The sequence below is a fragment of the Lissotriton vulgaris genome, chromosome 1_1 (genome assembly GCF_964263255.1).
Source record: "Lissotriton vulgaris chromosome 1_1, aLisVul1.2, whole genome shotgun sequence".
NCBI lineage: Eukaryota > Metazoa > Chordata > Amphibia > Caudata > Salamandridae > Lissotriton > Lissotriton vulgaris.
The window spans coordinates 1132198005-1132486362 of NC_141685.1; the positions used below are offsets into that span (position 1 = coordinate 1132198005).

At 47.9% G+C, this 288358-nt stretch overlaps 1 protein-coding gene across 1 annotated transcript; it reads right to left on the reverse strand.

Moving 5' to 3' along the window:
* Window positions 1-3731: 3731 nt before the first annotated feature.
* Window positions 3732-184371, reverse strand: ACVR1B (activin A receptor type 1B). Its single transcript, XM_086963785.1, has 9 exons — window positions 184207-184371; window positions 115769-116008; window positions 114284-114529; window positions 98961-99191; window positions 97488-97655; window positions 33800-33956; window positions 31244-31368; window positions 30710-30840; window positions 3732-7397 (listed from the first exon to the last, which is right to left on the reverse strand). Exons 1-9 carry the CDS (start codon window positions 184289-184291, stop codon window positions 7272-7274), a joined length of 1509 nt encoding a protein of 502 aa, XP_086819911.1. The 5' UTR covers window positions 184292-184371; the 3' UTR covers window positions 3732-7271.
* Window positions 184372-288358: the final 103987 nt, after the last annotated feature.

Sequence of the window (288358 nt, forward strand, 5' to 3'; positions counted from 1 at the left end):
CAACACCAGAGATGAGAATCCAGCCAACGATGTGGCGCAAGATGGCCCAGCAGGCACCCAGTGCCTATGAACATACCTAGTGTGTACCCACAGACCGTGTCAGAACGCAAAGCAGATAGAAACTGTTATGGAAGTGGAACAGAAAAACATGCTCACAAGAGCCACTGCCTGATGGTCGTGACAGCCAACATAGGCAACAGAGGGCGGAAACACAGCAAAACACTTGACAGAGCCACAAAGACAAAAAAACGAGGAGGTAAACATGCCATGACAAGCCTGTCGTGGCGTAACCCCAATAATACTTTGGAGAATGTCGCATCCTCAGAGGCAGGAGAGAACTACGGACCAACGTTAAAGACAAGCATGTAGCACCAAGAGAGAGCTATGCCACCATCTAAGCTCCAAAGAAAACTACGTTGCTCGTTTAAGTCGTCCCAGAGAAGAAGTCCCACAACAGTGGGGGGAGAGACCACATTGCGAGAAGCCCACAGTTTGAACTATTGGAAAATTCTCCAGAGGTAAATAAGATAACAATCCTAAGAGGACCTCGCAGGAGCCGCAGGCAGGACCTACACTATCCAGGAAGAACCGTTCTTTCAACATTATACACACCGCCCAGGAAGAACACTGCCCGTGGTAAGGTAGAATGGCTAAACAATAACCAACGAATACCCCACATAGGGTATGACACATCCCTATAAAAGCAAAGGAACACCTCTTGAGACTAGCTCTTAGGCAGAGGAGACGAAAATAATGTCAGAAACACCTGTATAGCTGTACCGTCTGTCTGGGAAATAGAGTCAACCCAGAGACAGAAACAAGAAAAGAAGTGACAATGCTGCAACCAATGCAAACAAAACCACAAATGTGGCCTTAAAACAATGTCAATTACGTGAAGCTAGACATGAGACGCTGGACTGCTGAGTCCGTATGTCTGTCAAAAAGATGGGCCCCATCAAAGGGCAAATCTCAGAGACGCTCCTGAACATTTTCTGGAAAACTGCCATCACGCAGCCAAGCATGGCGACACAGAGCAAATGACCTGGCCATAGCCCGACTCACCGAGTCAGTGGTGTCCATGGCTGATCGAATCGAAAATGTTGGCAGCTCACGACCACCTTGGAGTACCAGAGTCAGGTCAACCCGAGGTCCTTCCGAAAGAGAGGGAAGGAGGAGCTCAACTGAGTCCCAGAGGGCAAAAGTAGTCCATGCAAACATGCAGGACGTGTTCAAGGACCGAAGGCCATAGCTCGCGGACACAAACAGTTGTCTACCACATGTCTCCAACCAGGGAGACTCCCTAGTAGGTGGGAGAAGCAGAGGCGTGAAGGACAGCAGCGAAGCTGAAGCTGCCTAAGAACAAGCCCTTAACCCCTAGTGTGTAAGGACGGACAGACAGGGTCATCTGGAGCCGGGCGATGACTAAGTGCGATAACAGGTTCCACAGGGTCCCCCGAGGTGGACCTCATCCAGGTCCCTAGAAGAATGTTGTACGACGTGCCAAACAGCAGCAAGGGCTCAACATCCGTGTTCCCCTGGTGAAGCAGATCTAACAAGGGCTCGGAAGGTAGTGAGACTAAGGGAGGCTGGAACTGTAAAAGGTCAGCAGCTTTGTTAACTCGTGCAAATGCTGCACTAGCCTCTGTGGCCTTTCTAGGAAGGCGATAGCAGATCATAATTAGGGGATGGTTGCAGGCTAACACCTCCACCAAAAGCCAAAGGCTCTGTAGCCCGAGGATGCCCAAGGGCCTGCGGATGCTCCACATCAACATGTTTCGAGGAACACATAGGCAACACTGGGGGGGGGGGATGAATCCCCAGGGGCCTCATCCACCATTAGCAAAGGAGGAGGAAAGGCCGTCTCTGGCATCTAACGATGTCGCATCGACTTCGACGAACACCAACGGAGACTCCAATGATCGGCGTCAGGCTGGCGTCGACCTGACATCCACAGAGATGGGAGACTGCGGAATGGGATGGCGTCAACTCGGGGACATGTCCCCTGTTGTGGCCGCATCAGAGGTAATTGCAGGGAGCCCCCCCAGGGCTGTGCCCGGAGGCTGTAGGTGGACTGCGGCCCGACCTGTGAGTGGGAAGCCCCACCGGGCTGACTCCAGACGTCGCAGCAACTCTGAGACCGGAGTCAGGGTACTCAATTGGCGCCAAGGGCGAACCCGCCGGCGAGCCCCCAACCAGGGTCCCTACCGCCTCTGTGGGGCCCGAAGGCACGCAAGGGAGGAGTTGGACCAAAGATGGCCTGCAAAGGCTGGTATTAGGCTTCCATCTGGGTACTAGTCTCCCCAGTGCCAGGAAATGGGGGGTAGGCGGAGGTCAACTGTTGCGGGGCCAGGTCCAGTAAAGATCGGGAACAGCAGTGTCAGACGTCACGACCACGTGAGGCCGACGACTGCCGTGGCTTCTTGTGCTTACCTAAGGAAGGCGAGCAACGTCAACGGGAATGACTCTGAGACCTGCCCCTGACAGGAGCCCCAGCTCGAGATGGAGACCAGCGACGCTTGGACTCCAAACAGGACATCCGGGCAGACAACAATTTCATCCTACGTTCCCGCAGGGACCCCCAGCTTCAGCTTTCAACAGACATCACATTCCTAAGAGTCGTGGTGCTCACCCAAGCATCACATACAAATCGCGTGCGGATCCGTCGCCGACATCTACCGCGTACAGGTCTCAAACGATTTAAAGCCCGAAGGCATCGTACACTGTTCCCGGACACGAAAAGGCGTCAGTAAGGCCCAAAAACTAAAACAGACCAGAGGAACCGCTTATCCTGGATCCGCGTCACAGATGCGGAAAACAAGAAAACGGACGTCAGCGCGCCGGGAGGGACTTATATGGCTCCACTGACGTCATATACGTGGACCACGTCAGGGCAGAGCCATGCGACACCGTACACCGGCGTGCAGAGGTACTGCTGCTGATAAATCTCCAGATCCAGCCTGGCGCCTGGGGGGATATTCTAAATTAAGGAATCTGCGGCTAGATGTCTCTATCAGATAGAACCTTTAATTGCAACTGCTGCAGTTTGGCACAGCGTATTGAACATAAACGAGATACCAGTTTAAAGCAATGATAATTTTGTTGGTAGACACCAAAATGATCTACAGCAATACTACCCAATTATTAATTCTTCCCACTGGACAAAGCACTTAACGTTGCTACAAAAAACTATACAACCTGTATGGGTACACCTCTACCTATTACTATCCTCCACAGCAAACTGGCTGTTTGTGACATACAATAAATAAAAATTGACTTTCGCCATTGAACAGGTCAATGGCTTACCCCCAGACTACTACTCAGACACCCATTCATACCCACAACTTATAGTCCATCAACCCAAACCTTCTGGTCTCCCACAAACCTCAGTTTTCTGGCTTTTTACCTTTTAGGACTCTTTCTCCAGAACTTACTTTCACCAGTCTTCTCGGAAAGACATGCCCTAACAATTATCTCCTGGTAACAGAAGCAAAGGTGGCTTTCCATTCCTCAGACTCTTCAAAATGTTGTAGTGAAGTGCATATTTGCTTGTGTTTCTTGCTGAAGTTATGCATTATTGTTGGTGTGTCATCATGATTACTGTCCACACAATATCACTGAAATCATACCACTGACTTTGCTATGCACAGCTCCTGTGCGGTTTACAAATTCTGTGTTAAATGATATAGCTTTTAAATGAAGAGGTCCGATCACAGCAAGAGATGCCACACAAATAGTGACTAGAACAAACTTTTAATGTACAGCAGAGATTTGACAGCCTTTTTCTTATATTAACAAAAGATTTTCTATTTTACAACTTATTTACATTTGCATACTGAGGAGGTAAAGTGTCAAAGTGGCTAATGTACAGTCCATTGTAACAAAATGTACAAAAAACAAACCAAAAAAAGACAGCAGTATCAAGAATGCATTTTCCTGTAGAGGTTGCAATACACATTGGAAAAAAAAGCATGATCTTTCCCCCTCGATAAAAAAAATCCCCAGTGGGCTGCAGCAGCACCGGGGATGAGTGTCCCAGGCACCTACATATCCTGCTCGGATCACTGCCTTCTCCCAACCAAAGGTTTTGAAAAATTAAGGAACACACTCCACCACAAGTCAAACCTGGTTTGGCTTCTCAGTCAGTAGCTTTGCTAGGCATTTGCACGTTGCACATGGTCAACAAACGGGCGCTCAACCATATCGGCACCCTTGTTAGACAGAATGTCTAGTTCCAGATTCAGAGTATAATGCAGTTTCTGTTGTGTTGTGCACAGAACCACTGTATGAACCTAAAGTGTCATATACACAGATGAGACACTCATAAGTTGGCATACCAGACTGCATTATGTTTTTTTATGACGCAGCAGCACCGTACAGTGTTCAGGTAACAATAAGTTACAGAAGCAATCAATTAAAAGGATTTGTAGGTAAAGCAACATGTCCAGGTAGAAAGTACCAGGCTGGGTGTTGTAGTTGGCATTTTCAGCTGGAGTGGCTCTCTTCCACAGTCACCCCAAGTGGCCCAGTACCTCTAAATACTGCATCTGTGCCATAATTTCTGGCTTGAACTGTTCAGGAGTCAGAGGGCATAAACAAAACATTCACAAATGCCCGAAGTATGCACTAATGGCCAAAATATTCACAGTCCTGCATATCTGGAGAGTGTCCTTGAGAGGCAGGATTAGGCCAAGCTTTGCATACAATGAGGCAAACTCCTGCGCACATCACTAATAGTCCTGAACAGACATACAGCAAAGTGGAGACAAGACTTTAAAAAACGTGAACGATGAAACAATGTGCACAGCTACAACTTAGCTAAGAACGGGCTCCAGGTGAGAGTACAGACACTCAAAATGTGGTGTACGGTTCTGCGCTTTTGGTTTTGATTTCTTTACAAACCATAGGCTGAGAGGTAATAATTACAGTGTTTTTGTTCTTTTTTGGTTTTTTTATACAAAGAATTAAAATATTTATTAAAAAAAGTTAAAATCCAGACCCTCTCAAAAACATAAAAAAATAATCAAACCACTCCAGTTAAAATTTATGGCTTCAGAGTTATTGTAGTGTTGACGTTAAACAAAAATGTTCCCTCCCCCCCCCTTTCAACCCAACCAAACTTCTGTATTCACATCCTGAGTTCTGTGCCAACCTCAAACTGCCCCACTCCACCGCAGAAGCAGCAAAAGGTCATTCCCACCTGAATATTATTACATTATATTAACAAAAAACGAGATTCATGCACTGCACCATCAGACATTAACACCAATACTTCTTGAGTACAGGAAAAGACAGGTCACGCATACCACTCACGTGCTGCCCAGTACCAAACACTTGTCCTGCATTATCTAGCACGTGTTTTGTCGCTATTCAATAGACTGTGTCAAATACTTAACGTGTTTAGCCAACACCCAACATGTGTGCAAATGAAACCAGAAAAATGTCTCCAGTACCCAAAAAGAGCTTCTTCAATAGAGCACGTTTAGCAAATACCCTGCATGTTTTTCAGTCATAGCTAAAACCACTGCGTGCTCCTCATAGCCAACATGTTAAGCCATACTCAACATGGATTTATGTGTAGGCCAGAATATGTTAACCAATAACCAGCACCTATTCAGCGACTACCTACCACACGTTTAGCTAACACCAAGAACACATTCTCCAGTACCCAAAACAGCTTCAATAAACAATACAGCTTTAGATCAAATTAAGCACTTTTGCAGCTTGCCACAACTTATGTAGCCAATACGCGATGTTTCAGTCAATAACATGTCTTTAACCAATACCCAAACACGTTCTCCCACTTTAACATTTGTTGAGCCAAAAATTAAAAATAGTTTAGCCAATACTCAACACAAATTCATCAAAATCCAATACGCATTTAGCCAACACCCAGCAAGACTAGTCCATTGGATGGACTTAATCAGTTATCTCCCAGATTTCTTTCAAGTGCCTCTAGCGTCTCCTTGACCGTACTGTGTCACTACACATGGCCAGGTCCAGTTCTTCCGTTGAGATACGTTCCTGGCCCATCACGTTTGTCCCTAGTAAGGCAGTCAGTCTTCGGGGGGCAAACAGCAATATGGCAGGAGGAGCTGCAAGCATGGGTATTACCTGATAGCTAAATCAAAGACAGCCTAACAGAGTTGAGGTAAAGTGACGGATATGAAGACCCAGAGTGTACGGTACGGCAGAGAATGGCTTGCCTAACCGCCCCGCCCCACCCTCCCCACCCCACCCCCTTTGGACCCACTGATAAGCAAAGTCCCTTTCCTCTTTCACAAGCTGGTAGCATCATATCAAGTGGGTAATCCAAGCACGCTATTCAGAAGTTGGGGCACCATATGGCTCTGTTGACTCTTTCCAAAAGTGGCAGCGTCAGACCACAAGATGACAGGACAGCGCCCGCCTCAGAAGATAGCGTTGTAATGCTGTTCCGGTTTACAAGCTGGTTATGTTGACAACTGCGATGACAGGGAGACAGCATTCTTCCAGGAGTTATTAGTGGATGTTGCCCACTCCGAAAAACAGGTCTCAACTTTCAGAAGACAGTAGAGCAGCTCTTCCCATCACTTACCACCGTTGTGACAACGAGCACACAAGTCTGAGATGGAGCTAGAGCATGCACACAAGTTCACACGAACACGTATGACATGTGCGCACCCACAAATGCACAAAAGGCACACACGTCGCGGGAGGGGGCACACCCACACGCATGCTTAGACGCGTGGCTTACATATAATTCACCTGCCAGGTTTCGAGTTTTTGAGGCTTCCAAGCAAGAACGACACGTTTCACGAATACCAAACAGAGCGCTCATAACCAGTGGAAGGGAAGCTTGCTGTTGCCTGCACGTCACATGCCTGTCAGTGGAAAACGTCAGATTAGATGGCATGGCTTTAAGAACCCACCAGGTCCTGGCATATGGGCACCTGAAGTGGTTTCAGCTAGTTTATGAATGTCACCTACGGGCTGGATTGTAGCCTGAGTCAGCGCCAGTCGGCCTGGATTGACTGAACAACACTGGGAATCCAATCCGGAAATTCAAAGACAGTCAAGTACGGAGATAACCCAAGAAAAGCTATTTCCAAGTCGTCATGCTGTTAGGAAATTATAAAAAGGTCAGTCACCAGGCCTAAAAAAATAAAATGTGTGCTCTTCCTGCTGGTCATGGGTCACCCTACCCACCCCCTTGTCCAACTCGGATTCAGGCAGAAGCACGAGGTAGGCCTCAGCACAGGTGCACGTGATGACGAAGGCGCTGCAGATCGGCGTCAGATCTTCAGGTCCTCGTGCACGCTCAGCTGGGAGAGGGTCTTCTTTATGCGCAGGGCCGTCAGCCGCGCAGCGCCGTTGGCATACCAACACTCGCGCATCATCTTCCCCATCACTCTTAGAGCCTGTTAGGAAACAAGAAGAAATTAGGATACGAACCTGTGGAGGGAGACATTTTAAAACAACAAAAAATCCTTGCTATAAAACACTTATCAGATAATTATTAAAGTATTATTCGTTATATTATGTTATACATTTATACAGCGCACGATTACGAATGGTGCCTTGGCGCTAGCAAACCGAGAAGCAAGCAGAAGAATTAGTCAATGAACAGCAAAGTCTTGATGGCTTTCCTGAATAAAGTCAGAGAGGGAAGATTTCTGATGTTAAACGGGAGGGAGTTCCAGAGCCTTGTGGCTCCCGCCACAAATCTTCTACCACCCCAGTATGATTTAAAAACTCTCTGAGAAAGTATCACTTTTGCTCCTTGTGATCTCGGACATCTAATTGGGGAGTACCAGTTCAATGAACGTCTCAGGAACTGAGGGCCGGCCCGTGAAGTGCCTTCTCAGGAACTGAGGGCCGGCCCGTGAAGTGCCTTGTATGTAATACACAGTGTTTTAAACTTGATCTGATTTTTTATTGGCAGCCAATGCAGCGATGGATTCCCACTGACTGGAATTTGGGAATACCCGCGTTTTGGATCATCTGGAGCCTTTGAAGTTGCTTCATTGGCAGGCCAAGATATAACCCATTACATTAATCTAGTCTGGAAAGGACTAGGAATGTGAATGCCGTTTTCTTGCTTTCTGTGGGAATCAGATGTAGGATTTTCCTAATGGCTTTTAGCATGAATAAACTTGATGACGAAACTGAGTTGACTTGTGCTTCAAAGTCCAGTCTCTTGTCTATAATCACACCCAGGTTTTTTACTTTGGGAACTGGGATAGATGCTGTTCCCAGGTCATTTGGCCATCAAATCTGGGACCACGAAGGAGTGAATTTACCTTACAGAATCACCTCAGTTTTCCCGGAATTTAACTTGAGACAGCGCAAGCTCATCCATGAGCTGACTGCTGTCATGCAGTCCCTGAATCTGTTTACTGCTGGTGATGTATTTTTGCTAATGGTTACCACAATTTGGGTATCATCTGCGTACGATGTTAATGCCATCCCAAAAGATCTAATAATGGATGCCAGTTCCGAAACATAAACATTAAAAAGTGTGGGACTTAAGGAAGAGCCCTGTGGGACTCCACAAGGAAGTGTGAAGGACGGAGCGGTCCGGTTCCCTAAGGCCACTGATTGTGTCCTGTCCTCTAGAAAGGAGGCTATCAATGCCAATGCCTTTTCAGAGATGCCAAAAGAATTAAACATTTTTAGCAAGGTTTTGTGATCTACTATGTCTAAGGCCGCCGACAAGTCAAGCAGCACAAGGGCTGCAGCGCCCCTGTATCCATGACTGTTCTTATTTCATCAGTGGCCTTTATCAGCGCTGTTTCGGTGCTGTGCTCTGACCTCAATCCAAATTGTGCCTCATCCAGCAGGTTATGCTCTTGTAAATATAAAGTAAGCTGGTTGTTAATAACCTTTTCGGCCAGTATGGCTGGAACTGGGAGGCGAGAAATCGGCCTATAGTTGCTTGGATCCAGTGCATCAAGGTTGGCTTTTTTCAAAAGGGGGAAAATCGAGGCTCTCTACCATATAGAGGGAAAAACACCTTCTGTAAACATGGAGTTAAAAATAGAAGTTAATCTAGATCCAAGTACCTTCGGAGCTTTTTTGAATATCATAGGTGGGCGCGGATCGTAAGGTGAGCCTAATCTTATTTTAGAAATAAGAATCATTAGCTCATCGACAGTTCCTTCCCTGAATTCTGCAAGGATTGGGCCATTTCGGATGTGGTACACTTGAGAAGTTATAATTATTTGAATGTGCCCCATTACCAAAAGTGGTGAAGATTTTCTCTACTTTATTTTGAAAGTGCTGGGCCAGGATGTTGCAAAATTCCTAAGAATGGTTTCTTCCCCTTTCTATCGGGGGTGTAGACAATTTAGTTACCACCCGAAAGAGCTCTTTGGAGGAGTTTTCTGCCTCCTTAATTTCCATAGAGAAATAGGTAGCTCTTTCTGACAGGATGCATTTTTTATAGTCAGCTAATCGCAGTTTATATTTTCCCAATCCATGTTCATTATAATTAATTCTCCAACATCTCTCCTGTCTTCTGCACTTCTGTTTTTTACGTCTAAGTGTGTCAGTGGACCAGGGGGCAGATGGAGTAGTCCTATTGCTTGAGGACTTTTTAAGGGGGGCTATCAAGTTGACCATTGCTGTGAGTCATTCTTTAAAATGAGTGGAGGCCTGTTCAGGTTCTCGTGGGCCTTTTGTAAATATTTGCGTAAGCTGGAAGTGAAAGTGGTTACGGTCAACCTGTTTCCAATTCCGATATGATCCAGTTAACTGGTTGGATTGGCTTGATTGGCCCTTGACCGGGTTCTCGAGCTCAAAGATAATAGCACTGTGATTGGTTCAGCTCTGTGGTAGGATTGGCTTGATCCCAAGTGCGTCATGGTTAGTAAAAATACCATCCAGAGTATGGCCGGCCAGATGTGTAGGGCCTTTGACGTAGCCCGGTCAGTGTCATGGTGTCAATTAATGCAATCGTGTTTGGATCTATATCTACCTCAAGATGAAAATTAAAATCACCAAATATAGTGAAGTTGTTCTCCAGCACACAGGTTTCAAGTAATGTGTTAAAAAAGGCAAGCAACATATTTGTTTTTTCCCCTGGAGGACGATATACCAACATTCCTTTGAGAGAGAGAAACAATTGTCAATTTTGAAACTATAAGATAGTAGCTCACTCTGAGGAGGGGATGGTCTCAAATGAGGCTGAGTAGATGTCTTGATATATAATAGCCAGACCATCACCCTTTCTGTGCTTCCTGTCATGTCTGATGACTGTGTAGCCTGGAAGCACCGCTGTACAAAAGTCGGGGCCTAATGCCTGGTCGGCCACGTTTCAGTAATAAAGAGCAGGTCTAAGCCCTGAGCATTAATTAGCTCAGGAACGTCTAATTTATGTTTGTGCAGCGATCTGACGTTTAGAAGTGCGCCCGAGGTACTCGTTTGAGTTTGGAACTGTAGCACCTACGTGGCCCGTTGTTACAGTGCTGTTTGTGTATAGATAGGCTACGATTTAATCTAAAACCACAGTTATTGCATTTCAATGGCCTATTTGTGTCTGAACATTCTAGGAGAAAGCGGGTGAAATTTCCAGTATTATTAGTTGGGGGGAGATTTCACCTCCGTAAATCATAACTTGAGTAGGTAAGGCAACAGCCAGCATCTCTGGTGCTCGGCGCGGCCCCAGCGCGGATGGGCTTGCTGCGCATCCGGCGTAGCATGCTGGTTAAGTAGGGGCTGAATGAGCACTAGACCTGGACCCTCCCAGCTGGAAGTGAGTGCAGCCCTTAGGGGAGGAGTTGCGTCCCTCCGCTAAAATGGCACGAAAAGCTGCGGCGGACCGGAGACGCAGCTTAAAGTGAATCGTGCTGAAAGCAGTGATAATAAAGGTACGGCAATTAAAAAGGATTTTAGTTAGGATTTTAGTTCAAATTCAGCTTTAGTTAAAATTCAGTGGAAATAAAGCAGCTTGTAGTCCATTCAATGACTAACCATACAGTGTGAAGGCGCTAAACCCTCACCTCCCTGGTGCAGACTTCTGGTATGCATTTGTATAGTGCACATTCAACCAGAGTGCATTCTTGTCGCTGAGTTAGAGGTTTATCGATACCAAACTAAATGGTACTCATTTCATTGGCATTGCAAGAATAAAAGTCTGATTGGACCCGCCGTGTCAATTTATGCTTTGGATGTATTTAGTCTACTAAGCCGCCATCCCTGCAATGCTGGACAAAAGGACACTCGCTGTTGCAGCTGAAGCCCCATTTGTGATTTTGCAAAGCTATGACTCCACACGCCTCTTGTTTTTCTCCAAGTCCGGTTTTCCCATCAGTGGACCGACATTGCTCCACTTTTTATCAGCACTTTCTTTAACAGCACCTAGCTCTGTTAAAAGGAGATGTATGTAAAGTCACACCAAACCAGAGCATGAAAGGCTATTTATTTACTAAACATACATATTAAGTGCTTAAAGGGAGTACTTCACAAGTAACACTGAAACATATGGGCAACGTGCTCCTGCCATATCATGCAGTATACAAGGGGACTGCCGGGGTAGCATCCCCCACCCCACCCCCCTGGGAAGACTGAAAAGTGCCTCTCGCTGCCAAAGGTATGCCCAGGACCGGTGACTGGGGACACTTACCTAGCTAGCACTTAGAGCAGGATATGTGTGTGTGTTATGGGTCAGTCCTTAGTAGGTGGCCCGGTCCCACATTCCTTCCATCGTTTAGTGTAGGTTTCCTAAGCTGGGCGACACTCGCCTTCCCCTTGTACATCCGGTCACCTAGCAACACAGATTCCTGAACTGACTGGTGTGGCCTGTGGCTAGCTGCCTTCAAACCCATCTTGTGACCCCAAGCAAAGGCCTCCTACAAACCTAGACCTCGAGACACCAAAGGTGTTCCCCTGGACTATTCAGGGGGTAAGGGGAGGTTTAAGAGGAAGGCCCAAGGCTGCACAACTGAACCTCTAGTGTTCCGGGAAACACCTTGAGATTTCCAATGTCCACAGGGTCGACCAGGGTAAAATGAGAGTCCTGAACTGTGGGCTCCACCGCAGTCAGCGGCCAGGCATTGGGCAGAAGAGAAATAAGCATTCACAGAAGGATGAAAAGGGGGCATCTCTCAAAGACTTTATTCCTTTTCCTGAGCACAAGACTCCCATTAGCACCAATAATTCAAAACACCTACAACCCTAGGCTATGTTCATCATCTATGCCAAAAGCAAACAATGTTCAAACAAAGGGAGAGACTGTTCAATAACTAGAAGGTGCAAGGAGTACTTCTGAGGCCTACTACTACACCAGGGGAGTATGACCTCCGATGGAGCATACACTTCGGCAAGAGTCTAAGCGTCTGCTGGCTTCTGAATCCTGAGTCTGTGGAGCCCTCTACATCACCACCATCTTTGTTAAATTTTCACATGGCACCAAAATCTAGTAGCCTGAAGTTTTCAGAAGTGCTTATATATGGGGATAAATGAGGACTATAAGTGGGGAGGTATGAAGCATATGAGAACATGGCATAAAAAGGTTCACCAACATCTGTTAACCAAAAGTAAATAAAAAGAAAATTGATTCAGTTTCATGAATAGGAGATGCTAGTTACACAGTAAATATACCACCTGCTTGTCTTGCGCAATTCAGTAGTCTACGGCCTCAAGAGGTAAAAGACTAGTCTATATTGTTGTACTAACCGGATTGGCTGCCGGTTACAAACAGAGTCCAATTTAAGGTGCTCTCCATTAAATTTAAAGCTTTACAGGATCAGAAAAGGTGACACAGTAGCATGCTTAGAGTGCCATGGTCTTGAAATAAGTGTCAAAAGTCCAGATGTTCCAACCAGTCGTGTTCAGCTTTGCACCACAAGGGTGGGTGTGCCAGATGTTCTATACATACACTGAGTAAATGATTTCCATTTAAATTCATAGTGATTAAGGAATATGTTACTAACCTGGTCAGTATCTGTTTATGGAATGTAGTGCTGTAGATTCACATGCTCTGCATATTCTTGCCATTTAGTGTTGGGCTCGGACATGACCAACTTGTTTTTTTTTTAAGAAGACCTTCGAGTCACGAGGTATAGTGACTTTTCCTATGACTGAATGCACAAGGGAATTGGCTCCATCATTGGATTATTTGGCGCATAAAGGTAAAAATGAAGTTGGAGCATGTGTAGCTGAGATGCACATGCTCTGCATAGACTGTAAAGCAGTGCGGCCATAAACAGTGGCTAGCTGGAGGATGTTGCAGAGGACTGAAAAAGAGCGTGTAGTATACCCCGGCCAACTTGTGACTGTTTTTGTGCTAAGACCACACAGTAGTGTTTGGTGAATGTGAGTGTAGTGGATCAAGTAGCAGCCTTGCATATGTAATCGAAGGGGATGTTGCCAAGGAAGGTCACAGAGGCCCCCTTCTTCCCAGTAGAGTGTGGTCTTGGGGGAGGGGGGGGGGGGGGGGGGGGGGAACAGGGATTTGTCTTTTGGCTTTAGAGTAGCAAGTTCGAATACACTGGACAAGCCACCTGGCAATGCCCCTATGGACAGGGTGTGACCTTTGTGTGGTGTAATCAAAGTGACATAGGAGGGCACATTTGACATTCACGTATGGAGGGCCCCATCTGCCACAAACTGTGGCTGTGGAAAGAAAACTGGTAGCTCAATGGTTTGTTTGAGGTGGAAAAGGACACCACTTTTGAGAGAAACTTTGGGTTGGTACTAAGAGCAACCCTGTCATTACGAAACTGGAAGGAGTCCTGTTGAGTAACAGCCTGAAATTTGCTAACATGCCTTAAATACAAAAGGTAACTTTCCATCATAGAAATTGCAGTGGGCATGTGTGTGGGGGTTTCAAAGGGAGGGTCTATGAGTTGAATAAGTACGATAGCGAGATTCCAGACTGGGGTGGGAGAAACCTGGGTGGAATGACTGGTTTGAGCCCTTTCATGACATATTTGATTACTGGGACCCTGAAGAGGAAGATTGCTCTCTGTTTTGCAAGTACACTGAGAGTGCAAATAAATGGAGTAATAATGAAGTGTAAGCCAAACCTGAACTTTGAAGGTAAAGGATGTAGCAAACGTTATCTTGTACTGCTGGCTTGAATGGATCTATGTGTTTAAGAAGGAAATAGTGAATATACATTTTCCACGCTACCACATATCAGGTGCCTGTGGTGGTGTGAAGTGCCTCTTTGAGGATAGACATTCGATCTGCAGGGAACCTGATCACAAAATTGAGCTGCCTGGGGTTCGGATGCCTAATAGCACCTTGGTTCTGTGTACCTTGATCAGGCCAGTTGGGCAGTTTCTTGTGAAGTACCACTGATAACTCAAGAAGGGCAGTGAATCAGGGTTGTCTGGCTCATGTGGGAGCCACCAGGATAAGGGTGAGAGAAGTTTGTCAAAGGTTCCGAACCATGTACGGAAGGAGTTGGAGAGGCAGAAAAGAGTAGGCAAACATCCCTGGCAAATTCATCCGTAATACATTGTCCACTGACTAGGTGTGGGGACTTGGAGGCAACGCAATAGCATTTTGCGCTCTGGGCGATAGCGTAGCGATCAATGTCTGGGAACCCCCACCAACTGAAGTATGGGAGTAGGACTTGAGGGTGGAGTTCCTACTCATTGACTTGATGCTGCATCCTGCTGAGCAGGTCTGCAAAGTCTTTGTCCACCCCCGACAAGTACTCCACTAGCAGATGTTTCCTGTGGTGGAGTGCCCAGAGCTAAACTTTCTGATACAGCGCTGACAACTGCATAAAGTGTGTGCCTTCTGTTTCGGCAGGTAATACTTGGCTGCCATATTGTCTGTCTTGAGGACCACCTTCTGCTAGACCGGATGGAAGAAGGCCTTGACTGCCAACTGGATAACTAGTAGTTCCAGTAATTGATGTGGAGGTGCCACTGGTGGGATGTTCACATGCCATGGAAAGCAGTATGCTGCAGATGTGTCCCCCCCCACCCAAAGTCAGAAGGGAAGCATATGTACTGATGGTTACCTGCGGAACTGGGTCTAAAAAGGACGGGCCCTGCAAAAGGTTGTTGCTGTTCAACCAATGCAGAGCGAAATGGTTGATGGCTCAAATCAACCCCAGATCGTCCCATCCACCCTCTGCTTGTGACCATAGTGCCATCAGGCAGCCTTGCAGAGGATGCATGTGTAAGCTTTCAAGGGGGGCGGGGGGACTATGGCAATACAAGAGGTCATCATGGCAAGAAAGTGCATCACTGTTCTGTCCATTAAGTGGTGATCTGGTTGACAAAGAGGCAGCAGTAGTTGCAAGCATGGGCCTGAGCTCAGCTGGGGTAAGTTTTCCTGGTGACTGTGTTGAGAACTGCACCCTGGAAGGTTTTGGATTTGAAGGGGTTGGGGTGGAAGTTGACTGTATTGATGGTGAAACCTAAACTGTGCAGAAGGTCTATGACAATCTGAGTGTGGGAGAGACACTGTTGCTCGCTTGCGCTTTGATCAGCCAGTTGGCCAGTAAAGGAAACACATGGATGCCTCTTCTGTGATGAGTGGCTACCATGGCAAGACGTTTTGTAAACACCCTGAGGGACGTAGTGACCCTGAAGGACAGCACCTAGAACGGATACTGCTGACCGCTTACCACAAATAGCAGGTGTCGACAATGAACCTGGTGGATAGGTATGTGGAAGTAAATATTCTGCAGATCGATGGAGGTCATGTACTTACCATTTTTCCAGCGGGGGGGGGGGGTTTGACATCTTGTAGGGTGACAATATGAAGTGCTCAAAGAGGATATACTTGTTGAGAGGGCGGAGGTCGAGGATAGGCCTCAGTGTCCGGTCTTTCTTGGGAATGAGGAAGTATAGGGAACACACCCCTTTGCTGCAGTGGTGTAGTGACGCACAAGTTACTACTTGTGTAACGATACATCTGTAAGAGACATTATTTAGTGATAGATTCCTTACCTTAGACTAACCCCCAGGCATCAGACTGGATCTGGAAAGTTTTGCTTAGCAGTACCCCTGCGCGTCAGTAGGTGGCGTCCTGCAGCTCCGCGTCCGTCACTGGCATTGTATGCGCCGAAACGGCGTCATGGAGAATACTTTGGCGCCACCTATGCGCGCTGACGTCATCAGTTCTGTACACTACTTCCACGCCAGGAAAGCAGAGCCATGCAAGATACTGACCACTAGTGCAATGAACCTAGGGCCCTGAAAGGGATGACCTTAACCCTAGTACTCAGTTTGCAGAACGGGGAGGATGGGTGGGTTGGAATCTATCACTAACTAATGTCTCTTACAAATATATCGTTAAACAAGCAGTAACTTGTGCATCTGAAAGAGACACGTTATTGATAGATTCCTTACCTTAGAATAGATACCCCAGGAATACCAACCCTGGTGGTGGATCTGCGAACAAGATTACACCAGAAAGTCACGGTGAAGAATTCTCTCCAAGACTTGACTGTCAAGGCAGTAATGCTTGGTAAACGTGTGCAGCGAGGCCCACGTAGCTGCCTGACAAATGTCCTGCAAGGGAACGCCGCGTCCCAAGGCAGTTGTGGCTGCTGTTGCCCTAGTGGAATGGGCACGCAGCCCCACAGGAGGCTCCTTCTTAGCCAAGGAGTAACAGGCCTTGATGCAGAGAACGGCCCACTGAGAGATGGTCCGTTTGTGCACGGCTGTTCTGACCGACTTTTTCGGCCCTTCCTTGAGGGAAGGTGATTGGAGGTGACTTCAGTCTACTATCATTCTAGTGGAAGGATTAGAACCGTAAATAGAGCCTATTCACAAGGCGTGTTGATATAATTCCGTACCCTTTTCCTCAGATCAGGGCTTATAAACTTATGTTAGGGGATAGATTCATTAGTATTAGTGATAATCCATCCTTTTGTAAGAGTGTTAGTATACCTTCGATGGAGTTATGCTTATTTCGGGCCTTGTAGGCCTCAAACGGGAGAGGCTCCATCTTTCTTTCTGCCCCGGCAGCTTGAGATGCTTCTAGGTCAAATGTAATGTTTTAGTTACGAGGTGTTGTTCGCTTGGAGAGAACCGGCTCAGGCTGGCCCTTATCGAAAGACTGTATTTTTCTCCATTCCGAAGACACAACATCAGGCCGGCCGGCTGGGAACGTGTCCTTGGTACGGGGAGGTACAAGAATTTGGTGGGCGGCAGGTTACTGGCCGTAACTTTCCATGAAGGGAAAAGCTTCCATATTAGTGAAAGCAGGAGGCAGTCTGTAGGCGGCAGCTAGCCGTTAGCATCAATGCCATTAATTATTTCAGGGCAGACAGTCGCCATTTTAAAGTCCGAGACAGATCGAGAAGCTGATACTCTCTTAGAAAGATTGAAGTCATTTTAGCTGGAGCAGCTGGTGAGCTTTGACCTTTAAGATCAGAGCATTCAGAGTGAAGCAGTTAGTTAAGAGAACGAATACCAGAGTGGCTGAAACTGAGTTATAAGATTGAAGCCGAGAAGTGAAGATGGTCCGCGATTGAGAGGAGAGAGGAGTAGTGCAGAACAGCCAGAGAGAAAGCAGCTGATGAGAGGAAGGTTCCAGTGACTTGGAGGGAGGCGAATGAGACAGAGCATAGCGGTGCAGACGTGTATCCGTGACTGCAGAGGTGTGACCTTAAAGACGAGCCAAGGCACAGACGAGAAGGGAACCCAGATGACTGCTGAGTCCAGACTTCATATTAATAAGGTGACGTCGGCCCTTTCTTAGTAGCGTGCACATTCTAACCTTTCATTTTCCTTTGCAGGCTATATGTTATAGTATAGTGTTATATTGATATTGTTGTTATGATAAATAAAGTACCCCAGTTCTTAGTGAACCGGCATGTGCCTCTTATTCTTATATGAAAAGGTAACCTGTTCTTCTAGTCGGTTACTGTTACGCGAACGGACGCAACTCCCGATCAGGTAAGCCGTGATTGAATAATGAGGGAGAGAGGAGCCCTTGAAGTAGAGAATAAGTTGCATATCATCTAATTCGGTTATCGTTGTGACTCATAATATCGTTGTGACTCATAATATCGTAGCATTATACCCTTAGTAAATAGCAAAAGATTCCCCAATACGGAGAGCTAATGGTATTCATAGGAAAGTGATCGTCGTTGGGATGCGGCGTTATACCCACAGGATTGTGGCTTGTGAAGCGAGCACCAGGGGGGATACTGGTGTCTATACCCACAGGATTGTGGCTTGAGCGAGCACTGGTTGTGGCCAGTGTGTAATGGTATATAATCAGAACTGCCCCAGGGTAGAACGGTCTGGGCCTGAGTTGCCGCAAGACTATCTGGCATGAGTGTGATATTGTAGAAAACTTAGGCATGTACATTGCTAATTCCCCATCCTTGGGTAGGAGACATAGATACCTTTTGTAAATCGGTCCTAAGGAGGGAAGTGATTACGTTCAGGCTGGGTTGGTGGGGCTCTGATGAGCGGAGCCTATCTGGTCCGAGAATCCGGTCGTTACAACGGCCTGACCTTTTTTGGCACCCACGTAGCCAACAAAGAGCTGGTCATCCACCCAGAACTGCTGTGTGCGCGTCAGATAGACTGAGAGCGCACGTTTTGGGTCCAGACGATGGAGCCTCTCCTCTTCTTCAGAAGGAGGTGTAAAAAAGGTGGGCAAAGTGATGGTCTGCCCGACGTGGCAGGGCGTAACATCCTGGCAAGGAAGAAGGACGGGCCTATTAAACCACCTAGTCCGGATGAACAGAAAGGAAAGAAGGTTTAGAAGACAGAGCCTGGAGCTCACTCACTCTTCTGGCAGAGGTGAGAGCAACCAGGAAAGCAGTCTTTAAGGTGAGAAGACGTAAAGGACAGCTGTGAAGCGGCTCAAAGGGAGCGCACATCAAATAAGTCAACACAAGATTCAAGTTCCACTGAGGCATTATAAATGGGACCCGAGGGAATGTGTGTACAATGCCTTTCAGGAAACGGTTAACAACCGGGGACTTAAAAAGAGAAGGCTGATCAGGAAGCCGTAGAAAGGCAGAGATGGCAGAAAGATAATCCTTGATAGTGCCCAGAGCAGAGCCCTGCCGGGCCAAGGAAAGAAGGAAGAGAAGGACTTCGGAAAGAGGGGCAGAAAGGGGTCCACAGACTTATCTGTGCACCATGCCACAAACTTGTTCCACCTGCAGGCGTATACCGTTTCGTGGAGGGACACCTGGCTGCCAGAATGACATCACAGACTTCGGGAGGAAGTCGAAAGCGGTCAACTGTCGCCACTCAATCTCCATGCATGGAGGTGGAGGCTGGACAGGTTTGGGTGGAGGACCGTCCCCTGCTGCTGCGACAGAAGATCCTCCCGAAGAGGCAGTTGGATCAGGGGATCGATCGCCATGCTGAGTAGCTCGGGATACCAGTATCTTCGTGCCCAATCTGGAGCCACAAGGATGACTTGGGCCCGGTCGCGCCTGATCTTCAGCACTCTGGGCAGAAGTGGTATAGGCGGAAAGGCGTACAATAGACCACAGCTCCACTCGCGACGAAAAGCGTTGCCGAGCGAGTGCCGCCTTGGAAGTTCCAACCCACAGAACTGATGACATTGCGCGTTCTCTTCGGTGGCAAATAGATCTAACAAAGGCTCTCCCCACTGCTGAAAGAGACCTTGCGCCACGTCAGAGTTCAGACGCCATTCATGATCCATCAAGCACCGATGGCTGAGCTTGTCCATCCTGGCGTTCAGAGAATCTGCCAGGTGTTGAACAACCAAGGTGATGCCTTGATGTTCCAGCCATGTCCAGAGGCGCAGCGCCTCCTGACAAAGCGTCGAGGACTCTACCCCGCCCTGCTTGTTGCAATACCACATGGCAGTGGTGTTGTCCGTGAACACCTGCACTACACTTCCCCGGACAGAGAGAAGGAATGCCTTCAGTGCAAGTCGGATCGCCCTCAGCTCCAGAAGGTGGATATGGAGCCGGAACTCTGCCGGAGACCACAGGCCTCTGATCTCAGCCTCTCCCAAGTGGCCTCCCCATCCCAGGAGAGACGCATCCGTCACCACTGTGTGCTCCGGTTGGGGAAGGGAGCGTGATCTGCCATTGACCCAATCACGATTCATGAGCCACCACTGCAAGTGTCGTGCAGCACCCTCCGGTATCTGGACATGATAGAACAGGTTGCCCTGATGCTGCGCCCACTGGAACTTCAGGTCTCACTGCAGAGCCCGCATATGCCATCTGGCATGTTGCACTAGCAGGATGCAGGAGGCCATCAAGCCCAGGAGCCGGAGGGTCTTCCTGACTGAAACCCGGGATAGAGGCTGAAAGATCGGAATCATAGCCTGAATATCCCGGACTTGCTGCTCAGGTGGATAAACCCGAAACTGCTTTGAATCCAGAACCGCTCTGATGAAGGGGAGCTTCTGAGAGGGGCTCAGGTGCGACTTCGGCACGTTGATGGAGAACCCCAGCAAATGCAGGAGGTCGGCCGTAGTCTGAAGGTGGGTAACGACTGTCTGGGGCCAGCCCGCCTTCAACAACCAGTCATCGAGGTAGGTGAAGCCTGTCACCCCTGACCTTCGCAGATGAGCTGCGACCACCGCCATCACTTTTGTGAACACCCGAGGGGCGCTGGTAAGGCCGAAGGGGAGCACAGTAAACTGAAAATGCTCCTGGCCTACCGTGAACAGCAGGTAATGCCGGTGGGTCGGCAGGACGGGGATGTGAAAATATGCGTCATGCAAGTCCAACGCTACCATCCAGTCTCCAGGGTCGAGGGCAGCCAAGACCTGAGCCAGAGTCAGCATCTTAAACTTCTCTTTCCGGAGGAAGCGATTGACCTTCCGGAGGTCCAAAATAGGATGCAGACCCACTTTGTGCTTCTTGGGAACCAGAAAGTAGTGGGAATAACAACCACTCCCTACTTCTGGCCCAGGAACGCACTCAATGGCCCCCTTGGCCAAGAGGGTCGTGACTTCCTTCCGGAGAAGCGCCAAGTGTTCCCCCGTCATGTGGTGGTACTGAGGTGGCATGGCTGGAGGGGTGGACTGAAAAGGAAGGGAGTAACCCTTGTGGATGATCTGCAACACCCACTTGTCCGATGTGATATTGCACCAGTGGGGGAGGTGGTGGCGGATCCTGACACCCACGGGAGTGGGGTGCTTAATTAGGAAGGTTTGGAGGTAGAAGCACCGGGGCAGAGGTGGACTGACCCCCACGCTGATTCCCAGACCTGCCCCTGCGGAAGCCGCGACCGCGCGGACGCTGGTTCTGCATAGGCTTGCTGACGGAACGTGCCTGGGCGCCTCTGCCGTGGCTACGAAAGGAACGAAAACCAGGAGTGGCTGGGCTCTTTGCAGAAAGACCCAAGAACTTGGCCTGGCCTGCAAGTCCTTAAAACGCTCCAGTGCACTGTAGGCCTTATCGCCAAACAGGCGAGTGCCATCAGAAAAGGCGCTGTGAGCGGCGTCGGCCGGACCGGACCTGCATCCCAATGTGGATCCCAGGTAGGAACAAAATGGTTCTGGAACCGGGGCAGGGGTGGAACGAATGGCACCCACTGTGGCGCTGGAAGCGGAGCCGTGGGCGGCGCTTGGACCGGAGCCTGCAGCTCTGGACCTCGTGGCGCCTGGGCCAGAACCAATGGCGCAGGATCCTGTGGCGCTTAAGCTGGATCCGCTGGCGGGCCAACAGGATCTAGACACGGGACCGCGGGGCCCGAAGGCACGCCGGCAGGAGACTGAGGCCTAACAAGGCGGTCCATGGCAGCAAGAAACTCTTGCACCTGTTCGGGAGTCGCCAACGGACCCGGGTAAGGCGGGTGGGCCGCAGGACTCCCAGGGAGCTGCAAGGTCAGAACCCCTGTCCTCCTCGTCCGCATCCAAGGACCAACAGGGGGGACGTCGAAGAGTGAACACGCTTCTTTGACTTCTTTTTATGTCGTCGCTTACCGGAATCCGAGGGCGAAGACTTGGAGCCCGAGGAGCGATGACTACGGCCCCGCGAGCGGTCCCGGGAACGGTCCCTTGACCCGGAGCAGCGGTGGGACGAATGGCGGGCCTCCAGCAGTTTCTGGTGCGGCTCCCTCAAGGCCTTCGGGGCCATGGCTCGACAATCCCGGCAGGCCCTGGAGTCCTGATCAGTTTCCAGGCAGTAGAGGCAAACATCGTAGGGGTCTGCCACCGACATAATGCGACGGCAGGCCCCGTAGGACTTAAATCCAGGCATCCCTACTCGCACCAGAGAAAACCAACACGAGACAAAAGTATCAAAAAGATAATAAAACAAGCATTGGAAATGCAATAGGTCTCGCATTAGAAAAGTTGGAGCTATTGGTCTTGTAAATGACAAATATTGTATTTATTTCTTGGTTTTTAAAATAGCTAAATAAATAGCTTTGTCATTTACAATGCCAATAGTTATAACTTTCGCAAATGTGACACCTCTAGCATTTGTAATGCAACATGTTTTGTATTTACGTGACTTAGAAGTATTGATATTACAAATAACAATGGCTTTTAAATAACCAATTTGTAAATAAAAGTGATTTTATTTTTTAATTGCAATAGCCTAAACTTTTTTAAATATCTTTAGTTAATTATGTTCGGTGTATTTTATTGTGACGAAAATCCAAGAACAGAAGTGAAATATTAACATCTTTTTTGTCATTTGTAATAAAGCTTGAAACATTGAGAGAACATATTTGAACCAGTGATGCTGTGGTGATGCTGAGTGAGGCTGTGGTTGCGCTGAGTGAGGCTGTGGTTGCGCTGAGTGAGGCTGTGGTTTGCGCTGAGTGAGGCTGTGGTTTGCGCTGAGTGAGGCTGTGGTTTGCGCTGAGTGAGGCTGTGGTTTGCGCTGAGTGAGGCTGTGGTTTGCGCTGAGTGAGGCTGTGGTTTGCGCTGAGTGAGGCTGTGGTTTGCGCTGAGTGAGGCTGTGGTTTGCGCTGAGTGAGGCTGTGGTTTGCGCTGTGCGAGGCTGTGGTTTGCGCTGAGCGAGGCTGTGGTTTGCGCTGAGCGAGGCTGTGGTTTGCGCTGAGCGAGGCTGTGGTTTGCGCTGAGTGAGGCTGTGGTTTGCGCTGAGTGAGGCTGTGGTTTGCGCTGAGTGAGGCTGTGGTTTGCGCTGAGTGAGGCTGTGGTTTGCGCTGAGTGAGGCTGTGGTTTGCGCTGAGTGATGCTGTGGTTAGCGCTGAGTGATGCTGTGGTTTGCGTTGAGTGATGCTGTGGTTGCGCTGAGTGATGCTGTGGTTGCGCTGAGTGCATCCCTGTAAATCAATATGTGCATGCCAAAGTGTGGGGTTTTGAGAATGTATTACAAATGTTCAACAAAGGAATACTCAAAATGGATTTATAAACACTTGCAAACATCTAATGTGCTACCACTTGCAGTTTTGCGAAGGATTACTGCAGGTCAAGGGTCAACGTATTAATGAGAGTGTTTGGGATGTCTGCTGCCACCAAACAAACTGGAAGCTTGTTTGATAGTTAGAAGGCTGAAGGCAGAAGAGCAACGGAGAAAGCAAAGGTCATGGATCAATTTCCCTTCTCTGCATGTAATGACCACACGCTGTGAAGCAGCATAACGTAGATACTATGGATCAATACAGCAGATGCCCTGCACATTGTCACCAGTAATATAAACGCAAACAGATCTAAAGTTGCAGTCGTTTTTGTCTTCAATTGACACGACTAATGTGTGGTACAGAGATGAGTTAAGGGATACGTTTTGAGAGACACACAAACCGCATGTGCTATTATTCTTTCTTACTAACGCAGGCATTTTCCTCTTTCCAAACTTGTAATGGCCCATTTTCGCCATTCTATACTTGTGCTATGGAAGCATGTGTTACTTATGCCCTATGCTTAGAAATGGTTTCCCCTAAGAAGTTATACTGAGATTTGAAACGTTGCTGTGGTTTTAAGATTTAATAGTATTATTGTTCTCTCACATGAGTCACAGTACAGGTGTAAAATTAACTAACTTGTTGAGCAGCAGCTAGTGACGGTGACCAGTGCCGAAGCACTAAACTTAACAGGCAGCGACGAGCGGGAAGTGGTGGTGGTGGAGGGGAAGGCACGGGGATCTTAAGTGACTGCAACGGGTGCTGCAGCACTGAACAATAATAGGCAGCGATGGGCGCGGAGAGGGGGGACCACGGCATGGGATATTAAGTCACGAAGCATTGAAAATAACAGGCAGTGACGGGCGGAAAGGGGGTGGGGCGGCAGAGGGGCATAATTCTTCAAAAGACCGTGTTTCTTCAGGCTGGGGACAACTGCACGGACACTCGAGAAATGCGAGCGAGGGAAAATCCATGCAAGGCAGGCGGCGAGAGAGAGGGGAGGTGCTGGCGGCTGGGGAGGGGGGAGGAGAAAAGTCACGAAGCGGTGGCCGTGAAACTGCAGGGAGAGAGAGGGGAGGTGCTGGCGGCTGGGGAGGGGGGAGGAGAAAAGTCACAAAGCATTGAACATAACAGGCAGTGACGGGCGGAAATGGGGTGGGGCGGCAGAGGGGCATAATTCCTCAAAAGAAGATTTACAGACATGTTTTCAAGCCGGGGCAAGCTTTGCTTTTGATTGCAAGAGAAATCGCTGCGTCCATGAAGCGGGCTGATACACGAGCTGAGGGAAAGAATAACAAGCAGCGGCGGCGAGAGAGAGAGAGAGGGAGGTGCTGGCGGCTGGGGAGGGGGGAGGAGAAATGCGAGCGAGGGAAAATCCATGCGACACGTCAGGCAGGGGAGGAGAGTAGGAGGAGGAGGGGGGAGGAGAGTAGGGGAGGCACGGCCTAGCGGCCGTGCAATCAAGAAGTGAGGGGGCGGAGAAGCCTAGCCTGCAGCCGAGATGGCCGCCTAGCTCTTCGGCTCCGCCGACCCTTGCGCCCTTCGTCGATATCCTGGCAAGAATCCTGTGCCTCCGAGCCCCACGCTTACCTGCGCCACGTTCCTGACCACGCTGCTGTGACTCCGGTCGTGAACGGAGCTGCCCCGGCGGAGTTGAGCCCCGGTTTCCTTTCTGGCCTTCCAAACGGTCGCAGCCGGGCCATTGTTTAGTGGGGACGGCCGGCGGCGACAACGACAGCAGCGGCCGCTGCGGAGAGGGAGGAGCCGGTGCACCGGACCTGGAGCGTGGCGCTGGGATTCTCACAGCAGCCCTTTCCTTGCTCGGCTGCCCAGCGCGCCCCGCTCGCAACATTGTATCCGGCTCCCGTATATTGTATCCCGGCCCAGCTGGGAGAGGGCCGGGATCGCTTCTTTGTTGCAGCCTTCAGCAGCGGACGCCATCTTCCGCATCGGAAACCCTGGGCTTGCCGGTGGGTTTCCCTGCACCGCAAACTCTTCTGTCCTTGGAGCCTCTCCACGACCGGCTGCCTCCACATTTCCTGCACCACCAGGGCCCCGCAGAGAGCTCATCGCCTTTTGGATACCGATGGCCGGTGAAGGGGGCTTGCTTCCCGGGGCGCTCGATGGTTGCTTGCCTAAGATGGCGGACGCAACAGCACCCTCCATCCTTGATCCACCGCTGGGGCTTCGCGACATCCTGGCTGCACTAGAAGACCTGCGGTTGGCCTTTCGCGACTTTGCCACTGGTTTGGGGGACCGGCTTGATGGGACTTTTTCAGCTGGCCATGATGATTCTCCAGTGCGGCATGTTAAGCCACATCCTCAGCTGACGGTCGGTGGATCACCCGAGTTGAGGTATGTGACAGCGACGGGGGGACGTGTCCCAGTGCCCGCTGCGGTACTCTTCGGCTCCGCCCTGGAGGAGTCAGACAATACTGCTCCCTTGGTATGGCCGGAGCTTGTGTCTCAGACGCCGTTTTGCCCATCTCCTTTGTCCTTTGGTGCCACGTTTCTGAGCGTCCTCCTGGACTTGCTTCCTGCACATCGGCCGGCCGCTACTTTGGAACTTATGCATCGTCTTGCTCCCTGTTGTGCTAGCCACGGCATGGCAGTGGCGCTTTCTCTGGCCCTTTACTATCGAGCTTCACTCCAGTTAGACTTGTCTCTTACGCCTCGACTTCTGCAACGGTCTCCATGGTGGCCCATCCCGCCCAGGTTGGCGGTACTGCAATTGGATTCTGTTCGACTGCGGATTCGAAGGGGCCAAGGCTGAGGAAGGGGGTTTTTCTTGTTGTACATTGAGACGTATATGGCTGGGACTGGGACTTGTGACTTTTGGAGGTACACGTAACATGGGTGCTAGGTCGGGGCCTGGGGTTGGGTGACCGCGGGTAACGATTTTGCTTGCTTTGAATAGATCCTTGGCCCTCCTCCAATCAACCGTGACATTCTTTTTCTTTTTCTTCTCTTTCTCTTCTTCTACATTTCGGGTACTCTTTTGGGGCGACAGACACACTGCTGGGGGGGGTAGGCCGTAGCCTCTGCATGCGTGTAGGGTGGGAGGTATATTCCTTGTTGGTTTTTTTTTCTATGGGCCTTCTTTTTCTATCTTTCTTTTCTCTTTTTCTCTTCTCCCTTTCTTCTCTTTACCTTTCTCGCTTGTTCTTCCTTTCTTATTTCTTGGGTCGATGGGAGGGTTGGGAACTTGTGGGTAGTGCTTGGGGATCATCATGTGATATGCTTCTTTTCTATCCTGATTTCATTGAGTGCGATTGATTACCTTATGGATAATGCTTGCTGACTCTTCTGATGCTCGTTGCCCACCATAGTCCTAACTGCATTGCTCTGATTCGGATCCTTCCAGACCTGTTGCTATGGACTTATTTCAAAACTTTATAAAAAAATTAAACCTCATCATCCTGGCGCTTGGCGGCACAATTGTGTATAATGTAACCTGGTCTATTCGTGCCCGTACTGATATGCTGCTGAGTGGTATAATTGCTTGCTGATGTGCCCTTTATTGTCGAGGCCGGCCTGAGGGTTGTAGGTCCGTATTGGTCTGCACATACTGTTAAATAAAGGTTTTCCAAAAAAAAAAAAAAAGAAGAAGTGAGGGGGCGGAGCTGGGGGAGGCTGTGAGAGAGAGAGAGTAGGCAAGGCAGGCGGCTGGGGGCATGTGCACGCGCTTTTAAGCTCAATGCGCATGCGCATTGAGCTTAAATTTCTCGTGCACTGCAAGGAATCGCCACGATTCCTTGCAAGTTGGTTAAAGAGTGGATAAGCCCCCATAGTCTCGCAAGCTCGATGCGCATGCGCATCGACAGGCGAGACCTAAAAATGACTAAGGTACATGCTATATCCAGATCTACACTTGCTGGCACGGAAAAAGAAAGAACTGACGTCAGCGCGAATGGGTAGCGCCTAAGTAGTCTCCGTGACGTCATCTCGGCGCATACGATGCCAGTGACGGACGCGGAGCCGCATGACGCCACCTACTGACGCGAAGGGGTACAGCTAAGCAAAACTTTACAGATCCAGTCTGACGCCTGGGGGTTATTCTAAGGTAAGGAATCTATCACTAACGTGTCTCTTTCAGATACAGGTTGTACTGCTCCTTTGAGAAGGAGTGCTAGAACCTTCTCTTGAAGCAGGCACCGATGTTCTGTGGGGAGGGTATGTCTGTGGGGAGGGATGTTTGGTGAGGATGCAGTGAGCTTTAGACAGTATTTCAGTCGTATGATGGAGAGGACCCACTGTCCGAGGTGATTCCTTACAGCTGGGGCTGAAACCCCTGTAATCTTCCCTGACAGGTGCAGTGGGATGGGGAAAGAGCAAGAGAATCACTGCTTTGCGGGGGCAGCCCCTTTGGTCGCACTTCCTTTACCCCTTCCCTGGTACTGTTGTTCTGTTACCTCCCCCTGAGTAACCCTCGCTGACCGTTACTGCTGGTAAGTGGTAGACGGGTCAGGAGAGGTTACCTTAGCCCACCCTCTGTACTGAGGCCTGCAAAATGTGCCTAGGGGCAGGGAAGGTGTTTGGAAAGCAACCATAGGACTGGCCATGTCTGTGTCTAGTCTTAATGTTCTTGAGTATCTGATCTACCTACATCCAAAGAGATGTTCGCCATCAAACAGCAGGTTTAACAGATGCTGCGGACTCCAGCTCGAAGCCAGAGATACCAAGTCAAGCATGGCACCAGATGAGGGCTTTGGAACCAATTCCCCTGGCCGCAGTATCAGCCATGTCAAGGTGTTCCCACTGTCGGTATTGGTCTGGGAGGTGCTGAAGACGTTCTTCCATCTCATCCCAGAGGGCTCTATCGTATCAGAAAAGCATTCATATTGAATTTGCAATCCTCCAATGCTTGGTGGGTTGTGCAGTGACTCTCCTGCCTGCTGCATCGATCTCCTAGCTCTCTTTATGCAGGGTGGCGAGTCACCAGTCCCTTGCATGTTAGCGCACTGTGTGGAGCACCAGGGAGTCCAGCAGGAGCTGTCTACAGATGTGATGGTGCCCACATACAGCAGGGTGGGGGGAGACCCAGTGGGTGAAGGCCTTGGATTTTGCCTCTACCCTTGGCGTAACAATTCTGGCTTTAACGAGCTCCTTAAAGGTGTCTGGTGCGGTTTTAAGCATGCCTTTGAGCATGGGCAGAAACTGCATGGTGCGCTATGTGATGAGCAGCCTTTTGACTGTTAAGTTTTCAACCTCGTAAAAGGTGGCGCACCTATGTATCACTTCGTGGTAAGAAATGGTGTCGCCGCGTGGGGACGTTTTGGACAGATATAGGTCAGGATTCTTGTTCCCCCAAAGGACCACATTATAGATCATCCCTAGGCCCTGGGTCAAAAAGGGCCTTGTAGGGGGGTCTAAGAGGTACAAGGGGCTACCTTCAACCAATCAGAGGAATGTGGTGACTCCACTGGAGAAGGAGGATGACGTGATACATATATGGTGGAGTAGGTGCAAGTGGAGAAAGAGGCGGTGGGTGAGGACAGGACGACTCTCTGGCAGTAGGCTAGCTCCTCTGTCCCAACCTTTGCTGTGCTTGGGATGTGTAGGCTCCAGAGCAAGCTGCTCGTCAGAGGTCAGTTTCTTCTTCTTGGAATGGTCTACTGCCTTTGGTCGAGATCTTTTCAGTCTGTGAGTGAATGAAGACTCTTAATGTGCATCCAGCTGTTCTTGGAGGCGCTGAATTATGGGATGCTCTAAATTGTTGGAGCCCACCGCCAACGGTGGTTTTATAGCCGAATGACATGCTGAAGGGCTCTGCAAGCTTTTAAGCGGAGAGGTGGGTTTCAGAGCCTAGGACAGTTTTAGTGTCAAAATCTGTGCCGACGGAGCTGCCGGCTTCCCAGACGGTCAGGCTTTGAGAGTAGTTTTCAGCGCTGAGGAGGGAGCTGTATCTGCACCAAGGACTTCTGTCGGTGCCAACCATGGCTCACAGGCAGTGGTGGGCCAGAGACCTGTTGAGGGGCTTGTGGGCTTGGCACCTGTCCCGCCTAGGCACAGTGTTAGTGTGCACTCAGATTGGTAGCCTGTACTCAAGGCAGGAGTCCTTGATAGATGCTGCACCTCGTGATGAGGCTGTTCCCCAGTCTCCGACTGAGAGTTGGGTTCAGGGCTGAACTGTAGAGTGTTCAATGCGGACAGACCAGCCTCTGACAGTTCCTCGATATCCTGGTCACGAATATATTGGGGGTGTCATCTCAGTCTTGGCTTTGCATTTTCCGGTGTGCAAGTCTCCTATCATGTTGATACCGGAATGTCTTCTTTCAACAGACGGCAAAGCAGGCTGGAAGATCACGTTCAGGAGACAGACAAAGGTTGCAGACCTGGTGTGGTTGGTCCAAGTATGTGACACTCAGGGCAGTATTGGAAGGGAGTCCTTTCCATCACCGTCTGGTCATCGTCGACGTTAAGAAGCAAAGACAAGGTAAAAGGCCCCACAAGGGGTGCCGAGGGAAGCAAGACCATCGAAGCTCAATAGAAGAAACCTGGACAAAGAAAGTATTTTCACAACAGGAGAGAATTCACGTGTAAGCCTGACAACAAACACCGCAAGGCATCAATTCGGAGCTCGCCCGAGAACACATCCGAACTCAATGGCGGAAAGAAAATAAGCTAACAATGGAGCTGATGCCCATGCACATTACTAAAGCAAACACAAGGAGATGATGGACGGAGCGATGAAACCCTTCAGACACCCACCCCAAGTCACAGATCTGGGTTTCATCCATCATTATTCTTTAGCTCACTTCGCCACCCCAGTTCAGACCCAGCCATATGCAAATAAGTCTTGACCTTGTGCCTCATGGGCACAGTGCAGCCCGAACTGCCAAGTAACAAATGCACATTACTAGTCATAGGAGTCACTATTCCTCGTGACTCGAAAGACTTCTTCGAAGAAAAACAATTTGCACATGTCAGAGCCCAACACTAGTTGGCAGGAGTATGCAGATCATGTGTATCTAGAGCACAACATGCCACAATATTTATTGGAGATATCTGGAAAAACTATGATGGCTCGGGCCAATGTGGCTCAAAATTGAAAAAGTTTGGTTTACGAATACCTCTTTAAAAGGAATGCGTGCAAACTGATGACCAATTCAACCGAAAACCTCAAAATACAGGCAAGAACTATTGATTAGATTTCAAAAAGTCATAAAAACACTTTTAAGAAAGCCTTCTTGTGACTTACATGGCTTTAAAGAAAATCCAGTGGGATGAATGTCTTGTGTCGAGCAATGATGATCTTTATAAGGTCTGGAAAAAATATTATTTTACCTAGCACTTAGCATGAGCCTCTAGAAAGGCCAAGAGTTCTCCTGCAGTTCCTGCTCGCATTCCAGTCATTTTCAGTCGAGATATGGGACTGCTGTCAATCTACTGATCCCCAAGTGTTACACTCCAGCTCATTGTCTTTTAGGTTCAAAAAGAAGTTAATCAAATGGAATTTAAACCAAAACTGCTGTGCGTTATCATACCTCATAGCTCTGCCACCAGTTAGGGATGTTGGGTCGCAGCCTCTGGTCACATACCACTTTCCTCATCTCTTCGATGGATGGGTCAGAGGGTACCAAGTCGTAGTATGGGAGCTGGTATTCTTCGTGGACCCCTTGGGTAGGGTAGAAAATGAGTGGGAATACAACAGAAAGAGCACCATTTATTGCGGAGACGCATTGGAAAGCAGGCAGCAAGTTGTGTAAGCTTTTCTATACTTGGGCTACTTGGTAGAAATTACAAAGGTGAATAGCATGAAGGATAAAAAGATTAGGATGATGTCAAAAGGGGTTATGAATGTAGGTGTGCTCCCCGGCATCACCGTACAGGGCAGATATGTAGACTGTGACGACAGATACCCCCTCTGAGTACAGGATGTACGTCCTACGACTGGACAGCACTACTACTGACGATCAATTAAGTGTAGTGTGATGTGATGTGATTTGATTTTGTTGCAAAAATGTTAATAAAAACATATTTCAAATGAATTTAGGTGTGCTCAGTCATACTATATTTACCTCCTGCATTGCAGCGGCGAGCAATCTCCCAGTAAACCAGTCCAAGGGCATAGATGTCGGCACATTTAAAGGAATCAAAGTGTTTCATATTAATCGTCTCGTCCAGGACTTCAGGAGCCATGTATCTAAAGGGCACAAAGGAGAAAGTCACAATGTCAGCATTAGCGGAATTACTAGGACCACAACACTACATAAAGAAGCTTAATTTATCTCAGGGTTTGCCCAGTCACGAACACCAACTGAAAAAAATAAAAACCTGCCATGGCTGAAAGATCGAGTTTCACGTTCTTGGATCTGTAGTTACTCCTTCAACTTTTGAAATAAGTGGCAAGTCTTGCACTGGTTGGTTATCGGACAACATCACTTCAACCACTATAACATTTTCTTTAGAGAGTGTCATATAGAACTGTACAAGCTCCACAAGACCAGTTCATCTTTAAATAATCTAACAAGAATTTCCATTACTTCTGGTATAAAAAACACACAGCTGCTTCTTACCACCCTAATCATCACACCACCCTTTCGATATGTAGGTCTTTGAGCAAGTTTACAGAGATTACGCAACTAAAGTTTGTGTCCTATACATTAGTGGCCACCATATGCAAGTTTACCACATCACAGCAGAGCATTAGGCACGGTTGCCTGTAAAAAATGTGTAAAATGCAACAGGAAGTCTTCCTAATGCTGCATGATTTATCACTAAATTATCGGCTGTAAATATATTTTTCTCTAATCATCAGCTTATGATTTCAGTAAATATACAAACTTTCGTCTTGAATACATATTTTTCAATGTTGGTATAGGTACAATAATTCAACCAACCAAAATCTTCTAATTTAGCAGGCGAAGCCGCACACAGGAGAGCGACTTATAGATAGCTGGAGGTCTACCGCTAGCTTACCAGCCACTCATTGAAGAACAATGCTCTACAAAATTCAGTCCGTTTTTTCGTTTTAGTGTCAATTATCAAATTTTATTTGTTTCTTCCTAAAATGTTGTTGTATGCCTCATTCAGATTTTGGAGTCACTTCTAGCAGCTCCTTGAAAGAGCATTTTTCATCAACTCCAGACAGAGATGGGCAGGATATCCTTCCCAACTCAAAAGTAGTTCTCTATTTTAGATATGGTTAAGGAAACTTTCATTTTTTTCATGTTGGATCTCTTTGAAACTGAAAATAAAAATGTCAATCAGATTCTAAAACGGCAATTGCTGCAGTCCACCTCTCTCTAATGGGCTTGCATTCATCTATCTCATAGGCCTAAAAAATTCTAATGGGCAGGGTGACTGACACTCTTGATAAGCTATTAAATCCAATAAATACTATGCCGGGTCCAGCCATCTGAGCTAGATCATCGTTAAACTAATGAAGTTTCATCCTTTGTTTTCTTGGTTGGAAAAAAAATAGTCTGTAGAAAACCACTTTACTTCGGTCAGAGTAGGACACTGAAGAATATCTGTACTGATTTTCAACTGGTTTCTTCTAATAGTGACATGTTTTCCTCAATTAATTTACCACTGAATACAAAAGTGTGAAGGTAATTTACCCAGTAAACGTTTACACTGGAAAGAAATACAACAGAAACCTACATGTGTGCAATAGGGGTTATTATTTACAGTTATGGACTGTTGAGAAAACAAAACTACAAGTAGGGAATAGTTTAATACAAAAGAAGGCATGTCAAATGCGGGGAAGACTTCACACTTTGGAAAAAAACAAATGACATGGAAAGGAACATTTAATTAAAAAGAAACAAACTGGTCTACAGTAAAATATAATGGCAAAAAGAAGGGATACACTGTCTTCCCTTGTGAACAAAAACTGAAACTTAATAAAATAAAATATCTAAACAATCTTGAAACTCCTGGAAAAAATAAAAATCCAATTTAAAAAAAATAGGACTGACGTTAATCGACCATCATTAATCTTGAAAATAACAAATTAACATTTCTAGGAGGTGGAATACCTGCAACAGCAAAGTCTCCTTCAATGGTGGTGGTGGTGGTTGCTCACTCACATTAGGCACTGCAGCCTCTTTTTTTTTTACTTACTAGCACAATACCAAGTATAACCACTAGGGGACATAACCACTTTGCTGTAACAGCTCTCCATAGTTTTGCCCTCAATCTCACTTCTTGACACTTAGCAAGCACCAGCCTTAGCTTCTGCTCTCACCCTCTCAGGTCTTTCTCAAGTAGGGAAATCAGATCCTATGGCTCCCAGCTACTCCAGCTCCAGTTACTCTCCTGAATACACTGGTAGTCGACAAACTACCTTTGATATTTTTTACACTGAGTCTTATACAAATTGTTCAATATGTCAGAAACCAACACGTGTGGTGCCTGCAGCCCCGGGACTGTTGATGGCTTAGTGCTGCTTAAACAAGTGGAGCACAGCCACAAAGGAATACGCAGTCTAGACCAGGCTACTGGTGGAGGGGGTAGAACAATAAATTCAGAGGAAGGCTACTTCACCGACTAGTGGAATTGAAGCCAGATCACGAAGCTGTAAATGGGTGATGCAACAGAATGCCACAACATGTAAAAAATGTATGTACCGTTTGGTTCCCACTCTCTGATTGGGCGCTATGTCGATGGTGTCTGTTACAGAGTCGTGCCGTACAGCTAGGCCCAGGTCGGCGATGGCACACATGCCGTTCTTCTTTACCAAGACGTTCTTGGATTTTAAATCCCGGTGGGCGATACCCGGTTTACCTGGAAAAAAATAGCATGACGGTTAACCTTTTTTCAGCGTGAGTGGATTGCACCTTCCACAGCACAGGCAGTTCTGCTAGTGTAACTATGCATGATGGGCTCAGGCGCAGACTAAATCCACAGACACCAAACTGGATCCCACAGATTTTCCCTTGCGGTTACGACCTCATACCAGGATTTAAATTGGATGATCAAAGGACATTGCTGAGAAAGAACATACACCTCTCTCTCTGTTTGATACCAACTTGCGCAGACCCTCTAATTTCTGCCCCCCCTTGTCACTCCTAGGACCAGAAGTGGCCGTATTCGAACAACGTGTCATTCAAGAGATTGAATCGCTGGAAGAGAACTCAGTACGTTCACCAGGTCATAACCTGACCAAGGAGGAATGGCAGGCAATTGGCACTCTACAAAGAAATGTGGCTATTACCATCAAGCCAGCCGACAAAGGCGGCGCCGTAGTCATACTCAACACCAGTGACTACGAAACAGAAATTTTGAAGCTTCTGGGGGTCCGTACAAATTACCAGCCTTTGGTGCGTGATCCCACGCCTGACCTTGCCAACACTATCAAGAGCATGGTATCAGATGCAGTGTCTAAAAAGTGGATCTCAGCCAAGGAGGCGGACTTTATTATCAACAGCAACCCTAGGGTGCCGGCGTTTTACATCTTGCCTAAAATCCATAAGCCCCAACGTCCGCCTCCTGGGCGCCCCATTGTTTCTGGGATCCAATCCATCCTGGAACCTTTGTCTCAGTTCGCTGACTTCTTTCTCAGGGAAGCGGTGGTAACCCAGGAGTCTTATGTACAAGACACCACGGACATCCTTAATACCCTGAAGGAAACATCTTTTGACCCTGCTAACCAACTACTGGTTACAATTGACATCGAGTCACTGTATACCAGCATCCCCCAGGATGCTACGCTGGTGGCAGCAGCGCGGGCCCTGGGGGCAATGGAGTGGTTCTATGACACACCACAAACATTCGTCATGCAGTGTGTCGAACTGGCACTTACAAGAAATTTTTTTGAGTACCAGGGACAATTATATCTACAGACCTCCGGTACGTCAATGGGGGCTACATTTGCTCCCAGCCTGGCCTGCATCTATGTGGGCCAGGTTGAGAAAAATGTGATCCTCCATGAGTCGAATCCATATAGAGGGAACATCTCTCTGTGGAGACGCTATATTGACGACGTCCTCTGTATCTGGACAGGTACAGAGGACCGGCTCAATACTTTTTTACAATGGCTGAACCAGGTAGATGAGAGTCTACGCTTCACCTGGTCCATCAGTAACAACTCGGTGGTTTACCTTGATGTTGACATTACAGTGTCCGATTCTCAATTGGTCACAAGTGTGCACCACAAAAGTACGGATAGGAATTCCCTCCTTCACTACCACTCTTTCCATCCCAGATCCCTCCGGGACAATCTCCCGGTGGGCCAGTTTTTGAGGTACAGGCGGAACTGCTCGTCCACAGAGACTTTTGTGGAACAATCCTCTGAGTTGGTCACTAAACTGAAACAACGGGAATACCCTACCAGAGTGATTAAACATGCACAGAAGAGGGCTTTTAACACCCCACGTGATGTTTTGTTGGAGCGTAACAGCAAAGAGAAGCAACCATGCCTCCCTGTTGTCACCACTTTTGACCCCTTTTCTACCAAAATAAGACAGATAATAAAGAAACATTGGTCGATACTTGACACAAGGGACCACAAAATGCCAATTCCACGCTTTGCATTTAAAAGAGCCTCCAACCTGCGAGACAAATTGGTACACACCCGTAACCACAACACGGCCAAAACGAGTACTGTTCCTTCTGGACATTATCCATGCGGCAGTTGCTCAGTTTGTGGGCTCACCACACCAACAAAAAGTGTAATTTTGCGGGGGGGCAAAACCTGGTTCCTTAACAGGTTTAGCAACTGCAACACGACACACGTCATCTACAGACTCATGTGCAGTTGTGGCCTTTACTATATCGGTCTCACCACGCGCAAGGTCAAGATAAGAATACAGGAGCATCTCAGTACTATAAAAGCTAAGAAGTTAACAACCCGCTTGGTACAACATTTCAGTGTCACTGGACATGACCCCAAAAATCTGAGGTGGACTGTTTTGGAGAAGGTGGTGGGTGACAGTCACAACCTGGAAAGCATTCTAGCAAGGAAAGAAGCAAAATGGATTTTTCTGGAGAAGGCAGACCATGAGGGTCTTAATGAAAATATTGAATGGAATAGGGTTAGCAGGCGATAATAGGGCTCTGTTTTCGCCTCCCCTCCATTTTCCTCACTGCCAAAACCAACATAATGGCTCTAGATATAGCACCTGAGTGTAATTGCCCTCGCCTCCACCACCTCCATCTCCTTCACATATGTATCACAAATAGGCACTTCCTTTGAAACACTACGGTCTATGTGCTAGAACCCACAATTGCCTACCTTGCGAAGGTTTATCTAATACCATCAAAGGGGGACTGGGTATTAATATCAGGCGCCTATAAAGTATCTGGTAACTACAGAGTTGTATTACCAAACACCTGTCTACTTCATAACTAAGCCAGAATTTTTATATGCTTCACTGTCGATTTCTAAATCAGTCTAGAGGTGGTTGATCTAAAAAGACAGCCTCAATTAAGTTCCCTTGCTTGCATTTTTAGAAAGGGCTAGACTCTGATAGCAGTCATGGGCCATGAAGATCGCTGCAGCCCAACCACTTTGTTGCAGTTCTGGTTCGTTTCGAACCCATTCCAAGATGGCCGCACCTCACGTTGACGTGGGGGGCGGAGTCGCGTCCCTCCACCGGCTACTTCCGCATCTCGGCAGTGAAGGGATGCGTGGATCGTCGGAAGCGCCGGAGGGACTCGGCGACAGTAAGGAGGCTGGGGGGCTGACCGCGTGTGCTATTGAGAAGGGTTTCATGTCTGCTGATGTTATTGGGAAGGGTGTCATGTCTATACCGCCAAGAGTAAAATGCCTCAATATATGTGATGTGGTGGCCGCGCACGCACAATTGAAGTTCTAATTTCAAATAGAGCATTAAGCGGGAGCTTCCCTCTAACAACCCTTGTTGGCATACGGATATGTCTCCCCTGGAATGGGTGGTGGACCAAGTGGTCGTGTTTATTAAGACTAGAGTAGCTTATTCCACACTGGCTATAACGTGACAGCAACCTGTATCTATGGAAACATCAGGGTGAACGTGTGCAATCTTTGTTTCCCCATGTGTACAGGTGGCTGTGATTATTGTCGGTCACATGTTGGGACACGTGGATGCTTAACACGGTGCCCCCGTTTGAGTGGTGCTGGTATGTGCTAACGTAGCACCCTCAAGGTAAATTTACTTTAAATTGCGTGTCAGTAACAATCTGCTCCAGTGATGCCCCATATGTAGGGGTTTGAATGACGCACTTTCTGCGTCTCTCCTTTTTATTCCTCACACAGGTCCATAAACTTCATGAAAAGACTGAGAACTTTGTACCCCTCATTGCCCTGATGAAATCGCTAAATTAGCAGCGATGAAACATGTCGGCTTGAGATTGAAAAGAGTTATGGTACATATTTACCATTTTTAAGAAGTGGGGTTCTGCTGCATCAGAATAAAACGGTAAAGCAAGCATAACCCTACCACACTTTTATATATTATTTGTGTGTTTGGTTAGGGGTCTGTACATCTTCTCTGTACACTGCAAATTATGTGTTAGTGGTGAGACGTTTGTCACTATTTGTGTTTTTTCACATCACTATTCTCACGTCTGCACTATTATCTTTCTTAGTGCACTTTTGTCTTTTCACATAGAGAGAGTGGCCAATGATGAGAAGTGGGTATACCGGTAATTACTAACCGGGAACCCCCTCGGGTGGTGCTACCGTGAGGTACTCTCTCTATCTTTCACACTTTTTTGGTGGATGAAGTAAGAGTGGTCCTGTGTGATTTTTGGTATTTACACACATCCTAACCTTTGGATCTATGTCATTGACAAATCCCTGGGGACATTAACAAGGAGGGGTCCCTACTCCTGGTGGTTTTTGATGTGGATGTGTTTATATATAGGTGAGGCTCTAATTGTTTAAACACTGTACGAGTGGGGGGCTGCCTTACCTATCCCTTTCCCCCTATACCCCCAAGTGATTGTTCTGTAAATACTGTGTGACAAATCTTTATGCATAAATAAAGCAAAAACTGTTGAAGTGATTTTGAAAATGGGATTAAACTGCGGTAATTTGCGTACCCAGCAACCGACACAGAACACATACCGCAATGTTAGCAATGGCATTCAGCGAAGGAAGATTCATTTTTCCTGCTTAATATGTGCCAAATGACATCTTGGCGTGGCTGCGCGCCCAATGCATGTGTCCCTATCTTATTCTGAGGGCAGCTTGAGAGGCCTCTCATGTCAGACTTAATAGGTTGTGCCAGGGCAGACACAAGTGCACGTAAATTTGAAGCTGTTCCACAAGCCCAGAGAGTATTTATTCATGCAGTTAAGCTCAAGAAATTAAAGTCGTCTGCACTATTCTATCCATTACAGATAGACAGAGAGCCAGCCCTAAATTGATTCAAAGTTCTTTTTATGCTAATTGGATACTTCTGAAATTCAAATTACTATTTTGGTTATTCAATTAAAATAGCCACGACAGCTGCTGAACTATTTATATTTTGTTCAAAATCCTGCCCTTTTCCTACATAGAAAAAACAGAACAAAGACAACAGGTGATGCACGCGCTCGACCTATTTGTGCATAGCAAACGCCTCTGCTTGTCTCGCAACCGTGATGTGAATTGACAATGTCAGTCAGCTTCAGACAGCGGATCTTGTCGCTTGAGACTCTGTGTGGTGGAACATCGTCCCGCCACCCCATGGGTCTGTTTACATTTGTGAGTGGACGTACTGCAGTTTTGGCATACGGGTGCGTCACAAGACGCTCCGGCGCGGCATGGAGGTTTTTGATACATGCTGTGTGAGAAGTGGAAGGCCATCATGGCGGTAGTGGTAGGGTTGTGATTTTAAGGCAGTCAGCATGAGCCAAAGACGTCGCAATAAGCAACATGTAAAAGCTAAACTGCAAGCCGCTGAAATTACACCACACACACCAGCGGTTTTCCCAGTACAAACACTAAAGCTGTTCCTCGGCCCCGGCAGAGTACGTATCGCGCTTGGTCACACGTCTATACACCACTATGCAGACCACAACCTCACTGATTGTGCTTGTCGTAAGCTCGGGAGGATATTACAGAACAGCCGTGATGATACTGCTGTTGGACATGTGCGTGCTGCAGGCGGAACGGGTCGGATTTTTACAACTAGCGTGGCATTGCTCCTGCATAGCACAGTACTGGGATCCAGTGCACGGTGTCACTGCAGACATTATGGCACATGTGCTACCACGATTGCCAAAAGTGTCCATTCTCAACAGTTTGTGAAAACCTCCCTGGTCAGCTTCCACCACCCAACCTTTCCCAATGTGTTGTTCGTCATTTGCCTGAGGCTACGACTGTCTTCGAAAGCCAGGGTAGCGTTGTACCAAGTGCCTCTCCCGGATGAAGCTTTCGTGTCTTCTCCGGCCCTGGTGCTGGCGCCCTGGAAGTCACCTGCTGAGGCATCCGCTCGGTTCTCCTGACGTCCTCCTGTTGAACTCTGGCTGCTTCTATGGAAAACGTCCAGCGACCTCGCGACTTCCATTGTCCAACGAGACTCCCTGCTCATTATCTTCTCCGAGCATTTCCCGGCCGCTGCTTGTGTAGGCACTTGTGCGAGGCTCCGTGGGTCTCCGGGGTGTTAGATCCTTGCAGGCGCTGCCCGGGTGAGGAGCGGAGAAGCCCCTCCCGCCCAGCGTCGACGACTCTTCAGTTTCCAGGCAACGGCCCCACCGGCACCAATCCCAGCGCAGCTCCTCGTCTGACAGAGGAGCTGCGCTCGGTTTTCTGAGGCTCCCGAAGTTCCCGGGCTGCGGCGGTGTTTACGGGGAGACAACTTTGAATTTCCCTACAATGCCGCTGTGGGAGGCGGCGGTGATTTCAAACAGCGCTTCTTCTGGCACAGAGATCCACAGTGCCTTCCCATGCGTAAGGGAAGAGGAGCCCGGTGAGTGGGGTTGAGGGTGGGGGTGTACGCGCGTGTGTCTGTTTAAGGGGGGGTGCGTGTGTGTATGCAGCGTGTGTGTTTAAGGGGGGGTGCGTGTGTGTATGCAGTGTGTGTATGGCTGTGTATGTGCGCATGCGTGAGTGTGGCTTTGTTTGCGAATGGGAATATGAGGCACGGCGACGTGCGCGCTCCAGAGGTTAAATCTCGGCCAGAAAAAGCGCGTGGAACTCTGCTGTCCACATTCCCCCAAAAGTAACAACATAAGTTGTCTCGCCCTAGACAGCAAAGCTTCGCTTTGCTTTGCTTTCGTCTAGGCGAGACCTAAAAATAGAGTAAAAAAATAAAGTAGAATGTTTAGAGGAAAGTGATGCATTTCTGGAGTGTGTCACAAAAATGATGCAACTCCAGCAATGTATCCTTTCAAATTGGGCTAGTCCCATGTGAAAGGGCCTGCGTCAATCTTACGCCTGCTGTGAGGCAGGCGCAAGAAAAGTGACGCAGTGAAATCTCATGGATTTCACTGCGTCACTTCCACGACCCTTTCTTGCGTCAATACGCCCCCTTTGCATACATTACACCAGGCGCAGGTATAATGTGGCGTGGGGGTTTACAAAGTGACGCATTTACAAAGATGCGCCACTTTGTAAATATGACTCAACAAGGTGCATTTTTCACACCACTGGTGCATCACAAAAAGTGACGCACCGGTGGCGTAAAAGTGATGGATGGCCTCATAAATGAGGCCTTCAGTCTTCTACTCATGCGTCTTATTTAATGTATGACGCATTATGTCGCAAGGAGTTACAGATACGTCAGTATTTCTGACGTATCTGTAAGCGCAAAAGTGATGCATTGCTGGAGTGTGTCACAAAAGTGACGCAACTCTAGCAATGCATCCTTTCACATGGGGCCAGCACCATGTGAAAGGGCCTGTGTCAGTCTTACGCCTTCTGTGAGGCAGGCGCAAGATTGACGCAACGGTGTCGTAAAAGTGACGCAGTGAAATCTCAGATTTCACTGCGTCACTTCTAAGACCCTTTCTTGCGTCAATACGCCCCCTTTGCATACATTACACCTGGCGCAGGTATAATGTGGCGTGGGGGTTTACAAAGTGACGCATTTACCTAGATGCGTCACTTTGTAAATATGACTCAACAAGGTGCATTTTTTACACCACTGGTACGTCACAAAAAGTGACGCACCGGCGGCGTGAAAGTGACGCATGGCCTCATAAATGTGGCCTTCAGTCTTCTACTCTAACTTTTTCTTTCACTCTCTGTTTCTTCACTGCCTTACTCACCTTGTCTCACACTCAATTGTCTTTATCCAGTCTGTATCTCCACTCTTTCCTAACAATCACTGCTCTTTTCTTACCCTTCCACACCACCGTTTTTACTACATTTTCTTCACTTATCCACATTCCCCATGTTCACTCTCCTTCTCCTCACTCTCGTTCCCCACACTCACCTTCTTTCAGTCCCCCTACTTCACTTCCCTTCCCCTCTCGTCCCTTTCTTTGCTTTCTCACTCATTTTCCTCTCTTCCCTCATTGCACTTCACTTCAGTTACTCTTTTTCATTTTTTAGGTCTCGCCTAGACGAAAGCAAAAGCGAAGCTTTTGCTGTCTATGCGAGACAACTTATGTTGCCACTTTTCTGGGAATGGTGAGGACATCAGACTGTTACGAGCTTTTTCTGCTGTAGTCAGGCTGTCACGAGCTTCTCCTTTGGAGATTTGACCTCGTGAGCGCGCCTTGACTGCATCTAATGGGCCGTGCGCTTCCTTTAGTCAGTTTCACTTTGTTTCATTTCACTTTGAAAGTGCAGGCGTCAATGTGTCTGGTAGTTGTTCATGTGGAGTGCCTTCTGACCTCGTGAGCGCGCCTTGACTGCATCTAATGTGTGTGGCTTTTTTTTCAACGTGGCCCGGGCGCTTGCTTCAGTCAGTTTCACTTTTAAGGTGCAGGCGTCAATGGGTCTGGTACTTGTTTTATTTCCATTTAATTCTCTTTGGAACAACAATTTTATATTACTTGTGTGTATTACCACTGGCCAGAATTTCAAAGACTTATATTCACGCAGGTGAAATAATACTATTGTGATTAGGGCCGATTTTTGGAGTCTGACCGTTTATTTCCTCCTGTTACATGTGGTATAATTTTAAGCAAATGATTGGCGTGGCAGATATGATGTAAGGCGCCCACTGCCCCAAATGAAATCACATGAAGTGGTATATCACAACTTCTGGACTAAGAGGTGTGGTTCTTCAATTTTTTTATCCTGTACCCCCGGTAATGCCTGGCTCCTGTTGTCACACAGGGGATGCAGCTACCCTTCCTCCTTCTGTTCCGGGGACCTGCAGCTTCCAGCTCCCCCCTCCTAACATCAAGCCCCGTTTTTATTTTACCGAATCACATGCTCATCCTGCTGCCTGGTTTGTCTACATGCACACAGGCAGAATCACTCGGTACAAAATGGCTCCTGTTCACTCGTCAGTACGGTCTTGCGCCGCCCCACCTTCCCCCTGCCAAATACATTCATTCCAAATACTGCTTATTTTCATATCAGACTGACTTCTCACATCTGGGATAGCAGGGGCACCTTCCACAGTGAATAGTGCTTCACAAAAAATAATTCTCGGCTAGCGCTCAGAAGCCTTGAAGCTTTGATTGAATGACACTGCAGTTTGATGCCCCGCTCGTTTTTTGATGCTATGCGTTCCAGACACTGATTTTATTAAGACTCACTTGGAGCTCTAAACTGTCACTTGATCTTTCTTTGGGTCATTTCGTTTGCCCGGAAGGACTAACATATCTGTGAAACCCTCTTCTTTTATAGTTTGAGCATCGTCTTCGTTTAGCAGGATAACATTATACATTTGAAAATACAAATATCCGGGAAGAGCAGAGAGCAAATCTCCGCGATGTTGGGCATTCTCCTATCATAAAGGAAGCGTGTTGGTGGGACCTGTGGCATCTAACGCATCATTTAACCCTATATGCGTGGGCACCTACCACAATAATGTATAGGATGAGTTTGTTCCGTTCCCGTTTTTAATTTGATGTAAAACTCAAATCACTGCACACTCTCTACTACACACTCTCTACTACAGTCACTACTCTCTACTACACACTCCCTACTACAGTCACTACTCTCTACTACACATTCTGCTACACACTCTCTACTACAGTCACTACTCTCTGCTACACACTCTACTACACACTCTACTACACACTCTACTACACACTCTCTACTACAGTCACTACTCTCTGCTACGCACTCTACACTCTACTACACACTCTACTACACACTCTACTACACACTCTACTACACACTCTACTACACACTCTACTACACACTCTACTACACACTCTCTACTACAGTTGCTACTCTCTACTACACACTGTACTACACACTCTACTACAGTCACTACTCTCTACTACACACTACTACACACTCTCTACTACAGTCACTACTCTCTACTACACTCACTACACACTCACTACTACAGCCACTACTCTCTTCGACACACTCTATACTAGACACTCTCTACTAGTCACTACTTACTACACACTCTACTACACACTCTACACTACACACTCTACACTACACACTCTACACTACACACTCTGCTACACACTCTGCTACACACTCTGCTACACACTCTGCTACACACTCTGCTACACACTCTGCTACACACACGCTCTACTACACACTCTACTACACTCCCTCTACTACTCTCTACTACTCTACTACACATTCTCTACTACTCTACTACACACTCACTACTTTCTACTACACTCTACTACAGACTCTCCACTCTCTACTCCACTCTCTACTTCAATCTCTCTACTTCAATCTCTCTACTTCAATCTCTCTACTTCAATCTCTCTACTTCAATCTCTCTACTTCAATCTCTCTACTTCAATCTCTCTACTTCAATCTCTCTACCTCAATCTCTCTACTTCAATCTCTCTACCTCAATCTCTCTACCTCAATCTCTCTACTTCAATCTCTCTACTTCACATTCTGTATTACACTCTCTACTACACACTCACTACTCTCTACTACACACACTCTCCTACACACTCTCTACTACACACTCTCTACTACACACTCTAGTACACACTCTAGTACACACTCTAGTACACACTCTAGTACACACTCACTACTCTACTACACACTCTACTACACACTCACTACTCTACTACACACTCTACTACTCACTACTCTCTACTCTCTACTACTCACTCTACTACAGTCACTACTCTCTACTACACTCACTACTACACACTCACTACTCTACTACACACTCACTACTCTCTACTACACACTCTCTACTACACACTCACTACTCTCTACTACACACTCACTACTCTCTACTACACACTCTACTACTCACTTACTACTCTCTACTCACTCTCTACTACTCACTACTACTCACTCTACTACTCTCTCTACTACTCACTCTCTACTACTCACTCTCTACTGCTCATGACAATGCCATTTATTTATCTGTTTCCAAAACCAACACATAAATAAAACATTTGTCATTTACAATGCCAAAAGCGCTAACTTTTGCAAAGGCGAGACCGTTGCATTGTAAATGCTTGTTTAAGAATACAGCTCTTTGATGAGAATTGGAGGTAGTTCTGAAAAGAACTTTTTTTCCCTTCTTTTTTCCTTTTTTTTCAACAGGAACAAAAACAGGGAATGGGAAACTGCTCAACAGGAGCAAAAAAAATAATCAAAATTAGGACTGGGGTTGGCGGCGGTGGTTGTCTATTGCTCGAACCATGAGCATAACACTTTGTTCCCCATAACAAAGTAGCGGATCACATTTTTTGCATTTAATGAATGAATACTTTCTTTTATGAATGAATACTTTCTTTTATAGCGCATGGCTACCCATGGGCATCCCAGCGCTGTAAGACAAAGGAAGGTAAAGACACTATTGGAAAAGGTGCGTCTTTAAGCGCTTCCTGAAAGCAAGATGGTTTGACTCATGCCTAATGGCATCTGGGAGTGCGTTCCATTCTTTAGCTGCATGCACCGAGAGTCGACGGCCACCCATCCGGGCCAGCTTTATCCTGGGAACTACCAGCAAATTCCGCTGGTTGGATCTCAGAGATCTCACTGAATGGTGGCGACGAAAAAGGGGATCCAGGATAGGTGGGCCAGCACCATAGATGGATTTATGCGCCATGCACATGGTCTTAAAAGTTATCCTTCCCTTGATGGATAGCCAGTGCAAAGATTGAAGTGCGGCTTTTGCTGAACATCTTTTTGGGACTTTCATAAGTAGTCGAGCAGCACAATTCTGTACCGATTGCAGAATTTTTATGGTGCCGACCGGGGCCCCCATATAGACGGCATTTGCATAGTCCAGCCGTGACATAATCAATGACTGGACCAGCAATCTTCTGGCTTCGAAGGGCAGAAGGTCAAGCACTTTTTTTAAGGCTCTCAGCAGCCCATAACAGGTTCCGGCTACCTTTTTTGCTTGGTGTTGAAATCCTAGAGAGGAGTCTAACCAGATCCCTAAGCTCTTTATGTGAGTCTTAGGTGGTGGGGGAGGTCCTAGGCACTGAGGCCACCAAGGATCAAGATTAATTGGGGCCTTGTAACCTAGGAGCATGATGTCTGTTTTGGCTCCATTTAGCTTTAAAAAGGAAGACGTCATCCATTCCAGAACCTTGGTGAGACATGGGGTCAGATTGTTGATCCCCAGATTTGAAACATCGTTCCTCACCAAGGAAACCACCAGCTGCGTGTCGTCGGCGTAGGTAACAAGTTGGATTCCCCAGGGAAGAACCACCTCAGCCAAAGGTCTCATATAGATATTAAACAGAGTTGGGCTGAGGGAGGAACCCTGGGGAACGCCGTGATTCAGTTGCAGCTGGCTGGATGACACCTCTCCCTCAAAGACAGAAAAGCTTCTGTCGGATAAAAAAGAATGGAGCCATTTAATGGCCAATCCAGAGACTCCTGTAAGATGCAGCCGGTGCAGCAGAAGAGAGTGGTTTACTGTATCGAAGGCTGCGCTGAGGTCCAACAGGACCACCGCAGCACAGCCTCCTGTATCCACTATACCTCTAACTGCTTCCACTACTGCCACCAGGGCTGTCTCCGTTCCCTGTTTTGCTCTGAACCCGGTCTGGGTAGGGTGCAGTCCTTCCGTAGATTCAATGAAGGAAGAAAGGACCCGGTTCACATATTTTTCAGCTATTTTGCTGATAGTTGGTAAAAGTGAAATCGGCCTATAGTTGGCCAGGTCTTCAGAGTCTAAGCTAGGTTTCTTAATCAAAGCTCTGACCTTCGCTTTCTTCCATTTGGGGGGCACTACACCGGAGGCCAGTGACGCGTTAATGACCTGCGTTATCACAGGGCATACTGTCCCTGATACCTGTTTAAGAACTGCCGGGGGGGCAGCGTCTACCGGGGAGCCAGATTTAAGCTTACTAAGGAGACTGTCCACTTCAGCCAAGTCCAGTGGAGGGAAGGCTTTGAGAACTACTGATGGATTGGGGTCCTTATCCAAGTCCTCCTTTTTTTCTCTCTTCCAATTATCTGGGATGTCTGTCACCGCTGCAAAGCCGGAATAGATGTTAGACACCTTAGATGCAAAAAAGATAGCTAGCTCATCGCAATGTTTCTGTGGATTCTCAATAGGACTAATAGTCCTAGGTGTAGTTGCCAGGGATTGAAAGATTTTAAAAATTTCCCTGGGGGCATTAGCTGCTTCCGTAATTTTGCTCTGATAGTATGCGGCTTGTGTAGTTTGTATTAAAGTTTTATAGGATCTCAGGATTGACCTATATTCATTTTTCGCAGCAGCTGCGTAATTCCTTCGCCACCTCCTTTCCGCACGTTTACACAATTGTTTGTGTTCCTTGAGTTCCCTAGAGTACCATGGTTGTTTATTGGGACCCTCTCTATGCCGTAGCTCTTTTTTTTGGGAGGATGGGATCTAGTGTGGAGTTGATCCACTGATCAAAGGCTTCATTAGCTGCAACCGGGTCCTCATGGGGTGCAGGAGAGCAGCTTTTGAGGGCTGTCTCCCATTTTTCAGTGGGTAGTCTAGACCATACTCGACTAACCTTTTTTTGAATGGAAGCCTTGTGAGTCTGTGTTACTGGGGACCACAGAAAGGACAGTAGTGCATGGTCTGACCATGGTACAAAAGTAGGCTGAGTGCATACTATATTTCCAAGATTAGTAAAGATGTGGTCTAATAAATGTCCACCTGTATGAGTAGGACTGTCCACTATTTGTTCCAGGTGCACCAATCTCAGGGTCTCCACCAGGCATTGTGATGATCTGGCATTGGCTTCATCTAAGTGGACATTAAGGTCGCCCAAGATGGTAAAATTGGGGGTGCTACTAATAAGGAGGGAGATCTTATCCAAAAGATTGTTGCAAAAATCATGGGAATCTCCTGGGGGTCTATAAACCAGGATCCCAGAAAAGGTGCAGGTCGGAGAAAAGGAAATAGAGAAACCAATGCTTTCACAGTCCATAAGTGGACTCTCCGAGGTTCTACATCTGAGGTTGTTTTTATAAACAATCGCCACCCCTCCTCCTCTACCAGGCACACGGTCCTGTCTGGCAATGGAGTAATTCGGTGGTAGCGCTTGCACTAAATATGGGTCTGAGTCATCAGTCAGCCATGTTTCTGTTAGGAATAGAACATCCACGTCACGTTCCTCCAGGAGCAAGTTTATTTCAATGGCATGCTTTGGAAGGGAGCGACAATTAATCAGGGCGAGAGAAAAACTATCTGAGTTGCAGCTCCTAAGGTTGGGGGAATTACAGTGGGGGCATGGGACCGTTACCTCCTCAAGGAAAATATCCCCAGGACAGCTCTCCCGAGCCCTTCCTCTAAGTGATCTGAGGAAATCTCCGCTGTACCTTATACTGGAACGAAGGATAGGATCCATGGGAAAAGGTCCTAGCCCAATCCTAGCCCAATCCTAGCCCGTCCTGGCACGGACGGGCACAGACGGGCTCTCCTTAGGCGCTCCTTTGGCGCGGGAAGGCGCGTCCACAAACGCGTACGCTAGCGCGTAGGGTGACTGTATCAATTTATGCGCTTCAGCGCCGCGTGAACTCGCCCTACCTCGCAACCACTAGCGCGGCAAGCTGTTCCTCACCTAAGATGGCCGCTAAGTTGGATCGGCCCCTGTGGGTCCCGTGAATCCAATACCCAACTCGGCTAAGTGGGAGCTGAGGGTCCCTGAGCAAGCGAGGCGCAAGGTGGATAATGCTAGAGCCTCCGGACTGGGTATGAGTATCAGGTGCAATTTAAAAGTCAAGTTGTGCAAATTTTAAAACACGTCAATATAATTCTTAAAAAACAGCTATTAACAGGCTAGCTCCCGGCTTCCGCCTCAGGAGCGCTAAATCCTAGGTCTTACCCGGGCGTTCAACTCTGCTCAATTTATGCGCTTCAGCGCCGCGTGAACTCGCCCTACCTCGCAACCACTAGCGCGGCAAGCTGTTCCTCACCTAAGATGGCCGCTAAGTTGGATCGGCCCCTGTGGGTCCCGTGAATCCAATACCCAACTCGGCTAAGTGGGAGCTGAGGGTCCCTGAGCAAGCGAGGCGCAAGGTGGATAATGCTAGAGCCTCCGGACTGGGTATGAGTATCAGGTGCAATTTAAAAGTCAAGTTGTGCAAATTTTAAAACACGTCAATATAATTCTTAAAAAACAGCTATTAACAGGCTAGCTCCCGGCTTCCGCCTCAGGAGCGCTAAATCCTAGGTCTTCCCCATTACAGCTTCATTAAATGCAGGCTGAAGGTTAGGGATCAGCTCTTCTGGTCGCCCCCTCACCGATGTAGTTGGTCCTCCGGTTAAAGTAGAGGCACCATCCCTGGGAGCCTCTTGTGCCAGAGCTCTGACACTCTCCCGGGTAAAGTTTTGGGGGTGCCTCCTCTCGACGTGGCGAATCATGGTGGAGTTCCCAAATGAATATTTTTTGGTGGGGTCACCCCGTGAGAGGACTGTATGACAAATCCGGCACTCCACCTTTGGAGCATTTACTTTTTTTTTATCATTGGAATGGAAAAATACTTCCATATGAAGTGTTCTTTTACCCGGGGCGGAGGAACCTCTTCATCAATAAATGTCTCTCTGTCATCATCACTGCTGGATGTTCTGGCAGCCATGGTAATCCAACAAAGATCCAAGAGCAAAAAGTCAGGTCTTGCAGTCACAAAAGTGAAAGAAGAAGTTAAGGAAATGGGTGGGGATTTCATTCTTTGTAAAAAAAAAAACTGTTAGAAACCAATGAAAAGAGTTATTTTAAGGTCACATGACTTGACGCGCTTACGCTGCACGCACCGGAGCGCTTACACGGCGCGAACGTAGGCGCTTCCGAAGGCGTTTCCGTGGCGCGCCTGAGTGACGTTTTGATAGCTTTACGGAAATGTAAATTCATTTTCATTTCGTAAATCAAAAATACTGCTTTTATAAGTATGGTATTAAATGTCTTGCGTTATTATATACTTTTCATACATATTTTTTTTAACGAACGCAGAAATAGCGCTCTCAGTGCGCTCTCCGGAGAGCTTACCGGTGCGCGCACCCTGAGCGCCCCAGAAAAAATTTTTAAAAAAAAAACATTGGAAAAATATTCTTCAAAAATAAATTAATAATTAATACTTTCACAAAACAGCAAATAAAAAAATAAAAAAATCGTAGGTTACAAACTCGATATAGAAAGGAATTAGCTTTTAAAAAACCTTTGTAAAACCTGTTTTTTTCACTGAATTTCAATCGTTATAGTTAGGAATTAGCATTTAAAAAACCATTGAAATTCACTAAAAAAACAGTTTTCACATTAGTTATAGTTAGGAATTAGCATTTAGAAAACCTTTGAAATTCATTAAAAAAAACATAGGTTTCACACCAGTTATAGTTAGCTGAACATTTTACTCATACAAAACCATTGAAATTCCCACGTTATAGTTAGTTGGACTCACTATAACTTGTGCGCCCGCAATCCACTGCTGATGATGTCACATATTACATCATTCATGACATGGTCAGTGACATCACTGATGACATCTCAAATGACATCACTGATGACATCATCCCGTGTCTTTGTGTTTCTGTAAAGTTCTATACATCATTTGTGTGTTACTGTAAAGTTTAAATATGTTTTACATATTCAAGAATGAGTGGGTGTATAAGTGTCTGGATGAAGGATTTAGTAGGTGCGTGACTGTCTGTATGAGAGTGATTAAATGTGTCTTACTGAATGCATGGGTTAGTGACTAAACTGTCTGTATGTGTGCATCATTATGTCTGTAGTTGTGTAAGGTGCTGCATGTGTTGATTAGTAGCTATATAAGTGGCTATATGGGTTATTGATTGGTTGCCCTAGTATTTGTATGTGAGGGTGAGTGTGTGTGTGGGAGTGGCTGGGAGGTGTGTGACTCTGTGCATAGATGTGTGAGCAGTTGATTCACTTGGTGTATGGGTTCAAGAGTGCATGTGGAAATAGCTGTATGGACAGTTGACTGTGTGCATGGATGTGTTGGTGAGTGAATGGATATCTCAGTGTTACATGTCCAAGTAAGTACATATGTAAAACACAGTGCATTTGAGAGTTGGCATATATCAATGACTATACATGAGAGTCTGTGTTTGCGTAAGTGACTGTATGGACCAATGTGTACTTGTATCAGTGATTGTAAAAGAAAGTAAGTATGTGTTAGTAGATGTTTGAATAAGTAAGGTGTTGTGTGTATAACTGTATAGAAGAGGAAATGGGAGTGCGATTGATTCTTTGCATGACTAACTAGGTTTGTAAGTAAGTCCATGGTTGAGTGGTAGTGTGTCAGTGTCTGTATAGGTGTATGAGTGCATATGATAGTGTTGTATTGATGAGTTACTGTATGTATGAGTGATTGTATGGGTGGATGTGTGTGTAAACTTAGGACTCAGTGACTGTGTATGTAGTAACTAGTATTGATGTGTCAATGGTTTCAGGAATGGTAGTCTGTATTCAATACTGGATGTATCAAAGATTAGATTAGAGTGTGAGGAGGTGCATTATATTATCACATAGATGATGTCATCAGTGATGTCATTTGAGATGTCATCAGTGATGTCATCAGTGATGTCACTGACCATGTCATGAATGATGTAATATGTGACATCATCAGCAGTGGATTGCGGGCGCGCGAGTTATAGTAAGTCCAACTAACTATAACGTGGGAATTTCAATGGTTTTGTAGGAGTAAAATGTTTAGCTAACTATAACTGGTGTGAAACCTATGTTTTTTTTAATGAATTTCAAAGGTTTTTTAAATGCTAATTCCTAACTATAACAAATGTGAAACCTATGTTTTTTTTATTGAAATATATATATATATATATATATATATATATATATATATATATATATATATATATATATATATATATATATATATATATATATATATATATATATTTATTTCACAACACACGATGCCAATCCCTCGGACCGCTTCTCAATTAAGGGCACTCCAAGCCATATCAGATAGTTTTAAATGCCATATTTATTTACAGCGCTGCAAAATCAAGTCAAACAAACTCGGCGTTTACCGCCTTCGTCAGTGTCGACTGATTACAGAATTGATATGTTTAAATAAAGTTAAACAGTGACATTCCGTCACATGATTAAAAACAAACATAAAATACGGCACATTCAATTCCTTTCATTAATGTGGCGGCCATCTTATAAGGTCTAAATGCCCTTCAATTGTGGTCATTTTATCTCAATTTTCTAATGTCATGCATTATGTAAGCATAAATCACTTTGCAATGTTATTCCATATTCAATTTACATTTCATTCTGATCTTATTGTTCAGCCCTGAATGGGCTTTTTTCTTGTTAGCATCACAAGATTAATTAAGTCACCACAATCGTCACAGCTTTGCGGCCTGTTTTGAGGTGCCCGTTATATCAAGCTTAACAGTTAACATGAGCAAAATCTAAAATTCACCAGCAATATCAGCAAGAAAGAGGTGTTTTATTTGGATCTAAGAGTATACATACAGGATGGGTGCATCCAGACAGACTTATATAGAAAACCCACAGCAGGGAACACTATCCTGCATGCAGGAAGCTGCCACCCACGCAGTGTAGTTAACAACATCCCCTTGGGGGAATTCCTAAGAATAAAGCAGAATTGCTCCCATTGCGTTAAGGAGGCACCCGAGGTATTGAGAGGAGCGACGGCTGGTGGAAGGAGTGAAACTGATATAATATATATTTAAAAGTGTATATTTATTTTGCATTGAAGCAAAAAGATCTACCAATGTTTAATGAATTCTAAATGCATCATGTTTTCCGGGACCCATCATGTCAATTGTTAATATTGCACTTGAAAAATATTATTTTGGTTTGTTTTTGCACTGTCACTTTAAAGATTCTCATCATGTGGTATCAGCAGAAAAAAATGTTACAAATATTTAAACCAATTGTGCCCCCATGAGTGCGTCATGTGATCAAGCCCCCCAGGCGGGACGAAACGCGTCATGGCTTCCACTACACCTCGCACAGCAATAAAGCAATTGGAAACTGAAGCTTTGGTGGTCTGCGCTCTTTCTTCCTCGTGGTATGAGGATTGTGTTGGAGTTACTTGAAAATATATATATATATTAAACGCACCTTAGAAAAACTTTATCCTGGGTGGCGGTCCGTTCCTGGAAACATTGCTGGAAATATTTGATGTAACAGTTTCTCGTGGACAGGATTTGGTATATGTAAGTGTATGTATGTATGTATATGTGTATGTATGTATGTATGTATGTATGTATGTATGTATGTATGTATGTATGTATGTATGTATGTATGTATGTATGTATGTATGTATGTATGTATGTATGTATGTGTGTGTGTGTGTGTGTGTGTGTGTGTGTGTGTGTGTGTGTGTGTGTGTGTGTGTGTGTGTGTGTGTGTGTGTGTGTGTGTGTGTGTGTGTGTGTGTGTGTGTGTGTGTGTGTGTGTGTGTGTGTGTGTGTGTGTGTGTGTGTGTGTGTGTGTGTGTGTGTATGTATGTATATATATATATATATATATATATATATATACATACACACACACACACATGTATTGATATAGTCACCTCCTTACAGAGGCTTACCTTATTTAAAAAGATTGTGCAACACTGCTTGACCCACTGCTGATTCAGCTTTTGTCGCTAGATCGAGACAGTAATGCCGTGTAAAGGTGTGCACATTTTTCCAAGTTGCAACACGGCAAATCTTCTCCAAAGGTACTCCGGCAAAAAGAGCAGTAGATGAGGACACTGCCCTTGTGGAGTGAGCCTTGGGTTTCATAGATAGAGGGTGTCCAGCTTTAGAATGGCAGAATTGGATAATAGATGCAATCCACCTTGCAATAGTGGATTTCGGACACAGTACGTGAAATATAGAAGGACAAACATCAGTGAATTTCAAATAAGGTTGTTTGATAGTGAAAAGCCTGGATGTCGCTGACTCTCCGAGCAGAGGTTGAGTGCCACTAAAAGTGCCATTTTCCAGGAGAGGTACTTGAGGTCAGCCTTCTGAACAGGCTCAAATGGATGCTTCATTAGCTACTGTAACACCAGATTAAGCCTACATTCTTGAGGAGGAGCTCTGACAGGTGGAAAAGTTCTGGAAAGCCCCTTTAGAAATTGTTTGATCAGGCCATTAGAGCAAAGGGATGCAGCTCCTGCAGAACGTCTGTAATTCGAGATTGCCGCTAAATGCGACTTAACCGACGTAAACATAAGACCAGACTTAGATAATGATAGAAGATAAGGTAGAACTTTATCTGGAGAACATCTTAAAGGATACATCTTTGTCACTGCACCAAGAACAGAATCACTTCCATTTCAAAGCGTAAGTCTTTAAAGTAGAAGAAGCTCTTGCCCTAGCAAGAATATCTCTACACTCCTGAGGTAAATCTATCTCTTTGAATTCTGTGAATCCAGAAACCATGCATGAAGATGCAATTGGACTGGACGAGGATGAAGAATCTGGCCCTTGCTCATTGATAATAGGGTCCGAACTGCAGGAAGGCGGTAAGGTCTGCGCTTGGACAGTAGGAGAAGCTCCGTGAACCAATGCTGACGCAGCCATCGTGGTGCAATGAGAATCATGCAGCATGGTTCCATTTTGAGCTTGCGCAGAAGTCTTGGGAGCAACGGAAAGGGTGGACATGCGTAAGCAAAGATCCCTGTCAATCTCATCATGAAGGCATTCCGCCACAAACCCTTTTCCGGTTCCCAACTGGCAAATAATGGGCACTCCGATTGCTTTTTGGAGGCAAAGAGATCCAGATTTGGTCTGCCCCACATCCGAAAAATGCGTTCCATCACAGATTGATCCAACTCCCATTCGTGACAGGACTTCGAAGTCCTTCTCAGAGTGTCCGCTAGAGTGTTGTAAATTCCCAGCAAATGTTCCACCTTTATCGTGATGATGTGAGAAAGCAGCCATTCCCAAATGCTTTGAACTTCTTGAGATAGTATGTGTGAACGGGTAGCTCCTTGCTTGTTTAAGTAATGCATGCAAGTGGTGTTGTCGGTTCTGATGAGAACTGTTGACCCTTGAAGCCTTGGGAGAAAGGACTGCAACGCCAGAAAAATGGCTCGAAGCTCTAAAAAACTGACATGCATTTTTGCCATTACAGCGGACCACTTTTCTCGTATGCAAAGATCTTGAAGGTGTGCGCTCCACCCTTCAAGGGAGGCATCTGTAGTGAGGATGAACTCCGGCACAGAAGGAAAAAAAGTTGGCCCGATTGAGGCATTCTTGGAGCGCAGCCACCAAAGCAGCGCTTCCCGCATAATTGGAATTATTTTCACTACGTCGTCGAATGACCCCGGGATCTGTAGCCAATGGCTGTCTAGCTCCCCTTGGATCGGCCTCATCCTTAGACGGGTGTGAGGTACCAACAGAATTGCTGAGGATAGTATTCCCAAGAATGATTTGATGATTCTCACAGAAACTGACGGTCTTCTTTGGAGGTCTGATGCCAGAGAAATCAGACATGATTGCCTTTCTTTGGACCAGAATGCCTTGGCTTGGATAGTATCCAAGACTGCTCCTAGAAATTTATTCCTTTGGGAAGGACAAAGAACTGATTTTTGAATGTTGAGGGACAGCCCCAGAGATTGAAATAGTTGAAGGCATGTGGAAATTGCTCAAGAAGCCTGCCGAAAAGAAGGAACCTTTATTAGCCAGTCATCCAGATAAGGAAAAAGTTGTATTCCTTGAAGTCTGAGATGAGCCGCCACCAGGGCCAGTAATTTCGTAAAGACTCTCGGTGCTGAACGTAGACCCAAGGGGAGGACTTTGAATTGAAAATGAGCAACTGTCACAGTGAAACAAGGGAATTCCTGATGTTTGGGGTGAATGAGGATGTGGAAGCATGCATCCTGGAGATCCAATGTGGTTATGAAATCTGCATGGTCCAGAAGCTGAAGGATTTCTTGAAGCTTGACCATGCGAAACGATTTCTTTTGAAGATATTTTTTCAGCTTTCTTAAATCCAGGATAGGCCTCCATGCCCCTGAATTTTTCTTTATTAGAAAAAAGCGGGAATAAAACCCTTTCCCCACCTGAGAGGGGGGACTCTTTCTATCGCTCGCTTCGAGAGCATGGTTTTTGCTTCTTTCCTGAGAAGAGTGAGATGTGGAGGATGTTTCTTTACAGGTGGGTGAGGAGGAGGGATACTGACAAATTCCAGGGTATGCCCACATTTGAGAATATCCAAGACCCACTTTTCTGTGGTTAACCTTTTCTAATTGTTTAGATGTCCGGATACATTCCGACTCCTGTAAATAAGGTGTGGCAGAGCTGCTGCAAGTGCTAAGAAGTTGTCACTGTTTTCTAGCAGAATTCCTGATTTGAGGTGGTCGTCTTCTATTCTGCTGTTTATAAGCGGCAGCTGGAGGGTTTCTGTAGGACTGCTGCTGTTGTTGATAGTTATATCTTCCCTAATTACCTTGGTATTGGTATCTTTGATAGACACCTCGAAAGGAATACTATCCTTTGCCTCTAGATCCCTGAAAAGGAGTATTCCTATATTGTAAGGTGTCAAGGGTTCTGGCAGTGTCTGTATCTTTTATGATGTCTTGCAGACCCTCATCTAAATGTTTTCCAAACAACATATCACCATCGAATGGCTTGCCCAAAATCTTTGTTTGGACTTTAGGGCGAAAGGTGGTAGATTTCAACAATCCCTGACATCTGAGGACAGCTGCTCCAGCCAGTTGACGAAAGCCCAAGGAGGCTAGATCCATAGAAATATCAATTATTTCGGATGCAGCCCTTTCTCCTTCAAGGAGAATTTTTCTTGCCATCAGGTAAGTAATCGAGATATGGGGCAATGTCCGACCATAGCTGGGGGTCATATCTCCCTATAATCGCCAGTGAGTTTGTAGCGCGAACTGAAGCACCCGCCATGGTGGTGAAACGATTGCCAATGTTATCAAGGCACCTCCCATCCTTATCTGGCGGTGCTGTCACAGGAATGGATGGATTTCGAGACTTACGTTGAGCAGCCTGTGAAATAATGAATCTGGTCTAGGATGTCCGGACAGGCAAGCAGGAGCATTATCTGGTGCGTTGTATTTCTTATTGATTCTAGGAAGAATCGCAGGCACTGAAAATAGATTTTTCATTATTTTTGTTCCTTCTTCCCAGATATGATCAATTATGGGGATAGAACGGGCAGACTTCCTACTCTGGTCTTCAAAATCATAAAGAAAACAATCTGTTTGCTTCACAGATACCGGAAGGTGAAACCGGGTTGCTGCCCTCTCCGTAATCACATGAAAACCTCCAATATCTTCAGGAGGGGAATGTACAGCTTGAGGAACTGGTGAAGATGGCATAGGAATCAAGTATTTATCCCATTTATAAAGTCGGGGGTGAATTTAGCAATTTCCCATTTTCTGAAACAGTATCATCATCATCATCCTGGACGAAATGTTGCGCAGGTAAGACTTCCTGAGGTTCACAAGGACCTGCAATCTGTAAAACAGGAGGCGTAGGAAGTTGTGTTGGAACAGGCGCTGCTGGTGGAAAACGTGTATTATAATCCCTTAACATAGCCGTGAGATCTTGCATTAAGGCCATAGGCATTTGCACCATAGGTTCTTGCTGATATGAAGTTCCTTGAGGACCTCGCAGAGATTCACCAGGTTCATATTATTCTTCTTTATCCTCTTCATCCTGATATTTGATCCAGAGTTGAGAAGGGCTACGAGCTGGGCTAAAAAGTCCATCATCTGACTCCTCCAGATAGTGACTTGGAGGGAATGGTGAAATGTGAGAAACGTCCTGATAATAGTTTCTTGAAGATTGGAATGTCGACAACATTTTTTACGTTAAAACTGGTGTAATCTGTAAAGATGCAGGTCTTTTACGCTTCAGAGTTGACGAGATATAGATAGACAGTGAGTCAGTACCAGCTGAGATAGCGAAAACAGAAGCTACTGTCGGCGTCGTCATCATCATCGACGGAAAAACCATCATAGATGATGTTGTCGTTGTCAAAGCCGCTGCTGTCGTTGACGGTGGACTCGTCGACGGGAGTTGTATTGTCGTCGATGGTGGACCAGTCGACGGGAGTGGAGTCATCGTCGACGGCAAGTGACCCGTCGACGACGACGAAGCAGGCAATGATATCATCGCCGGCGATGCTGTCGTCGCCGGAGCAATCGTCGACGAAGCGATGATCTTCGTCGGCGAAGAGGAAGCACTCACCATCTGAGGAGATTTCGTCGTCAACTGTGCTTTTTTCAATGTCGACGGGATCCTGATCGATTCAGAATGGGTTTTCTGCTGTTTTGAGGCAGCTTTCACCAAAATCTTTCCTTTTTCTCAGGATTTCTCCTCTGAAGAGAATGAAAGCTTCTCTTGAGGAAGAGTGACCAGTCTCAGAGTGAGGCTTCTTCAAGGTCTTACTCTGTCGCTCAGGGGATCATCAGGTCTATCCCTCTTCTTGGTTAGAGGGGTAGACACAGGAGGACTAACACTGCCATCATCTCCTGAAACTACCTCAGATGTGGCCTTCAACTTCTCCAGCCAAACCAATAATCTTCCTTCTCTGTCTTCAAAAGTCTTGGCAGGAAAGGTTCTACAAATTCTGCAGTCTTTAACCTTGTGTGCTGGATAAATATAGTAATACATTCCTTGTGGGGATCTTCAAAATGTAGTCTCTTCTTCCCACATGAAGAACAAGGCAAAAATAAGCTTTTCTTAGAAGAATCAGACATAGCTACTCACAAAGTTCAACCAAAGGTGAAGAAAACTGAGCAGAGCTCAGGGTGACTCCCTGTCACACAACGTGCGGTAGAAAATCTGGGGGTTTGCCTCTCTGTGGAGTGTTCTAAGAGGTGCCTCAGGCTGTTTGGCTGTGTTCCAAATGTAGTTCTTTTTACAAAAGGACTAAGATAGGCTAATGTAGTGACTTTGCTGTCCATAATAGCCTATTGTATAATGTTTTTATGACTATTATGTATATATTTTATTATACCGCGAAACTCCCACCTTGTCGGCGGGGAGGATTCTAAGCATGTGAATCTATGAAAGATACCACAATACTGGATAAATGTTACTTACCTTGTATGCATCTGTAGTGTATTGTGCTGTAGATTCACATGCTCTGCTTACTCCTGCCTTTTAGTGCTGGGCTCTTACTTTTGAAAGAACTTTTTAGGAATTAGATGCACTGGGACTCCACCCTTAGTGGGCAAAGCATGTGGACATCGACTTCATATTTTACTGCTTTCTACACAACGGGTGAGTGTAATTATGGAGTGGCTAGTTAACACAGCATGGTGCGCGATGTTAAGTTAAGCAATAATTGAGGGAAGCATAGAAGAGATCTGCAAGTAGAGCAACACACGTCCGATGAGGGTGAACGTATATGAATCTACAGCACTACTTGCTATGAACAGATGGTTACAGGTTAAGTAACATTTTCTGTTCATAGCATGTGTTGCTGTAGAAACACATGCTTAGCATAGACCATAAAGCAGTATCCCCCAAGAGGGGTGGCAAGCATGTGGATGATGCAGATGTCTGAAACAAGGTCCTCAAAACTGTCTGGTCAACCACAGCCGGCTGGGGGGGATAAAATGTCCACAAAATAGTGTTTCGTAAAGGTGTGTGGGGTTTACCAAGTGGCTGCCTTACATATGTCAGCTAGCAGAATGTTACCAAGGAGGATCATAGATGCTGCTTTCTTGTGTGTAGAGCGCCTTGGTGGCAACCATGATGGCTCTTTTAGATTTATGGCAGCAGGTTTTGATACACTTGTCTAGACTAAACATCTGGCAATACCAGCCTAAGAAAAAGCAGGCCTCGAAAAATCTACTTGCCCATTTGCTATGGCGAGTCAGATTTTATCAGGCAGAGTTATTTATAGGACCTACTTGTCCATTCTAGGGAGTGAACTTAAGCTGGAATAGAACAGGTGTTCTGTTCATTCAGAAACTGAATGAGCACTAAAGCTGCCTTTTAATCTTGTTTTTATCCTGACACATGTGCGGTCTGTGCAAGGATAGAGGTCAAATGTCAGTTTGGATTTTTACTAATTGCTGCTAATCTTATCCTGGAAAACAGTGTCTACTTTTCTTTCTCTTATTACAGTTACAGGTTTTCGAGAACGAATAGTTTCTTACCTGTCGGTGTAGTTTTGCAGTTTGATGAGCTTTCTGGATTCACTATGCTGTGCATATTCCGCGGTCTTGTGGTTGGGTCCGGATTCGTAGTCTTTTCTCTTTTTTTTTTTTTTTTTTTTCCGTCGCCCAAGTGGGCGTCGGCGTCACCCCTTCCTGGGTGTATTTCCGGTGACGTCGGCATGCTTCCTGCGGAAGCTCCCACCCTTGGGCGCCATCTTCGGATTCTTTTTTCCGTGTTTCTTTCGTTTACGAAGTGATGGCAATGTTCTATGTAGGTGAAACTTCTTTTAACCGCTTTGTATAAAAGTCATCCATTTTATTCTATGTTTTTTTTTTTTTTTTTTTTAACACCTCTTTCTCTCTCCAGCCTCATCTTTCTGGCGGAGGTGGGTGGGTTCGCTAGTGAATCCAGAAAGATCATCAAGCTGCAAAACTACACCGACAGGTAAGAAACTATTCGTTTTGCAGCGTGAATCTTTCTGGATTCACTATGCTGTGCATAGATTTTGTAGCGGTTTCTCATTTCTGTGGCGGCTGGGTAGAAGATGAGCTTTGGTTCTTGAATATGTGCTGGAGCACCTTTTGTCCAACTTGTGCTTCTTTGTTCATTTGAACATCAATGCAGTAGTGCTTCGTGAATGTGTGCACTGAAGCCTATGTTGCCGCCAGGCATATGTCTTGTATGGGTATATTAGCCAGGAAGGCTATTGTCGCACCTTTTCCTAGTGGAGTGGGCACGTGGTCCCTCTGCTAGCTCTTGTCCTGCCCGCTTGTGGCAGAGTTGGATTGTTTGCGCGATCCATCGTGCAATAGTGTTCTTTGTTACAGCCTTTCCCAAGAAACTGTTGGCGAATGACACGAAGAACTGCTTTGTCTTCCGGTGTCCTTTTGTCCTCTCGATTTAGTGCATGACCGCCCTTCTGGCGTCTAGGGTGTGAAGGGCTCGCTCTGCACTATTTGTTGGTTTTTGGAAAAAACTCGGAATCTGTATGGACTGGTTCATATGGAATCTGGACACCACCTTTGGCAAGAAGTGTGGGTCAGTCCTCATCACAACCCTGTCATTGTGTATTTGTATGTACGGTTCCTGCAGAGTTAGCGCCTGAAGCTCGCTCACTCGTCGTAGGGACGTTATCGCAACCAAGAAAGCTGTCTTCATGGTCAGCATCTCTAGTGAGGCCTTGTGGAGCGGTTCAAAGGGCTCCTTCATGAGTTCCGTCAGGACTATGTTCAAGTTCCATGCCGGTGGTGGTAACCGCTTGGGTGGTGCGATCCTCTTCGCTCCTTCCAGGAATCTCTTCACAACCTGAGAGGTGAAGAAGCTCCTGCCCATCTCACCCCTTGTATAGGCGACTATCGCTGCCAAGTGGACTCTTAAGGAGGACGAGCTGAGTTTTTTCTCCAGTAAGTGCGTGAGGTATTTTAGCACTGTGGAGTCTTCTTCATTTTATTGTGAAGTCTTTCCTTCCTGCACCATATTGTGAATCTCTTCCACTTTGCCCCGTAGCACTTCCGTGTGCTGGGCCTTCGTGCCTCCCGAAGGACCCTGAGGGTGCTCTCAGGCAGTCTCAAGTGTGCGAATTCTATGTCCTCAGGAGCCACGCCACCAGGCTCAGGCTCTCTGGCTCTGGGTGCAGTACCTCTCCGTTGTGCATGGAGAGCAGGTCTTTTCTTCTGCCGAATCTGTGGGGTGGACTCTGTGCCATCTCCATGATCTGCGAGTACCATGTCTGTCTGGCCCACTGTGGTGCGACCAGTATCGGGGTCATGTTGCTCGCTCTGCACTTGCTCAGTACTCTGTGTATCAGTGGTATCGGGGGAAAAGCGTAAGCAAATGTCCCGGACCAATCTATCCATAGGGCATTCCCAAGGGACCCCTCTTCTGGTTGTCTGGATGCGAAGCTTCGGCATTTGGCATTCTGGCGTGTTGCAAACAGGTCCACTGATGGCGTTCCCCACTTGTTGAACAACCACTTCGTCTCCTGGGCATTGAGCTCCCACTCGTGGGATGTTGATGTCGGTCTGCTCAGCCAGTCTGCCTGAATGTTCTCCTTCTCTGGTAGGTGTATGGCCAGTAGGTCTATCCCGAGGAGGATGGCCCATCTCCATATCTCCTGCCCCAGTGTCGAAAGCGTTGTTGACTGTGTTCCACCCTACTTGTTGATGTAGAACATCGCTGTGGTGTTGTCTGTTTGCAGCAATACTCTCTGCTTGTACAGTCTTGTTTGGAAGGCTTTCAATGCAAGGAAGATTGTTTTCAATTCCAGATAATTGATGTGCTTCGACGCATCTGCTGGAGTCCACAGAGCCCTGACTTTGAGCTCTTCCATGTGAGCGCCCCATCCCATCATGGATGCGTCTGTGGTGATGGTCACTGTTGGTGTTGGGGGTATAAGAGGCTTTCCCTTTGCTATGTTCTCCATGGTCCACCATGTCATTTCCTTCTGCACTGCGTGCGTCACAACCACTAGATCCTCCCAACTCCCTGAAGCTTGTGACCATTGTTCCTGGAGCCATTTTTGGATGGGTCTCATGTGTAGGCGTACGTTTGGTACCAGGTGGATGCATGATGCCATCATCCCCAAGATCTTGCTCGCAGTCCTCACTGTCCGAGCTTGTCCCTTCCGGTAGAGGCGAGCTTCCCTCACCAGGGCCCCTGCTCTCTTGTTGCTGGGGAACACTCTGCCCTGCAAGGTGTTGATCTGTGCCCCCAAGAAGATCTTCACTTGTTCCGGCCCCATTGATGATTTTTTCCAATGGATGGAAAACCCCAGGTTCATCAGTGTTCTCGTCACTGTATGTGCGTCCTTCTTGCATTTCTGTTACGAGTCTGCTTTCACTAGCCAGTCGTCCAGGTAAGGATATACGTGTATCCCCCTCCTTCGTAGGTGCGCTGCGACTGCCGCGAGGCACTTCGTGAAGACCCTCGGTGCTGATTTTAGACCGAAGGCTAGTGTCGTGAACTGGTAGTGGCTGTCTCCGACCGTGAACCTGAGCATATGTTTGTGCGTTACGTTCATTGGTATGTGCAGGTAGGCGTCCTTGAGGTCTATCATGACCATGAAGTCCCCAATCTGCAATTGCGGTAGCACCTCCTGCAGGGAGGTCATTTTGAATTTTTGTGTTCTTATGAATGCGTTCAGGAACCTGAGGTCCAGAATGGGTCTCATTGTCTCGTCGAACTCTTTTATGCTGTCCACGTCCATTTCTTCTCCCTCGAAAGGACTGGCCCCTTGACTGGTACTGCCAGGACTGCTTCTGTTGACTTTGTTGCGCCTGCGAGTCAGCCTGGTGCGTCTGTTGGAAAGCCTGGTGTGAAGTACCTGGCTGGTTTCCACCTCTTCTGCCGGGCCTCCGTGACTGGCTGCCCCTTTTGTTGCCTCTGAACTTCAAAGCTCCCATGGATCGTGCAGTTTCATTGTCTTTCTTCAGTTGACTGAGTTTTTCGTCAACTGTTGTCCCGAACAGCGTCTCGCCGTTAAAACCCGAGATTCTGAGCCATGCGTGTCTTCTTTCCGTGACACCCATCATCATGAGCCTGCTGGAGGTGTCTGCACCATCCAGGGCCGTCTTGAGGCAACAATTTGCCGCATTCTTCCCTTCTTCCACCAGTTTCTCAGCGTTCTGCCTGGCCTCTTGGGGTAGGTCTTTCACCAGTTTTCCTAGCTCCTCCATGATCTGGTACATGTGCCTGTTTATGAGGGCATTGGAATTAGCCATGCGCCATTGGGTCGCGGCATTCCGTTCGATCCTTCTGCCCACTAAGTCCATTCTTTTGCTCTCCTTATCAGGGGGAGGTCCAGAAGTGGTGGCCACATTAGCCCTCTTCCTTGCTGTGGCTGTGATGATCGAGTCAGCTGAGACCACGCCTCGGATGTAGGCTGGGTCCTTCGATGAATGTTTGTACTTTTTTTCGGTTCTGGGAGTGACTGCCTTGCATGTTGCGGGCTCCCTGAATGCTTCCATCCCCTGCGCCAAGACGCTGTCGAGCATCGGAAGATACTGGCTCCTTGTTTGCGTGGGGAGTAATGTCTCGAGGAGAAAGTCCGCTTTCTGCTTGTCCTCGTCGAGCTTGAGCTTGAAGGCCGTTGCCGCCGACCTTATCACCGAGTTGTAAGCTCCGATGTCGTCTGGCGGCGATGGCCTCGAGGGGTATGTGTCGACCGGCTCTTCTGGGCTTTCGGTGTCGACATCCAAGTAATCCTCCTCCTGTGGGTCAAAGGTGGCCGACTCGGCGTCCAACCTGGTGTCCTCTTCCTCCTCATAGCTGTAAGCCTCGTAGGGATTCTCGTCCTCATCCTGGTCGTCGACCATTTCGGTTCCAGGCTCATGTTCCTCGACCTGTTCCTCTTCCTCCTCGACCACGTCCCGCATGGGTGGCTTGGTCTTGTGGGGAATCGTGAAGGCTTTCATCTTGGCGTCGAAATCCTTTTTCCGCTGCAAGATGTTTTCCATTTCGGCTTCTAGTCGCTGTTTTTTCTTTTCCATCTCGGCCGCGTTGTCCGTGCCGGATTGTTCGGCCACTCTCTTCGGCGCCTGGGTCGGCTGCAAGAGCTTGGACGTCGAACTGGGTTTCGGGTCCCTGTACGGCGTCGAAGCTTTAGGGTCTTTCTCCCTCGACGTCGATCGGTCCTTTTCGGGGACGATCTTCGGCGACTTCTGCTGCTCAGCAGCTCTCGACGCCAGGGACTCCTTCTCAGAGGATCCGCTGGGCCTGTGGGTAGCCGCGGACGAGAGGTGTCTCTGCGTCGGCGCTTTCGGGGCCTTGCCCTCATTTTTTCGAGACTCGGAGTCTCTCGTGCTCTTGGGGAACGACGAGTCTCCTACCTTATCAGATGTCTTCGTGTAATCGGTCTCAACGACCGTGTAGCTGTCGTCTTCGGCGGCAGCGTTGTCCTCTTCCTCCGAGGACATCCCCAGCTCGTACAGCGATGGCGTTGGGCCTTTTCCTTTGAGGGTGGCGTGCGCTACCCTCTGGCTCCTCCTTACACAAAGGGTCTTCTGGGCGAAGACGGAGAAGGCGTTGCAGTCTTCGCTTCGGTCTTCTACCGGTAGGCAAAGGTTGCAAACTGGGTGCTGGTCTTTCTGTGCAAACTTGTGGTGGCAGTTAGGGCAGAACTTGAACAGCGTGTTGTCCATCATCGAGTGTTTAGGCCTCCCTGGCGGCGCGAACGTCGACGATCGTCGAAGTCCTCGATGAATTCTCCTGCCTTTCGCTGGGTAGTGTTCGGCGAAGTCCCTCGTAGTCTTCTTCTTTCGATATCTTCTCCAATTTCGATCTTATCTAGTACTTTCTCCAAAAATGTCTGGAGCCCAAACGGGAACGATCCAGACCCGACCGCGGAAAAAAGAAATCTGAAGATGGCGCCCAAGGGTGGGAGCTTCCGCAGGAAGCATGCCGACGTCACCGGAAATACACCCAGGAAGGGGTGACGCCGACGCCCACTTGGGCGACGAAAAAAAAAAGAGAAAAGACTACGAATCCGGACCCAAACACAAGACCACGGAATATGCACAGCATAGTGAATCCAGGAAGATTCACGCTGCAAAAGTGAGCTGTCTAACAATCATTGTGAAATAAAAGGATGTAAGATGCCTTTTTTTAACACAACATTTAAATACCCTGTAAATGAATAGTAAATATATTTCAAAATAAATCGGGAATTACAAAAGCACATTTTACTTGATGATGTGCAAATGACATATTTCAGTAAACCTTTTCACAACATTCGTGTTCACTATAGTTTCATCATTAAACCCACGTCAGTGGGACATTTTTTGACCATTTCAATGGAAAATCTACTGACTTCAAATGAGTGTGCTACCACTTCATGGTTCAGGTATGCATTTATTAAAAGTGATCGTTTTTAAACATGATTTGAAAAACATTCCTGCCTCCGCCCTGATGACAATGTGTATCTATTTGTGGCTAGATTTTTATTATATATGGAGAAAGGGTTTAGTCTATTAAATCTAACAAAATTGTTTTTTGTACAGCAGACATGCTGAAGTTGCATATTTTTTATTTCAAAAACCTTTATTGTCAAATTATGCACAGTTCTACTATGCAGTTAGATAATTAGGCACATTACGAATACAGTCTTCATTGCTGGTATTAGTACAAAATCTCTCGGTATCAAAGAAACCAAACAAGCTTATCCTTACCCCAACTTTCTAAGAAGCACAGTTCAATTTATAAAGAGCGGGTATTACTAGTTTACGACATCATCACACATGGTCATATTTAAAGGCTGAAGTATACATTATAGCTTGCAGAAAAAAAACGTAGCCATCTCTGAAACCAGTGCGCCATACATAGTTACCTGACACCATCCCGTCGTCTTCCCATCCCCCCGCAAAAGACACTCATGAGGTTCTTGCCATTACTAGCACCTAAGCCAACCACCAGTGACCAGTCATACAAAGTGATATCCTCTATGCTCACTCTAATGTTCTAGAGTCTGGTGTGCCTTCCCCTACGACCTGATTTGCTTCCTGTGCCAGGAGGTATGAGGTGAGTGGACCCCAAATGTCTTTAAGGCGAGATTTAATGGGAAGCATGTCTGCATATCGATGCATGTTGTCCTGCCATGTTGTCATGGTGTGGCTCCAATCCTTGAACTTGGGAGCATGACCCCTTCCCCACCGACATGCCACCTGACGTTTCGCCAAAAATAGCCCCATCGCTAGAAATTTAGTGTATACCGTGCGGGGCCCTGGAAGCAGGCCCAAGAGGGGCACGAGCGGGCAAGGGGCTAACTGGGCACCTACCATAGCCGATAGCCCTTGAAATGTCTGTGCCCAGTATGTCATCACCTGGGGGCACTCCCACGCAAGATGGAGGAATCCTGCTCCTTCCCCGCCCGCAACTGGCACATGCATCACTATCGCGACGGTGGATCCTGTACAGCTTGGCCGGGGTATGGTATAGGCGATGAAGAAACTTGAAATGGATAAGGCGCAGCCTATTATTAGCAGTTACTGCTTCTATTTGGGCGCAGCTAGTCTCCCGCTGTTCGTCAGTTAAAGTAATGGTCTGTGTCCCACTCCCGTCTAGCACGCAGCGGGCCAGGGAAGGGCGTATTACGCGCATGCTGATAAAGGAGGGATATGACGTGGCGAGGGCTGTCTGTTTGTAAGAGGGCATGCAGTGGGGCTAGTGTAACAGAGTCCAACGGAAAGTCAGGAACCAGGGCTCTCACACTCTGCCTAAGACGGGTATACATAAACTTGTCCATTATTGTCGGTTTGCTGGTGTCAAAAAACTGTTCCTTAGATCAAAATTGTCCCTCCACATAGAGGTCTCCCCAAGTGCTGTATTTCAATTTATCCAGCATCTTCCGGCAAACCCACTCAAGAATGACTGGCAGCAGCGGGTTCTGCAAAAGTGGCACCTTAGGGGAGTACAGCAGAGGTGTCTCTAGCCTTAGGGCTATATGCTGCCATGCCCTTATAGTGCAGTCTACAGTGGATGGATCTCGTTCTCGTTCCTTCACTGCAGTGAAGAGGTAGCACGCCAGGGGTGTTGGAGCCATATATCCATCTTCCACCACTAGGTGGGGCATGAAAGGAGGTGGGTGAAGCCAATACATAGCAAAGTGAGCCTGTGCACAGTAATAATAAAACTCAAAATTTGGAACTTCATAACCTCCTTGACGATACGGTAGCATCAATACAGTCCGTGTAAGCCTCGCTTGCTTCCCGCCCCATATGAGCCTAGTAAGCGGTGAGTTAAGTGTCTTCAAGAAAAAAGGCCCCGGGTGGTACGGTAGGTTGATGAAAAGGTACAGCAATTTGGGCAATAAGACCATTTTGATTAAAGAGATCCTTCCCGCCATGGAAAGTGGGAGACGCAGCCACTTAGTGATGGTGTCCGTGATTTTGTCTACTGCTGTTCCATAATTGAGCCGCATGAGTGCGTCACGATCTCTAGTAACATGAATACCTAAATATTTCACATCTTCCTCTTCCCAGACCAAGGGATAGACCAGTTGGTGCTGAGGGATATTATCAGTGAGAGGGAGAACTGCTGATTTGGACCAGTTAATTTGCACACCCGATATTGCCCCAAATGTAGTAATTTCCCGAAGGACAGGATTGAGGTTATCCTGGGGTTTATGTATATACAGGGTCATGTTGTCCGCATATAATGAGATAAGTAGCTGCCTAGCTGGATAGATTTACGCTCTGCGATTATGGTGTTGACGAAGCTTAGCAGCTAAGGGCTCGATGTCCAGGGCGAAGAGGATGGAGGACAGGGGACAGCCCTGCTGGGTGCCCCTGGATATAGTGAAGGGTGGAGGACTTGGCCACATTCAGAAGCACAGAGGCCACTGGAAGGTATACAGTAGCTGAATCCACTGGAGGAAAGTGACAGGCATTCCCATGTACTCCAGCATACCAAGCAAGCAGTCCCATTCTAGGGAGTCGAACGATTTGGTAGCGTCAAGGAATACCGCAACCGCTGAGCACCCAGGATCAATATCCTGTAACACCGGACCAGGGTGCGGAGATTATGCGATGTGGCTCTGTTCGGGATAAAGCCCGCCTGGTCAGGAAGTGCCAAGCGCTGCATTAATAGGTCACGCCGGGTCGCCATAACCTTAGCCAGTATTTTAGTATCGCAGTTCAAAAGGGAGAGGGGCCGGTATGAGTCGCAGCTATGGGAGGGCTTTCCCGGTTTTAATATGGAAGCAATAAGCGCTTCCCGCATTGTCAGAGGCAAGCTACCTTCCTCGAGCGCTGCGTAGAATACTTCCTTCAGGATAGGGGCTAGAATGGAGGCGTATGTTTTATCAAATTTAATAGGCAATCCGTCGGACCCAAGGGCCCGACCAGATTGCATCTGCATATTGGCTTCAGTGCTCTCGTCCAGTCCCAGATCTAGGTTGAGAAATTTCTGTTGAGTGTCCCCTAACCAGTCTAGGGCAGTGTCCTCAAAGTTGGATGGCAAGTCAAGGGGGGTGCCTCTGTGAGAGGAATATAGTGTGCTATAATAATCTCTAAGCGTGAGCAGTTGGTCCAGGACGTTTCTGTGCATTTCTCCATGCGCATCTTGCAGTTCCGTCACATAGTTGGAGAACCGAAGTGACCTGAACGCAGCCGCAAGGGCCTTCCCTGAGCGATCCCCCTCACCATATATCCTTGCTACATGAGGTTTCCCCCTAAACTTGCACTCCCTTTCAACTAGATTCTCATATTCCGAAAGCTTACTACGCATAGTGGCTTTGTGGCTTCTTCCACCTGGAGAACAACAACGACCGCAACACCATCACCCTGCTAGACAACCTCGCCAACCTCGGTCTCAAGCAGCTGGTGTCCACCCCCACCCACCTCGCCGGACACACACTCGACGCCGTCTTCTCATCCAGCAAAGACATCGCCTTCAGCCACGCCACCGGACTCCACTGGACGGAACACAGCTGCGTCCACTTCACCTTCAAAAGAACGACGATCCACCACCACCACCAGCAACAGGTTGCTCGAAGAAGCTGGAACAAGATCACAGCCGACCAGCTCGCCGCTTCCCTGAGCCAGCACCCTCCCGCCAGCTCAGCGAACCCCAGCCAGGCCGCCGACAACCGCACGAAGTGGATCAGCAACTGCGCGGACGAACTCGCCCCACTGAGGACCCGGCCCAGCAGACCCGGCAGCAAGAAGGCCCCATGGTTCACCGACGAACTCAAGAGCTCCAAGAAGAACTGCCGAGCCCTCGAGAAAACCTGGAGAAGGAAACCAACACCGGACACCATGACCACCCTCAAGCTTGCCACCCGGAAGCACCACCAACTGATCCGCACCACCAAGAAAACTGCATTCAAGGACCGGCTGGACAACAACGCACACAACTGCAAGGAACTCTTCAACATCGTGAAAGAGCTCTCCAACCCCAACGCCGGAAACAACGACATCACCCCATCGCAAGACCTCTGCAACTCCCTCGCCTCCTACTTCCACAACAAGATCGCGGACATACACAACAGCTTCAGCACTCAAACAACGCACGCCACGACCGAACCACCGCCCCCCACCACCACCCTCCACGCCTGGACTCCGATCAGCACCGAAGACACCGTCCCCATGATGAACTCGATCCACTCCGGATCTCCAACCGACCCCTGCCCTCACCACGTCTTCAACAAGGCCGACGCTGTCATCGCACCCCACCTGCGGGACATCATCAACACCTCCTTCGACACCGCCACCTTCCCGGAGAGCTGGAAGCACGCCGAACTCAGCGCCCTACTCAAGAAACCTACAGCGGACCCCACCGAACTCAAGAATTACCGCCCCATCTCGCTCCTCCAGTTTCCAGCCAAAGTCATCGAGAAGACCGTCAACAAACAGCTGGCCGCCTTCCTCGAGACGAATGGATCCCTCGACCCCTCACAGTCTGGCTTCCGAGCCAACCACAGCACCGAGACCGCCCTCATCGCTGCCACTGATGACATCCGAGCCCTGATGGACAACGGAGAAACAGCGGCCCTCATCCTCCTAGACCTCTCCGCGGCATTCGACACTGTCTGCCACCGCACCCTAGTGCAGCGCCTCAGCAACGTCGGAATCCAGGAGAAGGCACTGGAATGGATCATCTCCTTCCTCGACGGAAGAACACAGAGAGTCCGTCTACCACCGTACAAGTCAGAGGCCACCGAAGTCATCTGCGGCGTCCCTCAAGGATCCTCGCTGAGCCCCACCTTCTTCAACGTCTACATGAGCCCCCTCGCGGCCATCGCACGCCAACACAACCTCAACATCATCTCCTACGCTGATGACACCCAGCTGATCCTCTCCCTGACCAACGACCCCGCCGCCGCCAGAACCGACCTTCACGAAGGGATGAAAGACTTATCCGAGTGGATGACGACCAGCCGCCTGAAACTTAACTCAGACAAGACGGAAGTCCTCATCCTGGACTCCTCGCCCTCCGCCTGGGACGACTCCTGGTGGCCCTCGCCCTGGGCACCGCACCCAAACCGACAGACCACGCACGCAACCTGGGCTTCATCCTGGACTCCTCCCTCTCCATGACCGAACAAGTCAACGCCGTCTCCGCGTCTTGTTTTAACATCCTGCGCATGCTACGGAAGATCTTCCGGTGGATCCCCACCGAGACCAGGAAGACGGTCACCCAGGCCCTCGTCACCAGCCGACTGGACTACGGCAACGCCCTCTACGCCGGAACCACCGCCAAGCTCCAGAAGAGACTCCAGCGGATCCAGAACGCCTCAGCCAGACTCATCCTCGACATCCCCCGACGCAGCCACATCTCCGGACATCTGAGAGACCTGCACTGGCTCCCCGTCAACAAGAGAATCACCTTCCGTCTCCTCACCCACGCACACAAAGCCCTACCCGACCAAGGCCCGAGCTACCTCAACAACCGCCTCAACTTCTACGCTCCCAAACGCCACCTCCGATCGACCAACCAAGTCCCCCGCATCCGAAGAGCGACAACAGGAGGAAGGTCCTTCTCCTACCTGGCCGCCAAGACCTGGAACTCCCTCCCTCCCGACCTGCGCCTGACCCAAGACCACCTCTCCTTCAGGAAGAAGCTCAAGATCTGGCTGTTCGAGCAGTAGCAGCACCCCCCCCCCCCCCCCCCCCCAAGCGCCTTGAGACCCTCCGGGTAAGTAGTGCGCTCTACAAATGTCTTTGATTGATTGAGATCGTTCCCAGCAGCATCAGAGGTTAGCTACCCTTCCAAATGCTTGAGTTCCCTCTCGAATGTGAATAGGCCATTACGCAGTGACTTAAGGAAGCCCCCCGCCCTTAGATAAACACCAGCCCCTAACCGTTACCTTGAACGCCTCCCAAACCATTGTGATACTGGGAACTGAGTCAAGGTTGCAATCAAAAAAGTCCCGTACGTCCTGCTCCTGCTCCAGCTCAGTCGGGAACGCTGCGTCTTGTAAGTGTAGCGGATTAAGGCGCCAATTGTTATATGGGGAGTGATTGAGGGGTGCGTGTAATTCGATGACGACTGGAGAGTGATCTGAATAAGTCCAAGCCAAGTGTGTTGCTCGTCCTAACCAGTGAGCCATCCCAGTGGAAATAAATAAATAATCCAATCTGGCCCAGGATGAGTGGAATGCTGAGAAGTGTGTACCCTCCCGTTGTGTAGGATGTGTATGTCTCCAGGAATTCAGCAAGTAATTCTCATCAATAATATCTCGCAGTGTCCGCTGTGTGGTTGTGTAATGTGCAGGGGAGTCATGGGAGTGATCCATGTGGGGATGCATAACAGTATTAAAATCCCCACTCAAAATAATGTAGGTGATTCCTATCTCTTGTATTCTGCCTCAAAGGCGAAGAAGGGCCTGCGGATCGTCTGTGTTTGGCCCATAGTAGTTGACAAAGCTGACATCGTGAGAGTAGAACCTGCCACAGAGCAGGCAATACCTGCCTTCTACATCAGTTTCCGATCCACCAAGGACAAAGCTACTCCTGTCTTCACTAATATAGCCACACCCCGGGAGTATGTAGAATACGATGCAAATCTGCGATGCGAGGCTCATCGCGAGGCAAAGTGGGGGGTGGGGCAGGGACCCAGGTGCGTCTCCTGTAACATAGCTACTGTGATGCGATGCCGGTCAAGATAACCCAGGATCTGTCGCTTCTTTCTAGGGTCGTTAAGACCTTGGACATTCCATGAAGCTACAATAATACTAATAATGTCCTGTGTGCCTTCAGCCATTTAACCATATGTAACAATTATAACAAGACCATGCAAAGACGCCCCCAAAAAACTGAACAAGTCGCTGTGCAATCAAACTCAAACCCCACACCGGCTTCCCCAGCCTGCTGGGTACAAAACCCTCTCCCTCCTAAGAAAGTAACATAGTATAATTATCTATACTCCCTTTAAAAAAAAGGGGGGAAAAAAATTGAAAAAAATATATATATAGCTTCAGGGGTTTTGCCCACTCTGGGACACGCTAGGGGCTCACGACCCGCCCACTTCCCTCCATACTCTCACCCACCCACCACTCCACCAGCCGGCGGGCTGTTACAGTGGGACGGAGGCAAGTAGCCAAACCAAACATCTACAAATTGTAAATCCTCATATACATCACCAGTGTGATTCCTGACATCGGGAGCAGTTCAGTAGTAATAAAGTCCCTCTGCAGTCAATGTGAAGCATACATGTCAGTCAGGAACCGGCTTGGGCGATGAGGATCTGGACTGGTCGCAAGCCTCAGATTCCCCGGTGGCGACAAAGATAGTCCTCAGCCTGCTGTGGGTTCAGAAAAAAAAGTTGTGATCCATGATGCGTTATTTTCAACTTCGCCGGATACAGCATGGCGTAGGGAATCTGCTGCGCCTGTAACTCTCTTTTTGACTGTGGCAAATTTCCTCTCAGTATCCTGCACCGTTTGCGTAAAGTCTGGGAAAAAGGACAACGTCGTATTCTCATAGCAAACTTGCTGTTTTTCGCAAATCAGGCGTAGGAGCGTGTCCCCATCTCGGTAATTTAAAAACCGGGCAATTACTGGTCGTGGTGGTGTACCTGGTGGCGGGCGTGTCGCCAAAGTTCTATGTGCTCTCTCCACTGTGAGGTGCGCCGAAAAGGAGTCCTTACCAAATAGATCTATGACCAGACGCTCTATAAAATCTTCCATACGCCAGATCTGCGTGGATTCCGCCAGGCCTAGGATTCAGACGTTAATCCTCCGGGAACACGCCTCCAAATCCTCGTTTTTAATCGGCCATCACCATCAGCAATTTATCCATTTGTGACATGTGAGCCTTGTTCGCTGTGGCTCAGTCCTCCAGGTCAGATATTCTGGTCTCGGCTTCCTTCAGACGATGTTTATGTTGGCCAAGTTTGGTAACCACAGAGTCCATGCACATATTCATTGTGTCTATTTTAGCGTCTATAGAGGTGAGGCTCTGTTTCATTACCAGTAGAATGGTCTTCTTCATGTGCATCCGTTGCGTCGGAGTCTTCAAACTCCTCAGCCCGCGATTTGGGGGGTTTGCGCGCCTCAAATGGGAGTTTGGCCTGCTTGGCATCGGTGCCCCCCATGGTACGAGGATACAGACAGGATGGGAGGAGGGGCTTTGAAATGGGCTGCAGTCCTTGCCCTAAGAGAAGGTAGTCCGGCAATACCGTGCCACAGGTCACTGGGATCACAGGGCAGGCAGCGCTCCTTGTAGTGGATATTGCGTCTAGGTGGAACAACCCGCAGTAGCACACCAAAGGAGGTGGGGAGCGCAGTGTCAGGGCGTCAGTGGTAATGGTCCTGGCATCCCAAGCAATGTCAACAGTAAATCACGAAGACGGCCGGGAAGGGTCCCTCACGTCCCGCTCAGGCAACCTCCACGTGTTTCCACCTTAGTGCCTTCTCAGTCAGTGTTATGCCAGTTGTCAGGAGGTCTGGTGTGGCGTGGGCAAGGCAGCACAAGCGGCGCGAATGCGTGCAGCGCCTATGTACCCTGGGAGGGGGAGCAATGGGCAGCAGAGTATCGCTGGGGAGCCCCGGGGGCCGCAGTCGCCAGTCCCCTCCGAGTTGCGAGCGGCACACCTCACCTCTGCAGGTCCGACAGTGAATCCACGGTAGCAGCTACAAAATGGCGAGCAGTCCGGCGGTGACTAGAGCTGAGCAGCTGGGAGCCACAAGAACAATCCGCTGAGCACTCCAAGCCCGGTAGCGTTTCGGAGCCGGGAGGGTGTCATGGTGGGTGCGTGCATGCAGCACGGACCTTCAGGCAGCCTCCGGTGTTCGATTGACACGCCGATCAGGCTGAACGGGTTTCGGTGCCTCCATGCACCAGCAGCATTCACACGTCACAGGTCAATGGGGTCTGCTGGAGTGTGCAAGTGATGCGCGGCGTGCAGTGCCGACCCCTCCCGCACTCCGATAAGATGCGCTCCTCCCCCGCAGGGGCCCATGTGCCAGGTCTCAGGCCCAGCAAGCCACGGCGTTTCCTGCCCAGGCGGGCCGCAATGCAGGTCCAGACGCAGTTCTGTGCCCTCCGTTCCCAACCGCATCATGAAGGTCTCCGCTGTACTGCAGGGTAGAGCCATAAAAGTTGTGTCTTTTGAATCAGCACGAATTCCGGAATCACGTAGAGTAGATTAGAAAGCTGGATGTCATTACAGGATAGGCATGATGAATGTTGTTTGGTTCGGCAGGGCTGGAGCCTCACAGGCGTGCGGCCATCTAGGTCGTGCGCAATCTAGGGCCCCCCCCGCTGAACTTGCATATTTAAAGGTACTCTCATATGTTTTAAAGAAGAAAATAGCAGCCCAGTGAATTAAAATATTTGCCCATTTGCCCAGGATCACATAATTTGAAACCATTTTATGGGTCAATAGCATTATAATTAGGTTGAGTAGATTATTTAAGTTACTAGGCCTGCAGGCCTAGTAGCATTTTCAAGATTTTTCGATGCCTGAATCGACAGGCCTTTGAGCGGATTTACAAAAGCTACAAACTGGTCAAGCCAGCAGAAGGGTGTGGTCCTATTAATGTAATACATGAGAGCACGTTTAATATATAGGGTATGAATGGCGCTCGCGGATACCTAATCTGGAGGAGGGAAAAAAATGGCAACTCTATAGTCTGGTTGAGGTGGAAAGGGGAAACCACCTTAAGAAGGAACTTTGGGTTTGTTCGAAAAATGACCCCGCTTATGAGAACATGAATGAAAGGGTCGTGGTGTTGTGTGGCGTTTAGAGCTCCAAGTGAATTTTCCAGATTCATGCCCTTATATAGGTACAATTCACATTGCCCTTATATAGGCATAGAAATCTATCCCTTATTTAGACATAGCCCATGTAGGCCAAATACAGGCATGGCTACTTCCACCCGTACCAAACGTCACAACGTTATTATGCCTGACTTTACGTCAATCTATGATATTCCTAAACACATTCACGGTATAAATATACCTTCACTTGCTATAGCAAACTAAGTGGTTCGGAGCAGTTAGACTATCTACTTGCCCGACGCAGCTCGCTATAGCAAGTGCTGAAGGAAGCCGACCCTCCACCTGACGTACTGATCAAGAGGCTGTCTTTCTCTCGCCGAGAATCCAGCTCCGGTGTTTCCAAGCTCCCCTTGCGGGGTGTTGGGAAATCGAGTCCTGAGACAGAGATTCCAGACCTCCTTCATTCTAAACCTAAGTATGGAGCCGATTAGAACCTAGAGAAACATTTGGTAGATTCTTGGCAAAAACAAATAAACATATGCTACACAATACTTACTTCTTCCCGCGTACTAAACTTAGGTTAGGTACATTGGGGTAGGCGTATTTAGAAGCACCAGTTGAGTATATTTAGTCAATGTTATTTATGTAAGTATTTGTATATGGCTTAGAAACCATACAATGCTTTTGCAGTATTATTTTATAATACTATTCTCGCTGTACATATTATACTTGGCAGTCTGCTTAACGATTGTAGCAGTTCACTTCTCTTGCATGAGAAAGATAAACCTTTTTATTGAAAACGGCCGTCTCTATTTCTCTGCATACTCTGTTGAAACAAAGCATGCACGATTGACTGAGTGAAATACTTATCTATTGATCCGCGACTCTAGAGATATATTTCTTATTCTTGGGAAACAAAGTTGCCATGTTTATGCGGTTGTCAGAAACTGATTCCTTCTTGTGAATTCGAGAAAGTTTCTAGTGACCTCTGAGCTAGCTGGCACTTACTATTAAGTTTAGTATATTCGATAGCGACCTAGTCGACCTCAGTCCTAAGTCTAATCTATAGGATATATTATTTCAATGCGCAGAGCCTATTGGGAATATAGGAACTACACTACATGGCGCCCAACATAGGGAAGGCACTCATTTAACGCTAGATAAAGTAACTCAGTCGTGCTTTCCTCAGAGACCCCAGTTTTTCCGTAAAATACTCCAACAGACGTCTGCAGTGGGTAAAGGGATAAAATATCCGCCATAGCTGAGTAGGACGAAAATCCAATGTATTCGTTTTTAGTTTGCTCAACGTTGAAGGATACAGCAGTTCAAAATACTGTGCACCTTATCTTTGCTTCCTTGAAACTTGCTCTGCAACTTTCATTAAACAATGTTGGTTAATGGCGACAACACCGTAACCGGTGGAGCTGCAGTAAATCCAGCAGCTTTTGACATTACAGGTTTCCAAGGGACCGACGCGGATGCTATAATCATCCCAGAAACTTTAAGAAAAGCCATCACTATGAAACTTATAAGAAATGGCCTATCAGCAAGAGGTGGTAGGGTAGTTTTTCTGATAGAGGCACATGAATATCATCAGACAGAGGTATTCTATTCATGGATAATCTTCCCTGAAGCAAATCCAGTATCAAAAGTGTTTCACTTCTACAAAGAAGATGAAGCTCCAGAGGTATACATTCCTTTCGAGGATGTTGAAATTCCTCTAACATACCAAGAGCATGCGCTCTTGTTTAAAGGCGCCCTAAAACATACACATCACATTACCAGGCTTGGGCCACTAGGTAGACCAGGAGCAACATGGCTAGCTTTAGCCAACTATAGACCTAACCCTGACATTGAAGCAATGTCAGACGATGAATAACTAGGTAATATACATTTAGTAGAATTACACAGTTAAAGGTCTTTATTAAAAACACTCCTACTCCTCCTAAAAAGAAGTGGGAGAACACTAAACAAACTTCTAAAGAGAAGCGTTCTCAATCCAAAAGGTAGGTCTCCTCAAAAGGAGCACTCTGAAAAGAGGTACAACCTAAGGAATAGGGATAATTTGAGAAAACCTGATACACGTTCCTCTCGTAGCTTTCAGAATTACTCACAGAAATCCGAAAGAAGAAGACGGTCAGAACAAAAGGAAGAGCGCATGAAGTTCAAAGATGATCAACACGTTCCAAAAAATAAGAAAACTCAATTTACCAAATAGAAGTTAGCAGGTCTAAAAATCAGACATGTTGAGGATCTTGAGGACACAATTCAAGAACAGGGAATGCGCTCAGGCGATGTTGGACAGCGCAGCAGAAGTCACCATAGCTCGCAAGAACTTGAAGGATCATCTGGAGACAGTGGACTTGAATGAATACATCCAAGTTGAAACTGCAGATACCAGGGTTAGTGTCCCACATAAGTTATATGAAGTACCAATGCGGATGGAGGGGGACATAACTAGAAAAATAAGAGCACTCTTTTAGGAGACGCTCTCTCAGGGTTATGACATTCTTTTAGCTGAACAAGACTGGTCACCTGAATTTGTCAGGGAGTGCCCAAATGGTGAAGACAGCATTATGCCAGCTTTCTCCAATCATATTCCAATTCATAAAAAATATACCTATGCCAGGAAATGGGCAGTAGCCCAGGCTCCTGCATTATATAAAAATCATGTAGGATGGGATGAGGATTCTCCTCAACATAAAATCCAGTTAAAAACTCAACCAACTGCACAAAGGCAGTACCCAGATACGCAAGAAGCTAAAAAACAGGTCAGGGAGATATTAGATCAACTTGAATACCAAGGGGTGATCGAAACATGCACCTCATCCATGAGCAATCCTTTGTTTCCTGCCTCCAAACAAGACAATACATATCGTCTAGTTTTGGATTACAGACATTTAAACTCTTGTTGCAAAACTTTTGCAGTACAAAATGCACATAGTGCAGCACTAATGAATAACATTGTGCGTAAAAAATACAAAACCACATTAGATATTTCTAACGGTTTCTTTTGTCAAAACATTGCACCAGAAAGTAGGTACTTGACCGCTTTCTAAATTATGGGGACACAGGTCAATTCTGTCGTCTCCCCCAGGGATTCAAGAATAGTCCAGGGTTATTTTCAGCCAGAGTAACAGAGTTACTATAAACTTATGATGATGAGGCATTATCATATGTCGATGACATCTATCTAACAGACGATGAATTGGATAGGCACTTGAACAAGGTGAACACCATAATATTGGGATTCGCCTCTGAAGGGTACAAATTCAATTTCAAGAACTCGAGAATTACCCATTTAAACATCCTTTTCCTAGGATATGAATTATCAAGTGAAGGCAAAAGTCTGGCAGCAAACTTTCTAGAGAAATGTGCGCTGCTCCAATCTCCAAAAACGCTGAAAAACTTAGTTGATTATAGGTTTCCTGAATTTCAGAAGAACTTACATTCTAAATTACTCAGAAAGGGTTAAACCTCTCTACGAATTAATCAAAACCAGATTTCAAACAAATTAATTGGACTAAAAAACACACAGAAATTTTGCGTTCAGTCCAAACGGACATGTTGGCAACAAAACATTTGCAAACATGCGTAAACGTACACAACTTAGTGATCCAAGTCATCCCAGGAAGATGCAGATTTACATACTTAACCTTTAATAAAAGAGACAAAGTACCAATAGCTTACAAATCACACTTGTACACACAAGCAGAAATGAATTTCACCTCTAAGAAAAAATTCTGACAGCGGTTCAAACTGCAGTAGCAAAAGAGAGCCCTCGCACAGGGTAAGCACATAATGATTGTTACTCCTTTACCTGCCTTAGAGGCAGTGGCAAAGGCTTTACATCCGAGATGGATACAATGGGTTAATTCTCTTGCTGCAACAGACGTTGAATACGTTTTTGACCCTTATTGGAAAACACAAGAATTTCTACAATATGAACATGAATGTCCTCTGCCTACTGAAATTATGCCTCTAGAGCAGTAGGAATGTATCATTTATACTGCCAGATCAGCACAGACCGCGATTGGGGGTAAACAAGCTTATAGTGGTCACTAAAACTCAATCTCTAGGAGATTGTACAGCTCAGTGAGCTGAACTACAAGCATTTAAGATGGCGCTTGAAAATACTGATTCCGAATTCCTCACACTCAGTGTGCGATTCATATTATTGCGTTCAATCTTATAATGAATACTTGCAGAACTGGACTGAAAACGGTTTCAAAGATGCAAAAGGTGGCACAATCAAGCATAAGTTGCTTTGGGAACAAGTAGTTCGGTTACAACAAGAACTACAAACAAACTCACGCGATCCATACACTGAGTCATCAACGTGATGGCGTTCACGTTGCAGGGAATTCATTGGCTGATGAAGCTGCGAAGGCAGCTGTGCAAACGGCTTCCGTAGCTGCAATCACTCGTTCAAAAACGAAAATAGACGGCAAAATAATTCTAGCGGGCAATGCGGCAAGCAAAGGCAGCGGTGCAGCGTTACCTCAAAACTATCCACTCAAATATTCATACATAATTGACGCAAACGCTGTTCCTTTTGCTCGAATTCCTGGACTGGGGGATAGAGTAATTCCAAACAGGAAACGTAGAGTGGCTTTGATACACGAAGCACATTTGGGAGAGGGTCTGATACATCAGGGGATCTCTAAATCTTTACTAGAATTAAAAGAGACGTACAGATGGCAAGGGATGAATTGTCACATTCACACATTTGCAATTAATTGCCATGACTGCAACAAAGATTGCAGCAGAGAACGCAGCCAGATACCGGACTACAGTACAGCCAGCCCAGTACAGACACCATTGTTAGAAAGCATGAGACTTTCTACACGCAGACGTCCCTATGGACAGATGGGGTCCCATAAATATTAAGACAAGATTCATTTGGATAGGGCCTCAGCGCTCGGCTGTTGCCCAAACTGTTATAAAAGATTTGCGAGTCTTTATCGGCACATACACAGTCGGCAGGCTACATTCAGACTAGGGTCCTACGTTTAGCTCTCAAGCTTACAAAGAGGCCATGGCCAGCATGGGCGTTGCATTGCGGTATTCTAGTCCATTCCATCCTGAGGGAAATTCGGTAGTGGAGAGAAAAAAACGGGACATAAAGCAATCTATGCCAGCTAGGGTACTAGGCTCGGGTGACGGGTGGGTCAAACATCTAATAAGTGTCCAACGTAGTCTTAACAATCTGCCAAGAAGTTCTCTAGGGGGTATCACTCCATATGAAATCCTTTTTGGAACTAAAATGTTTGTGCAGGACCTCGATTGTCACACTTCAGTGGTGGAACAAAAACCCTTTGATATCAAAGATCGTTTGGCTGTTTTGCAGGACTTAAATGAAATAAGATCCAGACCAAGTAACATACTCCAGAAGCCAACGACCACTGAACAGAAACCATCCGTCCCAGCAAGACCTGCCTGGATTCCAAAGACTGGGGATCTAGTCAGAGAAAAGATCGCGGACAAGAAGGAATTTGGGCCTTCTTTCAGACAACCAGTACCTGTCCTAGCCATCCACGGATCGAGAACAGTCTTACTGCCGCCTCTTGCTGGTAAAAATGGAGTACAGGTTTGTGTCCATCAACCTGGTCAAACCACATCATGTGGCCGATCATAAGTAGTAGGCCAAGTGGACTCCAAAGATGTAGCAGATGCCTGAATCTGGCTACTATCCAAGAGGTTCAAACTGAGAGACACATCACCTTTGAAGAATCTGCAGTGCAAAAAGAAGGACTATGCAACAAAGCCATGGAACTTGTACCTCTTGAGACCCAAATAACAGTTCATCAAGAAACGCCTGTCTAAAATGAAATAGCAACTGACTATACAAATGTAACAAGTGATCAAGTGGTTCCAGCGATTTTACCAAATCCTGATGCAATCCCTACAATTGACAGAACTGCCTCTGGCTATTTCATTAACTTTAATACGTTTTCCGTGGATCCCAGCGAACCTGAAACAACGCCAGTAAAAAGAACTTTGAAAGAACAAGCAACAGAACTTTTTCATCCACTGGAAAAGACTTATCTGGTTTCACCATGGATTGAACTTTGGATTGTGTTGGGTGTACTTTTTCTTCTACTTTGGTGGACTCTTGTATTTTCTTTGGGAATGCTGATAAATGGAAGATATGTTAAAAAGGACACAGCAAGTAAGAACATCAACTTACTCCTCAAGCCACACAAATCATCTCATCGTAAACAAAGAGACTTGTCATCAGTGAACATCACAGCCGTTCCTATACCAGGTGGTATAGCTTGGGACAGAACTGAATATGACATTGTTGGTCCGGCAGAGCTGTTGAAGATTCAACACCTATTCAAGATTTCCTTGAGGAACTTTGTTTCATCTAGTACCTTTTCTGATGATTGAGACTTTGATACGGTTACTAATATGATGTCAGACTTAGAAATGATGAATACTTGGAAGGTTCATCAGATTATGAGCAAATGTACTGTTATAATCACTATGGTCATCATTTCTTGCATACATCTGCAAATTCTAGAAATGTATTAACTTATAAGCAATGGGAACATTGCCCTATTCCACCCAGGGGTAGCTCAAAAACATTTTTTGGCAAGTTTCCATATTTTTCAGGGTATCATGTTTCAAATCCAGAATCATTTTACTTTAAAAATGTTAATAAGATAGGAATGAAAAGAATGTTGACAAATACAAAGCAAATTTATTCCGCTTCACAACAGAACAGATCCTGATTGGAAAAAATGGTTAATCTGGCCCACAGACACAAACAACTGTCAATATAGATTCCTGAATAAGACACAAGGGTTCACATTCACTAGGCCAGATCCAAGATATGTTCAGAGACAGCATCCAGGGATAGAAACATCATACAGTGTAGGGAAACTGTGCCTTGAGTGGCTACACAAGTCTACACTGAAGGAAGTAAAACAACACTTATCTTCACTTAAAGATGGCGCTGACCTGAGGGACTTCTTACAAGGACCTAAAAAACCGCGTCATAAACATTTTATATACGCCGGTATCTATGCTCTATATAATGAAGTGTGGAAGATTTTGCAAGCAGAGACTGCAGAACGTATACGAGAAATTTATCGTCTTAATTCAGAGAAATCTCTCTCTGTAGTTGACAATGGGTTAACGACTCAGTTATCCAGAATATATTCTTTGGACAGCATAGTATCCTCTGCCATAGACATAATGGAACAGGACTTGGTCATGATGCAACATGGTCAGTCACAATTGCGTTCTATAATGCTATTAGGCTGGACTTTACAAAACCTTCGTTCAGGCTATGTGCCTTGGCGTTTAATCAACACAACGTTATTGTTTTCTGAATTTAATCTCACAGATACACAAATCAAATTGGCGCAGAGGGGAGCAGACTATACGGTGCAGAGCATTGAAAAACTGGAAAGATTCCCATTTACAGTCGCTGAAAAACCAGCTATTTAATGGATAATACATGGTACAATCACTATGCCCGTTACATTTTTCCACTTTCAGTATTGCTTAAAATGTATACCAGCAGCCCTATATGAAAGATTGGGTAAAAAATACATCAAGACATCCTGGGAATTACCTTATACACACAGATGTTGGAGTGGGAGGAAAGAAGTGTTTCTTAGTGGTAATAATTGTGAAAACGCACTAAGCGGTTCTCTCCTATGTCATGGTATAAACTTACACAGGCCTGTGATGGTTCCCCTAACAATTTATCCTGCCACCTGTAAGGTTCACCAGCTGCAGTGATTGATCCAATTTTTAGGCAGCTTTCTAATTGAAGCTACAATATGTCGAATGATCACAGCTGCTGTGGCATGTTGCCAGGTGTAGCCTATCTCGTAACTGTCAGCCAGGGTCACTTGCTGTATGCAAGTATTGTTTCCAAAAACTAAGTCAGGCCGGGAGTCGCCGTTATGGCCTTCATTGAACATCTCTTCTATACGAATTGATACTTTGAGCAGAATGAAAGCCATTCTTCTACAAAGAACTGTGCCATTGACCTTGGCCAAAGAAACCTATGATCAGCAAGTCGCAAGGACTTCTGCAGAGATACACACCCTATTAACTACAAACTGCCCTGAACATTTCTCAGAAATGTTAGGTCGGCTCTTAAACATGTCTGATACGAGTGGTATTGTACATGTATTTAAGTCTATTTTTTCAGGACTGTTAGCACCCTTTGAAGCAGTCCTAGGAATTTTTCCAAACTTCGTGCACTCTGTGTTTGGCGGACTGCCTCTCGTTTTGGGACTCGCAGCAGGGATACTATTGTCAAGTCAAGTCAAGTCAAAGAATTTATATAGCGCACTACATACCCAGAGGGTCTCAAGGCGCTTAGGGAGGGGAGGAGGATTACTTGTCAAATATCCACGTTTTAAGTTGCTTTCTGAATGCTAGGTGGTTCTGGGTAAGGCGAAGGTAAGTGGGGAGTGAGTTCCATGTTTTAGCAGCCAGGTGTGAGAAGGATCTGCCTCCCATGGTGGTCTTGTTGATGCGAGGTACAGTGGCGAAGGCTTGGCTGGAAGAACGTAGTTGGCGGGAGGGGGTGTAGAAGGACAGTCGTGAGTTGAGGCATTCTGGTCCGATGTCGTAGAGAGATTTGTGTGCGTGGGTTAGCAGTCGGAAAGTGATCCTCTTATTGACGGGTAGCCAGTGAAGGTCTTTCAGGTGGCCAGAGATGTGTTCGTTGCGCGGGATGTCTAATATGATCCTGGCTGAGGCGTTTTGGATTCGTTGGAATTTCTTCTGGAGTTTAGCGGTAGTACCTGCGTAGAGGGTGTTTCCGTAGTCCAGTCGGCTCGTGACAAGAGCATGGGTGACTGTTTTTCTGGTTTCGGTGGGGATCCAGCGAAATGTTTTTTGGAGCATGCGGAGAATGTTGAAGCAGGATGAGGATACGGCGTTGACTTGTCTGTTCATTGAGAGTGAAGAATCCAGGATAACGCCTAGGTTCCGTGCGTGGTCTGTCGGGATGGGTGCTTTTCCAAGGGCTTCCGGCCACCAAGAGTCGTCCCATGCAGAGGGGGATGTACCTAAGATGAGGACTTCTGTTTTATCTGAGTTCAGTTTCAGACGGCTGTGTTTCATCCATTCGGCAACTTCTTTCATTCCTTCGTGTAGGTTAGTTTTGGCGGTGCTGGGGTCATTGGTGAGAGAAAGGATCAGTTGAGTGTCATCCGCGTAGGAGATGATGTTGAGGTTGTGTTGGCGGGCGATGGCCGCGGGGGGGTCATGTGTACGTTGAAGAGGGTGGGACTGAGTGAGGATCCTTGTGGTACGCCACAGATGACTTCAGTGGCCTCAGACTTGAATGGTGGAAGGCGGACTCTCTGGGTTCTTCCGGTGAGGAACGAGGTGATCCATTCAAGTGCTTTTCCTTGTATTCCGATGTTTCTGAGGCGTTGTAAAAGGGTGCTGTGGCAGACTGTGTCGAAGGCTGCAGAGAGGTCGAGGAGGATGAGGGCGATTGTGTCTCCATTGTCCAGTAGAGTTCGAATGTCGTCTGTTGCTGCGATGAGGGCGGTCTCAGTGCTGTGTTTTGCTCGGAAGCCAGATTGTGAGGAGTCGAGGGATTTGTTGGCTTCGAGGAAAGTGGCGAGCTGGTTGTTGACAGCTTTCTCGATGACTTTGGCCGGGAATGGAAGGAGCGAGATGGGGCGGTAATTTTTGAGTTCGGTGGGGTCCGCTGTGGGTTTTTTCAGAAGGGCGGTGAGTTCAGCGTGTTTCCAGCTTTCCGGGAAGGTGGCGGAGTTGAAGGAGCAGTTGATGACATCTCGGAGGTGCGGTGCTATGACGGAGTCTGCTTTGTTGAAGATGTGGTGAGGACATGGGTCTGTGGGGGATCCTGAGTGGATGGAGTTCATCAGGCGAATGGTGTCCTCAGTGGAGATTGTGTTCCAGTCGTTGAGGGTGTTCAGGGGGGGAGAATGTTCAGCATATGGTTGGGTGGGTTGGTCTCCGGGTTGGTTGTCGAAGCTGTTGTGGATGTCTGCAATTTTGTTGTGGAAGAATGAGGCTAGGGAGTCGCAGAGGGCTTGAGAGGGGGTGATGTCGTTGGAGTTGGCCGAGGGATTGGTAAATTCCTTGACGATGTTGAAAAGTTCCTTGCTGTTGTGGGCGTTGTTGTCAAGTCGATCCTTGAAAGCTGTTTTCTTGGCCTTTCGAATTAGTTGGTGGTGTGTGCGGGTGGCGTTTTTGAAGGCGTCCTTGGTGCTAGTGGTTGGGTCTTTTTTCCAGGCCTTTTCAAGGGAGCGGCAGAGTTTCTTGGACTTCTTAAGATCATCGTTGAACCATGAGGCCTTCTTGCTGCCAGGTTTGCTTTGACGTTTTTTCAGTGGTGCTAAGGTGTCGGCGGTGTTGGATAACCATAGGGTGAAGTTGGCGGCGGCTTGGTCTGGGTTAGAAGAGTGGGCTGGGGTGTTTAGAAGGAGCGATGAGGAGATCTGGTCGATGGTGATTTTGTTCCAGTTTCTTTGCAGAGTTGGTTGGAGGTGGTTGATGGGTTTTGGCTTGTTGTAGGTGAAGTGAACGCAGCTGTGGTCAGTCCAGAGGAGATCCGTAGTGTGGCTGAAGGAGACATGATTGCTGGAGGTGAAGATGGGGTCGAGTGTGTGACCTGCGATGTGGGTGGGGGAAGTGACCAGTTGTTTCAGTCCGAGGTTGGCGAGGTTGTCCAAGAGGGTGGTGGTGTTGCGGTCGTTGAACTTTTCAAGGTGAAAGTTGAGGTCTCCCAGAAGGATGTAGTCTTTGGAGGGGAGCGCGTGTGGAGTAATGAAGTCCGTGATGTCTTCACTGAATTTTGCGCGGGGTCCTGGTGGTCTGTAGAGGAGGGTGCCTCTGAGTGTGGTCTTGGGGTCGATGTGGATCTGGAAGTGAAGGTGTTCGGAGTTGGCGAGGTTGGCGTCAGAGCTGGTTGAGATGCGGATTGATTTTTTATGGACGATAGCGATTCCTCCTCCTGTGTGGCCGGTACGGTCCTTTCGTGTGATCTTATAGTCTTCAGGAATGGCGATGGTGATGTCTGGGGCGGAGGAGGCGTTCATCCATGTTTCTGTTAGGAAGGCGACGTCTGGAGAGATGGTGTCTAGTAGGTTCCATAGGTCAATGGCGTGCCTGTGGACCGAACGGGTGTTGAGCAGGATGCATTGTAGGTGGTTGGGGTCGGGAATCTGAGGTGTGATTGTAGCGGAGTTGTAGACGGTGCCGATGAATTTGCAGGAGTAGCAGGAGAAAGGTCCATTTTGCTCCTTTTGCTCCGATATGGCAAGCCAAATCACCAGCGATACCCAGATCACCGTGGAAAACACTCTTCTGGTGATGAAGTGTCGTGAGCGCATAGTCCAAATTTTGGGATTAACTACTACATGGTTTATGTCATTCAGACCAATCTGGCAAGATTGCATCTTACCTGTTCTACGATGCCGGCTATGTGGAGAAGAATGCGTGTTAGACATCTGTCTCACACTCCCATCAGTCATGCCAACGGATGTCGATGCCTTGCTGGACCCGCTAAAGGCCCACGCGCAGTGTTGTCCCCAGCGGCTACCAATTCTGATGACGGCATTCATTGAGATCTCACAGACGCAAAATGCTGACAGTGAGGTACGAGAGGAGAGCGGCACACAGGTATCCAACTTGAACATTGCTAACGCGACCAACGCTGAAGGCGATGCTTCTCATCTTTGTGCAATTAATCTTCTTAAAGAGGTAATCCAACTTTCACCTACAATGGTAGACTAATTCTTTTCAGACTTAGAAGTTTTGATGTTTTTTCCGAACAATAACACTGACTTTTGAATTGGCACACAGTGTTCTGAGAGACTCTGAGTTTTTGTAATGGAAGTATTGTAAGATTTTAATTAATCAAACAATAAAGATTTACTTGCGTTGACTCTGAATTCGGCCTAAATTTTTTCAAAACATATTTCTAACTTTGGAACTCTATTTTTTCTATGATCAAGCCTTTTTGTTTTTCCAAATTTGTATTTTTATTTTTTGGGCACAAAGTAATCTGCTCATAGTAGAACTATTCATTGAGAACTGTAATTCTTTGAAAAGCTTCCAGGAGACAATATTTGACCTTGTCCACATTCATAGTTTTTTAGTCTGCCATGGAATGGTCTCGACTTTCTTCTGTAAATAAGAGCCATTTCATAATGTATTCTCGTGATTCATTCGGATAGCATTTCAAGATATCAAATTATATGCTTTGAATGAAACATTGCTTTAAATGCGTACAGCACAAATGCTTTTTCGTGTACAACTAGTACCAATGTATCTTTATGTATTTTTGGGTGGGTTTTAACACATCATGTTTAGATATGTTTTAATGTGTTTGGAACTTAGTAATGTCGTACATAATAAAGTGGAGTGGGTGTTGTGTGGTGTTTAGAGCTCAGAGTGAATTTTCCCGATTCATGCCCTTATATAGGTACAATTCATATTGCCCTTATATAGGCATAGAAATCAATCCCTTATTTAGCTATAGCCCATGTAGACCAAATACAGGCATGGCTACTTCCACCCGTACCAAACGTCACAACGATTTCTTGGAAAATCGGCTTAAGCAGTTAGGGAACTTTCCCTTGCTTGAATATTGATTTGTCCAAGAACTCATGTACTTTGCAAAGAACAACTATTCCCTAGGGGTTCTTTCCTGACGTTATTATACCGACTTTACGTCAATCTATGATATTCCTAAACACCTCCAAGGTATAAATATACCTTCACTTGCTATAGCAAACTACGGTGGTTCAGAGCAGTTCGACTATCTACTTGCCTGACGCAGCTCGCTACAGCAAGTGCCGAAGAAAGCCGACCCTCCAGCTGACGTACTGATCAAGAGGCTGTCTTTCTCTCGCCGAGAATCCAGCTCCTGTGTTTCCAAGCTCCCCTTGCGGGGTGTTGGGAAATCGAGTCCTGAGACAGAGATACCAGACTTCCTTCATTCTAAACCAAGGTATGGAGCTGATTGAAACCTAGAGAAACCTTTGGTAGATTCTTGGCAAAAACAACTAAACCTATGCTGCACAATACTTACTTCTTCCCGCGTACTAGACTTAGGTTAGGTACATTGAGGTAGGCGTATTTGAGTATTTTTAGTCAATGTTATTTATGTATTAGTATATAGCTTAGAAACCATACAATGCTTTTACAGTATTATTTTATAATACTATTCTCAATGTACACATTATAATTTGCAGTCTGCTTAACGATTGTAGCAGTTCACTTCTCTTGCATGAGAAAGAAGACTGTTCAATAAACCTTTTTATTGAAAACGCCCGTCTCTCTATTTCTCTACAAACTCTGTTGAAACGAAGCATGAACGATTCACTGAGTGAAATACTTATCTATTGATTCCGTGACTCGAGATATATTCCTTATTCTTGGGAAACAAAGTTGTCATGTTTATGCGGTTGTCAGAAACTAATCCCTTCTTGTGAATTCGAGAAAGTTTCTAGTGACCTTTGAGCTAGCTGGCACTCACTATTAAGTTTAGTATATTCGATAGAGACCTAGTCGACCTCAGTCCTACGTTTAATCTATAGGATATATTATTCCAATGTGCAGAGCCTATTGGGAATATAGGAACTAAACTACATTGGAGAGTAAGGGTCTACAGCTCAGTAATGCGCCTGGCCATGAGGAAAGACACTTTGCACCAAAAAAGGTGCAAAGCGCAAGAAATGCAAAGGCTCAAAGAGCAGACAGATGGGGATGAACAGACAACACGGTGGTTCCACAAAGTAGCAGGAGGGACTTTGGGAGGGATGATACTCGAGGCCTTCCATAAATTCTTTGACTATGGGGAAGCAAAAAAGGGAGGAGTGTTCCCTGTTTGCATGTATATGGTCATGGAAGCTAGATGTAGCAATAAAGAAGTGTAAGCAAGGCCTGATATTTGTAGATGGACAAGGTAAGAAACAATGCCCTGGACTGTGTGTGAGAAGGTCCTGCCTGTTAGAGACACTTCTCATTGGGGCTGATGGACATCTGGACGAGTTTTGAGTACCAGACTGCCTAGCCCACGTGAGGGCCACTAGAATAAGCAATAGAGAGGTTTGTTGCATCTTCCGTACCACATACAGAAGCAGTGGGAGAGATGGAAAAGCATCATCAAATAATCCTGACCAGTTAATGCACAAGTTACTACTTGTGTAACGATATATCTGTAAGAGACATTAGTTAGTGATAGATTCCTTACCTTAGAATATCCCCAGGCGTCAGACTGGATCTGGAAAGTTTTGTCAGCAGTACCCCTGCGCGTCGGAAGGCGGCGTTGTGCGGCTCTGCGTCCGTCGCTGGCGTTGTATGTGCCGAGATGATGTCACGGAGATTACTTAGGCGCCACCTATGCGAGCTGACGTCAGTTCTGTACACGACTTTTCGCGCCAGGAGCGCAGAGCCATGCAAGAAACTGACCATTGGTGCCATGAAACTAGGGCCCTGAAAGGAATTACCTTAACCCTAGAAATCAGTTCGCAGAACGGGGAGGATGGGTGGGGCGGTAAGGAATCTATCACTCACTAATGACTCTTACAGATACAGATATATTGTTACACAAGTAGTAACTTGTGCATCTGAAAGACACGTTAGTGATAGATTCCTTACCGTAGAATAGATATCCCAGCAATACCAACCTCAGTGGTGGGTCTGCAAACAAGATCACACCAGAAAGTCACAGACAACAGAACAGCCAAAGAAGCAGTCTCTCCAGACTTGGCTGTCCAGGCGGTAGTGCTAGGTAAAAGTGTGCAGCAAGGCCCACATAACTGCCTGACAGATGTCCTGCAAGGGAACGCCGCGTCCCAAAGCAGTAGTGGCTGCTGTTGCCCGGGTAGAATGGGCATACAGCCCCACAGGAGGCTCCTTCTTAGCTAATGAGTAACAGGCTTTGATGCACAGAACGACCCACCGAGAGATGGTCCGTTTGTGCACGGCCCAACCTTTTTTGGCACCCACGTAGCCCACGAAAAGTTGGTCCTCCACCCGGAACTGTTGTGTGCGTTTCAGATAGAACGAGAGCGCACATTTTGGGTCCAAAAGGTGGAGCTTCTCTTCTTCTTTTGAAGGATGCAGAGGCGGAAAGAAGGTGGGCAAAGTGATGGTCTGCCTGATGTGGAAGGGCGTGACAACTTTGACAAGAAAGAAGGACGAGTCCTTAAAACCACTTTGTCCAGATGAACAGAAAGAAAAGGAGGTTTAGAAAAAAGAGCCTGGCACTCACTCACTCTTCTGGCAGAGATGATAGCTACCAGGAAAGCGGTCTTTAGAATGAGAAGACGTAAGGGACAATTATGAAGTGGCTCAAAGGGAGCGCACATCAGATAGGTCAAGACTAGATTTAAGTCCCATTGAGGCATTATGAAAGGTACGGGAGGAAACGTGTGTGTAATGCCTTTCAGGAAACTATTAACAACTGGGAACTTAAAAAGAATAGGCTGATCGGGAAGCCGTAGAAAGGCGGAAATGGCAGAGAGATAACCCTTGATAGTCCCCAGAGCAGAACCCTGCTGGGCCAAAGAGAGAAGGAACAGAAGGACCACAGAAAGAGGGGCAGAAAGGGGATCCACAGCCTTTGCTGTGCACCATGCCACAAATTTGTACCACCTGCAGGCGTATACAGTCTTAGTGGAGAGACGCCTGGCTGCCAGAATAATGTCACAGACTTCGGGAGGAAGGTCGAAAGCGGTCAACTGTCGCCGTTCAATCTCCATGCAAGGAGGTAGAGGCTGGGCAGGTTCGGGTGAAGGACCGTCCCCTGCTGCTGCGACAGAAGATCCTCCCGAAGAGGCAGTCGGATCAGGGGAGCGATCGTCATGCTGAATAGCTCGGGATACCAGTATCTTCGTGGCGAATCCGGAGCCACAAGGATGTCTTGGGCCCGGTCACGCCAAATCTTCTTCAGCACTCTGGGCAGAAGTGGTATAGGCGGGAAGGCGTACAACAGACTTGCAGCTCCACTTGTGACGAAAAGCGTCGCCGAGCGAGTGCCGCCCTGGAAATTTAACGCACAGAATTGATGACATTGCACGTTATCTTCGGTGGCGAATAGATCTAACCAAGGCTCTCCCCACTACAGAAAGAGATCTTGCACCACGTCCAAGTTCAGACGCCATTCGTGGCCCATCATGCACCGGCTGAGTTTGTCCGCTCCGGGGTTTAGAGAACCTGCCAGGTGTTGAACCACCAAGGTAATAACTTGATGTTCCAGCCATGTCCAGAGGCGGAGAGCCTCCTGACATAGGGTCCACGACCCCACCCGCCCTGTTTGTTGCAGTACCACATGGCGGTGGTGTTGTCCGTGAACATCTGCACTACACTTCCCCGGACAGAGGGAAGGAATGCTTAAAGTGCAAGTCAGATCGCCCAAAGCTCCAACAGGTTGATATGGAGCCGGCACTCCACCGGAGACCAGAGACCTCTGATCTCCGCCTCTCCCATGTGGCCACCCCATCCCAGGAGGGACGCATCCGTCACCACAGTGTGCTCCGGGGTTGGGGAAGGGAGAGGAATCTGCCCTGGACCCAATCGCAATTTGTGAGCCACCACTGCAATTGTCGGACAGTGCCCTCTGAGATCTGGATGTGATCGGACAGGTTGCCCTGATGCTGAGCCCACTGGAACTTCAGGTCCCACTGTAGAGCCTGCATATGCCACCTGGCATGTTGCACCAGCAGGATGCAGGAGGCCATCAGGCCCAGGAGCCGAGGGTCATCCTGACCGAAACCCGGAATAGAGAGAGAGAGAGAGAGAGAGAGAGAGAGAGAGAGAGAGAGAGAGAGAGAGAGAGAGAGAGGGAGAGAGGGGGGGGGAGAGAGGGGGGGGAGAGAGAGAGGGGGAGAGAGAGAGGGGGAGAGAGAGAGGGGGAGAGAGAGAGGGGGAGAGAGAGAGGGGGAGAGAGAGAGAGCGGGGGGGGGAGAGAGAGAGAGCGGGGGAGGGAGAGAGAGAGAGAGAGAGAGAGAGAGAGAGAGAGAGAGAGAGAGAGGGGAGAGAGAGCGAGAGAGGGGGAGAGAGAGAGCGAGAGAGGGAGAGAGAGAGAGAGAGAGAGAGGGGGGAGAGAGAGAGAGGGGGAGGGAGAGAGAGAGAGAGGGGGGAGAGAGGGAGAGAGAGAGAGAGGGAGGGGGAGGGAGAGAGGGGGAGAGAGAGGGGTGAGAGAGAGGGGGGAGGGAGAGAGAGAGGGGGGAGGGAGAGAGAGAGAGAGAGGGGGAGGGAGAGAGAGAGAGGGGGGAGGGAGAGAGGAGGGGGGAGGGAGAGAGAGGGGGGAGGGGGAGAGAGAGAGAGGGGGAGAGGAAGAGGGAGAGGGGAGAGGGGGAGAGAGGGGGAGGGGAAGGGGGAGAGGGGGAGAGGGAAAGGGGGAGGGGAGGGGGAGGGGATGGAGAGGGAGGGGGAGAGGGGGAGGGGGAGAGGGAGAGGGAGAGGGAGGGGGGTGAGGGAGAGAGGGAGAGAGGGAGAGAGGGAGGGAGAGGGAAAGGGAGAGGGAGAGAGGGAGAGGGAGAGGGAGAGGGAGAGAGGGAGAGGGAGAGAGGGAGAGGGAGAGGGAGATATCTGTGGTAATGGTGAGTAGCAGAATGGGGTCGGAGAAAGCCCTGACCTGCAACAGGTAGTAGCTGTTCTACCACTGTAAAAAGCCATAGGAGCTGGAGTTTATCAACACTAGATCTGCCCAGAGATCCTCAGTGTGTGACAATTAACCAGATAGGGATTATTGCAAAGTGCGTATGTGGAGCCTGGCATGGGGTACCATGATGACAAAGAAGACTACCATCCCTAGGAGATGCAAGATAATTTTACTTTGATTTGACAATTAGGCTGACAAGGAAGTAGGAGGTGCTAGAATGCCAACACTCTGCTGGCTGGGGTAGGTTTTGTGTGCAACTCCCTAAATATGGACCTCAAGAACCTCTGGACCTGGAAGGGTTGTAGGTGAGATTCAGTAGCATTACAATTAATCCCCAGGCTGTGAAGCTGGGAGAAGCAGCTTGGGTGTGACCTAGGCATTATTGCATGCCTGTGACCTTCACCAAACGATAGTCAAGTTAAGGGAAAACATGGATGCTCCACCTCCTTAGATGAGCAGCTACAACTGCTAGGCACTTTGTTTAGACCCTTGGAGCGGTGGCAACCACAAAAGGGAACACTTTGAATTGGTAATGAAGACCACTTCCACAAAGAAGCGATATCACTGGAGGGAGAGATGAATGGGGATGGGAAAATAGGAGTCCTTCAGGTAAAGCATTGCCATGTAGTTGCATTTGAAGCAGAGAGATGACATCTGGCAGGGTTGTCATGTAAAAAGAATTTGACAGGATAAATAGATTGTGGGGCCCGAGGGAGCCAACATTCATGGGGATGAGGAAGTAAAGAGAGTAAATGAACTTGCCTCAGTGGTGTGGGACACTCTTTCTATGCCTCCCTTGGGAAGTAGCACATAGACATCTTACTCCAAAAGGTTGCGATGTTCTCTGTAGGGAGTATGAGCGTAGGGTGGGATGTTAGGAGGGGTTTGTGAGAAGCTCTATGTAGTAGCTGTGGGGAACCACCGAGTACCCACTGCTTTGAGTGATTTCCTAACAGTAAGAGAGGAAATCTTGGAATCTCCCCTCCAGCAGGTGATGTGTGATAGGGTAGTAAGTGTTTCAAAGGGGCACCCATTGATGTTGTGATGTTGGTGTCCGTTAGCTTCTCTAGCATCTCATCAATCTTAGGCTCAAAATAGGCGTTTCCCATCAAATGGCGGGTTGAGGAGATGCTATTGAACTTCCGGCTTAAACCCCAAGAAATGGAGCAAGGCATGGCATGGCATGGCATCCGAGAATGATGCTGGTATTAATCCCCCGGAAGACTGTGCCCGCAGCATCCAAGGTGCAACGTATGTTCGTGTTGGAGATGGTCTTGTCCACTGAAACTATATCCCTCACTGCTTTTCCTGAATGCCTCTTGGAGATGCTTCACCAGCTCCTGCATTTCCTCTCACGCAGATCTATTGTAGTGGGAGAGGAGCCCAAAGGAAATTATGGATATGGTACCAGTGGTTAATCTCTCCTATGGCTACACTTTGACCGGCTACGTACAGCTTTATGCTCTCCTTATCAGGAGGCAGGTCGTCACATGTGGTTTGAGCAGAGGCCCGACAACCAGCGTCGGCTGGAACATAGCTCCTGATGTTGACAGGGTCCCTTGGTAAAGGCTTATACTTCCCCATCCTGGGCGTTACACTAGCCTTTATGGGTTACTTGAATGTTTCCTGGGCAGACTAGAGCATGCTCTTAAGCATGGACAGAAATGACTGTCTGCTATAAAATGTAAATGTATTTGAGCTTATATAGCGCACAGCTACCCACAAAGGGTTTCCCGGCGCTTGCTTAGGGAACCCGTCCTGGTATTCCCCTGTGAGATAACCCCGGCAGGGTATCCACAAGGTGAAAGCCAGGCATCCCGCCGCGAGGGGCCGTTGTGGAGATTAAGCAAGCTATTGCCCAGAGTCGCAGAGTGTGAACCCGTGAGTCGAGAAGGCACCGAAGTGAGAATTATCGAGTCCGTGGAATGTTTTGAGCCCAAGACCCGCCGAGGCGGGGAATTGAACCCTGGTCCAGGGCCGATCTCAGCTTCCGGGTCTGCCGCCTCTAACCCCTGAGCCACACTTCTGACTTGGAAAGCGTCTCGACAACTTTTGCTCCTCATAGAGGGCGTGCATGTCAACTTTGTGAAAGGTTTCTGCCTGCTAGATAATCTTATGATAGACCGCAGTATTGTGGAGGGATGGAAGAAATGTGCTGATCTACAGCAACAAGCAAAGAAGTCCCACAATTGACCCTGATTGGGTAGTATGATCTTATAGGTGCCCAACGTTATGCCTTTACAGATACCAATCACACATTGTTGTACGTGAAGCTTAAGTCTCTATGAGTTTATAAAACGGCCAACAGTTAGATATAAACAATACTTTTGTGTAGGTTTTGTCAACTTATAGAGAAGGACAAGACATTAAGGTTTAAAAAAATATAACAATGTATATTTATTTCAGAATAAAAGGGTCATTCGCAAAACACAAGTAATTAAAAACAATTGGTACAATAGCTAGTTTAAAAATATGGTTAAAAAAATTCAGTGGAGTAAGCAACAAACACATAATTCATACATTAGTATAATAAACACAACAGATTTATCAAAAAAATTTCACAAGAACAGGGGTCGACGCAGCGTTTCGGTTTTGGGAAACGATTAAGAACCTTCTTCAGGACCAAGTTCTTTAGTGTACAAAACTTAACTCCCGTTAGATCCGAGGAGAATTTCTGCCCAATGGTATTTTAGGGTTTCAACTGGGCTGCATGTTGCCAGGTCTGCATATAGTTTGCTGATTCCTTGTAGTATCCTTCTGGAAGTTGCATACGGTAGAAGTAGGAGCCACCGATATGTGAAGTTCGAAGGGCCAGATTTTCAATTTCTGGCCAATATCACTCTATCACAGACCCCGGAAGGACGCTAGCAGTAGGAGCAGGGAGGCCGAATTTCAGTATTAAGAGTAAAGAGCAGCGCAGTATCATAAAGCAGCGCTCATCAACACAGCACCATACGAAAAGGTTGTGTTTGATCGGGGATCCAGAAATTGAAAATCTGGCCCTTCGAACTTCACATATCGGTGGCTCCTACTTCTACCGTATGCAACTTCCAGAAGGATACTACAAGGAATCAGCAAACTATATGCAGACCTGGCAACATGCAGCCCAGTTGAAACCCTAAAATACCATTGGGCAGAAATTCTCCTCGGATCTAACGGGAGTTAAGTTTTGTACACTAAAGAACTTGGTCCTGAAGAAGGTTCTTAATCGTTTCCCAAAACCGAAACGCTGCGTCGACCCCTGTTCTTGTGAAATTTTTTTGATAAATCTGTTGTGTTTATTATACTAATGTATGAATTATGTGTTTGTTGCTTACTCCACTGAATTTTTTTAACCATATTTTTAAACTAGCTATTGTACCAATTGTTTTTAATTACTTGTGTTTTGCGAATGACCCTTTTATTCTGAAATAAATATACATTGTTATATTTTTTTAAACCTTAATGTCTTGTCCTTCTCTATAAGTTGACAAAACCTACACAAAAGTATTGTTTATATCTAACTGTTGGCCGTTTTATAAACTCATAGAGACTTAAGCTTCACGTACAACAATGTGTGATTGGTATCTGTAAAGGCATAACGTTGGGCACCTATAAGATCATACTACCCAATCAGGGTCAATTGTGGGACTTCTTTGCTTGTTGACCTATTCTCCCCTGTCCCGGAACCGACAGTTAAGGGGGCCTCCTTCATTTATATCTGATCTACAGCAACACATGCACAAACACAAATTTTGTACTACACCCTTGAATCAAGGAAAAACAACCCCCTCTACCTCCATAGAACAGAGAAAAGAGGAAACACGTGCACTGCAATGTCTGTTTAGAACAAGAAAAAATGCAACTTCAGAGAACAAGGGAACATATTTCATCATTGCAACAGAATTGGGAGAAGGCATGTCAGTGCCTCTAAAATAACATACAAAACCACAGGTGTCCCAAGCAGAAATAAATAATTGCAGAAACTACACACTTTAACCAGGACAAACACCCAGGAGTCCAGAAATCAGCCTTGTGCAAGACTCTGGTTACGACTGGTTTAGCATGAAATGTGAAAAAATTAAAGGGCTACTACCATGCTCCTACTGACAAATGAAAGGTCATAATTAATGTCCAGAGAGACACATTAAAAATTTCATATTTTGTCATCACTTTTTTAGTGTCAAATTAGACATTCACGTGAGTGCCCGCTCCCACAACAATGCACAAGGTCTCGTGACACAGATTAATCTACACTGCACAATGGCTTTCACATCAACACACAATTACTTGAGGTCACTGCCTGGCCACAGGCAAAATGAACAACCATGCACAATAATGCTGACGGTACATGAAAATCTCTATAGTATGTTCAGCCAGCTTATCAGATTCAACTCAACTCAGAATACAAACGCCATCACTGGATATGTGCATGATCAAACCACCAAGATGGAAAACATCAAACAAATGCCACCCAGTGCGTGCATCTTACCTTGAGTGCCCACAATTTCCATGTGCAGGTGTGCCAAGCCACTGGCTGCAGACAGAGCAAGCTTAATCATTCCCTCTATGGTCACTGAGTATCTGTTCAGGTAATCGAAGAGGGAGCCATACTCGTGGTAGTCCGAGACCAGCCACAGCTGTGTCCATGTGCCGTTATCTAACAAAGAGGAGAAGCGGTTAGGATGTTCTCAGGCCTATGAGGCCACAAGAGTAAGTAAAATGGGAAGGGTGAAAACAGGAGCAAAGACAATGGGGTGATTGATCAGAGAAATAGGGGTAAAAAGCATAGATAGTGTGTCATTAAGTGTAAAGCTGGAAGGATCAATGACGTATGGAGGCATCGGGACTGACGGCACAGACAGTGTGCAAGAAAAGAGGTGGAGTTAATGGCACAAATAGAAAGGTTTAAGAGATGAAGTGGATGGGTAAAAGCCACATAGTGCTGTATAAACAGAGGAATGAATGGTGCAGAGAGGGAGGCACGAAGAGGGTTGGGAATGACGTACTGTACTTAAATTGCATCTACATAGTGCTTTCTAGCCTTATGACAGGGGTCTTCAAACCCTGGGGGAGGGCGGAGTCCCTCTATGGGGCCTCAAGCAATTCCAGGAGGGATGCCAAGCTCTGGCCAAAAGAAGGTTTATGCTTGTTTGTTTTTAGCGTAAAAAACATGAGCAGCAGTAAGCCCCTCTGTAATATTCCATTACAAACATATTTTGTCATTTATCATTTATATCCTAGCTTGGAAAAGGTGTTTAAAGGGAAATTATTTCAAATGTTCTTAAAACCCCCCATCCCTATTTCGAATAATAACTTTGTGGATACTTTTACATGTTAGTAAGGCCTGCCTGACCAGAATAGTATGTTTGGCAATTATGTGTTTGATGGCGTTTTTAAAACAGTAACGGAACTCAACTTCAATGTTCAAGTAGGTCTAGACATATTTAAACATTGCGAATTCGATACGATAATTGTAAAAATATTGGGGTGGGGGGGGGGAACAATGATTTTATTTTTCACTTGGGATGGGTGGGGCGGCATTAAAACATCTGAAAACCACTGCCTTTAGACGCGTTGAAGTATTTTACGCCAGGCAGTACCCTGCTCCGGAACCCAAGGCTAGTGGTTAATCCAGTGATTTTTGGATGTTACTGATAACTGAGATTAGTCTTGTGCTCTAAAAGAAACCATTCCAAGCACTTTGTCTGGTTTCTTTGTGGTAAATTAAATAAACAGAAGCTAAGTATGATGCGATCATTAGTGGGTATGCGAGTTCATAAAGCCGAATGGACGGATTAACAGATGGCTAGAGAAAATACGATATAGTTAGGATGCATAGGCATGCACACATGGATAGAGTGAACAGTAAAGACATAAACCAACTGAAAAACACAAAAACCATACGTGGGTGGAGCAGATACAGAAAATTCAGCAGCAAACCACTAGTTACACAAGTTGTTACCTTTATTATCTGCTGCAATAAAGCCCAGGATATTCTCGTGGCGAAGCATGACAGTCTGGTAAATTTCTGCTTCCCTGAACCAGGACCGTTCCTCGCGCGAAGAAAATATCTTGACAGCCACATCTCCGCCTCGCCACTTTCCCCGCCATACCTCGCCGAAGCGACCTTTGCCGATAATCTCCTGAAGAACAATGGTTCGAGCGACCGTCCTCTGCACAAAGAGTGGCAAACCTATAATGAGGGATATATGGAAAGAAGGACCTTTGAGATCAAGGCAGCGATGACTGAGAGGTGAAATTTGCGAGAGGCTGTTCGGTGCAGGTAAAAGGCAAGCCGGCAAGACCCGGGGAGGGAATGCAGAAAGAAGAGCCTATGAGACCCAGTGACAACTGAAAGGTAAGCATGTGTGGCTCAAAGTTAGAAGGGATAGATGAAAATGCGCAACCCAGAGGCAGGAACTAGAGGTCAACATGTGCACACAAGAGACAGATTCAAAAAGGTGGGGCAGCAGCGTGACCCCGAAGCATAATCAAATCATACATATGCAACCCATAAAGAGGGACTAGAACGCAATCTCGAAACCTATACACATAATCAAGAATGGACCAGCAACACCCCTGTTTAGACAACAGAGTCGAGTCTGTGAAATTTAAGGAGGAAGCAACCAGTGGTGAACCTGTAACATTCCAGTAAAGAGGATTTCCAGCAAACCACACCACAGGTAAATTCTGCTAGACCTCAGCAGAGAGGCGCAGTGCAGCGGGCTCAGACTTCGTAAACACTGCAATATCGCTCAAGAAATGTTTCACATGAAAGGTACTTCTATTCCAGATCACCTTCCTCTTTTGCTATCTTGCTACCCTATTAAACAATAGAGCAGATTCCACAATGTTAACTTGACATTTTTCCATTACCGTCAGGTAGATCCCACCTTTACTGGGAGGTGCCTGGTATAGTACCAGATCCCAACTCATTGGATGTAAGAGGCCCGAGTGCAGTGGGAAAAATTTAACATAAAAGCTTCCCTAATTGGAAGATGGATGTCGGGGCTGCGTACAGCGTGATGATGTCAGGTTTACAGTGGCATTGCTTTCTCTATTGCTAGTGGAGGTTATTTCCCTCATTCAAGATGGATACTGCACCCAGCTTGATGACGCTGCCTCTTTCAGTTTTTTAGGACGTCTTTTCGACATGACAGTCATAGGATGCAGCGTTTTGTGCCACGCTGGCGTGGGCATCCATCAGCAATCTGTAGTGATGCTGCTCCAACTGGTCACTTCCCCATACTTTCTTTGCCTAAAGAGAACAGTAGCCGGAGCCCCCTGACTGTATTCCTCCTGCTGAGCCACGTCCCACTCTGCAGGCCTGCAACTTTAGTGCCAGGCATGGTGGACGGGGGAAGAGGGTGCCCAGGGCAGATCTACCTTTCCATCATATTAGGAACTCCTTGCCACCTACATTGTAGCGGCACTCTGGGGGTCCCAGATAACTGAAGCTCACCCCCGCTGGGACGCTGCATCGAGTCATATAGCACCTCGCCATTCCGTGAGGGTCTGAGCTTGCAATGGGGTGGCTTTTTTAACTGAGCTATCTGTTGTCGCTCTCTTTTGGTAGTGCTTACAACTGCAGCCTTTTATTTATGTTTATCATGCTCTCCGCTTCTGCTGCCTGCTCTCTCGTTCCCTTAACTCTGGCTGTTCTACCGTTGCCTTTATATGCTCTCTCCAGTGCCACCACACTTTCACCTTCCAGGAAATATTTCATAATAATACATCCCTTGCCACTTCCAGTCGCCCCATTACAATGTCAATCCGCCCATGGCCTAACACTCGCCATCACACCATCCCAACTCTTCCCAGGCAGAACCACCATCACTATTTACAATAACGGGATTGTCCTAATTCAAGCGACAGACAGGAACCTGGAACTACTTGACAACCTGTTCCCCACTCTCAAAGAGCACCTTTCCAACCCTCGGACTTACACGCATATCACCTCTTGTCCTACCTCCCCTGACGTCACAGCACCCACCCTTAACTCTGCTAACCCAGCTCAGCACCAGAACGACACTCACCTCACCTTCACACCCAGCACCACAGTCAATTACCCACCCGTTGCAGCTACCCCTCCCCGACCCTCAATCACAGACATAGATCTCGCCCCCTCATACACCACCCGCTGCCCCATCCCCCTACCAACCCTCGTACCTCCGCTCATCTTCCCATATCCCCCCCACACTTTGCACTCCCGTCCCTTCCTCCGCACCAATCTTCTCAGAACACCCCTCCTCCCCCAACAGCACCCCACACAACATGACTCTCTCTCCGCCTATCTCCCCCCCACACTTAGCACTCCTGTCACGCCTAGCCTTCACCCCTCCTTCAACCTCTCACCCCCCTGGCTCACTCCCCACTATCCCACCTCCTCCCCCACAACAGCCAGCCTCCACATCGCCCCCATTTACCCTTCCCCCCCCCAGCACTGATGCCCTTCCCAATAACGCCAACACCAACCCTAACACCTATCCTGTCGCTAACACATCCAACCCCTTCTCCAGCTCCACCTCCCCACCCCGATTCCCCCCCGTATCCAGCAACCTATTCGCCTGTTCACCGCCAGTACCCCCCCCCCCCAACCCCGTGCCCATCACCACGCTGGACATGATTATGTCCACCCTCCTCCAAATGAAAGAAGAACTACACTCCATCAAAGAGTTGCTCATCACATACCCCAGACACCCTCCTCCCACCACCACCCTTACACCTAATAACACTTCCCCCCACCTCCTACTCGCCCTACCACACAACACTCCACACTCCGGACCTCTATCCCCCCTCGCAATACCACCAATTGCAATACCAATCGCAATCACATTACCACCAAGCGTAATACTCCCTCTACACCTAACAACACTTCCTCCTCACCTCCTACTCGCCTTATCACACAACTCACCCCACACTGGACCTCTACCCCCTCTCGCAATACCACCAATCGGCCCAGACGCACTACCAATACGATCTCAGACCATGACGTACACACCCTTCTCCACTCTTACGTCCCGGCTCCCCAAAATCGCCTAGCCACCAACCACATGCCCATCCCAACGATTATCTCTAACCCCCTCAAGCACCAAAAGGATAACAGACGTCCCGTCCCCAAAAACCTCACTAATGTACCCCTCACTATAGAACCGTCCTCCACCCTTTGCACCCCTAGCCTTAAATGCATACTTCTCAACTGCAGATCGGCACAAAGACATTCCGCGGAGGTCGCCGACCTCATCATTTCTCTGGAACCGGATCTAGCCATTCTGACTGAAACATGGCTGTCTGATTCCTCTACACCTATCTTGGATATCCTAGTCCCCCCCAACTACTGTATCATTAGACTTGACAGGACCAAAAAGACAGGCGGTGGAATCGCCTGTATCTACAGAAGCAACCTCTCAGTCTCTAAAGCGTCCGCCCCCTCTCTTACTTCCTGTGAATACCTCTGCCTTGATGTCATCAGCGAAAGCAAACCGGTATGCTCACTACACATTATATACCACCCACCTGGGGACAAGCTCTCCTTCGTCCAACAACTCATGGATACAATATCAGCCAACTCAAGACGGCAGAACACCCAAATTTTCCTTGGCGACTACAATCTCCACTGGAATGACAACAGTGACACAGGGGTAAACAGCCTCAAAAGCTTCCTCAACGCACTTGATCTCACCCAAATATGCAATAGCCCGACCCATGAGAGAGGTTCTATCCTTGACCTTATCATCTCCAAAGAGGACGCTATTCAACTTGAGTCAATCCAACCTTGTGACTGGTCAGATAATCATATTGTTTCCTGCCTCATCAATGAAAAAATTAAATTAAACCCAGTTCAACCCTCTAAGCCCAAAGCTTGGAATAGAGAATTGAAGAAACTCAACCCAAACTCCTTACCGCCTAACAGCTGTAATCTCCTACTTCCCCCTTCTGGCGCTACGGACGTTCAACTCCTGACTGACCACTATCTCAATGCTATGTCCACAATAATCAATGAGGCGGCACCCATGCAACTGAAAAGAGTTTCGTCCAAGATTTCCAACCCATGGTATGACGGGAGCCTCAATGAGGATAGACGGGCCATGCGAATGGCAGAGCGCACTTGGAGGTCAGCCCCTTCTGCAGTGCACCTAAAAAGTCTAAAGAAACAGAGAAACGCCTACTTCAGGAAAATAAAACGCGCAAAAAGAGATTTCTTCAGCCTCCAGCTCGCCCAAGCAAAAAACCGCCCAAGAAAATTGTTTGAGTTAATCAGAACACAATCCAAAGAACAATCCCAGACACTCAGCACCACGGGCGTTACACCTTCCTGCGAAGACTTCTCTGCTTTCTTTATTCAAAAAACTGACAACATAAGAAGCCATCTCCTCAATGACGCAATCCTTTACTCCAACCCCCGACACACAGCAGTGCCTGAACCAAAGAATATTGCTACTTGGTCATCCTTTGGCACCTACTCCGAAGAAGAAATTGGCAGATTGCTCAGCACCCTGAAACCATCCAATCACCTCACTGACCCCCTTCCTGCTAACGCTGTAAAAGACTTTACCCCTTTGCTCCTCCCACTCTGGACTAAGATTATCAATAGCTCTCTACAACAAGGATCCATCCCCAACGCCCTCAAAGTCGGGCAAGTCACACCGCTACTAAAAAAAACAACAGCAGACCCCACTGATCTAAACAATTACCGCCCTATTACAAATATTCCCACCCTCGCTAAACTGTTGGAAAAATGCGTACAGCTACAACTGACTAAACACATAGATAAGTTTGATCTCCTCAACGCTCATCAGTCATGCTTCCGAGCAAGGCACAGTACCGAAACTGCCATGACTCACATAGTGGACGACGCCCTCCAAATCCTAGACCAAAACGATACCTGCCTCCTCATCCTTCTGGATCTCTCTTCAGCATTCAATACAGTTAAACATGAGAACTTACTCGATCTGTTAAACACAAGAATAGGCCTATCTGGGACTGTTCTCAAGTGGTTCACCTCCTTTCTACACAACCGGTCACAAAGATTCAAAAGTAACAACCTGTTGTCCTCTCCGGTACCTGTATCGCTAGGCGTCCCTCAAGGATCCTCCCTCTCCCCAACACTGTTCAACCTAGTTATGGAACCTCCCACTACTTTGCTACAGACATCCAATGTTCACTTTCACATGTATGCCGACGACACCCAACTTTATCTCAAAATACAATCTCCCAAGGACATCATGCTTCTGAACACCACGATCAGAAACACCCAATCCTGGCTTGCCGAGAATCGCCTCAAACTCAATGCGCTGAAGACTGAGTTCCTCCTGATCTCACCTCCCGCAAAAATCTCCACGGCTCAAACATGGCTTAAGCACTCAACGGCTCTAAATGTACAACCTACCGTCGTAGACTCAGCAAAATCTTTAGGCATAACACTCAACGCCAATCTCAACATGCAGCAGCACATCAGCAAGGCAACCAAAGGAGCGAACTCCCAAATCAATACCTTGAGAAAACTTAAACCCTTCCTTCCTGTCAAAGACTTCCAAACTGCAGTACAATCTATAGTCATCCCGCACATAGAATACGGTAGCACCGCCCTCTGCGGGCTCCCCCTAACTACAACGGCACCCCTAAGAGCGTCCCTTAATGCTGCAGAGAGACTCATCACTGGCTCAAAAAAACATTCGCATATTTCCCCTGACTTCAAATCCCTGAACTGGCTACCTTTTGAAGCCAGAATACATCTGAAAATCGCCTGCATGACACACAAGGCTGTACACATGAACTCACCAGCCTACCTCACTCAAAAGCTGACAATTTCGGGTGGCTCTAGAACAGGGGTACTCAAAGTACGGCCCGCGGGCCAGTGGCGGCCCGCCTGGCCTTCCTTGGCGGCCCGCGGACCTTCTTTCCATTATACCAACGTTTTTCCCAGGAAGTTAGTAAACCGAAAAGATGGCCAGAACATACGTAGTGAATACGTATACAATACCTATTCACTACACTACTTGCTCCTGCGGCCATCGTCTCTGCCTACTGCTTGTCTCTAATTGGCCTGCCTCTGTGACGTCACATACGGCACCCGGCCGGCACGAACCACAGGTCCTTTAAAAGTCAGCTGTAACTAGCGCTTTTACAGCTGACTTTTAAAGGACCTTTCGGAAGCTTCCTGGATCCATGGTGACGACGTTCTTGCAGCCCCGGAGAATCTTTGCAGCAGCCTTTCTAGTCGGAGAATATTCAGTTCCTTTACTCGCAGGTACGTGTTCTGATTCTTGCCGCCCGCCATGCTTCTGACCCCCTCCTCGGTCCCCTTGTTTCCGGCTCCCCACCCACACCCACTATCATTGGCGGTGTTAGCAAAACAAATTGTGAGCATGGGGGTGTCTGTTTTGAGGCACAAGCCAGCCCTCGCCTGTGTGAAAGGTCTTTCTACGGAGGTCGCAATGGCCTGGCTCGTGCCTCAAAACAGACACCTCCATGCTCACAATTTGTCTTCCTAACCTGCAGGTACGTGTCCTGAGTCTTGCCGCCCGCCATGCGTCTAAGCCCGCATCTTCTGTGACCCCGCATATTCCTTGTTTCCCTCCTCGGTCCCCTTGTTTCCACCTCCCCACCCACACCCACTTTCATTAGCGGTGTTTTGAAAACAAATTGTGAGCATGGAGGCGTCTCCCACCTCACGGGGATGCCGAGGTAAACACCGCAGCCACCGAGACAATGCACACTCATTCCAGCCGGTGTTAATAGCTTCGTCAAAGTTTTTATTCTTTTTTCATTGTTTTGCTTCTCAATTGAACTGAGAGCAAATAAGAGTGCATCAGGAAAAAAACGACTGGCGATTTTCGGCCAGAGGCCTTCGTTCGACTCATAGAATGTAAAGTGCAGAGTGTATTAAAAGGGGCTTAACCAACCCCTCCCTCCACCATCCAAGAATTGTTTTTAACTTTTTATGGCTTTTTTGTTAGAGTGGTGATAGGGCAGGATGGGCAGTTGTTCCTATTCTGCAAACGCTTCTGTAAATCGTGAGCTTTTCATTTGGGTAGATAAAAATGTCAGTGTAGTATCTGCTAAAATAAATACGTATTAATTATTTTACATACTGAATATTCATGGCATTGCACTGTTCAAATAGTTGTAAATGAATCTCTTTTGCCCCTTAATCCTGAGTCGGTACCAAAGTCTGTTCTTACAAGATTGTCGTTCTTCTCCGTCAAAGTCCTTTTGAAGTTGAGGTGGAGCTGTCACCCCTGGCAACTCAGCTGATTTGATGCTTTTTTTTGTTACAAACTTTTCTCTGCAAGGTCCCGGGATTCCTCTTCAATCCATTTTTAAATAACGCTGTGTCCCTGCCCTGTACTCAAATTTCTTTCAGGAATGTAGATGTATCTTTTATTCTCTCATTACTTAGGATGGGTTCCAAATGGTCTGATAAAGGTAAGCCGAAACAAGTGTTGCTTTGTGGGCGTTTTAGCTCTCTTTAGCAGGCTATACCTATTTTTAGGTAGCGCTGCTAGTTCTCTTTGGTCACCTGGCCCCTAGAACCGTCTTTGCCGGCATGGGAAAGCAGCAAGCTCGAAGGATTGTCACCTCGGAGTGGTTTTGCACAGAAAGGCTAATCCCTGGCTGGCCTTCCCCAAAAAATAACAAGCATTAGAAATGCAATAGGTCTCGCAGCATTAGAGTTAGTGCTTTTAGAATTGTTAATGGTTTTTTTTGTAAATCTTTAGCATGAGGTTGAGGGTGAGTGAGGGTGAGTGAGGGTGAGGGGTTGAGGGTGAGTGAGGGTGAGGGTGAGGCTGAGGGGTTGAGGGTGAGGGTGAGTGAGGGTGAGTGAGGGTGAGTGAGGGTGAGGGGTTGAGGGTGAGTGAGGGTGAGGGGTTGAGGGTGAGTGAGGGTGAGGGGTTGAGGGTGAGTGAGGGTGAGGGGTTGAGGGTGAGTGAGGGTGAGGGGTTGAGGGTGAGTGAGGGGTTGAGGGTGAGTGAGGGGTTGAGGGTGAGTGAGGGGTTGAGGGTGAGTGAGGGGTTGAGGGTGAGTGAGGGTGAGTGAGGGTGAGTGAGGGTGAGTGAGGGTGAGTGAGGGTGAGTGAGGGTGAGTGAGGGTGAGGGATTGAGGGTGAGTGAGGGTGAGGGGTTGAGGGTGAGTGAGGGTGAGGGATTGAGGGTGAGTGAGGGTGAGGGGTTGAGGGTGAGTGAGGGTGAGGGGTTGAGGGTGAGTGAGGGTGAGGGGTTGAGGGTGAGTGAGGGTGAGTGAGGGTGAGTGAGGGTGAGGTGTTGAGGGTGAGTGAGTGAGGGTGAGTGAGTGAGGGTGAGTGAGTGAGGGTGAGTGAGTGAGGGTGAGTGAGTGAGGGTGAGTGAGTGAGGGTGAGTGAGTGAGGGTGAGTGAGTGAGGGTGAGTGAGTGAGGGTGAGTGAGTGAGGGTGAGTGAGTGAGTGAGGGTGAGTGAGGGTGAGTGAGGGTGAGTGAGGGTGAGTGAGGGTGAGTGAGGGTGAGTGAGGGTGAGTGAGGGTGAGTGAGGGTGAGTGAGGGTGAGTGAGGGTGAGTGAGGGTGAGTGAGGGTGAGTGAGGGTGAGTGTGGGTGAGCCTCACTACTTCCAGGATGTGCAGCCCAGGTCACTTTGTATGTACGTCTTATTTTGACATATATTGCTGCTTCGTTTGGTATACTAATCCATGCAAATTTGAAAATAATATTTCCTATGAGACTTGCTTAATTTTACTCACTTTCACAATAAAGGACCTGGTCACGTTTTGTTATCACTTTACTGCACTTGCCACATCACATGGACGTTTAATCTTGTAAATGCATCATAAAGACAGACCCCCCCCCCCGCCCCCCTTTAAACCAGGCAGCTGGGTCTTCTTTTCAGGTGAAGTGACGACATTCTCCCCACAGTCCACCAGTCGAGATCAAACGCTCATTCAAGCTTTTAAAAATACATGGTGGCCTAGTTTGGACGTTAATATAGCCCAGACCCCTCTAGGTTAAACATATTACATGACAGTACAGGCACACAAAGGCTTTATTGGCGCTGAGGAAGGGTCTGGCTGCTGCACTCAGCTGGTGTTTGGGGCCGAAGATTTACTGAGAATGACTGAAAAGGGAGATTTTTCTTCTCCTGGAAGGTGATAAATCTGCTTCCTTGGCTACTGCAGAGGACCAAGTGGAAGAGCATTTGCTTCAGTTCTAAGGCCTGGGGAGAGAAAATGTGGCTGTGGCAATTGTTCCCGATGCTTTCCTATTCCTTTTAAATTCTGTTGACAGTTCCTTGAGTGAAAAGAATTTGAAAAATAAACAAAGTCATTTATAAAGACGGAAAATAATGAATCCAATATACAGCTTTGAAGTACCTTATGGTATGAGTTTGCTTTTCCTACAGGGATTTAATTCTTCCCCCCTTTCTTCCCCCCCTTTTAAAAATAAAAAAGCTTTACTAACAAGCATTGGCAAAGTTAATAACGTGGCACTCTCATTATAAAAGCCCGACCTATTTAGTACTTTGTTGTCACCCTCATTCAAAGTGATCTCATTTGCGAAAAGAGATTCGTGACACAGAGATATGCCGAGGATCACACAATTTAGCCAAGTGATCACAGCAGGATTCTAACACACTGGTATAATACACAATTCAGCCACTAGATTAGGATTTATTTATTTATTTATTCATTTATGTATTCCACCAAGCGAGACTATACAAAGAGCCTGAACAGATAAACATCTAATTTTATTTGCGCAGATAAAGTTCCTGTAGACACTACAGGATACGCCGAAGTTACAAAAGATACGCAAGTTTGAAAAAGTTAATTATTTGAAAGTAATCCACAGACAGACTTTCTGTGCTAATGAAAACCACACTCTGGCGAGGCTTGGCCGTTAAATATTAAGCAGCCGAGGCCTGCCGCTGACACGCTTGAAGCTCCCTGCTGATAGCGGGGTGAGGTCACGGCCAGGCCTCCCCTTTAAGAGGCAGGAGCGCCGCGGGCGCCCTGGTATGTGTTTGTTTTGGGTCTGAGGACGGGAAGTGGAGAGAGATGCGGTTTCGCCTGCGCCTTTAAATTTAGTACCAGATAGTGTTATAATCAGGGTTCAAAACCTGAAACGTGTATTGGTTTAAATTATATATACAAATATGATCCTCTGGAATTATGCGGCAGGGAAGGCCTTATTTTATGCGGCAGCGTTAACTAAACAAGCGCTGGCAAAGTTCCTTGCCGAAAACGTGCAGGCGAGGTGCGACACGGCAGGACGGAAGGAAGAGAGGGGAGGGGGAGGAGAAATGCGACACGGCGGGAGGGGGCGGGCAGGGGAGGGGGCGGAGAGGGGAGAGGTGCGACACGACGGAAGGAAGAGAGGGGAGAATGTGCATCTATTAAGTGAATATGTTTCCTTTAATGAAAAGTGATCTTGACCAGTAAGACTGAAGGTCTGTGTCAAGACCCTTATATCTGATGGGCAATGGACATGGACAACGATGGAGAATGTATATATGTGTGCCTTGGTCACCACTTAAGTGCATATTTTTCAGTTTTGGTGCCCATTTTCAATTTTCTCTTGCAATGCGTTCTGTTGTATGAGACTGTGTTGTGTTGGATACCTACTTGCTTAGTGTCCTACGTAATGTGGAGTGATGTTACATGAATGATGTGCTACTGGAAATACATCATTTTGTGGCCTTTCGATTATCCCATAGCTCATGATTGGTTCCCTTTCTTCTTGATATCATATGCTTTCTTATTACTCGATGGCTCTACTTCTTGCCTTTGTCCCTCCTCTGCAGCATAGCTGTTTTACAGTGAGTCCAATATGATTAATTGCATCTTTTCACTGCTTACAATCGGGGAACTGCTTTTAATTTTTCTTTCAGCAGTTCGTGGGAGTGCATGTGTTTTCTTGCTCTCTCACACTTGTGCTGCTTCCCCTCTCCACATCAGCAACAAGTGTTGGCAAAGCTAAAAGGTTGCCATTCATGTTTTCAGTATGGGCATCGTTGCATTTAATGAGTCTTGTTCATTTTAATGCAAATAATACATTTCCATCTTTGCATAGCTAAAAGAGATAATTTACCATTTAATTATGTCAGGAGTTCACGGAGAAACAGTTAATGCTTTCCAAGCCCTTCTACGCGATGAAAAGACAAATGTTTACCGCTCATTGTTGCTATTAACTAAACAAGCGCTGGCAAAGTTCCTTGCCGAAAACGTGCAGGCGAGGTGCGACACGGCAGGACGGAAGGAAGAGAGGGGAGGGGGAGGAGAAATGCGACACGGCGGGAGGGGGCGGGCAGGGGAGGGGGCGGAGAGGGGAGAGGTGCGACACGACGGAAGGAAGAGAGGGGAGGGGGAGGAGAAATGCGACACGGCGGGAGGGGGCGGAGGGGTAAACAAAGACGGACGTGCACGCGCCCGTGAGTTTTAAGGTCAATGCGCATGCGCATAAGCTTAATGCGCATGCGCATTGACCTTAAAACTCACGGGCACTGCAAGGAATCGCCACGATTCCTTGCAGTGTGTCTAAAGAGTGGATAACTCGCAATAGTCTCGCTTTGCTCGATGCGCATGCGCATCGGCAACAGGCGAGACCTAAAAAGGGCGTGGGCACAGCATTTTGGATGGCTCCCTAGATAAATAAGTGAGGGAGTGGCTCATGTTACACCTTCTGTAAACAATGCAGTCTGTTGAAGTCTCCCCCCTCTTTTCCTCTCTCCATATCCCTCCCTCTCTCACACCTCTCTCTCTCCCCTCTCTCCTCTCCCCATATCCCTCCCTCTCTCACACCTCTCTCTATCCCCTCTCCATATCCCTCCCTCTCACACCTCTCTCCCCTCTCTCCTCTCTCCATATCCCTCCCTCTCACACCTCTCTCCTCTCTCCATATCCCTCCCTCTCTCACACCTCTCTCTCTCCCCTCTCTCCATATCCCTCCCTCTCACACCTCTCTCCTCTCTCCATATCCCTCCCTCTCACACCTCTCTCCCCTCTCTCCTCTCTCCATATCCCTCCCTCTCACACCTCTCTCTCCCCTCTCTCCTCTCTCCTCTCTCCATATCCCTCCCTCTCTCACACCTCTCTCCCCTCTCTCCTCTCTCCATATCCCTCCCTCTCTCACACCTCTCTCTCTCCCCATATCCCTCCCCCTCACACCTCTCTCCCCTCTCTCCATATCCCTCCCTCTCACACCTCTCTCTCTCCTCTCTCCATATCCCTCCCTCTCTCCTCTCTCCTCTCTCCATATCCCTCCCTCTCTCTCCCCTCTCTCCATATCCCTCCCTCTCTCACACCTCTCCCCCTCTCTCCTCTCTCCATATCCCTCCCTCTCTCCATATCCCTCCCTCTCTCACACCTCTCTTCCCTCTCTCCTCTCTCCATATTCCTCCCACTCTCACACCTCTCTCTCCCCCTCTCTCCATATCCCTCCCTCTCACACCTCTCTTTCCTCTCTCCTCTCCAAATCCCTCCCTCTCTCACACCTTTCTCACCCCCCTCTCTCCTCTCTCCATATCCCTCCCTCTCTCTCTCTCTCTCTCTCCATATCCCTCCCTCTCACACCGCTCTCCCCCTCTCTCCTCTCTTCATATGCCTCCCTCTCTCCTCTCACTCTCCTCTCTCCATATCACTCTCTCTCTCCTCTCTCCTTTCTCCATATCCCTCCCTCTCTCACACCTCTCCCCCCCCTCTCTCTCCCCCATCTCTCCTCTCTCCATATCTCTCACACTGTGCACACGGGGTCTGGTGGCTCAGTGGACTAATGCGTCCACTGCAGGTGCCTGTGTTCTAGCTCATGGTCACAGGTTCAAATCCCGGCAGGTCCTGCCTTTCATCCATCTGAGGTCGATAAAATGAGTTGGGTAGCAATAAACATCTGTTATTCAGCACTAAGATACCTATGGATGAACGTGCGCTGGTATATATGTGTGTGTGCATGCCATTTATTTCAAATCCCTATTGAGTGACACATTTCCTGCATAAACCACTGGCTTTAGGAAAGCTTCCTGTTTTTCATTTGCAGGCTTACCCATTACTTTGCTATTCAATCCCACTTAAGATTGCCCTTGTCTGCTAATAAAAAAATATTATAAACATGAGCTGCATGTAGTTACATCTGCTTCGGAAATACAGCATTGTCTTGTAATGTTTTGAAACGGCACCATTTTTTTTTTACCCTTCTCTAGCCCCACCCCCAATGACCCCGAACCAAATGACCCCGCCCCCACTGGTGCGGCCCTCGGCCACAAACCACACTGTAAATTCGGCCCCCGAGAGAAAGTTTGTGAGTACCCATGCTCTAGAACTACTAGAAGCACAAACAATCTTCTGCTGAAGCCTCGAAGATTTCGGAAGGAAAAAACCTATAAACGCTCCTTTTCAGGAATGGCACCCAGGATATGGAACTCACTCCCACCTGAAACCAGGCTCATCTCCTCCAACAAACTTTTTAAGAAAGAAGTAAAAGCGATCCTCATGGCTAAATGCACATGATCTATTCTGTACTTCCCATGAATCTGCTCTGTAAGACCTGCCTGACCCCCTTGGTCTATTTGTATTATTTGTATTATTGACTTACTTGATTGTATACGTTCCCTCTTTGTATATTGTTATATTGCTGACGCACCTGTTTGACTTTGCACACTGTACCTACACCACCTCAACGATCCCTACTCTTGTACTACTGATGCACCTGTGGGACTATACATCCTGCACTCACCCACCTCAACTATGCCCACCTTTATGCTAGCTCCAAAAATTTTAAACACGCTTAAGCAAGTATATGCTCCTTATTTTTGTACTTTATATTATTGGCGCAACTGTTTGATTATGCACTGTGTACCGACACTACCTCACCTGTGACCTACCTCATGATTTTGACCTACCTATGTAACTAAGCACCTTGTACCTAACTACCTCAACTATTACATTGTATTACTCTATCACCCCCGTGTCCTTGTAAAGCGCTCTGATATCTGCAAAGATCTTGTTCGCGCTATATAAAACTTTCAAAGTAAAAAAAATAAAATAAAAAATGCAGAATATCCCTTTACAAACGCTCGTCATAATGTTTATATCTCTGTGCTCTCCCCGCATCAACTCTTCTTGTGCTGTCCTCTCCCAGCCCCTTCTTGCACTTTCTCTTGTTCCCCCAGCAACTCAGATTCCCAGGAGTCTATTTTCTACAGGGCATCTGAATTCTGAGTTTCTTCCTTGAAGTGCATCTATCCCTTTTAACTGAATGTACTCTGCAGTACCTGTCTCTTGTATCAGTACCTTTCTTGCAAGGCCAATCCTTTGAAGCAGTCCCTAACTGCAGCACACCTGCCTTCTGCAGCACTCTATTGTGTGTGTTGGTTCACCCTTCTAGGAGTCTGTTTCCAGCAGTAATTCTGATGCCTATCGTTTGTCCCTCTGCTTAAGGGCCTCTCTTTCCGTTCCTGCAGCGTCCTCCCTGTAAGAGAGTTCTCTCTCTTCCAGGCGGAACATTGACTACAGTGCACTGTCTCCCTCAAATGGCAGCCTTCTCTCTACAGCAAATCGGCCTCCAGGCAGCATGGCCGTCTTTTCCCCCGAAGGTATCTTACTCTGTGATGCGGATTTCTCTACAGTGGCTCCCCTTTCCTCTCTGAACTCGACATTATGCTACAGGGCCCGCAGACGCCATCGCCCTGCTCTCCCAACACCTACTCTCGCCCCATCTTATACAGAGGAGAGCTGGGAGCTTGGTCTTTTGGGACCTGCAATGACTGTCCTAAACACTGTGCCCCTGGGAGACCAGTAATTTCCCAATTTGTAACATAACACGTGTATTTGCAAATGCATGTTCACCCGTAGGTATCCTGTCGCTGAATAACAGATGTCTATTGTTACCCAACTCAATGGTACTCATTTTATCGACCTCATATGGATGAAAGTCTAAGTGGACCCACCGGGATTTGAACCTGTAACCATGAGGTCGAACACAGGCCCCTGCAGGGGACATATTAGTCCACTGAGCCACCAGAACCTACACCCTTCTGCCACGTGTGACAATGCTTGCATGGTGAGAGGTGTCTCTCTCGAAGGGCAGGATTAGCTGTGTCCAGTACAAGTGCAGTGTAAGAGGAGTGCCAATGTGAGAGAAGGGGTAGGATTGTGTGTGAACAAAACTGTTAAAATTCGGGTCTTCTTGGTAACAGATACTTCAAAAGAAAGACATTACATGCCAAATCACAAGGCTCATGGGTCCATGCAATAAAACACACGATTCGCAATAACACCCACTCAGTCTGCGGGTGTCAGAGAGATTCTTGCAGAGCGAGAAGCTTACCTGAGCCAGATCCTGAGGTGGACAGGTCGTAGACCAGATCCTGTAATGTTTTATCCTTAGACAGGTACATCTCGCAAGATGGATCCTCCATGTCCAGCCGCTGGCGGTTGTGATACACACGCTGGTGGTGCTGGAACAGGAACACCACCACGATCAGGATGACGCAGAGCAGAAACACTGGCCCTGCGATGACTGCCACCAGCTCCACTGGGCCCCACATAGCTGGAGTCATATTCTTCAAACGGCCTGTGGTATTACAAAAGGAGAGGTAATGCAGATAGAACACTAACAGCTAAAGCTCTTCAAAGTGCTAAAATGAACATATTTCAAAATGGACCACATTTATGTATATTCGAGTCAATCTGGTGGCTTGAAAGATTTCGGGGGAGGGAGGCGTGGGCTCTATTTTTAGAAGAAAGCTTTTGTGTAATCCGTTAGAATATTAGGGGTAAAGTTCGGTCAATCCTCAACAATGTTCACAATTACACCAGCAAAACGCCTCCGTTCAAGAGAACGTGCAGGCCACTGTCTGGGTGTGAAGCTCGAGTATTAGGGTAACAACCATTATGGTATGCTAGTCATGTGTATAAAAGGTTCTGCCACCCTAGGGACGGCACTGACGGACAAGCTTGAATAGTGTAAAGCCAGCTAGTTAGGCGAGACGTTGGTAAGGTAGGGGCAGCAGGTATGAAGCAAGTCTGTGCCCAGCTGAAAGAGACTCATAGCAGTTTAATCAGTGTACTGACACCCCTCCTTCCTTGCGGCCTCTTGCCTCATTGGTGCCAACAGACTGCTTCGGTAATCTTCTGGGTTGGAACTTACAACAGTTAAAACCAAAGACGTATTGTACACATCTTGAAAATGAGTACCCGACTCAGTAGCCCATCACCATTCTCATTTGTAATTGGGCGGCTGTCTTTGTTAACACTGAAAGAGCTGCGCAAACCACCGTTTGTGCACAATTGCCCCAGGCGGAGTCTATGGGCACGTGTACTTACTTGGAAGCGACTGCGGACGGACTATTCCGGCACAGAAAAACTAACACTGCTCAATGCTTAGCCATACACCTACGACAAGACTTTTTAGGTACACTCAACCGAAAGAGCAAATAAGACCCAAAGGCCGGTCAAAAACCGGCGGTGCCTCCAGTCCTGCTTCTCCATAGTCTTCCGCTTCTCACACGCAATAAACAACAGTTCTGGCTATGACACAAAGCCTGTTTAGCATCTTCAGGGGTGCTGTATGGCTTGAATTTCATGCAATCTGAAAAAAGTGTTCGCCTCCTAGCCAACTGCTATGAAGAATGTTGACTCCATAAAGCAACGCAGGATTCCATTCAATCGCTATTCTAATACTGATAACATACGTGGGGCTTTTACCACAGCAACCCAGGCTAGTGCTAGGAAGAAGGCAATGCAGGAGTAAACAGGTGAATTTAAACGAGGGTCGCAGTAATTACAGGTTTAGGACCGCGCGCCTACTCACCACTGGGCACCACGAGGTCAATCTTGTTGCACATGTCGCTGTAGCAGCAGTGCGTGTTGCGCAGCTCCTTGGTGGTCTGGCAGAAGAAGGGCTTGCCGGGCGGCAGTAGCTCCTTGGAGGGGATGCACTGCCGCAGGTGGTGCTCCACCCCCTCGAAGTTCGAGATGGACACCATGCACGCGCCGTCCGTCTCGCACGTGAAGTTGTTTTTGTTGCAGTCGGAGCAAAGGCAAGTGAGAGCTGAAAAGGAATTCAGAGAGCGGCGGTTACAACATGGCACTCGCACCTGCGAGAGATGTCAGCGAGGGAGAGCAGGGACAAGACAGGCCTCAGATATGTACCAGAACTGAGCATTCATAACAAAAGCACTAGACTCTGCCCAGTTGTAGGAGAGGAAGAGGTGTAGGCAGGAAGGCCACTCTCTCCAGTAAGCTAAACTTTTGAAAATTCAAAAATAAAACAAAAAACAAACAAAGGAATGCTGTATGTTAATGTACTGCATTACAAATAAATAGCATGGCAATAGATACGTATTTGTGTGGAACCAAAGAATTGTCAAATTATATTGGTGTAGGTTTTAAAGAAAAAAAGTGACAGTTGTTCTGTCCAGCGAAACCTAAAAATCCATGTGGGTTAATGACTGTCGTCCGTCCATCTGTGCTGCTGCCACAGAACAAGCATTTACAATGCAACAGTATCGCCTTTTCAAAAGTTAGAGCTATTGGCATTGTAAATGAAAAAATGTTTACTTAGTGTTGGTTTTGAAAACAGATAAATAAATGGCATTGTCATTTACAATGCCAATAGCATAGCGCCATAACTGCAGCAGCAATTCTGCAGCGGTGCGGGCGTTCTGATGAGTGGGCGATCCTGCGTGGGCAGTTGGCAGCACTGGGGAGGGAGCACGGAAGGGGTTAATCTCTCGCAAATGCCACACACAAACACACAAACCCACACACACAGACCCACACACACACACACACACAGAGCCACACACACACAGAGCCACACACACACACAGCCCCCCCACACACACAGAGAGCCCCCCCACACACACAGAGCCCCCCCACACACACAGAGCCCCCCCACACACAGAGCCCCCCCACACACAGAGCCCCCCCACACACAGAGCCCCCCCACACACAGAGCCCCCCCACACACAGAGCCCCCCCCCACACACACACAGAACCACACACTGAGCCCACCACACACACACAGAACCACACACAGCCCCACACACAGAGCCCCCCAACACACAAAGAGCCCCCACACACAGAGCCCCCCCCCCACACACACAGCCCCCCACACACACAGAGCCCCCCCCACACACACAGAGCCCCCCACACACAGAACCACACACACAGCCCCACACACAGAGAGCCCCCAACACACAGAGAGCCCCCACACACTCACAGAGCCCCCACACACTCACAGAGCCCCCCCACACTCACAGAGCCCCCCACACTCACAGAGCCCCCCCACACTCACAGAGCCCCCCCACACTCACAGAGCCCCCCCACACTCACAGAGCCCCCCACACACACACAGAACCACACACAGAGCCCCCCCAACACACAAAGAGCCCCCACACACACAGAGCCCCCCCACACACAGAGCCCCCCCACAAACAGAGCCCCCCACAAACAGAGCCCCCCCACAAACAGAGCCCCCACACACAGAGCCCCCACACACAGAGCCCCCCCCCCACACAGCCACCCACACACACACACACAGAACCACACACACAGCCCCACACACACAGCCCCAACACACAGAGAGCCCCCACACACACAGAGCCCCCCACACACACACAGAGCCCCCCCACACACACAGAACCACACACAGAGCCCCCCCCACACAGAGCCCCGCCCACAGAGCCCCCCCACACAAAGAGCCCCCCCACACAAAGAGCCCCCCCACACACACAGAGGCCCCCCACACAAACACAGAGGCCCCCCACACACAGAGCCCCCCCACACACACAGAGGCCCCCACACACACACACAGAGGCCCCCCACACACAGAGCTACACACACACACACAGAGCCCCCCCACACAGACCCCCCAAACACAGAGCCACACACACAACCACAAACAGAGCTATACACAGACACACAAAGAGCTACACACACACACACCAGAGCCACACACACACAGAGCGCAACACACACAGAGCGCAACGCACACAGAGCGCAACGCACACAGAGCGCAACGCACACAGAGCGCAACGCACACAGAGCGCAACACACACAGAGCGCAACACACACAGAGCGCAACACACACAGAGCGCAACACACACAGAGCGCAACACACACAGAGCGCAACACACACAGAGCGCAACACACACACAGAGCCGCACACACACACACAGAGCCGCACACACACACAGAGCCGCACACACACAGAGCCCCCAAACACAGAACCCCCCACACAGAGCCCCACCCACACACACAGAGCCCCACCCACACACACAGAGCCCCACCCACACACAGCCCCCCCCCCCCACACACAGAGCCACACACACTTAGTTAGCTCAGCCACTGCATACTTTCAGCAGGATTCACAGGCTGTGGGTGGGAACTTGCCGATTTGATTTCACCACGATCAGCTAATGTGAAGCGTAGCCTGACTTTTGCCAACATACCCACGCACCTTGAAAAAAAACCCAGATCGGATCAATTGGTGGCCGTAACTTAAAATATTTAATTTGTAGATATGCCTTCCGAGCTGCCAATCCGTGAAAGATCATCGATCCCCAACAACAACAGTGGAAGTAACGCACAAGTGACAAATCACATGTATCTATTTAGGGCAAATGATTTATTTAGCACACACAAAGAACATCGTGGCAAAATAATCGCAGAGGGGCAGAAAAATATTATTTGCATATGCACTAAAACCCTCTTTTAAAACACACGACAAGTTGTTTCTGAAAACCTCAGGGCTAAAAATGCAAATACCTAATGTTGGGGGCGGAAGGTGCATTTCTAAGCTGAGCTCCGCACATCTCCAACCCAGCACGCATAAAGCAGTAGGACGGGGTTCAACCATCCTGCACTCTCTAAACACCCTTCCCCGGTTTAGTGATGCACGCCCTTCCCTTCTATACTTGTCACCCATCCATGTCACAAAGCAGCAGCCTAGCCCAATATTCCCGGCCAGAGCCAGTCCATCACCCCGAAATATTCGCCTATAAATACCGGGTGTCAGCGATTTTGATTATTTTTGTACGGGCATTAAATACTAGTGATGCTGGTAGAACACCAGCCGGATGGCAATCCTAACTATATAAAATATTTCAAATCCTTTCTTTGCTGCCAAAAGCATAATCAGTTAGAAGTTAAGCTAGAGAGCGTAATACTTTGTTAGGTATGATTTGTTTTAAGTGGCTTTAAAAAAAAGACCCTTTTTAAAAGGAAACCCCAATGGAAACTGAAAACATTTGTGTGTAAAGTTGTGCCTCTTGGAGTCCCGTACACTACCCAGCACCAGGCGCACGCACCCACCCCATTCTCCCCCGCCCCCACTTCTGGAGTCCAAACTTCAGGAAACTTCCTGCTGGGTTTGCAGCGGCCGCGAGGAATGCGTGCCACATCAACACCCTCCAGCAGACGCCCACCTTTACCCCTCGGTCTGCAGCGTGCGGACGCGAGGCAGGCCTGGGCGCTCAACCACCCTGAGACCTGGGATAAGAGGCATCTCCCAGACACGCCATTCCTTGCACCCCACCACTCCGTTCTGTCTGCAGCTTTTCACAATGTCTAACGACCTTAAACAGAGGAAGAAAGCGACCCCCTCCAAGTCTAATGAAGGAGCGAAGGCAGAGCAGGACCGAGGGGCCGCCAAGGCAGGGAAGGAGACAGGCTCTCCGGCGTCTCTGAAGTCCAGGGAGTTGCGGAATGTGTGCCCCGAGCCCGGCTGTGCCTGCTCTCCCTGTGTGTCTGTCTGCTTGGCGTCCAGCTGGTAAGTACAGCACGGGGAGGCGAAAGGCCCCGGTGATGTGCGTTCTGCGAAGAATGAACTAAGACCGCCCTCCGCTGTTATTGCTGGCCCCACCGCAGCGCCCAAGTCTATATGCGGGCACAGGTTCCCACTGCCAGGCGCCGGGCCAGACTGTACAACCCGCCACCTCTGTTTGTTCTTTTCTCTGCCTCAGTTTGGGACAAGTATCGCAGACGCCATGACGTACACTTTTCTCTCTTGACTTCCTGCTGGCGTAAAAGCTTTCTTATCTTCTTTATGGGGCCAACTGTTGGCCCCATAAAGAAGATAAGAAAGCTTTTACGCCAGCAGGCAGTCAAGTAAGCCAGTCTGAAAAAGATGGGGCTTAGCGAGAAAGGAGAACGTCATTAGGACCTCTTCTCCAATGGGTGGCCACCGTTTAGGAGAAGAGGGGTGGGGCTAAACCGTCACTAGTGAAGTACACTCTAAAACATAAAATCTCGCGAGCTTGACTGCTCATGTGAGCAGTACGCCACACGAGATCTAAAAACAACAAATTATCTAGTTATCTAAGACACCTAATAGCATTCCAATGTCATGTGTGTCCCTTAAAGTTAGTTCAAGTATAAGCAGCTGGATAAATAACCAAAATGGTCACAGCTGCGTGGAGAGAATCATGTTTTTGTGGAAGCACACACTGTTTGTCCAATCAAAACATATACTCCTGGATCCCAACATGTGGGCGGAGCTAAAGCCCATCTCTAGTGATGCTGATAAATTGTCTGGCAACAGCTGTGCTGTCAGACCAGACCATAAAGATCGCACATAAATGGAATGTCAAGAGTTGTGGATGGGCTTACTTTTACAAATTTCCCATGAATACTGTCACACAAGCCTATTTTGCTGGATGTAGGTTTGTATGTTAAATTTTCTCATTACCGCAGGAACTGTTACTTAGTTCTTACTATCATGGATAGACAAGTCACAGGTGCATATTTCACCGGATTCAGAGGTACTGTGTCCCCATGTCCCAAGCTAGAGGGTTTTGTGATCCCATTCCTCAGAGCAGGACATTAAGTAACCCATTTTCCGAGATGGGGGCTTTGTGATCAACTTTGCAAGTATTTAGAGGAAAATTACAAGTTGACAACATTATCTGCCCCTTTTCACCACAATAGAGAAGTTATATGTTCACATTTTCCAGAAGGGAAGAGTTACAAGCCTAATTTAACAGGTTAACGTGGTTACCTCTTCCCATGATGAAGTGTTATGATATCCGTTATGCAGTATGTGACCCTCTTCATGGGATGGAAGGGATGTATGACGGTACCACGTGTACTTTTACAACGCGTACCGTTACAACGCTACTTTTACCACGCAAGTCGTTACAACGACTTGCGTGGAGGGGCGCTGGATAGTAAATTTTTTAATTTACTATTCCAACTCCAGTCCCAGTGGACTCTAGGGAAGGATTTGGATAGTAAATTAAACTATTTACTATCCTGGAGCGCCCTCCAGCGCAAGTCGTTGTAACGACTTGTGTGGTAAAAGTAGCGTGGTAACAGCACCGCGTTATAAAAAATGCGTGCTAACCGTTGTATACCGATGGAAGGATTAATCTGCACTTTCCAAGCTCGAGAGAAGTGTTACAAGAAATGAGGGTATTAGTTGAGGGGGTGAGAACTCGCTTTAAATAATGCCCTCAATCCTGGTCAGGGTGAATGAACCACAAAAGTCAATAAATTAACCTGCCCTTAACCTTTTAGTAGCCTACAACAAAAGCAGTTAGGTTTAACATGAAGGAAATGTGGCAAAGTATTTATGCAGTACTCAAAAAGTAATACGGTAAAATAACAAAAAATCCCAAACCAATTTGGAAAATCTGGGTAAATTTTAAGGAACAAAATGACACCAAAATGACAAATTCAATAAGTAGAATGCAAAACATGAAATTTAAAATTTGAAGTTAAAATAACACCAAAAAGCACAAAGTTCTCACCGCAGATATCTGGTCGCACTAGAATGGGTCAAAGCCAAAAATTTTGGCCGACAGATTGAGCGCGGGCCGGATGAAGGGACCATGGTTTGTGCCGGTGAAAAGCTTACCTTCTCGATTCAGAAACATTTCTAGAGAAAAAGTGGTCATCGATGAGTCGTTGACAAAGCAAGCAGCAAGCTGGACCCGAAGCAGGGCTCAATGATGAGAGGCTGATTAAGAGCAGGCTTGGTCGTCAGCAAAGGAGGGAAAGCTCCGAGTGGGCAAAGTCTGTGGTCAGGAAGGCCTCGAAATTGGCAGGTTGCTGCTTGGCTTCGGTCCTGGATGAAGCCATCTCCCTTCAGTCTTAAAAACGTTTCTAGAAGTCAGATTTCCTTCAGGGCAGAAAATCAACAAGCCGAGACAGACCGGTGATTCGGGGTATTCAACAACTGTCCTGGTCGCCAAAAGTTCTCCAGGCAGAAAGTTGGCAAAAAGATCTTACACTTTTGAGATAGGAGGAGTAGACTCTAACGCCAGCCGAGGGTCCAGGCTTAAGAGCACCACTTGGGGATTACTACTCATTCGAATAGAGGCCAGCAGCAGGTTATAGGGCAGGTCCAGTTGGAACTAGTCAGCTAGGCAGTTTGCAGGGAAGAGGCCTCTGGAAGCTTGTTGTGTTCCTGTAGCTCAAACAGGACAGTCAACTGACCCTTTGAGTCACTTATGGGGTACTGGATTCACTTCTGGGGCCCTGAATTTACTTCTGGGGCACTGGATTCAAGGCAAGCGGGTCAAGTCATGCTTCAAAGTCTTCAGAAAGGGGGGCAGACCACCTTCTGATCCACACAAGTCCAGGAGTGTTTTGAGAGGTCTGCGGAGTCAACTTTTCCTCCCACTGCCAGCCTACAGGAGTTTAGCAATCCCTTGCCCCCCTTGATTCAGTTCTGGTAAGGTCCTCAACCTCCACTAGGTTTGGTGCAAGCCAGACTAACAGACAAAGGACAGAAGGCCTAGGAATAAGCTGCATCTGCCAGTGACAGAGTAGACGCTCTACACTCTCTAAAGTCAGCAATAGGCTGGGTAGAGCCCCAGGCTACCCTTTGAACCTCAGGCAGGATCTATATACAGCCTCCTGGCCATCCTGCTCAGGAGCGGCACACCTCTCCCGACAGCCAAGGCCATTTGTTCACTGTCTGGGAGCAATACACAGGACTCTAAGGGAGCCGCCAGGTGACACTGGACACTGGCAAAGGGCACATTTGGCTTATACAGAAAAATTACAACTTTCTAAACGTGTTAATTCTAAAATACGAATATAACATTCGACTTTACCATGAAGTTAGATAATAAATAAGTATTCAAACAAGTCATTGAATCATGTTTCTCCTGCTCCTAAACTTAATTAAGCAATATAAACTGTTATAACGTAACCAGTGTTTTTCTATGGGAGGGAGTCAGTCTTGCTACAGGAAACAAGCATTTGCAATGTAATAGGTCTCGCATTTGCAAGTGTTTAAGCTATTGGCTTTGTAAATGACAATGTCTTTTATTTATGTATTTTAAAAACCAACGCATAAATAAAAGGCATTTTCATTTATAATGGCAATAGCTCAAACTCTCACAAATGTGAGAACACTTTAATGATAGCCACGCCCCTTTCTTTAGATGCTGCTTGCCGTATTCAGTATTGGTGGTGGTGGTATTGCATTGGTGGTACTGGTGGCGGTAGTGGTATTGGTAAAGGTGGTGGTGGTATTGGAGGTGGCATTAGGGTTATTCATGGTGGTATTGGAATTGGTGGTGGTACTGATGGTGGTGGGGTTATTGGTAGTGGTAGTGGTAGTGGCGGTGGTGGTATTTGGGATGGTAGCAGTGGTGGTATTGGCGGAGGTGGTATTGGTGGTATTGATGGTGGAGGTATTGGTAATGTTGGGGGCGTGGCTTGGATGCCGAGGAGGTAGGCAGCGTGAGCTCGGAGCTCCGTGCCCGATCCCGGAAAATATCCTGAAAATTCATTCGAACCCCGAGATAAAGGACATTATCCGGTACTGGACGGTACTGCGGAGGGTCCGGGACCCGCGGAAGACGACACCGAGCCTTCCCGCAGCAGTAACTTAACTTCGAAAGCTGAACTCGGCCGAGAAGTCGCGGACCCCAAAATGGCGGCGATGGCATGAGATCGCTTGTGACGGAGACATCTGCCCGGAGACCCACTGAAGACCGCTCCCGGACACGCTAGGGGTGCTGGCGGCCGTGTCGCGCCTCTCCCCAGGTGTTGGTAGAACTTTGGGCGCGCCCTTGGGCGGTGGTTGAGGACCGTCTTCTGATTGGGGCGACAACGGTGCGACAGTGACTCGACGACGAGTACCCCGGATCTCAGGCGCAACTGGCGCTGGCCGAGCCACGACCGCTCGGTGCTTCCTGCCTCTTGGTGACATTTCTGGACCTGAGAACCCGGCCGGAGGACGGTGCCCGGCGACACTCGGAGGGCGACCAAGAACATATTCGAGGACCACCGCCCATCCCGGCCCAGATGGGGAAACCGAAGGGGAAGGGGGATGGCGCGACCGACACTGAGGCGGCGGAAGGAGCAGAGAGAGACCAGGCGGCGCTACAGCGGATGCAGGATCGCATCCTGGAAGCCATCGCCACCACAAAGGATGCCCTACAGCAAGATATAGCCCAGGTGGCAGCGGGCCTGGGCCTCCTGAAGGCCGACCACGTCAAACTTAAGGACAGGGTGAAATCCGTGGAGACCACGGTTAAGGACTTAGCCCCGGCCCAGGCAACGATGAAGGCCCAGATGGCCGACGTGATGGACCGTCTGAAGGTACTGGAAAGGAGGGCCGAGGATGCAGAAAACAGGAACAGGCGCAACAACGTACGCCTAGTGGGCCTGCCGGAGAAAATTGAAGGCGACGACATGGTGGGCTACTTGGATAACTGGCTGCGGACGGAGGTGGCACCTGAAGGCCTGTCCCCCTTCTTCTCCCTGGAGCGGGCACATAGAGTTCCGGCGCGTCCGCCAGCCTTGGGCCTTCCTCCTCGCCCGGTGGTGTTCAAGTTGCTCCATTACCGGGACAGAGACTGGCTTTTACAGAGGGCGAGAGAGGCAGGGCCCTTTCAAGTGGAAAACAACAGAGTCACCATGTTCCCGGACTACACGTTTGAGACTCAGCGACTTCGGGCAAACTTCTTGTCCCTCAAGCGCGAGCTCCGCCAGGAAGGCATCAAGTACTCCCTGTTGTTTCCAGCCAAGCTAAGAGTGGTGGTGGACGAAAAGTCTTTATTCTTTACGACTTCTGCGGATGCATGGGACTGGTGGGATACTTATAAGGCAGGAACGGACGGTGCTAAGGCCAGGGAGGAAGAGGCCAAGATGGAAAAGCCGATCAGACAGTCCCAACGGATCAGAAAGAATCGCAGGAGGACCGGGAAACCCTCGATGTCGCAGACGGAGGCGGAGAGGCAGGCGGCCCTACAGGCGGTGGTGGACTTATCTAGAGCCGCCAGGACTCAGTCTGGGAAGGGCACGGATTCGGAGGCCCCGGGAACGGGCTCAGAGACAGGACAATCGGAATTTGGTGGAGCCCGGGGCCCTATTGTGACGCCGCAGACCTCGGGAGAGATACTGGAGGCGTGTTGAACTGGTTTGGCGGAATGGACTCGTTGGTTGGACACCGGGGCGATGGACCCGCAGCAGTGGAAAGACATTGATTGAGGTTCTGGGGATCTGTAATGTGGGGATTGTGGGGTGGAGCGCGCGGGGCCGATTTGTTGGAGGTTCTATAGCATTGAGCCGCGCCTTACTGGCCCCTAAGGTCATCGCAGTGGGGACTGCGAATATTACCACCTTTCCTTGAGGGGTGATCGGGAGTGTTGGTTTGGATGGGGGTACTTCCAGTTGCGGGGGGGCCTGTCCTGGGGGGGTGGGAGTTGCGAGCAGTTGGGGTTGCTCAAGGGGTTGTAGTTGTTGGAGGGGTTTGGCTTCCTGTTTGGAGAGGGTGGGGGGGAGGGCCCGTGGTCGCGGGAATTAGGCGAACACTGTTCTTTGTTGTATGGTCCGGTTGTGTAGGGGGGAATGGCTAGTACTGGAGCGTTGAAATGTGTGACCTGGAATGTGCGGGGCATGCAGTCCATGACGCGCAGACATAAGGTTCAGGCGTACCTCAAGCGTAGGGGGGTTCACATAGCGTTCCTGCAGGAGACGCACCTAAATAAGCAGGAAGGGGCGGCTCTACAAAGGCGCTGGAGGGGGCAGTTATTCTACACGTCATTTTCAGCATTTGCGAGGGGGACATTGATTTGGATACGGGCGGGGGTCCCCTTCCAAGTCTCGAAGTCATCGATAGACCCAGAGGGCAGATATGTGGCGGTGGAGGGAAGGCTGAGAGGCAGGATGATATCGCTCTGCAATGTGTATGCTCCTAATGTAGACCTGCCCGCTTTCTTGTCTAACGTCTCGGGCAAATTGGCGGGTTACTTGGCGGGGCCGGTCCTCCTGGGGGGGGGACTTCAACTCGGTTGAGGATGTGCTACTAGATAGGTCCCATCCCCCGCTACGCGCGTCCCCAGCACATAGGATCGCCAAGCGTAGATTAGAATGGCAGGAGAGCTGGGCCCTCACGGATGCATGGAGGGCGTTGCACCCCACCACTAGGGATTACTCCTTTCACTCGCACCTGCATGATTTACATGTGAGGCTGGATGCATTTCTTTGTTCGGAATGTGTGCTCCCTGCGGTGGGAGGGGCGGAATACTTGGCAAGGACGATATCGGACCACAACCCCTTGTTGATGTCTCTGGAATGGATGGTGACTGTTAACTGCGTGCCAACATGGCGCCTGCAACCTGACACCCTGGACGACTTGTTGTTCAGGGAGGCCCTGAGTGACCGTATCGAGAGGTATTTTGAGGAGAACAGTGGTTCGGCTTCCACGAGGGCGGTTGAATGGGATGCTTTCAAGGTGGTGGTGCGGGGACACTGTATTGGGCACACGGCAGGGGCACGGAAGACTTTGTTGGACGACTTAGACAAGGCTGAGACACGGCTGAGGGATCTTGAGAAGAGGCGCCCGAATCACCCAGAACTGCAGGAGGGGCTTAGCGGGGCGTGGGAGGGGCTGGCGGTAGAGCTAGAGCGGCTGCGTAGCTTCGACCACAAGGCATACGTGACGAGGGCGCATGCGGAAGGTGATAAGGCGGGGGCGATGTTGGCTTGGCTTGCTAACCCTATCCGGGGGGGAGGGCCGATCATGAGGATACAGGAGCCAGGGGAGGAGCCTTGCCACACCCAACCCGGGATCCTGAACAAGTTCCGAGCTTATTATGAGGGGCTCTATCTGAGTGGTGATACGGGAGGGACGGAGGAGCTTGAGGAGTTCTTGGACGGGCTAGAGTTGCCGCGAGTGGAGGACTCGGAGGCAGAAGAGTTAGGGCGGCCAATCTCCCTCGGAGAAATAGGTTGCGCTGTAAAACAGATGGCTAGAAACAAGACCCCGGGCCTTGACGGTCTACCGATCGAATTTTACGGCAAATACCTAGAGCATCTTGCTCCACGGCTGCGCGAGGTATACAATGAGGCGCAGGAGAGGGGCCGACTCCCGGGCTCTATGTGCGAGGCCCTTATGATCCCACTCTTGAAGCCGGGCAGAGAGGGTGCGGCGCTGTCCTCGTACCGTCCGTTATCTATGTTGACGACGGATTACAAAATCCTCAGTAAAATTCTGGCCAACAGATTGCTGGTGCACATGACGAGCCTGGTTCATGGTGACCAGTGCGGTTTCATACCGACACGCAACACCACTCATAATATCCGCAGACTCACGAGACTGATGGGTGTGGACTGGCCAGACGCCATCTCCCCATTTGTCCTGTCCATCGACATTGAGAAGGCATTTGACAGCCTCGAATGGGGATACCTGTATGAGGTGATGCGCCGCTTCGGGTTGGGAGACGGATATATACAGTGGACCAAGGTCCTCTATACTGAGGCGGTGGCGAGGGTCCGGGTGGGTGCGCTGATCTCGAGACAATACCCGATCAGACGTGGCACTAGACAGGGTTGTTCCCTGTCCCCGCTGCTGTTTGCGTTAGCAATGGAACCCTTCGCTGCGGTAGCCAGACTGGGCCGCCACTACGCAGGTCTGCCTTTTAGGGGGAGGCCGCACCTCATCTCCCTTTACGCGGATGACTTGTTGATGTTTTTGGCCAATGCCGGCGCCGAACTTCAGGGGGCGCGGAGGCTACTGGAGCAGTTCGGTAGGTTATCGGGCCTGAGGGTCAACTGGCCTAAATCCTGTCTGTTTCCCCTGAGGCCGGGAGAGCCGTGCCCACTCACTGCTCAGGAACTCCGGTGGGAGCCGCGCTGCCTACATTATCTAGGGGTTTATGTTTACCACACCCCGTCCGACCTGCTGGATGGCAACGTAACTCGCTGTATTAACGCCCTGCGTGGATCTATGGATTTCTGGGCGACTCTGCCGCTCTCGCTGGCTGGTAGAATTTCCCTGCTTAAAATGATAGCCCTGCCCAGGCTTTTGTACTATTTTAGGACACTGCCGGTATGGATCCCGAGTTCGGTTTTCAAACGCCTGAGGTCACTGATTATAGCGTTCCTGTGGGGCACGGGTAGGAGACGCATAGCGCTCGACACGCTGCTACGCCCCAAAGATGAGGGAGGTATGGCAGTGCCGGACTTCGAGGGATATTACCTCGCTGCCCAGCTGCAGACTTTTACTCAGGAGGTGGCAAGAGTTTATAGAGGTCCAGAGGACGCGAGAGTCGAAGGCACCCCGCGACACGTTCTGGCTTATATCACGCTGCACCAGAAACTCCGAGTGGGAGACCTGACGGTCGAGGAGCAGACTTTCCGTCTATGTTGGGACCGGGCCCGTAAGCGGGCGGGTGTCCGCCTTATGTACGCCCCCGAAATACCGTTGGGAATGGTCACTGCCCTCCCACATGGAGGTGACTGGTCACGCTTGCTCGGGTGGGAGGAGGCGGGAGTACACGTGCTGGGTGACCTCTACGAAGATGGGGTGTTGATGCCGTTCCGGGACCTGCAAGAGAGATTTGACCTACCGAGGGGTGACTATCTGCTGCACGCGGCAGTCACGGGCGCCATGCGAGCCCACTGGGGAGAAGGGCTGCAGGAACCGGGTACCTCAATGGCCTGCCAGTACGCCATGATGGCGGCGGGAACCTTTAAGGCCGTCACATGCCTGTACTCGCGGATGCAGCGGGAGGCCTTGCAACCTCTGGCAGCCCTGAAGGCCAAGTGGGAGCTGGACCTCCAGGTGGAGATACCAGACACGACCTGGGGCCAACTGCTGAGGAGGGCGCGGAAGAGCTCGAGGAATGCCAGGCTCCAATTAATCCACTTCTATGTTATCCACAGGGCATACCTTACGCCCGGGAAAATCCAACAGTACTTTGGGGCGACCGACGCTGCTTGCCCCAGATGTAACACAGCGGGGGCGGATTTCTGTCATATGCTGTGGGATTGCCCCTCTTTAGGCGACTACTGGCAGGAAGTTGGACGGGCCCTTAACGGGGCGACGGACAGGGATATCCAATACACTAAGGCAGTTGGCATCCTTCACTGGTTCCCACACACACCTAGAAATACGATGTCGAGTAAATTTATAGATTTAGGGCTTATCCTGGCCAAGCGGGAGATCACACGAAATTGGAAGTCCAGAGTGGGGCCCACGTATAAAAGATGGTATGGGGAGTGTCTGAGATGGGCCGCGTGTGATAGTACCCTACGATACCAGATGGCCTGGAGGTCGAATGATGAGAAAGCACTGGAAAGGGCGACTGCATGGGAGATGATGGTGCAGGCGCTCAGGGATGTGGACGATGAGGGGCAGGAAGGCGAGAGCGAACTAGCCGGAGCAGACCCTAACTCTATACAGGAGAACACACCTTAGCGATTGTTTGCTTCCTCCTGCAACACACCGGGCACTGATACATGGTTACTCAAGCGCAGCGCGACCACGGGGGAGGGCGGGTAGGAAGCTGGTTTGGAGGGATGTTGGGGTACCGCAATTTGGGGAGGGGGAGGGGCGTAAATCACAAAAGCATTCCAGGGTTATGTGCACAATGAAGCGGTCAGACAATGTAAGATGTATGAGACCAAGACGGAGATGAAGCTACCCACATCGCAAGCGGGGAGAGCGCCCCGGACGAAAAACAAATGTATTCAACTGAACTGGTCCATGTCAAAATCATTTTGCTGAATATCTTGTCTGTACTTTTATATTGGTGATGCAATAAAAATGATGTTAAAAAAAAAAAAAAAAGAGGTATTGGTAATGTTGATGATGGTGGTGGTATTGGCGGTGGTGGTAGTCATGGTGTTATTGGTGGTGGTGGTACTGGGGGTAGTGGTATTGGTGGTGGTGGTGACAGTGGTGGTATTGGTGGTGGTCTTGGTAGTGGTGGTATTGGAAGTGGTATTGAATTGGTGGTAGTGGTATAGGTGGTGGTGGTATTCGTGGTGGTGGTATTGGAGGTGGTGGTGGTATTGATGGTGGTGGGGGGGGTATTGGCGGTGGTGGAATTGGTGGTGGTATTGCTGGTGGTATTGGTGGTGGTGATATTGATAGTGGTGGTCTTCGTGGGGGTATTGGTGGTGGTGGTATTGCCGGTGTTGGTATTGGTGAAGGTGGTATCAGTGGTGGTGGGTGGTATTGACGGTGGTGGGGGTATTGGTGGTGGTATAGACAGTGGTGTTGTTAATAAAACATCAAGTGGCTTTAGTACAGATGACATGTAACACAGATGGGCTGTTGTCGACTTCAGTCCATTAGCACAGGATTATGTGCTACCTGAAATTCACATGACTTAATTTGCTAATCATTTCTAAATACATTTGACTTGGGGGGGGGGGGGGAGGGGGGGACTGGGGATAAAGGTTTTGAAACAGACATGAGAGAATGCCAGTTTAAATTGATTGAAAGCAGGCACCAGTGTTACGGGGCAGCCATGCGGCTTAAAAAACACACATGCGGTTTCAGCTGAAGCAGCGCATGTCCGGCCTGCAGCAAGATAAACTCACCCAAGTAAATAGTGCTTATAGACTAAATAAAAGAACCTGTGTAACAACCGAAGTAAAAGGGACAGTTGCCATGGGAGGGTACAAAGGAAGACAAGGCCATAGTAAGGAGGGACTAACAAGCCTATTATCGAATCCGAAGGCAGCCTTTACAAAAGACAATGACACAAGCCAATGAAAAATATGGGAGGAGAGTGGGCGCGGCTTCTCCCCCAAACTATACTACAGCAGTCATGCAGAGGGTAAACACCCAAAATATAGAATACAAAATATCGACAGGACACAACATCGAATCAAAAATATTGAGAGGACAGAACATAGAACAGACATAATATAGTTGGAAATAATATCGACATATAGTAATATCAAATGCCATATCGAATGTCATATCGAATGTCATTACATCGATTTTTCTAAATTATATTATATGTTAGTATATGTGTTAAAAGTATATAATATAGTTTTAATGTAGGTTACAATTTTTTGAAGATAATGAATTTTATGTTAATTTTTGCATATATTCGTTCCGTAGCGGGTTGTGGGTTTATAGGGGAATAGGGTGGGAAATAATTTAATTTAGATTTAAAAAAATAATAAATAATTAATTATGTAATGGTAAATAATTAATCCTGGTAATTAAGCTAATTAATTTATTAAATATTAGTAAAGTTTAAAAAAAAATTATTAACTGATAAATATGTACATTGTCTACATTTGTATTAATAAGTAATTAAATATTAATGATTAATAATTAATGTAACGTTAGTTATATTAATCTTTGGAGGAGTGTGTGGAGTGTTTATAGGGGAGTATGGTGTGTATTAAGTTAATTGAAAATACATTTTTATTAATATTTATATAATATTTAACCAAAGTTATTTTATACTGTTAATTGTGTTAATTTAGATATCGGTTTATATTTTTTGTTAATTGTGATTAGCTAATTAATTAAATGTTAATTAATTATGTTAATTTAATGATATTTTAGACTATTGGAGGTGACGTTTATAGTGGAAAATAGTGGGAGGTAAATAAAATTTAAATAATTTTTTTTAAAATTAATTTTAATTAAATTGTAAGACTGCGTCTACTAAATGATTGCTCTACGCTATCCAACGCTTTCCCTACTGTTGCACTCACTGGAGTGGGAATAGTAATTTTTACCTACCCGCTATCCAACACTTTCCCTACTGTTGCACTCACTGGAGTGGGAATAGTAATTTTTACCCCTACGCTATCCACGCTTTCCCTATTGTTGCACTCACTGGAGTGAGAATAGTCATTTTTACCCTCCTGCTATCCAATACTTTCCCTACTGTTCCACTCGCTGGAATCCGAATAGTAATTTTTTCCCACCCGCTATCCAACACTTTCCCACTGTTCCACTCCCCGGAGTGGGAATAGTAATTTTTACTCTCCTGCTATCCAATACTTTCCTTACTGTTCCACTCACTGGAGTTGGAATAGTAATTTTTACCCACCAGCTATCCAACAAAATCTCTACTTTTGCACTTGTTGGAGTGTGAATACTAATTTTATTCCCTTAGCTAGGCAACGTTTTTAATTTTGTTGTATTTAATGTAGTGTAAATTTTTAATTAACAAAAAGTATTACTTTAATTATTTAAATTATTATATATTATTTATTTTTATATTCATATAATAGATATATATATATACACACATATATATATATATATATATATATATATACACGTGTGTGTGTGTGTAAATATATTGTTAATGTTTTAAATATTTTATAATTAAGATTATTATTTTAGATTAGGTAAATATATATATATTTAAAAAAAATGTTTCTTTACAATCCTTGTATTATTTTTACATTTTAAGCCTTTTTACATTATTTTAACTGTTTTAATTACTTTTATATTATTTTGAATACATTTTAAAAATTCGATATTTCAGTTAACTATATTTTAAACATCCATATTTTCTACTCAATATTTTAGTACTTACCCGTTTGTAGATGGGGACTCGATATTCTGCCCCTCGATATTTTGGCATCGATATTCTGGACAGTCGATATTCTGTCCCTCGATATTTAGTTACTGATCCCTCGCAGAGCGAGCAGCGCATGCGCGCTGCTGCTAAGCTCGACCTAAAAAACATTTGTTTGCAAGTTCACAAACAAATGTTTTTTTAGCAAGTGGAGGAGACAGCGCTGACCTGCTTCTTCATGGATAGCTGGCTGTTGAGGATGATGTTGAGACTGCGGGTGTGTTCGGTGGGTTTGGGGGTTGACCCCAACTCAGGTGTCCACAATACGTTGTTCCAGAGGATATCCTTGCCTTTCCTGAAGAGGAGTACTTCGGTCTTGTCAGTGTTAAGTTTGAGACAGTTGTTCATCCAGAAGGCCATGTCTTTCATGCATCTTTGGAACTTGTCTTTGGTCAGGGAGAGGAGGAGTTGGGTGCCGTTGGCGTAGGAGATGTTTAGTCTGTGGCTTCTGCCAATGCTGACCAGAGGTGTCATGTATACATTGAAACGGGTGGAGCGGAGGGATAAGCCTTGAGGTACACCGCAGTTGGTGTTCTTAGGGAGCAAGACGTAGGGATGTGATCCACTGGAGGACTGCTCCTTGGATTCCGATTTGGTAGTCTGTTGATCAGTGTGGTGGGATACGGTATCGAAAGATACAGCGAGGTCAAGGAGGTTGACGGCTGAAGTTTCTCCGTGGTCTAGTAGCATCCTAATGTCGTCCGTGGCTGTGACTAGGTCTGTCTTGGTGCTGTGGTTTGCTCTGAAGCTGGATTGGGAGTGGTGTAGAAGGTTGTGGTTCTCCAGTAACTAGTGTGCTGGATGTTGATGGATTTCTCAATAGCTTAAGGTGGGAAAGGGAGCAGGGAGATGAGTCAGTAGTTCTTAGGTTTTACTGGGTCCACAGATGGCTTCTTCAGCAGTGGCTTCACTTCAGCATGTTTCCATTTCTGGGGGAAGTGGGCCGTAGTAATAGAGGAGTTAAGGACATTGGTTCTTTGCTGATGGGTTGATTGCCAATGTTAAAAGTATGGGGTGGGCAGGAGTTTGCTGGGGTTTCGGAGTGAATGGATCTTATGAAGGATGCCATTTCCTTCTCAGTGAGGGTATTCCACGAGGTTCACTGGTGTGGGTGTGCGTCACTTGGCGTGGTGCAGTTGATGCGGTCTTCAGCGGCTGTTGGGATGCGAAGTCTTGGAAGATAGTGCTGATTTTGTTGTAAAAAGTTCGAGAGGGTGTCGCAGAGAGCTTGCGAGGATGTGATGTTGTTTTCCGTTGCCGAGGGGTTGATTAACTCTTTGACTATGCAAAAAAAGTTCCTTGCTGTTGTTGGAGCGGTCTTTGATGCGTTAGTTAGGGCAGTTTTCTTGGTGTTCTTCAAGAGGTGGTGCATTAGTTGAGATCCTTAAGATCTCACAGATACAAAATTTACACAAAGAAGAGGCAGCACAAGCATTTCCTGTCCCTTCTATAATATTAAAGTGACCATTGCACCCATGTGGCACTTATGTAATACAGCCCCAGGTTCACATTGTAACAGCAGCAGTCCTACCAGTGTAGAGGCGTACCCCCGCAGCACTAATAGCAAACTAAGAGCAGCAGTAAATACAGCTGCACCAGGTGTAGATATAGTAGCAGGCCTACCAGTGTACAGGCCCATGACAGCAGTACTAAGGAGCAGCAGTAAATACTGCCTCCACCAGGTGTACATCCGGTAACAGCAGGGGTCCTACTAGTGTACAGGAGTATAGTCCCAGTGCTGATAGTATACTTTAAGGACAGTGGTACGTACTGCATCAGTGGGTGCACATACTGTAAGAACAGCAGTACTACCAATGTACAGCATGCAGGGCTGGCAGTACTCATACCATAGTGTAGGAGAAACAGGAAATAGTGCCTGCACCATGTGTCCATATTGTAACAGCCGCAGTCCTATCCATGTACAGGCATACAGCGGGAGATGGCAGCATTAGATGAACATATCGTGACAACAGTACACCAGCATACATAGACAGTACAATAGTAGCAGTGCACCTTGCCCCAAACCTACAAGTATATTGCGTATGTAGGGTATTACCACCTGCAGCCAGTGTACAGACATTGCAATAACAGCAATAATATGTGCTCCTGCGGAGGAAGTGCTTACTGCTGCTCTTAAAGTAAGATTAATTCTGTACTAAAATGTACAGAAACTACAATAACAGCAGCAAAACCCGGAATAAAGAGTTTGACAGCAGCATCAGGACTACAGCCAAGTGTAGATATATTGTGACAGCAGCAACAGTGCCTGCACCCTCTACACACACTATGAGAGCACAAGTACTATCTGCCTGCAGCAGGCATAAAGACATTTTGTTACAGACGCAATAACTGCAATGGGTGTGCATCTACATGCATGTTACACACGAGTTTCAGTATTACAAAGACAACATTATTTTTGTCATTAATTGTACTCTGTAGCAGTACAGTTACTTCACTGAGGAACTGAAGGCATATGCGATAGTGTTCTTGGGGGACATTTTTATTATTTAAGGCTGCATTTGTTCCCCTCTGAATTCCCAGGTTTTGTTTTTTTCCTGAATGAATGACCTACTCCAATGGAACGGGACCTCCTCCCGTAACTTATATTGCTATGGAGATTATTCTTTGGGTAAGTGCCCTCGCCCTTCCATCCTCCTCTGGAATTCAGGGTGTACTTCAGCCTGCAGGGGTCATCTCACACTGTTAGTTTATATTTCATTGTCCCAATTACTTCTGGTGCGTACTAGACCAAAAATGTCATGGCTTGTATCAGTATAGTCCAAAGTTGATTTGTTGAGAAGAAGCATAATTATGTGATAAATACCTATTTGTTGCTATTGATGCCTCAGTGCAAGCCTTCGCTCCATGCCACAGGCTGCACCTTTACAGGAGAATGCAGCCTCCTGTCCTACTTATCAGTGTTTTTATAGCGCACTTATCACACGTACGGGTATTCAGGCGCTCTGCCCCAGGTGTGAGGGCAGTCCTGTGGGATTATTAAAAAAACCTGGCATTTAGCTTCTTGCAAACGTCAAGTAGAGAGGAGGAGGCTTTGAAGTGTTGTGGGAGGTTGATCCAGGCTAGTGGACGCACGCTCAACAGTGAAGATGGAAATATTCACTCACCTACTATGGCTTCTCATAAGTCAAAACACTCTGCCCATGCCGAGGTGTTGGATAATTCTCTACCAGCTTCAAGGAACTGCCCTTGGACGTTCCCTCTGCTTCAAGGTTCCATTTCAGTGATTAAGGAGACGATCCTTTTGATCCCAAGCTGATCCCTATTACGATGAACGGGAGTTTCCTTTGTAATGCTCTGGCAACTGACTCTGATGCAATGCTGTTAGGTGTTGGAGGCCCCCTTCGGCAACTAAGAGAAACAAGAGACCCTTAGAAGGAGGCTTGGAAGTGGGAGAATATCTCTGAAGGGGCTGTGAAGTCGACTTATTGTGTCCTCCTGATTACGGCTGTGAAATATATCAACAGGCTGAGAGGCATGAGATCAAGGATGCTGACTATTTTGGCAAAAGACTTGGCATTTCTGCACCAATTGCAGGATCTTGATCACTGAACTGGATGGAAATCTTTATTGCATGATTAAAAAAAACCTTTGCAAGTTACAGAATCTTGATCACTGCAGAACAGCTGACAGGATCATCAAATTGGCATGGACAGAGACTGGGTCGTGGAAAGGGAAGTATTTCTACAGCAGATAGATTTTTGGGGTATGTGTCGTTAGTGTCTGTATGCTAAATATCTCAACAGACAACTATCCAGATTTAGTACCCAACCAATGCATCTCTTCAGATTTGTTCTGGGTGGGAGCCCTCTTACATGCCTCACCCCCCCCCCCTTCATCATGCTTCACAAATTCACATCTCAAGTATGCAGAAAAGCAGCAGAGTTGATCCTGATAGCTCCCGAGTGGGAATCTCAGGTGTGGTAACTACTGACTGATCCACTGATCTACTGACTGATCCCTGCTGCAATCCTCATCCCCCGATTCTGGGTGCACACCTCACACTGTCCACTTGAAGGATTTCTAGGGAGGATGGTAGTTGTCAGGCCTTTAGGGAAAGGCTGCAGAATATATCTGTGGGGTCTGGACATTTTACAATTAAGTGATACATCACCTCATGGCGACGCTGGCAGTGCTGGTGTCTGGAACAGGATCTTGATCCTATTCACACGGATATGGTGAGCATCTTGAATTTTCGTTCCGAACTATCAGAGTCTGAGATGACTTACACACCCCTAAATAATTTTCGGTTTGCCATTTCTGCAGGACACGCTCCAGTATCTCCCACCCAGCGAGCCAACGCCCCTTTATTTGTAACTCGTCAGATGTATACGTTTCGCAATTCCTCCTCAGCCATGCTGTGGAATGTCAATATCATGTTGCAATTCTTACACAAGCGGCCCTCTAAAGAAAGTTTATCCAAAAAGCAACTGTCAGCCAAGTTGGCCCCTCTCCTTTCCTACAGATGAATTTCTGATGTTAGAGCTATACACAGTTCTAGCAGGAGGACTCCTGAGGGAGTGGCTTTTACCACTGAGAGAAAAACAAAGACATCCCCTGGATCAATATCCTTCCCTTTTGTTCCAGATCAGAATAATTGTGGTCACGTGCCTAAAGGAATATGAATATTGGTCAGAGAAGTACAGACCAAGCAACACTACTCAGTTAGTGAACTCATTTGTTAAGTCCTTTGCCCCAATGTCTGGTACTGCTAGACCTATCCGCGGCATTTTATCACGGATTACGGATCTGGGAATCCAGGGCTCAGCACTTGCCTGGCTCACCTCCTTCCTACAAGACCGTTCCCAGAGAGTCCAATTAACCGATCTGGTGTCTGATCCAGCTACTGTCTTGTGTGGTGTACCCAAGGGCTCAGCACTTTCGCCCCTTCTTTTTAACGCCTATTTACAGTCTCTGATCTCCGCACTAAACCAGCTGGAGTGTCGGATCTATAACTACGCTGACGACACCAAATTTATCGTCCAGATCGACAGTTTACCATCAGCCCAGTTTAAGGGGCTCTGCATCACTCATAAAACCCTGTATGGTAAAGCCCAGAGGTACATCAAGGACCGCCTAACCAACTATGTCCCCAGGAGGTCGCTTCTGTCAGCAGAAGCCAACCTACTGGTATGCCCCTGCTTCAACCTGTCCTCTATGGGCGGGAGAGCGTTCTCAACTTCTATCCCCCAAGCATGGAATAGCCTTCGGGCAGGCCTTCGCAAATAAGCTAACCTCCTTCCCTTCAGGAAGAGGCTGAAGACGCTGCTCTTCTCAGAGGCCTGGGCAATTATCCAAGCAGCCCGCCTACCCCTCCTGGCTCAGGTGCAAATCTTTTCACAGCGCTTAGAGACCCCTGGGTGATCATGCACTCTATAAATCTAACTACAATTACAATGTTGGCAGCCATATTAGCCAGGTGGGTAAGATGGCTGTGAAGCAGGTTTGATACTAGAGCAACACCAAAAGATGATGCGCAGAATGCTGAACATTGTCAAGCATTCACCCCCTGTCACAGTTAAATCCATTGTTTTTTTGCCCACTGTGCCACCTTGGTTTTGACCCAGCCATATGCAAAGCGATCTTGTACCTGCTCCCCATGGAAACAGTCCAGCCCAAACTACTAGGCCAGGTCCTTCCTGGACCGGAAAACAAGCAACCTGCGGCGTGTTTTGGGGTATCACTTCTCATCAGCCAGGCTAGCTTGATCCAGTGGCATAGCAAGTACGGGACCCAAGTCTGGGCATACTGTCCTTCTACTATCCTTTTTCAATCCAAATAAACTCACTTGCCCATCGCTCAAATTGATTTCATATCTCCCTATACTAGTTCACCAGAAATCCTTTTTGGGTTCCGGAGTAGCGTACTCCTCACCGAAAAGTGCTTTGATGCCCTGTCAGGGGTACAACACAAAAAGATGATGGACGGGATTTAGGCTAGCCTGGCTGATGAAGGGTGATTTATCGAAACCAGTCCCAGGACGATAGTTTCCGGTCTGGGAAGGACCTGGTCTCGCGGTTCGGGCTGGACTGTTCCCATGGAGAGCAGGATCAAGACTCATTTGCACATGGCTGGGTCCAAACTGGAATAGCATTGGTGAGCAAAAACCATTGATTCAGGCCAATATATCTCTCTACCTGGTTGGGGGCTGGGGGTGAATTCTGACAATGTTGAGCATTTCATCCATCATCTTTTAGTGCTGTTAAAGTCACTCCAGGTGGGAAGGTATGCCCAGGTGTGGGTCCCGCGCTCACAATGCCATTGGATTCAGGCTATCCTGGCTGATAAAGGGGTAATGCCCAGAAACCAGTCCCGGGATGCTCATTTCAGGTCCAGGGAGGACCTGGCCTGGCAGTTCAGGCTGGACTGTTCCCTTGGGAGCAGGGTCAAGGCTGATCTGCATATGACTGGCTCCAAACTGGAATGGCATGGTGATCAAAAAAAGATTGATTTAGCCCTACATCTCTGTACTGGGGGTGAATGTTTGACAATGTTCAGCATTCCATCTATAATTGTTTGGTGTTGTTGGAGGCACCCCAGGTGGGAAAGGTAGGCCCAGAAGTGGCTCCTGCGCGCTTTATGCCATTGGATTCAAGCTAGCCTGGCTGATACGGGGTGATACGTCGAAACTGGTCTCAGGATGCTTGTTTCTGGTCCGGAGAGGACCTGGCCTGGCAGTTCAGACTGGACCGTTCCCCTGGGGAGCAGGGTCAAGAATGATTTGTATATGGCTGGGTCCAAACTGGAATGGCATGGTAAGCAAAAAAAGTTAGATTTAGGCCCCTATCGCTGTACTGGGGGTGAATGTCCGATAATGTTCAGCACTCCGTACATCTTTTTGTGTTGTTATGGGTTTGGATTCTAATATGTTCAGAGAAACTGTCAAAGGTGCCATGGAGTAAATGTCCATTGTGGCAGGAGTTTGCATAGAAGGGATTTTGAAATGCGCAGATTGGTCTTCCGAAAGGGTCTTCAAACTTCTCTAACGCAAACCAATCTCATCCGCGGCTGAATCGGTCATCAACAAGCTCTGAACTGGCATACTCCTCACCTCAGGTTCTGACACATAAGGTAAAAATTCCTAGTGTTTGTGCGTGAAAGCTTTCAGTTCAGTGTGGGTCGCAGTTGTGAGGATTATCCCACCCAATACTTCAGCATCTGCGAAGCTGGCTGCAGTACAAGTCCCACCCATTAATTGGATTACAGGTGCTATTCTTGTAAAGTGTTAATGATGGTTATATTGCAGCACTAAATTATATATCCCATGCAGACTTTGTTTATGTGAGATGAAACCTATGGATGGTATGTGCTGCTGCCACAAGAATGCATCTATTGATAGGTAACTGTGCCCCGAAATGGGGCACTTTAACCAAAGCAATCCGCAGGGATTTACTTGTGGTGACGTTTTCATCTGTCGAGTGAAAAGTGGGGCAAGGCTCCTCCAGCGAACTGCTGTCAGTGAAGACGGCGTGCGTGATTGCTTTGTTTAAAGTGCCTCATTTTGTTTGGACACATATTAAGCTTTTGAATAGCTTTCTATTCCGTTGTCTGTGACCAGGACGTTTTTAGCCATTCTTGACTTAGCCAGGATTAGAATTTCCACTATGATTAGACATAAGGGTCATAAAACACTCAACTTTTCGTCCTTAAGATGGTCTAAGCGATGTATATGCCAAAAAGACGGAAACCTCGACACTCCCATCTATTTCCCCAGTGATTTATCTTCTTAAGAAATTGTTTGCAGTTTTAATCAGATTTATTTTTATGTGGCAGTATGGAAAAATCAGGAGGTCAATGAGATATTTATCATTACCACAGGAAAGGGGAGGGTTAGCCACTCGAAATATCATGCTCTACCTATGGGCTTCCCTCCTTCAGCAAATGGCTCCACTCTTTAACATCTCTAATCAGCCGGAGAATCTAGCAGGCACAAGAATACCATCGATTTATGAATTATCAATAGGGGTGGAAGCCAGAGGACTCCTACTTAGACAACTGGAACCTAGCTATTTAAAAAAAACGAAATTTAAAGTGATCAACAATGCATGTAAAATATAGGCAAGAATAATGAAATATATGGAAATCCCTAAATTCACTAGATATATGCCTTTATGGCGGTCTTCACTTTTACCTAAACAAGTTAATGATGCTGTAGCAAAAAAAATGGGAAAATCTGGGAATCACTTCAGTTGGAGATTTTCTCGTTGGGGAATCCAGCACTGGATTTATGAACCTTCAAAAAAACTTTAAAATCCCTAACTGTGATTTTTTAAAATATTTTCAACTCAATACAATTTTGACTCTGAAAAGACCTGTGATTATGTTAGATAAGATTCCTCTCCTAGAAATACTTAAGTTCAACACGACTAGAATTCGAGCTATTTATAGTATGCTTCTAGGGAAGCTTCAAGACGATCTTGACCAAACCGAAGCTCATTGGGCTGATAAACTAGACAACTATGATGTAGATATAGATACGAGTCTGTTATTATCATTGCAGCTCCTCCTTATCTCTAATCTCAAGGCTCAGATCTATAAGACTATTTATAACCTTTATTATACCTCCGCTAAACTCTATGCCTGGGGCAAGAGGTTGAATGATACGTGTCCTAGATGTGGAAGAGGCCCGGATACACTAATTCATATGCTCTATGAATGTAACAAACTAGCATCGTTTAAGAGGATGCTATCTGAGTTCTGGGAAGAAGTGTTTGGACATAGAGTTGCAGAATCTTCCACATTATATATACTAGGTCAGGACAGCTCTCTAGACTTAAGTGCAGAAGAAGAATCTTACTTATTTATAGGAACAGCAGTATATAGAATTATACTAACAGCCAGGTGGAAAGAGGCTGATCCACCCACGTTCCAAATGTGGTTATGTCGTTTCCTAGGTGTGTACAACCAGGAAAAAGCTATATATGCTTCTAGAGGTAGGCGGGCTAGAAGTCGAGGCGCCAGGATCTGGTCCCCTATAGATAGATGGAGTGAGTCTATTATGAATGTTTGAATTAAATCATTTTTCATTGTAATTATTTTCTTTTTTTTAGCAGGTTTATAATAAGTATATGGAATGTTTGATTTGTTAATATGACTTTATGCAATTCTTTGTTAAATTTAAGATTTGTATTCGTATTGTTTCCTTTTATTTGTTTGTGCTATCAGAGTTGCTTAATAAAAAAAATAAAAAAATAAAAAAAATCATTTTTCGTTGATGTACTTTGAAATAGATGCTCACACTAATGACCCTGAGGCATGAATCTCTGTATATCATTTATTAACCTCGGTCATTGTTTTTTGTTAGTCTTTTGTACCCCCTTTTTGTTCACATTAAATAAGTTTGTACTTTGTAAAACTCAGACCCGTTCTGAGTGTATTTGTGGTTGATTCATCATGATATAAATGAACAAATTGATGTATTGATTGTTCAATTGTAAGACACCGGATGTTTAACTTCGCTTATTGAATGAAATCCCTTGCGGGCAAAATTACCCATCAAAAGATACATTTCCCAAGCCACCAAGGCGGGCAAACTTACCCATCAATAGATACATTTCCCAAGCCTCCAAGGGTCAAGCGGGTTCCCCACTTTCTCCTACTTTATTTGACACATGAATGCAGCATGGGACTGCTCCTGTTGGACAGCGTACGGAAGAACACTGAAGGAGGAATTCAGGCCCCACTGGTCTTACTTCACTACCTTCCACAAACACCACATTCATGCCCAATGTTCAGACAAGAGATGCAGTACACACCACCACAAGACTGGGGGAGATCAAAGCTTGAGCTCGACAGCTTTAGACCAATGCACTCCTCCACATGATGGAAGAAAGACAGAGAAAGCAGAGGACATGTGCAGCATCTGGCGTCATATGGAGACCACTCAAGTTAGGTTGAGTTTCAAGTTGCCAGTAACAAACCTCCCCTCTCAGATGCCTGAGGTCCGAGAATAAAACTCTGGCAGTTCTGCTATACATATACAAATATGGCTTGTTGCTTCTTGCCTTAAAGCTACGCTTTCCTGTAAATAGACATCCAACAAGTTTCCACCTAGTGGCAATAAAACGCCAGTGCGCCGAGACAAAAAAGGTTAAACTTGTTTTTAATTAAATACAGCAACATGCCGCCTAGCCCTCGGGTTCTAGAGCGCTGCCAAATTTCATCTTGAAACGTTTCATTGTGCTGGAGTTAAGGGTGTGTTATTAAGAAAAAATGTGTTTGATTTTCTCGCATCTATAAACCCTTGTTTACCGCTACAGTAAATACGGATTTCATCAAAAACGCCCAACTATAGGCAGGCAACAAACCAAGTTTTTAGTGGAAGCGATAATTTAGAAGTGGCAGTGGAGCGTGCACTGACTGCTAGTCAGTCACACAAGGAGTGTGAAGTGGCCAGGCTTGGCGCGTGTAAACATCTGCCTGCTTCATAAATGCACTGGCCACATCCAGGGCATACAGACTGGAGGCATTTCAAACTATTATCACACCAATACCTGTCAGGGCGTGCTCAGGGATTGTAAGTGTTTATATATATTTTTGAAAGCTGACGTGAGTCAGTGAGTGAGACAGTGAGTAAGTGAGCCAGTCAGTCAGAGAGACAGTCAGTCAGAGAGAGACAGTCAGTCAGAGAGAGACAGTCAGTCAGAGAGAGACAGTCGTCAGAGAGAGACAGTCAGTCAGAGAGACAGTCAGACAGTCAGAGTCAGTCACAGTCAGTGAGTCAGTGAGTGAGTCAGTGAGTGAGTGTCAGTCAGCAAGTCAGTCAGCGAGTCAGTCAGTCAGCGAGCCAGTCAGTCAGTCAGCGAGCCAGTCAGTCAGCGAGCCAGTCAGTCAGTCAGTCAGCGAGCCAGTCAGTCAGTCAGTCAGTCAGCGAGCCAGTCAGTCAGTCAGTCAGTCAGCGAGCCAGTCAGTCAGTCAGCGAGCCAGTCAGTCAGTCAGTCAGTCAGCGAGCCAGTCAGTCAGTCAGTCAGCGAGCCAGTCAGTCAGTCAGTCAGCGAGCCAGTCAGTCAGCGAGCCAGTCAGTCAGTCAGCGAGCCAGTCAGTCAGTCAGCGAGCCAGTCAGTCAGTCAGTCAGCGAGCCAGTCAGTCAGTCAGTCAGTCAGCGAGCCAGTCAGTCAGCGAGCCAGTCAGTCAGTCAGCGAGCCAGTCAGTCAGTCAGCGAGCCAGTCAGTCAGTCAGCGAGCCAGTCAGTCAGTCAGTCAGTCAGTCAGCCAGCTAGTCAGTCAGCCAGCCAGTCAGTCAGCCAGCCAGCCAGTCAGTCAGCCAGCCAGTCAGTCAGTCAGTCAGTGAGCCAGTCAGTCAGTGAGCCAGTCAGTCAGAGAGACAGTCAGTCAGAGAGACAGTCAGTCAGAGAGACAGTCAGTCAGAGAGAGACAGTCAGTCAGAGAGAGACAGTCAGTCAGAGAGAGACAGTCAGTCAGAGAGACAGTCAGACAGTCAGAGTCAGTCACAGTCAGTGAGTGAGTGAGTCAGTGAGTGAGTCAGTGAGTGAGAGTCAGTGAGTGAGTGTCAGTCAGCAAGTCAGTCAGTCAGCGAGCCAGTCAGTCAGTCAGCGAGCCAGTCAGTCAGTCAGCGAGCCAGTCAGTCAGTCAGCGAGCCAGTCAGTCAGTCAGTCAGCGAGCCAGTCAGTCAGTCAGTCAGTCAGTCAGTCAGCGAGCCAGTCAGTCAGTCAGTCAGCGAGCCAGTCAGTCAGTCAGTCAGTCAGCGAGCCAGTCAGTCAGTCAGTCAGTCAGCGAGCCAGTCAGTCAGTCAGCGAGCCAGTCAGTCAGTCAGCGAGCCAGTCAGTCAGTCAGTCAGCGAGCCAGTCAGTCAATCAGTCAGTCAGCGAGCCAGTCAGTCAGTCAGTCAGCGAGCCAGTCAGTCAGTCAGTCAGTCAGCGAGCCAGTCAGTCAGTCAGCGAGCCAGTCAGTCAGTCAGTCAGCGAGCCAGTCAGTCAATCAGTCAGTCAGCGAGCCAGTCAGTCAGTCAGCGAGCCAGTCAGTCAGTCAGTCAGCGAGCCAGTCGGTCAGTCAGTCAGCGAGCCAGTCAGTCAGTCAGTCAGCGAGCCAGTCAGTCAGTCAGTCAGCGAGCCAGTCAGTCAGTCAGCGAGCCAGTCAGTCAGTCAGCGAGCCAGTCAGTCAGTCAGGCAGCGAGCGAGACAGTCAGTCAGGCAGCGAGCGAGACAGTCAGTCACAGTGAGTGAGACAGTCAGTCACAGTGAGTGAGACAGTCAGTCACAGTGAGTGAGACAGTCAGTCACAGTGAGTGAGACAGTCAGTCACAGTGAGTGAGACAGTCAGTCACAGTGAGTGAGACAGTCAGTCACAGTGAGTGAGACAGTCAGTCACAGTGAGTGAGACAGACAGTCACAGTGAGTTAGACAGTCAGTCACAGTCAGTGAGTGAGACAGTCAGTGAGTGAGACAGTCAGTCACAGTGAGTGAGACAGTCAGTCACAGTGAGTGAGACAGTCAGTCACAGTGAGTGAGACAGTCAGTCACAGTCAGTGAGACAGTCAGTCACAGTGAGTGAGACAGTCTTCAACTGCCCTGGTTAAATAAAATTGGGAGGCTCTCCTATTGGGGGTAAGGAAACTGACCGGCCGGAATGTTTGCATCGCTCCCTAGTGGGGCGATGCAGTTTACTAAAAATGATGATACTTCTGAAAATGCTGTACTTCTTCAGATGTGTCCCCTAGAAATTCCTACGCGAGCTTGGCACAGCTCCAAGCTATTTGTATGCGTTTTATGTGGTCAGGGGGCAAGGCTCGTCGTGCTGGGCGATACATGATATTACCAAGAAAGTTTGGTGGTTGGTCGGTACCAGACTTTACGTTGTATTATTATGCTTGTATGATTCAAGGTATGAACATTTTGTTAACAGGGGCTGGTCCCCTGGATATTGCTGAATGCCCATCCATACACCAGATGTTACTGGGGGTGAAAGCAAAAAATGTTTGTTCTTGCACCTTGAGTGGAGCTACTACAAGCGCACGAGATTTAAGGTCTTGGAGGCTGCATATAAGGTATGGAGAATACTAAGGGGTATGTTTGGCTTTGAGAAAATCTCTTGGTATACACCACTGGTATCTTCAATATTCTTGCCAGCTGATTTGTGGGATCGGGTGGTGCATAATTGGAGGCTGAAGGGAATAAGGGTAGTGGGTGACCTTTACTCTGAAGGTTGTCTTACATCTTTTGAACAATTGCGGGAACAGTACCAGCTCCCTAGGGAGAACGTTGCTAAGTATTTACAGATTAGGAATTACTTGGTGAATAGTGGAGGCATTTTTCAAGTTAATCCCTAAATAGAAGATAATATGAAAGCAGCAAGGATAGGCACGCTATACGGTCATATGTTAAGCACTAAGGCCAATGATATCGAATAACAAAATTCTAAATGGGGGATTAAATTGGGTAGGCAGGACATACAAACAGAAACTTCTTTGGAAATGGCTAAAAATGTATTCCTATCTGCAAAGCTATCTGCGCAGCACTTTAAATCACTTTTTAATTTAGATTATAAACCAGATAAGGTCTCAAAATGGCCTGGGGATTTAATAGGGAAATGCTTCCGTTGTGGATACCCATCTGCAGACGATGTTCATATTTTTTCGGGGTGTGCATCGTTAGCATGTTTATTGACGCAGGTGGAGAAATTTTTATCAGAGAATATTGGTACTCCAACGCAATTATCCGCCAAGCAGATTCTTTTAGGTGTAGAAATGGGACTGGCGGAGACAGGAATATCAAAGCAACATGCCAACTTAATATTTTCAGTTATAGCGGTATATAGACTTACTATAGCCTCTTTTTGGTAGCAACAGGAACAGCCTTCTTTTGAAGTATGGAGGGCACGGTTCTTTGCGGTATATAATATAGAGCATAGTTTATATGCCCTCAAAAGCCATCTAAAAAAGACGCTTGGTGAGCAAATATGGAGCATAGCCTCGCAGTACCTTGAGTCCGAAAGTTGAAACCCGGCCTCGCCTGGGTCAACTGATGAATGTAATTTAAGTGCTTCACTCTCACCGCTCCACATTGTAACCTAGAATTTATAACTGTTTATACTGTTTCTTTAGCTCTCTTCTTGTATTATGGATGTTTTAGTGTTATCAATTGTGTTTTGATTTCATTTTTTTCCTTGTTGATTTGAATGCTAGCAACCATATATTTTATGTGCTAGAGTGACTCATGCCTACTGACTCATGTATTTGCAAAAATAAATTTTTTAAAAAAGAGTGAGTCAGTCACAGTGAGTGAGTGAGTCAGTCAGTCACAGTGAGTGAGTGAGTCAGTCACAGTGAGTGAGTGAGTCAGTCACAGTGAGTGAGTGAGTCAGTCACAGTGAGTGAGTCAGTCACAGTGAGTGAGTGAGTCAGTCACAGTGAGTGAGTGAGTCAGTCACAGTGAGTGAGTGAGTCAGTCACAGTGAGTGAGTCAGTCAGTCACAGTGAGTGAGTCAGTCACAGTGAGTGAGTGAGTCAGTCACAGTGAGTGAGTGAGTCAGTCACAGTGAGTGAGTGAGTCAGTCACAGTGAGTGAGTCAGTCAGTCAGTCAGTCAGTGAGTGAGTGAGTCAGTCACAGTGAGTGAGTCCGTCAGTCACAGTGAGTGAGTCCGTCAGTCGCAGTGAGTGAGTCAGTCCGTCGCAGTGAGTGAGTCAGTCCGTCGCAGTGAGTGAGTCAGTCCGTCGCAGTGAGTGAGTCAGTCCGTCGCAGTGAGTGAGTCAGTCCGTCGCAGTGAGCGAGTCAGTCCGTCGCAGTGAGTGAGTCAGTCCGTCGCAGTGAGTGAGTCAGTCCGTCGCAGTGAGCGAGTCAGTCCGTCGCAGTGAGCGAGTCAGTCCGTCGCAGTGAGCGAGTCAGTCCGTCGCAGTGAGCGAGTCAGTCCGTCGCAGTGAGCGAGTCAGTCCGTCGCAGTGAGCGAGTCAGTCCGTCGCAGTGAGCGAGTCAGTCCGTCGCAGTGAGCGAGTCAGTCCGTCACAGTGAGCGAGTCAGTCCGTCACAGTGAGTGAGTGAGTCCGTCACAGTGAGTGAGTGAGTCAGTCACAGTGAGTGAGTGAGTCAGTCACAGTGAGTGAGTGAGTGAGTCAGTCACAGTGAGTGAGTCAGTCAGTCACAGAGAGTGAGTGAGTGAGTCAGTCAGAGAGAGTGAGTGAGTCAGTCACAGAGAGTGAGTGAGTGAGTCAGTCACAGAGAGTGAGTGAGTGAGTCAGTCACAGAGAGTGAGTGAGTCAGTCACAGAGAGTGAGTGAGTGAGTCAGTCACAGAGAGTGAGTGAGTCAGTCACAGAGAGTGAGTGAGTCAGTCACAGAGAGTGAGTGAGTCAGTCACAGAGAGTGAGTGAGTCAGTCACAGAGAGTGAGTGAGTCAGTCACAGTGAGTGAGTCAGTCACAGTGAGTGAGTGAGTCACAGTGAGTGAGTGAGTCAGTCACAGTGAGTGAGTGAGTCAGTCACAGTGAGTGAGTGAGTCAGTCACAGTGAGTGAGTCAGTCACAGTGAGTGAGTGAGTCAGTCACAGTGAGTGAGTGAGTCAGTCACAGTGAGTGAGTGAGTCAGTCACAGTGAGTGAGTCAGTCAGTCACAGTGAGTGAGTCAGTCACAGTGAGTGAGTGAGTCAGTCACAGTGAGTGAGTGAGTCAGTCACAGTGAGTGAGTGAGTCAGTCACAGTGAGTGAGTGAGTGAGTCAGTCACAGTGAGTGAGTGAGTCAGTCACAGTGAGTGAGTGAGTCAGTCACAGTGAGTGAGTGAGTCAGTCACAGTGAGTGAGTGAGTCAGTCACAGTGAGTGAGTCAGTCACAGTGAGTGAGTGAGTCAGTCACAGTGAGTGAGTGAGTCAGTCACAGTCAGTGAGTCAGTCAGTCAGTCACAGTCAGTCAGTGAGTGAGTCAGTCACAGTCAGTCAGTGAGTGAGTCAGTCACAGTCAGTCAGTGAGTGAGTGAGTCAGTCAGTCAGTCAGTCAGTGAGTGAGTCAGTCAGTCAGTCACAGTCAGTCAGTGAGTGAGTCAGTCAGTCAGTCACAGTCAGTCAGTGAGTGAGTGAGTGAGTCAGTCAGTCACAGTCAGTCAGTGAGTCAGTCAGTCAGTCAGTCAGTCAGTGAGTGAGTCAGTCAGTCACAGTCAATCAGTCACAGAGTCAGTCAGTCAGTGAGTCAGTCAGTCAGTCAGTCAGTCAGTCAGTCAGTCAGTCAGTCAGTCAGTGAGTCACAGTGAGTGAGTCACAGTGAGTGAGTCACAGTGAGTGAGTCACAGTGAGTGAGTCACAGTCAGTCAGTCAGTGAGTGAGTCAGTCACAGTCAGTCAGTGAGTGAGTCAGTCAGTCACAGTCAGTCACAGTCAGTCAGTCAGTCACAGTCAGTCAGTCAGTCAGTGAGTGAGTGAGTCAGTCAGTCAGTCAGTCAGTCACAGTCAGTCAGTGAGTGGGTGAGTCAGTCAGTCAGTCACAGTCAGTCAGTCACAGTCAGTCAGTCACAGTCAGTCAGTCACAGTCAGTCAGTCAGTGAGTCACAGTCAGTCAGTGAGTGAGTCACAGTCAGTCAGTGAGTGAGTCACAGTGAGTGAGTCACAGTGAGTGAGTCACAGTGAGTGAGTCACAGTGAGTGAGTCACAGTGAGTGAGTCACAGTCAGTGAGTCACAGTGAGTGAGTCACAGTCAGTGAGTCACAGTCAGTGAGTCACAGTCAGTGAGTCACAGTCAGTCACAGTCAGTCAGTCACAGTCAGTCAGTCACAGTCAGTCAGTCACAGTGAGTCACAGTGAGTGAGTCACAGTGAGTGAGTCACAGTCAGTGAGTCACAGTGAGTGAGTCACAGTCAGTGAGTCACAGTCAGTGAGTCACAGTCAGTGAGTCACAGTCAGTGAGTGAGTCACAGTCAGTGAGTGAGTCACAGTCAGTGAGTGAGTCACAGTCAGTGAGTGAGTGAGTCACAGTCAGTGAGTGAGTCACAGTCAGTGAGTGAGTCACAGTCAGTGAGTGAGTCACAGTCAGTGAGTGAGTCACAGTCAGTGAGTGAGTCACAGTGAGTGACAGTCACAGTCAGTGAGTGAGTCACAGTCAGTGAGTGACAGTCACAGTCAGTGAGTGTCAGTCACAGTCAGTGAGTGTCAGTCACAGTCAGTGAGAGTCAGTCACAGTCAGTGAGAGTCAGTCACAGTCAGTGAGAGTCAGTCACAGTCAGTGAGTGTCAGTCACAGTCAGTGAGTGTCAGTCACAGTCAGTGAGTGTCAGTCACAGTCAGTGAGAGTCAGTCACAGTCAGAGAGAGTCAGTGAGAGTCAGTGAGAGTCAGTGAGAGTCAGTGAGAGTCAGTGAGAGTCAGTGAGAGTCAGTGAGAGTCAGTCACAGTCAGTCACAGTCAGTGAGAGTCAGTCACAGTCAGTCACAGTCAGTGAGAGTCAGTGAGAGTCAGTCCGTCGTAGTGAGTCAGTCCGTCGCAGTGAGTGAGTCAGTCCGTCGCAGTGAGTGAGTCAGTCCGTCGCAGTGAGTGAGTCAGTCCGTCGCAGTGAGTGAGTCAGTCCGTCGCAGTGAGTGAGTCAGTCCGTCGAGTGAGCGAGTCAGTCCGTCGTAGTGAGTCAGTCCGTCGCAGTGAGTGAGTCAGTCCGTCGCAGTGAGTGAGTCAGTCCGTCGCAGTGAGTGAGTCAGTCCGTCGCAGTGAGTGAGTCAGTCCGTCGCAGTGAGTGAGTCAGTCCGTCGCAGTGAGTGAGTCAGTCCGTCGCAGTGAGTGAGTCAGTCCGTCGCAGTGAGTGAGTCAGTCCGTCGCAGTGAGTGAGTCAGTCCGTCGCAGTGAGTGAGTCAGTCCGTCGCAGTGAGTGAGTCAGTCCGTCGAGTGAGCGAGTCAGTCCGCAGTGAGCGAGTCAGTCCGTCGCAGTGAGCGAGTCAGTCCGTCGCAGTGAGCGAGTCAGTCCGTCGCAGTGAGCGAGTCAGTCCGTCGCAGTGAGCGAGTCAGTCCGTCGCAGTGAGTGAGTCAGTCCGTCGCAGTGAGTGAGTCAGTCCGTCGCAGTGAGTGAGTCAGTCCGTCACAGTGAGTGAGTCAGTCCGTCACAGTGAGTGAGTCAGTCCGTCACAGTGAGTGAGTCAGTCCGTCACAGTGAGTGAGTCAGTCAGTCACAGTGAGTGAGTCAGTCAGTCAGTCAGTCAGTGACTCACTATGTCACAGTGAGTGAGTCAGTAGGTGAGCCAGTCAGTAGGTGAGTGAACCAGCCAGCGAGTAAGTCAGTGAGGTAGTCAATCACAGTCAGTCAGTGAGAGTCATTCAGTGAGTGAGAGTCAGTCAGTGAGACAGTGAGTGAGCCAGTCAGTGAGTCAGTGAGAGTCAGTGAGTCAGTCTCTCGCACAAACACACATCTGTTAACACTGTACATTATCAGGTGTACTCCTAAATTCACTGCTGCAGTTACCAGAAACCTTTTAAGTCAAGCATTTGAGATCTCTTGTATATACTTATATGTGTATGTACTATGTGGGCTCTGGATATCAGCCCTAGGACTTGTCTGGGACTTTTTTCTGTTCAACTGCCTCTATGTAACGGTCTTGATGGAAAACGACCAGTAGAGGTCAGTAAAATACCAGAATTGCTTTCTGCTGAGGGACTTTCTTTTATTTTTTTTGCCAATTCCCTCTACTTAACGACCAGCAGAGGTCAGTAAAATACCGGAATCACTTTAGCATTCGCTAGTTTCCAGTACGTAGAAATTGTCTTCCACAAGCACCCGTAGAAAAAAACATTCTCCATATCTTGTCATTTCAGTGATATGACCACCAAAGGTCCTAACTTTAGATTAAAAACAGAGCTTTGGACTATGCCATTTCCCGCTGAAAGGCAATGTTTCTCTCCATGTGTTCCCATACCTGGCGTGTCATGCAGTTTGGTGCTTACTGTCCCTCCATGTTAAAGAACAGTAAACGTTTCAGCACCCAGGCTAATGTGCTGCATAGCTAAATACATATAAGGTCCAAAAGGTGAGACCGATTGCATTTCAAATGCTTGTCCTATAAGGTTACAGGTCTAAAGTTAAGCGTTTAAGTACGAAGGTATTAGGAATTGTCCTTCCAATGAAAGGGAGATGCCTTAAGATCTTTAGGTGGCGAGGCCGATGGGGTCCAGGGTTATTTCCTCATGGTGTGGTAGCCATCCAATGTTCTGTGCCTAAAAAAAAAAAAACTGACATGGGGTGACAATGTGACAATGCTTATTCTGGATTCACTATGTTAGGGTGTAGGATATTCACAAACATGGTGCCTTTCAGTTTTGAGAAAACTGAAATGACGTCTGTATCTAGAAGTGGTTTGAAGATGGTCCTCCTGTGGTTATTACTTGATAAATCAACAGGGCGATTGTCTTCTTTGATCTGTAAAATGTTAAGCCTGGCCTTTTTTACCTTCCTTGTGAAGTGCTTGTTCGTTGTATTCAATGGCCGAAAAGAGGGGTGATGCAACAATCCTCGATTGCCTAGTGGAAAGCTCCGTTTTGTGGATGCATCAATAGCAGATTGCTTTGGGTGACCTGAGGACGAGTCTGTGTATGGAATCGAGAGTCTTGACATGCATCTGATCGTTTTAGGGCATGTTGGTTTTTGTTTTTAGTGGATGTCGGTGGGTTCTTGATAGCACCAATGTGCACATGGCTTTCTTTTGGGAATCAAGTTTTATTTTGAGGTATTGGCTGCAAGTCCTTCCATATGATTTTACGCTGAATATCGAGAAGTGAGTTGATGATAACCACACCATGGAACTCTGTTACTAATGAGATCTTGCAGCACACAGCAAATAGGAAAGTTGCGGGGAACAGGGCACGTTTGGGTTTACCCTAGGTGTGCACGTTGTGGGGGAAATGGGAACGGTGAGATGGGCTTTCTCCACATTTTCAAGTACTTTTGCTCTGGGAGCATCCATTTTCCTCACATGTACAAAATGCATTATAGCGAAAAAGTCTCAGACAAGCATATTTTCTGTACTTATATGTGGACTTCACACTCTGAAGCCTCGACAAAGCCTGAAGTGAATCCAGAAATGGGATTTGCAACAATAAACGTTCATGTTTCAGGGATGTGACTGCAAAGGGTTTGTGAATCAACCACTAATGTGAATCTTTTAGAAAGAGTCAATACTCCCACTGCAGCTACCGAATGCAATCAACAAAATTTGGAGATATACAATAAATACGGATAAACCCACCAATAAGCAACTCCAGATACAGGCATCTTCCAAAACAAAAAACAAACTAGGATGGCATATAGGAGGTTCCTCGAGGAAAATATTTCAAAGGCTTTCTTCCAAACACATAACCACAGCGGAAAAGCACAAAGTACTGACATGGCAATAAAAGTACCTCAAAGGACAGTCGTTCACTAAAACAGACCACACCAGGACACCACATGAGTGCTAGGCGAGAGGCCTCACATACAATACAGGAGGCAGACCTCCAATGCTAGCCCGAAGTGGAAAGCACAAGTAGTGGGTTGATGGTCACAGTCGCACAAATTAATAATATAGTACCTACAGCGTTATTCCAACCAACTTAACAAGCATTTACAATGCAATAGGTCTCGCAGCATTAAAGTTTGAGTTACTGGCATGCTTGCATCAAATTTTTTTTTTTAAATCGCAATTGGTATATAAACATTGTTTGGGAATGGTTAGCTGTTGCTTATGCTAAGCAAAGTTGGCAGTAATATAGAGTGCTAGTCTTGCTTGTTATAAGCATGCTGATTTAAAGCGCTCTGATAGCTGCGGGTAAAGTTTGCGCTATATAAAAGTGAAAACTAATAAATAAATTTTAAAAAAGCCTACCTGTACCACGTCCGTTCTTATTCTGCGATCCCACATATCTTTGGGTCCCTGTACTTATTAACTGCACCCTGCTGTGGGAAACCTCCATGGCAGGAACAATGTGTTGCGGGGCAGACACGGGCAATGTAGCCACTGTTCTGTGGCTGCACAGCGGGGTAACAGTGCAGGGGCAGGAAGTTGGTAGTGCTGTGCCATAGCAGTGTAGTTCTTTGTGTACGCTGGGCATGGGGGTTGCTATTGGTTGACAAGAAGTGGTGAGGAGGTGCCAGTTCGGTGTGCCTGCTTCCTGATCTTGGGCAGGCGACAGGTAAAAAGAAGGTTTAGTGCTTTCCGTGGAGCCAACAATAGATATAGCCATCTGTTTCATATCTTAACTTAAATGTAAGGTATTTTGTTTTGTGATTTTCACAAAAAACCAGAACTGGGCATGAAGTTGTGTTCCTGTTGGTGTATTGTAGAGTTCAGAGTTCTTGCCCCCCACACTACCTCTCTGAGAAGCCTTGGACTGCTCACCCTGACTATCCTGAGAAACACACGCAAAAAAGGTTGGCCAAGATTTCAGAGCCGTAGTGAGCCAGACACCAGTGACAAAATATCGAAATTGCCCGGTGACCCCGAAGAGAGTCTGACACCACTTGCCTATGTTTTCTCATCTTGCAGGATACCAAGTATCAGGCATGCCTCCCTGATTGATTTGGTTGTATTCCAAAAGGTGTTCCATCAAACTGCATATGGTCCAGTCATCAATTCCACCCTCTGGTGTAAGATTAACTCCCTAGCCACTGCCAGAATTCTGATCTTCCATTTCCTGCTGTTAGAGCTTCCAGGGATTGCATTTTTGGAGCATTACTTTATTTGCTCTTTTCTGTGCTTGGCGGTTTCAATGTTGGGAGGCGGATTCCCAATAATACAGTGAAATAGCTCCTCTTCTTCGCCACTGCTCCTTCAAAATGCAACGAGGCACTCAATTCAAAACGGTTTCAGAGTTTCTTATTGTACATCGGGTGGGATCACCCATGTATCGCTACTCTGTTTGATGACTACTAGGTGTGCGGACCCCAATCAGATGGCAGTGGAACGTCTTCTTTATTCAAGCAAGTGATTTCTGGTTCACTTCTCTTTCATAAAACTTTTCCTGTCAGGCTGCGCAGTATTACCAAAAATCTCCACCTTTTTTCGAAAGAATGTATTGAAATGTACAATGTAGAGTCCAAATCATTCCCCTCCTTGGTTTGTAGTGCCAGAAGTTACAGGTGCTTTCCTTGTGCTGTGTGACTTAGGGAGCAATTTACTGTATGCAGTGAACCCTAGCATTCGTTTAACGCTGGTGATTCAATCTGGTCCTCAGCAATGTCCCGGTGTTGCCTTCAGCAGAATTCCAATGTGGCCCACAGCTTTCCCTTAGAGTCTAACAGCCATCTGGGCACGGGAGCATGATTTCACTTACTGCGCTTACCCAAGCTGTGCAAGCTCCCCACTATGCCAGCCACCTGCTCTCAGCAGTCACCAGCCATGGAGCACTCTATCACTTGTCTGTGCTCTCGCGCTCCAGGATGTGTCTGTTCTTCAGTCCACCCAAGCTTGTGTGCGGATATTCTTTTGGCTATAGCTGGAATGCGATTTTAACTTTAAAACCACATCTGCATGGAGGCTTTGCTGCCAGCTGCAGGCTTCCTCTCTATGCAGAACTTCTCAAACTTCAGCTATCATTCCTCCGCCTCAGTCGTGCAGAGGCACCAGCAGTGCTGAAACTGTTGCCTCATGTTTAAAAGTGGGTGGCAGAAGCAGAGCTCCGATCCACGCATCCTCCACCAGTGCTGCCACTCCTCAATCAATCCAGACCGGAGGAAGCGGGTGTAGAGGTTAAATAGCTGGACTTGAAACCCAGAGACCCGGCTTGTGTTCCCTGCTCCTTCATTTAATCAATGACCCTTCAACTTTGCGCAAAGGCCTTTCCCTCCTCGTGTCATAAGTATTGCAGTATAAAACATAAATGTGTAAAATCCAACAAATATGTATACTACAAAGAGGACATGTTTCACTGTCCTATTTACCACCGTTTTGACCCTGGTTACAGTAATTTCGCCTCAACTGGGTCAAGCACATTATGATGATCAATATCAGACTCTCACGTTAGAGATGTTCCTGCTGCAAAAAAATGCCTGCTGTAAGCGCTCTGCATTTCTTGGAGAAAAGTCTACACTACGTCTAATACTAATGAAAGGTACAAATGCAAGCAGTACTTCATAAACCCTCTGCAAGACAATCCGTACTATTTTTTCCACTACAGTGTTTTGTTGTCCCCCCTCCCCACCATCCCAAAGAAGCGCGCGCCGGTCCCGCCTCTGGGCAGTACACGGAGTCCAGCTGCAAGAGACCCCCTCCCCCGCCTGGCATGCACTTCAGTGCGTCTCGCACGTGCGCCTTACCCTCCAGTATAGCTTCTCTCGCGCTGCCTTGACGCCCATGATGCCTCTCCCCTGGGTAGGAAATGCTGTGTGACCAGCAGTCTCCACGGAAGAAGCCGGACTAACGCTGGTAGGGCGCCGGGACCTAGGTGATGTGGCTGGTGGGTCGGAATCAGATGCCCCACCTGGGCCAGGAGGAGTGGCGCTGATGCGGTGAGTGGGGCTTAGTTGGAGGGGGCGGCGGGGGTGTCTCTTTGCGCTCGTGTTTGTGTGGCGGCGGGGGGGAGGGGGTGGGTGGGTGGTGTGTGTGTGTCTATGTGTGCATGCGTGTATGTGCGCTCGTGTGTGTGTGTGCGCTTGTGTGTGTGTGTGTGCGCGCACATGCGTGTGTGAAAGCAGGGAGAGGTGTGGCTGTGTGTGTTGGAGCTTCCCAGGAGACAGGAGATGTGCACACGCGCGCGCGGCCCGCTCAGATTCCATTCTTGAAGATGCGCGTGGCCATCTCTTGTCTCCTGGGAAGCTGAGCCGGTGACTATAGGTCTCTGGCGAGACCGCGCTTTCGCGCGGTAATCGACACGAGACCCAACAAAAAAGGCAAGTTTTCACTCCGCTCTTCATCCCACTTAAGCACTGCAAAACAGGGTAAGAGCACCTATGTGATCACACACGCTAACAATATGATTGACACACAGATATGATTAGGTGTACAACATTGTTCACACCAAGCACTCTCATACGATGTAGCATACTACTCATCCGATAATGTCCTTCGGCACCCTGTAAGCAGCAAACAGCACTATACAAATGTACTTACAATTACAAGTGAACAAAAGAAGGTAGGCCTGGTGAAGAAAGACCTAAAGACCTCCCTATTTTAAAACAGACGACAAACACAGGGCACTCATATAATACAGATCCATGAAGTTCACTGCAGACACCATCCCAAACACAAAAGTATAAGAGGCGGGGGGGGGGGGGGGGTTAAGAGGCGAGAAATGAATAATCAACAAGGCAGACTCAACATTATTTCTGCTTAACTCAAATCACATAAAAAGCAAGGGGGCTTGGTAGGTAAACACCACACCAAATCAGTCCTCCCAGGCAACCGTGCAGAGGGGAATCCGCACGAGACAAAGAGGGGCATTGGAAGACAGAAGAGCACAGAAAGGAGGCACGGCTAAAGTGAGAGCAGCTATTGACACACAACCATTGGGAGGCCAAGATGTATAGTGGGCGCGGGTTTAAGTAGACAGGCAGACCCCAAAGTAGGTCTCACTAGAACCTAATAAGAAAGTGGCGAGGTTACAGACAGTGGCTACAAAACAAGCACCAGTCCAACACCAGAGACGTACCCGACGAGTGTGCTGGCTGCAGGAAGGCTGACACCCCACACCCCTTCCCCCAGTAGGTCCTCAGAAAACACTGCAACAGAAAAGCAATGGGTCACAGTATAGGGCAGGAAACGCACACACACCAAGGGTGTCCACGAGAGCCAAGAAATCTCTGCGAAGGCGGAGCCCTACGTAGAAATGCAGAGGCACAGGTTTCCATAAGAGGTCTCTTATTGCAATACACCCCCTTTCAGGGACATTGGACCGCCCTGGAGGGCATGGTTGTGTTAATAGAAAGCCGGCCTCGTCAGATGAAGGTGTGCGCGTTCCCGAGATTTACCAAAACTGGCTTTATCTACCAAAGCGCTTATAAGCTGCATGAAACCAGTTTGGGAGCTGCGAACGGAAAGGCAGAGGACAGAAATGCTGCCTTGTCCAGCACGTCGCAAAAACCTGCTCCGGCACTAGAGGCCGGCACCCCCAGAACACAGCAGACTTTAGACAAACGAGGACCCATTTATTGTGCGACGGCTCTGGATGTAAATGAGGCTCTATTGTGCGCCGGCTCTGGTGCTCCCAGCGCTGCGTGGGGACCCGGGCCTCCTCGAGGCAGCCAGATGGCCTGGGTTAGCCAAGGACAAAAGGAGAGCCGGGTCCTGCCCTCCCGGGTGGGTCACCAAATCCATTTAGAACTGGGATAGCGGTGCCTAGCGCCCCTGAGTGACATGGGCCACTAGAGCAATGGCGAGGGGCGCGGGAGTGAGGCTCGCTGTATGCGCAAAGAGTGCAGTGCACTATCCGTGAAGCAGCACAGAAAACTGTATGTGGCACAAGGCCTGGGGCAGTATGCAAGTCCCGCCGGCGGGTTTCAGAGGGCGAGATTTACCGCCTGAAGAGCCGGGGCAGAGAGAGCAGGAGGCGTAATAAACTGTACGAGGAGACAGAACACGAGGTGGAGGTCCGCCTCTCTGAATGAGCCGGAAGGTGAGGAGCAGGAGGCAGGATCAATGCACGAGGGGTCAGCAGGAGTGGCCTTACTGTTGAGGAGGCAGGAAGCCTGTCTCGTCGTTTTCATAACTAACACAAAGGGGAGCAAAAGGGCGCATCACATCACGGTAGGAGGAGCCCGGCCACAGGCAGCAAGAAGGAGGCCTCACTGTTTGAGAAAGCTGCACATGAAGTGCAAGAGCCGAGCTTCACCGCATGTGGACTCCGGGACAAAACAATAAGAGTAGGAGGCAAAGGTCAATGTCCGAGGTTTGATCAGGACATGGGCTGCAGTAGATGGCAATCACTATGTGAGGAATAAGAATGTGGAAAGGGGAGCTTCGACTTTCGTGACCCAAAAAAATGGGCTTGACCCACACTATGGGTAATACTGGGGCAAGGAATCAAGACACAAGGAAGGAAGGTAGGTCTCACTCCAAAAGAAGTCTGGACATGGGGAGTAAGATCGTTGTCTCACCATGCAAGGGATCAAGACACAGTAGGAGTATGTTAGTCTCACAGTTTGAGAATTCAGGACTTGGGAAGCAGGAATTTGCTTCACGGTTTGATAAGTCCAGAAACGAGGAGCAAGAGGCGGCATCCTTGGAGATCAGGGCACAGGAAAAGGAACTGGGCCTCACAGTTTGATGAGGCAGGAGAAAGAGGCAGGCCACCCCACATGCAAAATCAAGCCACAAGCAGCAAGAGGTTAAACGCACTGTTTGAGAACACAAGACACAGAGGGCAGTACATTTCCCTTGGTGTTTGAGAAGGCAGAGGGACCACTCGATTCGTCTCACTGTGAAGGCAGGATACACAGAGAAGGATATGGCCATCAGTCACAGTCACTGTCTGAGGAGCAAGGACACAAAGGGAAGCCTCACTTTGTGGACTTAAACCTAAAGGGACCAGAAGCAGCACTTACTGAATGTGGTGTCAAGACACAGTGCAGGGTCATGGTCTCACTGTATGAGGGGCCAGGACATAGAAGAAAGCTACTCTCATTTTATCAACAAAGACAGAGGAAGCTAAAGGGGCGCTTCAGTTTCAGGACACAGTGCAGGAAAAGGGACTCAATGCATGAAGAGGCTGAAAATGAGGGGCAAGAGGTAGGCCTCACTGTATGAGTCGGGAAAATCACGGTGTGTCATCTTTAAAATTTGAGGAATCAGGACATTGAGAGCAGAAGATTATCCTCCACGTTTGAGGAGGCACGACGGAGGGATCAAGAGGAGGTCGCCATTGTATGAATGCGGAGTTTCACTGGGCAAATTCAAGAAATAGGAAGAGTGCCGCAGTATATGTGGAGTCAGGATACAGAGAGCAAGAGGTGTGCCTCACTGAATGAAGAGTCAACACAAACGGATCAGCAAAAGAGCGTCACTGGTGTCAGGAATAATTATACAAGGATCAGGAGGTTAGCCACACATGCTAAGGATACAGGGCAAGGGTATCACCTAAAGAAGCATCACTGCAAAAAGGGAAGCCTCACTGTTTGTGGAGTCAAAACATGGCTGTCCTAATTGTATGTCAAGTTAGGACAAATGGAGCAGGAGGATACTCTCAAGTGAATAGAGTGGTAGGACACAGGGAGCAGCGAGTCAACCTCACAGTGCGATGTATGCACGTTGGTATTTGTAGACTGCAAATCTAGCTTGCAAGCACCAGAGCACTGAACAGGGGACATGGCGCAAAAATTGAGGGAAGGTCAAGGGAGCATTGTTTGGGTCAGGGATAGTGGTCCTTGAGGTGAGTCTTCAGATCAAGACCAACTGTCCTAATATTCATAAAAAAGTGATGTAGATGGGGATGCTGCTCCACATCCTTGGAGCATGAAAACAGAAGACTTGCCTTCGCATTTCCCCCCCTTCTTGAAATATTTTGTCTCCAGTCTGGTGATATCTAGGTTCCCGGTCAAGCATTGTCCCTAGGACATGGCTAGTTTGCTAAGTAAAAGGATCTTGCTGTTGAGGGATTTGTTTTTTTTATAAAATTTTTATTAGGATTTTATAAATTGTATACAATCATAATCATTTCTTGTTACAGTGTGGTGGGAACTTAGAAGATCAAGGCGGAAAGGATAGTTAAGTAAGAAGGAAGAGAAGAGAGGGATAGTAAAGTCCAGTCGGAAGGTCCACACCAGCTAGGCCCAAACCTTCGCAACCCAGAGTTCAGTGTTAAATCGCAATTGTCCAAGTTTCTGGGGTCTTGAGGCCTGTTCCAAGGCTCTTTCAGAACCAGAAGTTTAGGTTCCGCTCGATCATGGGGGTTTGTGTGGGTCAAGGGATCTGTCCAGGGCTTCCCACAGACCCTGGGAAGACGCCTTCCAAGGGGAGTACTGCATCGCCAAGCTGTTCGCTCCCCTGAGGTACGTAATCCAGTTTACCCAACCCACGAAGGTTGTTTTGCTGGAGTCCTTCCAGTTGTTTAGAAGCATTTCCACAACTGCCGTCAGTAATTGGTCCATTAGTTCCTTCTCCTTCTCAGATGCAGGGTCCGTCCTCATAAAAGCTGTGGTAAGGGAGGCGAAATCCCTCTTTGTTTTGCGATTGAACACACGGTCTATAAAGTCAAAGACCCTTCCCCATAAAATCTTGAGTGTTGGGCAATGGAAGATGAGGTGTGCTAAGTCCCCCTTATGTGTGTTCCAGTTCCAGCAGAGGGAGTCCTTTCTAAGGTCAAGTGTGTGTAGTCAGTCTAGGGTCCAGTAAGTTTTGTGAAGTAGCCAGAGTTTAGTTTGTGCAAGGACTAGTATGATCTGGTTTTGTGTGGCCGAGGCACATAGCTTTCCCCACTCCTGGACGCTTAGTTGGGGTGTAGCTGCTTGTCCCAGAATTCTGTTCTTTTAGCATTGAGTTTAGTGTTATTTGTGCGCATTAGATTATACATGTGTGAGACTTGGTGTCCTAGTTTGTTGATATTAGCCACATAGTGGAAAATCAAAAGGTTGGGTGTGGATTAGTTTGGTCTTCGATAGGGCTGCCTTTACTTTTAGAAATCTGTAAAGGTCTAGGTCTTCTAGTTGGTAACTATTTTTCAGGTCCACAAAAGTAATGGGGGCTGTCCCCTTCTCTAGCTGGTGTGGAAAGCAGATGCCCTTCTCTATCCATGTCTCAAATGTAAGGCTCTTCCCCTTATATTTGATTTTGCTGTTTGCCCATTGAGATTCTGACTTGGTAACCCTAGTGCGGACCTCCATTTCACTATCTATCTTTTGGAGTGCTAGTTTAATATTTTTAAATATCAATCTGGACGTGTTTGGGTAGGAGTTTGTCATGAGTAGGGTGAGAGGATGCAGGTAGTTTAGTATGGCCTTTTCTACCTGTAGCCACGCTGGAGGGAGAGGGAGAGGGAGAGGGAGAGGGAGAGGGAGAGGGAGAGGGAGAGGGAGAGGGAGAGGGAGAGGGAGAGGGAGAGGGAGAGGGAGAGGGAGAGGGAGAGGGAGAGGGAGAGGGAGAGGGAGAGGGAGAGGGAGAGGGAGAGGGAGAGAGAGAGAGAGAGATGGAATCAAGCTTTCTTGGTGGTCCTTGGAAAAGCAGAATGAACCAGTGGTGCGCGTGCGCGTGCACAACAGAGGAGCGAGGGCTGGGGAGCGCGGCAGCAAAGCGAACGCACGCTGCTGCGTGTGCTGGCCACCGACGGCAATGGGCGGAGCAAAGGCAGGACATGCGCCCGCCCTTGCCCAATTGCGTGCTGGCTTTTTTTTCTTCAAAAAGCACACGAAAGCAAATGGCAGCTTTCAGAACCCCATACAAAAGATCTCTCGCTGCGCGAGAAATGCTATGCACTGCAATGCTATGCACTGCAACGCAGGCGTGAGCCCTAAAAAACTAGAGTCTGAAAACACCCTTGTCTGCCAAGTGTTCAGCATAATTCGTGTAGATGTGAAACACCTACTTGAGAGTAAGCTGGTTGACACCTTTAGTGACTCTGGCACTGCAACATGTTCCATGTTAGAGTGCTTGCCACTTGGTAAGCAAAGAACTGTTGAGGAACAATTAAGGAACCCTTATTTTTTCAAAGCATGAGAAATAGCCCTTCACGAACCATGGCATTTGAAGTCAATGTAGCCTTACTGTGGTACTCTGCACAAGCTTTAGATCCCTTCCATAAAGGGAAGTTTTCTTCTGAGTTTCAAAAGTGCTGCCTCATTTTTGACTGCTTTAATAACTCTGAGGGCATATGTGCCCAGTTCAACGCATATGTTGCAGAAACTGTCGCAGAGAATCATAATCTTCAGGTGCACCAGTATTGGCATGGAAAGCTATGTCAGTGGCCAGAGTTAGCAAATTGTGTAATGGCTGCTTTAGAGACATCTAGCCGCAGATTCCTTAATTAGAATGGATACCAAAGCTATACCCCATCAGAGAAGGGTCTGCGACTGAACCCCAATAAGTTCCAAAGAGAACTGATCCATCCATAAAGATTGACTAAACAGATGGAGACAGCAAGTGAAAGCGCGGCTGACACTAGACTCCTAAAGCTCTGAAAAGGAGCATGAACAAGGTAAGGCAATGGCATCACAGTCGGTCAGAGGACAGCACAAGACTCTCACCATCCAGTAAGGGACAAAGGGAAATCACAGAAACCAGAATGGCCAGTGCATAGTGGAGGAAAATCCATAAGCTTCTGTAAGAAGGATTAGAAACAGAACGGTGTGCAGTCCCAGAGGAAGGAAAAAATAGCAAAACAGCCAGAGCATACAAAATTAGCATGCACAACAGTGGATGCCAAGAGTAACAAGTTTAGAGACAGATATCACCCACGTAGAGATACACAAAACCATGACTACAAGGAGATACATGATTGTGGACAATAGGGATACACATATGCAGACAGTGTAAACCGTGGGAGCCACACCACACAAATGCAAAATCCATGAAATGGAGCAGCGACAGCAGAAAGACACTGAATGTATCACCTGGTAGTCATACTAACCAGCTATACACAAAGGTACATTGGTCAAAGGATACCGGCAGAAGCCAAAGAGAGAGAGAGAGGAGAGAGAGAGAGAGAGAGAGAGAGGGGAGAGAGAGAGAGAGGGGAGAGAGAGAGAGAGGGGAGAGAGAGAGAGAGAGAGGGAGAGAGAGAGAGAGGGGAGAGAGAGAGAGAGAGAGGGGAGAGAGAGAGAGAGAGAGAGAGAGAGAGAGAGAGAGAGAGAGAGAGAGAGAGAGAGAGAGAGAGAGAGAGAGCGAGAGAGAGAGAGAGAGCGAGAGAGAGAGATGGAATCAAGCTTTCTTGGTGGTCCTTGGAAAGTGCTGCTAGAACGACAGTTCTGCGTTAAGGGTGAATCCCAGACATTGAGCATGCTCTCAGCTGACGGATGTCACCGGGGAGGTTTAAGTTGGAAATGCAGGCTTGAATCAGGGGTTGTTTGGTGTAGGTGGCAAACGGGAGGAATTAAGTCATTATGCTTCAGGAAGTTAATTGAAATACAAGATTGGACGAGACAATTTGAGTCCCTATATGTCGGGGTGCAGAAACCATAGGAGTACCTATGGATCTTCATGTTGTTAGCATGAACAGCCCTGAGAGATTCCATCCAGGAGGTTAAACAAGCATTGGAAAAGCCAATAGGTTTCACCAATGCAAGAGCTATTGGCTTTGCCAATGTGTTTTAGCCATGTTGTACACCAACGTGGCTCCTGTTCAGCATGGCTGAAAGTAAGTGGCGTAGCGGAGAGGAGAGTGGAGTAGAGCATCGCATAGTGACTGAGCATACAGTGGAGTCAAGTCCAAGTCTTAGAGTGGAATGGCGGAGCGGCATGTCGTAGAATGGAGTATGCATGGTGTGTTAGCGCAGTGCCATTACAAACACATTTTGAATTGAAATCCCCATTACATTTGCACAATTTTACTGATAAAGCTATCCAGTTCAGTGCCAAACGATACTGTGTGGAAATGGCATCATGAAGTTTACAGATTTGTTTTCATCATATTAATATATTTGTTTCCACCACACTTCAGAATGTACTTCATTTGTGCTTTCCTAATTCTGATATATTTTGAAATATTTGTAGTTTATTTACAGACATATACATTTTGTTGAGTGCTAGAGAAAAAAAAACTCTCAATTACCAACAAGATTTTAAGATAAATCATCTCACTATTAAGTCAGAGAAATAAAATTAAACAGAAAGCTTACCTGGAAGACGGATCCTGACATAAGACCATAGTCTTTGAAAGCACAGCAAATGTGACAAAATAAGAACAACATTTAAAGACTTGTTTACAGAAAGCGAGCACTGGTGGAAGTATACAGCAAACAGCTGATGCTCCAAGGAGGGACACGGTCATGCTGGACAGCCTTAAAGAAATAAAGCCATTAAACAGAAAGCCAGAAAATTTGAGTTACAAGCACAATGATAAGCAATTGGCAGAATGCATTCCCAGGGAAGTTTTCAGGATGCCTACAAGAAGTCTTTTTGGAACCAGACACATGAACTGTCTGGTAGGCTTCGACCTAAAAAGGTAGATGATAGGCATAAGGATGGAAGTCGTGGGTACTCCACAGGAGATGGGGAGTGTCTGAGCTTGAGGAAAGTATTTGCTCAAGCAGCAGTAAGTTGGTGAAGTAAGGTGTGTACCATTTCAAAATACTTCCTGAAAATCCCATGCATATTTCCCAGGTGTTAATTAGAGCTGGATGGTCAACTGTGTTGAACGCTGCAGAGAGGCCAAGCAGGACCAGGGGCGCAGGAGTCATTCATGTTAATGAGGAGGACATTATCAGCTACTTTAAGGTGTGGAGGTCTCAGTGCTGCCACATAGTGGATTGGTAGTTCTGTAGAGGATTATTCTTTTTTATTTGCTCCTGTAGCTTTGTAACAACAGCCTTTTGGATTATTTTCATTGTGAATGAAAGGTGTGCAAACAGGATGGAAGTCTAATGAGTCCCGGGATGGGTACTTTAGTAGGGAAGTATCTGACCTGGGGTCTGGGAATTTTCTGTGGCTTAGAAAGGTATTGACAATGTGGAGAACCAGTAGGCTGCCAAAAGACAAGATTCAATGTAAGTGCAGTCAGAAGAGACTCAAGGAGTAGGTGCTACCCTTTTCCTCTGGACAACAAAGTCAGGGGTGAGAACAGAGAATGGAGAGCAAGTCTCATTGGCGAAAAGGTGAATAACACACAAATGGAAGCAGGAGGACTATAAAAGAGTTAATGAGGTGCCAAAACAGATGCAGAGTAGGAGGCAGATCCTCCTGCACAGAGATGGGTGCTGTGTGTGAGACAGTCAACATTATCCAGCCAGGCACTGCCTCCACACCCCATCATACATTCCTTCCATTAGTGGATGGCAGTCAGTGACCTGCATCCTTGCGGCCAGTTTAAGGATGACAGAAATTGGGCAGTCAAACCCAAGGAGTGGACTTTTAAGAACACAAGCCATGACAGGGGATTAAGGCTTTCAGCTTCCCCAGAACTAGGATAGCTCTACCAATCTGTACTTCACCACCAACATTAAAGTTAGTTGAAGGAAACATGCAAGACCCGTGTGCCCTTGGTTAAGGAGACCCCTAAGCCTGAATATAATCAGCACTAAAAACCTGCTAGGAAAAAAAAAACTGAACTACCTTGCTTGAAGAGACCACAAAAACGATGTTCTTATCTTTACAACTGCAGGGTACAATTACAAATGCAATGACATTCACTTATGTGCACACCTCTGATTATTTTACAACGTAGAATGAATGCTCTAGGTGTAATGAATGTTAAGCCAGAAGACACAAATACTCTGGCCTGTCCACACTAATAGTCAAAGAAACACCATGTGCACATTGAATACAATTGTTGCTATAAAATGTGCACATTCCAATATGTCTTTCTTCCTGTCAGGACAGTCACTTTGAATGCCTGGCATGTTCAGGTGTCTTTCCCCACTGGATTTTACACATACTTAAACGGAATGATGCTGTACTTGGCACACAATGTGCAAGAAAATGACCTTTCCTTCAGCAGTTTATTTTTAAGTCGAGGGGTACCAGACAACACTGCTTTCTGGTTGTAAAAGACATACTGGGGGCATGCTGAACGCTTCCCTAGGAAGGCATTTAAACCCGTTGCTTACCATTGGTCTCGTATTTTATAACTCACATTTGACAGATTTCTTACTTACTGGCTTTACTTGTTCTAGGCTGTCCAGCATGTCTTTGTCCCTCCTGTGGACCACAACCTGTTTAACACCTGTGATTGGCTCTTTGTATTCTTCCACAGGTGCTCACTTTCTGGGAACTCCCTTTTCTTTTCCGTGAGGCAATCCAAGAGAGTATGTTTTCAGTTATTTCCTTTGTATGTTAGTTCACGGCAGGAGATGTGCTGCATTTTTTTCAAAAGGTTTTCTACCCCCTAACTTTCTGCTAGACTGATATGATTTATCTCTGCCACTACCAGTTTATCACTCTCGCATGGCTGTGAGGAACAATGTTCTTTCTACAAGCTTGTTTATCTTGGTCATTGCTCTTTACCAATGACATAACAAAACAACCCTTTGCCTCAATTTCACGCTCATGCCATAGGCTATGAAAGTAGGTGAGTGGAGGTGCTGAATTACCCACAAAATAACCATGCTTCAGTTCCGAAACGACTAAGCAAAAAACAGGCCTTTACATTTAATTTTTTAGCTTGTCACATATGCTGTGCGTTCAAAGACAGACGTCAAATGTTAGACTCGGTCTTCCAGGGAGGTTGGAGTTTACTCCTCTTTAGCTGACTGCAAAGTTAGATGATGATTTTTTTGACAATCTTCCTGGGTACTGGGGGTGCGAAAGGAAAGGCTGTGGGAGGTTATTTTTTTCAAGCACACAACAGAATTTAAATGGCAGTAAATTAACTGTACAAATATTTCAGAATATATCATAATTAGGAAAGCCAAACGAAGCACATTTCTTTGTACTTTCTGAAGTGCTGTGGAAACAAATATTTTTAGTTCAATCAAAACAGAACAATGCACTAGGTGATGCTGATTTCCATTATCGTTTGATTGTTGTACAGTTTTATCAGCAAAAAACTGCATGGAAACAAATATTTTTAGTTCAATCAAAACAGAACAATGCACTAGGTGATGCTGATTTCCATTATCGTTTGATTGTTGTACAGTTTTATCAGCAAAAAACTGCATGTATTTGCAAATATAATGGTAATTTAAATTGGAAATGTGTTGTCTATAATGGCTGTGCGCTACCACACCATGCATACTCTAGTCAACGCCACTCCACTCTACTCCACAACACCCTACTCCACTCTACACAGCTCTCCGACACTATTCTACTTTACGACACTACTCTACTAACCTTTAAGAATGCTGAACAGCAGCCACACTGGTTTACAACATGGCTAGAACATACTGGCAAAGCCAATTGCTCTCGCATAAACAAGGTCTGTTGATTTTGCCAATGCTGGTTTCAAAAAGTTAGTTACTGCCTGCTACACATATTTGAATCGTCCCTCTAGATATATATTCCAGGAAAAAACAATTGATGCAATATACTTGCTTATGTCCTCATTATTAAATACAACAGGTCTTCTATAATTTGGACTTGCATAGTACTATTGACTAGTTCTTCTACTTAGAACAGGTGAGGGGGGCACACAGTATGGTGGCTGCCAGTAAACAAGTGGGTCCCAACAGGGGTTTCGGGTGCTCAACTGAAATTTCACTGGTGGTGTTTGAGTCATGGCGCAAGTCAGTGTAGCACAAGTAGTCCTGTAATGAGTGGATGGGGAGGATTGCAGGGTGGATGCAAGAATGCCAAGCAGACAGCATTTGGACTAGATGGGGCAGTGCCCTCTCTGCATGGCGCCCTGCAGCTCCCGTGGCTGTCTCTCTGTAATGAGGAGCAGAAAAATAGGTCCTGTGAGAAATGCAAAAGGAGCCAGGAGCAGGGGATTGGCCCCGAGTCCATTAGCTGAAGTTGGGAGGGACCGCTTGGTTGTAAACCATGACTCTGGGGAATTTACTATTTATGTGATTGAATTTCTAGTTTACCCCCAAAAATTGATGTGTAGAATGTTTAGAACTTTATGATGCAACGATTGTTTTAAACCTAGTTTGTAACTAAATACGGCCTGTGAATGTAATCATATCCAACGGTGGTGAATTTCAGAACGAGTTATATTGATGGGAAAGGAGAACCACTGGTGTTCAGCGGTCGTGTTCTTGGGACTCCTCTACCTGGCGGACTCTATCCAGCACTAAATGTATGCAGTATACGCAGGAGACAAAAGGATTTACGGTGTAACAAGCACTGCCAAAGCCAATAGTTCTCAAGCTTTATAATGTGCGAGCAAAGCGGTTGGCTTTGCGAAAGTTTGTATATAAAGCATTGTTTAGAAAAAGATAAAAACAAAACATTTTTTAACACTGGAGGGAAAAACAAATACATATCTTCTGGAATCTCAAAACTATACACTGAATTCAATGGCCTCAATCTCTATCAATGTTATGGCTTTCCAAATACTTTTCACTCAGGAATCTCTCAACAAGGAAGTGTCAGAATGTAAATTGAAATGTTTCCCATGGCTTAATTTATGTTCTAAATGATTCAACCTTTTGATCATCTGTAGTAGCCATGAAATCAGATGTATGTGCTTAATTACTCTAATTACTCGCAGTCTAATAAGCCAGTATCGTCCAAGTAGAGACCTGCGATCTAGCCAGGCTTTTATGGCATCAGTCCCAAGAATCAAAAGGACAAGATCGGGTGGAAGGATGTTTGCCTTCAACGCCGCTAAGATCTGGAACTCCCTCCCTTTTCATTTGAGATCCAACCCTGACCTCGCCTCTTTCCGCAAACAACTAAAAACACACTTGTTCAATTCTCCTCAATAAAACTCAGTTCGCCTTCCCTTTTTTCCTGGTCTGCAACTTCACCCACCCTACCAACAGGTTCCTCTAGCGCTTGGACGCCTCAGGGCAGCAATTCGCGCTGTTATAAATCCACTTTCATTCATTCATTCTTAAAAGAGAAGAGTCATGCTAAGTAAACCTTCTGCCTCAGGCGCCAAATAAGTGGGTGCAGCAGATGGCCATTCCTCCAGTGCTATAAATGCCTCTGTGCGCCAGAGTTTATGCTTTCATTCAATATGTGGCATACAGGTGATATAGCAAAAAAAAAAAAAGAAGACCTCCCTGATCTTCAGCCATACTCCAGCACAAATATCCATATTGCTGTGCTTTAACAAACAAGCTGAAAGGGGTGGGCGCAACACAGTTCTGGGCGGGGTTAGAGGGGGGGGAAGCAACACATAAGGGAGAGCTTGAAAACAAATCTACTCTTAAGGAGAGTGGAATTAAAAAGAAAAAAAAAGTAGTAGTTCCCTAAAAGTGATCAGTGAAATGATGCAAAGTCAGCCAATCGAAAGGATTGCAAAGATGCTGTGTTCAAAGGAGAGGGCCAAACACAAGAAGAGGAAGGCTAGCCTTCAAACAAGAAGCAAGCAAATGGGCATAAAAATAGAACCAAGGAATGCCAAGTAATGGGAAGGCTGCCAGCCCACAGTAAGATCGCAATAGGTCTTTCACAACCTGACAGCTAGCGCTATCTAATATGTGAGACCTAAAAAAATATATATTTTTTAAAAGTGTAAACCCACTTGTAGAGAGCATGATGACGCAATTAACTTCCAAAAAAAGATCTCCAGCCCCTCCCCCCACAAAAGAAATCCTGGAGACCCACATTTTTGGTTCTTCCGTTTTGCAAAAGTTTTGAAAGAAAAATACTAGTTAAAGAATCATCTGTCACGCCGGATGTGTTTCCGCGACACTGGTAATTGTAAGTCTCAACAACACAAGACCAAGTCTGTATTTATTCAAGGAGACGTTGGAGTTGTATTAACGGGCTTGTCTTGCTTTAATTACAAGACACTTACTTCGGAGGAGCTTCTGGTTTAATTATAGCACCACACTGTAAGGGCTGGGAAGCATCGTCCGCGTCCCTGTGGTACTCACTCGCCTTTTACAAGAAACAGTGGCCAGCAGAAGCGGGCAATTCGGATGCCTAGCGGCTCGGTGTTCATGTAAAACAAAAGTATGCTTCTCGTCATCGACTATTGCGAAGCCAAGTTTTCATGCCAGTGGACACACTCATTAAATGCTTTTGTCAAAGGGAACATTTCCACTTCGAGTTCCGCTTAGGTGATTCGCAGTTGTTGCATTTTTCAAAAGTGACAAATGTGTGATTTTAATTGCCCAATTACGTAGGTTTATGTTCGTTATCCTCGAAGGTGATCAACCCCCTGAGATTTTCAATTACAAATGTGTTATCAGAGAGGTTTGTATCGCGAAACCTATCCAAGGACTGGCACGTGCATCGCCAAACACCAAGTCTGGGGGTTCCAATGGTCGAGGGCGCTATTCGTTCAGGTCACATGAGCACTTGACTACAGACTGGACAGTGAAAATGCATAGATTACCCTGTCCACATGGTGCTTCTTGTCCGGTCCAACGAGTACTGTCCAGCTATTCCGCCAGGGCTCCGGTGTCTCCTCCCCTCTGTTCACAAGGCAGGCTATACGTGCCCTTTGGCCCTTGGTCAAATACTGCTGTGTCTGCCTTGGGGTCTGATTTAGCAACAGAAGTAATGCACAGATTGCTGAATTACGGCAGGGCCTTTCGGCGCCACTGCCATGCATCGGGGGATCTAGGCCTGCCTGCACCACCACAGGTTCAATCCCAACGGGCCCACACTACCATTCATCCTTGCAAGGTTTCCAAATCCGTACCGTTTGCTTCAGCAACCAAAAAACACACAGAAGGTTCCAAAAAGACCCTGGGAGTGTAACATGTCTTTTACATTACAATTAATGACATGACTGATGAAGTTCAGATGCCTGAAGTACACCTTTCAAGACAGTTTGTGATGCTCAAGGTCTGCAATGGGGATTGTCACCTTAAAAACGAATGTACACTAACCTGTGAAAACCTGACATCCATAAAAATAAAAAACCCTACCAACAGACCACCCCATCACCTACCTTGTTCTTTAGGTCCTTAGTTAGGAAGCAATCTATCTACTAAAAGCGTGCCCCATGCTGAAAAGAACATGCGTGAGGAGTGTGAGAACCCAACATGAAAAAGCGAGGCAGACAGGATTCTGAACCATGAAGACTAGCTTAGAAAACAGTGCAGACTACCACTTTTTCAAGAGATGTATGAAATATGGGCGTCTAGAGAGACGTCTTAACTTTCCACACTATCCATTCCGCCCCGAACTATTCACTTGTCTGTTTTCTGTTCTATAAATAGGGCCATTGGGCAGTCCCCCCCGGATATTGCGAGTTTCTAATTAGCCCCCCCCCCCAAAAAAATCCTCACTTTTGGAAAAATTTTGCAATTTTTACAAAAGTGCCCTCAAAAAATGACAGTGTGAATAATTTGAGGCTAATCCTTCTGTAATTGGCTCTGATCTGTGCTAAACCAATAAAAAGAGGTTGAGCAATAGGTTAGCAGGCGGCAGAGGTGTTAAGTTGCTCATCTCCTATCTTTAAATGCACAGCCCCCCCCCCCCTCCTGTGCCGGCGGGCCCCTGCCTTTTGTTTCCTGGAACTTGCTGCTCCATGACAATTGTTTGCACCTTTATATACTACAATCCTGACACGCAATGGAGCCCTTTACACGACCTCCAGTTACATTAAATAAGTGTTTTTAGAACTGGAGAGATTAAGTGATTTCCCCACAATCACAGGATGTTGAGCAGACGCCGTGACGCGTATCTAAATTCGTATTCTTTGAAGAGGGGCTGCCTCATTTCTCATCATGCTTTTCAGTGACCTTCCTTTCCTCCTCCCATGCTTTCTCCGTTTTCTTTCCATGTACCCTAACGGAACCTTTTTTTTAAATCCGCTGTTTTTTTATCCTGTTTCCCTTTCACGCTTCTCTCTCAAACGAATTGTATTTCAGAACTATCTGTTTATGCTTGCTTGTAGTGCCAGTCAAATTGTCCCCCTGGTCCAAAGTTGGTAGCTCTGGATGTAACACTGGCATTTCTCGGCTTACCATGGGAGAGAGTCGCCCCCTTCTATACCCATCCCCCAATAACCACATGACATGACACTCATGGTATCCTTCGGCTCGTCACCACTGGCCTACCGCTAGAGTCCCCAGTGTAACTGCCACTCCATTTATCCCCTCCTGCCTACCCCTTAGGAACAGTGCTTGTCCAAATGCGAGAGAGCAGTTTTCAAACGTAGATATGCTCTCTGTAGCATCAGACACCCTGAGGCACGGTGCTGCTGGACAACTTGCCAGGTCACAGAAAGTGACTTGTCAGAGTTTGCAGTAGTGACTGAATTATATTTTTGTGGCAAGTACATGTTCTGCCTGCGGCAAATATACTGCAAATTTGGGGGCTTGGGACCGCATATTTTGCTTTTTGGCCACAAAACTTGCTGATCCAGCCCGTAAAATCCTGGGGGGATTGATTGGGATTCTGCAACAGGAGGATTACATTATGCAGCAGGGTTGATTAAATTATGTGTCAAGAACAGGAAAATGATGTGGCTTAATGCAGCACATTTTGTGATAGTATAACTTCATGATTTTGTCATTTTCACACTTGCTAACACTGTCTGGGCAAGGAATACTCGCAGGTATTCTGGAAGGGATAGGAAGTAGGGAACACAAAGAAAGGCTCCATGACAGCAAAGGAAGCAAAAGTTCAAAGTTCAAAGTTTTTTATTTTTGTTACGGTACTCTTACGAGGACCACAAATAAAATATACATTTATACATTCCATATTAATACATTTTCAATGAGATTTTCAAAAACTTAAAAATTCTGTGACAAACGAATTCATTAGGGGGGCTTTTACATAGTGATAAAAAGTCTTGTGAGCTAGTGATCCTGCAGGACCGGTAGATGGGTTTAAGACATGTTGACCTTGCATTTACAATTTCTGCATTAGGGCATATAAAAAATAAGTGTTCCAAATTTTGGTTGCCTCCTTGACAAAGGGTACAAAGGGCAGAGCTGTCGGGCCTCCAAGAGGAAGTAAAGGTTTGTACAGGAAGTGTTCCAAGGCGCAACATCATGATTGCACGCCTTGCGCCATGTTGAAGAGTATACTCTAGGTAAGGCTGACGTTGTTTGTATTCCTGCGAGGCTACATAAAATTTATATGACGATAGACTATTACAATGAGAGTGATCAATCTCGTAGCTCAATTTGGGAGTGAAGTTTTTTAGAAAAAGTTTGAGTTGAGCTGGTGACCACGTAGACAAAATTTCCACATTGACTTTTGCAAGCTGTAGAGCCTCTCGCATATTTTTAGTAAAGGTAGTATGAGTAGAGCTACTCTCGAATGTCTCTACTTTTAGCAATCTTCTTAAAGTACCTTCTTTTGAAAGAAGAAGATTATGGGCCCACCTTATGATGCTCGCTATAGCTGTAGCATATGCGCTCGTGATGGTACATTCCAGTCTCAATGCCTGTACTGGGGTAGATGTTGAAATCTTCAGTAGTTTTTTCAATATTCTTCCTTCTGTTAAATCCATATATGACCATTGATTTAGAGGAATATATTCCGATGCATAGGACAGGACCGGTGTGATTTTAGCTCGATAGATTTGAATCAGTGCAGAGAAATGTCTATGTCCAGTGGCCGAATATAAGCGTGACAAGGCCCCAGCATGCAGATCACTTTTCCTTTTCAGGTGGTTGATTTGATTGATGTTGCTCATGTTTTGTGAGAAAATTCTACCCAGATATGTATACTCCTTTACTTGTTCTAGTTTCTCACCTCCCAGCTTCCATTCGTACCGTACCCTTTTCTTCTGATTTGAAAAGGCAACCACTTTTGTTTTGTTCGTATTTGGGATTAGGTAATTTTTCCTTGAGTACTTATATAAAATATCTAAAAGATTTTGTAGTCCGAAAGGTGTTAGGTCAAACATGACTATATCGTCTGCATACAGCAGGGAATGGATATATTCAGTGGCTATCTTAGGAGGAGTACATATCCCTTGCTGCAGTTGGGAAGGTAGGTCACTTAAATACAGTGAGAATAAAATTGGAGCCAAGAGGCACCCTTGTTTCAGGCCATTTGATGTTCGTATTACCTTCGATAGGCCCTTGTCACTTCCCATTTGGACGCGGCACCAGGTGTCACTGTGTAGATTCACTATCAGATGTAATAGCTGCTCCGGGATCCCCATTATTCTCAATTTTGACCACAGGGTCGGTCTATCCACTCGATCGAAGGCTGTCGAGTAATCAATGAACGCTGCGTAAATAGTTTGTTTTTTCCCTGTTGCGTACTTATCTAAAATAGTTTGGAAGATTGCTACATTGTCAGTGACAGAATGGTGTGGGCGAAATCCGGACTGAAATTTAGGAATCAGACCTAATGAGAAAGCCCAATTTTTCAGCCTATCCAGGATTTCTGCTGCAAAAATCTTCCCAGCAGCGTCCATGAGGGCAATTTGCCTATAATTTCCCGGTGTGTTTCTTTTTCCTTTTTTGAAAATCGGGATTATGATACTTCCTTTCCAGGAATTTGGCATTTGACCACTGTCGAATACATAGTTAAATAGCGGCGAGAGCACCGTTCCCCACTCTTTATGGTCAATTTGGTAGACCTTGACAGGTATCTGATCGGGGCCAGATGCACCTGTGCTCCTTGCCTTCCTGATATTCATAGAGACTGACACTGCCGACGTTTTATTGATCTGAATATCTTTAGTTTCCACGTTTTCTCCTCCCACTTCTTCATTTTTAATATATTGATTCTGTTTGTATAGCTCACGTAGGTATATGTCCCAGTTTTCTTCTGATACAGGTGTAGCCTCCAGCTTTTTTTTGGATCCTGTCATTGTTGCGATCAGTGACCAATATTTACGTTGATTATTATGTTTAGCTGCTAGCTGGATTTCAGTCCAATTAAAGTCCTGCTTCAGTTTTTTCTGTTTAGTTTTTTCTCGTCGTATTTGATTCTTTAATCTATTGATTTCCTTTTTGTTTACTGACGAGAATTCCAGATACTGGGCGCGTATCAGTCTGTTGATTTGTTTTACGACTGGTTGATTCCAGTTTTTATTCTTGTTTTTCCATTTTCTTTTTGCTGGTCTGTGGTATTCTAGCTTACTTTGCAGAGCTTGTTTGAGATTATTCGTTAGATGTTCAAAGTTCTTTACAGGGTCATCTGAATATATGTTGGTCAATATATTGGTTTCAGTAATTAGTTGCCGCAGATATTCCAGATTTTCTGTCCCCCAGTAAATGCGACGCCTAGTTGTGTTTACTTCCGTTTTTTCTGTAAGAAATAGTGGCTGGTTATAAAAAGAGGACGGTGCAATCCAGTGGGTTGAAAGGTTTAAAAGAGCGTGATCACTTTCTGCAGTGAATATTATCGAAAGTTGACTCATTTGTTCTTTTCCTTCGATCCCGCATATAAAGTAATCAATAGTTGAAGGAGATCCATTTCCTTGCCGTGTGTATGTTGCTGGTATATCACCATTGATGTTACCGTTTAATATAATCCCATTAATGCCAGAGAGAAAAGCTAGTAGTGCGCGTCCCCTCTTATCCGATTTAGTTCCTTTTGGGAATTCAGGGAGTGATGATTCCAGAGATTCCTCTTTGAGGAGACGAGCCCATTTCTTTATCTCGCAGTTAAAAATTTTAGCATTCAAGTCCCCCATTATGAGGTATGGCAAGTGAGATTGATCATCAATTATATGAGTGATAATTTCCATTAGGCGGTCAAACAGCAAATCATTATTATTACTGCTGGGAGGTGCGTAAATATTGAAAAGTAATATTTTTTCTAGTTTGGCTGAGGCATGGGTTCTAAGGGATACTTTTAAACATTGTAGATTGTCTGTGTTTGTGTTAATTATTTCCTGTGACCAAGAGTGATCTTCTTTTAATAATATTGCCAGACCACCCTTGGCGTGTCCCCTTCTTGATCTTTTTGCCAATGTTTCGTATACATAGTATCCTCTTTGAGTAAAGGTATTGATTAACCATGTTTCCTGGAGGGCGATGATATCAGGGGAATTTTTAATTGCATGTTTCATTTTTATATCAGTTTTCCCTGCCAGGTTCCAGGACAATAGCGTCAGACCTTTGCTAAACTTCGCGTTGTTGTGAATTTACCATTTTTTTGCTGTTTAAGGTTTCTGATAACCATGCCCATGATTTTATTGAGTTCTCAGTGTTGCTAAAGGTGGAATTCCGAGACCAGACTGACCTCTCTCCTTGAATTACTTGTATTTTAAGTAGATCTTTCCTCATAGTACTTGATGCTAGGTCTCCCCAATTAGAACTGTTGTTTTCTTTTCTTCTGTGGGTTTGTCCTAATATACCATTATTTGAGTTGTTGGTTTTAAAATCTTCCACCGAGATTACATCATAGCCATTTTTGTGAAGAATTTCCTTCTCTCTGATTATTATTCCAGGCAAAACCGGTGAATAAAAGGATACCTGTACTAGTTTGTTATTTTCTTTTATTGGAAACAGAACTAAGTCAATTTCTTTGCTGGTCAGAGAATTCAGGGATGGAATTTCTTGTAATAGATTGATGATTTTACCGCGATTAAACGGCTCCTTATCTGAAGGAAATAGCTCTTCAATAGTTATGTGTTTGGATGGATTTATTTCCCATGATTGGAAGTTATTGTCATATGGTTCTTTTATGTCCATGTTATTTTGCGATGTAGGTCTATTTTCTATCGGAGGACAAAATTCATCTGCTTCAGGATTTAAGGATTTTTCTGATGATGCTTTTTGAATTACTGGAGTGTTCACCAGATTTACAGGATTAGATTTTTGGAATTTGAGCCTATTCCCTTTTTTCCTCTGTATTCTCCTCATAGGTTTTCTCTTCTTCTTCCCCTTTACTTTTTCCCTAGTATTACTTTTTTCAGACTTTTCTCTTTGGTTGAAATCCTGTTCAGCAGTAACTCCTGATAGCTCAGTTTTATTTTTTCCGATAATCTGATCGCGATTGTTATCGGATACTTTATTCGAAAAAATCGGATAGTGTTTGGTATTGTTCTCAGCTTTGATTTCCAGTTCTTCTTTGAACAGTTTTTTAAGTGAATATGTGATAGGAGATTTTTCTTTGTTTTTTGATCCGTTAGTTTTATTGTTGATTATTAGTACGTCGTTCGTTTGTGTGCTTGCTTCCTGTTGTTTTGGGGTAGCACTTCCATTTTTATGAAATTCATCTGTTTGTTGTGATTCGTCTTCTCCGGTTTGTTTTGATGAGACTTTAGTTAGATCTTTTTTCTTTTTTTCTTCAACCAGGAATTTAAGTATTCCTATTTGTACGTCTAAAGTATCGTCTGAGTTAGCTAAAATGTGTCCAAGATGTGTTAGTACTGAATCCAGAATTTCTTGCAGTGAGAAGAGTGCTTTTGATATGGGAGAGGCAGTATTTCCAGAGTTTAGGTTTATAAAATTTGGGTCTGATAGATTGGTCAGATTAGAAAAAAGGTTAGGTGATTTTTCTGGCGAACTGGTTTGGGGATGTCTTTGACTTAGCAATATTTCTTTATTTTCTTCTTCGGTCTTTGAGTTATGATTTGCGGATACGTCGAAAAATAAGTCGTTGTCCTGATTTTTTATAGGTGTTATAGTTGTTATTTGAGACACAACTAGACGAGATTTTTGACATTCTTCCGAAGGAGAGTAATTTGCCAAATTACTCTCTATTGTTATTTGACCTTGTTTGTTGGATTTCTGGTCAGAAAAATGTAACGGATCAGGTTCAACCAACTTATTTTGATCATCATTAGAGTTTGGGGAAAGAAACTTTTTCTTGGAGAGGGTAGAGAAGTATTCACTTATAGCAGGAGTGCTTGATATTTGTCCTGGTTTTAGTGACTTGTCTACAGATTTTCTTACAGCTGCGTCCGTCCCCATTCGCCTCATGTAGATTGTCCGTGAGCGTAGTTTTTTTAGCGCCCCATACTTGGGGACAGAAATCTATTTTATAGATGTAATGTATAGTATTAATAATATGCTGTGGCTTGTCTTAATCACACTATCTCAGTTGATCAGTAAAGGAATGAGGGTTTTTTACACGTATGAATCAAAAGTTTAGTTGAAGAGTTTCCTCTTGTAGTGAGCGTTAGTGGGGTGGCCCGTCCCGTCCTCGGTCGTCCCCGGACGGCCACAGACGGCCCGCCCTTTTGCCCGGGCTTATCCCCGCGCTTGGTCCCGCGCGCGTCCCGCGTCGCGGGATGCGAGATGTTATCTATATACGTTTCGTTGGGGGCGTGTCCGTGGGCGGTTCGCCTGGGGGAAGAGGAACCAGGTGATCTCCGCTAAGGATTCTGGTCCTCGCAGTCCCCCAGGCTAGGTGCTCTCGCTGTTTGCACCCTGGCCTCAACCCCTCTGACTCCAGCTGGGAGCGACAGGCAGAGCGTGCCAAGTGCAGCTCACGCTCACACCAGCGAGTCAGGGGGAGGCAGCGCCACGACACAGTGAGGAATCAGCGTCAGCTTCAGACAGCCAGCACAGGCTGCAGACGGTAAAACAAGTTCTCTTGCTCAGCAGAAGTAGAAACAGTAGATCAGCAGCAGTTTTGAGCTCCTGTGAGTGAGCAAAGGAAGCATGTTGCGAGGAGTATGAATGTACAACAGGTTCACCTCATTAGCACCAGTTTAACACACAAGGATAGCAATAAGCAAAAGAAATGTGCCCAGTCTACTTTGAGGAGGGCCTTCAGCTGTGTGGCAACACAGCCCCTGCGTTTTTAGTAACTTCTGATTAACACCAATGCCGCATAGCAGTGCATTGTTTCTGTATCATTATTAAAGTGATTTATGAATTCATTATATTGCTCTCACTACGGTTTTCAACACAGCTTAAAACATCTATTGTACAAAGCCTGAAACGTTCATAATGATAAATGTTCAATAAAAATATTTTAGTAAATAACTGATCAGTTTGGGCTACAAACATTTTTTGGGTAAAATCTGCCTATTATGCAGCAGATTATGGATTACGTGGAAAATGCCACAGCTTCAAAATTGCCTAATTCCAGATGACCTGTCTATAAGGAAGACTAAAATAGTGAAGAAAGCGTGTTTCTATATTTTATTCCATCCCGTGTCTCAGACTACATAGCACAATAAACAGGCTTTTCTTTTGTCAAATTGAGCTGTTTTCCTACAACTGAACAACAAATATCTCATTGAGTGAGTGAATAGATAAGCTTTGTCTGCTAAAAATCTGTTTAGCAGTAACTTGCAGCACAGACCAATATATTTGAAAAAGGTCAAGTTCATATGGAACAAAAGGGGACTGAAAATTAATGCATTGCCACGGATGTTAAACAGCTGTCAATAAAGCAACTTTTAATGAAGAGACCACATTTTTATCTCCGGTATAAAACTAGACTGATTAAAAGTCGCATGAAAGAAACTGAAGCGCCAGGATTTATTTATTTTAAATTCTCAACAAGCATGTGCCTGGAAAATAACTGGGAACTTGGTGGGCAGAAGACTGGAATACTCATCCTTCTTCACCAATCAATCCCTACCTTACCCACATCAAAAAAACGTGTAAAGACTCGAGGGCTACTCTAAATCAGTTACTGCTGTTTGAATGCCAGCTACTCTCTGGTCTCCCATCACCAGGGCCAATTCGAAGAGGTATTCCCCCTCTTTGGCAATGACCTTGTCCGACTCCTAACTCTTTGAAAACACGTTGCCATGGCTTACAGCGATTGACAAAAATATATCTGAAAAAAAAATAATTATTTTACACAAATCTCTTCCAGTTTAACTGCACCTTGCATACTGCATGATGGAAAGGTATAGTATTGAATTTTCACAGACAAGACTGGGCTGGGCTTTTATATCCAGCAGGCAAGTGAAACAAGGAGCTACGATGAATCCCCCACTCCAGGAAGCATCCACGTCGACACTCGCCATACATGTTTTGAATTTAAAAGGGATGCTCTCCGATATCCGACTACTTGACTCATCTGGCTCTGCCCTCAATACGTAGAATGACGTGTACCCATCTCAAGGGCACCTAATACCGCCTCACATTCTCCCGATCCTTTCTCAGGGTCGCTGGTCAAACAGTCGCTGTTTTGAGTCTTCGAGATGCATCTTTTACAGCACACCTCTGCCCTGCTTTGGCCCTTAATATAGATTACAAATTCATGTCTCTGCTCACAGCCACATGGGTAGGTGGTAGAACATGGGGCAAAGAGAAAGGTTTTTGAACTGAGAACTGTGATGCCCAAAGATCTTGAGCAGGAATTATGGAACAAATATCTCTAATAATGCTCAGTGGCGCTTTTCCACAAGAAACCTAGATAAAAGACAGATGTCATGGGTAAAAGGGGCCAGTGCAGTCTGCCAGACGTACACGTACTGGGTACGCTGGTGACGTCTGCCCCGATGTTACCTCTCTCACCTCTCCCAGATCTCAGCTTACTGGGGAACAATGACTGAAACCCGCCCTAACTGACTATTTGAAACAGACTCGGAGCCTTGGGAGTTACGGCCTAAGAATACATTAATCCATGCTCCAAAGGACAGGGTCAAAGGTTACTGCCAGATGCCAAAGGTCACAAGCTGCGAGACGGTCCATGCATAGTAAAGAGCGTATGGACAATTACGCCCCCCCCCCCCCAACTCACTTTCTTTGGAAAAAAAAAAACACCACGGGCTTGAAACAACCCCCAACCCACACGCAATACACATATCCCTCTCCATGCAGAGGAAATACACTTTACACTATGCACGGAGGCCAAGAGTACACATCTGCCCACAACATAGAACAAATACAACTCTCATATAAGACAATATATCGTGCCCATAAAAAGGCATTTACCCCACCCCTCGCAGACACAAATAAACAGCTCTTAAACCACTAGAAAGAAAATAAACGATTTTCTTAGACTCTATACAAAATACACGCCTCTCCCACCGATAAAATGCACACTCCTCCACAGGAAAAACACACATCAATCGGCATACTAGAAGGAAAAAAAGTACCCCTCTTTCAACTCTCTACGGTCAAATTAAACAACTTTCCCAAACAATAGACAAAATTCACACAACCCCAAATAAACAACGAACAACATATACACCGGTCCGCATAATAGACACATTAAACATCTTTACCGATACTGTGAAGATCAAATACACAGCTCCGAAGACAAAACACATTTCCCCGTAGGCCAGAGGAACACAATATAGATGTCTATCCAGTCCAGACACACAAAAAAAATTATATTTACCCAAGACGATATATTAAATACACATATCCCTTTCAGACCAATTACACATATACCAGTCCATATCAGGGACCTACAATAAACAAACCCCTGTACCCGAACAGACGCGAAGTAAAATATTAACCCAAAGTGAAGCGCAAAGGCTTAGGTATTTGGTGCATAAGACCCGAAATGAACAAATAACCCTACAAATAATACACATATTTAACAAAATAAACTATAAAAAAAACACCCCATACTCCCATAAACAGTGGAGATCAAATGAACGTACCGCTATGCCAAAGTCGCACACAATATACACTTGCCCTTTAATCCCTCTTATTAAAATTGCAAACACTTCCTATGGTGTGCCCTGCAAACAAGAGGCATTTCAAGTTTTTCAATATAAAAGGCATTTCCAAAACCTTCATGGAAGATATATCTCATGTCCATGGAAATTCCCATACCCTTGACTTTTCTCCCAGTTCCTCAAAATGAATTTAATTTCTGCCTGCTCTAGGAGAAATATACAGATGGCCTCCATCTAGAGGCGCAAGAAAAAACACACTGGCACTGTGCACTTTGATTATAAAAGTGTGTTTAGAATGTTCCAAATTACCATTCCTCTACCTGCCACCAACAGGAAGTTACGTCTGGAATTATCTATCATCAGGCCTCCTGTCTAGCAATCACTGAGAATATGGAGAGGGTGTCATATCAAGAGGCACAGAGTGTATCTTGTAAGTTAACGGGCCATCTTCCAAAGCAACACAACCCCAAGGTGGACAGCAGCAACTCGTTCATCATCCCACGTTCTGTCATCTATGTGTGGGCTGATGTTCTCTGCTTCGATCACTTTGCATCTTCTCTAGCAGGAATGCATCCACGGACACATGCTACCCAAACCATCCACTAGCTGTATAAAACTCCTGTAGTCACCCAAACACTGCCCTGGCACCGATAGATAGGGCGTCTCCTGAACTTGCCCATGAATAACTCATTGACAAGATCAGCTCATTGATGTACCCAACCCAGCTGTCAGTGAAGAGATGTCCTGTTCTGACATCCCAAACATAAAATATAATGACTAATGTACAAAAGCAATTAGAAAATGCCTAACAGGACGAACAAACAACCCGGACAGAATACCTAAATAGATGTTTTTGTATCTAAATTAATTAGCTTCTCTACTGTTGAAATGGCTTAGTGAGTTAAACCATAAAACCTGACACCTGATATGACCCGTATGTAATGTGTATGAATTCCTGCAATGTCAATCAATGTAAAGGCAACAGCTATTGATTGAAGCGGCAGAAGCGCACAATGAAGCACTATACAAAAACAGGTTATATTACTGAACATTACTTGAGAAACCAACGAGAAGGCAGGACTATGATTAATCTCACCCTGGCTGCCCTTTCACTCCAGTGGTATAGCAGCCACTCATCAGACCTGCCTCCTCCAGTCAGACTCAGTATTTCCTTCCCGAAACTCACTCTCCAGTCAATCTTCCCAAGACCCACGTAGTAGCCCGCTTCTTCTTGACTGTGTCAATGCCCAATATTCCCATTTTTAACCTTCTAGTTGTTCAGCTCCTTCTACAAACCTATTAAAATACTTTCCTGCGATAGCCTGACCGGTATGAGACACTTTCTCTGCAGAAACCCTCCTACAAAATGCGAATGAAATGTTTTCTGCTGATACACTGTGGGGCATTTCCTCACCCCCCAGCTAAAAACTTCAGTTTTAGTATTTGATTACCCCACAAAAAAGACATTTCTTTAGAACAGCAGTGTCGGCCGTAGGTGTAGGGGGGGCCAGAACATGCCACATGTTTGTTAATTAGTGGTTACCTCAAGGAGTTCCATTTACACGAAGCGTGTTTTTATCTTATGACGAATTAAATTGTACCAGGGTCTCGGCCTTCATTGACAAAGATCGGCACTTGTGCATCAGAATATCCTCCTATGACCCCACAACGTTTCACAAGACCACCAAAGTCTGTGTCAGCAGAACTAGACCGGGCCAGTCAGCAGCTACTGTTTAGCGGGTTTCGGAACAGTGCCACATGTCCCCAGTTGTTTTTCTGCTCATAGCTTACAAGAATAAGGAGCTCCAAGTGTTCGAGTCTAAGTGGGTGGGTGTTGAGAGAAGTCGTTTGGAAAGGGTGTCTTAAAGATATTCGACTCACAAGATGAAGTACCCCCAACTTGGTTCTTCGCAAAAACATTGTGCAACACTTACACACCAGCACTCCAGCAACATGCGGTGTGCTTCACTCAGTAAACAAATACTTGTTCACATTCATAAATAGCCAGTTTATCCAAGCACTAGAGCCTAATATATACATTTTAGTTAATATAGAAACCCTTCAGCCAACCTCTAGCATATACTTTTCTAGGCACTGAAATGCAGGTCTCCAGTCTGCTATAGTTCTATAGAGGTACCCCTTGGTCCAACCCGTACCTCTGGTACCATTATCCCAGGGATGGCAGATAAGCCACCAAAACATCCAGCAATACAGCCCCCCGCTTGATATCGAGCGTAGATCTGCCTGTACAACCCAACCTCCGATAAACAAATACTTATACATCCCAAGCTGTCGGTTTAAAGAACCTCCTTCGTTCCCTCCACAATCCCTCCCTATATGCAGCTCCCTGCTCGCCAGGCCGCCATATTGTTGTTGTACCTGAGCTTTTTTACTCACAGACCCTAACCGGCCACCACTTGATGCCCCGCCTCCTCACTCACCTTGGCTCCCCCGGGGGACGCTGCTCAGCGTCAGCAGCAAAAGCAAGAAGAACAGCGGAGAGCCGCGAGACCGAAGGTCCGCCATAGCACCGAGCGCTCTGGGACAGCTGGGGGAGCGCGCACGCAAGGCTCAGACACTAGGCGCGTGCGCGCGCACGCCAGGCTTCAGACACAGGGCTCGGGCACGCACCAGTAGAGCGGGCACGTACGTGGACATGGAAAGAGGACTGGATGTGACAGGCGCCGTTTCGTGCATAGGGGCGCTGCTCCCGAGACCCGGAGCCTTACAGGGGGCGTACCATCCCTTTGTGAGTCTCTGTTGGGCAGCATAGTCAGTCTCGGCACAGAAGGTGGTCGGAGTTCTTTGTATCTACATTCCAGCCCTCACTTCAATCCAACCCACGCTTGGAGTCTCTTACCGCCCCGTTTTCCTTTCTGGTACCCTGAAATGTCCAACTTTGTCTAAACGCCCAAAGGCGGCTCAGGCTGGGCATCACGGGCAGTTGACTACACAGAGCAGCCGCTCCACGATGGCTGCTTCTCTCGCTTAGCTTTCCTAAGTATTTTCTCTTTGTCTATTATTGTACTACACTTATTTACGTCAGTACGCACATAGCTCTGGGACATTGAGGGAACAAAGCCATGGAAACAGAAAAATACCACATTTTCTTAATTAGAGGGGAACATGTGGAAGCTGTGGTCGTCTAGCCGCTTTGGGCATTACAACCTCTTAAGTTTATAATTTTCATCATGACATAGAAGTGTGAATTTTGTACTTCATCTTCACTTTATCCTGTCGATAGGAACGAACCAGTGCTTGAAATGAGAATAGAACAGTGCAGGTCCCTGTTTGCAACTGGGGTGCCGGTACTCCGAGTTCAAGAAAATAGTATTTAGGTGAAACACACCATCTGCTCTTTACCTCTACGTCTGTCTCCCTCGAGGAAATCATTACTGTAACCCCTTAGCTGCGGCGGCTATTCCGCCGCAGCGCTAGGGGGGAGGGGGGGCCGCGCGGCGCTCCCGTACTCGTGACGGAACCGCTCCGTCATGAGCCCCGGGTGGGCTGTGCTTAGCGGTTCCGTCACGACCCGCCCACTCAATAGAACGCGTCGCGCAGGCGCGAAATCAGCACCGCGCAGGTGCCGCAAACAGGTCGCGACGGAACCGCTCCATTACCAGCACAGCCCACCCGAGGCTCGTGACGGAGGGGTTCCTTCACAAGGTGAATCCCATTTCCAAAAAGGTGAAAAGTACACGAGTATAAAAAATATAGCTAGTATAAACCGCCCCCACCATCCTCCCCGTAAGATGGCTGGTTTTCTCGTCCCAATTGTAAGTGTATGAATACATGCCCTAGGCTGCTCCTGGTTTTTTTGGGGGGGGATATGAAAAGAGCATAATCAAAGTGCACAAGGGTAATCTACCCTTTTGCATGGTCACCCCAGATTTCTCACCTTTTGCTGTATCCTATTTTTTTTCTGCTTTTAGAACTTGTCTGAAAGTGCCATGTTTCTTGCATTGGTATGCCCCCACTTTTTGTTGAACTGCTTTTGTGCTTTGACTGAGTGTGCCCTGGGCTCTTGCCAACCAGGTACCCAGGGCCTGTGTTCCTTCCCTAAAGCTGTATTGAAACAAAACCCAATTGGCATCTCTGGCCACCTATCAGCCCCTAGTAAATGGTACCCTAGGTGCCCAGGGCCTGGTGACCAGAGAAGACCCCTAAGGGCTGCAACACCCTTTGTGCCACCCTTAGGGGCCCTGTACCCTGACACCCACACCCTGCCTTTGCTGGCAGAGTGTCTAAGTACAGAACTAAAGGGGGTGGTAATGGACGGTGCATCTGAACCAATCAAACACTCACACCCAGTCAAAAGATCTGGGTTTAATCCATCACCGTTCTTTAGCCCACTCTGCCACCCCAGTTCAGACATGGCTATATGCAAATCAGTCTGACCCTGTGCCTCATGGGAACAGTCCAGCCCGAACTGCCAAGCCATGCCTTCCCTGGACCGGAAACAAGCTTCAGAGAACCGGTTTCTGGCATTCCAGCCGTCTTCAGCCCACCTTGCTTGAATCCAGTGGCAAAGTGAGCAAGGGACTCACGTCTGAGCATACCCTGCCACACTTATGGCGGCCAAAAGCGGTACAAAAAGGGGTGGTAATGGACGGTGCATCTGAACCAATCAAACACTCACACCCATTCAAAAGATCTGGGTTTAATCCATCACCGTTCTTTAGCCCACTCTGCCACCCCAGTTCAGACATGGCTATATGCAAATCAGTCTGACCCTGTGCCTCATGGAAACAGTCCAGCCCGAACTGCCAAGCCATGCCTTCCCTGCACCGGAAACAAGCTTCCGAGGACCGGTTTCTGGCATTCCAGCCGTCTTCAGCCCGGCTTGCTTGAATCCAGTGGCAAAGTGAGCAAGGGACTCACGTCTGAGCATACCCTGCCACACTTATGGCGGCCAAAAGCGGTACAAAAGGGGGTGGTAATGGACGGTGCATCTGAACCAATCAAACACTCACACCCAGTCAAATGATCTGGGTTTAATCCGTCCTCGGAAGCTTGTTTCCGGTCCAGGGAAGACATGGCTTGGCAGTTCTAGCTGGACTTTTCCCATGAGGCACAGGGTCAGACTGATTTGCATATAGCCATGTCTGAACTGGGGTGGCAGAGTGGGCTAAAGAACGGTGATGGATTAAACCCAGATCTTTTGACTAGGTGTGAGTGTTTGATTGATTCAGATGCTCTGTCCATCACCACCCCCTTTTGTACCGCTTTTGGCCGCCATAAGTGTGGCAGGGTATGTTCAGACGTGAGTCCCTTGCTCACTTTGCCACTGGATTCAAGCAAGCCGGGCTGAAGACGGCTGGAATGCCAGAAACCGGTCCTCCGAAGCTTGTTTCCGGTCCAGGGAAGACATGGCTTGGCAGTTCGGGCTGGACTGTTCCCATGAGGCACAGGGTCAGACTGATTTGCATATAGCCATGTCTGAACTGGGGTGGCAGAGTGGGCTAAAGAACGGTGATGGATTAAACCCAGATCTTTTGACTGGGTGTGAGTGTTTGATTGATTCAGATGCTCCGCCCATCACCACCCCCTTTTGTACCGCTTTTGGCCGCCATAAGTGTGGCCGGGTATGCTCAGACGTGAGTCCCTTGCTCACTTTGCCACTGGATTCAAGCAAGCCGGGCTGAAGACGGCTGGAATGCCAGAAACCGGTCCTCAGAAGCTTGTTTCCGGTCCAGGGAAGACATGGCTTGGCAGTTCGGGCTGGACTGTTCCCATGAGGCACAGGGTCAGACTGATTTGCATATAGCCATGTTTGAACTGGGGTGGCAGAGAGGGCTAAAGAACAGTGATGGATTAAACCCAGATCTTTTGACTGGGTGGGAGTGTTTGATTGATTCAGATGTTCCGTCCATCACCACCCCCCTTTGTACCGCTTTTGGCCGCCATAAGTGTGGCAGGGTATGCTCAGACGTGAGTCCCTTGCTCACTTTGCCACTGGACTCAAGCAAGCCGGGCTGAAGACGGCTGGAATGCCAAAAAACGGTCCTCGGAAGCTTGTTTCCGGTCCAGGGAAGACATGGCTTGGCAGTTTGGGCTGGACTGTTCCCATGAGGCACAGGGTCAGACTGATTTGCATATAGCCATGTCTGAACTGGTTTGGCAGAGTGGGCTAAAGAACGGTGATGGATTAAACCCAGATCTTTTGACTGGGTGTGAGTGTTTGATTGATTCAGATGCTCCGTCCATCATCACCCCCTTTTGTACCGCTTTTGGCCGCCATAAGTGTGGCAGGGTATGCTCAGACGTGAGTCCCTTGCTCACTTTGCAACTGGATTCAAGCAAGCCGGGCTGAAGACGGCTGGAATGCCAGAAACCGGTCCTCGGAAGCTTGTTTCCGGTCCAGGGAAGACATGGTTTGGCAGTTCGGGCTGGACTGTTCCCATGAGGCACAGGGTCAGACTGATTTGCATATAGCCATGTCTGAACTGGGGTGGCAGAGTGGGCTAAAGAACGGTGATGGATTAAACCCATATCTTTTGACTGGGTGTGAGTGTTTGATTGATTCAGATGCTCCGTCCATCACCACCCCCTTTTGTACCGCTTTTGTCCGCCATAAGTGTGGCAGGGTATGCTCAGACGTGAGTCCCTTGCTCACTTTACCACTGGATTCAAGCAAGCCGGGCTGAAGACGGCTGGAATGCCAGAAACCGGTCCTCAGAAGCTTGTTTCCGGTCCAGGGAAGACATGGCTTGGCAGTTCGGGCTGGACTGTTCCCATGAGGCACAGGCCCAGACTGATTTGCATATAGCCGTGTCTGAACTGGGGTGGCAGAGTGGGCTAAAGAACTATGATGGATTAAACCCAGATCTTTTGACTGGGTGTGAGTGTTTGATTGATTCAGATGCTCCGTCCATCACCACCCCCTTTTGTACCGCTTTTGGCCGCCATAAGTGTCGCAGGGTATGCTCAGACGTGAGTCCCTTGCTCACTTTGCCACTGGATTCAAGCAAGCCGGGCTGAAGACGGCTGGAATGCCAGAAACTGGTCCTCGGAAGCTTGTTTCCGGTCCAGGGAAGACATGGCTTGGCAGTTCGGGCTGGACTGTTCCCATGAGGCACAGGGTCAGACTGATTTGCATATAGCCATGTCTGAACTGGGGTGGCAGAGTTGGCTAAAGAACGGTGATGGATTAAACCCAGATCTATTGACTGGGTGTGAGTGTTTGATTGATTCAGATGCTCCGTCCATCACCACCCCCTTTTGTACCGCATAAGTACAGAACTAAACAGAGAGTCAACATGGCACACATCCCTGTGTGCCATGCCCACAGAACCCACTGCCCTGGCATACTTCAGTCACCCCTCTAGCTGGGTGCCCTTTGTCAGTGGTGTGGGCACAGTTGCATGAGCCCTGTGCCCCTACAGTACCCAGAGCCATCCCTGGGCATTGTAAGTGCAGTGATGCCAATAAGAGTATATGGTGCTGGGAGCTTGTCATTACGAACGCCACAGCCCCATAATGGCTACACTGAAGGTTGACAAGTTTGGTACCAAACTTCTCAGCACATTAAACCCGCACTGATGCCAGTGTGGGATTTAATGTAAAATGCACCAGAGGACATATTAGAGATGTCCCCTGAAAACCTAACCTACAATACACGTCTGGTCTGAGTGGCTGCAGAGGCTGCCACACAGCAAACATGTTGCTGGACCCCTTGGTGGAGAGCCCCCCGCTCTCCTGGGCCTGCAACAATGCACATCCTGGGCGAGGTGCTAGGTCTCCTCCCCAGGATGGGCAGGGGGAAGCTTCAAAGGCATGCCGCCTCTGTTAGCTTCTCCAGACCATTTGCTGTACTCAGCAACTGGCCCCCACCAGTTCCAACCCCCACTCTGGCGGGAAACCCTAAGTCAGGAAGGGGGGGTGCCAACCCCCCCTCAGGTGGGAGAGGCGAGGTGAAGCACGACCCCAGGCTCCGGCCATCTTGAAGATGGGGAGCCCTGCCCAATCACAGCTAGGCTCCTGCCCCCCTGTTAGACCTGACATCATTGGCTTGAGTCTCTCCTCCATTTTTTCTGTTTTGCCTCTACTGTTTTTCGATGTTTTGCTGGTATATGCTTTGGGCGCTGTGCCACGGCTGATCCGTGCCACAGCGCAAGTGCTCCCTATGTTAAATTGATGTATCTAATGTATCCATGTTTGGCTTATTTGGTTTACTGTCAGTCCCTAGTTTAGTGCACCAGGAGTGCCGGGGCTTGTAAATACAAATGCCGCTCGTGGGCTTGCAGCACGTGTTGTGCCACCCACAGGAGCGGCCTCGTAAAAGAATGTCTACGGGTCGGTCATTGCGAGACCCACGTGCAGCCTAGTGCTGTCACGCAGGCTGCACAAGTATACCTACTTGCCAGCCCCTCCAACCTTCCCTTGGCTTCATGTTAGTCACCCCTATGGTAGGCCCACGGGCAGGGTGCATTGTAAGTGTAAGGTAGGACACGCCTGACCAAGTTGGCATGTCCTAATAGTGAACTACAGCCATCTTCGTTCTTCACTATTGCGAGGTAGCCTGCTCTCCATTAGTTAGAATGGGCCGCCGGGATTATTAATGCTATGATCCTAGCTGGCTCGGGGAGCATGGTGCAATGTCGAGTTTGGTATCCCTGAACTTGGGGTTTAATTACGCATCCGTTGGTGTGGATGGTTTTTAGACTCTGGGTTCGAAAATAGCACTTTTAGAAAGTGTCTATTTTCTTGTCTAACCATATCTGGTTTCTGCTGGTCTTGCGTGTGTGTGACAGGAGCTGGGTGGCTCCACAGGTCTGGATGAGTCAGTGTGGGATGAGTGGGACATTTGCGTTGAGAGTAGGGGGAGAGTAGTTGTTGATAGCCTGCCCTGCCTGATACAATGCTGGCTCCACCTCCTGCCAAGCGGCTGATGGCTCTGTGCCTGCCATGGACGATCCTAGCCCCACCTCCTGCCAGGAGGCCGATAGCTCTGCTCCTGCCAGTGTCAATGCTGGCTCCACCTCCTGCTGGGCGTCTGAGGACCCAGCCCTGCTCAGTGAATAGGCCAGGTGCTACTGCCTGGCTCCACCCACAACAGACCCAGGATGTTGGGAAATCCCCCGGCATGGACAAAGGGATCAAAGCCGGAAAGGGGTATAAGAGAAGGACCCCTGAACCAAGAATTTAGATCACTTCTGACAAGGAACCCTGTAACCAAGGACAAGAGGCCTGCTGATCTGAGGACTTGCCTACCCCTTCTGCCAGTGTGCTGTTTGCTGGGGGGAATCCTGCAGTGCTTCTTTATTTTTGCCAAGGAACCAGGAGAGAGGAACTGTGTGTGTACTCTCACGCTTGCTAAGAAAATCTCCAAGGACTGGAAGAGTGCCAGTCTCCTGCTGAAGTCACAGGGCTAAAGGACTTCATTTGCTAAAGCGCTATTTGCTGGGATCGTGAATCCAGCACCTCTGAAAGAACCAGCAATCTCGACGCCGACGGACGTCGCCGAATCCAGCTCGACGCAGTGGGTAACGGCCCCAGTGTCCCGCTTCCTCGACGACCGGCCGCCGGGCCCGACCGACAACGCCAGTGAGTGGGAGTATGGCTCTAGCTCCAGAGGACCTCGTGTCTGCACCGCTGCTGATCGCATCAACTGTGTGCCCTCTCGACGCCGTGAGTGCAACCGCATCATCGACGACGCCTGCTGAGGCCTGATCGACACCGAAGACGCGACGCCGGATTGCTCGATGCCGCTGATCATCGTGTGCTTCATTTTCCTAAAAGTACTGTGTTGTTGGGGGTCCGTGTGACTCCGGGCTCGACGTAGCGCTCCTCGCGGTCGACGCCGAACCTTTGGATTAACTTTGCCTCGACGTCGTGTAGCCCCCGTGTGGGTTACCCTGTTGCTAAGAACTGTATTGCCAAGAAGAAGATTTGCTTTGATACTAAAGACTTTTGTGCTACCGAAGAAATTACCTTGAACTATCCCTTTTCCCTTCCCAGAGTATTTATTAAGATTGTGTACATTTTTGTTGTTATTTGGTCTTGTGCTAAGCCTTATATAAAAATACTTATTTTTATGATACTACTGTGTCGTGTCCATTTGTAGTGTATTCACTTTATTACTGTATGTGGTCATAATTGCTTAACACACAGCCTCTGAGATAAGTCTGTTCTGCTCTGCCAAGCTACCAAGGGGGTGAGCAGGGGTTATCAAAGGGTGTGATCCCCTTGCCCTGACTAGAAAAGGTGTGTCCCTATTTGTCAGAAGTGTATACCTCTGCCAACTAGAGACAGCCGGTTCTAACATTGGATGCAGCGGTGGGGATTTGGACTTTGCATTTATGACCCATGTACAGTGATTAGTGTGCGCTACATAGTGAAAGCAGACCATAACGCAGTCACAGTCTAATTTGGAAGGATCCTATTTTTGGTTCTCCGCTTTTCTGAAGCTTGATTTTTTTAACACTGCCAGTTTTGACCATGAGTGGCAACGGAGTCACTGCCCCTGTTGTTGTTGTTGAAGAGGAGGAATTCGACAGAGCGAAGTTAGACGTCTACAGATTGGAGGAGTTGAAATCCTTTTGCAAGAAGTTTAAAGTTCCTACCAAAGGTCTCAAGGCTAAGGAAACCTATCTCAAAGCATTGCAGGCCTGGTTGGAAGCCAGAGATCCCACTGATCCGGTGATGGTACCGCCAGTGGAAGGGGATGAGGAGGCGCCAGCGAATGGGCCTGAGTCCTCTCCCGGAAGCAGTGTTTCCTCCAAAGGTCTTTCCCCTGAAGAACGAGAAGAAAGGGCGAAGGAGCGAGCGTACAACATGGAAATGGCAAGGCTAAAGATAAATGGGCAGTTGGAGTTAGAAAATGCAAGAGGTAGAAGAGAAGCTGATTTGGAGACCAAAAGGTTAGATTTTGAAAGAGAGAAGTTAGCTTTGGAGCGTGAAGTCAGGTTGAGGGAGCTGGATATCCAAGCTAAGAAGTTAGAATTGAATCCCTCTGGTGGCAGCATTCCATCTGGGCCTGCAGAAAGTAAGTTTTACTTTCCCAAAGATGTGATAAAGGATTATCATAGAAACGAAGATATTGGTCAGTGGTTTAAAGCGTATGAGCTAGCATTGTTGGCCCACCAGGTCCCTGAGAAGAATTGGGGAGTGGGGTTGTGGGGTCGCTTTGTGAATGAGGGGAGAGATACCCTGTTAAACATGCCTGTTGCGGATAGGATGTCGTATGCTCATATGAAGGATGCTTTAATGTTGCGGTATGGCCTAACCCCCGAGAAGTACAGACAAGCTTTTAGAGAATGTAAGAAGCTGCCTGGTACGACGTGGGTTGAATATGTGTCTTATTTTTGCAGAGCCATGGATGGTTGGGTGAAGGGCAGCAAAGTGGAAAGTTATGAAGCTCTTTATGATTTGCTTGGGAGCACTTGTCGAATAACTGTTTTCCAGAGCTGCGCCAGCACCTGATTGATAGCAAGATATCTAACCCTAGAAAACTTGCTGAGGAGGCGGACCGCTGGGTCAGTACCAGGGTCCACAAGGGTCCAGTGGGAGACTCAGCCAAAGGTGGGCAGGGTCCCCAGCAGAAGAGTGGGGGGGACAAGGGTAAACAGAAGAAGTCTCAGAAAGGGCCCCAAAGTAATCCCCAAGGGAACCAAGGGAAAGGTTCCCAGCCTCCCCCTGAGAAGAAGCCAGGGGCCCCGACGGGTAAACCTGTTCATAGGGGCCCCCTAACCTGCTACACTTGTGGGCAGGTAGGACACCGGTATTACGATCCCCAGTGTCCCATGAAGAAATCGAATGCACCGCCGAGTGCCCCCCCCCGTCAGTTGGCGAGTGTAGCCCTGGGAGGGGAAGAGATGGTTGTCCATGGTGGGAGGGGTCCCGCAGAGATGTCCCTGGTCTCGCTAGGAGACATGCAAATGGTCCCTCCACCCCCTCTGCCTAGTAACACTAGTAAATATAGGCAGTGGGAGTAACACTAGTAAATATAGGCAGTGGGTGACCATTAATGGCCATAGAGTGGAAGCTCTCAGAGACACCGGAGCGAGTGTGACAGCTGTCAAGTGTCACTTGGTGTCCAGAGAGCAGGTGGTTCCCCACGCATTCTATCCCGTGATAGCTGCCGACAACTCCCAGAAAGAGTGTGAGGTAGCTCAGGTTTCCTTTGAATGGGGGGGAGTTTCAGGTACTCTTCAGGTTGCTGTGAGGCCCGCCATGCCTGTCGATTGTCTCCTGGGCAACGATTTAGAAGACTCCCCTTGGGCTAAGGTGGAGAGAGAGGCGCACTTGAAAATGTTGGGCGTGCCAGAGTGGGTGTGTGCAACCACTCATTCGATGACAGCAAGTAAGGGTGTTGATGGGGTCCCGGAGCCTGAAAGTACGGCCCAGGACCCAGCTGTGAAGAGAAGAGGCAGGGGGCGCGGGAAACCGTCCCCCGTAGTTACCGTGGTCCAGGAGGAGGTAGACCCTGAGGGGGATGCCCTGGAGCCCACAGGGGAACAAATTGCCGAACTGGGAGACCTGCCCGAGCTGACCCACTGGCAGCAGGACGGTGGTCCCTCCAGGGAGGAATTCTGTGCGGAACAGAAAGTGTGCCCTTCTCTTGTGGGCATGAGGCAGCAGGCCTCAGCCCAATCCTCAGGTGATCAGTCAGGGTCACATTTTGTGTACTGGGAGAACGACCTCCTGTATAGCGAGCCTAAGGCTGCTGAACCTGGGTCAGCCCGTGTGCTGGTGGTACCCCAGCGCTTCAGAGCCTTCCTACTGGGTTTGGCTCATGACGTTCCGTTAGCTGGACATCTGGGGCAGGACAAGACCTATGACAGGCTTGTCACCCATTTTTATTGGCCTCAGATGCGTAGGGATGTAGACATCCATTGCAAGACTAGGCTTCCCTCCAACCTTTTCCGGTGGTCAGTACCCCCTTTGACCGGGTGGGTATTGACATTGTTGGGCCCCTGGACCCCAAGACAGCCCTGGGCAACAGGTTCATCCTGGTCTTGGTGGACCATGCCACACGGTACCCGGAAGCCATCCCTCTCCAAACAGTGACGGCCCCCGTGGTGGGACGGGCACTGATGGGTGTTTTCTCCCGGATGGGGTTCCCCAGAGAGGTGGTGTCAGACCGAGGCACCAACTTCATTTCGAACTATATGAAGTCTCTGTAGAAGGAGTGTGGGGTAACCTACAAGTTCACCACTCCTTACCACCCTCAAGGAAATGGGCTGGTTGAGAGATTCAACCGGACCCTGAAAGGCATGATCATGGGTCTTGAAGAACCAATGAGGCGGAAATGGGACGTCCTCTTGCCATGCCTGTTGTTTGCTTACCGAGAGGTGCCGCAAAAGTCTCTAGGGTTCAGCCCCTTTGAGCTTTTGTACGGTCACCCGGTAAGAGGGCCTTTGAGTCTGGTCAAGGAAGGCTGGGAGCAATCTCCCAGGAAACCTCCCCAGGATGTATACAGCTACATGCTGGCCTTTCGGAACCAGACTCGGCGCTTCAGAGAACTTGCTCAGGCAAATCTGGAGGCCAGCCAGGAGGAGATGAAGTGTTGGTACGACCGGAATGCCACTCTGGTAGAGCTTCAGCCTGGTCAAGAAGTGTGGGTCATGTCCCCTGTGGAACCTTGTGCGCTCAAGGACAGGTGGACTGGACCGTTTAAGGTTGTGGAGAAGAAGAGCGATGTCACCTACTTGGTGGACTTGAAATCTCCCAGGAACCCCTTGCGGGTCCTGCATGTCAACCGTTTGAAGCCCCACTTAGAGAGGTCCGAAGTGGGCATGCTCCTAGCTACAGATGCTGGAATGGAGGAGGAGAGTGAGCCTCTTCCTGACCTCCTGTGTGCTAAAGAGCAAGACGGGTCAGTAGATGGTGTGGTCCTCTCTGACACACTGACCCTTGAGCAGAAACAGGATTGTCGCCACCTGTTGGGACAATTCCCGGATCTGTTTTCCTTGGTTCCGGGTGTCACTCATTGGTGTGTCCATGATGTTGACACCGGAGACAGCCCTCCTGTGAAGCACAAGGCTTACAGGGTGACTGACAAGGTCAGAGCGTACATTAAGGAGGAGGTCTCCAAAATGTTCGCGTTAGGGGTGATTGAGTCCTCTAGCAGTCCTTGGGCCAGCCCAGTGGTCTTGGTCCCGAAGGCTGCAGCGCCTGGTGCTTCACAAGAACTCCGGTTCTGCGTGGATTACCGAGGACTCAATTCGGTCACGAAGACTGACGCTCACCCCATCCCCAGAGCTGATGAGCTCATCGATCGGTTGGGGGCTGCCCGGTACCTTAGTACGTTTGATCTAACGTCTGGGTACTGGCAGATCGCCTTGACGGATGGGGCAAAGGAGAGGTCCGCATTCTCCACACCAGATGGGCTATACCAGTTCCGGGTGATGCCCTTTGGGATGAAGAATGCCACTGCCACCTTCCAGAGGTTGGTCAACCAGGTCTTGGCTGGACTGGAGGATTTCAGTGCCGCCTACCTGGACGACATCGCAGTGTTCAGCGCCAGCTGGGAGGAACACTTGCGCCACCTCCAGGAAGTGTTGTTGGCCCTGCGCGGAGCAGGCCTCACAATCAAAGCCAGTAAGTGCCAGATTGGGCAGGGTTCTGTGGTGTACCTGGGGCACCAAGTAGGGAGCGGCAAGGTTGCCCCCCTGCAACCCAAGATTGATACCATCCTGGCTTGGGCGCCGCCCAAAACCCAAACTCAGGTGAGAGCCTTCTTAGGACTCACGGGTTACTACAGGAGGTTTGTCAAGGATTACGGTAACATTGTGCACCCCTTGACTTCGCTGACTTCCAGGAAGCAGCCCCGAAACGTGATCTGGACTGATGCCTGTCAAACGGCCTTTGACACCCTGAAAACTGCAATGTGCACAGCACCTATACTCCAGGCACCCGACTTTTCAAAAGAATTTATTGTCCAGAGGGACGCTTCAGAGCATGGCGTGGGGGCTGTTCTAGCTCAGGTGAATGAAGAGGGCCGAGACTTGCCTGTAGCCTTCATCAGTAGGAGGTTACTTCCCAGGGAAACGAGGTGGAGTGCGATAGAGAGAGAAGCATTTGCTGTGGTCTGGGCGCTGAAGAAGCTAAGACCCTACCTGTTTGGGACTCACTTCCGGGTTCAGACAGACCACAGGCCCCTCAGATGGTTGATGCAGATGAGGGGTGAGAATCCGAAACTGTTGAGGTGGTCCATTTCCCTACAGGGGATGGACTTTACGGTGGAACACCGACCTGGTACCGATCACGCCAATGCTGATGGTCTGTCCAGATTTTTCCGCCTTAGTGATGAGGACTCCCTAGGTCAAGGGTAGTTCTCCCCACATTTCAGCTGGAGGGGACACGTGTTAGACCTGACATCATTGGCTTGAGTCTCTCCTCCATTTTTTCTGTTTTGCCTCTACTGTTTTTCGATGTTTTGCTGGTATATGCTTTGGGCGCTGTGCCACGGCTGATCCGTGCCACAGCGCAAGTGCTCCCTATGTTAAATTGATGTATCTAATGTATCCATGTTTGGCTTATTTGGTTTACTGTCAGTCCCTAGTCTAGTGCACCAGGAGTGCCGGGGCTTGTAAATACAAATGCCGCTCGTGGGCTTGCAGCACGTGTTGTGCCACCCACAGGAGCGGCCTCGTAAAAGAATGTCTACGGGTCGGTCATTGCGAGACCCACGTGCAGCCTAGTGCTGTCACGCAGGCTGCGCAAGTATACCTACTTGCCAGCCCCTCCAACCTTCCCTTGGCTTCATGTTAGTCACCCCTATGGTAGGCCCACGGGCAGGGTGCATTGTAAGTGTAAGGTAGGACACGCCTGACCAAGTTGGCATGTCCTAATAGTGAACTACAGCCATCTTCGTTCTTCACTATTGCGAGGTAGCCTGCTCTCCATTAGTTAGAATGGGCCGCCGGGATTATTAATGCTATGATCCTAGCTGGCTCAGGGAGCATGGTGCAATGTCGAGTTTGGTATCCCTGAACTCGGGGTTTAATTACGCATCCGTTGGTGTGGATGGTTTTTAGACTCTGGGTTCGAAAATAGCACTTTTAGAAAGTGTCTATTTTCTTGTCTAACCATATCTGGTTTCTGCTGGTCTTGCGTGTGTGTGACAGGAGCTGGGTGGCTTCACAGGTCTGGATGAGTCAGTGTGGGATGAGTGGGACATTTGCGTTGAGAGTAGGGGGAGAGTAGTTGTTGATAGCCTGCCCTGCCTGATACAATGCTGGCTCCACCTCCTGCCAAGCGGCTGATGGCTCTGTGCCTGCCATGGACGATCCTAGCCCCACCTCCTGCCAGGAGGCCGATAGCTCTGCTCCTGCCAGTGTCAATGCTGGCTCCACCTCCTGCTGGGCGTCTGAGGACCCAGCCCTGCACAGTGAATAGGCCAGGTGCTACTGCCTGGCTCCACCCACAACAGACCCAGGATGTTGGGAAATCCCCCGGCATGGACAAAGGGATCAAAGCCGGAAAGGGGTATAAGAGAAGGACCCCTGAACCAAGAATTTAGATCACTTCTGACAAGGAACCCTGTAACCAAGGACAAGAGGCCTGCTGATCTGAGGACTTGCCTACCCCTTCTGCCAGTGTGCTGTTTGCTGGGGGGAATCCTGCAGTGCTTCTTTATTTTTGCCAAGGAACCAGGAGAGAGGAACTGTGTGTGTACTCTCACGCTTGCTAAGAAAATCTCCAAGGACTGGAAGAGTGCCAGTCTCCTGCTGAAGTCACAGGGCTAAAGGACTTCATCTGCTAAAGCGCTATTTGCTGGGATCGTGAATCCAGCACCTCTGAAAGAACCAGCAATCTCAACGCCAACGGACGTCGCCGAATCCAGCTCGACGCAGTGGGTAACGGCCCCAGTGTCCCGCTTCCTCGACGACCGGCCGCCGGGCCCGACCGACGCCAGCAGCAACGCCAGTGAGTGGGAGTACGGCTCTAGCTCCAGAGGACCTCGTGTCTGCACCGCTGCTGATCGCATCAACTGTGTGCCCTCTCGACGCCGTGAGCACTGCTCACTCTGTGCAACCGCATCATCGACGACGCCTGCTGAGGCCTGATCGACACCGAAGACGCGACGCCGGATTGCTCGACGCCGCTGATCATCGTGTGCTTCATTTTCCTAAAGGTACTGTGTTGTTGGGGGTCCGTGTGACTCCGGGCTCGACGTAGCGCTCCTCGCGGTCGACGCCGAACCTTTGGATTAACTTTGCCTCGACGTCGTGTAGCCCCCGTGTGGGTTACCCTGTTGCTAAGAACTGTATTGCCAAGAAGAAGATTTGCTTTGATACTAAAGACTTTTGTGCCACCGAAGAAATTACCTTGAACTATCCCTTTTCCCTTCCCAGAGTATTTATTAAGATTGTGTACATTTTTGTCGTTATTTGGTCTTGTGCTAAGCCTTATATAAAAATACTTATTTTTATAATACTACTGTGTCGTGTCCATTTGTAGTGTATTCACTTTATTACTGTATGTGGTCATAATTGCTTAACACACAGCCTCTGAGATAAGCCTGTTCTGCTCTGCCAAGCTACCAAGGGGGTGAGCAGGGGTTATCGAAGGGTGTGATCCCCTTGCCCTGACTAGAAAAGGTGTGTCCCTATTTGTCAGAAGTGTATACCTCTGCCAACTAGAGACAGCCGGTTCTAACACCCCCTCTTACAGGAGAGGAGCAGGCTAGGGGGTGTACCCACCCCAGGACAGGGACCTATTGGTCCCTGCCCTTGCTCTACCTGTAACGCCCCTAAATTTAGTATTTAGGGGCACCCTGAACCTTCCTTCCTCAGATCCCGATAAGATGAAGAAGAAAGAAGATCAAGAAGAAAAGACCCGCTGTGCAGCTGCTAACAACAGGACAACACCCACTGACTTGGCCCCAGCTCTACCGGCCTGTCGATCCTGGAACCTGCTCCTGCTTAATCCCGGCGATTCCTGCAGACAGCAACCTTGGGAGAACCGGAGGATCTACCTGCCTTGACCCTCTTAAAGACTGGGACTCCCATAAGCAGAGGCTCTGCTTCAACAACCACCTCCTGGTGCCAGCCAGGAAGCTCAAGCCCTGCCCACTCTGCACCCGTCGAGCCCGGCCCATGCTCGAGTGACCCAAGACCACCAGGACGTCCCCCCGGCGACTGGGACCCGAAGTCCAGTGCCCAAAGACCCTCCTCGACGAACCAGACGATGCCTGCAGCCTCAGAACCAGGGACCCCATCAACCGCGACCAGCCGAGGGTAAGATTCCCAACACCAAAAGACACCCCTGCACCCAGCTCCCTGCAGCCCCCTGTGCCTGCCTTTGGGGTACCTACCTCTTCTCCAAGATCCCAACTTACCTCTCAAAATGGTGGTCGCACCTGAAGAATCACCGTTCCGAGTCTGCAGCCTTTGTTACCTTTTTACTTTCCCCATTGAATAACATTGAGCGCCCGACGGCTCAAAAGCACCCTGCACCCAGCCGCCAGAGTGCCTCTGGCCGTGCACCCTGTGTCGTATTCCATTTCCCCATTTGCCCTGAGCAAGTGACCAGGAGCCCAGCTCTCACATCCGCGTGGCCTGCTAGCCAGCAGCCACCAACCGGAGGCCCCCTGCCCCTCATTGGATAACATTGGGCCTAACTACCTCTGCACTCGGCCGCTGAGGGTGAACCAACTGTACCTACCTGACCCTGGAGGACCCCTGAGTCTATGCTCAGAACGCTAACTTCCACAGTCGAGTACTCGCCTGGAAACCGGTAACTCACTTACCTGCAATTGGATAACATTGACCGGTTTGACTCGAAAAATCTTTTAAGTGTGAAGTTTTGAAAACTTAAAATATTTCCATAAAACAACCTAATTCCGAAGTACTCACCTGTGATCAGGAGAGTAGCCAGTACTACATCTTGTAGCCCAGTACTGAACCGCAAAAGTAATCCTAGTCGGGTTTACTAGTAACTTGAATTTTCTCCATAGGAATCCATTGTGTGCTTTTCTGTGAAATTTCTTGTGTCTACTTTTGAAAACTTGAAATATTCTTTAAAAATCATACCAAGTACTGAAACTTAATTACTTACCTGTTTTAAGTTGAAACCCCAGTGCTGGTCCTAGGAGCCCAGTACTGGATTACAAAAGTAACGAGATCGTACTTTAACTGCAACCTGAATTTTCTCCCGTTGGATAACATTGCCAGTTTTTCATTGAAAAGTTTCTAAATGTGAACTTTTAAAATAGCTTTATATTCCTTAAAAATCACTGCAATAACAAAAATGTTTTTATTAAACTGTTTTCAGCTTAGATCCCAGGACTGAATCTAGGATACAGTCCTGGAACTACCAGAGTAATCTACAAAGTAATCAGCTTTATTTATATAGAAAAACCCATTGAGCTCAATGCTAAATTGTTTTTAGAATTGTGTTGCCTACTGCAACCCCTGTACCTATTATGTTTACAAATTGTATTTCCTTTCTGCAAAGTACTCACCTGAGACCTCTCATATTGAGAACAGTATATTTTGATACCTGTTGGTTCTAAAAATAAAACAACTATATCTTTGATATAAAATCAATTGGCCTGGGGTTCAGTCTTTGAGTGTGTGAAACCTTTTGCTGACTGAGTGGGTACAACAAATGCTTTACACTGTCCTCTGGTACTGCCTTACTGCTCGACCAAGCTACCACTTTAGCGAGTAAGGTCACACCTTGCTTTAACCTCTGTATACCTCTAGGGTTTGTGGACTCTATACATACTGTACCTTATCTTGGTCCAGTATATATAGAGCCACTTTCTCACAGAACTCTGCACTTAAGTCATTTAAAAAGGATTGAGCGTGACCTCAAGGGAATTGTAGAATCCACCATAAGGGATAATCCCTCTGTAGCTACTAAACCATTGGCTAAAACCCGCAAGTAAAAAGCTGCTGCACCAGCCACCCATAAAGAAACAATAGCATCAAACACAGCCCATCTGGCTCCACCTGCACCTGCAGTCACCCCCCTTATTAAGGACTCAGTCCCTGTCAATTTAAATAGTTCAAGTAAGCAAAAACATAATCCACCACAGGATGTGACAAGTGGGGAGGTTCCTACTACTCAACCTAATATGGGGAAAAAATCTTAAACTTACCCCCAGAGGTTTGTCCACTCGTGGTAGTCCTAGCCGGGGTACCAAGGCTGGGCCAAGATGAGGTGGAAAGCCCTACAAAACTTTGGAATAGGGTTGTACATTGGCTAAATACAAACAGACCCCTGCCCCCGCATCCTGTTGGCAAAATACTTATGATTCGGAGGGTACCATGGGTTGGTCATTTGGCTAAAAATATAAGGGGCGATTGCATCTTGATCAATTTTAATAATCCTAGAATTGTTGATTATATTTGCAACGGCAGATATCCTAGTACAGGTACGACTATTCATTCTCTACCACTGACCTGCTTTTATCCTCCAGGTTATTTTACCCCACAGTCAGATGGTTGGACATTGGTACAGCGGAGCGGGAGGGGACCACCCCAGGGAGGATGGCTTATGCCCTCCCTTCATATGGATACTTTTTTCAACCACAACCGCTTTGATTGTCTGGAGGCTGTTGATTGACTCGATGTTGGAGCAAGAGAACTGAATAATCCCCCTCCCCTCCCCGGGTGGGTCTCCCGGGGCTCGAGCTCCCAAATCTAGCCCTGGACACTTTGAGTACCTCTAATATAGCCACCAGCCAGGTCTCAGGTGAAACTTCATGTGTCCCAATTTCCAACAAGGTTCATATTAACAATCTCAAACTTGTTTCATGGAATGTGGCAGGTCTGCGAAACAAGCTTTCACTACCGGATTGGAATAATTTTATTGATGGGTATGACATATGTATGTTTCAGGAGACATGGAGCCTTGAACCTCTATATAAGCAGGGATTTTCTTGTTTTCATGTACCTGCTACTACGGTCGGGTGTGGTCGTCCTTCTGGAGGGCTTACAGTATGGGTACGGGTTGATCTTAATCTTAAGATTACTCACCACACTTGCTCATCTCTGGATGTTATGAGACTTTCTATTGGGGGTATGAATGGTGTCCCCACTTGGGAATTCTTTAATGTATACGCTAGAGGAACCCAAGGGGGGGCAAAATCCTCTACTATTGACATTTTATCTGATCTGCTTAAATTGTGTTCTCCTGACTCTCTAATCCTGGTTGCTGGGGACCTTAACTGCTCGTTTGAACCTTTGGCAGTAGATGACATCCTTGGGGTGCATGAGGACGATGCCCAATGGGGCGTTCCACCCCTTTCCCTCACGCCTGTGAGGAGATGGTCTCCAGTAGTCATTCAACTGAATGCTCTAATGATTGAAACAGGTTTAAGAGCTGCAAATGGCCGTACCATCTCCGATGTTCATGGGGCAAACACATACAATAGAGTATCGTGTGAGAGTAGGATTGATTTTTTAATGGTACACAGGATAGCTTGGAAATCAGTGGTAGATATGGTCATTATACCATCAGTGGAGAGTGACCATAACCCCCTGTCCCTCATACTGGTGGACCCGTGGCAGAGAAGGGAACTTACTTTATCAAATAGCGATAGGTTAATAACTAAGCAAATTATACCATCCAATTGCAATAGATCCTTCAAAGTGGCCTAAGTTTAGTATGGACGAAAACAGACTGAATGCGCTGGATGGAATCCTTAGCGAGCAATCCTTAAGGCTTTCTGCAGTATGTAATGGCGAGGCTGGGCTTGCAGTGGTAGAAGCCATTTACACTGTTACTATGGATCAGATTGGCAAACTGTTCATAGTTCCAGGTAAAAAGAGTTTGACAACTACCAAACCAGTGCAGAATTGGTTTGATAGTAACTGCAGAAAGATGAAAAATAAATTAATTCTTGCAATTAAATCATGCAACTCAGTAGTTGTTCGGCTGGCCAGACTGCACTATAGACAAGCTATAACAACAGCTAAAAGGGAGTGGGAAGAATCCCATTGGGAAAGCCTCAGGGATGCAAGTAAAAACAAGAATGGTGACCTATTTTGGGCCTTAGTCAGAAGATCGAATGGTTGTGATGCGGATCAGATCCCCAACCATATCACAGATAGTGAATGGTTTGAGCACTTTAGTAAACTCTATGGTGGTAATGCACTGCCCGGAGCCCCAGGACATTTGAGCGGTGCCCTGGATGTTGGTTCTGGGCAGGCTCCTATCATTAGAGTTGACAAAAAAGAGGTCCTGACTGCAATAGCTAAAATTGTACCTGCTAAAGCCCCAGGGCAGGACGGTGTGCCGTGCGACCTTTTTAAAGCCAACCCCAACGGCTGGGCCATTTACTTTGTATACTTGACAAATGCACTGCTGGAAGGTTCACCAGTTCCGAATTCATGGAAGGCGGCAGAGGGGATCCCTATTTACAAGAAGGGCCCCAGGGAGGACCCTGCCAACTACCGCCCGATTAGTCTTATAGACGCGGGGCAGAAATTGGTTGGCAGGGTACTTTTGGAGAGGATTCTTTCTTGGGCTGAGGAGAATAACATCATCTCACCCTTTCAGGCAGGCTTTAGGCCTTGCACAGGCATGGTAGACCAAGCATTTAGGCTGGTACTCCTATACTGGAAGGTGGTTACTATTGGCAAAGGCGGTCTTTATCTGGCATTTATTGACTTAAAGACCGCCTTTGACCTGGTCCCCCAAGACCGCCTCTGGCTGATCTTGGAAGAGATGGAATTCCTTCACCAATTTTGAATCTCCTGGCACGTATGCATGATGGTACCTATGTCCGTATTAGATGGGGATCACAAGAGCAAAAAACTGATAGAATCCCTGTGAATCGGGGGGTACGCCAGGGTTGCGTGTTAGCCCCGACACTCTTCACGTTATTCGTGAATGGTGTAGTCTCTTTTTTGCTCGAAATAAATGCTGATGCCCGGCCCTGGCGGGTGACAAAGTCCCCGCTCTCCTCTTTGCGGACGATACATTATTGATATAAAAAACTCCTGCAGGATTGCAGAAATTGCTGGACCGCTTCTGTCTGTTTTGTAAGCTCAGGGGCCTCGTCATAAATAACTCGAAAACTAAGCTCCTTTATCTTAACCCAAGTAAGTCATCCAGATCCACCCTTTCCCTGGATGGGGTGTCACTGGAACGCGTAAAAGAATTTGACTACTTGGGAATTAGAATCTCGGATAAATTAAAGTGGCAGCCACACAATGATAAAATGTCACTAAACCATAAAAGGGTAGCCGGAGCATTAGGGCGAGAACATCGTACATCCATTTCTAAGCCAATTGCCCCTGCTATGGATATTTATGCTGCAAAAGCTGTAGGCTGCGCCCTTTATGGCGCAGAGTTGTGGGGCTTTGAGTGTGTTGATGCCCTGGTCACCTCAGAGAATACGTTTTTTAGGGAGCTGGCATCACTTCCGAGGGGTACTCCTATCAAACCACTATTGAGCGACCTGGGTCGCCGCTCTATTAAGGAACTAGCCAGGTTACGTCCTCTTTTATATTGGGCTCGGTTATGGTGGACCCCGGAGCTCTCAAGGTATTTAGATGATCTGAGAGAAGTTATGAATCTCCATGGTGCCCACAAAATTAGCTGGATTCGTAATATAAAGAGGCTCCTGCTCGAATCTGGCTTGCCAACTGATTGGGAGCCTGGGGTCTCTTTATCCAAGGTTGAAACTAAGCGGGCCTACTGGACATGGGTTGACGATCAAGAACAAAGGGACCCAAACCAAGGTAGGCTGACTGAGGCATTCAGACAGCATAAATTAAAGCCTCGCTTGGAGCCCTACTTGGATTTCATTACGAAACCAAGAGACAGATCCCTCCTCATCCAGTTTAGGCTGGGAACACTCCCCCTCCGCGATTACACCTGTAAGTGGAAGCCCCCATACCAAACCCCTTCTGACTGCCCATTCTATGAAGGTGTCACTGAAAACATCCCTCATGTCTTCTTTGTATGGCCAGCCTATGGAAAACCCAGACAGAAATGTCTCAAACCTGTGTGTCTGTTGCTTGGAACCAGGGACGATTCCTCTGCACTCAGAATCCTTAAGGCTGACACTAGCACAACCTTAGTGTGTGGGGTGGCCACATTTCTTAATTGGGCCTGGCTGATTAGATTGAAGGCTACTAGATGACTGTAGTTTTAGCTGAATCCTTTTAAAATATTCACAAAGCTGATAAAGTTTAATATGTTTTTTAAAATATTTATTGAAATATGAATGGTCTTATATTGTAATCTATTTTAAAAATTGTAATGCTAATGAATTGTGGTTTTATACTTTTATGTGCTTTTATCATATTCTGTATATCGAAATAAAGCTTTGATGATGATACAGTCCTGGAACTACCAGAGTAATCTACAAAGTAATCAGCTTTATTTATATAGAAAAACCCATTGAGTTCAATGCTAAATTGTGTTTAGAATTGTGTTGCCTACTGCAACCCCTGTACCTATTATGTTTACAAAATGTATTTCCTTTCTGCAAAGTACTCACCTGAGACCTCTCATATTGGTAACAGTATATTTTGATACCTGTTGGTTCTAAAAATAAAACAACTATATCTTTGATATAAAAACAATTGGCCTGGAGTTCAGTCTTTGAGTGTGTGAAACCTTTTGCTGACTGAGTGGGTACAACAAATGCTTTACACTGTCCTCTGGTACTGCCTCACTGCTCGACCAAGCTACCACTTTAGAGAGTAAGGTCACACCTGGCTTTAACCTCTGTTATACCTCGGGGTTTGTGGACTCTATACACTCTGTACCTTATCTTGGTCCGGTATATATAGAGCCACTTTCTCACAAAACTCTGCACTTAAGCCTCTGTTAAGCAGTAGTAAAGCGCCTGCGCTCCCCCTTTAACCGTGGTTAAATTGGAAATTGCGGATTGGCACATTTAACTTGCCTGTCAGTCTGTAGTATATTATATAAAAAATGTACCGGTACCCAAAGGCCCTGAAATTAAATCATACTAGTGGACTGCAGCGCCAATTGTGGTGTTGCAGTGCAAACATGGCTTAAGGCCTACCTCTGCAATCTGACTATAACAGTGCAAAACATGCACTGTGACCTGTCACAATTAACCCTTTTTGACAGGTAAAAACACCCCTTTTAAATATCAATAATTCACCCTTTGTACCTCTCCCAGTCGGGTACATGGTATTTAAAAGTTGGAAATGTTGAAAGTTAATCTTGGCATGATAATTCCCTAAAATCTATTTTCATTGTGAAGGAAGTGACCCGATTCAGGCCACCCGGGTCACCACTGACCACCTCTCAGCCTTCCATGCAAAATGAAGAGTCAGAGAAACAGTGGAGAATGTTCACCACTTATCATTTATTGTATATGCTCAGAGCGGGGCCCAGTCTGCACAGTCTCAAGAGAGTGCTACAGAGGGAACTAAAGAACAGTAAATATAAAGATACATTATATGCATTGCATGGTCAACCTATAACACGCCCACAGTGAAATTTTCCAAACAGATGTGGGTAAACAGCGTAAAGGAGGAAAAAAAGGTTTCTACTCTCTTATCTCGTATGGTTCAGAACACTTTCAAGGCCGTTCCACGATCAAACTGCCAGACAGGTGGGAGAGAGCCTTTGCAGAGAGAAAGCTATGCGCTAGCACAAACAATTCTTCGTTACAGAAACAAAACTTAGCAAGGGGTATTTCTCACAATTGAACAGGATTGGTTTCGAACATTACATCAAAAAATGGCAGAGTCTCTACCGAGGAATAGAGCTACCACCTTTAGCCCAAACAGAACCTCTTTGGAATTGCCCCCATTTTTCAGGTCCTGTCCTTGATTATTCCAGCCTTTACTATATAGTCCCTGGTGGTCGTCTACATTCCGACTTACTTCATATGGTGGGATCTAAAATGCTTTGTGCAATGTTTGCATTGTTTTGTCTGTATGTTTTGCAGGGGTTACAGTTCTTACATATATGTGGGTACTTTGGATTTATTGGATATTCATTAGAAATACTGTGGACCACGCTCTTTTTGTACCCGGAAAAACCTAATAAAATATGTCTAAAAAAAAATGGCAGAGCCAAATAAAATGGTGTATCAATTGCTAACTTATACATGACGTTAAAAAGCATCAGTGAGCATAATCTAACAAGCCCTCCTTTTAGCATGAGCTAAAGATATTTTCTATTTAGAAAGTAGATAGGACTAGCTCATATTCAGGGAGTAACTATGACATCAGTGTAGGAGAGTAGGGTCTGCTTCCTATGGTTACTCCCACTTTTTGCTGTGTTTCACTGGTTTTTCGACGTTAGTCTGGCTGTGGCCCTGCTAATCAGGACCACAGCCTAGCTGTTCTCTCTCTAAATTGATACCATGGGGGAGTGGCCAAGATGGCGGCGTAGCAAGTCGCAGATCCGCTGAGCTCCCGCCGACGGCCTTCATCAGCACCGGTCAAGAGCCGCAATAGCCACAGTCGGCATCGAGACTGAGATTTGGGAAGACCCTGAGAGTGCGGGAACCGAGTGCTTCGCTGGTCGCCCACAGGAGGGAACCCTGACGGACAGAACACGCACGCAGCGTTGCCGGTGTGGGGGAAGGGCGGCATCGGCGGAACAAAGTGACCCTGGTGAGGAGACGGTCATCGCTGGTGCTGGTGACCAAGATTGAGAGGGCAAGGCGGATTTTAAAGGTGAAAGCCTCTGCCGTGTGCCGGGTGCCGGACTCTGCCTCAGGACGAGAGTGACTCTGGGCCCGATCGACAGCGGCCACCATCTTGGTGTAGGTGGCACGGTCCGGCGTCTCCGGGCGGCGCTACCTGGGCCACAGCCTGTGAGGACTTCACCTGGCCTGGAGGACACAGCGGGGCAAGTGCCACAGTCCACAGCACCGACCCCCTGAGGTGAACTTACGGACTGCACCAACCTCCGGGGCGAGACTACAGACTGACCGACTTTGGCCGCCATATTGGTGCAGGTGTGCGCTGGTCCACGTAGAGTGCAGCGGCGGAGCGGCAAGAGACAGACCACCCGGTGCGGGGAGCCAGTGGCGAGAGACTGGGGCAGACGCTTCCCTCCACGGTGCCGCGCAAGCTGGGAGGCGGGAGAACCACCCTCGGGAAGTGGCCTAGGAGGGAAGATATTGCGGAGCAGCCCACCCGTTGTGGACGTGAGTCGGAGGGAACTGGAGGTCGGTCATTGACTGGAGACCCCTCGAGTGGTGGAGGTCACAGGGAACAACTGCTGCAGCCAGTTCTGCGGCAGCCAGGCGGCGTTGGGGCCCAGGCAGACAAGTATGCAGTGGCGGGGCCCGGTGCAGGTGACGCACGCATCTAAGCTGCTTTGGAACACCTGCGCACTGGGGACCACACAACGGCGAAAGGGGAGACGAAGTACCCGGCCTCTGCCTGGAGCTGGGGTGACACACTGCCGAAGCCTGTCCCAGGGGACGGCCAGTGGACTCGGTTGAATGCCTTTTCAGCATCTCGGCGACCTCCCAGTCATCGGTGGTGTGCGACCCTGTGAGACTAGTGCGACACATCCTTACCATGGCCATGGCGAAAGCCCGGAAAGAGAAGTCAGTCAAAGATGTGTTCGAGAAATCCCAGTGCTCCCGGTCGCCCAAATCTGTATCAGCAGCCCCAGCACGTCCGGGGACCAACACTCCGGAGGCAGCAGAGCCCATCACAAAGGGGTTTTTGGAGTCGCTCTTCTCTGCACTGAGAGATGACATCCACACCTTCAAGAAAGAATTCACGGAGGAACTCAAAGAAGTCCGCAGGGACATAGACGGTGTGGAATAACGGGTAGCGGAGTTGGAAACCAAATCGGACAGGCATGATACTGATATTGATGCAATACAACAGGAGATTCTAAGGCTCCACGACCAGCAGGTGGATCTACAATCTCATGTGGAGGACCTGGAGAATAGATCTTGGCGCCACAACATACGGATTCGAGGAGTGAAGATGACGGATGAGACTAAGGACATCCTGTTGTTTACGCAAGAACTGTTCAATCACATTTTGGGCCGGTCGTCCGAGTCAGAACTACGCATAGATAGAGACATAGAGTAGGGATACAGAGGAGCGCGCCGTCCCTTCCACCGGACATCCTGGTCTGCGTGCAGGACTTCGGCACTAAAGAAGAAATTCTACAGCTGGCTCGGCGGCAACACCCTATCACCTTTAAGGGCCATGCTCCAGTTTTATATCAGGACCTGTCAGCTCTCATACTCCAGAAGAGGCGAATGTTCAAACCGGTCACAGCATACCTTCAGCAGTGGCAGATCCCCTATAGCTGGGGACACCCCTTTCGCATAGTGTTCAAGCTGGACAACAAATTGCACCAACTCCGCTCTCTGCGCGAGGCTTGCAGCCTGTTGGGGGTAGGCCCGCCAGAGGACGACGAGGACACATCTGCACGACGGGATGGTGAGACGCACTCTGGCTCGCAATGGCGACAACAAGGCAGGAGACGGCGGATCAGGAAACCTCCAGCAGCTGACATCCAAGAGGGATAACGTGCAGCGATCGCAGCAGTAGCTTCGGACCCTCCTGCGGCGCAAGTGGGCTGAGGCCTCACGAGCCACTCCGGGGAAATGTGCTCCGGCCTGGAAGAGCCCAAGCCGGTCGGCGGGAGGGAAACTCCCTAAGATTGACTGCGACTTCCCGAGACTCTACACTCCAGTTCGCCTGGAATGGTGACGGACAATGGACCACATGTTTTTTGGGGTGAGGGAGGGGGGGGAGGGGAAATGGGAGTTCAGGGGGTTGGCGGGGGAAGTTGGGGGGCCGGTTGCCTGGGGAGGGGGGAGAGTTCGGGGAGAGGGGGGGGAGGGAGGGGAAGGTCTCATCCAGTGCTCGATATACGCCCATGCCTTGTTTACACTGCTCTACGCACAGCCCACTGTCCACATACGGGCCGCAATCCTGATAGGTCCAGGCTTCCGGCGTCTAGCCCTGAGTCCGTTCCAGCCTTCCAGTCACTGACACTTAACCTACTGCTTCACGTAAGGGTTAATGCCACCTACCACACTTAAAGTCCTGACCCTTAACGCTAAGGGCCTCAATAGCCCCACTAAGAGGAGGGCGGTTTTGTCCTTCCTGGATAATGCCCAAGCGGACCTATGTCTGCTGCAGGAGAACAATTACTGCCCCGAGATTGTCACCGTCTGCGGTCCCGCAAGTTCCCCACACAATTCTTATCTTCATGCGCCTCTAAGACAGCGGGGGTGACGATTCTGGTAGCGCAGCACTTCCGGGGGAAGGTCCTTCATAAATGTGCAGAGATTAAGGGACGCTTGTTAGCCTATCGCTTTTCCCTCAACGACCTCACTTTTACACTAGGCTCCCTTTATAGCCCGAATGAACAGCAGGAACACTTCTTGGCCTCGGCCTTAGCGGACGTCATGGCCACTTCCGACAGACATGTCTTAATAGGGGGGGACCTGAACTTGGTTTTTGATAACACATTGGATAGGTCTGCGCAACGCACTCACCAAGTGGGGGCTCTCTCGGCCAGCGGCCTGGCCGCCCTGGGGGATTTGGACCTCCACGATCTGTGGCGCACCCACCACCCACGGGGCTGGGAATTCTCGTACTATTCACACGCTCACAAGACATATGCCGGACTCGATCACCTCCTGGCTACCAGCCCGATATGCGCGATGGTCGACACCACAGAGATAGGGGCCATCTTACACTCTGATCATGCTCCAGTTACTGCTACCTTTACCCTGCCTCCGAGGTCCGGGCCTCCCAGGGTGTGGCGGCTGAGAGACGCCCTGCTCCATAGGAAAGACGCCATAGACCACATATTAAAAGCTGTAAAAGACTTCCTGGTTCACAACGACAACAGCGACACGAAGCTGGCGACACAATGGGCCGCCCTTAAAACCGCCCTAAGGGGGAAGTATATAGCGCTCTCGGTGGCCGAAAACAGAGATAGACAGGCCAAGCACGATGACCTCACCATGCGCGTTCGAGAGCTGGAGACGATACATCAGCGCACGGGGGCCCCCCGAGTCTGGAGGCAACTTAAGGCTGCTCGCGCACAATTGGCTGCCATAGACGCAGACCCGGCGGAATATGCTGCCCTGCGCTTGAAGCATGCATACTATACTGGAGGAGACAGATGCGGGTGCCTATTGGCACACCGACTACGAGTAGAATGCCAACAGTTGAAGGTCAGCGAGATTGTGCGGCCGAACGGGGTGGTGGTGACAGAGGATGCGGAGATTGCAGAGACCTTCTGCTCTTTTTACGCTTCGATTTATTCCGGCAGCTCCCTGAATGACGCGGAGATCTCGGCATATCTGGACTCCGTTCCTCTTCCCTCCATTGCCCCAGTCCAGACGAAATATCTAGAGAGGGAGATTCGTATTGAGGAGGTCATAGGTGCGATCGCCCGCCTTAAGCTAGGGAAGGCCCCGGGACTGGATGGCTTCCCAGCTCTATTCTACAAGACGTTCTGTACCACCCTGGCCCCGCTACTAACTAAGCTTTTTAACACCTTCGGCGACCCAGGGGCTATACCGCCCGAATTGCTTCGTGCCTCCATCACAGTCATTCCCAAACCGGGTAAGGACAAGACCAGGTGCGGGGCATACCGTCAGATCTCCCTCCTCAACGTTGACATCAAGTTGTACACCGGGATACTTGCGGCGCGTCTCGCTCCCCACCTGCCGGGCCTTATAGACCCGGATCAGGCCGGGTTTGTACCCGACCGGAAGACAGTGGACAACACCAAGCGAGTAACCCATCTAATAGAAAAAGCCTCACGCATACCGGACCAGAAAATGCTGTTGGCCATAGATGCTGAAAAGGCATTCGACCGAGTCCACTGGCCGTACCTGGAGCGGGTGCTGACTAGGGTAAGGATTGGGGAGAAGTTTCGGAACTTTATCTTCAACTGTTATAGATCCCCTACAGCGGTGGTGAGGGTGAATGGCTACACTTTGGGTTGCTTCCAGATAGAGCGGGGCACTCGCCAAGGGTGCCCCTTGTCTCCACTATTATTCGCCCTGTATATGGAGCCTCTGGCCCTTCGAATTCGACAGAATGTACTTGCTACTGGCATCAGGTTCGGAGGATAGACTCACACCGTCAGCCTATATGCTGATGACGTGCTCTCACTCGGCGAGTCCCGCACAGCGCTTCCGGCGTGCCTGGCAGAACTGGAGGCCTTTGTGCGGGCGGCAGACTTCAAAATGAATACCGACAAGTCGGTCGCTTTGGACCTGTCCCACACCCCTGCCACCAGAGAATACCTACAGAATCTCCTCCCTGTCAAGTGGACAGCTGACACGGTGCCCTACCTGGGGATACACTTAGCGTCCACACTCCCCGCCATGGTTACCGCCAACTACGCGATCTTGCGGTCGAAGGTCCAGGAGGAGCTGTGACGGTGGAGACACTTGTCACTCTTGCTGCTTGGGAAGATCTCTGCGGTGAAGATGACCATCCTCCCCCAAATTTTATACCTTTTCCGGGCACTTCCGCTGCGGCCCCCCAATAGATGGATCCAGCGGATGCAGGCTGACATCGCTCACTTTATATGGCAGGGTCGGCGGCCCAGGATGCGCCTCACTCTGACTGCTGACCCCGGAGTCGGGGGTATTAGGAATACCTGATCTGCAGAAGTACTACCAGGCGGCTCAGCTGTGGTACTTAGTAGAGTGGAGCAGGTGGGAATCTGAGAAACACTGGCTCTTTCAGGACCAAGCGGTGGCTGGTCGCCCGCTACAGGAGATCCCATTTCTCCGGAAGATTCATAGGCCAGCGAATCTGTATGCCTCTTACATCACCAGAATCCCACTGGAGGTCTGGGATTCCACCTGTTTAACCCAGGAGCTCACGACCTTCCCGTCCCCGCTTACGCCGATCGTTGATAACCCTGACTTTACATCAGGGTCGGAGAAGGGGGTTTTCTCACACTGGAGGCCGGCTGGCTGCCGCTTCCTTTACCACCTTTATGGCCCGGAGGGGGTTATGCCCTTTCATCAGTTCAGACAAGAATATGACTTCCCCGAACAAAAGAGGCTAAGATACCTACAGGCGAGGCACTGGGCACTCCAACCCCAAGTGAGGCCGGGAGCAGATAGGCGCTTCACACCCTACGAACGCTGGCTCCTCTCGCGCACCTCTGATGCTAAACTCATATCGGACCTCTACAAGATGTTACAACCACCACAGACACATATTTATAACCCGGGTAGGGAGCGATGGGAGAGGGAACTGGGCAGAACACTGAGTCGCAAGGAATGGGATTCAATCTCCTACAGGGCCCGACACTCCGCATACCACACAGGTCTCACAGAAACACTCACTAAGATAACCACATACTGGTACTATACCCCTGAACGGCTTCACGAAATGGATCGGAATAGGGAGAACCTATGCTGGCGGGGATGCGGACAAGTGGGTAATCTATCGCATCTACTGTGGGAATGCAATCTTCTTCAGCCCTACTGGACCCAGGTATTGGACGAAGTAGACAAACACTTCCAAACAGAACTCCCTAGACTCCCAGCATACATTCTCCTCGGCCTTCCCAACCCCCTCACATATCCCCTACGATCCTGCAGGGGCCAACAGATAGCGATTGCAGTGGGCTCGGCACTGCAGAACATCTTAGTACACTGGCGCACTGACACCCTTCCCACATTTATGCGCCCTGAGACCTTTCTGGTGAATTGTTGAGCTATACAAAAGCTTTTGACATTGACATTTACATTTACGGGCTGGCTCCACAGAATATGGTATGTACTAGTGATGGAGAAGATGTCCCTCCTAGGTGCTGGGGATAGGGAAGCCTATGAAGAACTTTGGAAACCATTCCGATCGTTGTTGCGCAATGAATTCCGGGAACTTACATGTCCGAGATATCTATGATTACTGCGGCTCACAGAGGTCAAAGGAACTGGCGAGTGATGTTGCTGGGCTACCATATGTTGGGGATGGGTATCTAGTTGGATCGGGGTGGGTGAGAGTACTGGATGTGGGGGGGGGGAGGGGTTTCGGGGTCTTGTTTCTCGTTGTGGTTGTGGGCGATGGGGGGGGTAGGGTGGTTGAGTTGTTGTCGGACTGGGTTAGCCTCCAGTGGCTGAGTGTACTTCGATGCCGCGCTTGATGCAGCCATCACGGATTACACTGGACAGTTGATTGCTCTTACACACTCCTGTATTGTCAATTGCTTATCTGTGCTGCACTTTTTTCTCAATAAAAAGAGTTAAACCATAAATTGATACCATGTACTTTAGCTACATACTGGGTTACCCTTGTGAGTCCCTGTATATGGTACCTTAGGTACCCAGGGCATAGGTACCCCAGAGGCCTACCAGGGGCTGGAGCATGCATTATGCCTCCGCTGAGAAGCCTTCCAAAATGGCACCACGGGTCTGCACTTGCTGCCTGGGTAAGGTGGTGTAAGCACCCCTTACGTAGATATAGTATACCTATATCTACCTTTACATATAGACACATATTAACCTACAAGTCACTCCTAGGGCAGGCCTTGACAATTCTGAAGGCAGAGTGCTTGGTTTTGTGTGAGAGGGTGCCCTAGCATGAGCTGAGCCCCTCTGCAGCTTTCAAAAATATCTCCTTATAGCTGTTCTATGATATATAGCCATTCCATATACTCTTAAGTGCATTACACTTAAGAGGGTGACCTGACCCCAGGTCACTCCCCATGCAGCTCGACTCCTCTGGCCCCCGAGTTCCGCCGAGGGTTCGCCGCTGGTGTCCCCCGGGTTTGCTTCCTCTTCCCCACTGTAATATTGTTGTTAGTCTCCTGTTTTTTTGTTGTACCTTTGTTTTTTGTGGAGTCTTAGGCGCTCCTCGTGTGCCCCTGCCCTCTGTGCCCCCCCGCTCCCCGCTTCCCGCCACTACTCCCCCGCAGAGCCCCATCCCCTTTTCCTTTCAGTTCCCCTGCCTGCCCGCCCATTGGCCGTCCCGCTCCCGCCTCCCAGCTGCCCCTCCCTCCCACTTGGCCTCTTAAGGAGGTCGCGCGGCGCAGGTGAGCGGGACCTGACCCCAGGTCACTCCCCACACTGCTCGACTCCTCCGGGACTCGAGTGCCGCCGAGGGTTCGCCGCTGGTGTGCCCTGGGTTTGCTTTCCTCTTCCCCACTGTAGTATTGTTGTTACTCTCCTGTCTTAGGCTCTCCTCGTGTCCCCCTGCCCTCTGTGCCCTTCCCGCTTCCCGCCCCTGCTCCCCCGCAGCCTCGCCCCCTTTTCCTTTATGTTCCCCTGCCCTCCCGCCCATTGGCCGCCCCGCCTTCCAGCTGCCCCTCCCTCCCACTTCGCCTCTTATGGAGGTCACGCGGCGGCCGCGCAGCAGGCGCGCCAAAGGCAAGCCGGTCTGCGCTCGCAAACACGCCATCGAACTCTGGGACCTCCTAGACTCTACCGCCCCCGACGTTGCCTTCCTGATGGAGACCTGGCTGACCGCCACCTCAGCACCAGACATCGTCATAGCCATCCCACAGAGCTACAAAATCTCCCGCAGAGACCGCACCAACGGGATAGGAGGGGGAATTGCCATCATCCACAAAGACACCATCAGAATCTCGACCAACACTGACGACACCCTCACCTCCGCCGAGCACATCCACTTCCAGATCCACACCGACCCCAACACCACCCTCAGAGGAACACTCGTCTACAGACCTCCCGGACCTCGACCACAGTTCAGCGACACCCTCGCCGACCTCGTCAGCACCCACGCCCTCGCCTCCACGGACTACATCCTCCTCGGGGACCTGAACTTCCACCTCGAGAACAACAACAACGCCAACTACACTGCCCTGATCGACAACCTCACCAACCTCGGACTCAAACAGCTCGTAACGGCACCCACCCACGCCGCCGGACACACGCTGGACCCCATCTTCTCCCCCACCCCCACATCTCCTTCAACCACACCACCGAACCTCACTGGACCTACCACAGATGCGTCCACTTCACCTTCAGGAAACCCACCACACACCACCGCACCCAACAGCTGCCATGCCGCTGCTGGGGCAAGGTCACCAAGGACCAACTGACCACCACCCTCGCCCTGAGACCTCCCACCGACCCCACCGACCCAGACACCGCCGCGACCAACCTCAAACAGTGATTCAGAAAAGGGGGTGGTGATGAACAGAGTGTCTGAATTAAGCAGACCACTCTTACCCAGTCCAAAGATCAGGGCTTGATCCATCACCGTTATTTATCTCATTGCACCATCCCAGCTCAGAACCTGGCTATATGAAAATCAGTCTGTCCCTGGCCCAGTGCATCATGGGAACAGGGCAGACTAAACTACCAAGCCAATTCTTCACCAGAAAGGAGACAAGCTACCGGGGACCGGTTTCTGGCATTTCAGCCGTCTTCGGCCCGGCTTGCTTGAATCCTGATGGTGCAGTGAGAAAGGGACTCATGTCTGAGTATACCCTGCCACACCTATAGTGGCCAAAAACGATTCAGAAAAGGGGGTGGTGATGAACAGAGTGTCTGAATTAAGCAGACCACTCTTACCCAGTCCAAAGATCAGGGCTTGATCCATCACCGTTATTTATCTCACTGCACCATCCCAGCTCAGAACCTGACTATATGCAAATCAGTCTGTCCCTGGCCCAGTGCATCATGGGAACAGGGCAGACTAAAATACCAAGCCAATTCTTCACCAGAAAGGAGACAAGCTACCGGGGACCGGTTTCTGGCATTTCAGCCGTCTTCGGCCCGGCTTGCTTGAATCCTGATTGTGCAGTGAGAAAGGGACTCATGTCTGAGTATACCCTGCCACACCTATAGTGGCCAAAAACGATTCAGAAAAGGGGGTGGTGATGAACAGAGTGTCTGAATTAAGCAGACTACTCTTACCCAGTCCAAAGATCAGGGCTTGATCCATCACCGTTATTTATCTCACTGCACCATCCCAGCTCAGAACCTGGCTATATGCAAATCAGTGGATCAATGACTGCGCCGACACCCTCGCCCCCCTCAAGACCTTCACAACCAACCACACCAACAAAAAAGCCGCCGGTTCACCGAAGACCTCCGGATTTCCAAGCACACCTGTCGGAAGCTGGAGAAGAAATGGCTCCACGACTGAACACCAGACAGCCACACAGCCCACAAGAGCGCCGCCCGCAGACACCAACTCATCAGGACCGCCAAGAGGACCGCCTTCAAGGACCGCTTAGACAACAACGCACACAACACCAAAGAGCTCTTCAGCATCGTGAAAGAACTCTCCAACCCCAGCTCCAACACCAACGACATCCCACCATCACAGGACCTGTGCGACTCCCTGGCCGCCTTCTTCCACCGCAAGATCACCGACATCCACAACAGCTTCAATTCTGACACCCCGCACCCACCATAGAGACCACCACCCGCACCAGCCGCCTGACCACCTGGTCCAACGTCAGCGACGAAGACACCATCAAAATCATGAACTCCATCCACTCCGGATCCCCATCTAACCCCTGCCCCCATCACGTCTTCAACAAAGCCAGCACAACCATGGCCCCCACCTGTTAAAAACAATCAACAGTTCCTTCGAGACAGCAACTTTCCCGGAAAGCTTGAAGCACGCAGAGATCAACGCCCTTCTGAAGAAGCCCAAGGCGGACCCCAAGGACCTCAAGAACTTCCGGCCCATCTCCCTGCTCCCATTCCCGGCAAAAGTGACGGAGAAGATTGTCAACAAACAGCTAACCCGCTACCTCGAATACAACAACATCCTGGACCCCTCCCAATCCGGTTTTCGCAGCTACCACAGCACCGAGACCGCCCTCATCGCTGCCACAGATGACATCAGGATCCTGATGGACAAAGGAGAAACAGCCGCCCTCATCCTCCTGCACCTATCAGCAGCTTTTGACACAGTCTGCCACTGCACCCTATCAGCACACCTCCATGATGCCGGAATTCAAGAGAAGGCCCTGGCCTGAACCACATCCTTCCTCTCCGGCAGAACCCAGAGCGTCCGCCTCCCACCCTTCCGCTCAAAATCCACCGAGATCATCTGCGGCGTCCCACAGGGATCCTCCTTCAGCCCGATGCTGTTCAATATCTACATGGCACCGCTCGCCCACGTCGCACGACAACATGACCTCAACATTATCTCCGACACCGACGACACCCAGCTGATCATATCCCTCTCCGAAGACCCCCACACCGCCAAAGCCAACCTCCACAGAGGAATGAAGGCCGTAGCCGACTGGATGAAGGACAGCAGGCTGTAGCTGAATTCAGACAAGACAGAGGTCCTCATTCTCGAACCCACCCCATCGGCCCGGGACGACTCTTGGTGGCCCACATCGCTAGGCACAGCCCCGGAACCCACAGACCACGCAAGCAACCTGGAGGTAATCCTCGACTCCACCCTCTCCATGACCAGGCAAGTCAACGCCGTCTCCGCGTCCTGCTTCAACACCCTCCGCATGCTTCGCAGGATCTTCAAATGGATCCCTCCTGACACGAGAAAAACCGTCACCCAGGCCCTGGTCACCAGCAGACTCGACTACGGGAACGCCCTCTACTCAGGAACAACAACCTCGCTCCTGAGACGACTTCAACGAATCCAAAACGCCTCGGCACGACTGATCCTCGACGTCCCCTGACGCAGCCACATCACACCCCACCTGAGAGGCCTGCACTGGCTCCCCGTCAACAAGAGGATAACCTTCAAACTCCTCATCCACGAGTACAAAGCTCTACACAACACTGGACCCACATACCTCAACAACCGTCACAGCTTCCACACCCCCACCCGAAACCTCCGCTCAGCCAACCTCGCCCTCGCCACAGTTCCTCGTATCCGGAAAGCCACCGCCGGCGGCAGATCCTTCTCCTACCTCGCCACCAAGACCTGGAACGCTCTCCCCACCAGCCTACGACAGACCCAGGACCTGCTGACCTTCAGAAGACTCCTCAAGACCTGGCTATTCGATCCGTAGCACCCCCCCCCCCCCCCAGCGCCTTGAGACCCTCACGGGTATGTTGCGCGCTTTATAAATGCAGTGATTGATTGATTGATTGATTACAATCCTCGCGGTTAATGCTAACTTTGGTTTGGCTTTACCAAAACATGCCGTGTTTAGTGTCAAACACTTTGGAATACTACCCCCCCCCCACCCCCGCCAGTTCTGGCGGGGGAGGTAGCATTCCACCCTTCTAGAGGGAAAAGACATGTACACACTGGTATACCCAGTTAAAGTTAAACAGAGCCCCAGCATCACAAAATGGATGCTGCTGCCACAGACACAAGTCTGCCCTCCTGCTGCTGGACGAAACTTCAGCAGGGAAGGCCTGGACAATAGGTTTCCTGTCCAGGGAGGTGCTAGCACCTTCCCAGGCAGGCTTTAGTGTATTGGGGCAGGGTGGGTTGCATTCAGTGAATGCTTTGCAGACACTGCCTGGGGCACACAAGGTGCTCCATGCATTTCCCAGTTCAAACTGGTTGCTGGGGCACTCAGCCCCATCTCTGGCGCGAAACTGGAGAAAGGGGAAGGAGTGTAACACCCCCTCCCCAGGTCCTCCCATAGGTGGGACCCTAGAGTTAGTCCAACCCCTAAACTAACTATAAGAATAGGAACCCAGTCCCTAGGACTTTAGATTACCCTGGACGAAACTCTGAAGAAGAAATCCTGGATCTTTGACATTTCATTTTGACTGAAAGACTGAAGAATCTCCCTTGTGGCAAAGGAGTGACCTCCCTGTTCAAACAGGCACCAAAGAAGCATCTTTGCTGGTCTGCATTTTCGAGGCTCCCGCCGGATCCTGAAGAATCTGCTACACAGGACACGGACTTCCAGACATCTCTGAAGCTGACACGAGTTCCCAGCAGAGCTGAGACCTGTAGCTGACACGAGAGACGTGGGACCGGAACTCCTGGACATCCTGCCTTTTTGCAACTGCACCTACTTCCCGAGGTATCCCGAAGTTGTGCATTGGGGTATTTGAAGCCCCTGCACCAAGCACCTTTTGCACCGAAGTACAGAGGCCAGCGCTCCACGAGTGACCCGTGAGTCCCCTTTCTTCACCGCAGCTTGTTGCTCCTTCGCGGTTCCTAGTCTGTTGGCTAGTGAGCCCCCACGAACACCAAACCTTTGTTTCTTGTGCTTTCCTGGTTGCTCCGGAGGTCCTCTGACTCCCCTCCAAAGGAGGAGTCCCTCAGACCTTGCTGGTCTGAACCTAAGCCAATCTTGTTATCTTGCGTGGGTTAATGTTGCCAAGGCTTGTTGGGTCCATTCCGAATTCCGACGCTGCAGCACTCGACAACCTTCGTGGGACAGTTCGAATCCAGCTCCTGGTCATCATCGACGCCTCCTGGTCCTCGTGGATGAAGAGTTAAGATTCACCTCTTTCACCTGAAAATACCTGACAGTGGCTGGCATCTTCCTGTGGCCATCCTGGTCACTGGCTAGTGACCCAGACTCTGTCTCCTCTGCTTTCAGGTTCTTCACATCTCCGATCCACCCTTGGATCCACCCGGACACTTTTCCTCTGGTCGCCTGCAGGATTTCTTTCCAGCTCTACTTTGGAATTGACGATGAAACCCGACACCAAAACACACATATGCACCCGGCTTCCCTGGGTGAGGTAACACGAGTACTCCGGTGCTCCCGTGGGTCTTGACTCTCGAAGTGTCCTAGTCAAAAAGGGTTCCATTGTAGTGCACCTCTAAGTGCCCTTATTCTTTAAAATTGTAACTTGTTCGTTCTCCATAGAAAGTCAATAGTGATTCGCAGCTGTGTTTAGACACTGCACATGTCCCCGAGGGTCTCCTGCGTCCCTACCTTGGGTGGTACCTGGTTGCCCCAGTGGTTCTACAGGTCATAGGCCTGCTTTCTAACCCTCACGTGGTTCTTATATAACTATTTTAGTATATGGTTTGTGAGGCCCCTAGGGCATAACGTATACTGTGCAACTTTTCGTATGCTAATTAAGTTCTGTGTATTGTACTTTTACCTCTGACCTCATAAAGAGTCCAGAGGGGTTGTGTGTTGGATAAATACATATATATTTGATATATACCTTGTGTGGTGTACTTTCATTTGATCATTCAAGAGATTATAGACTGGTAAAACAACTTGCTTAACTCGCCTCTAAGTCTTAGCCTAAAGGCTGCTTTCCACAGCTACCACTAGGATAGCTTACTATAAGGTTGACTTTAAACCTACCATCATTAAGGGTTGTTTGGACTGGTGCAAGGTGCCCACTAGAATAGTGGCCATCATATGCCAGCCCAACTTCTCACAATCAGCATTAATGAATACCTCATAAGTAAACATAATCAAGGTAGAGCTATGGGCACTATTTACAGGAGATGTATAATAGTGAGACAGCAGGGAGTGAGGTGTCTTCAAATATCCCCTCATCTATATTCATAAGATCATCAGTGTGCAGCGTGTGGGATTGCAGCTTGCATTGTTTTACCAGATAATCTTGAGAATATCATTTGAAAAATCATTTAAGGTACCAGCAGGTACATATAAATCAAGTTTAAAATATATAAGTTCTACTGAACTTAGAAGTTGTAGGTGTTAAGGGCTTAGTACACCCTGACTATAACTACTAGAGAGGCTTAGTAGGAAACCAAGTAGTGTAGGTAGGTGCACACACCACACCTCACTAGTCATGGCTTTAAAGGCAGGACCTAGTGGGCCTCTGCCAGATGTCAGCCGAGGGCAGACATCTAAATATGACACATTCACCTTCCAAGAGTTAAGGGGTCTGTGTGCCATAAGAAAATTAAAGCAAGGACAAAGTCCCACCACCCAACACCTGATAGATATCGTAGTGTTAGATGACTTGGAAAAAGCATCAGATCCTGGTAGACTAGGTAATGGGGATGGGGTGCAACCATCAGCAGAAAAGGATCCTAGTGGGTTACCCTACCAAAACTCTGATGATGATGATGATGATGATGATACAGACCAGATTGATGTCAGTAGACTCAACCTGGGGAATTCAAGTCTACCTGGAGATGAAGAAGGCCAGAATGGGCCTCCCTCCATCCCCCCACGTAGACCTTGTGGTGTGCCTAGAAGGGAAAGATCACCTTCAGTGGAATCTGACCACTCTGGTACATCTCTAGGGTCCTCTGCCTCTGCTCATAGGAGAACTTCTCCTGAGAAGAGGGAGCATGAAGCTAGGATGAGAGAAGCCAAGCTTAGGATAAGGAGACAAGAAGTAGCCTTAGAAAAAGAGACACTAGCTCTTGAGAGAGAGAGAAAAAATATGAGACTAGAGTCCTATGGTGGCAGCAATATCCCTAGTGGTAGGAATAGATCTTATGACCATAGAAACTAAGCAAGATTGTCCCTCCCTATCAGACTGGGGATGACATCCACAAATGGATTACTGCACTGGAAAGGGCCTGCAAAGTACAGCAGGTACCACCAGGGCAGTGGGAAGCAATCTTGTGGCTCTCCTTTTCAGACAAAGGTAGAGACAAGCTCCTCACTGTAAGAGAAGAGGATGCTGACAATTGCAATGTCCTGAAGAGTGCTTTGATAGACAGGTTTGGCTTAACCACTGAATAGTACAGGATACAGTTCAGAGATATCCAGAAGACATAGACTCAGGACTGGACTGACTTTGTAGATTGTGCTACTCAGGCTCTGGAGGGCTGGTTGCTGGGCAGTAAAGTGTGTGACTATACAGGATTGTATAATCGAATCAGGAGAGAACAGATTCTTAATAACTGTCAGAACCAGTTGTTGCATCAGCACTTGGTTGACTCTGATCTGACCACTCCCCAAGAATTGGGAAAGAAGGTAGATAAATGGGTCAGAACCAGGGTGAAGCAGAAGGTACAGAACCAAGGTGGTGACCAAAAGAAGCAAGACCAAAAGGGTGGGGAGAAAGGTAAAGACCAGAAGTCTTCACAAGGTCCCCAATAAAGTTTCTAATGGTGGGGGTCCCCAATCTAAAAAGAAAGAAGGCCCAAGAAAACCACGGTGCAAAGTTTGTAAGAATAATACTCACTGGACTAGTGAGTGCACCAAAAAGGAGACAGCTCCAGCCACCATTGCCCCTAAGGCAACTGTTCCCCCTAATACAGCTACAAGTGGTGGTTCCCAACAGAAGGGTGTAGTAGGGTTAACCCTGGGAACTGAGATGGACTCTGGCCTAGTCAGAGTGCCAACTCAAGCTGTTTTGATCTGTGATTGAGGCATGGATATGGCCTCCTCTGTGAGTCCCAGTAATCTGGGCAAGTACAGACAAACACCTTTGATTAGTGAGAAAAAGGCTCAGGCCTACAGGGGCACAGGTGCCAGTGTCACAATGGTGATACCTGCCTTTGTGGACCCTGGACAAGTCAAACTTGGTGAAACTTACCAAGTGACCAATGCCAGCAATGTCAGTACTGCCCATAGTATGGCAGTTGTTAATTTCTCCTGTCAAGGGGTAACTGGCCTTAAGAAGGTTGTGATTAGTGCAGACCTCCCTGTAGAATGTTTGCTTGGCAATGACCAAGAGACTTCCCCCTGGTCTGAAGTGGAGTTTAGGACATATGTAGAAATGTTAGGAATCTCAGCACATGTTCTTGCAGTGACTAGGTCACAGGTCAAAAAGTATAACACTGGACAGGCACTGGATTCTGAAATAATGGACCAGTTGCCTGCCAAGAAAAGGAGCAGTAGGGTTAAGGCAGTGCCTTCCCCCCTGACTCAGAGTGAGGATCAGCCTTCTGAGGAAACCGATTGTGAGCCTGAGGAAGGAACGGTCCCAGAGGAGCTTGAGCCTGATCAGGTTGAGTTCTTAGGGACAAGGGGCCCTTCCAGGGCAGATCTGAGTCAGGCGCAGTTGGACTGCCCTTCTCTTGAACCCCTCAGACAGCAAGCTGCTGCTGAGGCTGCTGGGAATACTAGTGGCACCCATAGAATCTATTGGGACGAAGGGCTCCTGTATTCAGAGAGTAGAGACCCCAAGCCTGGTGCTTCCAGGAGGTTGGTCATACCTTTGGCATTCAATGGCTTCCTTTTGTTACTAGCCCATGCTATTCCCTTAGCAGGACACCTGGGCCAGAACAAGACTTGGGACAGAATTGTCCCTCACTTTCACTGGCCCCACATGTCTGAGGACACCAAAGGGTTTTGTTTCTCCTGTGTCACCTGCCACGCCAGTAGTAAAGCAGGTGGCACCACAAAGGCCCCCCCTTATACCACAACCTGTGGTGGGGGTTCCCTATGAACGTGTAGGGATTTACATTGTTGGACCAATGGACCCCCAAACTGCATCTGGGCACAGGATTATCCTTGTGAAAGTGGATCATGCCACCAGGTACCCAGAGGCAATTCCCCTTAGGACCACTACAGCACCTTTTGTGGCAAGAGCCCTATTGGGACTTTTCTCAAGAGTGGGTTTCCCAAAGGAGGTAGTATCAGACAGAGGTGCAAACCTTATGTCTAGTTACTTAACTGCAATGTGGAAGGAGTGTGGAGCGAACTACAAGTTCACCACACCCTTTCATCCAAAGTGCAATGGTCTAGTTGAAAGATTTAACAAGACCATAAAGGTATGATTAAGGGTCTCCCAGAAAAGCTCAAGCGGAGATGGGATATCCTGCTACCCTGCCTTTTGTTTGCATACAAGGAGGTTCCACAGAAGGGGGTTGGCTACAGCCCATTTGAACTTCTGTTTGGGCACCCTGTTAGAGGACCACTTTGTCTGGTAGAGGATGGATGGAAGTTACCTCTCAAACCCCCTAAACAGGATTTTGTGGACTATGTACTTGGTCTCTGCTCCCGGATGGCTGAGTACATGAAAAAGGAATCCAAAAACCTTTTTGGCTAGCCACGAATTACAGAAAGCCTGGCATGACCAAATGGTTGTACTGACTGTTTACCAGCCAGGACAGAAAGTGTGAGTGTTGGAGCCTGTGGCGCAGCAGCTCTCCAAGACAAGTGGAGTGGACCCCACACTTTTATTGAACAGAAGGGAGAGGTTACCTATTTGGTAGATCTTGGAACTCCCAGGAGCCCCCATAGGGTGCTTCATATCAACAGACTGAAACCATATGTTGACAGGGCAGACTTGGGCTTGCTCATGGCTACTGATGAAGGACAGGAGGAAGAGAGGGGCCCTCTCCCAGACCTGCTCTCTCAGAACCCTGATGATGGATCAGTTGATGGAGTAGCCTTAGCAGGCAGCCTCACTGATCAGCAGCAGACTGACTGCAGACAAGTTCTACAGCAGTACAGACATATGTTTTCACTGACTCTAAGTCAGACTACCTGGTCCACTCATGAAGTGGACACTGGGGACAGACTGCCTGTTAAAAGTAAGATTTACTGGTGTGGCTAAGATGGCGACTTAGACGGCGGCAATATTCACAGGCTCCCTGTACCAAATCCCCATGGGACCTAAATACAGCTTCATTTTCCCTCCTGGTTAAGCTGTACGGGTGGCGGGAGTGCTGGTAACTCACCGGATCCTCGTGGGAGCGGTGCAGGGGTCGTGGGAGCAGCGGAGGAGCGGAGCTACATTCGGCATCTGTCTGCCATGTAATGGCGTCCTGGAGGTGCACATCGGGCCGGGAGTGAGCGACGAGAGATTGGAGGCCCGTCGGAGGTCCCGAGGTCCGCGGTCTCCATAGCACAGAGTTGCAGCTCCGTCTGCCCGGACTGGTGGAGAGGCCTTGCCTCAGACGGCGGAGGGTGAGGCAGGCTGGGACACAAGGCGGGGGAGCGGAGGCACCCGGGCGGCGAAAGTAGCACAGGCCCGGCAGCGCCGTAACTGAGAACCAGGATTCCGGCCTGGTGACCTTGAGAGCAGCGGAAGGCGGCGGGGCCAGCTTGACGCTCCCCCTCGGGCTTCTGCTGGGGAATTGTAGCCCTCGGCTCACCTGAGGATCAAGGCAGCGGATGGAGGGGTTCGGGCTACGGGCCCACGGACTCATCGGCGGCGCCATTTTAGGAACCAGCTCCAGGACCTGTCTGAAGCATAGCGCCCCTCCCGGGAGACGATAAGGGAGGTGGGAGCGCTCGTGCATCGCTGGGGTGGCGGAGGCTGATACCGATTGGGCCCCCACCCACATAGCTGCACTGGTGGCACCAGCTACGGGGACCTGGCGGTTTGGAGGGGGCGGCAATGTCCCCCCACCCGAACAAGGCTAGCGGGGTCCCCAAACTCCTGCGGAGAGGAGTGGCGGGCGCTCCCCCTCGGGCTTCTGCTGGAGAGGTGCAGCCCTCGTCTTACCCGAAGATCAAGGCGGTGGCTGGAGGGAGTTGGGCTCCGGGCCCACAGACGCATCGGCGGCACCATTTTGGGAGACGGGTCCTGAGCCTGTCTGCAGCATTGCGCCCCTCCTGGGAGAAGGTTAGGGAGGTGGGTGCGCTAGTGCCTCGCTGGGGTGGTGGAGCCTGATAACCATTGGGCCCCCACACACATAGTCGCACCGGCGGCGCCATCTAAGGGGACTTGGCGGGTTGGAGGGGGCAGCAACGTCCTCCCGCACAACAAGGCTAGCGAGGGCCCTGAACGCCTGCGGAGAAGAGCAGCAGGAGCAGCACCGGTCCCCCCCAGGAGACGAGGGGGGAACGGGGAGAAACGTGGCGGCACTGGGACTAGTGGCTGGGAGCAGCTGACGTGGTGGCCTGTGCGTTCAGAGTGGCAGCAGGGCAAGTGACTTCTGAACTCTGGGCCTGGTTGGTTTGTTGTCTGTGGGGCGCGAGCCTGAGAGCCTGTGACTGTTCCACTGTAGGGACAGCGGTGGAGTTGCAATACCCCCCTGACGGACTACAACAGGGGTGCGGACTAGCTGGGGGCCCACGGCAACTCTATAAGCAGGGACCCGAATAGTGGTCTCATCCGCGGAAGAAGCGGTTTCGCTTCAACGGGGGAGTTGGAGAGGTCCGCGAGGGGGAGGCGGCGGAGCATGGAGAGCCATTTGCGCACCCGCAAGATGACACAACGGCAAGGCTTGCCCCGAGGTCGGACGGAGTAGAGTCGGACGGCGGCGCCATGCCGGGACAAGAAGGAAAGGGGAGCGCACGCTCACCCAAATGTTGGGCAAGGGTCAGCCCAGAGGGGACAAAGGGACCTCCTCCCCGACGACGGCACAGCCACATGAAGCATTGGGGGACGGCGCGGTGCCGATCACAAAATCCTTTCTGGAGACTTTGTTTAATTCCCTGCGGGAAGATTTCCGGACACTAAAACAAGAGATAGCTGGGGAGTTGCGGGAGCTGCGCCGTGATGTCGACGGCCTGGGGGAGAGAGTGGCAGCCGTAGAGGAAGCGGACCAAACCCGGTCTAAAGAAGTGGAGCAGCTACAGCAGGAAATCATTAAACTAAGAGATCAGCAAGTTGACTTACAAGCCCACGCAGAAGATCCAGAAAACAGATCCAGACGAAATAACATTCGGGTCCGCGGCGTACCACTCCAGGAATAAGGAACAGACATAACGGGCTACTTACAGGGCTTATTCCAAGACATCATCGGAGAAACGGCCGAATTTGACATTAGGATTGACAGAGCACACAGGGTGGGCCTGGCGCGGAGGGCGCCGGCGCCTCCCCCGGATATCCTGGCCTTTCTCCCGGACTTCCCATTAAAAGAGCGGATCCTGAGGGAGGCACGGCGGAAACAGCCTATCCAATACCTGGGAAAGCCGGTGGCCTTATTTCAAGACTTATCTGCTATCACCCTTCAGAAATGAAAAGCGTTTAAAGGGGCTACGGACTTCCTACGCAGTAAGGGGGTCCCCTACTCCTGGGGACACCCCTTTCGTCTCATCTTCAAATGGAACGGCACCCTTCAGCAACTGCGTTCGCTCCAGGACACCTGTACTTTGCTGGGAATTGCACAGTCAGAGGAGCCCCCCTCACCGGGGCTGTCCCAGCAGCTCGGCCGAGGGTGCTGGCAGAGGGTTCGGCGCGGCGTTCCCCAAACAAAAATTTGAAGCCCAGCTCAGACGCTATTGCTCAGGAGAGGGCCCTTGCTATTCAGGAGGTTGCCAAGGACACATCGCCACCAGAGAATGAAGATTGAAGAAGGGAGGGTTCTTCCGCATTCTTATGTAGCCGGTTCAGGGGGGAGGCGGGCGGGGGGCTGTAGAGGTCGCCATAACTGCTCGTTCTACTAATAATCTTCACTGTGGGCCTGCAGCACGGACAATCAGGCCTGGGACTATGTTTGTTGGTTTGGGGGGTGGGGGTTTCCAGTTTGAGTGGGGGAGCGGGGCCTAGAGGACTCTGGGGGAGGGTTTGTTGGGGTTAGGGTGGGGGGGTTCGGATAGGGACTGGGGGAAGTGGTTTGGGTTACGGGAGGGTGGAACTGGTGTGCAAATGTTGGGGTAAATTTGTTCTAGGACTTGTATGCGCTACGGAGTTTACGCTGCCCAGAGCCTCGAGCCCGCAAATCTTCCATTCCTTCCCTTGTCACTGAGACACTCTGAAGTCGCACCATTTCCGAGTCTTTTCCTATGACCCAAGTCTTAACTCTCAAAAATAACCCTATTAAGAGACGGGCGATTCCAAGCTACCTAGAGAACTCGAGGGCCTCTATATGCCTCTTGCAGGAGACACATTTGCTATCCAAGGACTGGTACAGGATGAGATCCGGGGCATTTCCCCATCAATTTTATTCCTCTACTCCAGAGAAAATGGGGGGTTGGCCATTCTTCTTGCACGGCAGTTCCAGGGCAAGGTTGGGGACAAAGTAGCGGAGACGAGAGGGAGATTATTGGCGTACAGGCTTTGGGTGGGTGACTCATCCTTAGTTGTAGGTTCTATATATGCCCCGAATTCTGGCCAGAAGCCGTTTCTTACTGACTCGCTCTCAGACGTCCTCCGCCATCACGACAGACAGATCTTATTGGAGGGAGATCTTAACATTGTTATGGATCCAGATAAGGACAGGTCAGGTCACCGACACGGGGCTACAGGTTCGAATTCTAAGGCAGGGGCAGCATGGCACCGAGATAGAGGCCTGGTAGATATTTGGAGGGAAGCACACCCCCACAGCACACAATACTCTTTCTATTCCCTTGTCCACCATACATATGCTCGCCTTGACCATTTTATCGGGTCTTCCGAACTCAAAGCTCTGGTCCGTTCGGTTGAAATCATACCAACGGCACTGTCTGATCATGAAGCAGTACAGCTGACTCTCGACCTGCGCCCTACGGGCAAACAGAAAGGAAGGTGGCGGCTGCGGGAATCCCTGTTGCAGCGACCGGAAACCTGCCAGCAGATGCAGAAGTGCATCACAGACTACTTAGCATCCAATGACACTGCTGACACCCCACTATCGGCCCTTTGGGGCGCTCTTAAAGCAGTTGTGCGGGGAGGGCTTATTGCGATCTCCGCCGCTGACAACCGTGCGTGTAGGGAGAAGAGGGAGGAGCTAGCAGCCACAGTGCTGGAACTCGAGCGGGTGCATAGCCGGACTGGGGCCCCACGCATGTGGAGGCGCCTCAAAGCAGCCAGAGCACAATTGGCCAGTTTAGACCTCGATAGAGCTGAATATGCGGCTCTCCGGCTCAAACACTCCTACTACATAGGAGGTGACAGGACTAGGAAGCTCCTCGTGAGCAAACTCCGGGCGCGTACTGAACGCTCCAAGATTGCGGCCGTTTATACTTTCACTGGGGATCAGGTCAAAAGGGACGAACAGATTGCGGAAGCCTTCCAAATGTTCTATGCCTCCATATATCGCAGGTAGCCCACTATTGACGGTGCGAGTGAGGATTACCTTCGTCAGGCTGCGATCACAGCTCTTAACGCGTCAGGGGGAGCGGACTTAGACGCTCCCATTAGGGTGGAGGAGGTGATTGGCACGATATCCCAACTCAAACCGTTGAAATCACCGGGCACGGACGGCTTTTCTGCTGGTTTCTAAAGGACCTTCTGCCAATCTTTAGCACCTGTTCTGACGTGCTTGTTCAACTCCTTCAAGGGCCCAGGGAGGATTCCAGAAGAGATGCTAAAAGCAGAAGTCGTTGTTCTTCCCAAACCCGGGAAGGATCCCACCCAATGCGCGGCATATCGGCCGATCTCCCTCCTCAATCTCGATTTGAAAATATTCACAAGCATCCTAGCAGTCAGATTGGGCCCGCGCCTCCCTGGCATAATCGAACCGGACCAATCGGGCTTTATCCCCAATAGACAAAGTAGTGATAACACCAAGAGGATCATGCATTTAATAGATAAAGCCCATTATACGGTTCTTGACGCTTTGTTGCTCTCGGTCGATATTGAGAAAGCATTTGATCGGGTAGATTGTTTTTTTTAGATAGGACATTAGCGCGCTTCGGGATTGGGGATCGCTTTCGCTCTTGGGTGGCGAGTTGTTACAACAAACCGCAGGAAAAGATCAGGGTCAACGGGGTCTGCTCTAAACTCTTCGACATTCGGAGGGGCACGAGGCAGGGATGTCCTCTGGCTCCCCTGCTTTTTGCGTTATATGTCGAGCCCCTGGCACAGTGGATCCAAGATAACCCTCAGATATCTGGTATCCCCTTCGGGGGGAGCAACACACAGTTAGTTTATATGCAGACGACATTCTGGCGACTCTCACTGCACCCCGACACTCTGTTCCTGCTTTTCTGGGGGAGCTTGAGGAATTTGGCAGGGCATCGGGTTTTAAAGTCAATGTGGGGAAATCTATGATTTTGCCCCTGGGCACTTCAGGGGATGCCCCGGTTGACGCCTCCCAAGACTTTGGGGGATTACGGACACAGAGGGAAATCCCGTACCTCAGGATTGTGCTGATGTCGTCCACAAGCGCCACTCTCGCTTGCAACTATACTACCCTTACTTCACAAGTGACGACCGCCCTGCGCCGTTGGAAAACATACTCCCTGTCACTGCTGGGTAGGGTGGCAGCGGTAAAAATGTCTATCTTGCCTAAAATATTATATATTTTCCAGACAATACCTGTTACACCCCCCTTGCATTACATACGCACGCTACAGTCAGAGATACAGCACTTCATTTGGGCCGGATGGCGGCCGCGGCTTGGTCGTGATGTGGCCTATCGGCCTCCTGCTGAGGGCGGGTTAGGAATTCCTAATCTTATGAATTACTATAAGGCAGCCCAACTTCGGTACCTGGTAGAATGGAGCCGACCAAAGTCCGAAAAGAGATGGCTCTTTCAAGATCGGGCCATGGGCGCCTCTCCTTGTGGAAGATACCCTTCCTGAAATCGGCCGATCGCCCCTCGTATATGCGTAGGTCTCCCATCACCCTTTCAGTGATGAAGGTTTGGGACTCGGTTGCGGTGCGACAGCACCTCACCTTCTTTCCTTTGCCCCTTACTCCCATTTTTGATAATCCTGAATTCCCACCAGGCATGGATTCGTGGGCCTTCCCACAGTTGTGCGCATCCCCTTGCCGCTCAGCGGGCCACCTCTTTGATCTCCAGGGCTTCATCCCCTACTCTGAGCTGTCTGACTGGTACGACATTAGGGAACCCAAACGGTTTCAATATTTTCAGATCCATCACTGGCTGCTCCACCCAGATGTGCACCCTTTGGTTAATCGCAAATTGACAGTGTACGAGAAATGGCTCCTCTCCAAACATTCGGATCGTAAACTGATCTCTGAATTGTACCCCATGCTAAACTCGCCTGTACCACTAGACAAAACGGCTGGTCAGTGCCGATGGGAAGCAGAGCTGGGTTGGAGTCTCTCGTCGACGAAATGGCAGCAAATCCACTACAGGGCCCACCACACAGCAAGGAATGTGGGGAGCAGGGAAGTGGCGATCAAACTGGCCAGGTACCCGCATCTAACGCCTGCTAGACTGCATCAAATTAATCCAGACCGTAGCTCTGAATGTTGGAGGAGTTGTGGGGTGACAGGAACCCTGACACACATACTCTTGGAGTGTAGGGAAGTACAAGGGTTTTGGGAGGAAGTGTTGAAGGATGTAGACACCTACTTTGAAACAGAAGTCCTCCGATTTCCCGCATACACCCTCTTAGGCCTGCCCAACGCGCTCACCTTTCCACTCAAATCCGTGCGCGAGTAGCAGATGGGGTTGGCCCTGGGCGCAGCTGTACACTATATTCTATTCCTCTGGGGTACTAGGACCCGTCCCTCACATACTGGGTGGTTGCATAAGTTGTGGTACATCATTAGTATGGAGCGTATACAAGCTACTATCACGGATTTAACAGCATCCTTCCACACAGTTTGGAAACCGATCCTGTTGGACCCGGCCCGTTGGGCAGGTTCACCCCTAGACTTTTTGCTTTTTCCTAGCCTGTTTATGGAACCTGGTGTTGGTGATTTTAGGCCTCTGCGCACTTTTTCACTGTGGTACAGTATAAAGTGCTTGAGCTCTCTGTGAATGAGTGGTGAGTGACCTGCCCTCCCATAGGAATGAATGGGGAATATGTATGCCCATGGTAGTTCCTGATGTGTGGGGAGTGCAGGGGCGAGTTTGGTATGTATGAACTTGTGAGAGTGAATGCTGCAAAATGATGTATGCGGCATGACTGTGTCTAGTCTAGAAGTACTACTTTTGGAAGTTGGCATATTTGTGTAAGTTGGTGCTAGCGTGTGATTGGCTGGTGAGCCTGGCCCAGAGTGCCTGGGCCTGCTTGTGGATTGACTGTCTGGTTTGAGGATGACAGGGGCTGGAGAGCCCAGGAGGTTGTCTGAGTCAGCCCATGGATGAAAGGCAGCATCTGCTGCCAGGGAAGTGGGAGGAGATGGCACCTGATAGTGAAGGGCTGTGCCTGCCTAACTACAAAGCTGGCCTCACCTCCCGCTGGGCGACTGTCACCTCTGTCCCTGATACTGAAGGGGACTTCTCTCTAAACCAGTCCAGCTGGTTCTCACACTGAGACTTCAAAGGCTTCAAAGACATTTCACTGTATAAGAAGGGGCTGTGTCCCCTTCCAAAATGTTCTTGTTTCTGACTTGAATCTACCAGGGGCGGGTGCTGCCCAGCCCCTGAATGCCTGGAAGACTTCTGGGGGACCCCTCTGCCTTGCTGGGCTGAGGGGGGGACTTTGCTGGACTTTCCTGGATGCCCTCCCCCTGGATACTGGAGGATTTTCCTGCTGGGGGCACTCTGCCTGTTTTCTAGCGCCTTGGGAGCGCTCTTTGCTGTATTACGGGCGTTTTTAGCGTCTCACGCCTGATGCGTGAGACTTGGCAGGTGCCTACCCTGCGATGTTGCCCGTATTTGGATATTTACATGCGAGTTCCCACCTCGCTTATTTTTGAGTTTATTTGCCCTCTGGCAGGTGCCTACCCTGCCAGGGACCTGCCGCGATAATTTATTTTCCACGAGGGAGCCCACTCCTCGGGAAACTGTGCCGCCGCCTGCCTGTCTAAGGAAGGGGCCGCCGCGCTGCCCGCGGCGACCCGGAAGCGCTTGGCCGGCCAGCCAATCCGGTCGCGGCCAGCCGGAAGTCCCGCCCTGAGGGAAGAGGCGAGGAGGAGAAGCATGGCGGAGCGGTAGCGGAGGGGGCGCGAGGCACATTGTCGGTGCCTGCCCCCGCCGCGGAGAGAAGAAGAAAGGAGGAGTGTGGCCGGCTTCTGGGGCTCCCATGTGCAGAGGGAGCCCCGAGTGAGAAGGAGAGCGGCCGAGAGCGTCTGAGCGCGCCGGCGGGGCTCCGTGGTGGAAGAGGAGCCCCGCGCTGGCCAGAAGAAGAGCGGCCGCCCGGAGGAGCCGCCCCTGAGGCCCGGTGAGTCTGGGCTGGGGCCGGGCAGAGTGGGGCAGAGCAGGGGAGGGGCGCCGGGACACATTGTCGGTGTCCGCCCCCCCCCCGCTGTAGCGCGAGCTCGCGCTCGATGTGTGAAGCCACGAGGGCTTCAAGGGCGGCCCCGGTTGGCAGTGGGCCGCCCCAACGTGACTTAGAGCCTGTTGAGGCTCGGGGCCATCTCCCTTGACTCGAGTCCCCCGTGAGGGACTCCAACGACCCCCCACCTTTGTCGTCAGAGCCAGAGGGGCTCAGGGGGCCATGCTTGGAGATGTCGAGCCCCAGAGGGGGGGCTCCAACGACCCCTCATGTGTTTAAGAGCCTGCTAGGCTCAGGGGGGTTAACTTGCTGAGGAGCCAGAGGGCTCCAGAGAGAGCGTTTGTTTTCGAGCCTGTGTGGCTCAGTTTGGCGCAATGTACTGCTAGGGCCAGTGAGAGTCCTGCCGCAGTTTTTATTTCCCAGCTGTCCAGCACTTTGTGGGCAGCTGCCACGTTTAGGCTTTTTGTACTTTTGAAACTGGCGCTGCATGGCAGCGCACCCTGACTTTGGACTCAGGGCATCGTTGCCCCACAAGGCCAGTTGGCCTAGGGACTGCCACAGGTAGTGGCTTATGTAATGTTGGCGCAATGTGTTTTCTATGCTTTTTAATAGTCATTGCTAATGTGAGTTTTTGCGCTATTGATTTATTATGCACCTCTGAATGTGTAGGTTTATGCATTATGTGTCTTTCTTTCCATGCGCTGCACCTCTGAATGTTTAGTCATCATGTGTCTTCTTGCGCTGCACTCCTGAATGTATTTTATTGCATCATGTGCTTTATTCTTAACACCTCTGAATGCTTTAGGCATCATGTGTTTCTCTTTATTACTCCTCTGAATGTAGGTTATTGCATCATGGGTAATGTGTTCTTTTCCTAGACCCCTAAACGCTGAGTGATACTTAGGTGGTTGTCTTTTCTACTTCTCCGAATGTAGGTTTATTGCATCATGAGTAATGTATTCTTTCTTAGACCCCTAAATGCTGTGTGATACTTAGGTGGTTCTTCTTTCTTAGTACAGGTGGTCCTAGTAAGGTCCTGGTTCCTGTTACCAGTGGTTACTGGTTGTTATCTTTGATTATTATTTTATGTTACATTTATTCTTTATTCTAGAAGTGATTTTATATTCTACATTTTATCTAGAAGTACTATATCTGATTCTGACAGGCGCCCATGTGGCCCTGTCTGGTGTACATAATCCCTGTGAATATTGCCCGTGCCAGTTGGCACAATGTATATGTGTGATTTTATCTGATATGTTTTTACAATACAAAAGTTATTTTTATAATAACCTTGTGTGGAGTCTCTTTTGTGGTGTGCCTAGTATGTTGTTGCTGTTTTGCACTGGCGCAAATGCTTTACACATTGCCTCCGAGTTTAGCCTTACTGCTTGTGCCAAGCTACCAAGGGGGTGAGCAGGGGTTATCTTGGCGTGTGACTTCCTTGCCCTGACTAGAATGGTGGTTTCTGCCTGGCTTTGGCGTCAGCCTTAGCCTACCAGAAATAGCCAGTTCTAACAGATCCTCTCACTGCTAGTGCAAGAGTTCAATGAGGTGACATGCCCCAAATACCTGCGGTTGCTTCGGCTCACAGATGCTCCGCCCCCCCCCTGTGGATATGTCCCACAAGGCGTAAACCGCTATTCCCATATTTTGCACGACACACCGGTTCTGGGGTTGGGGGGGGGTGAAGTTGGGTTGGGGGATGGGGGGGGGGGGGTTAAGGAAAGGTACGTTTCCAGGAAAATGTCCTTTATTGTTGTCTGTACTATCATTGAAACGCATGGCCCTTGGACAGTCATTACATCCCTCTCCTGGGACTTGCTAGCTGGGTTGCCAATTCTACAAGCAGAGTTTGGAAGCTTCTGTTAATGAGTGCATTATCTGTGTTATATTTGGGTGATTGGGTACTTTTCCTTGACTACCTCTGTCTGCTTCAAAATCAATAAAATAAAGTTATTTTTAAAAAAAGTAAGATTTACAGGCAACCTGATCATGTCAGGGACGGTATCAGGACTGAAGTCCAGAAAATGTTGGAATTGGGAGGCATTGAACCTTCAGAGAGCCCTTGGGCTAGTCCAGTAGTCCTAGTACCCAAACCTCAGACCCAGGGTGGTAAGAGAGAGATGAGGTTTTGTGTAGTCTACAGAGGTCTCAATGCAGTCACTAAGACTGATGCCCATCCAATACCTAGAGCAGATGAGCTCATAGATACTTTGGCCTCTGCCAAGTTTCTGAGTATGTTTGATCTAACAGCTGGATACTGGCAGATCAGGTTAGCTGATGATGCAAAGCCAAAAACAGCATTTTCAACCTCTAGTGGACATTATCAATTTGTGGTAATGCCCTTTGGTCTGAAAAATGCACCTGCCACATTTCAAAGGTTGGTGACTAAAGTCTTAACAGGCCTGGAAGATTACAGTGCAGCTTATCTTGATGATATTGCTGTCTTTAGCTCCACCTGGGAAGATCACCTGAACCACCTGAAAAATGTTTTGGAGGCCCTGCAAAAAGCAGGCCTAACTATCAAGGCTACTAAGTGCCAGATAGGGCAGAGTCAGGTTGTGTACCTGGGCCACCTTGTAGGTGGAGTACAGGTTCAACCATTGCAGAGCAGAATCCATACCATAATGGACTGGGTTGCTCCCACTATCCAGACTCAGGTCAGAGCTTTCCTGGGCCTGACTGGGTACTACAGAAGATTTTTCAAGGGGTATGGTTCCATAATGACACCCCTGAATGACTTAACTTCTAAAAGAATGCCTAAGAAAGTTTAGTGGACAGTCAGCTGTCAAAAGGCATTTGATGACCTGAAGCAGGCCATGTACACTGCACCTATTCTGCAAAGTCCTAACTACTCCAAAGAATTCATTGTACAAACATGCTTCTGAGTTGGGGGTAGGGGCTGTGCTATCACAATTGAATGATGAAGGTCAGGACCAGCCAGTAGATTTTATCAGCAGAAGGCTGACCCCTAGAGAGAAACGTTGGTCAGCTATAGAGAGGGAGGCCTTTGCTTTGGTTTGGGCTCTGAAGAAGCTGAGGCCATACTTGTTTGGTACTCACTTCACAGTTCAGACAGACCATAAGCCCCTCTTTTGGCTAAAACAGATGAAGGGTGAAAATCCCAAACTGTTCAGGTGGTCCATTTCCCTACAGGGGATGGACTATACAGTGGAACATAGACCTGGGAGTAACCATACCAATGCAGATGGACTCTCCAGATATTTCCACTTAGAACATGAAGACTCAACTGGTCACGGTTAGTTTCATGTCCCTGCGTTTGGGGGGGGGTGTAGGAGAGTAGGGTCTGCTTCCTATGGGTACCCCCACTTTTTGCTGTGTTTCACTGGTTTTTCGACTTTAGTTTGGCTGTGGCCCTGCTAATCAAGACCACAGCCTAGCTGTTTCTCTCTCTAAATTGATACCATGTACTTTAGGTACATACCAGATTGGTTACTGGGTCACCCTTGTGAGCCCCTGTATATGGTACCTTAGGTACCCCAGAGGCCTACCAGGGGCTGAAGCATGTATTATTCCACCCCTGGGAAGCCTTCTAAAATGGTACCACAGGTCTGCACTTGCAGCCTGGGTAAAGTGGTGTAAGCACCCCTTACTTAGATATAGTATACCTATATCTACCTTTACATATAGACACATATTAACCTATAAGTCACTCCTATGGCAGGCCTTGACAATCCTGAAGGCAGAGTGCCTGGTTTTTGTGTGAGAGGGTACCCTAGCATGAGCTGAGCCCCGCTGCAGCTTCCTAAAATATCTCCTTATAGCTATTCTATGATATAGCCATACTATATACTCTTAAGTGCATTAGAATCCTCGCGGTCAATGCTTACTTTGGTTTGACTTTATCAAAACATGTTGTGTTTGGTGTCAAACACTTTGGAATACTAACCGGCCCCTCCCCACCAATTCTGGTGGCAGGGGTAGCATTTCACCCTTCTAGAGGGAAAAGACATGTACACACTGGTATACCCGGTTAAAGTTAAACAGAGCCCCAGCATCACAAAATGGATGCTGCTGCCACAGACATGAGTCTGCCCTCCTGCTGCTGGACGAAACTCCGACAGGGGAGGCCTGGACAATAAGTTTCCTCCCCAGACATACTTAGTGTATTGGGGCAGGGTGGGTTGCATTCAGTGAATGCTTTTCAGACACTGCCTGGGGCACACAAGGTGCTCCATGCATTTCCCAGTTCAAACCGGTTGCTGGGGCACTCAGCCCCAGCTCTGGTGTGAAACTGAACAAAGGGGAAGGGATGTAACCACCCCCTCCCCAGGTCCTCCCATAGGTGGGACCCTAGAGTTAGTCCAACCCCTAAACTAACTATAAGAATAGGAACCCAGTCCCTAGGACTTTAGATTACCCTGGACAAAACTCTGAAGAAGAAATCCTGGGCCTTCGACATTTTATTTCGACTGAAAGACTGAAGAATCTCCCCTGTGGTCAAGGAGTGACCTCCCTGTTCAAACAGGCACCAAAGAAGCATCTTTGCCGGTCTGCATTTTCGAGGCTCTTGAAGAATCTGCGACACAGGACACAGACTTCCAGACATCTCTGAAGCTGACACAAATTCCCAGCAGAGCTGAGACCTGTAGCTGACACAAGAGACGTGGGACCAGAATTCCTGGACATCCTGCATTTTTGCAACTGCACCTATTTCCCGAGGTATCCCGAAGTTGTGCATTGGGGTATTTGAAGCCCCTGCGCAGAGCACATTTTGCACCGAAATACAGAGGCCAGCACTCCACGAGTGACCCGTGAGTACCCTTTCCTCACCACAGCTCGAGGTTCCTTCGCGGTTCCTAGGCTGTTGGCTAGTGAGCCCCCACGAAGGCCAAACCTTTGTTTCTTGAGCTTTCCTGGTTGCTCCAGACGTGTTCCAACTCCCCTCCAAAGGAGGAGTCCCTCAGACCTTGCTGATCTGAACCAAACCCAATCTTGTCATCTTGCATGGGTTGCTGTTGCCAAGGCTTGTTGGGCCCAATCTGGATTACGATGCTGCAGCACTCAACATCCTTTGTGGAACACTTTGAATCCAGCTCCTGGTCATCGTCGATGCCTCCTGGACCTCGTGGCTGAAGAGTCAAGCTTCACCTCTTTCACCTAAACACACCAGACATCGGTTGGCATCTTCCTGTCGCCATCCTGGTCACTGGCTAGTGACCCAGACTCTGTCGACTCTGCTTTCAGGTTCTTCACATCTCCGATCCATGCTTGGATCCACCCGGACGCTTTTCCTCTGGTCACCTGCAGCATTTCTTCGCAGCTCTCCATTGGAATCGACGACTAAACCCGACACCAAAAGACACCTATGCACCCGGCTTCCCTGGGTGAGGTAACACGAGTACTCCGGTGCTCCAGTGGGTCTTGACTCTCGAAGTGTCCAAGTCTAAAAGGGTTCCATCGTAGTTCACCTCTAAGTGCCCTTATTCTTTAAAATTGTAACTTGTTCGTTCTCCATAGAAAGTCAATGGTGATTCACTGCTGTCTTTAGACACTGCACGCGTCCCCCGTGGGTCTCCTGCATCCCTACTTTGGGGGGTTCCTGGTTGCTCCAGCTGTGCTACAGGCCCTAGGCCTGTTTTCTAACCCTCAAGTGGTTCTTATACCACTATTTTAGTATATGGTTTGTGAGGCCCCTAGGGCATAACTGCTAATTAAGTTCCTTGTATTGTATTTTTACCTCTGACCTCATAAAGAGTCCAGAGGGGTTGTCTTTAGAATAAATACATATATATTTGATATATACTTTGAGTGGTGTCCTTTCATTTGATCATTCAAGAGATTATAGACTGGTAAAACAACTTGCTTAACTCGCCTCTAAGTCTTAGCCTGAAGGCTGCTCTCCACAGCTAACCCTAGGATAGCTTTCTATAAGGTTGAATTTAAACCTACCATCAATAAGGGTCGTTTGGGCTGGTGCAAGGTGCCCACTAGAATAGTGGCCATCATATGCCAGCCCAACCTCTCACAATAAGCATTAATGAATACCTCATAAATAAACATAATCAAGGTAGAGCTATGGGCACTATTTACAGGAGATGTCTAATAGTGAGACAGCAGGGAGTGAGGTGTCTTCAAATATCCCCTCATCTATATTCATAAGATCATCAAAATCATTCTGCAACATCATAGCAGCATTTGTGGCAGAAGCAGATATTTTCTCTTTGGGTGTTAAAACATGGCACAATAAGCACAAAAAACGGGAAACATTCAGCTACAAAATAAACTATGTCCTTTAGGATCCAACACCAATTACCTAGGAAAGACCAACTCCAATTTCCACTTTCCATGCCTTTGATGTTATCAATGATATCCCTAATGTGCTGTGTTATGTTCTTTTCTAAATTATCTATACCCATAACACACGGGTGGCCAATATATCACGCAAACACCACCGCTCTTGACCAACATAAAATCCACGTAATTTCTAGTATGTTCCGAGTACACCCGCGTACTTTCTAACTGAGTAGTAATATCTACCAAGGCTGCCACTGTAGAGTTGGATAGAATCTGCAATTGACATCAAAAATTCTCTCAAGCTTTCTCACCCCTGGCCATGGCAGTGCCACCCAAGGTGAATATAAAGGACAGGATGCATCCAAATGTTATGCCGTTACTATAGCTATTCACTTCCAACTCTGTTACCCCTTCACAAAATTCTATTGTTGGTGTCCTTTTTACCCATCATGTTTTAGGTCTGACATTTTTACATGGCACACCTAAAGGTAGTACCATTCCAAGAGCCACATCATCAGTACCATTGTAGACATTTGAATAAGTCCCATTGGACAGAAAGGAAAACCCTGGGTGAGCATATATCACCCCCTCATAATTCACTGCAGCATATCTGGAATTCATTACAGAAGTACTTGGATCCAGTTTATTTTCTAGGGAAACAGTGTTTTTAAATAAAATCGTCCCTGAACAATTAATGTACAAAGAAGTATCTAAAGTTCACTATGGGGCAACAGGCAGCACAGTAACCAGCCTGCCGGGGTACCGTAAATTCTTCATAATACCAACCCACAACAGTTATATTCTGTTCGTCCACATATAAATTATCACAGAAAGTGTTATCACAACCAGGGTAACCCTCACATTTTGACTTTCGTTGGTACAGACATGGTCCAGGGTAACCAGATCCAAACATTCCCTTTACCTACATAAACTGTGGTGTTTGAGTGTATGTGTAGTTAACAAGTGACAGTGGGTATGCAGTCCAAAGGCTAGTGACAGATCGGATAGGATAGCAGGCGGTCCCCTTCCCAAAGAAAGAGTATTCACAAACACATTATTCGTAGCAGACCTCCTGTTGTGTCTCATGGGAACATGTTCAGGTATGTGGAGTGTGGGTACGCTATATATATCTTCCAAAAAGCCTCCACCCATTTACTGAATGCACATATGACCAGTAAAACATACTTGAGATTGTTACAACGTTCTAGCTCAATGAAATCCATTTGAAGGACCTCAAAAGGGAATGTAGATGGTGCACAATCACCAGTTGGTGTGTGGGTACCTTTCCCAGGAGTTTGCATCAAACAAATCATAAAATATTTCACTAGGTGTGCAGCTGTTTTGGAAATATTGTCATTACACTATACTGGGGCCAGCCAATAATTTACAAATACCCTTTGCACTGATATGGGCTGGGCAATTAGCCATAGTAACCACAGGGAGTGCATATGCATCAGTGTTAGACTTGGCATCTTTTGGCGTATTTCCCCAGTCTTTTTGTTTTTTGACTTCCTGATTTTGATCTGTTTTGTTCTACTGGGGGTATTTGCGTCGGCCGGGCTTAGCTCCGCTGAGGCGCAACCAGGTTTACCTTTCCTTGACTCCTGTGCCGGCCGGGCTCTGCTCCGCCGAGGTGCTGCGACCTTTGCCCCCACTGCTTCTTCTGCTGGCCGGGCTTCGCTCCGCTGGTTCAGAACTACGTCTCTCAGCAGCCCTGCAGCCTTAACCCAGGACGCCGCCCCCCTCATCAACCTGCGCCAGGAGGCGCATAAAGCTCCGTTTGATGCCTTGCCCGAGGGGATGCGCGCGGGTCGCGCAGGGAGAAGCCCGGGACAAGGGCGGGCTCGTCTGTGGGCGTCAGGGGCTGCTGGAGGCCGGGCTGGGCCACCCCCCCTTTGTTGCTGATCCGAGTAGGTTAGATCTGGAGCATTTGCTTCATGGGGCATTTGAACTGAGTATTACAATACCGCATTTTATTGTTCACTTTTTGGAAAATGTCCTAAACATATATTTTAAATTGTATCATCTTATTCCGTAAGCTTAATTCAACCGTATTTTATACGTTAAATATTGTATTAGGATTTTATCTATAAGTACATTTCTTTTTAATATTGATTGGAGCACATTGGTATAACAAGGCAAGTGTTGCAATTACTAACCATGTCTAAACGCAAGCTAAATAATGGGATCACTGATGTTTCGGAGACACCCGGAAATACAATAGACTGCTACCTGGTGAAAGTAGTTAGTGCTATTAACCAGGAGATTGATAAGGCAGAACGCAGACTCTCTCTGGGTTTAGGTACCTCTCTTGACCCTTTATTCATTATTGCCACTCAAGCCGAGTCTGACCCTACGAATATTACGCCTGTTGTTACCATATCAAATGTAAACTTACTACCTCAAGATGTTACTAGTAATCCTGAGCAAGATGGATCACTTTGTACTCCCCTAAACAATGGTTCTCCATCCCAAAAAGAAAGCGAAATTGTAGGAGTGCCCAACCAAAACCACCTAAGCAGGGACCTGCTAAAAAGGGTTCAAATGCATCTATGCATACACCCCCAGTGGAAGTACATATGATATCAGGCACTATTACCAGTGACCAGGTCAACATGATCATTGATAAAGTAACAAGTTCCCTGGTATCACATATTAAGCCCCTTAAGGACAAAATAGAAGCACTTCAAACAGAAGTATGCAGATTACAGGATGTAATCATGACGCTGGGAAAATGTAGGCTAGCGGTTAGTACGGAGAATCCACTCTGCACACAAAGACACAGAGCTGCCCAAGGTAATGAAGGCCCCGGTATATCTACACAAGGGGTGGGACTATGTAATAGTCCGATACAAGACTCACAAATTATTGGTAATACCCAAAATACTGGAGAATAGCGCAAGGCAGCTATAGGAAATAGCCCCCCGGGCAGAAATAGAGCGAATAAACAGGAAGATACAAATAAACTAGGGAAAGACCCGCTGAAGGTGATTAGATCTAGGATAATTGGCCTCCCTCCAGCATGTTGTCCATATGTAACTGTACTGGCAAATGTCCCCCCTCTTTCCCCGAGTGCTACAGAATCGCACAATTCACTTAAAAACAAGGTTGTTGATTGGGTCCATCGCAACTGTGAATTTCCAATAGCCTGCGTGGATCAAATCCTCACAACCAGGAGAGTAAACTGGATTGGCCCATCAAATAAATCCTTTAAAGGGGACTGCGTAATTATTAATTTTAAAAATCCTCATTACACACGTATAGTTCTAGAGAAAGGTCCTATCCGGCCCCCTACTGATGGAAATGTCTTTTTGGTACCACTGGGTTACTTTTATAGACATCTAAAAGTAGATAGTCCTATGGTACAAGAGTGGGACCGGGAAACATTAAACTCCCATATCCCGGTACCACACTATTCCGCCATCCCGACGTCCAATAGATATCTCCCTTTACCATCACTAGAGGAGATAGATTGACATTACCCCGACCACCATAGCATATGTATGGTGGAGCAAGTTAGCTTGACTTCCCTAGGGCATGCTAGACAACCGGACAATTCTACCCAGGTTGACCCCAGCATTGGGGATATAAGGCCAATAATGGAGTCTATTCAAAGTAATCCACCAGACTCAAATCCTGACAGCACATCGAATTGTCTTCCTAAAGAAGTGAGCGGCACCCTAAAAGGAAATTGGGGCTGTAAAACACTGGGTGTCCAAAGTAGCGGACACTAGGGCAGAACCACCTGGTAATGGTAGCGGGTTTAGTCTTATTACCTGGAACACTGCCGGGTGGCGAAGGAATATAGATTCCTTAGGATGGAAGGATTTTGTCACTAGACATGATATCTTATGTTGCCAGGAGACATGGTGTATGGAGAACATCAATTTTGATGGGTATGTTGCATTTAATCTACCTGCTCTGGAATCTGCCGCTGGCAGAGCAAAAGGAGGACTCTTCTGTCTGTTAAATTGCCGGTGGAAGTTAAATTGTATAAAATGGTTGGAAGTCATTCTCAGGTTCTGTGGCTACAACACAAAAATGGTCGTAATGTCCTGTTAATTAATTTTTATAATAATGTGTTTGACTCCACGCGATATAAAGTGGTTAGTGAACTAGAGAATGTACTATAAGGTGCTTTAGCAAGATTAATGTTAACATTTTTAACATCCTGACTGTAACTAAGGTGAATAAATCAGCCCAGTTTAAAGGCTGGTTCGATCATGCCGGTACGCAATGTTTGTTTCTATTAAAGCAAGCCCTGTCAAGTAGACCAAGGGACAGGACAACTGTTACCATCCTGAGATCTGTATATAAAGTACAGCTAAAGCGAAGGAAGAAGGAGTTACAGGAAGAAGCCTGGGACAAACTGACTATGGCAGTTGCGATATCCAATATCAAGTTGTTTTGGGACACAGTTAATTCTCCCTTTTTAAAAAATGAGGACGCTCCTGATCTAACATCCCATGTTAGTGAGGAAGCATGGGTTGCACATTTTTCCTGCATCTTTGACTCAGGGAAAATTATTGGGGATGTAGACATTTGGCCAATCCTCCCACTAAACATCACACTCCCAGAGGTAGAACACAGTATTAGCAGTAGCAAGGGGGGGGAAAGCGCCGGGCCCGGACGGTGTACCAGTTGACTTGTATAAAGCCGATTTGGTACTCTGGGGACCGGTGCTGACCAGAGTTTTTAATGTTGCTGTAAAGGAAAATTCGCCATTAACCTGGGGTGAGTCTACAATCATCCCCATATTTAAAAAGGGAAGCAGATCCAAAAATTACCGACCCATTTCCCTTCTAGACTCATCAGTGAAGATCATGAGCAGAGGCTTGCTGGTCATGCTAGAAGAGTGGGTGGAGGATAATAAGATTCTGGCTCAGTCACAATATGGGTTTAGGAAAGGGCGAGGGACCCTGGAACAATGCATTAACTTAGATCTCTTAATAGGGAAATATACACGAGCAAAGCAAGGATCCCTTTACCTTTGCTTTGCAGATCTAAGTAGTGTATTCGACCTAGTAGACCACAGCCTATTATGGCTGATTTTATTGGGTCTAGGTGCCCCAGAGCCAATTATTTTCTTTTTGGGTAGACTATATACTAAATTATCTGCCCGTGTGCGCTATGGACAAGCCGGAGAATGTACAGCTAAATTTAAGGTCAATCTAGACATTAGACAAGGCTGTGTCCTTGCGCCTCTCCTTTTTACTCTTTTTATTAATGCCATTGATGCTGAACTTAAAATGGTTAAATGTGACGATCCACAAGTGGAGGGCCTCGAAGTACCGGTACTGCTATACCGAATGACGCAGTACTTCTCTCTAGGACACCTTTAGGCCTCCAAAGACTTATGGACAAGTTCTCAAATTTTATCGAGGGCAGAAAGCTGCAGATCAATAAAACCAAAACTTATGCTATGATCTGTGGAAATAGAGCAGGAAAAACAAAATCCTTTTATTAGACCACAAAAAAATCTCACTAGTAGAGAAGTTCTGTTACCTCGGCATAACCTTTACCGGTAATGGAATGTGGACACAGGAGGTGACTAATGTTAGGGCTAAAATGGTCAAAAGCGCATTTGGGGTTTTTAAATTTGCGGCTAAACTCGGGATCGCCTTATTCGTGATATGCTGCATATATATAAATCTAGATGCGCCTCGAAAGCGCTCTATGGAGCCGGGGTCTGGGTCTACTGTCACCATGCAGATCTACAAACTGAGGAAAATAGGTTTTTGAAAAAATTACTCTGTTTACCTACGTCGGCCTCACCGAACTCATACATACCGAAGTAGGGGCGGAGCACTTGACAGATTTAATTGGGCTAAGACCCCTGATGGCCTGGAGATCTATATGGTCGAAGGATGAAACCATTTCCAATAGAAGCATTATTAATGATTTCCTCCGCCTGGACCAATGCTTACAGGACCCATGGCTCAAATATGTAGTAACAACATTCAAGGACATATTTAATATAAATATTATGGATGATCCCAGTAGGGCTACTGATATATCGAACAGTGAAATTAAACATATTTATTTGAGGAAGAAAGCTTCAGATCGGAAACGTACAAGTGAGCAGTCAATAACCTCTAAGCTCTATACCTTACATGTGGATACCGTTGGTTTTCAACAATATCTAACCACGCTTACTAGAACATCACACCGGTTTGTACTCACTAGAATGAGATCAAGTACTGTACACCACCTGGTGGCATTCCCATGTATTAAAAAGTATCCCCCGGTCCCATGCCCATGTGACGGAATAACAAAACAAAGCACTATGCACTTTCTCCTCATTTGTGATTTAAATTTACACCTTCGTATTGCTTTTTTAAAACCACTTTTTAAAAAGTACGGCATTTTATCTGTAAATACTGCTATGAAACTCCTGTTTTTATTATATGAGCCGGATATCTGTTTTTTTACTGCAACCTACATCCTAAAATCAATTGCTCGGACGGACGTGTAGTCGCCCGGCTCCCCGAGCCTGTAACTTATGCACCATTATCCTGATTTCCAGCCTGCTGTATTGTTTGTGCGGAAGGACGAGGGAAGCGCGCTGCTGCCGGGGGTGCTTCTCCGGCGTCCCTGCCTGCTTGCTAAGTGGTGTTCCTGGAGTGCTCGCCTGCTGATCGGAGCCGAGCCCCGGGTCCGGACCCCGTCTGGCTGTGCACGGCCGGATACGGCCGGAGCTCCTGTTGCCTGCCTCACGAATGGTGTGCTTGCCACCCTCTGTTGACCCGCGATTTGCTACAGCCCCTGCTTTGATTCCCTCGGTGCAACTGCGGCACGACCGATTGAGGGTCTGCACCGCTACTCCTGCTTCGAGTGACGCCGAGGTGAGCCGCGCTGTATTCTTCTTGTCGGCGCGGTACTGGCCGCTGCGGCTCGCCTTTGGGACTTCTTCTGCTTGGGCTTGCACGAGGGGGACTTCTATTGCTTACCGAGCGCAATTGGGGTGCCCAAATCCTGCGGAGAGGTTCTACCCTCACTCCTTATTGTGAAACTCGTTTGTGTGGCCGGTGCACCCCGCATTGTAACATGGCGGCCATCCCCCCTGCATTATTGGTGGGCTCCACATCGACCCCTGACTGGGTCGCCCTACATTGTCCCGGAAGGCGCATGGAATACCCGGGTGGACTTCGGGCGGTGGATATCGTGGACCGCCCGCCTGTATACACCCTTGCCTCCATTGTTGACGCGCTTGCAGAACTAAGGGCAGAATGGCGTGAGTGTTCTCGCGCACTCGGCGCGAAGTTGGAGGCAATCACTCTCGGCTCTGAGGGTGCATCGTCGGCCGGTGCCCTTTGCCGCGTCGACCGGCCCCCCCTGGTATTGCAATGGAGACATTGTTGCTGCGTGACTGTGAATCGGAGCAACTCTCTCACAGTGAATATTCTACGGAACTGTCGCTAGCCCCTAGTGTTGATGATACATTGTTCCCTATCCTGACGCAGCCTTCATCTTCAGGCATTGATTCACTATCCTTGTTCACGCCGCTACTGACGATGCTACCATCTTCCATCACTGACTATGTTGTGTACGAAGTGACTCCGATTCAGTGGCTTCTGCAACATCAGGCGGACCTGACAGTGGCTCTCCTTTGTATCGCTACTATTGTGTTTGACCCTAGGTATCCATCTTGTGTTTTGGGACCTTCTCCTTGCCGAGGGCGGCCATCTTACTCCTTTGTTCTGGCTGGGGCGGGTCCATTTCCGGGGCCGGGCTCAGGGGGACGCTTGAAATCTGGTCAGGGCTAGAAAAGTCCTTCTTCTCATGAAACGTGAATGTTGGGCGGGCGGGGTCCCGGGGGGAGACGCTTCTTCAACGTGTACTGCATTGTCCTATGATGTCCCTCCCTCCTCCATATCGTGCATGAAGTCCTGATCCTGGTGTTTTGTTGGGGATGGGGGGTACTTTAAGACCGTTAGGTTCGGGAGACATGCAATTGGGTCATCACCGGGTATCGGAGACTTTCTGATATGGGCTGACCAGTATTTTTGCACTGCTGACTGTTTATTATGCTGCTTTACCCCACTTAAAATTGTACTTGCTATGCTCTGGGTTTTTACTCCATCTGATGGGGTTGCGTGTTCGGTGCTGACCCGGGGACCTGAGTGTGACTGACTTCGTTCCTATCCCTGGTTCTATGTCTTCCGAATTTATTATTGGACATGGTGTGGAGGTTGTGTATGGCTGGGGACTCCGGGTGACTTGATATCGAGTGGGCTCCTCCCCACCTCCTTTTTTCTGGGAGTTTAGTCTAGTTCATTCTTTTCTCACTCCCTTTATTACAAGTGTTAAGATTTCTTTCTTTCTCTTCTTATTCTCCTTCTTCTTCTTCTTGTCTATATTTCGGGTTCTTTAAAGGGCGACAGGCACTCTGCTGGGGGGGGGGCGGGGGGGGGGGGGCAGGCCGTAGCCTCCGCATTGATGTAGGGTGGGGGGAAGATTTAGTTTCTTTATTAGTTCTATGGGCCTTATTTTTTTTTCTGTTCTCTGTGCTTTCTTAATCTGGCTCGATTCTGGGTCTGAGATAGGGGTTGGTAGGGAGGGAGTGGCGCTGAATGGGGTGCGTAAATGCTGGAGGATGATCTTGCTGTCATTTTGCACCACCAAATTGTCCGATGTGTTAACTTCCGTGGTTGTTTCCAGCTATGACGCCGCTTGCTCATGTTGTGAAGCTATTGTGCGGACCCGAATCTCCTAAGTTCTTATTCTTCACTGACTTATCTCATTAGGAAACACATAAAATTTAAAATTAACCTTCAATTCTCCTTTTCCCTGGTGACATGATTCTCTCCAGTGTAACGCTCATTGATTGTCGATATTTCACCCGTACCAGCTGGGGAACTGTATTGCTTACACCTGTGCTGACAAAGTATCGTGGCCGGCCTGATGGTTGTAGGCCCGTATTTGTTCTTTCATTCATGCACAATAAAGGTTTTCAAAAATTTTTAAAAAAAATAAAATAAAATCAATTGCTCTTAGGAAGAGTATGCTATTTTTAAATGTTGTCGTCCTGATTGCTGCTATTTTTCCTTTAAAATGTACTGTATATGCCTCAAATGTTCTTGTGCTTTTATGATTGTTCTTTATAATCGAATAAAGCTTACTGAAAAAGAAGAAGACTCTGTTTTTGATGGTTTAGTGTCTCTGCGCACTTTCTCACTGCTGTTAAGTGTTAAAGTGCAAGTACTCCTGTTGTAAATTGTTATTATGGATTGGTGTTTCCATTATTGGCATATTTGATTTACTAGTCAGTCCCTAGTAAAGTGCACTGAGTGTGCCATGGCCTGTAAATCAAATGCTACTAGTGGGCCTGCAGCACGGATTTTGCCACCCACCCGAGTAGCCCTGAAAAGGTAACTCAGATTTGCCACTCCAGTATCTGTGTGCAGTTTAGTACTGTCATGTCGACTTGACAAGAGCACCCACTTGCCAGGCCCTACCCTTTCCTTTTCTTACATATTACTCACCCCTAAGGTAGACCCAAGGTGCCCCTGTGGGCAGGCTGCAGTGTATGTGAAAGGTAGGACACGCCCTGGTGTGTGTGGCATGTCCTGATAGTGAAATACTGCCAATTTCGTTTTTAACTATTTCAAGGCAACCTGTTCACATAGGAGAGAATGGGGAGTTTGCTTATAACATTTTATACGTTATGATCAACAGGGTCGACCCAAACTAAGTCACTGGGACCTGGGTATAAAGTTTTATATAAAACGAAGGGTCCCAGATTGGGAGAGACAGAAAAGTTATGATAGAAATGTGTAAGAAGAATCAGCCTTGTTATTAGCTATACATTTGCATGTAAAAATCTCATCAATTTTCGGTTATAGTTGTGCCAAAAGGAGGGGGGAGGGGGAAAGGGGAGGTGTGCGGTGAGGGGGTTTGTGTAGGATGAAAGAGAAGATTCTTCACTTAAGTGCAAGGCAAAAAATACATTATTCACAAATACATTATTATAATGGCTTTCCAAAGAAGCCAAACAAACATGCCACAATAGGTCAAATAATTCCTATAACCAGGCTTCAATAAAGCGGTAAAAATCTTGCTAGGGGTAGAAGCTGATCTCACGGGGGTAGGTAGTCTACGTTTTGACCCTATTACATGTAGGGTATTTGTCCCTTACAGAGCGGGTCTTCTTCAGGACAGGAGGGGAAGGTTGGGCTGGTTTCCTACAGGGTAGTATAAAAACATGAATCAACTTCGGGTCTGAAAGTAGATCTCAATTATATAATAGTGAGAACATTGATTGACTTCATAATTAAAAAACACACCACATACAAGGAGGACCAAGGGACACTGTGCAACTCGGAACCATATTCCATACTGTGCGTCATATTGTAAGTTAAAGAGACATGGATAATAAGGTCTTGATGCAAGGGAGGGCATATAAGCACAAAATTGTGTAAAAAACGCCACGATTCCTGAACACACAGTAATGCACAGAAGTGCGGACTTTCTACTTTCAATAAAAAAAAACAGCATGTAGTACATGCAAGTACAGCGCAAACTTCATATGCTGCCAATGATTGACAGATTCCAGGAAAACGCATTCACGCGAAGAAGGAAAATGCATGGGTTAACACCTCCGAAGCAAACTAAAATGTCAGACCCTAATGGGGAACGAACTAATATGCAGGTACTCTCGTAAAACAAAGTGATTTGACATGCTGACATATTCATACATATTAGATTATTTCGATTGTGCATGAGGTGATTACCTTGCAAAGGAGCCGATCAATGTGCCAAAATGTTTATTCCGGTGATAGGGGGTCACATGCCATGATATCACCACGGGCTGCCATCTACAAGAATGCCGGGCCAAGCCGGATCGTCGTGAATTGATTCCCGTACACAAAATGTTCTCCACAAGCTAGAAAAAAGGGGGTGTTGTAGGATAGAGTTAGGTTCCTATCTAGGAGGGGGCAGGAGCTTGTCGCCATTCTAACCGATGACTGGATTTACCTGGTAATGCAACGGACCGTTATTAGTCCTGGATCATTTGTATTCTCCCGTACAGTTGGTGTGCCATGTATCGATCAGCCCGCGGCTGAAAAGACAAGTTATTGCGGGTTACGCTTCTGGCATGAATTACGGGGGCAGGTTTGCACCAGAGACCACTCAATATGACTGTGACACGATCTCACGATGTTGCTTCTACTGCATAGAATATCTGTTTGGCAACTGCTTTAATTTACACTACTAATGGGGAGGCACTTAATAGGCATGCACATAATTTATTATATGTGGATAGTTACTTTGGAATTCCTAGCTACACACAACAAACAATTTCTAAGGGAATGCCTTTTAACTTTTAAATTCTTTCTTCGGTGCCTCACTACCCTGCGCGGCAGGTGCACACCAGATCATGAGGTAAAATATATAAAAGAATCCATTTTTAATTATGTTTGTCCCAGCGATTTCGGTCGGTTTATGAGTGTAGTCTTTTTACTCTTTCCTTGATTGGATAAGGACACGCCCCCTAGAAACACCATAACACATCCGGCATTCAGTCTTCTTTTGCTGCTGCCACGAGACGGGACATTGTGATTTATCCGTGTTTACCTGTCGTGTTCCACGGTTCAGATTGATCAGGTAATTGCGCTACCGTAATTGCTACTGGCACCCCCTTTCCTCCCATCTTCCCCCGTAATTAATGCCAGAAGCTTAACCCGCAATAACTTATCTTTTCAGCCGCGGGCTGATTGATACATGGCACACCAACTGTACGGGAGAATACAAACGATCCAGGACTATTAACGCATTACCAGGTAAATCCAGTCATCGGTTAGAATGGCGCTAAGCTCTTGCCCCCTCCTAGATAGGAACCTAACTCTATCCTACAACACCCCCTTTTTTAGGTTTTTCCTGGCGAAAGCTGTGCAGAGAGCGCAGCTTTTTCGCGCAGGCGAAAACCTAATGACTATAGTAGGGGAGACAGGAACGGCCCCCGTCTTCCATTGGCTAGCTCCATAAATGGAGGCTAGCCATTGGAAGACAGGCCTGTCCGTCAATGCCGGACCAGATTCGGGGGCGTTCCCGAGAATTTTTGGCTTTTGGCTACGTCACGCTACGTCAGCCGAAAGCCGATTCTCGGGAACGCCCCCGAATCTGGTCCAGCATTGCCGGCACCCGCCTTCCTGCTCGGGCCGTGAGAAGGAGCCTCGCTTAGAGCGTGGAGCGCTTTTGCTGACCTCTAAAGCCGGTGCCCACCCGGCAGTGTCTCTTTGTTTCCCCGCCGCGGCCCCCGAAGCCGAGTTCCCCAGAAGGAAGCAGCCGTCCGCCTCCAGCCAGGGTCGCGCTGGGATTGGCCCAGCCGGCCGAGCCTCCGCCGCGTCATCGGGAAGAGGAGTGGAGAGCGGGAAGCAAGAGATCTGCGGGAAAGGTGAGTGTTTTTTTTTTGTTTCTTACGCCTGCCCTGACTTACTGTGCAGGCACTTTGAACTTTCCCATCTGCACTGTGACCCCTACCCCTGCAGATGGCAGTGCCCACCGATGCCTGTAGGCCCGGTGACGCAGGCCTGCCCATCCCCCCACACGCCGCGGCTACTCACATTGTAGGCTTGGCCAGCACGGCGGGGTCTTGGTGCTCATGCTCCCCACGTTCAGCCGCGAGGCCCGCAGGAAGTTGAGCTCGGCGTAGGTGATGTCGGTGTCCAGCTTGCCGGTGCGGGGCTTGTTCTTCTCACGCCACTCCATGGAGGCCCTGCGCGCAGTGCCAGCCTCTGGCCGCTCCTCTGATGCCCTCCCTCGAGGCACGGGGCTCCAGGCCCGTCTGCGCCCGGCCTGCCCAGCGCCCCCGCCTGCCCGGAGCGGTTTGACACTTAGTTTGGGACATGATGGTCCCCGCACTGAGCGCTTTTGTCTTCTCGCTGTTGTCCAAACATCCCAAGGTTAGGCCGCTTCCTCCGGCTGCCTGCTTCAGTGGTTACTTTCTGTCACTTTACCTCCCCCTCTTTCTCTTCTGTCCTTGTCTGCATGTTACTTATTTCTCCCTCTTTTCTGTTTTTTAATGCTTGTTTTCTCCTTCTCTTACTTTCTTTTCCCACCCTCCATGCTTGCTTCTCTTTCATGGTCTTAATTTGCTTTCTTCCTTTCCTATTCCTCACGTTCCATATGCTCCTGAAAGTTTCTTTTAATATTTCCCCCTCCCGCCTTTCTCCCCTTAAGTTACATTTTCTTTGATTGTTGTTTGCCTCTCCTCGTCAGTGCTGGAAATGGGAAAAATGATGCTCCGGGAACCGACAACTTTGTGGTCTGAAAAGGGGTGGAATCACAGAGGACCCCAGTCAGGAGGGACTGCGGTGTCAGGCGCAGCAGGGAGTCTGTGGACACCCGCCTATCTGAGAGTGCAGGTGCACTATTTGTACACTCTGACCCTTAGTAAACCGACAGCAAGCTAAAAAGCCAGGGACTTAAATCACAAACCGCAGAGATATCTGTGCTCCCATCGATCACCGGGAATAAAACTAGTACAATAGCTTAGGGGGCTAATGCACCTGCTGGAGATTAATCAGTGCAATAATTAATTAAAACTAACGCAACATCCGTATATAAGCATGTTTCATATATTTAAAACCTTGGCTAATTTTTCACACATCACCATGCAGTGGCAGGCCATATCAGTACTAAAAATTAAATTCGGTAGTCAAGCTGCTACACAAGAGCGGTACATTCCTATAAGCCCACTGTAGTTTTATCAAAAAGTGCATTATGTCCTTTTTCATTAAAACAGTTATTATATTAAAAGCAAAGCAATCAGTTCACATTTCTGACACGGACCCGCCTGGATTTGAACCTATGACGATTAGGTCGAACACAGGCCCATGCAGTGGACGCATTAGTTCACTGAGCCAACAGACCCAGATAATCATTGAATGTGTATGCTTAGGTCAGCTTTCTGATGATGGTAGACGTTTGAGAATGCTGCTCTCTCATTATTGAGTATTTCTGATTATAGCAGATTTTTGATATTTCAGGATTCTAATTGTGCTGTGTTTATTGTGCATTTCTCGAGCATATTTACTGTTGCGCGATGACTTTTTAAAATGTCACTAAGTAAACTGGAGTATTTATGCAATCCACTGCCTAATTGTCAACTGAGGAACAGGGAGTACGGTCACAGTCATACCATCTCTGCTTGACCACATTAAGTAATCTACAAATACCTTGATGTCTCTCTACCTCCATTTTCTCTTTTGCATTTAGTATGAGCCTTTATTGGTCATTATGTCAAGGATTTATCGTTTTCATTGTACTACAGTAAGAAGACATTTTTAAGGTTATGTCAGAATCCAGACAATATGATTTTTACTTGTCGCACATGGGTTTTTCTACGATATTGATTTCCTTAAATTACACATATTTTTGGATATATTTTATTGTGAAAGCACAAAATCGACAATTTTACTTGCATTTTGTTGAATCCGTGACTCGAATGGGAAATGTATTCTTCATGATTGAGTTTTACATTTACAGTGTGGGTTTCTTGGAACATCTATTAATTGCCTCGATAAGTAATGGCTGCTCAAACTATGTGTTAATTTGTGCACAGGTAAACAAAATAGCTTTGAGGGGCTGGTAGATGAAAGATGAAGGATTTCCTATAAGGGCGTTCCCTGACACTTCTCTCACTCACTTTTGTTCTCATTCACTCTGAAGCATATACATTCATTCAAGGAGAGGACTAATTGCCAGAATTCCTAGTGCACAGATAGCTTCAGTTTGTAAAACAGGACCTGCAGTTCCACTTTTTATACATGGGTTGTGGACCAGGGTCAACGGACTTGATAATTCTCACCTCGGTACCTACTCTAACCAGGGATCACACTCGGAAACTCTGGGCATTAAGCTTGCCTCATCTCTACAACGGCCCCCCACAGACGCCGGGGATGCCTGGTTTCACCTTGGAGATACCCAGAAAGGGACCATCTCACAGGGAAAGCCAGGACGGGTTCCCCAGCGGTCTTCAGCGCCAGGATACTCCATGGAGTCACAGTGCGCTTTACAAGTACACCCACATTAACATTAACATGCATGTACACCATGTAGGTGCACCCTGGACTCCACTTTTCCTTAATATGATACTAATTTGTGGTAAGGGAAAATAGTGTTCTAGATAGCAGGGGCATTATAACCGGCCCCTCTAGAATGAGAGTCGGTGAAAGTAGGGATTCAGAAACAACTGGGGTGATGATACGATCTCAAGTGTGACTCTCAGATCGTCGTTGCTAGTTTCTGACACTATCTTGCTGTCTAACTTCTTATACATAATTGTGTTTTGCTGCAATGAGGATTAATCTACTCTACCCATTTCGAATTAATCCTCTGCTAGATGTGTGGCCTTTGACTCTCCTCTCTGTGGTCTGTGAGCTGCAGGTCGCAAATACAGTGCTAGACCAGGTGTGACTCTCTTCAGCTGATATTCGTGGCAGATGATTCCCAGACTAGAGTTGGTTTCAAATTTTCCATTGCCTGGTTGGTACATTCTGTCATCTGCTGTGGATAGGAGAATAGTTTAACAATATTTTTCTCAGTTTGGAGATTAGAAATAGTTACAAAATGGCTGAAGCGTGTGTGTTTTTCTTTTTGTTTTACCTAGTACAATGTGGGGAGACTGAATTATGGCATGCGTTTTTGCTGGTCATACCCGCCCCTGACCCTCGTTGTTGTCCATTTTAGCCTCCTCATAGCTCTGATCAGCAAGTCATTATACCAATCTTTGGGGCATAATATGGCTATTCCTGCGTTGTATATAGAGAGAGCGGGGTACCTTGCCCAGCCTTTCTGTTCTGTATCCATACTTTGTGTGTAAGATTTCCTTCGCTCTGAAGCCAATATAATTCTTAACAGAATACTACAATGATGTGCTATAAAAGGACAGTAAAAATTGGCTTTGGGTCATCTTCTGGGAAAATGGCTGTCACCTACTTCCATGGCAAACCCTGGTCTTGCAGTACAAACTAATACTGTGCTGTCTGTTCTGGGATGGCAAGTCTCACAATTTCGAAAAATAAAGCTATTTACTACTAAACAACAACACCATTTATTTATCTGTTTACTCAAAAAAAACATAGATGAAAATTTTAACATTTACAATGCCAATAGCTCTAACATTGTCAAAGGCAAAACCATTGCATTGTAAATGCTTGTTCTAGCTTGTGGAGAACTTTTTGTGTACGGGAATCAATTTACAATGATACGGCCGGCTTGGCCCGGCGTTCTTGTAGATGGCAGCCCCCGGTGATATCATGGCGTGTGACCCGCTATCACGGGAATAAACATTTTGTCACATTGATCAGCTCCTTTGAAAGGTAATCACCTCATGCACGATGGAGATAATCTAATACCGAGTATGTGCATGAATATGTCAGCATGTTGAGTGACTTTGTTTTAGGAGTGTACCTGCATATTAGTTTGTTCCCCATTAGGGTCTGTCATTTTAGTTTGCTTCGGAGGTGTTTTGACTTCATTAAACCATGCATTTTCCTTTTTCGCGTGAATGCGTTTTCCTGGAATCTGTCAATGTCAATCATTGGAAGCATATGAAGCGTGCGTTGTACTTACATGTACTACTATGCTGTTTTTTTTAATTGAAAATAGAAAGTCCGCACTTCTGTGCATTACTGTGTGTTCAGGAATCGCGGCGTTATGTACGCAATTTTGTGCTTATATGCCCGCCTTTGCATCAAGACCTTATTATCCATGTCTCTTTAACTCACAATATGACGCACAGTATGGAATATGGTTCCCAGTTGCACAGTGTCCCTTGGTCCTCCTTGTATGGTGTGTTTTTTAATTATGGAGTCAATCAATGTACTCACTATTATATAATTGGGATCTACTTTCAGACCCTAAGTTGGTTCATGTTTTTATACTACCCTGTAGGAAACCAGCCCAACCTTCCCCTCCTGTCCTGAAGAAAACCCGCTCTGTAAGGGACAAATACCCTACATGTAATAGGGTCGAAACGTAGACTACCTACCCCCGTGAGACCAGCTTCTACCCCTAGCAAGATTGTTACAGCTTCATTGAAGCCTGGTTATAGGAAATATTTGACCTATTGTGGCATGTTTGTTTGGCTTCTTTGGAAAGCCATTATAATAATCTATTTGTGAATAATGTATTTTTTGACTTGTACTTAAGTGAAGAATCTTCTCTTTCATCCTACACAAACCCCCTCACCCACACCTCCCCTTTTCATCCCCCCCCCTCCTTTGGGCACAACTATAACTGAAAATTGATGAGATTTTTACATGCAAATGTATAACTAATAACAAGGCTGAGTACTTTGTGAATAAAAACACTGTACTCTTGAAATTGTTTTTTTGATTCTTCTTACACATTTCTATCTTAATTTTTCTGTCTCTCCCAATCTGGGACCCCTCGTTTTATATATAACATTTTATAAACATAACTACCCCTGGGAACAAGGTAGGAAAATAAAGTTTTGTATGCCTGAACTTTAAAATTCATCTTTTAGTGAGGGTGATTTTTACATTCTGTGTTTGAAAATAACACTTTTAGAAAGTAGATATTTTCTTGCTTATTCAGCCACTGTGCCTCTGCTAGGATTGTGTATTGCATGTCTTACTTTTGGATGACAGGGGCTGGGGAGGAGCAGTGGCTCCAGAGAGCCTGACGAGTCGGGGCTGGGCTCTATAGACATGGGCTGTATTTAGAGTAGGGGGAGGAGATTTCCTTTCACCTGAATGGGCCTGTTCTGCCTCTGGCAATGCTGTATCCACCTCCTGCCAGGAAGCTGCTCCAGAGAGGACAGAATGGGTTCTGGCTGGGCAAAGACACTCTCTGCCTCCAGAGAACAAAGGATTTTGTGGCATAAACATTGGGGCCCAGACCCCAGAATTTTAGAACTCTTTTGGACCAGAAAGACTGCCAAGAAGAAGAGCTGGAGAAGCTGTGAGGAGGAACTACCACTTTGCTGAGTGCTTTGATGTGTTGGCCTGTAGTGGCTGCTTCTCTCTTGGGCTGTGAAAGGAAAGGACTGAACTTTCTGTAACTTCTTTATTGAGTATCTCCAAGGCCCTGAAATAGAGCTTACCTCCTTTTCTGAAGTCTCAGGGACTGAAAAGACTTCACCAACCTCTGGGTTCTGCTTCTGGAACTGCTGTTTCAGCTGCCACAGAGAAATGCAACCGACTCCGTCGCTGGCTCTGTGTCCTGACAGCACCGCAAACTGCACCGTCTGCATCTTGCACCGCAACCCTGGTCTCGGCGATGACCACCACCACCGAACGGCTGCTTGCACCATGACCTGTGGGCACCGCACTCTACACCGCCTTGCTTCACTTTGCTATCCTGGTCTCACTGACGCCGTCGCTGCTGCTGACTTCGACACCTGTGACCACATCGTGGCTGGGGGCACCGCCTCGTCTCACACAGCTGTCTGGGCCAACCGACGCCAGCTCCCGCTAACCTGCTCTGTCGCCTGCACCGCAACCTGCCAGCACCGCAACCTGCCAGTCACCGCATCGAGCACCGTAAGCCTTGGTCTCACTGACGCCGTCTGGACGATTGTCACCGAGCTGCTGCCTGCACCGCTTCAAGAGGACACCGCACCCTGCACCGCTTCCATTTTGCAACGCAACTGCGACAAGTGCCACAACCGGCCTGCAGCAACGTGTCAGCCGCAATGAGAAAGGTAATGTTACTGAGTCTGTCACGCTTTCGCTGGCCCATATCGAAACTGTCGGCTGGAACTGTTAGACTCTGTTGTTTTCAGCATTGCGATAGCCCCGGACCGAGCTATTGACTCGTACGAACTGTGTTTTTCAAGTATTCTTGCAAAGTATACCTTTTTAAGTACTGTATAATGGAATTTTATCATTTTGGTTTTGTTTTAAGTTTATATAAAATTGGATATTTTTCAAAACTGGTGTGGTGTCCTTTTGTAGTGTTTTCACTGTATTACTGTTGGTTATGTTCAAATGCTTTATACACTGCCTCTAAGATAAGCCTGACTGCTTGTGCCAAGCTACCAAGAGGGTGAGCAAGGGTTATTTTTAGGGTGTAACTCCCTTATCCTGACTAGAAGGAAGGGTCCCTACTTGGACAAAGGTACAAACTCTTGCCAACTAGAGACCCCCGTTTCTAACAATCAGTAACATCCATTTCTGTTTTCCGGACAAATCAATCCAACATCCTTCTTCATCTAAACGTGCTGTACTCTCTTGTCACATAGATAATTCTTCTATTGTGGCCTCACTTTGGATCTCTTCCACGCTCGCACATGTGTTTTTAAACATAGTGTTCTCAGGAACCCATCTAGTTGGATCTGCAAAAAACATTCTCTTCATCTTACTCTGAGCTGTCTCTTTGGCTGTCTGATCAGCGAATGCATTCCCTCTACCTATATCATCTGTCACCTTCTTGTGGGCACTACACTTCACAATAGCCATTCTCTTAGAAAGTGCTAGTGCAAACAGTAATCGAAGTATCAGAGGTCCATGTTGTGTCTTTGTACCATGCGAGGGAAGAAACCCTCTCACTGCCCACAGTCTCCCGAAATTGTGCGCATCTCCAAATGCATACTGACTATCTGTGTGAATATTGACAACTAAGCCTTCACTCAATTCCCAAGCCCATATAAGGGCAGCACGTTCTGCTGCCTGGGCAGATTGATAGGGGACTTGTGATGTCTCTACGACTGTGCGCAATGTAGTGATAGCATAAGCTGCTGTGGTGGTGCCATCTAGCATTTTAAAACAAGAGCCATCGACATATAGTTCTCCTTGGGGATCAGATAAGGGAACATCAGTCAGGTCTACCAGTGCTTTCGTCTCTTCCTCTGTTAGAAAAATACAATCATGTTTGTCAATTGCATCATTCTTGGAAGGGAGGGGTAGTAACGTGGCTGGATTCAGAGTGGCACATCTTTGAACCGTAATATGTTTGGCAAACAATGTCAATTTGTAGCCAGTAAGACGTGCACTGGTGAGGTGCTATGTCCTTGTTTTATTCAAAAGTGTGTCCACAGCCTTGGGTACCATAACTGTGAGGTTAGTATCGAGTACGAGTCCAGCCGATTATCTGATAGAAGTAGCCTCAGCGGCAACAGCTTGCAGACAACTCGGGAGGGTTCTTGCGACAGGATCAACCGCAGCAGAGAAAGAAGTACAAGGTCCCTGTCTATCACCACATTTTTGAGTCTAGACAGAAAGAGCACAATGAGCCATCTCTTGGATGTATAGCACAAAAGGTTTGTTATAGTTGGGCGTGCCTAGTACTACTGGAACAGAGCAAAGCACAGTTTTTAATTTTTCAAAAGATTGCTGACAATCTGGCGTCCAAGGTAAAGGCTCATGGACTTCTTTTGTTATTAATGCATGCGGAGATTTAATCAGTAAGGAATAATTAGGGATCCACTGTCGATACTAGGAAGTGATGCCTATAAAAGCACGCACGCTCTTTTGAGTCTGTGGGCAGGGCATTTTATTAATGGTACTGATGTGTTCTGGTGTTAACCTCCTACCCTCCTTCGACAGAAAGTGACCTAAATACCCATCTATAACAAAAATGAATGTATCCTCGTGTAATGCAACTGGTGCTATGTAAAGTACTCTGATACCCGATTCGGGTCAAGTTTGCGCTATATAAAACTCTGTAAAAAAATAAATAGGTGAAGACCTGTCAATAGTACTGACATTTCGAAAGAGAAACTTTGTGACCATGGTGTGCCAAGTGCAACAATAATTTTACCGTACTATCTTTGCAACCTTGTTCAGTATCCAAAGCAATTAACAAATTATCTACAAGCTGTACCAATGCATTGCCTGAAGTGAAAGAGAGTAAATCAAACTGACCTTTCAATGATTTACTATAAATGCTAGAACTTTCAGTATAGCCTTGAGTAGCCCTACAGAATTGAAAACTTTTGCCAGCCAGTGAAAATCTGAATAAATACCTGCTATCTGGGTGTATGGGACTGCTAAAGAATGCATTTTTCAAATCAATGACAGAGAAAAACTTAGCGGTGGACAGAACCATTGTTAAAAGTGTGGTTATATCAGGAACCACTGGACCACTATTTTATTGACCTCGCACAAATCAATCACAAAACGATATTACCAGCACTTTCGGGAGAGTCTAGCATCGCCCTTTTGAAGACCAGAAGAATAGGACTATTGCATATGTTACCAGTGGTCTCTTCAACAACACCTTTTCGTATGAGGTCCTGAACAATATTAAGGAGAGCATGTTCTCCTGCCTTTGGTATCTTATACTGGGGAATGCATGGTAATATGTCATGCTCGTTCACTTGTATAGAAACTGGGAGCATTTGCAATAAGCCATCAGTTTCACCGGTGGCTCATAATGTGAGTGGTACTAGATCGAATTCAGGTGGAAGAGGAGCATCTTTTGTATAGGCATTGTCTAGTACCCACGTCAGGACCCATGATAATGTAAACACCATTTGTCAAACAATATATGGTAGCATGCAACTTCTTTAGTAAGTCTAAGCCCATTTCATTTTCACCACAGTTAGATGTTAAAAGATTCGGGAATCCACAGTAAAAGGACCAAGAGTAAGAGCAAGAGGGCGCTATATGGAGCTAACAACCGGTACTCCTGAGAACTCACCGAAACATTATGGCCAGACGGGGCCGCCCCAGGGACCAGGTGTCTGGAAATAGAGCTCTTTGTGACACCTGTATCAACCAAGAACTCCTTAGTAGATCCTTACAAATCCGCTTTGACATAAGGGCCATGCTCATCTACAGGTATTTGAACTGGTCCCTTACCCTGTCCCTGACTATCCTAGCTGAAAGACATCCCTGTCACGTCATCAATGTCATAATCATTGTTGTAGTACTGTCCTTCCCTGGTGTTGCCAAAATACTTGTCGGAACGGCCTACAGAAGTAGACGTGTGTTGCCCTCTGTTGGTCCCATGGCCCCTGTTTCCAGAACCCCTTCCTCTTGTGGACAAAACATTTTGCAAAAGTACAGGGCACTGGCTACGCCAGGGGCCTTTTTCTTTACAGTAAGTGCACTGGTTCTGTCCTAAAGGTGTCAAGAGTTGCTGTCTAGTACGTGAAAGTTGTCGTTGGGGTCCCTGTCCTCTAGGGTTACCTTGATATGCCTGCTGCAATAATACCTTCATTTTCAAATTCTTTGTTTCTTTTATCAGTTTTGTCTTTCACTTCATTATCCCTATGCTCGTAATATTGGACCATATTTAGAATCACGGAAGGGGGAGACGTAGACGAGGTGCTTTCAGATCCTTGAAGTCTAGACAATATTTCGGGAAGAACATTAGTGACAAACCTTTCAACGAATAAGTGGACTCCCCCCCTGTAGACATATCCTGCCCACAGTTGTCCAAAAATTTCTCTTCAAACCGGGTGCAAAAAATCTGAAACAAGTTTGTCTTTCTTTTGCCGCCAGGCAGTCAGTTTGTCCCAACTAACTTTCTTGCGTTGTAACCACATGCGTTGCAACATCATATATTCCTTCTGTCTGTTCTGTATATTAAGCAGTAGGATTTTTCTTAGGATCAGGCAATGTAGCCTTTAGAGCCAGATCCTCACTTCTTTTCCATGGAGTATAAACCCATTGTTCATGAAAGCGGACTGCCACAGCCAGTCTAGTTATCACCCCAGGCAGAGCCGTCACTGCAGGGATCTCTGGATGATAAATAGGGTGAACTTCTCACATTGGGAACTAACCCCCAGATGCATCAAGCCAAGATTCTGTGAATTCTAAATTGCGAAAAATACCGAATCGCAATTTAGAATTCGCAGAATGGGATGCACCAAGAAAAGCGATAAAAAAAAGCGAATCGCAGTCGGCCGCAATTGCCGATTGCGATTTTCACGAAATCGTACAAAATTCGCAGAATTCCCTGTTTCCCATGTTGAAATTGCAATTTTGCAATTACTGAAATCGCAAACTGCGATCTCGCTAATTGCGAGATCGCAAAAACGGGAAGTCGCATTTTGAGCACAATGATGACTTCACAACCAGGAAGTAGGCAGTTCCCTCACTGATTCTGAACACAGAGCCTGAGAGTGGAAATAGCACAGCACGGAGCTCCACCAGACACACCTTGCAGCACCACAACAGAACACACTCACTAAACCGGAATGTTGCAGGAAGCAGCAGGAAGCAGTGCACCTGGCAGAAAACGCAAAATCAAATTTTCGGAGATGAGTTCCTCATCGAGGGTGTAAGCAAGGACCATGACAGGCTGTTTGGCAAGGAATCCCGGAAGGTGCCTGAAGCAGACAAGAGGCGCATTTGGCAGCGCATCCGGTCCAAGATGAACTCTGTTGGAGTGACCCAGCGCTCCATTGATGAGCTGAAGAAGAGGTGGTACGACCTCGGAGGTCGTGCCAAAGAGCGCATTGCAGAGAGGCTGGGGGATCAACATGCCACTGGAGGAGGAGACCCCACAGTTGCGCCCAACACTCCACTTGAAGACCTGGTGGAGGACACAATCAACCCTGCAGACTGCGTGGGGTCACCCGGCTGGACACCTCCCAACTCACCCAACAATCCCAAGGTAAGTGCCATGCAACTGCCACCCCGTCCCCTAACAATGCCCATGCCTCCAGAGCTAGCCATTTGATAACCCCAGTAATGCAGGCCATGCACATCTGAAATGTCATATTGCATTGTGGGACCTGTAGTATGACAATAGTTCCCTGATAGCCACACACAGCCAGACCTGTTAAATGAAACATATCCCTAAAGCCAGTCAGGGAATGCAAGCCTGCATGCATGTTTGCAACATCCCATGTGCAAGATACATATCATTAATCATGCACCCATTTACATCACAGGTGCTGCAGAACAACCCAGCACAGACAGCAAGGCACTCCAAATTGAGGAGAACCCTGAGGACACCGAGGGAGAGGGCCATCCTGCCTCACGACCTGGACCATCACAACCACCAGCACCAGTACTACCACCTCCCCATGCGGACAGGGCCACCCCTGCAGCCACAGGAGGACAGCAACCACCCCATGTGACACCCATGGCAGTGGTACAGGCCACACCACCACCCAGGAGGCAGACACGGCCCACAGCCACTGTGCAGTCGCAGTCCAGCGGACTGATGAGGCAGCAGCACAACATGTCCAAGATCCAGGGTTGGGTATAGAACGCCGGATGCTAGCTGTCCACCACAGGCAGGCACGGCACATGGCAGCCATGCAGCTGCAGCTTTATAAGACAGCGCGCAACGTGAGCCAGCTCACGGAAAGCGTGCAGGTGCTGACGGCTGCAGTCAGGGAGAACAGCCAAATCATGGTGTCACAGCAGGACATCACCCGCCGCCGCCACCGCCAGCTGCTGACCCGGCTGTCAGCATATACCAGATCAAACCACCTGATTGGTAATGCGACCTCCCAACTTTCACGCCGGTCCCTGGCGATGCAAATTCAGATGGTGCAATGCTGCCAGGACGTTGCTAGGGCGTTGGAACAGGTCACAACCGCTGTCCAGAATCAGCAGGCGTGTGGCCATGGCCATGCAAGGGGGGAGGGGTGATGATGCCAGTGAGGGCACATCAAGTCTCAGCAGCCTGTTTGTGCCGGTGGTAACCGAACACCGCCGCAGCACCAGTCCCAGTGCAGCATCACGGGCCAATACTGGCGAGGAGGATGTGGAGAGGGGACTGGGTGCGTTCGGCCTGAGGCGCCAGTGATTGCATGTACCCTAGCAGCAGTGCCATGCTGATATGACAAGCACGCCTGCTTCGCTATCATGGGGCTGTATGAGGAAATACAGTTTTCATGTATTGTGAAAAAAAATTTTAAGAAATATTTTTGTGTAAAAAACAATAAGAGTTTATTTCAAACGTAAATCCGACTCATGTCATTATTTAATTTGGCATGCATGAGTGCAGTGTTGTGTGAGGGGTATGTGTACACTAGAAATAGTTCATTGTGATGTTGTTGCGGTGTCTGTGTCCTTCTGCAGGATTCTCCCTGCATGCATGATGCACATGTGCAGGTGGGCGGTTGTCCCCCTCCGACTCACTGCCAGAGATCTCCACAGGTATCCTCCGCTTGGTAGCAATATTGTGGACTATGGCACACACGGCCACGATGCGGCAGCAGACCTCAGGCTGGTATTTGAGGGCCCCACCAGTCTTATGTAGGATGCATAATCGGCTCTTTAACAGCCCAAATGTCCGTTCAATGCAATTTCTAGTGCGAATGTGTGCAGCATTGTAACGCCGTTCCTGTGGTGTGGCAGGGTTGAGGTATGGGGTGAGGAGGTACTCACGGAGGCCGTAGGCGCTGTCACCTGAATAAAAGGAGCAGAGGGTCAGTGCCTGTTATGCGCACCTACATGGTCTCGAAGTACTGTATGTGGGCATGTGTACTTACCTAGGAGGTGTCCTTTGCCATAGTCACCCCTGGCCAAGTGGGTGTGTATGCCACTGTGCCGGAAGATGAAGGAATCATGCGTGCTCCATGGGTATTGGGCCACTATGTCAGTGATGATTGTCTTTGCATTGCAGACCATCTGGATGTTCAGTGAATGGTAGGACTTGCGGTTCCGGTGCATGTACTCTGTCTCAGCGGGTGGGCAGATGTGGATGTGGGTACAGTCATTGCATCCAATTACATGGGGAAATTGCGCAATGTTGTAGAAGACAAGCTTTGTTTGATTTAAGTCCTGTTGGGTGGTTGGGAAGGTTATGTAGTGGTGTATCCGGATCAGCATGGCGTCCAGGAAACATCGTAGGCAGCATAACAGTGTGCTCTGGGAGATCCCCCCTGCATATGCAACTATCCCCTGGAAGCTTCCGGAGGCCAGGAGGTGCAGGTAGCACAGGACCTGGACATGGGTGGGCACGGCATTGGTCTTCCTTGTTGGGTGCTGCATAAGGGGGTCAAGGTCTCTGATGAGCTTGTGAATCATTGCCCCATTTAGCCTGTATTTGAAGTATATCTCCTCTTCAGTCTGGCCCAGGAGTGTTTTCTGCAGCCGGACGATGCGCTCCTGAATCCTGCGTTGGTTCCGGGCTGCGAGATGGAGCCTCAGCTACCTTGCCACGATGTATAGACCTGGCGTTGTGAATGAACTCATGCTACTACTGTGTCTCATTAAGTGTGTTTCTTTTGCTCCGCCCATTGTTCCTGTTTGAATTTCTTTTTTTTTTTCCCAATTGAACTTCATGGTTACCACCTGGTTTGACTTCTCCTTAAATTGCGAGTTGCATTTAGCGATTTTGTTTTTTTCTCACAATTTGCGATGTTTGATGAATTGTATTTGCGATTTATTTGCGAATTCGCTAATTAATTTGCAGAATTAGTGGAAAATCGCTATTAGAGATTCGCTAAGGGGGTCTACATTGATTCTGCAAATTTATGTTTGCGAATTCGCAAATTGGTGGGTTTTTGCTTCATGAATTGCGGAAGCTGAAATTGCGATCGCAATTTCTGTTTCGCAGCTATTGCGATCGCAATTTCGGTTGATGAATCTATGCCTAAGTTATTTGAGTGAGACTCTTTTCATGTAGTCTGCCTCTATAAATAATTAGAGTTGAAATGGTCCCGAACACTTGGGCCGGCTCCATATTAATTATTTAAATACCTTCACTAATATCAAATAGTATTTGGGGTGCTTCTGTTTTGATGTGTGTATGCCAGTGGTCAATTAGTGCGGCGGACATATGTTTAAGGGCATGTTGCTGTAAAAAGGGTTCAAAATCTCGCACAACTTGCCATATGTCTTGAAGACTGTAAATGGGGTTGCGAGCACACCATATTGCTTGTTCCACTATTACTCTCTTCTCTTCCTCCCCCACCCAGATCCCATTAACGTACCCAACCGTTCCTTGAATCCCGTCAAATCGCTTTCTTCCAGACCATGCACCGGTTGATGAAGAATGAGTGACTGTAATGGAAGTAGCTGGATTTATCGTAGTCATATGTTGCAAGAGAAGGAATTGCTGTTGGGGAACAACAGGATATATCCGTTCTGGGGCGTATGGTGGCGGGAGTCCGGTATCCAACAAAGTCTCCATAAAGTATTACCATCTTCCTGAGCCATATAGGACTTATCAATGTGCAACCGAAATCTTCTGTCTTTGTGTTCTATTCCTGTCTCCTGCTTGTCTTTATCGTAAGCTACAGCCTTTTGTGTAAGGGTCTGCATATTTCTCTTTCTGACATGTTTCTACATTTTCAATCACCTCTGTTTGGCCTCCTTCTGCCCAGTATGAAGGGAGTCAAACATAGACTGTCGACTGTGTCTTTTAAAAAACTGTTCCTGAGGAAACCTTGTCTTTCTTCATCAAAAGAGCCTGTCAAAGGCCACTGCAACATTGCATTGCCCCTCGTATATTCGTGTCATAACATACTAAACATAATTGGGCCAAGGCCATGTTTTACGTACATCTCAAAATTAGGACTACCTTCAGGAGGTGCAGGCTGGGCTTCTTCTAACCGTGCATGTTTAGAACAACAATAACAGAACAAACTCAGAATCTTACTGAAACCAGGCATTGCAAAGGAAAAAAAAAACAAAGTCCTTATTTTACCTGGCAAAGTATTCGCAAACACTTTTCAGCAAATCAGTCCTAATGCTGAAACAAAACCCATTTACGGTGGTATCACATAAATGAAAGAGACTCACCTGGTGTAAGGCACACCGATAGACCAATTCTCCACTTCCGACTCTTCAGTCCAAGTAGTCAGATCACAGGTTCGCCGTTCAGGACTCCAGTCTGGATGACCGCTGGGCGAGGCACCCTTTGGTAGGACAGAGTCAGCAGCTGCGCAAAACGTATCTCTTCGTGCAGGGATCTCTGAGCCGTCAGTCCGACCTGATGATGTCCTCATCCTCCCCTCCGTCTGCGGAAAATGTATGGGTCATGCCCCAAAGGAGACCCTGTTTGGGCGCCGACTGAAGGAAGTGACCCGATTCGGGTCACCACTGACCACCTCTCAGCTTCCATGCTAAATGAAGAGTCAGAGAAACAGTGAAGAATATACATCAATAATCATTTATTGTATACGCTCAGAGCAGGGCCCCATCTGCACAGTCTCGAGAGAGTACTACAGAGGCAACTAAAGAACAGTAAGCATAAAGATACATTATATGCATTGAATGGTCAACCCATAACACGCCTACAGTGGAATTTTCCAAACAGATGTGGATAAACAGTGTAAAGGAGAAAAAAAAGGTTTCTACTCTTGCATCTGGTACGGCTCAAAACACTTTCAAGGCAGTTCTACCCTGGGCTGCGATCAAACTGCCAGACAGGTGGGAGAGGGCCTTTGCAGAGAGAAAACTATGCGCTGGCACAGACAATTCTTTGTTACAGAAACAAAACTTAGCAAGGAGCATTTCTCGGAATTGAAGCGAAATATTAGAGCTTAAAGACCACAGCGCAGACCTAAACTACTACCTAGAGGATCTTGAAAACAGGTCTAGGAGATCCAATATTAGAATCAAAGGGATTCCGCTCCAGGCCGCTGGCAATTGCTTAGAGGACTTTGTTACGCGGCTCTTCCACCAGATCACCCCCAAGCTAAAGGACACTGACACTGAGATTCCCCCTGTGTTGCACACATAGAGCGGGTCGTCCATCTCAATCCCCAGGAACCCCTCAGGACATTCTCACCTGTTTACACACCTACAGCCAGAAGGAACTTATAATGACAGTGGTACGAGATCAAACCCACATCCTGTTTGAAGGGATCAAGGTGCGCCTATTCCAGGACCTTTCCCCATCACTTTGCAACATCTGCGCAGTATGAAACCAGTTTCAGATTTCCTGAGGGTCAAAGGAGTGCGCTTTAGATGGGTTTACCCTTTCCGCCTGGTATTCATATGAAGTGGAGAGACGCGCTCGACCCTTAACCCCCCCCTCACCCCCCCGAAGCAGTGGCAATTCTGGGGCTAGAGTAGAGCGAACAATCTGGCGCCGGGGCCCCACTCACCTTCACTAGGACCTGGTAGACAGAGGTGCCCCAAAAACGGACTCCCACAAATTGTGACCAAGCCAACCACAACTGAAAGTATGTGGGAGCGTTCTGCTTTGCTCCGGCACCTCACCAAGCAGGATTCGGCACCAGAGCAAGGAGACAGATAACTAACTTTGAGACAGGAACCAAGCTATGAACTCTGTCACCATGGTATAGATCGACCCTGGCGGGACAGCAGAATGTCTCAGCTGGGAATAAACTATGGAAGAAGTAAGCCGGACACCGGGATCTACACCAAGTTTGAGCCTTAACACAAGAGAGCATCGGCGGAGAACTTTAGCTGACAACATCCTAGACAGCCTGGGAAACCTGCCGATGACATGGACCCCTACTTCGTATATACCCGTTTTTCACCACTTGGTGATTTTGTTATGTATATTTTATTGCATGTTTTCTTCCATGCACATCTGTGCACCACTTCCACCCACCTATGTTCCTATTCACCACATTACGGAGGTACACAGTGTCATAGAATGGGGCTATTGCTCAGCCTCGCATTGAAATCTTGTCATGGTGTGGGTGGTTAGCCTTAATGTGAGGGGCCTAAACTCTCCGACCAAGAGAATAGCACTCTTGTCACAAATGAAGACAACATAGTGTGATATATTTCTCCTGCAGGAGATTCACCTTGTTAAAAAGGATTGGAGTTGTATGCGATCAAAATGGTTCGACTGGCAATTCTAGTTGGCCGGACCAAGCAAGTAGCTATATTACTTGCCACACATTTCCAAGGTCAGGTTATGCAAACACACTCTGAGATATCGGGCCACATGATAGCCCTGCGTATCGCAATGCCCCAATGCACCATCACAATTGCAAGCCTTTATGCCCCAAATGACCACCAGGAAACCTTCATTCGCCAGGCAATTGGCTCAATCCTCATTACACTAGACGCCAATATTTCAGTTGGGAAAGACTTTAACATAGTGCGAGACACTACGTTAAATCGGGTGCCCAGAGAGTAGGTACAGAAGGAGCACTCATCCCGCAGGTACTTCAATGGCTCGCAGACGCAGGTCTGGTAGACGTGTGGAGGGCCCTATACCCCACTACAAAATCCTTTACTCCTTTCTCTGCCGTACACCAGTCATATTCCAAAATTGACTTCTTTCTAGTTCCACTTCCTTTTTGGTATTACTAACCACACCTGACATTGAAGTCGCCTCACTCTGAGATCACTCCCCTATATCCTTTGGTGTTGCACCTGCCCCATATCAGACAAGACGCCACAACGTGGCGCCTCAATCCTAAATTACTTTCATACATCAAACATCAATGAGATTCAAGGGGTTATCCAAGACTACCTCGCCATCAACGATTCACAACACATACCAATCTCCACATTGTGGAATGCACTTAAAGCAGTCGTACGGGAAACTTTCATAGCCATAGCAGCAATGCACAACAAGGAGCGCAGAGCTAAGCGCGCAGAACTAGAGGGGAAGGTGAAAGACCTAAAAGAAGCGCATAGACAGATGGGGACCCACAAAGCACGGCAGCAACTGACTACCGCCAGATAGCCTCTCAAGGCTCTAGATATGCACGTGGCTGAGCATGCCTTGCTCTGCACAAGGCAGAGATACTATGCTGGGGGAACAAAGCGGTACAAAAGGGTGTGGTGATGGACGGAGCATCTGAATCAATCGGACACTCACACCCAGTCAAAAGATCTGGGTTTAATCCATCACCGTTCTTTAGCTCACTCTGCCACCCCAGTTCAGACATGGCTATATGCAAATCAGTCTGACCCTGTGCCTCATGGGAACAGTCCAGCCCGAACTGCCAAGCAATGTCTTCCCTGGACCGGAAACAAGCTCTGAGGACCGGTTTCTGGCATTCAAGCCGTCTTCAGCCCGGCTTGCTTGAATATAGTGGCAAAGTGAGCAAGGGACTCACGTCTGAGCATACCCTGTCATACTTATGGCGGCCAAAAGCGGTACAAAAGGGTGTGGAGATGGATGGAGCATCTGAATCAATCAAACACTCACACCCAGTCAAAAGATCTGGGTTTAATCCATCACCGTTCTTTATCCCACTCTGCCACCCCAGTTCAGGCATGGCTATATGCAAATCAGTCTGACCCTGTGCCTCATGGGAACAGTCCAGCCCGAACTGCCAAGCCATGTCTTCCCTGGACCGGAAACAGGCTTCCGAGGACCGGTTTCTGGCATTCCAGCCGTCTTCAGCCCGGCTTGCTTGAATCCAGTGACAAAGTGAGAAAGGGACTCACGTCTGAGCATACCCTGCCACACTTACGGCGGCCAAAAGCGGTACAAAACGGCGTGGTGATGGACGGAGCATCTGAATCAATCAAACACTTACACCCAGTCAAAAGATCTGGGTTTAATCCATCACCGTTCTTTAGCCCACTCTGCCACCCCAGTTCAGACATGGCTATATGCAAATCAGTCTGACCCTGTGCCTCATTGGAACAGTCCAGCCCGAACTGCCAAGCCATGTCTTCCCTGGACCGGAAACAAGCTTCCGAGGACCGGTTTCTGGCATTCCAGCCATCTTCAGCCCGGCTTGCTTGAATCCAGTGGCAAAGTGAGCAAGGGACTCACGTCTGAGCATACCCTGCCACACTTATTGCGGGCAAAAGCGGTACAAAAGGGTGTGGTGATGGACGGAGCATCTGAATCAATCAAACACTCACACCCAGTCAAAAGATCTTGGTTTAATCCATCAACGTTCTTTAGCCCACTCTGCCACCCCAGTTCAGACATGGCTATATGCAAATCAGTCTGACCCTGTGCCTCATGGGAACAGTCCAGCCCGAACTGCCAAGCCATGTCTTCCGTGGACCGGAAACAAGCTTCCGAGGACCGGTTTCTGGCATTCAAAGTGGGCAGGCTGCTCACACATAGATTATGCACTCAAACACAGGCCGCCATGTGAAGGCTGTAACAGATCAACACCAACGCTCCTTGACGAGGGACACCGAAATCACAGAGGAATTTGCCCAGTTCTATGCCCAACTCTAAACAAAGAAGAATTTGCAGCCTGCGCATGTCATCTCCTATGATGAGCAGGCCACCCTAACAAAACTGACGGAACATGTAGCTGTGGCGTTAGAAGAGGACATTACCACAAAAGAGGTCCTGGATGCGATAGGGAAACTTCAAGTAGATAAAGCTCCAGGACAAGATGGATTTATAGCTGCTCTTTATAAGATATTCGCGAAACAACTGTCCCCCGTGCTGGTCCAACCGTATAACTCTTTTAGCTCCACTGGCACCCTCACAGAAACCCTAAAAACAGCCATAATAGTGGCCATCCCAAAACCCGGAAAAGATCTGTGGCAAAGTGCCTCTTACCGCCCCATATCCCTCTTAAACGTTCATGCTAAGCTATTTATGTGGATCTTAGCTAACAGATTGTTTAAGTTCATGCCCGGACTGATTGACCCAGATCAAGCGGGCTTCATTCTGGGGTGCACATGTGGGGACAACACAAAGCGGATATTCCACCTCATTGATAAAACCAATTGCGCAGACACCCACATTGCTTTTATCAATTGACGCAGAAAAAGCGCTTGACCGGGTGCATTGGCCCTTTTTGCGAGAAGTGTTGGAGGCCATAGGTCTAGGCCCCCATTTCCGCCAGTGGATCTGGGCCAGCTATACAGATCCCAGGGGGATGTATGTTGTTACAACGCATACTTTTACAACACATACCTTTACAACGCATTTTTTACACCGCAATATCCATTACAACGCATTCCATATTAACGCATGCCATTATAACAAATTCTTTGAAACTACCTTTACAACGCATTCCACTACAACGCATACTACATTTACAATGCATACCATTACAACACATACCATTACATTGCATGTATGGTAAGTATTGGATAGTGTAGGGGTAAAAATTACTATTCTAACTCCAGGGGGTGCAACAGTAGGGTAAGTGTTGGATAGTGTAGGGGTAAAATGTACTATTCTAACTCCAGGGGGTGCAACAGTAGGGTAAGTATTGGATAGTGTAGGGGTAAAAATTACTATTCTAACTCCAGGGGGTGCAACAGTAGGGTAAGTGTTGGATAGTGTAGGTATGCGTTGTAATGGTATGCGTTGTAATGACTGCGTTGTAATGACATGCGTTCTAGTGGTATGCGTTGTAGTGACATGCGTTGTAATGGCATGCGTTGTAATGGATGTCGCGTTGTAAACGTTTCGTTGTAAAGGTAGTGCGTTGTAAAAGTTGCGTTGTAAGTGTTGTTTCCCATCCCAGGGCCATGGTTTTTGTCAACAAAATTTTAGCTCTAATATTCCCAATATCCAGGGGAACGAGACAGGGGTGTCCCCTTTCCCCCTCCTATTTGCGCTATATATGGAGCCTTTAGCAGAGCGAAACCCAGGGCACCTCCTTGAGGGAGTGAAGATGGGTGGCCAGGCACACAAAATATCATTATACGCAGATGACATCCTGCTCACAATCACAAAACCGCGTCAGTCATTGCCTCCACTGCTGGCGGAACTGGCAGCATTAGGGAAAGCATCCGGGTTTAAGATGAAAGCCAACAAATCCAAAGCTCTCAGATTCACCATACCGCGAATCGAGCGGACGTACCTGGCTACCACATTCCCTTTCTCCTGGGTTGCACAGGGCATTAAATACTTAGGTGTCCAATTATTTCCCGCGATTGATAAATGCATCTCACGCAACTATGACGCATTGCTGGCCTTGGTGTACTCGCTCATCCAATCCTGGCATCTGGGCCCTATCTCCTGGTTAGGGCGAATAGCTGCCATAAAAATTACTTTTTTACCTAAGGTTTTATATATAATGCAGGCGCTGCTGATGGAGCAAGGTGGTGAAACAAAATTTTGTGTAGCCATGTGAAATTATACTCTAAATAACCATAACTTGTATTGATGAAATGTCGTGTATGATTAATCAATGTAGAATAAGAAATGCACCTACACAAATACACGTGGGAAATTAATCTTGCTTGTGTTGCAATCATAATCAACTAATTATGTGATTTTGTCATGTCCTAAACTAATAGGCAGCTTTAAATTAATGGAATGCGGCATATATCAAGTCAAGTTAAAATTTGTATAGCGCACTACTCACCCAGAGGGTCTCAAGGCGCTTGAGGGAGGGGGGGTACGTTATTTATCAAATTTCCAAGTTTTGAGTTGTTTTCTGAAGGATAGGTGGTTCTGTGTAAGGCGGAGGTGGGTGGGGAGAGAATTCCACGTTTTGGCCGCTAAGTAGGAGAAAGATCTTCCTCCCATGGTGGATCTTTGGATGCGTGGAATCGTGGCGAGGGCTTGATTGGTCGATCGTAGTTGATGGGTGGGGGTGTAGAAGGTCAGGCGCGTGTTGAGGTATTTGGGTCCTAGGTCGTAGAGGGCTTTGTGTGCGTGTTTGAGGAGACGGAACTTTATTCTCTTGTTGACGGGGAGCCAGTGGAGGTCTCTCAGGTGACCAGATATGTGATTGTGGTGGGGAATGTCTAGGATGAGTCGGGCGGAGGCGTTCTGAATGCATTGGAATTTTTTCTGTAATTTGGCTGTGGTTCCGGCGTAGAGGGTATTTCCGTAGTCCAGTCGGCTTGTGACAAGTGCATGGGTGACCGTCTTTCTTGTTTCCGTAGGGATCCAGCGGAAGATCTTTTTGCGCATAGGTAGGATGTTAAAGCATGATGATGAGACGGCGTTGACTTGTCTGGTCATCGAGAGGGAGGAGTCTAGAATGAATCCTAGGTTGCGAGCATGGTCCGTTGGTTTGGGTGCGGTGCCCAGGGCCGGTGGCCACCATGAGTTGTCCCAGGAAGAAGGGGATGATCCTAGGATGAGGACTTCCGTCTTGTCTGAATTTAGTTTTAAACGGCTGTTCTTCATCCACTCGGCTATGTCTTTCATCTCTTTGTGTAGGTTGGTTTTGGAGGTGTTTGGGTCTTTGGTGAGGGAGAGGATCAGCTGTGTGTCATCAGCGTAGGAGATGATGTTGAGATTGTGTTGGCGTGCGATGGCTGCGAGGGGGCTCATGTAGACGTTGAAGAGGGTGGGCTGAGCGAGGATCCTTGAGGTACGCCGCAGATGACTTCAGTGGCCTCTGATCTGAAGGGGGGGAGGCGGACTCTCTGGGTTCTTCCGGTGAGGAACGAGATGATCCAGTCCAATGCTTTTCCTTGTGTCCCGACGTTGCTGAGGCGTTTTATGAGGGTGCTGTGACAGACCGTGTTGAACGCTGCGGAGAGGTCCAGTAGGATGAGGGCAGCTGTTTCTCCGTTGTCAAGAAGTGTTCGAATGTCGTCTGTGGCTGCGATGAGGGCGGACTCGGTGCTGTGTTTGGCTCGGAAGCCGGACTGTGATGGGTCGAGGGAGCCGTTGGACTCGAGGAAGGCGGCGAGCTGATTGTTGACGGTTTTCTCTATGACCTTGGCAGGGAAAGGGAGGAGCGAGATGGGGCGGTAGTTTTTAAGTTCAGTCGGGTCTGCTGTGGGTTTCTTTAGTAGAGCACGGGGTTCGGCATGTTTCCAGCTTTCTGGGAAGATGGCGGTGTTGAGGGAGCAGTTGATGATATCCCGGAGATGGGGTGTGATGATGGAGTCGGCCTTGTTGAAGATGTGGTGAGGGCATGGGTCGGTTGGTGAGCCGGAGTGAATGGAGTTCATCAAGCGGATGGTGTCTTCGGTGCTGATTGGGTCCCAGGCGTCAAGGGTGGTGGTGGTGGGCTTCAGTTCGGTGGTGGTGAGGGGTAGGTTTGAAAGGTTTGGAGTAGTCTGGACTCTTGAGAATAGGTGCAGTGCACATGGCCTGCTTTAGGTCATCAAATGCCTTTTGACAGCTAACTGTCCACTGAACTTTCTTTGGCATTTTCTTACTTGTCAGGTCATTAAGTGGAGTCACAATGGTTCCATAATTTCTGACAAATTTCCTATAGTAACCAGACAGGCCCAAAAAAGCTCTGACCTGTGTCTGGGTGGTTGGAGGAGCCCAGTCCTTTATGGCCTGTATCTTGCTCTCCAATGGTTGAACCTGGCCCCCACCTACAAGGTGGCCCAGGTACACAACCTGACTACCCTGTCTCGCACTTAGTAGCCTTGATAGTGAGGCCTGCCTTTTGCAGGGCCTCCAAAACTTTCCTCAGGTGGATCAGGTGATCCTCCCAGGTGGAGCTAAAGACAGCAATATCATCTAGATATGCTGCACAGAAGTCATCCAGCCCAGTGAGAACTTGGTTCACCAACCTTTGAAAAGTGGCAGGTGCATTTTTCAAACCAAAGGGCCTTACCACAAATTGGTAATGACCTCCTGGGGTAGAGAATGCTGTTTTGGTCTTGGCATCCTCAGCTAACCTGAGTTGCCAATAGCCAGCTGTCAGGTAAAATGTACTCAAGAATTTGGCAGAAGCCAATTTATCTATGAGTTCATCTGCCCTTGGTATTGGATGGGCATCTATCTTAGTGACAGCATTGAGACCCCTGTAGTCTACACAAACCCTCATCTCTCTCTTACCATCCTGGGTGTGAGGTTTAGGCACTAGAACTACAGGACTAGCCCAATGGCTCTCTGAGGGTTCAATGACTCCCAACTCCAACATCTTTTGTACTTCTTGTTTTATACAGTCCCTGACGTGGTCAGGTTGCCTGTAGATTTTACTCTTTATAGGCAGACTGTCACCAGTGTCCACCTCATGGGTGCACCAGATTGTCTGACTGGGTGTCAGAGAGAACATTTGTCTGAAGGACTGAAGAACTTGTTTGCAATCCTTTTGCTGATGTTCAGAGAGGCTGTCAGAAACGACTACACCATCTACTGACCCATCATCAGGGTTCTGAGTGAGCAGGTCTGAGAGAGGGTCACTCTCTTCCTCCTGTCCCTCATCTGTAGCCATGAGCAAGCCCATGTCTTTCCTGTTGACAAATGCCTTGAGCCTGTTCACATGAAGTACCCTGTGAGGGCTCCTGGGAGTTCCAAGGTCTACCAGGTAGGTGACCTCTCCCTTCTGTTCAATGATAGTATGAGGTCCAGACCATTTGTCTTGGAGAGCTGCGGGGCCACTGGCTCCAACACACACACCTTCTGTCCAGGCTGGTAAACAGTAAGGACAGCCATTTGGTCATGCCAAGCTTTTTGCAGTTCTTGGTTGGCCTCAAGGTTTTAAGATGCCTTCTCCATGTACTCTGCCATCCTGGAGCGGAGACCAAGTACATAGTCCACTATGTCTTGTTTAGGCTTTTTGAGAGGTAACTCCCATCCTTCCTTCACAAGACACAGGGGTCCTCTTACAAGATGCCCAAATAGAAGCTCAAAAGGGCTGTAGCCAACCCCCTCCTTCTGTGGGACCTCTCTGTAAGCAAACAGAAGGCAGGGTAAAAGGATGTCCCATCTTCGCCTAAGCTTTTCTGGTAACCCTTTTATCATCCCTTTTATGGTCTTGTTGAATCTCTCCACAAGCCCATTGCACTGTGGATGATAGGGGGTGGTGAATTTGTAATTGTGTCGCGAATGCAAGCGGCGCCAATACCTTCGCGCACCACTAACCTGATCAATCCTGTCAGCAGGGACGATGGGATGAATGTCCTCCCGACTTGTCTAAACACTACACCCAGGGGTGTCGTAGAGAGCACCTTCTGAATGGGTATTGCGAGAAGCCGGAAGGGTAAGGTGTAGAAACAAACGGGAGTGAAGGACGTGGCCCTCTGGGTCTGGTTCCAGCGAACCTCCGTGTAGGGATGTACTGCAGCGGGGAAAGACAGTTGACAGGTATAAGTGCCTTGTTCCCCGATAATCCCTTCTTTCCCCTGGCCTCGCGCTATCACACTTACCAAAATTAAACTAGCTCTCTCTTTCAATGGAACCGATCTGTTCCTCCTCTTCACGAGGACTGGAGAGGTGAAGTGAAAGTTAATTGTCACTTTCACACCAAGCGCCGTAATCCTAGAAGGTTTATCTGCTTCGGTTGCTAACAGTATTTTCCTCCGTTTAGTTTGTATTCCCAATTATGCTTGAGAACCATGAATATGTCATAGAGCCACTCGAGTAGTCTTTGCACCAGACTTTGGGGAACAATGAAATTATAATTGGGAACTCCCGTAAAACAATAGCAAACGATCTGAACGGAAAGGGAAGAACGATCCTGTTCTTCCGTAATTATACTTGCGGTTATCTGGAAGTTTTCTCCACTTCTCTGACCACACAGGGTCGTGCTAGGAACTGGCTTGATAAGTCACTGACCACGCAGGCACTTGCTCGGCGCTGGCGATCTCCGCTGACCACGCAGGCACTTGCTCGGCGCTGACGATCTCCGCTGACCACGCAGGCACTTGCTCGGCGCTGGCGATCTCCTCAGAGCTAAATCCGGCGGGGAACACCTTCCGCCATACTCGTACTCCACAAAAAACAATTGTCAAGCTCTGAGCCGTTTCCAAGGCGGAGCTATATAGACACGACCTTCCTTCCTGTTCTTCCGGTCCACTTGGCATTCTGGGACTTGTAGTGCAGATGGAGCGATTTCGCTTTTTGACCTTTCTTTCTTCCTCTTGTTGCGGCTGTGAGAGCGATCATGACAGAACCCCCTCTCGAGGACTGCCGTCTCGGCGGTCGACCCGGTTTACCAGGGAAACGTTCGTGAAACTCAGCAACCAGATCCGGGCAATGCAAATGGTCCACTGGTTCCCAGGTTCTGTCCTCGGGCCCATACCCCTGCCAGTCGACCAAGTACTGGACCTTGCCACGCACCATACGAGAGTCCAGTATCCGTTGCACTTCGTATTCATCCTGGCCTTCCACCTCCAGAGCAGGGGGACGCTCCGGCAAGCGCATACTCAATGGACAAGGCCTGAGGAGAGACACATGGAACACCGGATGAATAGACCAAGCCTCCGGCAGAGACAATTTCATGGCTACAGGGTTCACAACCTCACAGATGCTATACGGGCCAATAAACTTAGGCTTAAGTTTATTTACTCCTTTCAGGTGGATGTTACGCGTTGACAGCCACACCTTGTCCCCCACCTTATATTCAGGCTCCTCAGACCTCCTCCGGTCTGCAAACAGTTTGTGAGCGGCTTGTGCCGTCTCCAAACAATGTCGCGCATCGATAAGAATGGCCCTCAAATGCGCATGATGTTCATGTATGGAAGGAACCAAGGATTCAGCAGGGCAGTCGAACGGGAGCATATTCGGATGGAAACCGTAAAGGCAGAAAAAGGGGGAACACCCCAAGGTGGAATGAGCAGCATTGTTGTAAGCGAACTCCGCCATCCACAAGAGTGTGGTCCAATCCAAGGGGTTCTGCATGGTAAAGCAGCGGAGGTATTGCTCCAGTGTTTGGTTAAGCCTTTCGGTTTTACCATCTGTCTGAGGGTGGTAGCTAGTTGATAATCGGGCGTCGATTTGCAAGATGGCACAGAGAGCTTTCCAAAAATGCGACGTAAATTGCGTGCCTCGATCGGTTATAAGCACACTGGGCAATCCATGCGCCCGTACAATGTGTTGAAGGAATACTTTAGCCAACTCCATTGACGTAGGCAGACCCGGTAAAGAAATGAAGTGTCCCATTTTTGTTAGATGGTCTACCACTACCAGAACCACAGTTTGATTACCGCAGGCAGGCATCTCCACTATAAAATCCATGGATAAGGTGTGCCAAGGTTTAGGAGGAATGGGTAGCGGATGGAGGAGACCCGATGGTTTCGTATGGACTGCTTTGCCCTGGGCACACACCGCACAGGTCTTTACGTATTCCTTTACATCCTTTCGAACCTCCTTTTACCAAAAGGAATGCTCCACATTGGCGGTGGTCTTATATATGCCCATGTGGCCGCTCAATACAGAGTCATGCGCCCATTTCAACACTTGTTGTTGCAACTGTATCAGGGGGATATACAACGCTTGGTAATGGTATGCCAGGTCGTTTTCCATATGACGGTGTTCCGGCTCTTCCTGGATCCAAGAAACTATATCCTGATCAGCTATAGCCACTTTCAAATCATCCAGAAAGTCTTCGGAGGATACCAGGGCAAGCGCTACCTTGGAACAGTCTGTTTCTTGAACGATATAAGGAGGTTCCGCTGATTCAACCGTCTCTTCTGTACCTAGGCGGGATAAGGCGTCCGCCTTCCCATTACGAGACCCAGGTCGATACTTGATTACGAAATCATAATCGGAAAAAAACAAAGTCCAACGAAGCTGCCTTGGGGTCAGAGCCTTAGCCGTTTTGAGGAACAAAAGGTTGCGGTGATCCGTGATGATCTCCACGGTGTGTAAAGCACCTAGAAGATAATGTCGCCACTCTTCGCAGGCTCTTTTTATGGCGAGGAGTTCTTTATCGGTGATAGAGTAATTTATCTCACAAGGTGTAAGTTTCTTTGAATAGAATGCCACTGGGTGCAACTGGCCCGTGTTGGGATGTCTTTGGGACAGGATTCCTCCGAGAGCGTATTGGGAGGCATCAGTCTCGAGGACATAGGGCAACTGAGGATCTGGATGTCTGAGTATAGGCGCCTGGGTGAACCTGTCTTTGAGACTTTGAAAGGCCTGTTCTGTTTCTGTTCCCCATACAAACGGGACGTTCTTTCTCAGGAGGGATGTGATGGGATGTATGGCTTTCGAAAAGTTCTGAATAAAGCGCCTGTAATAGTTGGCAAAACCAAGAAAACTCTGCACAGCCTTCACATTCTGTGGAGTTTTCCAGTTCAAGATTACCTCGACTTTTCTTGTATCCATTCGGAAACCTTGAGCGTCTATGATGTACCCCAAGAAGGCGACTTCCTGTACATGGAAGAGACATTTCTCCAACTTGGCATATAACGAGTTTTGCTGGAGCTTCTGCAATACTGTCTTCACATGGACAATATGTTCTGTCATTGTTGTTAAATATATCAGAATATCGTCTATGTAGACCACGCAGTACGTTTCCAAGCACCCTCTCAACACCCCGTCCATGAAAAATTGGAAGGCAGCAGGGGCGTTGCAGAGACCAAAGGGCATTACCCTGTATTCAAATAAACCGAATTTGGTTCTGAACGCTGTCTTCCACTCGTCTCCCTTTTGCACACGAACAAGGTGGTAGGCCCCCCGAAGATCGAGTTTCGTGAAATATTTTGCCCCCTTCAATTGGTCCATCAAGACCGGAATGAGGGGAAGAGGATAGCGGTTTTTTACAGTAACCTTGTTAATCGCACGGTAGTCGATGCAGGGTCTTAACTCGTCACAGTCCTTTTTAGCAATGAAAAACATCGGTGAAGACGCAGGGGAGGTGGAGTGTCTGATAAACCCGGAAGCAAGGTTGTCGTCAATATATGTTTTTAAATACTGGGTTTCTTTCTCAGTCAAAGCATAAACCCTACTGCAAGGGATATCCGCCCCCGGTATGAGGTCCACACGACAGTCATAAACCCTATGGGGGGGTAACTGGGCAGCCTTTTGTTTGTCAAACAATGCCTTATATTCCTGGTATTCGACGGGAAGCACCGTGGCACAACAGAACTGTTCTATGCAACATGCGTTCGCCAAACAGGCTGAAGGCGAGGGCACCGGAAGGGAAGGACGACTCTCATGATTCCTACAGTGTTCTCTACAATAAGGAGAGGTCATACTGACCGTACGGGATGACCAACTAACGTAGGGATCATGCAGTGTAAGCCACGGCATACCCAGGATGAGACGGAACTGCGGGGCATCTATCAGATCGAATTGGATGTTTTCCTGGTGGTTCTCGCCGAATTCCATCAATAATGACAGGGTGTTATAAACCACCGGACCAGATATACAGGATGGTTCCGTCCACTGCCTTTACCGTCTCGGGTCGCAGCTTCTTCTCGCAAGGTATGCCCATCCTTAACGCATAGTCCTGGTCAATATAGTTTCCGGTGGCCCCAGAATCAAGAAGGGCATCAATTTGTAGTGTGTTATGAGAGGCAATCCAGAGAGACACACGTACGTTCATGTGAGCCACCGCAGGATGAAGGGTGTTGGCCAATACAGGGGAGATCATAGGAAGCTGGTATCTCAAGTCAGAGACCTCCGTCTGACTTAAGATCTGTAGTTTTCCGACGGTTCGGCATCCTTCTGAGTAGCTTGGACCCGGGGAAGGGTAGAGCGCCCGGGAACGTAATTCCGGGCTCGACATTCCTTAATAAAATGCCCTCCTTTCCCGCAATAAAGGCAAAGTTTCAGACGTCGCCTTTTGTCCTTTTCTTCGGAAGTAAGGGGGCCTCGGACCCCTCCGATTTGCATGGGTTCCGTTTCATCGGTCACCTTCGTTTTTTCTTCTCCTCCGAATCTGGGTCGGGAAGGGGAATAGTAGAAACGGTTTTCCCCTCTGGGCCTTTCTCCTTTACGTTCTAGCAAACGATGGTCTAACTGGACGGTGAGATCTATAAATTCAGCTACCGTGGTTGGTAATTGCACCACCTGGGCCAACACATCTTTTTATTCTCCTCTCAAACCTTGATAAAAGAGGGAAATCCGTTTCTCCACCGGCCAATCCGTTTCCACTAGTAGGCGATTAAATGTAGTAATATATGACAGTAAATCTTGAGACCCCTGTCTTAGTGTCATGATTTCCCTGTCAAGGGTTAGCATATAGGATTTCCTGTCGAATAGTTTTCTCAATTCGAGACAAAAATCAGTAAAGTTATGTAATACCGGGTCGTTACGTTCTAACGAGGGAATGGTCCAACTAGATGCATTCCCTCCCATGTAGGACATCATGAATGCCGTTTTAACTGTTTCCTCCTGGAAGACCACGGGTTTACACAAAAAATGAAGTCGGCACTGATTCAGAAACGTTTCGAACTTACGAGGATCCCCATAAAACCTCTCGGGAGGGGCCAGAGGAATCCCCTGGTTCTGGATTACCTGAACCGTTGGTAATGCATCCGTAGCTGCTGCGGGAGCAGATAGTGGCAAGAAGTAACCCCCTGTTCGGGAGGTCGAAGGTGGAGGCAAAGTGGCTGGTTTAAGTATGGGTCTCGCCACTGGTTCCTTCATTGATAAGTCAGACATTTCTTTACGCATCTGCGTAACTTCCTGATATAAGGCCTGATTCTCGGCACGAGAGGTAAGGACCTCCTGACGAAGCTCCGAGAAGCTTTCCAACAGGGAAGCAAGGGTAGCGTCGACTTCCATCGTCCGGGCTGAGGCGTATTCGTGGGCTTGACAATCTGTCGCGAATGCAAGCGGCGCCAATACCTTCGCGCACCACTAACCTGATCAATCCTGTCAGCAGGGACGATGGGATGAATGTCCTCCCGACTTGTCTAAACACTACACCCAGGGGTGTCGTAGAGAGCACCTTCTGAATGGGTATTGCGAGAAGCCGGAAGGGTAAGGTGTAGGAACAAACGGGAGTGAAGGACGTGGCCCTCTGGGTCTGGTTCCAGCGAACCTCCGTGTAGGGATGTACTGCAGCGGGGAAAGACAGTTGACAGGTATAAGTGCCTTGTTCCCCGATAATCCCTTCTTTCCCCTGGCCTCGCGCTATCACACTTACCAAAATTAAACTAGCTCTCTCTTTCAATGGAACCGATCTGTTCCTCCTCTTCACGAGGACTGGAGAGGTGAAGTGAAAGTTAATTGTCACTTTCACACCAAGCGCCGTAATCCTAGAAGGTTTATCTGCTTCGGTTGCTAACAGTATTTTCCTCCGTTTAGTTTGTATTCCCAATTATGCTTCAGAACCATGAATATGTCATAGAGCCACTCGAGTAGTCTTTGCACCAGACTTTGGGGAACAATGAAATTATAATTGGGAACTCCCGTAAAACAATAGCAAACGATCTGAACGGAAAGGGAAGAACGATCCTGTTCTTCCGTAATTATACTTGCGGTTATCTGGAAGTTTTCTCCACTTCTCTGACCACACAGGGTCGTGCTAGGAACTGGCTTGATAAGTCACTGACCACGCAGGCACTTGCTCGGCGCTGGCGATCTCCGCTGACCACGCAGGCACTTGCTCGGCGCTGACGATCTCCGCTGACCACGCAGGCACTTGCTCGGCGCTGGCGATCTCCTCAGAGCTAAATCCGGCGGGGAACACCTTCCGCCATACTCGTACTCCACAAAAAACAATTGTCAAGCTCTGAGCCGTTTCCAAGGCAGAGCTATATAGACACGACCTTCCTTCCTGTGCTTCCGGTCCACTTGGCATTCTGGGACTTGTAGTGCAGATGGAGCGATTTCGCTTTTTGACCTTTCTTTCTTCCTCTTGTTGCGGCTGTGAGAGCGATCATGACAAATTGACACCACACTCCTTCCACATTGCAGTCACGTATCCTGACATAAAGTTTGCACCTCTGTCAGAGACAACCTTCTTAGGAAACCCCACTCTGGAGAAAACTCCAAGTAGGGCCCTGTCCACAACAGGAGCTGTAGTGGTCCTAAGGGGAATAGCTTCTGGGTATCTGGTGGCATGATCCACTACCACCAGTATAAATCTGTGCCCAGATGCTGTGGGGGGTCCATTGGTCCAACAATGTCAATCCCCACTCTTTCAAAGGGTACCCCCACCACAGGTAGTGGTATAAGGGGGGCCTTTGTGGTGCCACCTGATTTGCCACTGGCTTGGCAGGTGACACATGAGCGACAAAACTCTTTTGTGTCTTCAGACATATGAGGCCAGTGAAAGTGAGGAACAAGCCTGTCCCAAGTCTTGTTCTGGCCTAAGTGACCTGCAAGGGGAATCTCATGGGCCAAGGTAAGAAGGAAACCTCTCAGAGACAAGGGGATGACCAGCCTCCTGGTAGCACCAGGCTTGGGGTCTCTTGCCTCAGAGTAAAGGAGTCCATCACCCCAGTACACCTTGTGGGTACCTGTGGCATTCCCTGCAGCCTCAGCAGCAGCCTGCTGTCTGAGGGGTTCAAGAGATAAACAGTCTAACTGTGCCTGCCTCAAGTCTGCCCTGGAAGGTCCACCTGTCCAAGAAACTCAACCTGTTCGGGTTCAAGCTCTTCTAGGACAGTTCCTTCTGGGGTCTTTGGGTCAGCCTCCTGAGAGGGCTGATCCTCACCTTGAGGCAGGGGGGAAGGCACTGCCTTGACCCTGCTGCTCTTGCTCTTGGGAAGTGTCTGGTCCATTGTTCCAGAATCCAGCACTTGTTCAGCTGGGCATTTTTTGGCCTGTGACCTAGTCACAGCAAGGACATGTGCTGACAAACCTAACATTTCCACATGAGTCCTATACTCCACATCTGATCATAAGGAGGATTCCAAATCATTGCCCAAAAGACAGTCCACTGGGAGGTCTGAACTAACTGCAACCCTTTTGAGCCCAGTTACCCCTCCCCAGGAGAAATTAACACGTGCCATACTATGGTTGGTAGTGACATTGCTAGCATTGGTCACTAGGTAGTCTGCACCTAGTATTACCTGTCCAGGGTCCATAAATGCTGGTGTCACCATAGTGACACTGGCACAGGTGTCCCTGTAGGCCTGAGACATTTTTCCATTGATCAAAGGCGTTTGCCTGTACTTGCCCAGAGTACTGGGACTTATTGTAGGGGTCATATCCATGTCCCCAGTACAAACAAGAACAGCCTGAGTAGGTACCCTGACTAAGTCAGAGCCCGCCTCAGTTACCAAGGTTAACCTCACTATAGCCTTGGGAGGAGCACTACCACTACTAACTGTACTAGGGGGTGCAGGTGCCTTAGGGGCAGTAGTGGTAGGAGCTGGGCCTTTCTTGGTGCACTCACTAAACCAGTGAGTTTTACTTTTACAGTATTGGCACCATGGTTACCTCTGACCATCATTCTTCTTCTTTTGGGAATTCTGGGACCCACCCTCCTTAGATTGTTGGGGGCCCTGTTGAAGACTTCAGGTCCTTTTGCTTATTCTCATTACCCTTCTGGTCTGCTTTCTTCTGGCCACCACCCTGGTTCTGGTTCTGCTGCTTGACCCTTGTCCTGACCCATCTGTCTGCCTTCTTTCCCAATTCTTGGGGAGAGGTCAGATCTGAGTCAATAAGGTGCTGATGCAACAACTGATTCTGACAATTACTTAATATTTGCTCTCTCATAATTAGATTATACAATCCTGTGTAATCAGTAACTTTACTTTCCAGTAACCAGCCTTCAAAAGCCTTAGTGGCACAATCAACAAAGTCAGCCCAATCCTGAGACTGAATTTTCTGAGTGTCCCTGAACAGCAACCTGTACTGCTCAGCTGTTAAGCCAAACCCATCAATCAGTGTATTCTTCAGGACTTGGTAATTGTTAGCATCCTCAGCTCTAGTAGTGAGGAGCTTATCTCTACCTTTACCTTCAAAGGAGAGCCACAATATAGCTGCCCACTGACTCTGGGGGTGCACTGGACAGTGCAGGCCCTCTCCAGAGCAGTCATCCATTTGTGGATGTCATCCCCTTGCTTAAAGGGGGGCACTATTTTACTCAGATGTCTAGTATCAAAACTCTTGTCTTTATCTCTAGGGATAATGCTGACACCAGTGGGGTCTGCCCCACTCAATTTCTGCTCTCTGGCAAAGGCATGTCTTTCTTTGGCAAGGGCAAGTTCTTCCCTCTCAATCCTCAGATTGACTTCCCTCATCTTAGCTTCATGCTCTCTTCTCTGAGGAGATGTCATCCCTCTCTGAGAATATGCCCGAGAGACATGGGTGTGAATAGATCTGTTAGAGCCTCTGGAGAGAGACCTAACTTGTCTATTCCCAAGGTTAAGCCTGCCTGAGGATGGACCTGCCCCCCCCCCAGTTCCATTCTCATGTATGCTTAAGTTGGCCCTGGTAAGTCTGCTGACTCCTCCCTGACCATGGTGTACCTCTCCATCAGATGAGTCTCCATCTTCCTCCACTTCTTCAGTTTCAGGGAGATTAGAGTCCTCCTCTACTGGGGGTATGTTTCCCTCTGTAGGGTCAGATGGGCCTGGAGAAGAAGCCCTTCTGGCATCAAATGTCTCTAAGAGACCTATCAGAAAAGGAATTGTAGGGTTAGAACCCTGTTTTAGTTTCCTGGAGGTACACAATTGTCTCATCTCCTGGAAGCTAAGGGCTGCATATCTTGACATGACCTGTGGAGGGTCAATATCACCAAGGGGAGCTACTGTGTTCTCTCCTGTGATAGACATACTTTTCTAGTGAGGTGTAAGTGGTGCACTTACCTACACTATGGGTTTTCCCACTGATCCCTTGCTAAGAGTTGTAGTCAGGGTGTGCTACTCCCTTTCTACTACAACAGCTGGTTCAGTAGAACTCAGAGTATTTCTAAGCTTGTTATATGTACCTATGGTACCTTATGTGATCTTTCAAATGATATCTCAAGATTATATTTGGTAAAAACAACAGCAAGCTCAAATCCCAAACGCTGCACACCAATGTGAGAAGTTGGCCTGATATATGATGCTCACTAATTCTAGTGATCACCTTGTATCAGTCCAAACAGCCCTTATGGTGATTGGTTGTAAGTCAACCTTATAGACCAGCTATCCCAATGGTAGCATGGACAAAGCAGTCTTAGGCTAAACTCTTTTGGCACGTGAAGCCAGCTGTTTTACCACATATAACCCCTTGAATACCAAGTGAAAGGACACCACACAGGTTGTTATGAAAATAAACAATATATTTATTAACTACCATACACCTCTGAACTCTTTATGAGATCAGAGGGCTAAGCACATGACAATCTCTTAGGAAAAATACGTTTAAGTTGCACAAGTTACAATGGTGCCCTAGGGGCACGACAAACCATATACTCAGTAAGTGGAATGTGAAAATCGATAAAAGGAATGGAGCTGTCCAGAGGCTGTAGGATCGCTGGGACCACGCTATACTAACTCTAGGTAGGTA

Excerpts from the sequence above, each read along its gene's own strand:
- ACVR1B (XM_086963785.1), bottom strand. The coding sequence starts at position 184,291 with ATGGCGGACCTTCGGTCTCGCGGCTCTCCGCTGTTCTTCTTGCTTTTG. Across the intron at positions 31,369-33,799 it reads CAGAGAGTGGGAACCAAACG|ATACATGGCTCCTGAAGTCC; the intron begins GTACATACATTT and ends TGTGCCCTTTAG. Across the intron at positions 30,841-31,243 it reads TCGCCGCTGCAATGCAGGAG|GGGTCCACGAAGAATACCAG; the intron begins GTAAATATAGTA and ends ACCCTACCCAAG.